General features: G+C 33.3%; 27 protein-coding genes across 31 annotated transcripts; 14 read left to right on the plus strand and 13 right to left on the minus strand.

The window, feature by feature from the left end:
* Positions 1-2391: 2391 nt before the first annotated feature.
* Positions 2392-26161, plus strand: LOC125812870 (nitrogen regulatory protein P-II homolog). 2 transcript variants are annotated; one of them, XM_049492327.1, is made up of 8 exons: positions 2392-2694; positions 2806-2851; positions 2955-2982; positions 3849-3936; positions 4043-4110; positions 4360-4429; positions 5719-5754; positions 5900-6265. In XM_049492327.1, the coding sequence occupies exons 1-8, from the start codon at positions 2505-2507 to the stop codon at positions 5971-5973; spliced, it is 600 nt and encodes a 199-aa protein (XP_049348284.1). In that variant the 5' UTR covers positions 2392-2504; the 3' UTR covers positions 5974-6265. The 2 variants fall into 2 exon arrangements, with proteins under 2 accessions (XP_049348284.1, XP_049348283.1); XM_049492326.1 differs by lacking the exons at positions 5719-5754; positions 5900-6265 and adding exons at positions 25855-25890; positions 26036-26161 and having other exon boundaries at positions 2438-2694.
* LOC125812869 (transcription factor MYB108-like) lies at positions 8984-10272 on the plus strand. The gene is made up of 3 exons (XM_049492325.1): positions 8984-9104; positions 9393-9522; positions 9798-10272. Exons 1-3 carry the CDS (start codon positions 8984-8986, stop codon positions 10270-10272), a joined length of 726 nt encoding a protein of 241 aa, XP_049348282.1.
* Positions 12300-41024, plus strand: LOC125812868 (pentatricopeptide repeat-containing protein At4g02750-like). Its single transcript, XM_049492324.1, has 2 exons — positions 12300-12368; positions 39482-41024. Exon 2 carries the CDS (start codon positions 39608-39610, stop codon positions 40970-40972), a length of 1365 nt encoding a protein of 454 aa, XP_049348281.1. The 5' UTR covers positions 12300-12368; positions 39482-39607; the 3' UTR covers positions 40973-41024.
* Positions 28976-30288, plus strand: LOC125812871 (transcription factor MYB108-like). Its single transcript, XM_049492328.1, has 3 exons — positions 28976-29126; positions 29402-29531; positions 29808-30288. The coding sequence occupies exons 1-3, from the start codon at positions 29006-29008 to the stop codon at positions 30286-30288; spliced, it is 732 nt and encodes a 243-aa protein (XP_049348285.1). The 5' UTR covers positions 28976-29005.
* Positions 41025-44703: 3679 nt separating the features above from the next.
* On the plus strand, positions 44704-46576 carry LOC125812862 (EIN3-binding F-box protein 2-like). Its single transcript, XM_049492318.1, has 4 exons — positions 44704-44734; positions 45377-45750; positions 45792-46184; positions 46514-46576. The coding sequence occupies exons 1-4, from the start codon at positions 44704-44706 to the stop codon at positions 46574-46576; spliced, it is 861 nt and encodes a 286-aa protein (XP_049348275.1).
* Positions 46577-46897: 321 nt separating this feature from the next.
* LOC125812915 (transcription factor UPBEAT1) lies at positions 46898-47283 on the minus strand. Its single transcript, XM_049492386.1, has one exon. It carries the CDS (start codon positions 47270-47272, stop codon positions 46919-46921), a length of 354 nt encoding a protein of 117 aa, XP_049348343.1. The 5' UTR covers positions 47273-47283; the 3' UTR covers positions 46898-46918.
* A 3067-nt stretch (positions 47284-50350) lies between these two features.
* Positions 50351-54585, minus strand: LOC125812842 (pentatricopeptide repeat-containing protein GUN1, chloroplastic). The gene is made up of 4 exons (XM_049492297.1): positions 52700-54585; positions 51112-51328; positions 50768-50952; positions 50351-50676 (listed from the first exon to the last, which is right to left on the minus strand). Exons 1-4 carry the CDS (start codon positions 54583-54585, stop codon positions 50412-50414), a joined length of 2553 nt encoding a protein of 850 aa, XP_049348254.1. The 3' UTR covers positions 50351-50411.
* A 1741-nt stretch (positions 54586-56326) lies between these two features.
* Positions 56327-93180, minus strand: LOC125812834 (uncharacterized). Its single transcript, XM_049492291.1, has 27 exons — positions 92927-93180; positions 92279-92344; positions 91093-91179; positions 81747-81803; positions 81558-81622; positions 81187-81356; positions 80900-80961; positions 80649-80732; positions 79087-79255; positions 74362-74477; positions 73330-73458; positions 71862-71933; positions 71604-71699; positions 71141-71218; positions 69371-69499; positions 69026-69202; positions 64392-64595; positions 64191-64304; positions 63853-64103; positions 62429-62474; positions 62099-62347; positions 61508-61738; positions 60202-60293; positions 58372-58600; positions 56951-57307; positions 56780-56853; positions 56327-56685 (listed from the first exon to the last, which is right to left on the minus strand). Exons 1-27 carry the CDS (start codon positions 93029-93031, stop codon positions 56595-56597), a joined length of 3600 nt encoding a protein of 1199 aa, XP_049348248.1. The 5' UTR covers positions 93032-93180; the 3' UTR covers positions 56327-56594.
* A 4539-nt stretch (positions 93181-97719) lies between these two features.
* Positions 97720-110003, minus strand: LOC125812846 (receptor-like protein kinase ANXUR1). 2 transcript variants are annotated; one of them, XM_049492304.1, is made up of 2 exons: positions 109813-110003; positions 97720-100201 (listed from the first exon to the last, which is right to left on the minus strand). In XM_049492304.1, exons 1-2 carry the CDS (start codon positions 109874-109876, stop codon positions 97737-97739), a joined length of 2529 nt encoding a protein of 842 aa, XP_049348261.1. In that variant the 5' UTR covers positions 109877-110003; the 3' UTR covers positions 97720-97736. The 2 variants fall into 2 exon arrangements, with proteins under 2 accessions (XP_049348261.1, XP_049348260.1); XM_049492303.1 differs by lacking the exon at positions 109813-110003 and having other exon boundaries at positions 97720-100701.
* Positions 110004-114077: 4074 nt separating this feature from the next.
* Positions 114078-118161, plus strand: LOC125812905 (uncharacterized). 3 transcript variants are annotated; one of them, XM_049492373.1, is made up of 8 exons: positions 114078-114148; positions 115301-115858; positions 116567-116930; positions 117123-117353; positions 117459-117559; positions 117651-117737; positions 117806-117927; positions 118019-118161. In XM_049492373.1, the coding sequence occupies exons 2-8, from the start codon at positions 115316-115318 to the stop codon at positions 118149-118151; spliced, it is 1581 nt and encodes a 526-aa protein (XP_049348330.1). In that variant the 5' UTR covers positions 114078-114148; positions 115301-115315; the 3' UTR covers positions 118152-118161. The 3 variants fall into 3 exon arrangements, with proteins under 3 accessions (XP_049348330.1, XP_049348328.1, XP_049348329.1); XM_049492371.1 differs by having other exon boundaries at positions 116567-117353; XM_049492372.1 differs by having other exon boundaries at positions 116567-117329.
* Positions 118162-120452: 2291 nt separating this feature from the next.
* Positions 120453-121310, plus strand: LOC125812863 (uncharacterized). The gene has a single exon (XM_049492319.1). It carries the CDS (start codon positions 120453-120455, stop codon positions 121308-121310), a length of 858 nt encoding a protein of 285 aa, XP_049348276.1.
* Positions 121311-122181: 871 nt separating this feature from the next.
* On the plus strand, positions 122182-124031 carry LOC125813017 (DELLA protein RGL1-like). The gene is made up of 2 exons (XM_049492505.1): positions 122182-122931; positions 123019-124031. The coding sequence occupies exons 1-2, from the start codon at positions 122190-122192 to the stop codon at positions 124029-124031; spliced, it is 1755 nt and encodes a 584-aa protein (XP_049348462.1). The 5' UTR covers positions 122182-122189.
* A 1076-nt stretch (positions 124032-125107) lies between these two features.
* Positions 125108-126586, minus strand: LOC125812889 (pentatricopeptide repeat-containing protein At1g09220, mitochondrial). Its single transcript, XM_049492353.1, has one exon. The coding sequence runs from the start codon at positions 126537-126539 to the stop codon at positions 125139-125141; it is 1401 nt and encodes a 466-aa protein (XP_049348310.1). The 5' UTR covers positions 126540-126586; the 3' UTR covers positions 125108-125138.
* Positions 126587-127526: 940 nt separating this feature from the next.
* Positions 127527-128201, plus strand: LOC125812875 (calvin cycle protein CP12-1, chloroplastic-like). The gene has a single exon (XM_049492333.1). It carries the CDS (start codon positions 127578-127580, stop codon positions 127965-127967), a length of 390 nt encoding a protein of 129 aa, XP_049348290.1. The 5' UTR covers positions 127527-127577; the 3' UTR covers positions 127968-128201.
* A 7181-nt stretch (positions 128202-135382) lies between these two features.
* Positions 135383-136285, minus strand: LOC125813018 (bZIP transcription factor 53-like). The gene has a single exon (XM_049492507.1). The coding sequence runs from the start codon at positions 135925-135927 to the stop codon at positions 135493-135495; it is 435 nt and encodes a 144-aa protein (XP_049348464.1). The 5' UTR covers positions 135928-136285; the 3' UTR covers positions 135383-135492.
* Positions 136286-138237: 1952 nt separating this feature from the next.
* LOC125812867 (vacuolar protein sorting-associated protein 51 homolog) lies at positions 138238-150899 on the plus strand. Its single transcript, XM_049492322.1, has 20 exons — positions 138238-138612; positions 141084-141223; positions 141520-141574; positions 141747-141854; positions 142625-142723; positions 142824-142901; positions 143510-143587; positions 144859-144996; positions 145869-145969; positions 146077-146144; positions 146490-146563; positions 146642-146708; positions 147323-147438; positions 148151-148417; positions 148505-148621; positions 149393-149464; positions 149559-149609; positions 149786-150016; positions 150097-150273; positions 150484-150899. Exons 1-20 carry the CDS (start codon positions 138430-138432, stop codon positions 150598-150600), a joined length of 2337 nt encoding a protein of 778 aa, XP_049348279.1. The 5' UTR covers positions 138238-138429; the 3' UTR covers positions 150601-150899.
* A 1952-nt stretch (positions 150900-152851) lies between these two features.
* On the plus strand, positions 152852-157224 carry LOC125812944 (GTP-binding protein SAR1A-like). Its single transcript, XM_049492421.1, has 3 exons — positions 152852-153156; positions 154031-154162; positions 156675-157224. The coding sequence occupies exons 1-3, from the start codon at positions 153028-153030 to the stop codon at positions 156993-156995; spliced, it is 582 nt and encodes a 193-aa protein (XP_049348378.1). The 5' UTR covers positions 152852-153027; the 3' UTR covers positions 156996-157224.
* Positions 157225-157626: 402 nt separating this feature from the next.
* Positions 157627-160678, minus strand: LOC125812973 (uncharacterized). Its single transcript, XM_049492452.1, has 3 exons — positions 160433-160678; positions 159468-159856; positions 157627-159262 (listed from the first exon to the last, which is right to left on the minus strand). Exons 1-3 carry the CDS (start codon positions 160496-160498, stop codon positions 157999-158001), a joined length of 1719 nt encoding a protein of 572 aa, XP_049348409.1. The 5' UTR covers positions 160499-160678; the 3' UTR covers positions 157627-157998.
* Positions 160679-170860: 10182 nt separating this feature from the next.
* On the minus strand, positions 170861-178969 carry LOC125812928 (BRCT domain-containing protein At4g02110-like). The gene is made up of 10 exons (XM_049492401.1): positions 178882-178969; positions 178286-178375; positions 178024-178128; positions 177369-177470; positions 177168-177252; positions 175282-175351; positions 175148-175192; positions 172383-174542; positions 172054-172270; positions 170861-171441 (listed from the first exon to the last, which is right to left on the minus strand). The coding sequence occupies exons 1-10, from the start codon at positions 178960-178962 to the stop codon at positions 170872-170874; spliced, it is 3525 nt and encodes a 1174-aa protein (XP_049348358.1). The 5' UTR covers positions 178963-178969; the 3' UTR covers positions 170861-170871.
* A 2095-nt stretch (positions 178970-181064) lies between these two features.
* LOC125813021 (uncharacterized protein At2g39910) lies at positions 181065-184665 on the minus strand. Its single transcript, XM_049492510.1, has 8 exons — positions 184558-184665; positions 183976-184474; positions 183771-183857; positions 182864-183054; positions 182023-182218; positions 181690-181754; positions 181321-181422; positions 181065-181193 (listed from the first exon to the last, which is right to left on the minus strand). Exons 1-8 carry the CDS (start codon positions 184641-184643, stop codon positions 181109-181111), a joined length of 1311 nt encoding a protein of 436 aa, XP_049348467.1. The 5' UTR covers positions 184644-184665; the 3' UTR covers positions 181065-181108.
* Positions 184666-200096: 15431 nt separating this feature from the next.
* LOC125812918 (transcription repressor MYB6-like) lies at positions 200097-202139 on the minus strand. Its single transcript, XM_049492389.1, has 3 exons — positions 202007-202139; positions 201291-201420; positions 200097-200761 (listed from the first exon to the last, which is right to left on the minus strand). Exons 1-3 carry the CDS (start codon positions 202137-202139, stop codon positions 200113-200115), a joined length of 912 nt encoding a protein of 303 aa, XP_049348346.1. The 3' UTR covers positions 200097-200112.
* A 24466-nt stretch (positions 202140-226605) lies between these two features.
* LOC125812926 (replication protein A 70 kDa DNA-binding subunit B-like) lies at positions 226606-228837 on the plus strand. Its single transcript, XM_049492397.1, has 9 exons — positions 226606-226749; positions 226839-227124; positions 227218-227309; positions 227461-227593; positions 227670-227748; positions 227829-227964; positions 228055-228212; positions 228300-228423; positions 228550-228837. Exons 1-9 carry the CDS (start codon positions 226606-226608, stop codon positions 228835-228837), a joined length of 1440 nt encoding a protein of 479 aa, XP_049348354.1.
* A 2297-nt stretch (positions 228838-231134) lies between these two features.
* Positions 231135-237507, plus strand: LOC125812878 (importin subunit alpha). The gene is made up of 11 exons (XM_049492336.1): positions 231135-231486; positions 233701-233797; positions 233922-234013; positions 234105-234236; positions 234530-234715; positions 234803-234966; positions 235063-235141; positions 236077-236205; positions 236341-236468; positions 236549-236916; positions 237137-237507. Exons 1-10 carry the CDS (start codon positions 231274-231276, stop codon positions 236910-236912), a joined length of 1584 nt encoding a protein of 527 aa, XP_049348293.1. The 5' UTR covers positions 231135-231273; the 3' UTR covers positions 236913-236916; positions 237137-237507.
* A 637-nt stretch (positions 237508-238144) lies between these two features.
* LOC125812865 (leucine-rich repeat extensin-like protein 6) lies at positions 238145-238618 on the minus strand. Its single transcript, XM_049492320.1, has 2 exons — positions 238394-238618; positions 238145-238219 (listed from the first exon to the last, which is right to left on the minus strand). Exons 1-2 carry the CDS (start codon positions 238616-238618, stop codon positions 238145-238147), a joined length of 300 nt encoding a protein of 99 aa, XP_049348277.1.
* A 16009-nt stretch (positions 238619-254627) lies between these two features.
* Positions 254628-255845, minus strand: LOC125812866 (uncharacterized). Its single transcript, XM_049492321.1, has 4 exons — positions 255474-255845; positions 255322-255374; positions 254951-255118; positions 254628-254856 (listed from the first exon to the last, which is right to left on the minus strand). Exons 1-4 carry the CDS (start codon positions 255843-255845, stop codon positions 254628-254630), a joined length of 822 nt encoding a protein of 273 aa, XP_049348278.1.
* Positions 255846-270701: 14856 nt separating this feature from the next.
* LOC125812844 (kinesin-like protein KIN-14I) lies at positions 270702-277194 on the plus strand. Its single transcript, XM_049492301.1, has 19 exons — positions 270702-270921; positions 271350-271516; positions 271725-271868; positions 272104-272340; positions 272428-272496; positions 272767-272835; positions 273085-273165; positions 273282-273398; positions 273490-273571; positions 273678-273773; positions 273893-274066; positions 274197-274303; positions 274388-274566; positions 274770-274928; positions 275023-275276; positions 275373-275536; positions 275639-275821; positions 276138-276631; positions 276753-277194. Exons 1-19 carry the CDS (start codon positions 270804-270806, stop codon positions 276874-276876), a joined length of 3018 nt encoding a protein of 1005 aa, XP_049348258.1. The 5' UTR covers positions 270702-270803; the 3' UTR covers positions 276877-277194.
* A 2078-nt stretch (positions 277195-279272) lies between these two features.
* On the minus strand, positions 279273-283847 carry LOC125812845 (probable polygalacturonase). The gene is made up of 6 exons (XM_049492302.1): positions 283702-283847; positions 282013-282330; positions 281274-281394; positions 281009-281183; positions 280860-280930; positions 279273-280393 (listed from the first exon to the last, which is right to left on the minus strand). Exons 1-6 carry the CDS (start codon positions 283711-283713, stop codon positions 279717-279719), a joined length of 1374 nt encoding a protein of 457 aa, XP_049348259.1. The 5' UTR covers positions 283714-283847; the 3' UTR covers positions 279273-279716.
* Between the last annotated feature and the right edge of the window lie 4511 nt (positions 283848-288358).

Here is a 288358-nt window from a genome sequence, read left to right on the forward strand (position 1 = left end):
TATTATTTATATTTAATTTATTATTACGCTTTTAAAGATTTAAATTTGACTATTAATATTTTAATAAACTAAAATAATAATAACAACTTTCGTTTTAAAGATCATGTCCCGAGTCTATATCATGGGTGTGGCTAGCTTTATATTGAGACTATAAACACTATACATAAAACACAACTCAAATAGTTTTATAAATAATAAGTCTGAAAATAGAGATGTTTGAGAAGCAATTGAAATATAATCTAATCTGATTTACCTAACTTGTCTATGAAGTCTCTACTAAACTGAGGCTAGGTCTCACCAAAAGGTGATGGAAAGAAATTCTACTAGAGTGCTTGTTGATGGTCACAAACACCTGAACCTGCATCATTTAAAGATGCAACATCAAATGACGTCTTTATATGAAATATACGGTATGCAGAATAGTTGAATGAAACAACAGGCTAAACTGAATATACTGAACTGAAAAAGTAAATATATAAGTAGACGGTAAGATAACCAACTGAAAAGTAAAGCATGCACATGTACTTTAACAATCAAGCTTAACAACTGAAAATGCATGCAATAGTAGCAAATGTTGAAATTAATGTATTTTACTTTTGTTGGGGAGTTTCTCTAACCGACAACCATCACATGAGCCTCGTGATGATACAATGTCTTACCCATGTTTCCAGTATCATCCTGTACTACAAACTGAACTATAGATCCAATATCTTAGCCCTTATCAAGGATTTTTTGAGGAGTCGTCCGAACCAACGACACGGTCCTATCATGCACTAGCGGCATAGTTATAGAATTCTAAATTCTTACCCAACTCGATGCTCAATAGTATTTTCAAAATACTGCAATAATGCTCAATAATTGTATGATGTCTCATTTAAGGAAAAGGTCCCACTTTACTAAAACTCTCTATGTTGAGTTAGTACTCAAAAATGTTTCTTTGTATTTGCTTTTAAAGACTATGCTTTATGTGAACTCACTTCACCTTCTCGAAATTAAGATATGCTCTCTTTAAAGCTAACTATGCTTTTCTTTTCGAAAATAATGCAGTTGAAACAAATTCATCTCTTGAAGCTTTTTCAGAAATACTATTTTAAGAATTGAAATTTAATTTACTCCTAAAAACAATGCATAAGAAATCAATATGATAAGGTCTTCAATAACTCTTAACAACTAAAGGGTTCCTGTGGCATTAAGCATGAATCAATAGTCAAAGATCATTAATAAAGTGAAGTAATGAAATCTCTATAACAAAATCAAGAATTCAACAATACGAATATAAACTAAATTCGAAGATTATGGATCATAGGGTAAAAACTTTAGCTTTGATCTTACGATTTGAAACAGTAGATGTAGGGCACAAGGAATAATGTAACTCCTCATTATGATGGTCTTACATATCTTAAACGTTCAACAAATCTTGGCGAAGAACCCTAACTTGAAGAATAATAATCAAGTAACCTTTTCTTGAGATTCTTGAGCTCTCTTCTTGAAAATCCTATTACCAAAGATTGAAATTTTTATCAATGATTCATGAATAGACGAAGGAATTTGTGTTGGAAAGCTTGAATTCCATGAAAAAAGATTTACATCAAGATGAGGATGAGAGGAGGAGAGAAAACCACTTTTAAGACTTGAAAGAATGGTCAAAAATGAGAAAAATCGGGCCCAAGTCGACTTAAATGATTTTTCGTCGTCCAATCAGCGTTTCAACCGGTGAAACGCCTACCCAACATTGTTTAACGCCAAAGAAACATATGTTCAAAAATAGAAAATCTCTTAAATTTTACTCAACTAGCGCTAGATCGGCGTTTCGTTGGTTCAGAATTGTTCATGATCTCCAAAATAAAATGATCATAACTTTTGACTTGGACCTCGATTTGACGCAATCGTGGTGGCGTTGGAAAGAAGACTGATAGACAATTAATTTGATAGGTAATAGGACATCTAACTCTTCATATGTAGAAAGAATAGTCATTTGAAATTGACTCTTGCATGAACTAATGCGCAAACTTAGTCCGTAGAAAAGCTATTAAAACTTAGTCTAAACCACTGCCGATTCACTTCTCACACTTAGGAATGGACTTTAAAACGCATGTACTTGTTGGATGTCACTCGATCCAAGCTTACATACTTATGACAAATGATTCAGATCCTTAAAATAGAATTTGCGAGGTGTTACAACCTCAAACCGTTAAGAATCCATAATATATTTTAATAAATTAAAATTATTATCAAAATCGCTAAATCAATAACCCATTATTGATAAATTTCTCAATTTGAATTATTGATTTTGATTCAATTTTAAACCGCCTTACTTATTTTTCTTTTTTCGAGCTATTACTTTAATCATTTTCTTTTTGTACTTGAATATTTTTTCCATCGATAATAACGAAGAGAAAAGGTAAAGAATCCAAATTATTCAGTAATGGCGTCACTTCACTTCACTATTTTTAAGGGCATAGAATTCATCGATTGCCAGCTTTCTCTTCTGCAACTCAACGCCAATGGCTTCTCCCTCGCTTTCAAAATCCAATTTCTCCCTTCACTCCTTTTCTTCTTCTCCACCCTTGTCACAATTCCCTCATTTCACTTCCATCACCGTTGTTCAACCCAAGTTCTTCCCTTCGCAGCTCACCGTCAAACGCTGTCAAAATGCTCCTTCTTTCCCGATTATCAGAGCTCAAACCTCTCCAGGTTTCAATTTTGCTTAAACCCCACTTCATAATTTCATTTATTTAGTAATGGGTCAGTGTTTTTCCTTCTTTTGTTGCTTATGGTAGTAATGGGTCGGTTTTGATTTTTCAGATTTCGTCCCCGATGCGAAATTTTACAAAGTCGAAGCAATTCTTAGGTGATAGCATCAATTTTATTTACTATGTATTCTAATCTGCTTTCTTTACTCTGTTTACTGATTCAATTTTGCGTTTCTTCTGCAAATTTTGGAATGGACTTAGACCTTGGAGAATTCAACAGGTTTCTTCGGTAAGAACTCGAATTTTTTCTTTCAATTTTCATATGCATGCGCCACTTTTTAGAAAGAAAAAAAAATCTTTTCCCTTTGTGATTCTTAAGGTTGCATGCCTACATGAATGCTTAAATTGAGGCTCTTTATTGGACTTTTTTTTGGGTTTTTTTACTCAACCACAATTTTGCATTCTATGACATCATAGAAAAGCCTATATATTGTGGAAAATACTTTTACAGCACAGCTTCAATCTCAGTTGTGATAAAGTTACAAAGAGCCAAAGGGTTAATCGAAATGCTGCTAGCTTGCTCTACTAATATCAGTACTGTTAAGTTTGAATTTCATCCTGGTTCTTTCTTGTTATACAGTCTTATTTCTTCATAGAGCTTATTATGTATATACCTTTTTCTTTGCTATATTGTCATATAATGATCCTATGGATAATCCTTTTGATAGAACAGTATTGAGTAGCTTTTAAGCTGTCAGAGACAAATTCTTTGTTTTTTGATACTAAGAAGTCTTGTTATGGATAAGTTGAAAAAATTTCAAGGGGACACGGGCTTTAGATCAGGATGTCCTAATATTATCTAGCACCGAAGGAACAATAAGGGGTTCGACGTATTAAATTTAGAGGTTGGAGTGAAATGAGGTAAAACTCCCCAGCCCCCATCCACACACACACATACAAAAGGAAAAAAAAGTTCCTCCTGAAACGCTAGAATATTTAACAATATGGTGAAGTGAAGCGCAGATTCTGTGATGACTATTGAACTCCATTTCACAACTAGATTGAAGGCAGCCATTTTCCTGTAGATATTTCAAAACATCTAATCCCCGAAGCTAAAAGCCTCCATTATTTACTCATGTTTTCTGAATTATGAAGGCACTACTGAAAATGGGCATTCGTGGTGTCACTGTTTCGGATGTTCGTGGTTTTGGCGCCCAAGGGGGCTTGACTGAGAGGCAAGCTGGTATGGAAACATTCATCAATTTTAAGTGTTAATTAAGGTTGTCTTGAATATTTCTCTAATAAAAAGAGACTCTTCCTTGGGTTTTGAAGTTATCTGCTGTTTGCAGGCTCTGAATTCTCTGAAGACACGTTTGTTGCAAAAGTAAAAATGGAGATTGTTGTCAGCAAAGACCAGGTTTTGAATTTAAAAGGCCTTGATCAAGCTTTCCGCGCAATAATTTAAAATCATATGTGTAGAAGTATATGGTTGAAGTATATGATTATAGAATTATATGGTTAAAGTATATGATTATAGAAGTATATGGTTAAAGTGCCATTTATCTATCCTATGTATATAGAAGTTTTATCTAAGTGGTGCTCCTTGCGATATAATTGTGATTTTTAGATGTCAGTTCTAATCTAACCTGTAATGCTGTCTTATTAGGTTGAGGGAGTCATTGCCAAGATAATTGAAGAGGCAAGAACTGGTGAAATAGGTGATGGAAAGATATTCTGTAAGTTTTTCTCTTCATGATCTTGAAGTTTTTGATGTAAATTCTCTAACCAAAGCTTGAAACCATTTAGTTAATGTTTCCTCAATGAGTATGCTGTATATTTTCATATCATAATTCATGACATATCTTCTGTACAGGGTAAGGTGTAACACATAAATCATAATCTTTAATTTGCTGTTTTGTTTCCAAGCAAATGTTTGCCTCAGTAATCTAAGTGTGTTGCACATGAAGTGGGAAAACCAATGCCAGCAAGCCTTTTAATACATGCTTGCAATGACGATCCATATATTTGTATAAACAAAGTCTTTTGGTTCCACTGAGACGGTGTACTGTAAGATGATGTAGGTCTTAGTCTACCAGATGAAACAAATAGAGATACTATCCCAAAACTTGAAATAAGATAAAAAGCTGGAGGAATCTCAAAGTTTTTGATCTTTACCTTCTATTTTATCAGACAAGGAAATCCATCAGTGACATTGTTCACAATAGTTTAATTGGAGCCTAAATTTGTTGAGCTCTCCTTTGTTTGATGCTTATTTTCTTAAATATTTAAACGTCTTGTGAGAAAACATGATTTCAGTTTCTAGCTTATAAAGATACATACATTTATGATTTATCGATACACACACACACACTCTTCTATGTTTTCCTCTCAAGGCTTTTTATTTGGTGAGTATGTTTCTCATGTTAGAAGCCTATCTTTGATCTTAATTTCATTTTTATCTGCCAAAATGTCAAGCCAAGCCTGGAGTGGATCATCACACAGGTTGTCTGACTCTGATGCTAGAAGAGCTTATTGTGTGCTCAAGTTAATGGCCATATTGTATTAGCAAGTGGTCAGTTAATGGGCGGATTTTTTTTCTTTAGTATAAAAACTAAAAAAGATACAGGTATCTATTTAGAAGAAATTTATTGAAGAGCATAAAACACAGTTTCCAGTGGTAACTAGTTCACATGTATGTGTTTGGGAGGGATCCTTTGCTTTTGGCCAAGTCTCTATTAGCAAGGAATCTCTTGGGTAACATATGTGCAATCATATTACATAATTTTGATCTTGCTAACGTTTAAACATGACATGTTTTTCCTTGCAAAGAAAATCTTAAATGAGTGAAAGAGACCCTTAAGTTCAAAGTGGCTGTTAAAGTTGGGCCATCTATTGGGATATCATTACTTTTTCATATTCCAATTGAATATTCTTGGAACCTTGGTGTGCTAGACATTATTGCCTTGCGGGAAATATTACAAAATGCTGAATTATTAATGCTGTTTTTTTTTTTTTACTTTGGCAGTGACTCCCATCTCTGATGTAATAAGAGTTCGCACTGGTAAGTAGAATGTTTTGCTTAATGATAGTCCTTTTGGAATTTTAAATAAGATCGTCTTTGTAGGTTGATTTATCATCTGAATTTCATATCCTTTATAGAGATTAAAACTTGTCCCTTGTAATGATTCTATGGTACACTGTAACAGGAGAACGGGGAGAAAAGGCAGAGAGGATGATGGGAGGGCATGCTGATATGTCCTCTGCATTATCAACTTCTTGAGCGGCAATGCCTCTATCTTGAAGTTGAAAGGTTTAATCATCTTTAGTTGTGTGCAGTCAAGTAGGGAATAAAATAAACAAGTTGTAGACTTACCCTGTACCTGTGGTTTCAGTAGCCAATTTCCAGAAAAGTCGTAGCTTAGCAGCCATTTCGTATTTGAACTCTTCAGCACAATTGCGGTAACTTTGCTTCCCCTGTTTTGGCTGAAGTTGTGCTGTAATATGTTGGTTGATCACTGTGGATATTGAATGATAAGCTATTCAAGCAATTTCCTAAACGAGCCGTTAATATATATAGTGATACATATATCAAATCCGAAACTTTAGCCTTGTTAGATCCCCATGTGTATGTACTCTTCTGTGCAGTATACATTGAACCATTAATTCAGGCTAATGCAAACTTAAGCAGCATAGGTTTCTGGTAGTCCAAGGACTCATCCTCATGAATCTCATCTCCCACCATTATTTCCCCTATTACCAAAAAATAGTCTCATTATTGGAAACAATATAAGGTTAACGTACACTTCACGTCCTCATGTTCACTTGTGGAATCACACCGAGTATATGTTCGTGTTGTTGTTACTTGATTCCTTTATTATTATGCCAAGCTTGTGCAAATCCACGTATCAATAGTGAAAAAATGAACACTTCTAGTGCTGCAAAAGAATCATATACAGGAGAATGAATGTGGCTGAACTTGTAAGTACTAAGCTTATATGACACTATTAAAAGAATATCTTTTTTGTATTTTCGAAAACAATTTTAGTTTAAATTTTCTATTTTATCCTAAACAAAATACTTTATATAAGCACAAATCTTTCATGATATATTTTGAGATCACAAATTTTAAAATCCAAATAAATAGTGACAAATAGAAATGGTAGAAAATAGTTGTATTTGTTTCATCTCTGGCCATTTGATTCTCCGCCAAACCCACCATTTATTGGAATTTTGAAAGTTTAATTTTTTGATTTATCAATAATAGGTTATTGATTTAGTGATTTTACTAATATTTTTATATTTATAACACGATAGTATATTTATATCACTTGGTATATAAAGTACTTGACTTAGAGCTTAGTTTCATATACTTATATTTCTAGTTGTTTCAAACTATCGATTATTCTACATTGTATCAGTGTTTGCTTTTGTTGTTTTGCACAAGACGCAATCTATCAACTCATGTGCATGGTTCATTTGGCTTATCACCCTGTTTCTAAGTAATTTCTAATGATATTTTTTTTGTGTCAAATCTTAACGGTTAAATCAATAACCGAACCAATAAAATTTAATAAATCTGACGATAAGTCAATCTCTTAATGATTCTGTAACGATTTAGCGTATTACAAACTGATAATCAATAAGTTAAACCGATAAACTTCAAAATCGAACTGTACGCAATCCTAATTATAATGGTGACAAATAGAAATGGTAGAAAATAGTTGTAATTGTTTCACCTCTGGTCATTTGATTCTCCCCCAAACCCACCATTTGTTGGAATTTTGTAAGCATGGTGTTACGTCAATAATCCTGCTGGCCTTCTCAGCAGCAAGTGATCTTGTCAATGAAGGAACCTCTTTTTTTTTGGTGGGTTAAGAATATTTGAATTCAAACATATACACCATAGATTTGCTAGTCGGATTTTGAATTTTATGATTTATCGATAATGAATTATTGATTTCGTGGTTTTAGTAATAGTTCTAATTTTTTTAATTATCGAGTTATAGGTTTTTAGTGGTTTGAAGTTTTTTTTTAATAGATTAATCGATACATATTTATATTATTCAGTATATAAAGTACTTGACATCCTTTAATTTCTAGTTGTCTCAAACTCTCAGTTATTCTAGAATGTGTTAGTGTTTGCTTTTGTAGTTTTGCTCAAGATGCAATCTATCAACTCATGTGCATGGTTTATTTGGCTTGTCATCTTGTTTCTAAGTGACTTTTAATGCTAATTTTTCAAATATTAACGGTTGAACCAATAATCGAACTGATAGTGATCGAAATCAATATTTTAATGGTTCTATAACGGTTTTAACATGTTTACAAATCAATAACTCATAAGTTAAATTGATAAACTTCAAAATCAAACCGAACTGATTGATATACAATTCTATTTGTAATGGTTAAAACGTTGTTTAGATTCAGAATTTAAAGTTAATAGTTTAAAAAGTGTGGGATTAGATTTAAACCTTCCTTGCTTAGGGTGATTTTGGAGTGGTAAGGGAATAAAGGCATTAATTGGCATCCTTCTAGTGGTAAATGCGGTTTGACTTTAGCTTAGCACTACCAAATTAAACAAATTCCCAATTCCTTTAACATAAGACTACAAAATATCGAATAAAATACTGACGGTCTTTTTCTATTATTTCTTTGTCAGGATACCTACAAACTTTAAACATGAAGTCAAATATATATATATACTCTTTCTCACAATTAGTCGTGTAATTCTCATAATAATAAAATAAATAAATATATTTGTTGAAATATTTTTGCAAAAATGAAATTTGGATTCAAATTAATTAGGGATAATTTCACACTTGAATTCAAATTAGAGCATACTTACTATTTTAATATTATGAGTCTTATTTATTGCCCTAAGACCTAAACAAAAGTCCTCTATCAATATACACATTGGTCATGCATATGTTTTCTCAAGTTACAAGTTCCATAATATGTAGAAAACTTGTATGACATGCATACAATCACAAAATATACAAATAAGTTAAAAGAGAGACGGTTTGAAAACATTCTTGAACTTGACAAAGATTATTCGTTTTTTATTCTTCCAAAACATTTCGTTATATTCACGTCCACTAGCAAGTACGTAGTAGTACTAACGAACGTACACAATCCTCTCTTTTTATGCAACCTTATCTCAAACTTTTAAAATCACTACCTCTCAAACCAATTAAAAAGGACTTTCATGGCCAAGGACACTTTCTATGTACTTATATATAGTCCCTTAGCTAATTGAAACAACGATCCATAACAATATTCGAGTCTTGAGAATGGAACAAGTATCAATGGAGATGAAGAAAGGACCTTGGAGTCCTGATGAAGACTCTAAACTCATCCATTCCATCTCCCTATTTGGACAAGGACGCTGGAATTCACTCGCTCACGTTGCTGGTATTATGTCATGCTGAGAGATCACACATTTATTTACTTAATCATATTATATATTTCATCAATACGTCTTTCATGTGTTGATATGCCTCTTCATTTTCTTTTTAATTTGATCATCATGTGCCTGCTGATGCCATATCATAGTGTAGGTGATTGATCATCTCATCTAATTTAATTTAAACATATATTATCATTTCCTACATATTACATGCAAATGAAGTATGTATACAAAATATATGTATCATTTTGTTTCTTTCATCAAAAAATAATTACGTATATATATCAATATAGGGTTGAAGCGTAGCGGTAAGAGTTGTAGACTAAGATGGCTGAATTATTTGCAGCCAAATTTACGACGAGGAAAAATAACTCCTCAAGAGCAGTTCCTTATTCTACTCCTTCATTTTCGCTTTGGAAATAGGTAAGTAAACTATATATATAATATGTCATATAAACTGAGACAAATGAAATAATTATATTTTATAAAAGTTTGAACTCATATATAAATAACAATTATTTTGTTTTTATTTTTAACAAAAAAAAGAAAGAAATAAATAGTCAAAGATATGGTCAATGGTTTTTCAACCATGGTAGGTATATGATGAGCATCACAATTATGCGTATGGTTACATATATTTTTGTAAAAGTTGAACTCATAAAATAATAATTATTTTGTTTTTTTAACAAAATAAACAGATGGTCAAAGATAGCAGAAAATTTGCCTGGGAGAAGCGATAATGATGTTAAGAATTACTGGAGAACTAAAGTGCAAAAGCATGCAAAAGAGCTTCATTGCGAAATCAATAGCCAACAATTTCGACACTTCCTTCTCTATCAATGGATGCCTTCTCTGCTGGCTCAACAAATACCGACTTCTTCTTCTGAATTAATCGTGACGGAGAATTATTCTCCTAACAATATCAATACTTGTCCAAACGTTAATGTCATCTCATCATCAACGGATTCATTCGTGACAGAAGATGATAGTAATATTTGGAACAACTTATCTAGTTTTGAAGATGGAATTAATATTTCACATGATTTTTCAACCCCTTCAGATATGACACTTTATAATTATTCATCTCATGATGAGGATGATCAGTACTACTGTCACAATTATTGGGCAAGTGCAGAAATGCTAAGTTTGGATGAAATGGACCTTTGGCTCTAATTACGAGTACATGTAAACTCAATAATCCTATATATATATAAGAACTTACAAAAAAAAAAAAAATTATTCAATTGGTGAACCCAATTAGATAATTATTATTATAATATTTACTTGAAATTATTATAAAAACTCATCGTGTAAACTTTAACTATGAATTCTCTTTCACCTTTATTATAGCGTATATACATATGCATGCGCACCCATCGCGTCAATTTTTTTCCATGCATGTACGTAGTATATAATTAACAAACGTTGTATAACTTTTTTCGTATGATCATAAAACTTTCTATTTCAAGACTAACAAAAAAAAAGGAATCTTCTATAAAAGAAGGAGTTTGTTTATGGAAATGTGGTAAAAGAATAAATGAGGCACAATTTAGGGTAAATTTAGGGGGGGAAATTAAAGAGTTAAATGTTTGATTTACTATCCTTGAAAGTCATGATGCAAGATGTATTTTAGATTGTGAATTCAAGAACGAATTAACTTATTTTTTAATCAGGTAATTAGTGAGTGGGTAATAATGGTAAATAATACTCCCTCTGTCCCTAATTACTTGTCCACTTTTTTTTTATAGTTGTCCCTAATTACTTGTCCATTTTAATAAATCAAGAAATGACAAATTTTTTTACCTATTATATTCTCAATTAAACGATTAATTACTTTGAAAAATGTAGAACTTTTCATCCACTTCATAATTAATAAGGATAAAACGGTAAACTCACCATGTCATTAATTGATTTCTTAATAGGTGTGTCAATTAAAAAATGGACAACTAATTAGGGACCGAGGGAGTACCAAAAGAGTGAGTTAATTAGAAGGTCATAAAAACTTCTGCATACTTTAAATGTGTGATTGACATGTTTATCGTAATTTAATTATACTACTCCTTCTATTCTAAAATATCTATCTCACTTTAGCTGTAATTTAACTTTTTTAATCAGGTAGTTAGTAAGGAAGGTAAACTTCTGTCGTTCCTTTTTAATTGTTATCATAAGGTTTGAGACAATCCTTGAGAAAAAATTAGTAGAGTGTTGTTTGACGAATATATTCCTTATTAGTTCTTTAATCTTTATCTATATATGTTCCTCTCGATTCTAAAATAATTAACGTTAAAGGTAAAGTTGGAAAAAAAATAATTAATTCCCTTTTGATTATTTAAATGACAACTATTTTTAGTATATATGACAATTAAAAAGGAATAGATGGAGTATAAAATAGAATAGTTACCTATAAGATAAATTGTATTTTTTCCGTTTCTATTTATATGTCGTTCCGTACTAAAAATATTTTACTTTAATACTTGTCATTTCACAAAATCAATAATGATATTATTTTTCTTATTTTACCCTTGAGAATTATTAATTTAAAAATATGAATTTGACTAAACATAGAAAACTAAACAATTAATTCATGTTCATGTCAATTTAATTAATCAAAATAAATTAATTCATATTTATTTATTGAAAACTTGACTTCATGATAATTAGAACCGTCAAAATGGGCTTAGCCCATGGGGCCGCCCCAGCCCAACCCGTTATCGGGGTAGGGTTGAGATAGGTTTTTCAAGTCCATTTTAAACTAAGACTTATAATCCCTTGACCCTTAAGGCTTCATCGGGATCGGGTTGGGGTCAGCCCATGGATCAAAACTATTTATTTAAGGATAACTTACATAAATCTTTCTAGTGTATGAGTTAATTACTTAAAGGCACGTTATGTTGTAATATTACAAATCTTATCAAATTTTGGTACGTCCAGATACATGTAAATCGAGATATATGGACTCAAAATTAGGTTAATTTGTTTTAGATACACTATATCTCTATGAATCATATGTATCTAAGATACATAGATAAATCTCGTAGCCCTATTAGGGTTGGATTGAGTTAGACATTTTTAGGCCCTTCCAAAATGAAGGATCGACCCGTCCTAGCCCATCAAATTCCCTGACCTGTGATGCTTGGGCCGAGTGGGCTAGGCTGACAATTTTTGACAACTCTAAAGATCGCGGCTACAAGAGTCAAATGACGGCGCTGCTCACCTTTGCTCTTCGCCGCCAAATTTCTACCCTCAACAGCTTCATCGGAAACGAAAACCTCCAAGAACCTCGGAAGCTCTTCGATCAAAGCCCTCACTTGACAAACGTCGTATCATGGAATACCCTTATTGCTTGTTGCTTCAAACACAGCCACATCCAACAAGCAGAGTACCTGTTCGACCAAATGCCTCACAGAGATGTCATTTGTTGGAACACCAATGCTCTCCGGGTAGCACAATTCCAACAACCCGGAGAAAGTATATAGATGTGGAGAAATGTGACCAATGAGCTCACTTTCAGGGTATGTGTTAGCTCCTTCTTGCATTTTTTATTTCAAGCATTTGATCCCTCAGTTTCATGATCTCGTGCTCTGTTTGGGGATAAGTCTTAATTTATTTGATGAGGGGTTATGTTGATTTGGATGATTACAGAGGTTTAGGTCGAGTTTTTGATGAAATTTTGGACAAAGATGTTATGCTGTGGAATGTGTTAATTTTGGGTTATATGAAGTTTGGGTGCACAAGTGCGGCACAGACGGCTTTTGATCAGACCCAGTTGCTTTTCGGTAGACCGTGTATTTTTATTAGATAATATATATGTATATTAACTTGTGAACATGGTTCAATGGTAAAGAAGTGACTGTGAAACGCTAGAGTAGTGGGTTCGAACCTCCTTTAATCCAAACCACCCTCCTTCTCTTTTAGCACTCCAAACTCTTAATCCTGGCTTCGCCTATGAGATTTTTTTTTTACTTGGAGTACTTTGATCAATGGGTATATTGAGAACAAGAAGCTTAATGAAGGTCAATTCATTTTTTGATGAGATGAGTGAGAAAGATGTGGTTTCTTGGATAGCAATGATAAGAGGGTATGTGTACTATGGAGAGTTATGAAGGCTTTGAAATTGTTTAAGTTGATATTGAACTCGAGTTCTCATCCTAATCATTTTACGTTTTCAACTGTTTTAGATGCCTGTGCAGGCTACTCTGCTATTTTGGTAGGCAATCAAGTTTTTGCGTGCATCTTGAAGTCTGGTTTCCCTCTTGATGTCGTCTTGTTGACCTCCCTTGTTGGTATGCACGCTAAATGTGGAGACACTGAAGTTGCTTTCTGCAATTTTTGAGTCAATCCCTGCAAGGAATTCGATCATTGGAGGTTATGCAAGACATGGGCTTGCAGAGAGGGCAATGCAGGAGTTCGAGAGGATGCTGAAGAGTGATATCAGGTCTGGGGGCATTGCTAGGAGCATGTGGCTTGCACTCATGTCTAGAGCTCGGAGAGATTGTAGCAAATGGAATCTACACATTGGAGCACGACCATCCTGCATTATACTCGATGCTTTCCAAAATCTATGGATACAAAGGAGTGTGCAGTGACATAACTTGTTTGGATAAGTTGATGAAGAAATGGCGTGCTACAAAGCAGAAGGCTAGTAGAATGTCTGTCTACTATGAGGCAAGTGGTTTTCTACATAACACTTTCATTAAGAAACTATTAAAAATATATAGATCTTCTAAGTTTTTTCCTTTTTAGCAACTAAATTTTTATGCCCAATAGAACATAAATTTTTAGAAACCAAATCATATGGGGTATAACACGTGAGTACTTATGCCAAAAATATTTTCATTCACAATTTTTTATTAAATAGACTACAATAGCAAAAATTAAATACTTGAAATAAATAAGAACAAAAATTAAATACAAATATGTTGAAGAGACAATTGGTGTAGAAACTTATTAGCAGACAACCATTGAATGAGGAAGTTCAAACACCCCAATATATATGAAGGTTAATGCAATTGGTGCTTAATATTATATATGTAAATGTTGAAGTACCAGTTAGGAATATATAAATTTTATTTTCAATTCTAAAAAATAATGTACTAGTGAAACTTTTATCAAATTTGACTATTTTTCTCTTATAAAAATATAACTTTAACTGTCAAGGTTTTTAAGTAAATTTAAAAGATTAGATATTCTATTTATATCTTTGTTTGAATTTGAATCATGATAGTGCATAGATACACTCACTTCATTAGTTGTTAATTTACATTATTTGATACTCATTAAAAAATTATTACTATATTTATATGTAATCAAGAGTGATTTATTATCAGTCATGAGGTGGATCAGAATTGCAACTTTTGGAAATATTTCTTCTTTTATTACTACTATATATAAGGAAGAATATCTAGTTTTGTAGTTTGCACTAGATTTTTCTTGTCCTTTTTATTCAAATTGAAATTTGTAAGACCATGCATATTTGATAAATTTTAAGAACTTTAAGGACTTTTTATATGCTACTAAAAATGATGCTGTCATGAAAAAGGTAATATTGATCCTACAAAGTATATTTGTATATTGAGATTACTTAACTTGTTACAAATAATATTTTATCTCAAGACATTATTGTAAGCATAAACTTAATGCACATTAGGATCTTATACAATATAATTACTAAGAGGAATTATAGAAACATACCTGAATACATTATCGTGGAAAGTGATTTCTACGATAATGTCTTTAGGTATGTTTCTATAACGCCTCTCAGTAAATTATTTTGTCTAAGATCCTGACATGCATTAGGTTTTTGCTTACAATAATGTTTTAAGGTAAAATATTATTTGTAACAAGTTTAGTAATATTTTCATATAAAATAAAGACTTAATATACGAATGTACTTTGTAGGATCATTATTTCCTTTTTCATGACAGCGTAATTTCTAGTAGCATACAATTTCTTTTAAAGTTCTTAAAATTTATCAAATATTCAAGGTCTTACGAATTTCTTTTTGAATAAAAAGGACAAGAAAATTAATGTGTAGACTACAAAAGTGGATATTCTTCCTTGTAATAATAGTAATAAGAGAAATTATTTCCAAAAGTAGCAATCCTGATTCACCTCATGCCTGATAATAAATCACTTGTGATTGTATAATTTTTTTTTTATTGAGTATCAAACAATGTAACTTAGCAACTAATGAATTGAGTGTATCTAAATAGGATATCTAACCTTTTAAATTTACTTAAAAGCTTTGACCGTTAAAGTTATATTTAAAAAAGCAAAAATGGTCAAATTTTATTTTTTTACAATGGTAAAAAGATCAATTTTATCCTTCGTTATACTATTACTCTATCATTATCTAAATAATTCAAATATATTTCACCTCTGTTAAGTTTTTTTTTTTTCTTTTTTGGTTAAAATGACAGAAATATTTGTGGAAAGAGGCCATGCTTTGTATAGCAGGATAAGTTGAAGTCTCAACCATTGAATGACTTAATAAGTAGCTATCACAAATAGGTAGTTTCCTATTGTACATAATTCCACACATATTGCTTTGGCTGCATATATTGGTGGAACTATCAAAATAGTAGGGGTTACAAAAGATTGGTAATTCACTCCTTTTGCTCAATAGATCAGTCACTCAATTCTGTTCTCTAATGACGTGGGTTGGTGCCGATGCTCTTAATTGAATTTGAGATCTGCACTCCACAAGAATGTTAGAAGAATGCATATTATCATGATTTTGCATATTTATGACTTCTAGAGAGTCGAGATTTGTTTCAGGGGGGGGGAGGGGGGGATTGTACTTAATAGCTAGCATGAGCCTTGTAGGGCTTTCATCTCTTCCATTATGGAATTCATGTGAGGGGCCTTGACATTGAATCTAGGGTCCAATCCCCTCTATGGTTTCTAATAATACCTCCGATTACGCCAATACCAAGGCTGAACATGACAGAACCATCAGTGTTAAGCATGTAAGTCTCAAGAGGAGCGGAGTTCCATTTGACAAGGATTGTATATGGTTGTCCTTTAGGGATGGGAGTTTGGTCGATGAGAAGGTGGTACTCAGTAACTTGGAAGAGTGCTAGGTTGAATGACCTTTTCCTTTCGTTTAAAAAGTTGTTATTCCTTTAAAACCAAATGTTCCAAAATAAAACAAAAGAGAAGCATGAAGTTCCAAGAGAGCATAACATTATAGGGTTTCCCTCTAAGAGGATTTCAAAGATTCTTCCAAATTTCAATGGAAAGGTTGAACGTATGAAAAATGCAGGCATGAGTGTTGTTGCAGGTAACCTTAGCTCAGAAGTCAGAGGGATTAGCACACTTAAAGAAGATATGATCAGTAATGCCTAAGTGACAATCTTGGTTAACATTAATGCCTAGTCCATGGAGGTATTTAGTTGTAGGATGTCTGGTATGGTTCATGAGCCAGAGGAAGTTCTTGATCTTGTTAGGGCGTTAGATTCTCTAGATCCATTTAAAGTTCTGTGTGTTGCTGACTTGATGTCCTTCGACAATATTGACGTGGATAAAGATATATGCACTGTTAGTAGAGAACCTTCCATTAGTTGTGAGACCCCAAACTAGCCGGTTTTCTTTAGTTTTATTGGGGTGGAGGTGGTGAATGTTAACAATCCAAGCTATAAGGTGGTCAGGAAGGGATATGGATAACCCAGAGAGGTTCCAGAGTCCATTTCTATTAAAGTCACTTATCTTAAGGTTATCTTCCTCCCTTAGTAGGGGACCCGAATCATACTTCTAATAGTGCTCTAATGGGGGAGTTTGGATGTCATTAAAGAAGTTGACTCTAATTCTCTTATGGCCCACCCATCTGTGACCATCTTTCCTATCCCTCCATCCATCCAAGAGAGACCCCCCATGTTTTGGAGACATGCTTAACTCTCCAATTGGGTTTAGGCTTAGAGTATTTATTGATAAGAATAGTACTCCACATGCTTTCATGATTGTGGTAGATTCTCTAGTAGAGGTTGATATGAAGGATCTCTATTCTTGATATCTCTTTTTTGGATACCTTCTTTTTCTTTAGAGCTTGTAAGCATGTTTAGTTTACTATGTAAAGCTTTTTTTTCTTCTTTTAAGCAGTAGTACCTCAAATAAAGTTCCTTTGGTTTCTATTTATAGAGTTGTGGACTTTTGCAGGGATTTTGATGTACTACATAATGTGAAAGGGGATGCTTTCTAGAGAAGCTCTAGCTAGCATAGTTCTGCCAGCCATGTTGAAGAACTTCATCTTCTAACCGGAAAGCTTGTTGTTCATGCTGTCAATAATTGGTTGGAAGTCACTGTTGTCAAGCTTCTTTTGGAAATGTTTTTTCTTTTATTACTACGATATACAAGGAAGGATATTCAATTTTGTAGTCCGCACATGAATTTTCTTGTAAAACCTCGCATATTTGATATATTTTAAGAACTTTAAAAACTTTTTATATGCTACTAAAAATGATGTTGTCATGAAAAATATATTAATGATCCTACAAAGTACATTCATGTATTGAGTTTTATATTATATGAAAATATTACTAAACTTGTTTCAAATAATATTTTACCTTGAGACTTTATTGTAAGTATAAATTTAATGTACATCACAATCAAGATAATTTACTGAGAGGCGTTATAGAAATATACATGAAGACATTATCGTGAAGAGTGACTTCTATGCCTCCTTATCCTAGTTGTAATCATAATTGTTAGCGGCAAAAAAGTGTAGAGAATTATACAATAACCCTAGTGAGTGGAAGAAAGACCAATTTATAAAGGTATAATTAATACATTAATATGCCTTTTAACTTGACCTCAATTCATATTTATGCCCTCTAACTTTGGATGTGCACAAGTAGACATTTAAACTTGTATAAAATTGAACAAGTAAACACATGAGTCCAACATGACATAATACATGTAGGAAAAGTATGTCTATTTATTCAACTTTATAGAAGTTTAAGTATTTACTTGTACATAACCAAAGTTTGAGGGCATAAATTTGAGTTGAGGCTAAGTTAAAAGGCATATTTATGTATCAATTATGCCTTTATACATTGGTCCTCCTTCAACTCACTAGGGTTATCATATAATTCTCTACATTTTTTTGCCACCGACAATTGTGATAACGTAAGATTAGGACAAGGAGGCGTAAAAATCACTCTCCACGATAATATCTTCAGGTAATCTATAACGCCTCTCGGTAAATTATCTTGTCTAAGATCCTGACGTGCATTTTAAGTTTATGCTTACAATAAAGTCTTAAGGTAACATTAAATTAGCTTGTCTAAGATCGTGACATTTATCAAGTTTATGCTTACAATAAAGTCTTAATGTAACATTAAATTATCTTGTCTAAGATCGTGACATTTATCAAGTTTATGCTTACAATAAAGTCTTAAGGTAAAATATTATTTGAAACAAGCTTAGTAATATTTTCATATAAAATAAAAACTCGATGTGTGAATGTACTTTGTAGGATCATTAACCCATCGGTGACTCCCTAAAGTTTGCAAGAATTTTCAGTTAGACACCTTAACTTGACTTTTTTCATTTAGACACTTAATGTCATGCCCCGCTGAGTCATGTTGACACTTTTTTCACAATTTTCTGCTGACCCTACGCGTGTGTTGACCAAACATATCCACATGGGTTAAATGACCAATTATGTCATGCTAGCTCATTTTAAAGCCATGTCATTATACACACAAAAATAAATTAAAGAAAAAAACAATAAACGGTCAAATAAAAAGGGTTTTGATCAATTAAAAATAAATTATTTAGATGATTTCCCTTCTCACCCCGATCATCTTCTCCATCAAGTAACACATGTTCGTCCTCACTGTTTAAGTGTCTTTATTTTTCATTTTTGGCTTGTCACAAGTGGCTCTTTCTATATTTAATAAGTCGTCAATTCAAATATCTTATATAACAAGTTTAAAATCACAAGATCAAAATTAAAAGACATACTCATTTTGTAACTTCTTTAATAAAAACTACCATACAATTCAAATATCTATTTTATTCCTTAAATTTTATATCCAATCAAAATGAAAAAACATTTGATTAGAACGGATGAAAATATAAAAGGGAAAAGGGTCAAAAATACCCCCCAACTTTTGTTTATTGTTTGACTTTACCCTCGCCGTTAAAATGAAGTTAATTGTACCCCTCCCGTTACTAATTTCACCAAAATTACCCCTCATTTAGACGGAATCCCCAAAATTGATCCAAATTGACCCAATTACCCGGATTTAAAAAAAAAAACCCTATTCCCTATTTTTAACCCAATGACCCGACCCCCTCTAGGATAACCCGGTACCAATTAGATAATCTCACCCATTTCCATTTACCCATGCTCTCTCTTTAGAGATTCTCATTTTCTCCAAAATTTACCCATTAACTTCTCCTTTGATTTTCTACAATGATCTTGCTCAACAAATCGATTTTTCGCCAACGAAAGGTAAGATTTTTGGATTTTAAGTTGTTTTGCCTACAACATCTCTCTTTCGTTCTTCCTGCATCTCTCTTTCGTTCTACCCATTGTTCTTCCAGCATCTCTTTTTCGTTCACCTCTGATTTTCTTCTCAGAAAATGTCACAAAATAGTTATTCGTCTCAAAGAAAATGTTCTTGTGGTTTGGTGGTCAAAACACTGATTTCGAGTACTACATCTAATCCGGGAAGAAGGTTTTTCCGATGTCCTCGTCCGGATGTAAGTATATGAACTTATTTATTCCTATTATTTATCTGATTTGGTATTTCTTCGTATGATCTTATTTCGTATTTATTCGTATGAACTGATTTCGAGTATTCTTATGGCAGTTTTCTTCATGTGGAAATTGGGAATGGGAAGACCAAGCTTTTCCTGAAGTAGCTTACCTACGTAATTTAGAGTCGTCGTTGAAAGATATCAAGATGGAAATGGATAATTCGAAGATTGAAGTGGAGAATTCGAAGATTGAAATGGAGAACTTGAAGATTGTTGTGGAAAATTTGAAGATAAAAGTAGGTCATTTGTCGAAAACAATTGCTACATTGGAGGCATCGAATGATTTGGTAGTGGAAAAAGTTAGGATATTTCAAGACAATTATCACAAGATAAAGTACAAAGTTATGATTTCATGTTTTCTTTTTGTTGGATTTCTAGTTGCATTAACGACTAAGTGACTTCCTTTGTTAGTGTTTACTTTCAGCATTAGTTGTTAGTGTTTAGTGAATTCAGTTGTTAGTGTCTTTTGTGATGTTGGTTCCCTTTTTGTTCTTCATTTTGGTGTTGTAATGGAAGGACCTTTTTATTCTTCATTTTGGTGTTGTAATGGAAGGACATATGCACTGATATAATATGAAGTAATGTTTAGTAGTTGAAGTAATACACACTAAAAAGTAATGTTCAAACTTGGCACCATTCTGGGAATGTATTTGCTTAATATAACAAATGTTTTTGCTTCCTACTTAAACTGCACACATACCAAATTACATGCAATGTATCTATAGCAACAAAGACTACTGGTCTCGTCATTATTGTCATACAACAACACAACTGAACAAAATTGCACATTTACAGAAATGACCATTTATGATCTCTCCCTTACACATTTACAGAACACGATGAACACTTCATATATAATGACAAAAAACTGATTTGAACATAGAGAAGTTAGTTCAGTACATACCCCAAAAGAAGTTAGTGCAAATACAAAAAGCTTTTAAACACATAAACATGTTTTTGTATGCCATTAGTATCTCAAAAACATGCAACAAAATAACAAAATATTGTCTTCATTACTGAACTTGTCATTGTTGTGCCTTGCCATTACCCTTTTTTGTCTTAAGTTTTTCCACTTTTGATTGCTCCAACATTCTTCCAGTAATAGATGCATTGCCCTTTCACGTAAGTCCCTTTGGTGCATACAAATCACTTGGTACACTCGGACCATCTCCAAGGAAGTTGATTCTTCTTGATCCTGTAGGTCGTGCCTGATTCTGTCTTTGTTGGGTTCTAGAATTCAACTCTGAAAAATCTCTTGGCTTCCATGGCATGTCATCCTCAACATCAATATCAAAATCTTCATTTTCATCTTGAGTAGGTTGTGGAGCTGTTAAGGGAAAGTCCTCAACATCTTCTTCATCAATTAGTGTTTTATGCCTCTCCTTTACTTGTTTCTTTTCCTTGTTGGATCGCATATCCATCTGATTAAAAGACCACAATGATATACTAAGCATCACTCTTATAAAATAGGTTATTAAATTGTCCAACTTTCATACCTTTTCTTTTCTTAATTGCTCCAACATATTTTCAGTTTCATCTTCATCTTTATCTTCATCTTCATCTTCATCTGATGCGCAATCTTGAGTAGGTTGTGTTTTATGCCTCTCATTTGTTTGCTTTTTTCCCTTGTCACATTGTTTATCCATCTAATATAAGAAAAAAATGTGGATTTTGCCTTTTAAAAGTGAGACAATTACAGTATTAATAAGTGAGACAATTACAGTATGAAAAGATGGATTACATAGCAATAAGTGAGACAGTTACAGTATTAGAAGTGAGATAATTACACAAAACTGAAGCATGACATTGTAAAGTAAGTGAACTAAAAAAGACGGATTTTACCTTTTTCTTCTTACTCTTAACTTGTCCAGTATTAGAAGTGCCTTCTTCACTATTCTGATTAAACTGATAAAAAACAAAAAAATCACAATTACAAGATAAACTGATAAAATAACAGAAAAATCAAAATTACAATAACAATAACTAATAACTAATTACATAGCAAATGAAATGATTACCTTATGACAATCTCTTGCATTGTGTCCAAGAATCCCACAGTTTGAACATGTTATTTTTCTCCCTCTTCTTGGTGCAACCCACTCAGTTTGTCTCTTAAGTGCTTCATCTTTATCTCTTTTCCTATTCACTCTAGGTCTGCCAACTAAGTTTACCAATTCTGGTGGTTCCATTGCCTGTTCAGCTTCAATTTTCCAAAACTTTTGACCAGGCACTGGTTGTAGCTTACAATGGTAAGTCAAAAGATATGCCTCCTTAGAGTACCACCAGTGAATCTCTTCCAATGGATCAAGATTCTTGTAAAGAAGAGCCTTGATTGAATGGGGACATGGTATTCCAGTAAGATCCCATACCCTACATGTGCATTTCTTAGCTGCCAAATTGACAATGTGTCTGTCATTTCCTTCACTTACCTCAAATCCATCATCTCCATTGAAATTTAATTCACACACATTAGCAATCTTCAAGAATTCATTGTACATTTCAATAGCTATAGGACTCCAATCACAGTTCCAAGTCATCAGTTCATCTTCATTTTTGACAAACTTGGTCATAACATTTATTCTTATATCCTCAAGCATACCAATTATTGGCTTGTGTCTTGCTTCCAATATCCAAGAGTTAAATGACTCAACCAAATTGTTTTCCACCTTACTGTTCTTGCAAACAGTGTCAAAAAAAAAAACTCTACACCAAGTTTGTATTGGAAAATGCAACAGATGGTCTTTTGCTTCTTCAGACAGTTGACCTAAGGTCTTCAAATAATCATCCAACTCCTCTTTGTAGGTGCTCCATGCACATCACCACAATACCTTAGTCATCATTTTAGATCTCTTACCTTTTTTTCTCCAGTTGGCCTCTATGTGCCTCACACAAAATCTATGCATAGCATTAGGTAAAATATTTTTAACAACTTCAATTAATCCCTGTTGATAAATGAAAATACACAAGACAACAGATAAAGATTTATAAGATACAGTAAGTAAGAATGAATAAAGAAGTGACAAATATGAGAATTTACCTTTTGCATATCAGACATGAATGTGATTCCTTCTCCATTGTTGATGTTTAGAGACTTCTGAAGTAATTCCAAGAACCACACCCAAGATGCCTTGCACTCTCTGTCCACAATAGCCCAAGCAATAGGATAAAAATGGTTCATTGAGTCTTGACCAATAGCAGATAACAATTGACCTTTAGCTTTACCCTTAAAAAATGTACCATCTAGGCCAATGAAATGTCTCAACCCATTCTTAAATCCACTCTTCAATGCATCAAAACAAATGTACATCCTCAAAAATTTTCTTTTTCCATCTTCTAATGCATTTCTTGAAACCTTAAGGACAACATCAGTTCCTGGATTACTCTTTTTTAAAGCATTTGCATACCCAACAATTTTCTTATAATCATCACAAAAACTGCCTTCCATGTCCTCCAAAATCATTCTTTTAGCTCTCTTACACTTTTCAAAATGATCATTAATGTTGAAAGCAGTTTTCATATCAACTCTCATTTTCTTTATCTTGTATTTGGGATTAGCTTGCAACTTCTTCTTAAAGTAAAAGGCCATTGTAGTTGCACTGACCTTATAGTTACCACATGGATCCTTGCATGCTTTATTATGATCTCCTTTCAATGTTTTCACTCTAACACCGGCAACATGCTTTTCACCAGAAATTAGACATACAAAGTTGCATTTATCTCTGCAAACAACCCTAAGTCTTTTTCTGTCACTTTTTTTAGTAGTTAAGTTATAGCCATTTGCCAATGAATGCAAACTAATGTATCTTCTAGCTTCAGCTATATCCTTAAATGTCATTGACTTGTGTAAATCCTTGTAATCACACAAGCTACCATCAATTACCCTCCTCCTTTCTAGTGCAAGAACCTCTAATTCTTCAGAATTATAATCAGAGTTATCATTGGAAGTATCACTATCATTTTCAGTACCATTAGAAGTACAATCAGTAGATACATCATCAATAACTACCCCAGTCTCTAACATTTTGATTATATTCTCAACATCAACATCAACATCTAACTCACAATCATCAACAGCAAATAAATTAATTACATCAAATTTATCATTAACAAAGGACAATAATGTCATAATCCCCTCATCACCTTCTATTTCATAGTACTTTCCAGAAGGGACAGATACTAGTAACTGCTGCACACCCACATAGCCTAATATATTAATGTACTCATTAGTAATATCTATATAAGATAAGAGATCAGAATCATAACCTTCCCATTTGTGAACAAGCTTCCTCTCATAGAGCAATTTAGGCTCTTTTATCCATTTCCCACCATAGTGAAATACTAGATCAACCAAAACCATTTTAGGCAACCTAAGACACACAAGAAACAACATTAACAACTTCCAAAATCATGAATGAGACAAAATAACTAAGAAAGGAAAAACAGAACACGTAAAAATGCACACAATCAAGGGATACAAAGACAACATTAATAACTTCCAAAAATAGTAATAACATTAACAAAACTCCTAAAAAGGCACACAAAGACAACAAGGGACCACATTCAATAAGAATAAACATTAACAAAACTCCTAAAAAGGCACACAAAGACAACAAGGGACCACATTCAATAAGAATAAACATTAACAAACTGTAAAAAAAAAAAAAACAAATAACTAAGAAATTTGGAGAAAAAGGGGACCATATTCAATAAGAATGAATAAAATATTGGCCCCACATAAAAAAGGGACCATATTCAATCAAGAATTTCCCAATTAAATATTGGGACCAGAAATCAGCCCATACTCAATAACATCTCCAAAACCTAAACCATCTCCTCCAAATTCATCAATACTCTAAAACCTACCCACAAACCCTAAATCGTAAAAAAGCAAACAAATAACTAACAATCGTGAAATTTTAGATGTAAAAAGGTAAATCCATAACTCAAAAACCTTAACCCACAACATCAACACTCGTAAATCAACAACTAAAGTAACAAATTGTTAATTTTTAGATGTAAAAAGTCAAACAAATAACCCAAAAACAGATACTCACAAACCCTAACTAACAGATCGTAATAAATATCGGTAAAAAGGCAAACAAATGAGTCAGAAAGACAGATACCCACAAACCCTAACTAACATATCGTAATACATATCAGTAAAGAGGCAAACAAATGAGCCAAAAATTTGGAGACAAACCCTAACTCGTAATCAACAACGAAAGAGAGATACCGTAGACAAAACAACTTAGAATCCAAAATCTTACCTTTCGTTGGCGAAGAATCGATTTGTTGAGCAAGATCGCTGTAGAAAGCAGAGGACAAGTTAATGGGTAAATTTTGGAGAAAATGAGAATCTCTAAAGAGAGAGCATGGGTAAATGGAAATGGGTGAGATTATCTAATTGGTACTGGGTTATCCTAGAGGGGGTCGGGTCATTGGGTTAAAAATAGGGAATAGGGTTTTTTTTTTTTTAAATCCGGGTAATTGGGTCAATTTGGATCAATTTTGGGGATTCCGTCTAAATGAGGGGTAATTTTGGTGAAATTAGTAACGGGAGGGGTACAATTAACTTCATTTTAACGGCGAGGGTAAAGTCAAACAATAAACAAAAGTTGGGGGTATTTTTGACCCTTTTCCCTTTTATATTTTCATCCGTTCTAATCAAATGTCGAGCCAAGCCTGGAGTGGATCATCACACAGGTCGTCTGATGCTAGAAGAGCTTATTGTGTGCTCAAGTTAATGGCCAAGTGGTCAGTTAATGGGCGGATTTTTCTCTTTAGTATTAAACTAAAAAAGAAAATCTTAAACAAGTGGAAGAGACCCTGAAGTTCAAAGTGGCTGTTAAAGTTGGGCCATCTATTGGGATATCATTAGTTTTTCATAATCCAATTGAATATTCTCTGAACCTTGATGTGCTAGACATTATTGCCGTAAGGGAAATATTACAAAATGTACTGAATATGCTTCTTTTTTTTCCACTTTGGCAGTGACTCCCATCTCCGATGTTATAAGAGTTCGCACTGGTAAGTAGAATGTTTTGCTTAATGATAGTCCTTTTGTATTTATAAATTAGATAGCCTTCGTAGGTTGATTTATCATCTGAATTTCATATCCTCTATAAAGGTTAAAACTTGTCCCTTGTATTGATTGTATGGTACACTGTAACAGGAGAACGGGGAGAAAAGGCAGAGAGGATGATGGGAGGGCATGCTGATATGTCCTCTGCATTATCAACTTCTTGAGTGGCAATGCCTCTATCTTGAAGTTGAAAGGTTTGATCATCTTTAGTTGTGTATCATGGCCATATTATGTGTTGAGTTATGGAACAAGGTCCATGCTATCAAGTAGGGAATAATAAAATAAAGTTGGAGACTTGCTGTGTACCTGTAGTTTCAGTAGCCATTTCCAGAAAAGTCGTAGCTTAGCAGCCATTTCGTATTTGAACTCTTCAGCACAATCGCGGTAACTTTGCTTCCCCTGTTTTGGCTGAAGTTGTGCTGTAATATGTTGGTTGATCAATGTGGATATTGAATGATAAGCTATTCAAGCAATTTCCTAAACGAGCCGTTAATATATATAGTGATACATATATCAAATCTGAAACTTTAGCCTTGTTAGATCCTCATGTGTATGTACTCTCCTGTGCAATATACATCGAACCATTAATCTAATGCAAACTTAAAGTCTACGTTCACTTCACTTCCTCAGGACATAGCTACTGCAATAACCGCTCTGCGGTCACAGGCTTCTGGTAGTCCAAGGACTCATCCTCATGAATCTCATCTCCCACCATTATTTCCCCTATTACCAAAAAGTATAGTCTCATTATTGGAAACATTATAAAGTCTACGTTCACTTCACTTCCTCAGGTTCACTTCGTGTTGTTACTTGATTCCTTTATTATTATACCAAGCTTGTGCAAATCCACGTATCAATAGTGAAAAAATGACCACTTCTAGTGCTGCAAAAGAATCATATACAGGAGAATGAATGTGGCTGAACTTGTAAGTACTAAGCTTATATGGCACTATTAAAAGAATATCTTTTTTGTATTTTCGAAAACAATTTTAGTTTAAATTTTCTATTTTATCCTAAACAAAATACTTTATATAATCACAAATCTTTCATGATATATTTTGAGATCACAAATTTTAAATCCAAATAAATAGTGACAAATAGAAATGGTAGAAAATAGTTGTATTTGTTTCATCTCTGGTCATTTGATTCTCCGCCAAACCCACCATTTGTTGGAATTTTTGAAAGCATTGTGTGGATTAAGAATCTTTGAATTCAAACATATAGTACACCACAGATTTTTTAGTACGGATAAACAGACGTCGGATTTAGAATTTAGAATTTTATGATTTATCAATAATAGGTTATTGATTTAGTGATTTTAGTAATAATTTTATTATTATTATTATCGGGTTATTGGTTCTTAATGGTTTGAAGTTTTTTTTAACGGATTGATAAAATCGATAACACGATAGTATATTTATATCATTTGGTATATAAAGTACTTGACTTAGAACTTAGTTTCATATACTTATATTTCTGGTTGTTTCAAACTCTCGATTATTCTACATTGTATCAGTGTTTGCTTTTGCAGTTTTGCACAAGATGCAATTTATCAACTCATGTGCATGGTTCATTTGGCTTATCACCTTGTTTCTAAGTGATTTCTAATGATATTTTTTTTGGTGTCAAATCTTAATGATTAAATCAATAATCGAACTGATAAAGTTTAATAAATCTGACGATAAGTCAATATCTTAATGGTTCTGTAACGATTTAGCATATTACAAACCGATAATCGATAAGTTAAACCGATAAACTTCAAAATCGTACTGTACACAATCCTAATTATAATAGTGACAAATAGAAATGGTAGAAAATAGTTGTAATTGTTTCACCTCTGGTCATTTGATTCTCCCCCAAACCCACCATTTGTTGGAATTTTGTAAGCATTGTGTTACGTCAATAATCCTGTCAATGAAGGAACCTCATTTTTTTTTTTTGGTGGGTTAAGAATCTTTGAATTCAAACATATACATTATACACCATAGATTTGCTAGTCGGATTTTGAATTTTATGATTTATCGATAATGGATTATTGATTTAGTGGTTTTAGTAATAGTTTTAATTTTTTTTATTATCGAGTTATTGGTTTTTTAGTGGTTTGAAGTTTTTTCTTAACAGATTAATCGATACATATTTATATCATTCTGTATATAAAGTACTTGACTTAGAGCTTAGTTTCATCCTTTAATTTCTAGTTGTCTCAAACTCTCAGTTATTCTAGAATGTGTCAGTGTTTGCTTTTGCAGTTTTGCTCAAGATGCAATCTATCAACTTATGTGCATGGTTCATTTGGCCTGTCATCTTGTTTCTAAGTGACTTTTAATGCTAATTTTTCAAATATTAACGGTTGAACCAATAACCGGACTGATAGTGATCGAAATCAATATTTTAATGGTTCTATAACGGTTTTAACATGTTTACAAATCAATAACTCATAAGTTAAACTGATAAACTTCAAAATCGAACCGAACTGATTGATATGCAATTCTATTTATAATGGTTAAAACGTTTTCTAGATTCAGAATTTAAAATTAATAGGTTAAAAAAGTGTGGGATTAGATTTAAACCTTCCTTGCTTAGGGTGATTTTGGAGTGGTAAGGGAATAAAGGCATTGATTGGCATCCTTCTAGATTGAGCTTAGCGCGGTAAATGCGGTTTGACTTTAGCACTACCAAATTAAACAAATTCCTAATTCCTTTAACATAATACTACAAAATATCGAATCAAATACCTACAAACTTTAAACAGGAAGTCAATATATACAAAATAAGTTAAAAGAAAGACGGTTTGAAAATATTCTTGAATTTGACAGAGATTATTCGTTTTTTACTCTTCCAAAACATTTCGCTATATTCACTTCTACTAGCTAGTACGTAGTAATACTGACGAACGTACACAATCCTCTCTTTTTATGCAACCTTATCTCAAACTTTTAAAATCACTACCTCTCAAACCAATTAAAAAGGACTTTCATGGCCAGGACACTTTCTATGTACTTATATATAGTCCCTTAGCTAATTAAAACATCGATCCATAACAATATTCAAGTCTTGAGAATGGAACAAGTATCAATGGAGATGAAGAAAGGACCTTGGAGTCCCGATGAAGACTCTAAACTCATCCATTCCATCTCCCTATTTGGACAAGGACGCTGGAATTCACTCGCTCACGTTGTTGGTATTATGTCGTGCTAAGAGATCACACATTTATTTACTCAATCATATTATATATTTCATCAATACGTCTTTCATGTGTTGATATGCCTCTTCATTTTCTTTTTAATTTGATCATCATGAGCCTGCTGATGCAATATCATAGTGTAGGTGATTGATCATCTCATCTAATTTAATTTAAACATATATTATCATTTCCTACATATTGCATGCAAATGAAGTATGTATATCATTTTGTTTCTTTCATCAAAAAATAATTACGTATATATATCAATATAGGGTTGAAGCGTAGCGGTAAGAGTTGTAGACTAAGATGGCTGAATTATTTGCAGCCAAATTTACGACGAGGAAAAATAACTCCTCAAGAGCAGCTCCTTATTCTACTCCTTCATTTTCGCTTCGGAAATAGGTAAGTAAACTATATATATAATATGTCATATAAATCGAGACAAATGAAATAATTATATTTTATAAAAGTTTGAACTCATATATAAATAACAATTATTTTGTTTTTTTTTTTTAACAAAAAAAGAAAGAAATAAATAGTCAAAGATATGGTCAATGGTTTTTCAACCATGATAGGTATATGATGAGCATCACAATTATACGTATGGTTTCATATATTTTTGTAAAAGTTGAACTCATAAAATAATTAATATTTTGTTTTTTTTAACAAAATAAATAGATGGTCAAAGATAGCAGAGAATTTGCCTGGGAGAAGCGATAACGATGTTAAGAATTACTGGAGAACCAAAGTGCAAAAGCATGCGAAAGAGCTTCATTGCGAAATCAATAGCCAACAATTTCGACACTTCCTTCTCTATCAATGGATGCCTTCTCTGCTGGCTCAACAAATACCGACTTCTTCTTCTTCTGAATTAATCGTGACGGAGAATAATTATTCTCCTAACAATATCAATACTTGTCCAAACGTTAATGTCATCTCATCATCAATGGATTCATTCGTAACAGAAGATGATAGTAATATTTGGAACAACTTGTCTAGTTTTGAAGATGGAATTAATATTTCTCATGATTTTTCAACTCCTTCAGATATGACACTTTATAATTATTCATCTCATGATGAGGATGATCAGTACTACTGTCACAATTATTGGGCAAGTGCAGAAATGCTAAGTTTGGATGAAATGGACCTTTGGCTCTAATTACGAGTACATGTGAACTCAATAGTCCTGTATATATATAAGAACTTATAAAAAAAATTATAATTATTCAATTGGTGAATCCAATTAGATAATTATTATTGTAATATTTACTTGAAATTATTATAAAAACTCATCGTGTAAACTTTAACTATGAATTCTCTTTCACCTTTATTATAGTGTATATATATATGCATGCGCACCCATCGCGTCAATTTTTTTCCATGCATGTACGTAGTATATAATTAACAAACGTTGTATAACTTTTTTCGTATGATCATAAAACTTTCTATTTCAAGACTAACAAAAAAAAAGGAATCTTCTATAAAAGAAGGAGTTTGTTTATGGAAATGTGGAAAAAGAATAAATGAGGCACAATTTAGGGTAAATTTAGGGGGGGGGGGGGGGGAATTAAAGAGTTAAGTGTTTGATTTACTATCCTTGAAAGTCATGATGCAAGATGTATTTTAGATTGTGAATTCAAGAACGAATTAACTTATTTTTTAATCAGGTAAATAGTGAGTGGGTAATAATGGTAAATAATACTCCATCTGTCCCTAATTACTTGTCCACTTTTCTTTTTATAGTTGTCCTTAATTACTTGTCCATTTTGATAAATCAAGAAATGACAATTTTTTTTACCTATTATATCCTCAATTAAATGATTAATTACTTTGAAAAATGTAGAACTTTTCATCCACTTCATAATTAATAAGGATAAAATGGTAAACTCACCATGTCATTAATTGATTTCTTAATAGGTGTGTCAATTCAAAAGTGGACAAGTAATTAGGAACAGAGGGAGTACCAAAAGAGTGAGTTAATTAGAAGGTCATAAAAACTTCTGCATACTTTAAATGTGTGATTGACACATTTATCGTAATTTAATTATACTACTCCTTCTGTTCTAAAATATCTATCTCACTTTAGCTGTAATTTAACTTTTTTAATCAGGTAGTTAGTAAGGAAGGTAAACTTCTGCCGTTCCTTTTTAATTGTTATCATAAGGTTTGACACAATCCTTGAGAAAAAATTAGTAGAGTGTTGTTTGACGAATATATTCCTTATTAGTTCTTTCATATTTATCTATATATGTGCCTCTCGATTCTAAAATAATTAACGTTAAAGGTAAAGTTGGAAAAAAATAATTAATTCCCTTTTGATTATTTAAATGACAACTATTTTTAGTATATATGACAATTAAAAAGGAATAGATGGAGTATAAAATAGAATAGTAACCTATAAGATAAATTGTATTTTTTCCGTTTCTATTTATATGTCGTTCCGTACTAAAAATATTTTTCTTTAATACTTATCATTTCACAAAATCAATAATGATATTATTTTTCTTATTTTACCCTTGAGAATTATTAATTTAAAAATATGAATTTGACTAAACATAGAAAACTAAACAATTAATTCATGTTCATGTCAATTTAATTAATCAAAATAAATTAATTCATATTTATTTATTGGAAACTTGACTTCATGATAATTAGAACCGTCAAAATGGGCTTAGCCCATGGGGCCGCCCCAACCCAACCCGTTATCAGGGTAGGGTTGAGATAGGTTTTTCAAGTCCATTTTAAACTAAGACTTATAATCCCTTGACCCTTAAGGCTTCATCGGGATCGGGTTGGGGTCAGCCCATGGATAAAAACTATTTATTTAAGGATAACTTACATAAATCTTTCTAGTGTATGAGTTAATTACTTAAAGGCACGTTATGTTGTAATATTACAAATCTTATCAAATTTTGGTACGTCCAGATATATCGAAATATATGGACTCAAAATTAGGTTAATTTGTTCTAAATACATTATATCTCTATGAATCATATGTATCTAAGATACATAGATAAATCTCGTAGCCCTTTTATGGTTGGATTGAGTTAGACATTTTCAGGCCCTTCTAAAATGAAGGATCGACCCGTCCTAGCCCATCAAATTCCCTGACCTGTGATGCTTGGGCCGAGTGGGCTAGGCTGACAATTTTTGACAACTCTAAAGATAACACTAAATAAGAGCAAGTAAACTTACCTAGTTTCTAAGAATGTGAAACCTAAAACAGTTACATATAAATAGAAACGGAGGGAGTATAAGATCGCGGCTACAAGAGTCAAATGACGGCGCTGCTCACCTTTGCTCTTCACCGCCAAATTTCTACCCTCAACAGCTTCATCGGAAACGAAAACCTCCAAGAAGCTCGGAAGCTCTTCGATCAAAGCCCTAACTTGACAAACGTCGTATCATGGAATACCCTTATTGCTTGTTGCTTCAAACACAGCCACATCCAACAAGCAGAGTACCTGTTCGACCAAATGCCTCACAGAGATGTCATTTGTTGGAACACCAATGCTCTCCGGGTAGCACAATTCCAACAACCCGGAGAAAGTATATAGATGTGGAGAAATGTGACCAATGAGCTCACTTTCAGGGTATGTGTTAGCTCGTTCTTGCATTTTTTATTTCAAGCATTTGATCCCTCAGTTTCATGATCTCGTGCTCTGTTTGGGGATAAGTCTTAATTTATTTGATGAGGGGTTATGTTGATTTGGATGATTACAGAGGTTTAGGTCGAGTTTTTGATGAAATTTTGGACAAAGATGTTATGCTGTGGAATGTGTTAATTTTGGGTTATATGAAGTTTGGGTGCACAAGTGCGGCACAGACGGCTTTTGATCAGACCCAGTTGCTTTTCGGTAGACCGTGTATTTTTATTAGATAATATATATGTATATTAACTTGTGAACATGGTTCAATGGTAAAGAAGTGACTGTGAAACGCTAGAGTAGTGGGTTCGAACCTCCTTTAATCCAAACCACCCTCCTTCTCTTTTAGCACTCCAAACTCTTAATCCTGGCTTCGCCTATGAGATTGTTTTTTTACTTGGAGTACTTTGATCAATGGGTATATTGAGAACAAGAAGCTTAATGAAGGTCAATTCATTTTTTGATGAGATGAGTGAGAAAGATGTGGTTTCTTGGATAGCAATGATAAGAGGGTATGTGTACTATGGAGAGTTATGAAGGCTTTGAAATTGTTTAAGTTGATATTGAACTCGAGTTCTCATCCTAATCATTTTACGTTTTCAACTGTTTTAGATGCCTGTGCAGGCTACTCTGCTATTTTGGTAGGCAATCAAGTTTTTGCGTGCATCTTGAAGTCTGGTTTCCCTCTTGATGTCGTCTTGTTGACCTCCCTTGTTGGTATGCACGCTAAATGTGGAGACACTGAAGTTGCTTTCTGCAATTTTTGAGTCAATCCCTGCAAGGAATTCGATCATTGGAGGTTATGCAAGACATGGGCTTGCAGAGAGGGCAATGCAGGAGTTCGAGAGGATGCTGAAGAGTGATATCAGGTCTGGGGGCATTGCTAGGAGCATGTGGCTTGCACTCATGTCTAGAGCTCGGAGAGATTGTAGCAAATGGAATCTACACATTGGAGCACGACCATCCTGCATTATACTCGATGCTTTCCAAAATCTATGGATACAAAGGAGTGTGCAGTGACATAACTTGTTTGGATAAGTTGATGAAGAAATGGCGTGCTACAAAGCAGAAGGCTAGTAGAATGTCTGTCTACTATGAGGCAAGTGGTTTTCTACATAACACTTTCATTAAGAAACTATTAAAAATATATAGATCTTCTAAGTTTTTTCCTTTTTAGCAACTAAATTTTTATGCCCAATAGAACATAAATTTTTAGAAACCAAATCATATGGGGTATAACACGTGAGTACTTATGCCAAAAATATTTTCATTCACAATTTTTTATTAAATAGACTACAATAGCAAAAATTAAATACTTGAAATAAATAAGAACAAAAATTAAATACAAATATGTTGAAGAGACAATTGGTGTAGAAACTTATTAGCAGACAACCATTGAATGAGGAAGTTCAAACACCCCAATATATATGAAGGTTAATGCAATTGGTGCTTAATATTATATATGTAAATGTTGAAGTACCAGTTAGGAATATATAAATTTTATTTTCAATTCTAAAAAATAATGTACTAGTGAAACTTTTATCAAATTTGACTATTTTTCTCTTATAAAAATATAACTTTAACTGTCAAGGTTTTTAAGTAAATTTAAAAGATTAGATATTCTATTTATATCTTTGTTTGAATTTGAATCATGATAGTGCATAGATACACTCACTTCATTAGTTGTTAATTTACATTATTTGATACTCATTAAAAAATTATTACTATATTTATATGTAATCAAGAGTGATTTATTATCAGTCATGAGGTGGATCAGAATTGCAACTTTTGGAAATATTTCTTCTTTTATTACTACTATAAATAAGGAAGAATATCTAGTTTTGTAGTTTGCACTAGATTTTTCTTGTCCTTTTTATTCAAATTGAAATTTGTAAGACCATGCATATTTGATAAATTTTAAGAACTTTAAGGACTTTTTATATGCTACTAAAAATGATGCTGTCATGAAAAAGGTAATATTGATCCTACAAAGTATATTTGTATATTGAGATTACTTAACTTGTTACAAATAATATTTTATCTCAAGACATTATTGTAAGCATAAACTTAATGCACATTAGGATCTTATACAATATAATTACTAAGAGGAATTATAGAAACATACCTGAATACATTATCGTGGAAAGTGATTTCTACGATAATGTCTTTAGGTATGTTTCTATAACGCCTCTCAGTAAATTATTTTGTCTAAGATCCTGACATGCATTAGGTTTTTGCTTACAATAATGTCTTAAGGTAAAATATTATTTGTAACAAGTTTAGTAATATTTTCATATAAAATAAAGACTTAATATACGAATGTACTTTGTAGGATCATTATTTCCTTTTTCATGACAGCGTAATTTCTAGTAGCATACAATTTCTTTTAAAGTTCTTAAAATTTATCAAATATTCAAGGTCTTACGAATTTCTTTTTGAATAAAAAGGACAAGAAAATTAATGTGTAGACTACAAAAGTGGATATTCTTCCTTGTAATAATAGTAATAAGAGAAATTATTTCCAAAAGTAGCAATCCTGATTCACCTCATGCCTGATAATAAATCACTTGTGATTGTATAATTTTTTTTTTATTGAGTATCAAACAATGTAACTTAGCAACTAATGAATTGAGTGTATCTAAATAGGATATCTAACCTTTTAAATTTACTTAAAAGCTTTGACCGTTAAAGTTATATTTAAAAAAGCAAAAATGGTCAAATTTTATTTTTTTACAATGGTAAAAAGATCAATGTTATCCTTCGTTATACTATTACTCTATCATTATCTAAATAATTCAAATATATTTCACCTCTGTTAAGTTTTTTTTTTTTCTTTTTTGGTTAAAATGACAGAAATATTTGTGGAAAGAGGCCATGCTTTGTATAGCAGGATAAGTTGAAGTCTCAACCATTGAATGACTTAATAAGTAGCTATCACAAATAGGTAGTTTCCTATTGTACATAATTCCACACATATTGCTTTGGCTGCATATATTGGTGGAACTATCAAAATAGTAGGGGTTACAAAAGATTGGTAATTCACTCCTTTTGCTCAATAGATCAGTCACTCAATTCTGTTCTCTAATGACGTGGGTTGGTGCCGATGCTCTTAATTGAATTTGAGATCTGCACTCCACAAGAATGTTAGAAGAATGCATATTATCATGATTTTGCATATTTATGACTTCTAGAGAGTCGAGATTTGTTTCAAGGGGGGGGAGGGGGGGGATTGTACTTAATAGCTAGCATGAGCCTTGTAGGGCTTTGAGCTCTTCCATTATGGAATTCATGTGAGGGGCCTTGACATTGAATCCAGGGTCCAATCCCCTCTATGGTTTCTAATAATACCTCCGATTACGCCAATACCAAGGCTGAACATGACAGAACCATCAGTGTTAAGCATGTAAGTCTCAAGAGGAGCGGAGTTCCATTTGACAAGGATTGTATATGGTTGTCCTTTAGGGATGGGAGTTTGGTCGATGAGAAGGTGGTACTCAGTAACTTGGAAGAGTGCTAGGTTGAATGACCTTTTCCTTTCGTTTAAAAAGTTGTTATTCCTTTAAAACCAAATGTTCCAAAATAAAACAAAAGAGAAGCATGAAGTTCCAAGAGAGCATAACATTATAGGGTTTCCCTCTAAGAGGATTTCAAAGATTCTTCCAAATTTCAATGGAAAGGTTGAACGTATGAAAAATGCAGGCATGAGTGTTGTTGCAGGTAACCTTAGCTCAGAAGTCAGAGGGATTAGCACACTTAAAGAAGATATGATCAGTAATGTCTAAGTGACAATCTTGGTTAACATTAATGCCTAGTCCATGGAGGTATTTAGTTGTAGGATGTCTGGTATGGTTCATGAGCCAGAGGATGTTCTTGATCTTGTTAGGGCGTTAGATTCTCTAGATCCATTTAAAGTTCTGTGTGTTGCTGACTTGATGTCCTTCGACAATATTGACGTGGATAAAGATATATGCACTGTTAGTAGAGAACCTTCCATTAGTTGTGAGACCCCAAACTAGCCGGTTTTCTTTAGTTTTATTGGGGTGGAGGTGGTGAATGTTAACAATCCAAGCTATAAGGTGGTCAGGAAGGGATATGGATAACCCAGAGAGGTTCCTGAGTCCATTTCTATTAAAGTCACTTATCTTAAGGTTATCTTCCTCCCTTAGTAGGGGACGCCGAATCATACTTCTAATAGTGCTCTAATGGTGGAGTTTGGATGTCATTAAAGAAGTTGACTCTAATTCTCTTATGGTCCCACCCATCTGTGACCATCTTTCCTATCCCTCCATCCATCCAAGAGAGACCCCCCATGTTTTGGAGACATGCTTAACTCTCCAATTGGGTTTAGGGTTAGAGTATTTATTGATAAGAATAGTACTCCACATGCTTTCATGATTGTGGTAGATTCTCTAGTAGAGGTTGATATGAAGGATCTCTATTCTTGATATCTCTTTTTTGGATACCTTCTTTTTCTTTAGAGCTTGTAAGCATGTTTAGTTTACTATGTAAAGCTTTTTTTTCTTCTTTTAAGCAGTAGTACCTCAAATAAAGTTCCTTTGGTTTCTATTTATAGAGTTGTGGACTTTTGCAGGGATTTTGATGTACTACATAATGTGAAAGGGGATGCTTCCTAGAGAAGCCCTAGCTAGCATAGTTCTGCCAGCCATGTTGAAGAACTTCATCTTCTAACCAGAAAGCTTGTTGTTCATGCTGTCAATAATTGGTTGGAAGTCACTGTTGTCAAGCTTCTTTTGGAAATGTTTTTTCTTTTATTACTACGATATACAAGGAAGGATATTCAATTTTGTAGTCCGCACATGAATTTTCTTGTAAAACCTCGCATATTTGATATATTTTAAGAACTTTAAAAACTTTTTATATGCTACTAAAAATGATGTTGTCATGAAAAATATATTAATGATCCTACAAAGTACATTCATGTATTGAGTTTTATTTTATATGAAAATATTACTAAACTTGTTTCAAATAATATTTTACCTTGAGACTTTATTGTAAGTATAAACTTAATGTACGTCACAATCTAGGCAAGATAATTTACTGAGAGGCGTTATAGAAATATACATGAAGACATTATCGTGAAGAGTGACTTCTATGCCTCCTTATCCTAGTCGTAATCATAATTGTCAGCATCGAAAAAGTGTAGAGAATTATACAATAACCCTAGTGAGTGGAAGAAAGACCAATTTATAAAGGCATAATTAATAGATTAATATGCCTTTTAACTTGATCTCAACTCATATTTATGTTTTCTAACTTTGGATGTGCACAAGTAGACATTTAAACTTGTATAAAGTTGAACAAGTAAACAAATGAGTCCAACATGACATAATACATTGGTCCTCCTTTAACTTTAAGTATTTACTTGTACATAACCAAAGTTTGAGGGCATAAATTTGAGTTGAAGCTAAGTTAAAAGGCATATATATGTATTGATTATGCCTTTATACATTGGTCCTCCTTCAACTCACTAGGGTTATCATATAATTCTCTACATTTTTTTGCCACCGACAATTGTGATAACGTAAGATTAGGACAAGGAGGCGTAAAAATCACTCTCCACGATAATATCTTCAGGTAATCTATAACGCCTCTCGGTAAATTATCTTGTCTAAGATCGTGACATTTATCAAGTTTATGCTTACAATAAAGTCTTAATGTAACATTAAATTATCTTGTCTAAGATCGTGACATTTATCAAGTTTATGCTTACAATAAAGTCTTAAGGTAAAATATTATTTGAAACAAGCTTAGTAATATTTTCATATAAAATAAAAACTCGATGTGTGAATGTACTTTGTAGGATCATTAACCCATCGGTGACTCCCTAAAGTTTGCAAGAATTTTCAGTTAGACACCTTAACTTGACTTTTTTCATTTAGACACTTAATGTCATGCCCCGCTGAGTCATGTTGACACTTTTTTCACAATTTTCTGCTGACCCTACGCGTGTGTTGACCAAACATATCCACATGGGTTAAATGACCAATTATGTCATGCTAGCTCATTTTAAAGCCATGTCATTATACACACAAAAATAAATTAAAGAAAAAAACAATAAACGGTCAAATAAAAAGGGTTTTGATCAATTAAAAATAAATTATTTAGATGATTTCCCTTCTCACCCCGATCATCTTCTCCATCAAGTAACACATGTTCGTCCTCACTGTTTAAGTGTCTTTATTTTTCATTTTTGGCTTGTCACAAGTGGCTCTTTCTATATTTAATAAGTCGTCAATTCAAATATCTTATATAACAAGTTTAAAATCACAAGATCAAAATTAAAAGACATACTCATTTTGTAACTTCTTTAATAAAAACTACCATACAATTCAAATATCTATTTTATTCCTTAAATTTTGTATCCAATCAAAATGAAAAAACATTTGATTAGAACGGATGAAAATATAAAATAACAATTTCCCTTGCTACAAGCTCCATACAAGAAACTAAAAAATGGAATAATAAGATAAATTAATTTATCTAAGTTCTAATTTAGAATGCTCAAATTCTTAATCGTAGCTGTCGCGAGTTATTTCTATTTTATAGTAGAGTGTGTAAGCGACAAATAGCGGCTGCAAGAGTCAAATGCCGGCGCTGTGCACCTTTGCTCTACGCCGCCAAATCTCTACCCTCTCAACGGTTAATTTGAACAAAACGATCAACAGCTTCATTGGAAACGGAAACCTCCAAGAAGCTCGGAAGCTCTTCGATCAAAGCCCCCACTTGACAAATGTCGTATCATGGAATTCCCTTATCGCTGGTTACTTCAAACACAACCTCATCCAACAAGCAGAGTACCTGTTTGACAAAATGCCTCACAGAGATGTTGTTTCTTGGAACACCATGCTCTCCGGATATCGCAACGCCAACAACCCAGAGAAAGTATATAGATGTTTTCTAGATATGAACAGATGTGGAGACATGAGACCCAATGAGCTCACTTTCGCAGTGTCAATTAGCTCCTTCTTGCATTTGGATTACAAGCATTTGATCCCTCAGCTTCACGGTCTCGTGCTCTGTTTGGGGATAAGTCTCAATGTCTTTGTAGGGTCAGCATTGATGAGGGGTTATGTTGATTTGGATGATTACAGAGGTTTAGCTCGAGTTTTTTATGAGATTTTGGATAAAGATGTTACGCCGTGGAATGTGTTGATTTTGGGTTATATGAAATTTGGGTGCACAAGTGAGGCGCAGAGGGCTTTTGATATGATGCCTATGAGAAATTCTTTTACTTGGAGTACTTTGATCAATGGGTATATTGAGAACAAGAAGCTTAATGAAGCTCGATTCGTTTTTGATAAGATGAGTGAGAAAGATGTGGTTTCTTGGACAGCAATGATAAGAGGGTATGTGCAATATGGAGAGTTTATGAAGGCTTTGAAATTATTTAAGTTGATGTTGAACTCGGGTTCTCGTCCTAATCATTTTACGTTTTCAACTGTTTTAGATGCCTGTGCAGGCTACTCTGCTGTTCTGGTAGGCTATCAAGTTCATGCGTGCATCTTGAAGTCCGGTTTCCCTCTTGATGTCGTCTTGTTGACCTCCCTTCTTGACATGTACGCTAAATGTGGAGACATTGAAGTTGCTTTCTGCATTTTTGAGTCTATCCCGGCAAGGAATTTGGTAGCTTGGAATTCGATCATTGGAGGTTATGCAAGACATGGGCTTGCAGAGAGGGCAATGCAGGAGTTTGATAGGATGCTAAAGAGTGGTATCAGGCCTGATGAAATTACTTTTATTAATTTGGTATATGCATGTGGCCATGGTGGGCTAGTCGAGGAAGGTGAGAGAATTTTCAATTCTATGGTAACAGAGTACGGATTGAAAGCAGAGATGGAACACTATGCATGTATGGTGGACTTGTATGGAAGGGCAGGTCAGCTTGAGAAAGCAGAAAAACTAATCGATGGGATGCCTTTTAAGCCTGATGTGGTCGTCTGGGGGGCATTGCTAGGAGCATGTGGCTTGCACTCATGTCTAGAGCTCGGAGAGATTGCAGCAAATGGAATCTACAAATTGGAACACGACCATCCTGCAGTATACTCGGTGCTTTCCAAAATCTATGGAGACAAAGGAGTCTGCAGTGACATAACTGGCTTGGATAAGTTGATGAAGAAATGGCGTGCTACAAAGCAGAAGGCTGGTAGTTGGATTGAATCTCCTTCCATAAACTGAAATGTTTGTCTACTATGAGGCAAGTGGCTTTCTATACAATGCTTCCATTAAGAAACTAACGTCCAATGCTGGCAAACCGACGCAAATGATCAGTAAGTATTAAGTGGTAGCGTATGTTCAGTGTCTCAATATTCCTCTGTACTCAAGAGTTACGTTTAAGACATAATGTTCTCAAATTCCAGTTCTCCAAAACTCAAAAATGCAATGAGCCTTGTCGTCGTCTTCTTCTTCTTTTATCATAATATTTCGCAAGTTATTCTGTAAGTCGTAACTATGCTATACTTAGCAACATAGATTTGTACGAAAGAAGAAGAAGACATAAATTGTGTAGCATTTCAAAATTTATTATAATGTTCATAAACTGAAGTTATGTTTTTTAGGACATGTATATTTTTAGAAAAAAAGTTACATGAATAAACATGGAATTGCACAAATTTCCTTAAAAATGTATCGATCTTTAAGTTTTTGCTTTTTAGCAACTAAATTTTTATGCCCAACAACAACAACAACAACATGCCCAGTGAAATCCCACTAGGTGGGGTCTGGGGAGGGTAAAGTGTACGCAGACCTTGCCACTACCTCGTGGAGGTAGAGAGGCTATTTCCGGGAGACCCTCAACTCAAGAACAACAAATCTAAGTGACAGGAGAGATATATATAAAACATAACAGCCAATACAAAAGATAGCGTATACTCAACAAATGAGACAGTAACAACAAGAAAATAATGCGATGCGTGAAACGCAGTAAACAACATAAGGCTAGGTCTACCCCAAACGCTAACAACCCATACCCTTGCAAGGGAAGACAACACGCTAACCCTACTAACCTTCAACCTTAATACGTGACCTCCACTCCTTTCTATCTAGAGTCATGTCCTCGGTAATGTGAAGCATAGCCAATTCTTGTCTAATCACCTCCTCCCAATACTTCTTGGGCCTACCTCTACCCCTCCGCGTACCCTCTACCACCATTACCTCGCACCTCCTCACTGGGGCGTCTGCTCTCCGTCTCTTCACATGCCCAAACCATCTCAGTCTCGCTTCCCTCAACTTGTCCACCACAGAGGCCACTCCCACCTTCTCCCGGATAACCTCATTCCTAATCCTGTCGCTCCTAGTGTGCCCACACATCCATCTCAACATCCTCATCTCCGCAACATGCATTTTATGAACGTGTGCGTTCTTGACCGGCCAACACTCCGCTCCATACAACAAGGCCGGTCTAACTACCACTCTGTAAAACTTACCTTTAAGTTTCGGTGGAATTTTCTTACACACAATACTTTAGAGGCAAGCCTCCATTTCATCCAAGCAGCCCCAATGTGATGTGTGACATCATCATCGATGTCACCACTCCCTTGGATTACAGCCCCAAGATACTTAAAACTTTCCTTCTTAGGAATGATTTGTGCGGCAAGTCTCACTTCCACATCTGTCTCATCCACCACATCACTGAATTTGCACCCCAAATATTCTGTTTTGGTCCTACTCAACCTAAACCCTTTGGACTCCAGCGTTTGTCTCCATACCTCCAACCGCGCATTAACTCTGTCCCGCGTCTCATCAATCAGTACTATGTCATCCGCAAATAACATACACCATGGGACCTTCTCCTGAATAGACCGCGTCAACTCGTCCATCACCAAAGCAAATAGGAAAGGGCTTAGGACTGATCCCTGATGCAGCCCCATCTCAACTGGGAAATGTTCTGAGTCTCCTCCAACTGTTCTAACCCGAGTCTTGGCTCCACCGTACATGTCCTTTATCGCCCTAATATAAATCATCGGGACTCCTTTAGACTCCAAGCACCTCCAGAGGACATTCCTCGGTACTTTGTCATAGGCCTTTTCAAGGTCAATGAACACCATATGTAGGTCTCTCTTCCTTTCTCTATATTTTTCTACCAGTCTACGCATAAGATGAATGGCTTCGGTAGTCGAACGTCCCGGCATGAATCCAAACTGATTCTCAGAGATGGACACCCTTTTTCTCACCCTCATCTCCACCACTCTCTCCCAAATCTTCATAGTATGGCTCAACAATTTGATACCCCTGTAGTTGTTACAGTTTTGGATATCACCCTTGTTTTTATACAACGGAACCATTGTACTCCACCTCCATTCTTCAGGCATTTTTGCTATCTTAAAGATAACATTAAACAACCCAGTTAACCACTCTATGCCTGCCTTGTCCATGCTCTTCCAAAATTCTACCGGAATCTCATCGGGTCCGGTCGCTCTTCCCCTACTCATCCTACTAATAGCCCGTATAACCTCCTCGGACCTAACGCACCTATAGTATCCAAAATCCCGAAGTCTTTCAGAGTGTGCCAAATCACCCAACACAATGTCTGCTTCCCCTTTTTCATTTAAAAGTTTGTGAAAGTAGCTTCGCCATCTTTGCTTGATGGCGGTCTCTTCCACCAGTATTTTGCCTTCCTCATCTTTGATACACTTCACTTGGTCCAAGTCGCGCGCCTTCCTCTCTCTTGCTTTTGCGAGCCTATACAACTTCTTATCCCCACCTTTGTCCCCCAGCTCGACATACAAGCGTTCGAAAGCTGCCGTCTTCGCCTTCGTAACAGCTAACTTAGCTTCTGTCTTTGTCGTCTTATAGACTTTCTTAAGCGTCCGCTTCTCTTCCTCGTCTACGCACTCCGCCAATTTTATGTATGCAGCCTTCTTCGCTTCCACTTTACCTTGGACTTCCCCATTCCACCACCAATCTCCTTTATGGCCTCCAAATTTACCCCTTGACACCCCTAACACCTTAGAAGCAACTTCCCTAATGCAACTAGCTGCTTTATTCCACATGCTGTCCGCATCCCCGCTACCACTCCAAGCCCCCATCCCCATCAGCTCCTCACCCATCTCCCGAGAAAGGGCAGGGGTCAACCCACCCCATTTAATCCTCGGTCGATTAGGTATCATCTTCCACCTATCCCTCTTAATCTTCAGGTCCATCACCAAAAGCTTGTGTTGGGTAGTGAGGTTTTCACTTGGGATGACCTTGCAGTCCTTAAAGAGACCTCTATCACCCTTCCTGAGGAGTAAGTAATCTATCTGGGTCTTAGCTACCGGGCTACGAAAGGTAACCAAGTGGTTCTCCTTCTTCGGAAAGCATGAGTTCGCAATCACCAACTCAAAAGCCTTAGCAAAGTCTAGAAGCGAAGTTCCACCTCCATTTCTCTCCCCAAAACCAAAGCCTCCATGAACATCATCAAATCCACTAGAAGTTGCCCCGATGTGGCCATTAAAATCTCCACCAATGACAATCTTCTCGGTATTCGGTATACCTCTAACTACCTCATCCAAATCCTCATAAAAGCACTTTTTGGCCTCCTCGTCCAAGCCCACTTGAGGGGCATAAGCACTAATAACACTCAAAGTGCATCCTCCAATGACTAGCTTAATCGTCATCAGCCTATCATTGATCCTCCTAACCTCCATCACTTGCTCTCTCAAATCCCCATCTACTAAAATACCCACTCCATTTCTATCCCTTGACCCTCCTGAGTACCACAACTTAAACCCATCAACATCCCGAGCCTTGGCGCCTACCCATCTAGTCTCTTGGACACAAGCTATATTTATCTTTCTCCTCTTGAGAATTTTCACTAGCTCTATGGACTTCCCCGTCAACGAACCTATGTTCCAAGATCCTACCCTCACGTTATATGCCAAAAATATTTTCATTCACAATTTTTTATTAAATAGACTACAAAAACAAAAATGAAATACAAATCTGTTGAAGAGACAATTGGTGCAGAAACCTATTTAGGAGAATGCACAACCATTGATTGAGATAAATATTGCCATCTCAATGTCCCAATCCATTTTAGCCTCCTCTCCACTTGTTCTGCCGCCATTAGTATTTCTTTTCTTTTCATCCTTGCTACTATTATTAATATTGTGTAATTAAAAAGGGAAGTGTTGCGCTGAAATGAGATAAATATTATTTAACTAGATGAAAAACTAACTAGTGGTGGAGCAACAAGTAAAAGGAAGAGGTAAAGTGTGTTAGGATACTGAGGTGGGATGTCATGTGGTGTTCATCTCATCAAAATTTAGTGTTAGATAAAATTATGCATTCACTTTGGACAACCCTAGTAAACAAGAGGTATATATAAATTATTTAAATAACAATTGTTATGATTTCAATGAGATCCAGAAATTCAATTGCAGAAAAGATTTTTTTTCCTTCATAATTAGGGATTATTTTCTGATTTATAAATACTAAAATGAGTATCGATTACAAGAAAAAAAAAATTACAATGAACTAAGCTAATTAAACTAAGCAATATTCCATAACCAACAAATCTATAGAGGAGATGAGATGAGTCAAAATTTAGGAAGTTGTTGTATTCTGCTCTTTGTCTGATGTTTTAAATCTTTTGATTTTCAGGAAATGGTGCTTTCTTCCAAGGTTCATATCCAAGTCCAAAACAATCCGCTCTGTTTTTATCACATCGGCAAAATGGGAATGTATATGTTCCTTCTTGGAAGAGGATTTGTGTCAGTACCACTGTTGAAAATTTCGAGCAGGAGAAGCAGTCTTCCAATGAATTCCTTCTTGATGAATGCCTCGTTGAGGTATTCAAACATCTTTCCAGTGGCCAAGAGAGAAGTGCTTGTGCTTGTATTTCCAAGCGCTGGCTTATGCTTTTAAGCAGCATCCGCAGGGATGAAGCATTTGCCTTCAAGCCCAATCTGAATGCTGAAGAGGAATCTACTCAGCGTACCCAAGTTAAAATTGGTGAGATTGCAGAATCTGCTGGTGTAGAAGGTGAGGGATATCTTGCCAGGTCCCTTGCTGGCAGGAAGCCACAGATGTCAGACTTGCTGCTATTGTGATTGGAACTGCAAACCTTGGAGGCTTAGTAAAGCTATCTATATGGGGAGACAACCTTTGTCGTGGTGTGACTGATACTGGTCTCAAGGCTATCGCTCGAGGTTGCCCTACTCTCAAACATCTTTTCCTATGGGATTTGTCTTCTGTTGGTGATGAAGGCTTATCTGAGATTGCTCATGAGTGTCATCTGTTAGAGAAGCTTGATCTTTTCCAATGCCCAACAATTACTGACAAGTCTTTACTCGAAATATTTGCGGTGAACTGCCCCAATATGACCTCTATAACAATGGATTCTTGTTCAAACATTGGGAATGAGTCTCTCAAAGCTGTCGGTCAATATTGCCTGAACCTGAAGCTTGTTGTATTTAGAAATTGTCCACTCTAGAATGAAGCTGTTATCAAGATGTTTGCCATAATTCTCTGAGAATGCACATCCTGGATTTTTTTGGTCCTGGCTCCTTTGCCAGTAGTTTTTAGCTTCTAGCACTGCATTGCTGAGAAAATTGTGCTACAATAAAAACTTTTTTCACCATATCTCTTATGTTCCTGTTTAGTTTGGAGTGAATTTATTTGAAAGTTTTTTTTTGGGTTGGCCCTTCTCCTGTATCTGCAATATGGAGACACTTTATGAAGGCTTTGAAATTGCTTAAGTTGATGTTCATTTTACGTTTTCAACTGTTTGTCTTTTAGATGCCTGTGCAGGCTACTCTATTGTTGCATATGGAGAATGTGCTAAGTGAATTGAGATTGTGAATTGTGATGATCCATATCTTCAGAGATACGTTATGGTGCTATCTTCTGTTGTGTTTAAGTTATATACATCGTCAGTGATCTCACTTTGTTACCAAAACAAGCTTGCAACTTTACATAACTTTATAGTTTTGCAACTTCACTTTGATTTCACAATAGTAAACATTCACATTCTCATTTTGTTATCTTTAGGTTTTGCATTGTACTAAGATAAGTTATTAGATGTATATACTTATATTGAGAAAAAGAGAAAACATTGATGAATGAACAAAGAAAACAACATCAGTTAATTAATCTGTATATAATTCATTTTTGACACAATATAATACATGATTTATTGATCTTCTAGTCACTATTAGAAGGTGACAATACATTTACCATATCTTGCATAACCTTAACTCTCATTTCTAAAGCCAAAATGTAATCAGCTGTCTCTCTGAAAATCCCTTCCAACCCCAAATCCTCACAGTTAATTGGAATCAACTTCTTAAGTACCCTGACTTTCCTTCCAATCTCATCCTCGAGCCTTCTAGAACGTTCTACGCGTACCCTTCTCTTCATCACAACACTTTTACACCTTTTGACATGCCTTACGTTATAAGTCGTGACTATTTGTCTCCTTATATGGCGTTGGCCTCTTAAAAAAGAATCGCTTAAATCACACTTTCCCTTGTTAGGAGTACGAGAAAAAATACCCATAAGAAATTATGTATATATGTTGAATCTTTTAAGATAGCTCTTTGACAATTTTTTTTGACAAAGGGAATGAGTGTTTTTAGAAGCAAAATGTATGGCTATATATATAAGTTATAATATATGATGATTCATTAGGCCAATTATAGGATAATACATTAATGTATTCCAAAAGAATGGGATTAAATAAATCAATGAATGCAAAGAAGCCAAGTGTACATTATATTAATTTGTGGTTAGTAAGTTATAGGAATGCATGTTATCCAGCTAAGTAGTGCACATGAATCCACATGATGATTTTCTTCACCGCCCCAACTATATTATATATATATATATATATATATATATATATATATATATATATATATATATATATGGCTTAAATTAAAGAGCACCACATTTTATTTTCATTCATATAGGCCCATATTACAACACACACGCATGCATGATTTTAATGAAAAACACCCTGGATTATTCCTTTACCCCCTTTTTCCAAATTCAATGCATGCCTAATGTGAATATGAGTCGCGGGAGATGGATTCGAGATTTAAATTCTAGGCATTTGGTAATTTTGAGAGATATTTTGAATGTGGTGAATAGACTTAATCTGTGATTGCTAGAGTGACATGAGTTTAATGATGGTGTAATAATGATATTTTATAAGAGAGGACAAAGATCGATTCCCTCTACCAAACACCTTCTCAGTCCAGCTTGTTATATCGAACTTGCCTAATGCAATTTACATCTCTAGTATAATTTATAAGCTATTGCACAAGAGCGAATTTATACTATGCGCACACCTAAAAAATAGCACTTGAGAGCTTACAGAGGAAAGTCTAAAAAGAAAAAGTTAAGATATATTACGAATACAAATTTAGAATTCGTAAACTTCAAATTCTAAATCGGATGAAAATATGAATGTGACTCTATTACAGCTCGATAGACCTTTTTTAGGCTGCTAATTGCTAATTACTTCATGTTCCCCAACAGGAGGCTCCTTAATTTAAGCAATCTTCTAATCATATTTTCTCATGCTTTTGTCTATACAAAGTGAGACCTCATTATCTTCCATGTTGGAAATTGGGATAAGATCGCATTCTCTAATTACATCCCTTTAATTTTTCTAATCATATAATTAGAAAAAAAATCAACAAAATTAATGATTCTTTGAAAATCTGGTTCAACGAATGCCACGGATGCATATAATAAAATTTCTTTTGTGTATTAATTAAAATCGAAATGGTGGTATGTATAATATATTACTTGGTTGTAAATTATCACCTCTTATCAAGAACATGGATGCACATGAAACTCGTTAAGAAGTAATGGTGGGTACAAGGAAGTAGGGACGAAGCTACAATATATATTCCGTATTAGATATGAGTTTAGGTGAACTCAATAACTTTAGCTTAAAAGTTAATTATTTTGATTTGTTACTTATACTAGAATAACAAACTTAATCATTAAAATAAGTTATAAATTTGACGGTGAATTCAGACTTCATAAACTTTAGATTTTAGCTTCGCTACAAAGAAATAAATAGAGTGGGAGGGGAATGGTGTGGTGTGGGAGGGGGTTATCGTGGAACAATATAGACTCATAGAATTAGTAAGGTATTGTCTTTGATTTGGGACCCAAAATAACAGCTCTTTTTTGCTTTATATTAATTTGTATAGGGCAGCAACATATACATATTGATTAATTGGAACCATGAATTTTGAAAAAAAAGTGTTATTAATTTATTACTATTGGGTTGTTGGATTAACGATTTTTTAATAGTTTTATAAAAAGTGATTATTGAATTATTGGATCAGTATTGATTTTTTATATTGGGTTATTGGGTAAACCAATAACCCATTCAGACTATAATGATTTACTACTTTTACTTGTACATAAATATTAAATATTAATCACAGTACCTTACTAGTTACTGTCTTTGTCCTTTAGGGGTCGTTTGGTAGAAAAATAAATAATGCATGGATTAGTAACGCATGAATTAGTAGTGCAGGGATTAGTAGTGCAGGGTGTATTTTTTATCAAGTGTTTGATTCATTGCTTCTAACCTCATCTTGTGTTTGAATTAAAATTCTACAAAAAGCTTCTTTCCAATTATACCCTTGCATTATTATGAGATTTTTTATTTTATGTAATCGGTCAAGGTAGATAATTGCCAAATAATATTATATTATTATGGCCTTCTAACTAGCTAGGAGAAGAATAATTTTGTTGTCATGTTTGCTATTTTCTCACTTGAATTATTTGAGGGTAAACAATTGTTATCTTAATAAATTAATCACTTAAAAACGTTAATTTTCAATTTAAAATAGATAGACCATCTACTTTAAAATCGAAAAGACGATAAAAATAGTAAAATCGAATATATCATCTATATTTACATATAAAAATTGCAAGGTGTAGCTTTAATACGTATGCAATTTATAAATTGTTCAAAATACAAACAAATAGAAACCACATATAAACCAACAAATAAAATATTCAATTAAGATAACAAACGTCATGTGGTAATATATTTGCCTTTTCAATTAGTAAATATTAAACAACTCACATTTTAAATATTGTATTGATATGTATTGTATTTATTTATTAACAAACAACTCTCTCTAAATAATAAAATTTGTAAGCTAGTTTATTTAAATGAATTTACTAGTACAAATATAAAACATAAAATCAAGAAAATAAATAAAATGATTTGAGGGATATTTTTGTCTTTACATAGATAATTCCATGGTATTAAATCCAATGTATCACTAATACCATCACATGGAAGGTATTAGTAATACCTCCTATAATACCATGCAGGGTGTGAATTAGTTATACTTAGGCCCAAAAATTCTACCAAACATAGTACTAAGTAATATCATACATAATACATAAATTATTTCTCCTAATACCTCCCACCAAACGATCCCTTAGTGTTCAATTCACACTTTACTGTGACTTTGAGTTCACAACTTCACATTATACAATACGTCAAAACTTAAAGTAAGAACCTTATTCCTGGTTACTGGTTCAGTTTAAAGTGAAAGTAGAAAGGACATTCACACCCAACAAAGGAATATATATTTTATATACTAATTTACAATGGAAAAATGTTATATTCCCCTGTCAAATTATACATAAACGACTACAATGTTAGTTGCTGTAAATTAGAAATTTGTCCAAACCTTGTGGCACGCAAGTGACTTGTATCATCTTGAAGAACAAGCACTTCAAGTGTACCTGATTCTCTCAACCAAGCAGTTACCACAGCTCCTGTGGATATGAACCTCCCAATGTTGCACTTTGCTACCTGGAATGGTGCACCTATGCTGGTGAGCAAGCCTTCAATGGCTCGTTTCAAGGCGCCATCACCTGTTATCTTGCTGTGCTTGCCCCAGCCAGTCAAAATGCTGCAGAGGACAGTCGAGCATTTCATTCGTATATATCACTCTTGTAGTTTGTCTGACTTTGAAAAAAATATAAGAGCATTAGAGGAAATACCTCAACATCTTTGGTAGCTCATGGCCTCCAAACACTATAGACCGTATACTAAGCAACCATGCGTGGACCATTGCACAAGCAGCCCCTGAAGACATCAAATGCAGATCCAAGCAAGAAGTGGACCATGTATTTTCCCACACTTCCGAACGTTTTCCTTCAAGTACAACCAATTGAGCACCTTGTTTCTGGAAAAAAGTTAGATAAGACACCAAATATGAGTTGGTGGTATTTATGGCAATGCAAAGGCGATATTAGTTTTCTTCCCTACGTTTTCTTCTCTTTGATAAAGAGATTTACTCTACGTTTTCTTCTCTTTGATAGTTGTTATGTAACTGCAGTTTTACCTGGTCAAAATGCCACAGCATGTCAGTCAAAGCATTGTAAAAGGCAGATGCAGTTGAAGAGTCCATCTGCTTCACTTCATCGAAAAGAGATAGAGCTTGTGCCCATACACCTTCCCTCTGACCCATGAGAAGTCCATGTGCCACCCCATAAACTTGATTATCAAATAGACGAAGTTCTTCGAGTAAGAGTGAAGCTTCATCAAATGAACTGCATCGGCTGCAATTATATTTGAATCACACATCATATCTACTCAAATATTCAAATCCATTCAGTTTTATCATACATTTGAATCAATCAAGTGCATTGGGATTCCACAAAGATGTTAAATGTCTTAAGTAGCAATTCTTCCGAGCACTCGTTCAAAAGGTTCATCAAGACAAAGTGAAATGCTACTCACCAAAAAATCATATCTTTTTGTCCTCTTTCGCACTCTCACCCACTTCTAATTCTACTAAGGAAATTTGCGCCGAATTGACAATATATTTCTTTTGATACAACACAATTCTTTGTTCATTCTCCAGATTCATTCCAAAGGTATTACCCACTTTGAAGAAAATATTTGGGGTGTGTTTGGTAGGGAAGAAAATTATTTCCCAGTAAATATTTTCTGGAAAATGTAAGAAACTGTCTCACTATCCAACAATCTCTAAGATTCAAAAACTATTTCAAACAGTCTATCGAGAAAACCATAAGCAAAGAAAGTCATTTTCCCCTTGTAATGGAAATAATGTCCTGGTGTTTGGTGACAAAAAAAATGACTTATTTTCTAGAAAAATATTTTCTTTCTTATCAAACACCCTTGATCCAAAGTAATTTAGAAGTGGAAAAAAAAACTCCTTAGATTGGGTGTTCTTAATGTGGCAGTGGGTCCACTTTAATGACAACTTAAACTACTCACTTCAGATAATAAAAGAAACTATAGTAAGTAGTCTCCAAGGCCAAAACTCTCTCTCTCTCTCTCTCACCTCTATCTCTCCCCGCCTCTCTTGTGAACTTCTAAGCAAGGTCATATGAGCTATTGTCTATGGAGCTCTACACATGTTTGAATAATCCAGCTTAAAATAAAGTTTCATTCATTAGAGTGAGAAGAGTATTTCTGTCTCAGTGGAAAACTCAGAAGGAGGTTCGACTATTCCACAGGGAACCTATTACTTTCCACTAGCACAAGTACCAGGTAACTCTGCCCACCAAGGCTTACAAAAAGTTAATTCTGCTTTATTGTTTTCATATAAACAACAATCTTAAAAGTCTGTAGCTGCATTTCACCAGAAAACAAGAAGCATATTGAATATTGATAGCACACACGTATTAGCCAATCAGCATTCAAGACAGAGACAGAAAGTCAGACTGGTGCATGTGCATTTCCTACCCTCAAACGATTCCAGTAGCACTAATTTCATGTCCATGATCAAATGCGTCATCAAATTCCTTAAAAAGAAAATGAACATAACTACCACCCAAAAAAAGCCAAACTGCCTTCTAAAAGTTGAAATAGATCATACTAAACCTCACATAATGAAAAGACGACACATTAAAGAAAGCACAACTCAATGTAAAGCATGGAACTAGTAGGAAAGAAAATTATACCTGCAAGCATTCAAGATTGCTGAAAATGTGACTACATTAGGCTTTATTTGTAATTCATGCATCTTATGGAAAACACCTAGAATGCAGAGTATGTCCTGTCTTTCAGCATTAGTTTTCTTCCCACTAGCTGACTTTTGAGCAGCTAATTGCTCGAAAATCTTAACGATATTATCCACTTCAGTGTTTTCCCACTTACTCTGAGAAATAGTGGATACAATCTGTGTGACATTGTCTGATCCACATTCATTGCTTGCTGATTCACCAAAAGCATTGATTATAGAGTTATATGTAACAACATTTGGTTGTATCCCTTCCTTCGTCATCTCATTAAGCAACAACGACGAATACTCCACAAGGCCTTTTTTACACAAGGCATCAATAAGTTTGCTATAAAAAACAACATCTGCCTTCAGACCTTGCTTCTTGAACTCCTTATAGACCTCTACCGCATCATGATACAAGGTTCCTTTCAAGTACACACTAATCAATGTGGAGTACGTCAATAAGTTAGGTGAAAGCTTTTCAGCTTTCATCTCTGCAAACAACTGCTTAACCTTGGTATACATTCCCTGTTTGCCAAACCCATCCAGAAGAGCATTGTAAGTGACAACATCTTTCTTAATTCCCATACTCTCCATCTCCTTGCTAACATTAAGAGCCTCCTCAAATTTTCCCAGGCTTGCATATATAGCAAGTAAAGTATTGTATGAAACCCTGTCTAATGTTATGCCAGCACACTTCATCTCATTAAATAAACTCAACGCTCTGTCTAATCTCCCTGCTTTTGCACACCCACGAATCACAGTACTGTAGGTGACTTGGTTGGGCAAAATATTCTTTGCATGCATCTCAGACATAATATCAAAAGCAACATCTATCTGCCCCCCATTACATGCTGCATCCAAAAATGTATTATACGTGTATATATCCTGATCAATTCCTCTATAAATCATCTCGTTAAACAAACCCCTCGCAGTCTCCCACAATCCTGCACCACTACAAACAGCAAGCAACGAATTAAAGGTAATCCTATCCGGTTGAACCCCATTTCTCAGCATTTCATCAAAAATCTCTGACGCCCTCTTAAAATCAGCACCCCCTTTCCCACAAGCATCAATCAACGCATTATAAGTCACTAAATTAGGCTTCAAGCCGGAATCTTTCATGGTCTCAAAGACTCTAATAGCTTCATTACAATACCCACTCTTCGCATAAGCACTAATCAAGGCAGAATAAGCATAAACAGTATTACCATACCCGTCACTCACAGCATTCTCAAACACTTTCTCAGCTAAATCAACCTTCCCTGATCTTCCAAGTATACTAATCATTGAACTAGCTAATTTACCTTGCTCATTACGCTTCCTTTCACGTCCAACAGCGAATTCAAAGCAACGCATAGCAGCTAACCATTCCCCTCTATTCCCAAGTTCACGGAACAAAAAAGTATAATCATCAGACCCTAAAAGCTTAGACCCAAAAGTCAACAACACTTGGTCTAAACCAGCTTCATTCTTACAACAACGAATAGCTTCTTCAAGAGCCTCCTCAGCAAATGAAGAATGCCTTCCGTTACCCGATATCTTTGCCCGGCCGAAATGCATCTTGGAAACGAATCGGGTCGAACGTCGACCCGAAAAATCAGCTGAAAAATCCGATTTTGATGAAGATAGAGAGAGAAAATTAGGGGTTTGGGAAGGTGGGGGGTGGGTAGCATTGCGAGGTGGTGCAGGTCGATTCAAGGAGACTTTTTGAGAGGACCAATGGCGTTGATGATTGTTCCGGTGGTTGGGGTGGGGGTGGGAGTGAGTTTGGGGTAAGGGGTGAGGTTGATAAGGTTTAGAGGTAGTGAGTGCACAGTGAGGTGGGGGAGTGGAAGAAGCCATTGTTGATTGGAAAAAAAAAAGAGAGCTTTTTAGGAAAGAGAAAGGATAGGGTTTTAGGAGAGAAGATTGAATTCTAGAGAGAGAAAGTGCTGAGCTGAGGTATCGACTGTTGCCACATTTTCAGACACTGTAATCTTTTACTCTGTTTTGACCGCCGGCGGCTGTAGGGTTTCTTTATAGTTGTCAACCTACGTGGCATTAGGTATACCAAATGCAGCAAATCTCGATATAAAAAAAAAAAAGATTATTACGTTCAGCTCAAGTGTAACAAATCTCGAGATAATGAAGGAGAATATAGTAAATAACCAGAAAATCGTGCAAAAGTGATACCATAATAAACGAATACTTATGAATTCAATCTTTTATAATTAAAATTATTTTAGAAAATTTTAGTCGACTCTCTAAAATATAATTGATTAAAAAATTAAATATTAATAAGTTCACGAATAATTATACTTAACCATGAAATTTTGTTAAATAGTTTTCAATACTATGGTTAAAATTTTTTAGGAGAGTTTGTATTGTTGGGATTTAGTTATAAAGAAAAGGGAAAACACATAAAATTCCTCTCAAACTTATCTTTAGTACTATAACTTTACGTGCATTTAAATATCCCCTTAAACTACTTGTAAGTGAATTTAATATCACCTTAGTGACTGATGTGGCAAATTACAAAGTTTTAGGCGCGTATAAAGAAAAAATTAAAAAGAAAAATAAGTGGGTCCCACTTTGTTGTTGTTCAACTACCCGTTTTCCATATCCTCTTTCTCTCAAATTGTTTCAACTCTCTCTAAAATTCTTGATGGCAATTATGGGCCAACAAATTCAATGTTGCTCAATCATGAAGGACATCACCGCCACCCCCTTTTTTCCTCGTTCATCACCGCTCCATAAGAGACTAGGTGCCGTGAAATCACCCGATCTCGTCAAAAAAATTCACCACGCCAGCGACCTGAACAAAACGCCGGCCATACTCGTTTCCTAGGCTTTTTTTCATTTTATGTGTTCTCGTTTTTCCGGCAACCAAGGTAAACGGTCTGAAAACCTTCAGATTTGTCTATTTTGAGCCTAATATAACAAAAATGACTCTGACAATTACCGTTGAAGCAGTCGCCGACAGTTGCCGTTGAAGCTCTAGCAACTCCAGCTTCAATGATGATAATATATTATATATGTATCGCTCTGTTTGACACATAATATTCGTCAAATTATTAGAAATATTATGTGTTAGTTTTCTATCATAGGCTTGTAATGGAGAAGATGGAGCGAAGAAGAAGATGAGTACACAGTGAAAATGAGAACAAAAATATATGAAGAACAAAAAAAAAAATGAAAACTAAAAACAAAAAATGACATGGAAAAAGAAAAAAGAAATGAAAACTAATTTTTTTCACCCTATGACGTGTTGTCAACGTGTCACTGAGGTGGTGCGCATGTATATCACCTTCCAACCATGAAATTGGTATTGTATATATAAGGTGTTGTTTAATTTACCTGAAAGTTCTTTAAGGGGGTGTTTAAACACCCATAAAGTTACAATGCTAAAGTGAGTTTTGTGGACAAGTTTGAGGGGGATTTGATGTATTTTCCCAAAAGAAAATGTAACATAACTTTTACGTCAGAAAAAAAAAACGAAATAAACTTTAGCCATTTTTATTTTTGTAGTATCATTTTTCCTCTCCTTCAACACTCTTTACAAGTTGCAAAACAAAATACTAAAAGAGAGGGTACAAAAGCTAAATATAGATGGAATCACAAAAATATAATTACTGAAACCATCCCAAAAATTGGCACAGGTATGAATATATTGAGGTTAAAATTGTCAAAATTTGAAGAGCTAACAACTAACAAATGAAAATTCAGTATCAGTGTCTATCGTAGACGACGAGTGAAGATTTGCTTGAATCGATGGACGAATAAAAACTACATCTGCTCTTATAGATCATTCATTCATGTCACCTACCTAAACATCACTACTTCAAAGCTCCTCTAAAAAGTAGATCCATTCCTCAGTATGTTTTCTTTCTCACTATAGGTCTTTTCACTTCTTTCTTTGATGATGAAGACATTCCCATCATGACTTGGTATAAATCCTTCAATCTGCAAGAAAGAAATCGAAACAGACGTTTTTCTAATTTCATGGAAATGAAAATAGAAAGATAAAGAATTAGATCAAAGAAAGTTTCCCAGATACCTTGGCATCCCAATGAAAAGCGCAATCACAGAAACTCCAACAAACAGAGGGTACACAGGAGCTGGAGTTAAATCCTGGAATCATGGAGGAGACAGAAAGGGCAAACCAACATCATTATCATCACAGAAACAATAAAAAGAATATTAGCATCCAATAGTTGATACACATTACCTGTTTTTGGTGATTGAAATCGATCTTGTACTTGAGTGGACCCACATGAATTTGAGAATTTTTCTCTAAATCAACCTCAATAACATCTGATTCAAATTTGTGAGTGCTTGAAGGCAGAGATGATCTGAGCTGTACAAGGGATTTACCCTTAGGTAAGTCCTTCACCTGGAAAAAGTTTGAGAGGGGAAGTGGGAAGTTGTACTCAATCTTCGATGGATCAGCAGCAGACTTGATCTCCACATGGAGATGTGAGTTGAACTCTTTGATTTTATGTCCTTCAACATGACCACTTAAAATTGTCCTCTCTGGTTGTTCAAATACTACAAAATCTAATCCCCTAGAGTCCTCAGCTTTGACCTGCAAATTATATGAAGTTAGCACAAGCAAAAAATATGTCAAACAACTGTGCCTTCAAAGGGACAGATTAGATAAAATTTACAGACCATGTCTCGTATTTTTAACCATAACTTAACAAAATAAGAACTTTGTTGTCTCACACAGAACATCTAGACATACATAGACATTATGCAGAAGCCACAAAACGAATCTTGGCAAGAGCATGTAATAAAAGTTGCAATGTATATATTCTTACTTCTACTTATCCTAAAACCCTTTCGGTGGAGTGCTTCCCCACAGTTCAAATTTTTGGACTCTATCACAAATTTCATCAATTGATTCAATATCTCTGACAAGTAGCAAATATCATAGGACCTCGTATTGGTTAGTTCATCTATAAGTAGACTAAAGAAGTACGAGCAATTCTGGGTGGATTAAAAAAAAGAAGCTAATCCTGGTGCAAACCAACAATAATAAGATACTCCATATTTTATTTTATTTTATTTTGATAAAGGTAAAGTTGTATTCCTCAGCAATAGGGTATGCTGGCAACCACCAAAAAGATTTACATCAGTGACCCAAAAAAAAACAAATCAAGAAAGCTGAGACTAAACTTATAAAGAAGAAAAAAAAGTTTAAAATCTGTCCCGCATCCTCTATATCCTCTCCTCTTTACACACAGAAAAAAAAAGTCTTCATACAATGCCATTTAATCTTTTGCATTGATTTTCTTTCTCTCCAAAATAGTCCACCATATACAAGAGGGTATCATGTTCCACAATTTTTTCTGGTTCTTACTACCCCCTCTCCTCACCCAGCAACTAAGAAGGTCTGCTGTGTGTTCTGGCATTGTCCAGTTTGTGATTAAAGAAGCAAGGAAAGTTGCTACTCCATATTTACCCCACTATTCTTACAGCTCTAACTGATTCCTCTTGCATATCCTTTACGGAATGATATATATAATTTAAATTCCTTTCAGTTCAATGATCAACATATAAGAACAATTTCAAAAGGATAACCAAGTTTATGATTTCCTATTCACTCATGAACATTAAAGGAAAAATGGCAATATGAAGTGTACCAACCTGAACGGTCAGAAACTCAGGAGATGCACGCTCAATCATAGCTCCACCAGATGCAACTTTCCTTGCTACTTTAATTACATAAGTAGTATCGGGTAGGAGTCCTCTCAAACGGTAAAATCCTGTTGAATCTGTTACTGTCTCCTCATACAAGCCTTTTGACTCAGATCGAGCTTCTACTGAAACACCTTCTTTTGGTTGACCAGACAAGAGTTTAACTACTCCCATGGCACTGTAAAGAAGTTAAACCATCTGAGTCCAACAAAAAATGGTAAAGATACTGCAAATGGCATGTCATAATGGACAAATCCTAGCCGATCCACCTAAGTGAAAATTGTTATTAAATGTGAACTGATATCAGCAAGAACTCAAATTTCTCTTCTTGCTGTAGAGACTCCAGAAGAGTTCTCACAGGTCTTGAGCTCTCCAGATGTGTACTAAAATCTTACATTCTATGTCTTATATTTTAATTTAATGGGAAACGGGATATTAAGGCAATAGTCAAAAATTTATTGAACCTAGTAACACCTAACTTATTTTGTCATATGATAATTAGAAAAGTAGCAAAGAGTACCTAAAACAAATTCCCTTCATCAAAGAACTAACAACAAAGGCAGAATACATCGATATTCCCTTAAGCTTATCAGTAAATTTTATTTAGACATTTGAACTACAACATGTTTCAGTTGAGCACCAGAACACGTGACAAAGTATTTCTATTGGACACTTTTGACTCAAATTTGTAGAAAAGCTTTTGTGCATATTCTCAAGCCTCTATTACGCCAAGTTAATCACTTAAAATATATCACCTCCTTTAATTATGCATTAGGGTCAATAAGCCATAAAAGTTCAGGCCAGTTCCAATTGATGTTGATGTGTATAACTAAAGTAGGCATATTTTACGTGATTAACTTATCCACGTAATGGGCGCTTAAAAACATGCATAAAGAAATCAAAATGTGAACCGAAAGTGTCTAATAGGAACAATTTATCATGTGTTTAAGTGCTCAATTGAAATACGCCATAATTTAAAGTGTCCAAATAAATTTCGAGGCAAGTTTAAGGGGTTATCAATATTTTCAACCAACAGTTAAGGTTCAACTTAAGAGGATAACCAGACAATCAATTCTCAACTGACAAGTTAGGGCACCATATCCAATATGATACCTGCCAAACCTTTCACCATTTCTATTTTTGTTGTTTTTTTCTTGTTAGTTCTTCATATGTCCTCGGTGGGTCGCCAGCATGTCCACTCCATCGATGGACATTTTAAGACATTTTAAAGGACAGACAAATTGAGAAAAGAGACAGAGAGGATATGAAGGACTTAATATATATTACTGTATTATAATGTCAACAAAACATTTATTAGCGTTAACGTATAATGCAAATATTTCCTAGAATTTATTAGGTAAATTGGATGAGTTCAAAATACACTAGACCATCAAATGAAAAAACAGTACATATTCTCATGTCATTGCATTATTTGCATGCCCTGTCATTTATTCTTTAACAAATGCTATGAACTTTTTTTTTACAACTGGTTTAAAACTCGATGGACAATGGGTTTGCTTCTCTACCCTTCTCCACTTAAATACCAACTTAAATACCAGCCTGTGAAAAAATTAAAATCCATAACATGCACCTAACCCACACGCACTGAGCTCTAACCCTTAGACCAAAGCACTGGGGGTAAAATGCTTTCATGTTTAAAGGTAATTGATTGGATAAAAGCACCCAAGTGGAGTGCTCATGTTTCGGAATAATCAAAGACCTCACACAACTCACTGGCATCAGCACATTCCACTAATATATATTTATGTGTATACATACCTGTATGCAACACGCGTTGCATGAAAAACGACTTCCTTTGACTCTCCAGAACCAAGCTCGATTGCCTCTGCTGGAGGGGAGAAAGCATATTCCTACGCAACCATTAGCAAACATTCCCTCTTTAGAGAAACTATTATAATTGTAATATGTATGTTGTAAAATATTGTAAGCATCCACAAACAAATCCCACGTCACTTGCTCTGGTTCATGGGAAGGGAATGAGAAGACTCGTCTATCTAACCTAGCTTGCATTTTACTAGGGTTACATCTGTACACATGAAAAGAATAACAAAAATTTAACTTTAAATTGATTATTTTTACCTAAGAGATACATAACAGCTTAACTATTGTTCTCTGAGTTAACAGATCATTTAACATATATATTTAGTACAGATCACTTAAATTTATCTGTTCTCTAGCACTTAGCAAGAACTATTGTTAATGAACTAGAACAAATGGTGGAGACTGATTCCTTCATATATATGGTGGGCAGTATGGAGGGAGAGAAATGCCAGATGTTTTAAAGATAGGCCCAATTCCATTCACACAGTCAAATGGAATTGTATTGTATCTCTACTTTTTTGGTATAAACAACTACGTATAGAGGATACTGAACAGATTATAGATCTGATAGGGAATCTGTAATTCTTTTGATGATGACCAGCACATCCTCAATGCTGAAGAATATTACCAGTTTCAAAAAAAAAAAAAACACAAAGGACAGCGAAATTTGGATTCTAAATTTGAAAACAATCAAACATATCATGTTTCCTGATAGTTACTGAAAAATAATCATGTTCAAGATTACAATACAAATTCACAGTTTGCTACAGGATACTGTTCCATAATGACAATAATATGTTCATGGTAAAAAGGGGTAGCCCGATACACTAAGCTCCCGCTATGCGAGAGGTCCAGGGAAGGGCTGGAGCACAAGGGTACATTGTACACAGCCTCCCTGCATTTCTGTAAGAGGCTGTTTTCACAGCTCGAACCTGTGACCTCCTGGTCACATAGCAGCAACTTTATCAGTTACGCCAAGGCTCCCCTTCGACAATAATATGTCCACGGTATCATACAATTAAATTAAATAAATGAAGGCAAATTGGTTTGTAATAGAAAGAACTACATATACGCTGTAAAGCAACAGCTGCTGCTCAATGGTCTAGCAAGTTTCGTAATGTACAGATCTCTTATCTTGATATCATTGTCTAGGTCACCAAGAAATTATCAAGATAAGAGAGAAACCAACATTTATATCCCAAGATGGTCAGAAAAGCCTTAGATTAGAAGGAACAATAAATACCTTAAGCAAGGGTCGGAGATAGAAACTCCCTGGAAATAAGTCCCCAAATACAAAAATCCCACCAACACCTGATACTGTATTGTTCCTGTAACCATCTTCTCCACTTAATGATAAGAGAACTGATGGAAAAGGCTCGTTGGCGTCTTCTCTAGAATATATACGCACTGAAATTTGGCCCAGCTTCTGACAAGAAAAGGAATAAGGTCCAGCTTGCTTTACATGGTATCCCGGCTGTGAATAAAGAAAGAAATATTAGGTAGCTCCACTAGAAAGAGAAAAGAAAGCTGACAACATACGATTGAATGCAATCAAGGACAACTATAGCAACAAGAAAGAACAAATTTGCTAGCAGTCTCATGATAATCCACCGGATTCACACTTCTAGTCTTATTTAGCCAGCAATGCATATATATCAAAGACATCCATACCATTAGTACAAATGCATCATATATCATTGAAAAATAATAACATAACTCAAAAGGGATGAAAAGACTGTTAATAATCTGGAGATGCTATTGATCTGCTCAACAAAGCATTATGGAGAAACAAGAAATGCTCAGGCAGTTATTATAATGTTAAGAGCGTTCAAACCTTTGAAGCTTCAACAGTATAACTTATATCATCGTATAGAGGCCCTGCGACATATAAGCCATCTGTCCCTGTGGTAGTTTCAAGTGCTAAATCGCCTTGCTTAAGTGGAGCACTTTGGCTGTCTCCTGCAGCAATTATTTTGACAACAACATCATTGAGAGGGGGAGAAACTGATCCTTCTATATACATCCCAAGTCGACCAGCAAAAGGAGGAATTGAAGATTGGCAGCCATCTTCCATCACGGCAACCTAGACAAAGCAAAGAAAGACTTCAAAACTAAGAGTAGATACACAAAAACTACTTTGATTTAAACTTGCAATTCCACATACATGCTGCTGTGTGGGATAAAATAATATTTTTTTCCCGCCATCGTCCCTGAAACATGAAACAACAGTTAGAAATGCATGAAAAGCTGAAGAATTATTACAAAGTGGCATTTAAAAATACATTTATTCTTGATTGTGTGCAAGGCAATGTCTCAAAGCATTTGAGCATGTCAGGAAACACATTTACTTTGATCTTCGAATTTTAAACATTCTGCCATCTAATACCATATGCATCACACTGCAAAGTGCATGAAACAAGCTTGAAAAATACAGCTAAAAAAGTGAGCATATATTTTGGAAAGTCAGAATCAGGCAGATGAAGGTGCAAAGGAGGATGTTGAGAAGATGCATGTTGCGGAGATGAGGATGTTGAGATGGATGTGTGGGCACACTAGGAGTCACGAGATCAGGAATGAGGTTATCCGGGAGAAGGTGAGATGGCCCTTGTGGTGGACAAGATGAGGGAAGCGAGACAGATGGTTTGGGCATGTGCAGAGGAGGTGCGCCAGCGCTCTACTGAGGAGGTGCGAGAGGATGGTTGTAGGGGGTACGCAGAGGGGTAGGAGTAGGCTGAAAATGTATTGGGGAGAGTTGATTAGACAAGACATGGTGCAACTTCATATTACCGAGGACATGACTATAGATAGGAAGGAGTGGAGGTCACGTATTAGGGTAGAAGGTTAGTAGGGGTAGAGTGTTATCTTGCCTTACATAGCCCTAGTGCCTGTTGTAGCCTTGTAGGACTAGTTGATCCCTGTGTTCTTGACATATGTTGTTTAGTGTATTTTGATTATCACACTATTTTGATGTTGTTTTTCTCTTGTAGACTTTACACTGCTTTTCTTATTAACCGCTATGTTTTCTTCCATTGTTTTCTTCTTTTTTTTACTTGGAGTTGATGCACTTGAGTCGAAGGTCTTTCGGAAACAGCCTCTTTACCTCCATGAGGTAATGGTAAGGTCTGCATACACTACCCTCCTCAGACACCACTTTGTGAGATTTCACTGGGTATGTTGTTGTAGAATCAGGCAAATTAAGGTTCTTTATCATGTCAAGTCTGTCTGAAGGCTTTATTGTCTATACAACTCATTCAAACTAAGCAGCTTACTTGATTCGGATACAAGGAATCCATAAAATAGATACATAGCTAAACAAAAGCAGATTGTATTACAACAAAAGGTTACTTTCTCTCTTAAGGAATAAAAACAATCACACTAGAACAATCAATACATGAACCTCTATCATAGGCAAAAGATCATATTCCTTAAAGTTCCTTATCAATCTATGTATTTTTGTTTTGAACAAAAGACCAAAATGAGAGACAGAGAGAGAACGAGTGGCAGAGAGCATAAAAAGAATAATGAGACAGAGAGAGAACGAGTGGCAAAAAACATAAAAAGAATAAAATCAAAATATAATTCACACACCGTGCATCTCGAGGAACAAAAGTAAATTTTCCTCCAGGACTAGCCCACATGGAAAATTCGTAGATGGCTGCACTCGATTGATCAACTCCGTAAGGCACACGTCTTGCCAATAGACCATCAACAACAGAACCATCACTGTCCAAAACGTCCAACGGTATATTCTCAGGCAATCCCTCAACGCTACTAAATGAGCTTGATTCAACATGGACATGACCCTTCAAAAGATAGCTCTCGCCTTTCAAATAGATAGGCTACAAACAGAAGAAAGTAAATGAGAAGACATGCATGATAAATGAACTAGTAGAATAGAAAAAATTCTAACTCCAAAAGGATCATACAGAAAGGTTAGATGTGTCAATGATCACAGATGAACTCCCAAAAGAAATACATGAATTTGGAAAGCTCAGCTCATGCACTCCCGGAGATTCTACGCACACGTGTTGAGAACCCTTCTGCAATTCAAGAGTCAGAAAAAGAAAATGAGCTTCTCGTGTTAGTTAGAAGATTTAAGAGAACTTTTTGAGGTGGACTACACCAACCTTGATGTTCAAGTTCATTCTAGAACCATCTGATTGAGTCAGTAAACCATCCACATCATGGCTTGAGATTATGTTGACCCAGAAACCTTTTTGAACAAAATCTACCCCTTTAACATCCTCAGCGCCAACTTCTAAATTGATAAAACTCTGCTCCCAGCACCATTTATCTTGTCCTGATGATGCTATTGGATAATTGTTTTTTACCTGAAAATAAGAACATCAATGAAACATCATAATGCATTGCCAACTAATTGAAGGAATAGATACTGTAATTTTAGCTTTAGACTACTTCTGGATACAAATATTTCTTTAGAAAACTAAACATGAATAGAGTACATGCACTCCTTAATGCAGAAATGGGCAAGAATGTAAGGCTTGCAATGGTCAAATGGGATATTGTTACTTCAAAGCAGGAAAACGGAGGTTTGGGCATTAAGAGCTTAAAATTACAAATGGGATATTAGTTTTCCACATGGTTTGGGTTGGATTCCTAAGGTTCCGAGGAAGGTGTGCTTCTTCATGTGATAAGCTACTAAAGGGGTAATTTTGACGGCAGAGATTCTTAGGAGACAAAAGGTTATTTGCATAAAATTGGTGTTTCCTTTGTAAGGAGGCAGCAGCGGACGTGAACCATAGATTCTTGAGTTTATGGGAAGATTATCTTTAGATAGATTGGTGTTTCTTGGGTAATGCCAGGATCTGTGAAAAAGTTGGTGTTCAGCTGGAAGAGCGGAGCTAGGAGAAGAAGGCACAAGGCTTGGAATATTACTCCTCTTGCTTTAATGATGGGTATTTAGAAAGAGAGAAATGCATGCCTAGGCAATGGAAAGGACCCACTTGAACACCTTTGTCTATTGAATTAGATAGAAACCAGTTTTCTTGGATAAAGGGAAAGCACAAAAAAAAACTATAGGAAAACACAAAGTGTGAAGAAAAATTCATTCCATATACATCATCGACAAACAAATTAATAAAATGTATAGGTAAAACTTCTACTAGCTGTGTGTATGATGCTAACACAGTAATGAGAAGCAAACTCTAGTGAGCGCCTATGTTGGTCAGCATACTTCTTCATGAGCCGCTGAGCAGGCTGTCCTGTGCCATTGAAATCATTTCAAGTCTGTCCCTTGTATGCTGCTGGACATTTCCCTTGGTTCTTTGAAACATCTAATGGAGTCATGGGCTGCCGGCCCAAAACAATCTCATTTCTGCTGCTGATGACTTGTGCAGATTGTAACGAAACTGTGCAGTGTCAAGCAACTCCACCCAATTCCTCAGGCTCGCCGTCACATAATGCCTCAAATAAGTGATTAATCCTTTTCATCTATTTGTGGGTGATTCGCAGTAGAGAACTTTAAGTCTGTCCCCATCATATTGATAAAGTTATCCAAAACCTGCCTGTGAACCGAGTATCTCTGTCACTTACAATATCAGCCGGAACACCAAAGTAATTAACCACATTTTATAGAACAATTCAGCAGTAACTTCCGACGAACACAAATTAGGTGCATCAATAAAAACTGAGTACTTCGAAAACCTGTCTACTACTACCATAATTGATGTCTTACCCTCAACCTTAGGAAACCCTGAAATAAAATCCATGATTACCGACAACCATGGCCGTTCTGGAATAGGCAAAGGCTGCAACAAACCTGCCTCCTTCTTACGTTCAATCTTGTCCACTTGAAAAACATGGCATGTCTTCACGTATACCTCTATATCGTTTTCCATTTTAGGCCAAAAATAAATCCGGGACAGTAGGGCCAACATACTCTCAACTCCTGTATGGCCAGCCCAAGTAGTGTCATGCACCTCTTTCATCAAGTCTCTACGCAGTCCACCACCATTCGGTACCACAATCCTCCCCCGGTACCAAATGGTGGTGGACTGTGTAAAGACTTGATGAAAGAGGTGCATGACACTACTTAGGCTGGTCATACAGGAGTTGAGAGGATGTTGGCACTACTGTCCCGAGTTTATTTCTGGCCTAAAATGGAAGACAATATAGAGGCATACGTAAAGACTTGTCATGTGTGTCAAGTGGACAAGATTGAACATAAGAAGGAGGCAGGATTGTTGCAGCCTTTGTGTATTCCAGAACGGTCATGGATGTCGGTAAGCATGGATTTAATTTTAGGGGTTCCTAAGGTTGAGGGTAAGGCATCAATTATGGTGGTACTTGGTAGTAGACAAGTTCTCGAAGTACTCAGTTTTTATTGTTGCACCTAATTGGTGTTCGTCGGAAGTTGCTGCTGAATTGTTCTATAAAAATGTGGTGAAGTACTTTGGGTTCCAGCTGATATTGTGAGTGACAGAGATACTCGGTTCACAGGCAGTTTTGGACAGCCTTGTTCATTATGATGGGGACCGACTTGAAGTTCTCTACTGTGAATCACCCACAAACAGATGGAAAGGATTTATCAATTATTGGAGAAATATTTGAGGCATTATGTGATGGCGAACCAGAGGAATTGGGTGGAGTTGCTTGACACTGTGCAGTTCTTTTACAATTTGCACAAGTCATTAGCAACAGAAACGAGTTCGCAAACCCTGAGGGGTAGCTCAGCTGGTAAAGGCCTGGGACAAAGTCCTTCAGGTCGCCGGTTCGAGCCCCAGCAGGGCCACTGGAGGCATTACAAACCGGCCGCGTCTCCAGGGCCCCGTGGAACTAACCGTGGTGGACCCGCCTTGAAACAGCGGGACCCGGTGGGTACAGCTAGTCGGGTTCGCAAAGCGACGCCCGGAAACCACGGTAAAAAAAAAAAAAAAAAAAAAAAAACAGAAACGAGTTCGTTTGAGATTGTTTTAGGTAGACAGCCCATGACTGCATTAGATGTTGCCAAAATGAAGAACCAAGGGAAATGTCCAGCAGCTACGGGGCTGCAAGGGACAGACCTAAAATGATTTCAGAGGCACAAAACAGCCCGCGCATGAAGTATGTTGACCAACATAGGTGCTCTCTAGAGGTTAATGTGGGTGACTAGGTATTGCTGAAACTCACGCCCCATATCGGGAAGCAAATTGTGAGTAAGATTCGGCATAGGGGATTGATCCTAAGTACGACGGCGTATTTGAAGTGGTACAACAAGTGGGTGAGGTTGCTTACAAATTGAAGCTGAAAGGTTAAAGATTCATCCCACTTCCATGTGAGTTTCTTGAAACCTTACTTTGCAGATGATGGTGATCCGAATAGAAATGGATCGAAGAGGGCTCCTCCTTCTATTCCGACATAGTTTGATGCTGAGATAGAAGAGATCCTTGATCACCAGGTTGTTGGCCCAAGTAAGAAGAATACCAAGACTGAATTTTTGGTACAATGGAAAGGCAAGAGTGAGGCAGATGTTGTTTGGGAGAAGGCGAAGGACTTATGGCAATTTGATGACCGAATCAATGACTCTCAAAACAGTCTCAATGAGGGCATCGAGTTCAAGGGGTGGAGGTGGTTTTTTAGACCCTCAGTCTAGCTAAGCAACACCGGTAGAGGCATGGGCACATGGCAAGGACTTGTGCATTGGACTTGGCATGGGCATGGGGAAACAATGCAGTTGTGCGGCTAAGTGTTAAAGTGCAGCATTGTGTTCAAGATGCTTGAGTATTGGCAAGGCAGCTTGGATGTGCAAAGGCAAAGACAGACGTATGGCACCTTTGGGGGCATACGTGCAAACATTGGCATCGACAAGGCAAGGCAGTTTGTTGGCTTGACAAGGCAATGCTGTGGGGACTTGATGATGGCAAGACAAAGCTGGACAAGTGTTGGCACGAGTTGGCAAAAATGAAGAAATAAAACTAAGGCAGGCAGCAGGCAGAATTATTCCAAGTGTGGGTAGATGCAATTTCAGCTAAGGCAAATGATTGGCATGAGTGAGGCACATGGGCATAGGCATGTGAATTCGAAATGTATTATGCCTATTAGAATATGACTGTTGTAAATTAGTCGAGTTCAGATAAGATTTTTGTTAAGGCATATGCCAAGCACATGGGCAGTTGTAACTGTTTGTAACTGCCTTGGCTAGAGATTTTAAATGGGAGCAGAAATTCGACTAAGGATTCAGAGAGTGTTCTGTGCCTTAGTGAATTAGTGAAGCTTCTTCCTTTGTTGAATATTGAAATTAATTAAGGTTGGGATTCGTTCCTGTACGTTTTGTGTGTGTGTCAAATCACTACGCTGCCTAAAAGAAAGAAACAGTCTATACTTAGACAGATTCGTGTTGTATTGTGAGGCTGAAGTTTGTGAGTGTTGCAGACTGCCTAGCAGTGGTGTTGAGAAAGAAAATCACCCCTCTATATAATCGCAAAACACTAACTTATTTTTAACAAGAAAATAAAAACACAAACCTTCTGTTACCAGATATAGTTAGCAAATAACAAGGGGGGATAAGGGTAGAGGGGGGGGCCCATTATCCACCGAGTTTAGAAGGCTGTGATTGGTCCAAAGGGCGGGTCACAGACGGATTTCTCGGTTATCAAAAAAAAATAACAAGGGGGGATAAAAGCAAAGGAAAGACATTGGGATGTAAATACAGAAATGCAAAGGGTGATAAAAGGCAAAGGAAAAGACATTGGGATGTAAATACACAGACAGAAATGCAAAGGGTCCAAAACAGGAAGAACAAGGACATAGGTGGGGGTATTACCTCAACCCTGTATTTACCAGGGAGAACATTTGAGAAGAAAAATTCATTACTCTCATTTGCCAAACCAATTGTCTTCTTATCGTCTTTATTTCTCCCATCCAGGCGCAGAAGAGTCAAAGAAAGTGAAGAACCACATTTCTCCTTACAAACAACAGAGCCATGTATACTTACTTGTGCCTTCAAAAAAAAGAAAAGGAGTGATTAACGAACATTTCATCTGAATTCAGATGGACTGACTTTACTACCATATCCACAACTTAGTTAATTACTTTGACACGACATGAAAAAAATGGCATATCTTCAAAGCAGTCCTTAGTTTGAATTCTAATAACATAACTCAAATACCTGATAGAATTTGACATCCAATATCGGACTCCTGACTGAAACATCAATATGAGAAGGAGAAAATAGAAGCTCTTTAGCGTTCTCAAGATTTGCTGGGATTGCAGATAAGCGATAATCACCAGGAGGAACCTGTAGCAAGTTGAGATAAAACATTAAAGTGTTTCAAACAGAAAATATTGACAAAGTTTTTAAGTTCCATTACATCTGAGGATGATGATAGAAAAATTCACTCTACACAAAGCTACAAGTTCCTCCTTTGTTCTTCATTTTACCAGCTAGACCCATCACATCTTCCCCATTTTAAACATCAGTTTTTACAGCTGGTGAACAAAAACCCACTAACAGAACTTCAAAAAAAATTGAATATCTGCTGGCCCCAACACATCTCGTTCCCTATCTCTTTTTTTTAGATGACAAGGGAAACCCGCAGCCGCTACCATTTGGGTGCGCACAGGATAAAAACCCCGCTCCTATGCAATAGCTCGCAAACCACATAGGAGAGGTAACCCGCACCAGGCAAGCCTGGTGCGACGAGCTCGACCCAGAAGGCAAACCCCTTGCTTTCGCTGGCAAGGGGTTTCGAACTTGAGACCTCCAACATGGAAGTCCCAAGATCAAACCACTGGGAAGTAACAGTATAAACAACAAAACCTACAATAATCAATCATCAAATTTTCTCATCACTTCTGCCGCCAAAGACGTAAGGGGTCCTGCTTGTTGACAATCTGGTCATTCTAAGGAACTTTTGAAAAATTTATCAACATTCCTCTTGAAAAAAAAAGTTTCTCTGACCACGATCTTTTTGTTATCTTTTAACTATCTTCTAATAAGAAATTGGTGGTTGGCAGGCAAACTAAAGCAAGCTAAGTCCATTATTTAAGAGGAGAAGGGTAGAGGAGCGGATCTCACTCCCGAATTTGGAGGGTTGCGGTTGGCCAAAAGGGCTGGCTCCTTAAGATTTCTCGGTCACCAAACATAATATAGAATTGGTGATTGGCAGTACTTTCATGTAATTAGTAAGAATAAAAAAAAAAATGATGTTAGATGATAGACCATAATTGGAAAAACAATGCCTTCTATACAAAAATACAAAGTTAAGCAATGAAGTTGAAAAGTGTCCTCTTTCACCTAAAAGCTTAAGCCCAAGATACTAGATATGGAGAACCTAAAGTCTCATCCTTCCCATAAAAAAATTAGCAATGGTGAATGCAAAAATCTTGTCTCAACCTTCTCTAACACAAAAATTGTTCCCCACGTGCCAAAAGATACTTTTCACACACACAGACAAACAGAGACATGGTTAAGCAACTCTCTTATATAAAAAACAATAAAGCAGAATATAGACTAGATTTGAGGCAAAATTAGAAGATTCGGCTATTTCCTTCAAGTTAATTATCCTATTACTCATCGGTTACTGACCAGTGGGTTCGTCTAGATCACTACTGATCAAATTAACTTCTGAAGACAGCATGCTGAGCTCCCTCCAACAACACCCCACCCCCCCAAATAAAGAAATGTTGTGTCTTAATAAATAAGCACCAATAAATTATGGATTTCTTGTTGTGCATCCTCCCATCCCCTCCTGGGAGTCTGGAAAAGTATGTTATTGATGCACCCTACAGATCATGCTTTCCCGTAACGGGGCTACTGTGTTAGATACATGCCATTATACTTTTGATTATCCAATTTCACCTATGTAGCACCCTATAACAGTGATGGAAAGTATTCAAGAAGCAGAAAAAAGTAAAAATAATATTCACTCTGCCATACCTCAAAGCAAAAATGGCCACTCTCATCAGTAAGTTTCACTTGAGGTTTGACGTTTTGCGGGCCATGAGTCAGAGCTACCTGCGTGCACATAACCATTTGCAAGAGGATAATGGAAATATCAAAAGAAACTGCAAATATTATTTAAGTTCTGACCATTAAACTAGACAATTAACAACTTGGGGTAGGTGTATGATACTGACTTGTAAGGAAGTAAAAAACTAGTATCAAGCCATTAAAACATACCAACCAAACTCATTTGACATAAAAATTATCAGTGCATAATTGCTAACAGTAACTTCCACAAAGTGAACTAACCACTCGTAAAGCAAAAGGTTATATTACACAGAAATGTCCAACCAGCATAACAAACTAATTTCAGATTTGAACTATGTCTCATGTGCAAAACACCAACAGCCTAAGAAAGTTGCAAATTTGATAGAAAAACAGAAGAGGAACATGATACCTTGGCTTTGAATTCGGAATTAACTGTTTGTGCAACACCACATACATCATATGATGCAGCTTTGATGTCAGAGATAGAAGCCATATTAGGCAATACCTATACAATCATTAGTATGGTGGAGGTGGAACCACCAAAAAAAGGGGGCAGTTAGTAACAATTTGGAATAAATGACTATATAACAAACTATCTGCACTAAAAGGAGATAGATCTTGCAAATCATCATTATAAATTTCTTAAACGATGCAGTTATAAGCTTACCAAAAAGTCAATGAGCCTGTCAAATCTGTAGTGCACTTTCTTTGCTTCTATTGTGTATCGTTTAGACGTTACCTGGAGATGCTTTGCGAGTCAATCAAATGCAAAAAATAAAAATAAAAATAAAAATGGGCTATGAAGCATGCACATTAGAGAAGAACAAACGTGAGATTTCTATTGAGGGTGAAGCAACTATCCTTACAATGAAATCAAGGCCCCTGAGCTGATCAATAACTATTGCTTCTCCCTTTTTCTTTGTTATTGAACCAACATTTCTCTACTTAGTCCTTTTGGACTTTCAGGCTTAAACTTGCCTTGACTTCTACTGTTAATTTTTTTGTGACAGCTACATGTGGCTGTGGGGGTTCTTTATTTCGTATTGGGGCATCACCTGAGTCAGCAAGTCATCTATATAGAGTGGCGTCCATAACTTTCAGCAACTTGATATTTTTTATCAGCATTTCAGCAACCTAAGTTTTCTGAGTGTAAAATCAGATACTTCCCGTTGTAACCCCTTAATCAATCCTATTTGGCCTTAATTACTAGTAATGTCATCATTTCTGTTACTTTGAGGTGGAACTTTTTACAGGAGCCAATTAGCACCTTCAGGCAAAATTACTGCAACCTATGTCATCTATGAAATCCGAACAGATGATTGTACCATCTTTACAGTGAATCATGGCAAACGATGTGATAATAGAGGCAAGTCAATGTCAGAGAGCTGAAAGAGAAAATGGCTCACATATATTCCATGAGGCATCTGCTATACTTTTCATATACAGGGAGTGAACTTAATATGGCCATTATGGAGTAGGTTGCAAGAACACATCATTGAATGTTTAACTTTTTAAAAATATAAATTATCACTTAACAGTAAAGTTAATTAGTTTAATTGCAATAAAATATTTTTCAAATAAATCGAATGAAAATAAAAAGATTACTTCAAAAGCAAGAAAACATATTAAAAGTTTGCAAGAAGTGAAAATTGCAGACAGAAATATACACGAGGAAAATATTTGAACATCCCCAAGGTTTTAGAATATTGTGCCCCCTACTCTAACCCAGAAAAATCATTCTTTTCATATATTCTAGCAAAATCCACTATTTGGAAAACCCTGCATCTTACACCATTTCAGTCAACTCAATCAAGCATTTGAGGTCCTTAAAAAAAAAATCCAAGCATTTGAGGAAGTGAAAGGCAACAACAACATCATAACCAACGTAATCCCAAAGTGGGTCAATGAGGAAGTGAAAGGCAAGGTATTGAACACAAAGAAATGATGATACTAATTCCTAACCACACCGGGTAGCAGACAGAGCTTAAAGGCACAATCAGATATTCTTACTTTTAGCAAATAGACAACCACAGAAAAGACTGATGCTAAAGACACTCTGGTAGTATTTAAAACAAATTGTCAATTCTTCAATGTACAAAACTTTGAAGCTATAACGAGGCTGCAAATAGAATTACCTGGTCAAGCTTGTAATATCCTTCTTTATCAGTGATAGATTTTTTTTGTCCATCAACTAAAATTTCAACACCCTCAATTCCGTTACCATCTCCATCAACCACACGACCCCCAACAGAAAATCCAGTGACCTATGAAAAAATAAAATGCAACAGCTTTTTGACACATTCTTTTACTTAAGGAATTACAGGGAGAACCTGATGTATCAATGATTCTAAAGGACAAATACTCGGAACATGTGATAATGCATAGAACTTGATACAACCTATTTGTCAAGCAGAAAGAGTACAGTTACTGAATAAAGCATCCATCCTCAACAGAAAAAACAATCAAGGAGAAGATTAGAGAAGCGTACATTATGGCACTAGAAGAAGAAAATATGCACCATCCGGGTATAATAAACTAGCTTGGAGTGTAAAGAACACATAAATATAGCTTGGTCCATTAACACTGGGTGTCAAAAATGGAGGTGAAAAGCGCTCTGCGTGCTCTTTTGTGCAGTAACCAACAATTTACTAAAGTAATTTCATTTTTCATTGGCTGATCATACTTTCTATAGAAAATGGCTGATTAACAACTCAAATAATATTTCTTACATAAACATGTAGCTTTTTGATGAAGAAATACGTAGCTTTCTTGAAATGAAAGAGAAATGAAAAGATTGATGTTCAAAGCAAACAACTGCTCACCACAAAAATACTTTTCATTGTCATAGAATCTTTCTAACTTTCAAAAAAAATCCTCTACCTAAATGGATGTGTGAGATTATATAGTGCACAATGAATAATTTATCCAAGTGATTAAGAGAATTTGAGTTTTTGAAATGGCAGTTGCAATTGAAAGATTTAAACATAAGCAGTCAAATAGGTTCTAATACCTTGTTATTAAGACATCCAACAAAAATAGCAGCAAACTGAAGTTTTTACATACTTCTCAGCAGATACTTAGCCAAAAGGACAATTTTTAATTCCCACAAAATACAATAGAGGCCCATTTAAACCTTGGTAAGAAGGAAACAACATGCAATACCATACCTGAAACTTTTCCGGCACTATTACATGGTCATGCTGAACCGATATCGACATTGAAGAAGGTGAAACATCAAAAATTGTGTTTTCACCCTTGTAGAAGGGTATAAGCTTGTAAGCCCCTGCAGTTAGTTCAACAGATCAATCCTTATAACCGAGAAGAGGGGGTAAAGGTTATGATAAATGGTATCTCTCCCAATTAGAAAAGGTAGATACTCATACCAAAACACACTTAAAATGTTGAACAAACCATCTAGTACTCAAACAGCAATAAATATTTTTGATTTTTTAGTTTTTCTTTATCAGTTTCTTCTTTTAGTTGACCAATCGGCATGAAAAAATAATAGTGACGGAGCATTCTGAACTTTGTTTTCCGGCAGCAATCATTGTTAATATCCTACTGAAAGAAATGCAGTGTTAACTGGCTGCGCAACACTCTTGAATGACCTCGCCAAACCCACAGCAGGCGTCCACTCCACCAAAAGTCTTTTTGCGAACTGTGTGAAGGAATATGAAAAACCAGAAAAGGAGGACAACCAATCATCTCTTGCATGAACAGAATGAGTGAAGATCTTAAGGGGAAAGGGCGACAGCTCAAAATGTCAAATAAAATGGAGAAACTAGTGACAAAGTAGAACCTATAAACAACCCAGCTTTACCTAAATCCTTGACATTTTAATTCTTGTGAATCAAAGGGGATATGATCGAAGGTACCGGAAGTGTGAGTATAGAGAGCCCTCTTTGGAAAACTTTTAGAAAGGAGATCATATGCATCCAACCAAGGGAAGTCCTTCAACCTGGTTGCTTGAATCTTTTACCTCAACACTGCTTCAGAATTAGCAACATCTTTTACAGCAACTTGTAGCATTCCCAGACCCCAGTCACTTACCTCTAGGATAGATTCATCTATAGCCAGATGTAGATAGAAGAAAGGTGAAATTGACAGGCTATACTTGAGGGAAATTGGGCTGAGAAAGGTATCTCAATAGCGAGTATTAATTGGAAAGCCTAGTACAGACGGTCTTTAATTAAACTTATTTCTGTGGATGAAAATGGCCACTCTTTTTCAGGTTATGCATGGTTCAAGAGAGATCTCAATGATATGGTGAGAGAGAAAATTAGTAAAGTTGACCACAGAAACATTGTGCATGTTGTTATTAATAATACTCTCTTCTTTTTTTTTTGAGAAGGTAACAACTTGTATTCTATTTCCACAAAAACAGAAACCTGCCACAACAAGTTACAGGTTTCCTAATTACAATTGAGGAGGAGTATCTAGAAGATCTTCAACCCTTTTAACAAAAATTTACAATGATCCTAAGACATCCATACTTGATTCTAGATCTTCCCTATACTCCTGTTTACACCAAAAACGAAACAAAACTAAGCACTTCATTTTCATCTTCTGGATATTGTTGCTCTTGTTTTGATGGCACCTGAGGTTTCTTTCTGTCCAAGCAGCCCACCAGATGCAAGCTGGTATAATTTTCCACCTATCCTTATGGTCTGACAGGTGAAAAATTCTTCAGCATTAAGGGTATGCTGGCTACCTCCAAAAAGGGATAATTACAGATTTCCTATCAAATCTATAATCTGGTCTATATCATCTATACAAAGCTGTTTACACCAAAAAAGTAGAGATACTATACAATTCCATTTAACTTTGTGGATGGAATTGGATCTATCTTCAAAACATCTTCCATTTCTTTCTTTCCAGACTGATCACCATACACATTATGGTATTAGCTTCCACCATCTCTTTTGACTCTTACTGCCTCCCCTCCTAATCCAGCAGCTCAACAAATCTGATGTATGTTCTGGCATTGTCCAGTTCATGCTTGTGATGTTGAGAAACAAGTTCCAAATTTGAGCAGTAAACTTAGTAAACTTACAATGCAGGAAGAGATGGTTATTTGTTTCCCCTGTCAAGTTGCACAAAAAACACCTAGGAACCAGTTGTCTGCCTTTCTTTTGTAGAACTTCTTCTGTTAAACATGCTCTCTTTATCACTAACCAGGTGAAACACTTTACTTTTGTAGGAATGTCACTCTTCCAAAAGTAGTTCCAATTATATTTTGGGGCCCCTGTCATCCCCATTAGTCCTCTTTTGTAGGCATTGTTGACTGAGAAGACTCCATCCTTGCTATGTTTCCACAGGATCTTGTATGTTGCTGTTATAGTTATAATCATTCCAGCTAGTTTTTCCAGTAGCACTGCCACCTCTCCATCTCCCAGTCATTAAGTAGTCTTCTTAAAGATATGTCCCATCCCTGTTCTGTCCAACAATCACTCACTCTAGCATCAGGGTTCTCACAGATTAGAAACAAATCTGGAAAAAGTTCTCTAAGAGAGGTTTGGTCTATCCAACCATCTTTCCAAAATTTAGTTTTGTTTCCATTACCCACCTTAATATACACATTTCCTTCCATTTGTGGCCATAGGTTCCTGATTGTCCTCCATACCCCCACCCCATATGGTTCAGAGGTGATTTTTGTACACCAGGAATTTAGTTCTCCATATTTTGCTACTATAACCTCCTTCCAGAGAGCTGCATCTTCCTCAGTGTATCTCCATAGCCATTTCATCAAAAGGCTTTCATTTTGTAGCCTCAAATTTCTGATCCCTAAACCCCCTCTTTCTTTGCTAAGAAGAACATTCTTCCAGTTGACGAAGTTATAACCCTTTCCCTCCTTATTGCTTTTCCATAGGAAGTTCCTTCTAAGCTTGTCTAGTTTTTTCACCACCTTTGCTGGGATTGGAAACAAGGACATCACCTAGGTTGGTAAAGAGTCCAGAACAGAGTTTATGAGGATCAATCTACCCCCTAGGCATAGGTATTGCGCCTTCCATCTAGCAAGTTTCTTCTCCGTTTTCACCAGAATACCATTCCATATCTCCATTGTTTTGTGTTTGCTACCCAGGGGCATGCCCAGGTATATGGTAGGCAAATGCTCCACTTTGCATCCCAATATATTTGCTAGTTGCTGGATCTGAGGGACCTCATTTACCGGAAAGAGACTACTTTTTCCCCAGTTTACTTTCAACCCTGAAACTGCTTCAAACAAAACCAAAATCACTCTGATGTAGCTAAGCTAATCTGTTCTGCTGTAGGTTCACAAAAGATGATAGTGTCATCCGCATAGAGCAGATGACACACTTCTTTTTCTTCCCCCACTCTATCTCCAACCTGAAAGCCTTTAATCCATCTGTTTTGTGTTGCAATCCTCATCATACTATCAAAGCCTTCCATTGCCAAAATGAATAAGAAAGGGGAACGAGGATCACCCTGTCTCAGCCCTCTTTCTGATTCGAAAAAGCCCACGGGTTCCCCATTCACAAGGACAGAAAACTTGACTGTTTTTATACACACCTCAATCCACTTTATCCATTTACTGCCAAATCCCATTTGTCTAAGAGTATTCAGAAGGAAAGACCAATTCACGTGGTCATAGGCTTTCTGAATATCCAATTTGCACATTAGACCAGGGGCTCCTCCTTTCATTCTTGAGTCGATGCATGCACTAGCAATGAGTGTTGCATCCATGATTTGCCTCCCCTTTACAAAAGCCATTTGATGTTTGTTGATCAATTTCGACACCACCTTTTTTAGCCTTTCAACCAACAATGATCTTGTAGACTCCCCCCATGTTATTAATAATACTCTAATTCTTTAAATCTAGTCATATCCTAGAGGCCGGGAAAAAAGGTCCTAGAGGCACTATGCCCCAAGCCTTTTGTGGACTCCAGCATGGTTCACATTGAACTTTGCTCAGGAACATTTGCTCGACTAGTAATCTAGAGGAGAATGAAATATTCTATAACTGCAATAGTGAGGGTGTGGGGAATGCCTTAATGATAAAGATACATCATGAATCACTCTATAAGAAGGCAAATGCAATGATGAACTTGTTCCTTTGAAATTGCTCCACTTCTTCCATTGTCATAGCTGAAATTCAACAAAAATTTCTTTTTTGGGGAATAATACAAATTCTTCGAATTTCAAACTTGGTGACATTGTCTCCTATTATATTGAAAAACCTCCCTATTTCTACTCTCTCTTGTCAAAATGGTAGTAGTGGGATGCATTAGCTGCTCTCAGATCGAGTGTCAGGAACAACTGTTACAACAGATTTATTAGCAAATCATTGCACTTATGGCTCAAGCCACATCCTCATAGTAAAATTCCCAAATAGCCATAGCTACAATTCAAGAATCTCCTCTCTCAATAAAAATTTAGGCATACTCACTTCAATCTGTAAAAGAGTTGCCTTATAAGAGACTTAACCAAACAGGTAATTAAGTGCAACTTTCTTACTCTCTCATTTGAAATTTAAATTGGGTGAACTGTGACATAGCTTAGAGGTCTGAGTCCTGCGCCATGTGAACTAAGTCTAATATTTAAGTGGAGATGGGTAGAGGGGTGGGTCCATAGTCCCCCGAGATTCAAAGTTTGTGGTTAGATAATCCAAAATGTGCTTAAAACCCAGTTTGACCGGCTTACAAGCTTTACCCAATCACCCTCTAAAATATCTGACAAAGTTAAATGATATGTTTTAACTTATTGATGCAATAACAAGAAATACTTTTAATCTCTTATTTGATCTTCACATGTCTTATTTTTATATGATTTTCAAGAATACAAACCTATGCACTAAAAACTTGCAAATATTTATATAACGCTTACATATAGCCAAATCAGAAGAATTACACCAGCAAAAATAAAAGTTTTACCACAAGGAATGGATTTCAACGAGAAGATTCCATTAGCATCTGTCACATTGTGGCAAAGTGCTTCTCCCAATCGTAGATCACCAGGTGAATTTTTGGAGCCCTTAGGGCAATCAACCTTTGTGACATCATCTGAGTATAAATAGATATGAACTCCCAATATGGGATTTCCCTGCAATACAGCTTATTAGAAAACATCAAAAGAATCTCAACATACTATTATTTGGAACAAGAGAAGCCATGTCGGAGAGTCACCTAATCATATTCTAATCCTTCTCATGGAAATGAGGTGTTGATTTCATAATTGCTTGGTATCACAAAAAGGGAATAGGGAAACAAATAAGTCAATTGTTCGCTAATTCATGTCAATAACAGATATATGTTTGTTGTCTTTGCTTCATAGTTTGTGCACTTTCATTTGAATAAGAATGAATAGGAAAACAGTCACCATAGTAAAACGATTAGATAACAGAAGGCAACATCAAAAGAATAAAACTAACATCCAAAAGAAAAGAAAATCCTATATCTATTTGCCCTTACATGTATAGGTATATCACATTGATGCAGCACCAGAAAGGGAAACCAGCATATCAAGAACGCTGTAATCATCATTTCTTCCCTTTACATGTAAGAACCTTCTATCCATCTTAATCAATTGTCTGAATAGTCGTCTTAAGAAAACGAAGTTTATCTTAGATTAACAGAACTTATTCCGCAAGATTACTAGGTTTTCAGGTTCTTGGTCTCCATAAGATAGGTTAGCTACTAGGAAATTAGGGCTACTTCAACTATCTAGAATTATTTTTGCATTGTTTAACAAGAAGGTAATGAGAGGTATAATTCCAAGCAAGCTTAAAAGTTTATTTTAAATCCTAAGTTGCATGTATTAAAGAACAGGCTGGAGATATCTATCTCAGGCAAAATTAACTATCTTTTAATATATTTCTCCACTGCACTAGTATGTGCAAGTAAACATTTCCTTCTGCTAAAATGAAACCGGTGCAAGGAAGTAACTTTTCATTTCCTTTACTTCTCTTTACAACATCACTCATTTTTTCTTTGAAATGGTAAGTATTTCTCTTTACCACATTACTTAGGAACCACTATCCACATAACTTGCTTGAAAAGAATAGGACTATTTTATATTAATTTTGCATTATGATACCAAGGTAGCCATACAACATTGTCTCATAAAGAAGTTGAGATTTCACCTCTCATAACTCACTAGAGGAAGAAACAACCTTGGCTATTAAGATCTCCACCTCCTTCCCGCATTTTCATCACTTTCAACTATGTGAGAGAACACATAAGTAGGTACAAATTTTTTCGATCATAATATTCGAAATACCTCTAGTCAGGTTTAGCAATGATCATGTCTTGAATTGTGTGTAAATATACTCCAAAGTGAAATGACTATGAAATACAGAATATGCATAATTAAAAGGTCTCCTTGAACTATCAATTTCTTAGAAGAAATACATGCAAATTGTAACAAGTCACAGCAGCAACTGTAATATAAAACTTAAAACAGAAACACATATAAAGTCATTACTAGAGAAACTCACCTGAGCAACCACAGATCCACGAATATCATAACCAGGTACAAAGAAGAAGTCCTCCAATATTCTATTTTCGAAACCCAAATCAATCTGAAATGAGAACCAACATGGTAGATTCAAGTAATTATTCAATCAGTGGTACTTATTCCAAATGGATGTACAGTAATTTAGGAAGTAGACATGGTAAACAAAGTCGATGAGATTACACGGAAAGAAAAAATGGTAATCAAAAAGAGCATGAGGGACTCAAAACGCACCTCGGCCGATCCTCTAACTTGAACATTCAAGTCATGACGTGATGCACGTAATTTGTACTTCCCTGATGAAGTTCAATTGGTACATTCAGATTTGTAACAGAATAATTGCATGTTAAGCACACACAGAAACAATCTATTCATAAACTAAATGTCATAATCATACCTATCCAAAAAGTAGCATCAGAATCATGCAGTTGTTCAATCTAAATATATAGATTATTTGTATTTTCTCATCTAAGTATATGCACACTAAAAAAACAACCAAACAACTTTTAGGTTAACCATACCGGGTATAGTGTTTGTGAAGGAGTATGTTCCTCTGGGTGTTGACAATGCAGAGGACACAACATCACCTGTGGGAGACAATAGCTCAACGTTCACATTTGATGGACCTCCATCTTTCAGAGCGCAGCTCTCCCCACCAACATTTCCCACAATTCGTCCAGATACAGTGAACCTGCAGAAACAGTGACTCAAGAAAATTAGCATGTAGAGAAGTGGGTAGTCCATAGTGCACATTATATGGAATGTATTGATAAATAGCTGTGTGGGAAACAAAATAAACACTGTAAAAGATTAAAGTTCCCCCTCTTTTGTTTTCTATTATGGAACAAAGAATCCAAAGACTAATTTCAATGTTTTAAGAATAAGAACAAACCCGGTGAAGCGAAAATTTATATCTTCATTGCCATTGCAGCCAGTATGATCAATTGAAACAGGTACCTACAGAAAGATCCTCCTTTGGTCAGATACACCAGCCAGAAATAAGGGGGGGACATTGAGCTGCATCAATGAAAAGTGCAAATGCTAACAAAATTGTCATCATATAAGATTGAAGACACTCAACTTGTTCAGGATCCCATGACCATCCCTCTGGTCCATTGACTTTGATCAAGAAAGAACCCTGCAAAATGATTTCAATACGATGTGAGAAATTCTTTCTTTTCTCAGAAAACAAGAGAAGTGAGAACACCGATGGCAAAGAAAGGAAGCAAATATAAACCAAGAAGACAGGCTGTGAATGGACTAATAAAATAGTTGTATCTAGGATATTCTAGGATCTTTTTTTTGAAATTAGTAATGTTGTATTCCTCAGCATTAAGGCTATGCTGGTGACCTCCAAAAATTCGTACATAGAGGGGCTAGGAAGGCTAATTACAAAGATCCTAACATATCTACTAGTTGCTCTACCTCCTCTATACATTATTCTAGGATCTTATAAATATAGTATAGCTTGTAATTATGTTTGTGATTCTCTTTCTTTCTTAAGAATATGTACATCTAGTTATTTAAACCCAATGACTTGAGGGAATAATCAAGTTGAGTTTCTCTCACTTCTCTTTTCCTTTGTCTTTTTTTGACAAAGTAAAAGTTCCATTGTTGGCATCAAGTGGATGCATAATAGTTACAAAAGTAGAGTAGCAAAAACAACCTATCAGCTCCAGTACATATCTAGTTAAGAGCAAAGGAGCTGACAAAATTCAAGAAGGTATAAATTTATTGGGGACAAATAAACCCAACTATACAAAAAAAAAAAAAGACATCTAGCTTTAGTTGATACTCCATCAAAGCATCTCATATTCCTTGCATTCCAGATATTCCGAAAAATGGTAGCAAGTGTCATCTTCCAGATTCTCTTGATGGTGCTATACACTTTCCAGCAACTCCAACTCTCAAAAACATCCCTGATATTTTGGGGCATGACCCAACTTAGTTCAAGTAGTGTTTATAAACATACTCCATAAATCTGTTGTCACTAATCTGTTGTCACATGCCCAATTTTGGCTAGGTTATCTTGAGTCGGACAACATTTGCATTAATGTGGGTAGTTTGGAGAGAGGGAAATAGTAGAGTTTCTATCCATTGAGGAGTAGTCTATGCTCCCTTATTTTCTTTTGGTGTAAAACGAAAGTTCCTTGTTGTATAGATGATTGGGCAGAGTTTGTAGAGAATCATATCTTGTAGATTTTTTAACTGTTGATATACCCCTTGTATATACGATCAATTTGGAGTAGAAATAAGTGGTTCTCTATCTTAGCTTCATTCCCACGTAGATAGCATCTTGAAAAAAGAGTGATTCCTCTTTTCATCAAGTTTTCATGTGTCAAAACAGCCTCTTGTGCTAACAGTCATGTGAAGCAGGCAACTTTGTAAGGTATCTTGACCTTCCAAATGTGTTTCCATGGTCAGTTAGTAATTTGTGGTTGTCTAATTCAGCATTTTGTATTCTATACTCACCTTGTATATAGCCCTCCACAATGTAATTCTCAGTAAAAAGGAAGGAGATTTGGGGATTAGGAATCTGAAAATCCCGAATCAAAGCTTAGTTATGAAGTGGATATCAGAAAAATGAGAGATAATCAGGGGTGGGATCTCAGGTTTTTTGAGATTGTTCTAAAAAAAAAAAACTGAGGTTGAGGGTGGGATCTTAGGTTTAGAAGACATATAAATGATTGGGAAGTCAATAGAATCCAAGTTGCCCAGACTCTTCACTTTTAGTGACGCACCCGTGTCGACACGACATGGGTGTGGATGTGGGATCCGTGTCCAATCTGGTCAACCAATTTTGGGTACTTTGACCAAAATCGATGGGGAAAGTTCAGACAGTTTTAATGATTTCTGTAATACATACAAATGCTAAGGTGAAATTAAAGAAAATGGAATACCTTTTATATAGAAATTTTTATGTCACTCATTTTCCTTTAATCTCATTCCAAGATTCTCCTCGAGTTCTCCTCATAATATCTCATAATTTAGGTTTTAGAACTCTATTTTTACATATTGTAATTATTTTTATGCGAATCCCCGCACCCGTATCCATACATGGATCCATATCCCCGAAACTTAAAAACTAGATCATGAAGGATCCTCCGGATCCGCACGAGTATTGGACACCCACACCTAAGTCCGAGCAACTTAGAATAGAATAGTTGAGTTGTTGCAGTGCAAAGATCTAAGCATAAATAAGGATAATCTATTTTGGTATTCAGATAAGCAATGCAGGTTTTCAGTTGGCTCAGCTTATAGAAGCTCACAAAGACCTGGTACTCATATAGGTGGATGGCCTTGGAAGATGATTTGGAAAGTCAAAGATACCATTCAAGGTTAGCATGTTTCACTTGGTTGTTAACCAATCAGGCTGCACTCACTCAACACAACCTCGTGAAAAGAGGTTTGCAAATCTGTTCCAGGTGGTGGTTTTGTGCAGTGTTATAAAAAGCGAGGAAAAGCGTGCTTAAAGCGCGAGGCGAGGCGAAGCGCATCCCCTGCGCTTTTATTTCCTGAAGTGAGGCGACATTGAAAAATCACTCGCTTCTACTGTAGAAGCGAGAAGCGCAAGAAAAGCGAAAGCGTGAAAAAGCGCGCTTAATTTGAAAAGGCGCTAATTAGGGTTTTTTTTAATCTCTGAAATCCTTACGCGACTTCACATACCTCTTTCGCGACTTTAACTTTATTTTTTGGACTGCTGCTGTAAGTTCTCTTCTTCTTTGCTTCTTCTCTTCTTCTTTGCGACTGCTCTGCGACGTTTTTTTCTATTTTTGGTTGCTGCCAGGCCACTGCTGTAAGTTCTCTTCTTCTTCTCTGCGAGGCTGCTGAGGCTGATCTGCTACTGTTTTTTTTTTTGGGTGCTGCTGTGTGTTTTTCTATATTTTTATTGCTGCATTTTTTGTGATTTAATTATGTTTTTGCTTTATATGTTATGACTTATGAGGATTATTGACTATCTATTTACTATTAATCTAAGAATATATTACCTCTATTCAGTTATTTAATATTTTTTTTATTTTTATACTAAATATCGCTTTACTTAAAAAAAGCGCGCACTTAGCTTCTCGCTTCTGTGAAGCGAGCCCTCGTCGCTTTTTTCCGCTTCTCACTTCCCAAAACACTGGTTTTGTGAATGTGAGGTCGAGACAATATACCATCTCTTTCTACATTGTAGAGAGACTCTGAAGCTGTGGCAGATTTTCATCAACTTAAGGCATCAGTTGGACTATGCCAAAGAACATCAAAGAAGCTCTAGCTTGCTGGAACAGAGATGGGAATCAGTCAGGACACATGAAGTGATGGAAGATTGTCCCTACCTGCATTTGGTGGTCTATATGGATGGAGAGGAACCCGAGATGTTTTAAAAACAAGAGTTGCTCTATGCAGAATTTGAAGCTGAATTGTCGGGTTCTTTCCTTTTTTTGGTGTAAACATGAATATCCTCTCCTCCTAATCCAGCAGCTCAACAGATCTGATGTATGTTCTGGCATTGTCCAGTTCATGCTTGTGATGTTGAGAAACAGTGTTGGCTGATGGAGGAATTCCAAGAAGATATTCTTGTCATCAAAGATGTGATCCTCTAAGATGAGAAGATATTCTTCATATCAAGATATGATCCTCTAAGATCTTAGTATAATTGTGGTAATCTAGAATATCATATCTCTGATTCTTTCTCTTAATGTAAAGATTTAGGTGATTCTATTCCACAATCTTTTATGTATATATAAAGCCATGTACATGACATAGAAAGATATGAATGAAATTATTCAATAATCTTATTCCACATGGTATCAGAGCTTTAGGCTTATTCCTGGCCAATTTTATTCATCCTATCTTGAAAAATCCCATTTTGCTATCTTTATCTGCCCAAACCATGTCTGAAAATGGTAGTGCCGCAAATATTCCAGTCTCTGAAAATGTTTCTGCAACCGTAGAGAATAACTCTACAGTTTCAATTGGAGATTTGCAACATTCAGCTTCAACAGGTAGTTGTTCATTGGCCTTCACAGGTATTTCTTACTCTTTTATTACTAATGTCTCATACAAACTTTCTCCAATGTGGGTGGTTGATTCCGGGGCAACTGATCACATGACCAGTCTCTCTCATCTCTTCATATCATATTCCCCTTGTCCTAGCTATAAAAAAATAACTATAGCTGATGGTTCAGTTATTACTGTAGCTGGGCAAGAAAACATACCACTTGGAAAATCCTTGATACTTAAAGATGTCCTTCATATCCCAAAGTTATCTGCAAATCTCATTTCTATCCAGAAACTCACCAAAGATTCCAAATGCCAAGTAACTTTCTTCCCTTCATATTGCTTATTTCGGGAACAGAACACGAAGGAGATGATTGGGCGTGCTAGTGAGAAAGGTGGTCTTTATTGTTTGGATTTCCACAATGGTGAATATATATCTAAGAATTCCTTGTCTAGTTCATTCTTGTCTGAATCTATCATGTCCAATAAAGAGAAAGTATGGCTTTATCATCGTCGGTTAGGTCACCCTTCCTTTTATGTAATCAAAAGGATGTTCCCATCTTTGTTCAAAGATTTGATTGTTGAGTCTTTTCATTGTGATGATTGTGAAATTGCAAAACACAAACGTACTTCCTTTCCAATTAGTCACAAAAGATGTCAAACTCCATTCTCTCTTATTCATAGTGATATTTGGGGACCCTCTCCCATTCCTAATATTTCTGGTGCTAGATGGTTTGTGTCATTCATTGATGATTGTACAAGAGTTACGTGGATCTATTTGCTAAAGCAAAAATCAGATGTCAGTCAAATTCTTCCTACCTTTTTTAATATGATCAAAACCCAATATGATGTGCCAATTAAAAGATTTCGATCCGATAATGCCAAGGACTACTTCAATCAAAACCTCTCTGTTTTCTTCCAAAAAGAGGGAATTATTCATGAATCTTCATGTGTCAATACTCCTCAACAAAATGGGATAGCAGAGAGAAGAAATGGTCTGTTACTTGACATTACTAGATCATTATTGTTTCACAAAAAGGTGCCAAAACAGTATTGGGGGGAAGCTGTCCTAACTGCTGCATATCTTAGTAACAGAATGCCATCAAGAATTCTGAACTTTCAAAGTCCGCTTGATACTCTTAGGAATTTCTTTCCAAATTTTGAAATTTCCAATAAATTGGTTCCTAGAATCTTCGGAAGTGTTGCCTATGTTCATATTCATTCTCAAAATAGAGGCAAATTAGACCCACGTGCTCTTAAGTGTGTTTTCATAGGATATTCTCCTACTAAAAAAGGTTACAAGTGTTATCAACCATCATCAAAGAAATTCTTTGTTTCCGCAGATGTCACATTAGATGAGAGTGAATCCTTTTTTAATCATTCTTACAATCAGGGGGAGTCACTGAAGGGAAAGGAACCTCTAGACTTGTCACTATTTGATTTGTCCATTTCTAGTCGTGCCAAATCCTTGCCTGAGTCACCATTTCTACAGTCACCTGAGTCTCTAAATCCAAATGAACCCATTGAGTCTCCTAATCCAAATATAGATAATGGAATTCTAGAAAATAATCTACCATTGCAGGTATATTCCAGAAGAAAGAGACTAACTGATCAAACTACTCGGTTGCAATCATCTCCTCAGGTTACTGCTCCTGATACCCATCCTGAACTTGTTGAACCGTCAGAAACACCAAACCAAACTGATCATGAAGAAGAATTTAACCAACCTAATGTCCTTGACCTTCCCATTGCAATCAGAAAAGGAACCAGAACTTGCACACAACACCCTTTGAACCTCTCCATGACATATCAAAATCTATCCCCAAGTCATAAAGCATTTCTCAGTAACCTCCACACAATTCCTATCCCCAGAAATTTGTCTGAAGCATTAGGAAATAAAGAATGGGAGAAAGCTATGAAGGTAGAAATGGAAGCATTGGAGAAAAACAAAACTTGGGATATTGTGGAATTACCAAAAGGAAAAAGGTTGGTCGGGTGCAGATGGGTGTTTACTGTGAAATATAAGTCAGATGGGTCCATAGAAAGATATAAAGCACGTTTGGTAGCAAAGGGTTATACACAAACCTATGGAATTGATTATTTGGAGACTTTTTCCCCAGTGGCAAAAATGAATACAGTGAGAATTTTATTATCATTGGCTGCAGTTTTTAATTGGAACCTACAACAATTTGATGTAAAAAATGCCTTTTTACATGGAGACTTAGATGAGGAGATCTATATGGAGGTGCCACCTGCTTTTGAAAGCAAGAAGGGAATGGTGTGTAGACTGAAGAAGGCACTCTATGGATTAAAGCAATCACCTCGTGCATGGTTTGGAAGATTTACAAAGGTTATGATCAAGCTAGGGTATCGACAAAGTCAAGGAGACCACACCTTGTTCATACGACACTCAAAAACAGGAAAAGTGACAGCATTGTTGGTTTATGTGGATGACATCATAGTAACAGGTGATGATTCAGAGGAGATACAAAATTTGAAGAAGTGTTTACTCAAGGAATTTGACATCAAAGAGCTTGGGAAATTAAAGTATTTTTTGGGAATCGAAGTGGCACACTCAAAACAAGGAATCTTTATTTCCCAACAAAAATATGTGCTTGATTTGTTGAAAGAAACAGGAAAATTAGGGTGTAAACCAGTGGCTACACCAATTGAATACAATCATAGATTGTGCAATGCTCCAGAAGATTCAGTGGTAGATAAAGGCTTGTAGGGAAATTGATTTACTTGTCCCATACAAGGCCGGACATTGCATTTGCTGTAAGTGTTGTTAGCCAATTTATGCATGATCCTAGAGAAATGCATCTTCAAGCTGTCAACCGGATTCTACAATATCTTAAAGGAAGTCCAGGAAAAGGAATATTATTCAAAAGAGGAGGAAACATGGTTTTAGAGGCTTATACAGATGCGGACTATGCTGGTTCATTAGTGGATCGAAGGTCAAGTTCTGGATATTGCACCTTCTTAGGAGGAAATCTGGTGACTTGGAGGAGTAAAAAACAAAATGTAGTAGCTAGATCAAGTGCAGAATCTGAGTTTAGATCCATGGCGATGGGAGTTTGTGAGTTGTTATGGCTAAAGATAATCCTTGATGATTTGAAGATAAAATGGGAAGGACCTATGAGGCTATATTGTGACAATAAATCAGCAATAAGTATAGCTCATAATCCTGTACAACATGATCGCACTAAGCATATTGAGGTAGACAGACATTTCATTAAGGAGAAATTAGATAACGGACTCATTTGTACGCCATTTGTATCTACAAAAGATCAGGTTGCTGATGTTTTAACAAAAGGATTGCCAAACAATATGTTTCAAGATCTAATAAGCAAGCTAGGAATGGAAGATATCCATTCACCCGCTTGAGGGGGAGTGTTGGCTGATGGAGGAATTCCAAGAAGATATTCTTGTCATCAAAGATGTGATCCTCTAAGATGAGAAGATATTCTTCATATCAAGATATGATCCTCTAAGATCTTAGTATAATTGTGGTAATCTAGAATATCATATCTCTGATTCTTTCTCTTAATGTAAAGATTTAGGTGATTCTATTCCACAATCTTTTATGTATATATAAAGCCATGTACATGACATAGAAAGATATGAATGAAATTATTCAATAATCTTATTCCACAGGTTCCAACAAAAAACACCTAGGGACCAGCTACCTGCCTTTCTGCTGTAGAACTTCTTGTGTTAAACATGCTCTCTTTATCACTAACCAGGTGAAACACTTTACTTTTGTAGGAATGTCACTCTTCCAAAAGTAATTCCAATTATATTTTGGGCCCCCTGTCATCCCATGTAGTCCTCTTTTGTAGGCATTGTTGACGGAAAAGAGTTCATCCTTACTATGTTTCCACAGGATCTTGTTGGTTGTTGTTATGGTTATAATCATTCCACCTAGTTTTCCCCGTAGCGCTGCCACCCTCTCCACCTCCCTGTCATTGAGTAGTCTTCTTAAAGATATGTCCCATCCCTGTTTTGTCCAACAGCCACTCACTTTAGCATCAAGGTTTTCCCAGATTAGAAACAAATCTGGAAAAAGTTCCCTGAGAGACGTTTGGTCTATCCAGCCATCTTTCCAAAATTTAGTTTTGTTTCCATTACCCACCTTGATATACATATTTCCTTCCATTTGTGACCATAGGTTCCTGATTGTCCTCCATAACCCCACCACCCCATATGGTTCAGAGGTGATTTCTGTACACCAGGGGTTTAGTTCTCCATATTTTGCTACTGTAAATTGACGAAGTTACTAAGTTAAATGGAATGGTATCCTCTCTAACAACTGAAGTTCTTAGATGAGGCAGTCACAAAATTTGGCATGGTATCAGAGCAACCAGAAATTCTGGTTCAAATCACACTGCCACCCATTTATCAAAAAAATTTATACATGTTAGCCTATGAAAAAAAAAGTCCGCAAGTGAGTGGCATATTGAAGACAAAGTTAAATAAAAGCATAACCTCTCTAGCAACTTAAAATTTTAGATGAGACAGTCACACAATTCAACATCTATTAAAAGATCTTAGACCAAACCATGTAAAAATACTCTATATTTGCATGCAAGGCACACCTGTCTATCTCCCCCTTTTAAAGTCAGGTCTACTACATCTTTAAATTAGATAAGATTCTATACAATACTTGTGTTGTCAATCGTGTAAAAATAATAATTTAAGGGGGGGTTGTTTGGTTTGAGGGATAAGGAATAACTATCTCAGGATAAAATATAGAATTATTTTATCCCGCTTTGGTTGTACTTTTGATTCCAGAAATAGCAAATCTCCACTTAATTATTGTGGTATTACTTTTATATCACACTTTTTTTATCAAGGTTGGTTTTCATTGATACTTTTACATCACACTTAACATAGGATAAACACCAAAATGACAAATATGCCCTTCTTCAAAGCTCTTCTGCCAAAGTCCTTTCAAGATTAAAATTGAAAATTAAAGATCATCTTCATCTCAATTATCCTGTAACACCAAACACGTGTTATGTTACAGTTATACCCATACAAATATGTGTTACATTTCACCAAAAACATGTGTTTTGTTATACCCCATACATCCGACTTTTAGTTCAGTGAACCAAACATCTACCAATAAAAGTATATCCACCAAATAATTTGTCATTATTTGACCCTCTTATTATAATCCCGACATAAGAATCTTCATACAACTTGTTCACCAACTGAACTACCTCTAAATATCTTGGGCTAAATAACTTATTCCTCAAGAGATTTCAGTTGCCTTAGGTGGTACATAGGCCCTTGGAAATCTGGTTGAGGCATAAACCAATCTTCTAACCAACCTCAAAACACTACTGACAACATAAGTTCGTTGGCTTACCAAGAAAGAAGGAAAAAAACATAAGCCAGTCCAATAAAATGTGTAACTCAGTACCATCGGGAAGAAGTACCTTATCATACACTGGAATGAAGTAATAACCATTAGGGGCACAATGTGTTCTTTCCTTCACCAAGCCATCCAATGTGCGAAGCTCAACCTGCATTACAAAAAACATATGATTGGAAGATCTAGTGTGCTATCCTTACGGATTTAATTACACTGTAATGTGTAAATTGGTAAAGGCAGACTGACAATATAAGATATAGTGGCATACTACAGCAACCATCAACACGGTGTATAAATAACTGTTAAACACCATAAACTTGAGAAGATGAATTGGAAAACCCCAACGCTTTTTAACCTAGGGCTGCAATGCATAGGACCTGGTGCACGGTGCTAATATCCCATGGAAAAAAAATTTCACACATAAGCAAAATGTAGCATATAATAGAACCAAACAATGGTAAAGATAAAAACAACACTTAATCATCAAAGGAAAGGAATGTGAGAACTGTCAAGAATTTATGGTTTATGCTTATCAAAAAGAGGAATAAACTTATGTTTAGGACGATAAAAATTGACCTCCTTTTCCCTCAGCACTAATTTTTCAATATATGAATAATAGTATGATCATACCCTCTATGAATTATGAATTTGTAGCACTGATGAACTTCTTGGAATGTAGTCTCTGACTTTAATTTCTTAACTGTCATCATCCAATGTAAGATGAATCATGTATACATAATAAATAATTCATCATTATGAGATATTATACAAAATTTGCCTTTTTTGATTTATATATTTTCTGATGTTAAATTGAAAATACATGATAAATGCTCAAGCTCCTAGGCTTAGTTTCAGTGATAGCATAACAGGATTTGCTTTCCCTAAAAGAACCTCACCTTAAGGAGGAACATAAGTATAAGCAGACTTGAATAGTTCTTTGAATGATCTATAATGAAATTCAATCAGAATAGCAACTTGAAAAAGGAGAAATCACTCCTTCTCAGATAGAGAAAATGAAAAGCACAACCGAGCTTTAGAGGCTATTCATCCAACAAGGAGGATAAAGTTCCCTTTTTTTTTATGTCAGTACCAAGTACCAACAAAGTGAATATACATGATTCATCTAGCAGACCTCATCTAGTCCAGGATTGATGTTTAGTTGACTGATACTACCAGGTACCCATAAGGTGAAAGAGTAAAATAAAGGAGAACAATAAATGCTTATCAATTAATCAGTAGTTGCCACATACAATGATATTTGAATAGTCCAATTTCGGATCACTTGACTTCCTTGACTTGATCAGTTCCGAACTCGCCTACGGCAAAAAAAACACGAAAAATAGAAATAACCCAGATCAGTGTCAAACTCTTCAGCTACTAAAATCAATGGACATTAACGAAATACCAGAAAACAGCTCAGAATCTTTAAAACCTAAAAACGATTTTGCATTCTCTGATTTGAAATCAACTAATATCCGATACCCAGTATACAGTGTAAGTATCAAACTCTTCATCCACTAAAATCAATGGACATTAACAAAATACTAGAAAACCACTCAGAATCTTTTAAACCTAAAAACGATTTTGAATTTTCTGATTCAAAATCAACTAATATCCATACCCAGTACACAATGTAAGTGTCAATCTCTTCATCTGCTAAAATCAATCGACATTAAGGAAATACATGAAAAGCACTCAGAATCTTTAAAACTAAAAACGATTTTGCATTCTCTGATTCGAAATCAACTAATTTCCGATACCCAATATGGGAAATAATCAACACAATAACCCCTTTACAAAAACTAGCTCAACAGGCTTCAAAGACTGAATTTTTTCATTCCAAAATCAAAAGTCAAGCAAGAATCAAGCAAAAAAGAAGGGAAATTAGTTGAAATCACCTCGACAAATCCCCCACATCCTTGAATTGAATCAGCAGCGGCAGTGGCGGAAACATAGAGAATAATCGATATGATTGTGCATACATAGAAGTAGCTGGATGCCATTGCCGGCAAGAGAGAGTATAGAAGTCCCTTAGTGATTAGCACAAACAGATCTTGCGCTGCTCAGTTGAGCTTCAGGGGTTGGTTCTCTCTGCTGTGATGCGCAAGGGTTTTGGCTATTGTACATAAGACCTTACAGGTAGGGACAGAAAGGACCAATATTTTATACTACAAGTATTTGTTATAGAGAGAGTTTGATCTAAGCCTAAATTTGAGTGTCAAATAAAGGTGTCCATCTAAAATTTTAGATTATTAGATGGTATACACAAAGATAAAGGTGTCCATCTAAAATTTTAGATTATTAGATGGTATACACAAAGATAATTTTGGGATTAAATAAGTAGTACTTATTTATTAGGCTTAAGTCATTTGTTGTTTTAAGGTTGTTCGCATATATCGTTTATATATATTTTAACTAGGATTTGTATCTATGGAACACTTCTAACACGTTGAATTTGAACTACTTGAATATTGTTTTCCCACATGGCACTTCATCGATGATACACGTAAGGATAGGCGCATGAAAAGCATTTAATTAGCCTTAAAAAATATCTTTCTTCTTTCATTGCTTTGTTTCTATAACTTCATTCACCTCATCGTCAAGTCACCGTTGTCGCCATACACCCTTCTTCTGTTGTTTTTTTTTCTCCAGCCACTTCACCTTCTTTACTATTACAATCGTTTTATTTTTCAAAATTGACATTATCGTTGTCATCACATACATTTCTTCCTCCTCTTTAGAGTGACCACCACCATCTTTGTCATTAACGTCGTCATTTGATCATTATTATTTCTTCAGATCTAAGACCAACTAAAATTTTCTTTCTTTTCTTTTTTTTAATCAAATTTGCCATTTTGTTGATTTATGGAACAAAAAGATGAGAAGAGGGTGGTTGGTTGTGCTCCGATAGGATAGAAGGAGAAGGGTTTGGACGGTGGGTTGGTGCGTGGATGGGTGAGGGTTACATATTTTATTTCTATTCTTTTATTTAAAATAATTTTCTTCTTTTATTTTATAATATATTTTAAAATAATTTTGTGGACTCAAGTGACACATGTCATCATTCAATTTATCATTTGTTATATTTGGTAAGAACTGTAAATTATCATTAACCAACAAAAAGCATTACACCATATCATCTATCATCTCCACCATCTTTTAGGAAGAGTACTAAGAAGCACAGGTTTCCAACTAAAACAAGAAAAAGCAATTACGCACTAAGTAACTTGGTAATCAACCTATGATTGTTACTAGCTTTCCTAGAACCTTTAAGTAAATTTTATCTTTCTATAATTTCTTTCTTTATCCTCTAAAGATCTTCCAGTTCCTTGTTTTTATCCTCTAAAGATCTTCCAGTTCCTTGCTTTTCACGTATGATAGATTATTGTTCCCCAAATAGTTGCGATCACTTCCTTCTGAAACTATTTCTAAAGTTTTGTCTTTATGCCTTCCAACACTTTCTGAACCCCATCCTTAGGTATGGTTTGTCTTACTCACAACTGAATGTCATCTTTCATTTTCTTTAGCAAGTGCATTTGCGAAGATGTGTAGCTGAGTCTCCAAAGATCGACCTACAGAAAGACAACATGTAACATCTTTCACTGGAATAGTTAGATGTCTTAATCTTTCTTTTATAAGTAGTCTCCCTTGTACAACCATCCACACAATAAAATGATGCTTTAGCTATGAAAGTGCAGTCCAAAATGAGTTTTGCTATATTTAGTTTGCTCTGCTACCCCCAACATAGCATTATAGCTCCCTCTAATATAATATTGACCATTATGAGTTAATGGGTATCTCCCTTGTGTGTACCATCCCTTCATCAACTCCTTTAAAGAGTTAATCTTCTTCCAATACCAACTGTAGTCTTTCAAGGTTTGGTGAAGTGTCTAAGTGAAATATTCGGACAACTTAAAGAGGTTGTTAATGACTTAAGCCTATTTATAATCAAACTAATGAAAAAATAGTCTCTTAGAATATCCTGAGATTACTATTTTTATCCCACCAACCAAACAATCCTTATGATTCAAAAGTCATCTAGTTGAGAACTTCTATTTGTTATTGAAATTATTCGTTTTTCACAAAAGACTCAAAACATATAAGAAATAAAATAATAAACAAAATAATACATCAATGCAATTTTATAAGTGAAGTCTAAGGAGATTAGAGTACAAACAAATCTTATTTCTACCTTATGTGAGGCAAAAAGATTATTTCCATAACCCTTGATTCAAAAATATATCCAAAATAAAGATTTATTTTTTAAAATTAAGATGAAATATAATGGTTCAAAGGAGTAATAAGTTTGTCTATGAATGACAGACTTGCTGGACAAAATATGCCACAAGGGATGATTTTATTTTTTTGTCGAATAAGCAATTCAACTTTGTTTGTTTTGAGTACCTTCAAAGTAGACAAGAAAGAAAAAAAAAATTACAAATGGGAAGGGTGCTAAGTGTGATGCCAATAGCATAAATGGTAATTAGGGCCAAATTCATCGGTGGCTCTCTAAAATTGAGATCAAGTTTCACTTAGACACCTCAATTGAGCGATGCTCATTTTAGACACTTCGTGTAGGGTCTTGCTATATTATTTTGATACTTTTTTTACATTAAACAAAAAACTAAAGATGAGTGTAATATACTCGTTGATGACGTGACAAACAACCAATTAAATGATTACATGTGTTATTTTAAGTTAAAAATCATTTTAAAATCTATTTAGTAAATAAAATAAAAAATATTATTAAAAAAAATCAATTTAACCACCCCTCACCCGATGATAGGTGTCTTCTCCACTACACCCAATAATTTTCTTTATTTTTTTCTTAATCTGCTTTTTAAAGTTGTTTCAGATTTTTATTTTTTTTCTATTTGGTATTGTTTTGAGAGAAAAAAGAGAGGAGGAGGAGGGAGGGAAAGAAAGAAAAAATATAAAATATAAGTGTTGGTATCCATTTTTTTCGGAGAAAAAAGTTGAGAGCAGTGATGGTACGTTACCCTCCTTTTCATCAAAAATCGTCTTTTTTCATTATACTCAAAATCTCTTTTGTGCTTTTTTTTTATAAAAAAAATCTTTTCTTTTACTGTTTTTCATTTTTTTTTCTTTCTTTTTAGTGTTGTTTTGTGGGAAGAAAACAGGGAGAGGAAGAAATAAATATGAAATATGGGTGTTGGTATCCATTTTTTCGGCAAAAAAAATGGAGGGAGGTGATGGTAGATTTAGAAAACTAATATAATGAAGAAGAAAAAAATGACTTGAAAAGAGATTTGAATAAAAAATTCGACCTCCATTGAAGGAGTATAAGCTTGAAAAAATGGTGGGAGGTGGTGACTTGAAAAATGGAGAAGAAGAAGAAGAAAAAATAAAATAAAAAACCGCTAACTTAAGTGTTTCATGCGCTATTGTTGAGTCTATCACACTCGTTTTGACATGTCAGCAAAAAATGTCAAAACGACACAATGCAACCCTACATGAGGTGTCTAAAATGAATATCACTCAGTTGAGGTGCCTAAGTGAGACTTGGTGCCAACTTTAGGGGGCCATCTATGGGTTTCACCGGTAATTAAACTCTAGTCCATATTAAGTGATACATAAGTGTGATACAAACAACTGGATTTCGGGTAGAATTTAACGGTTACTCTAATACTTCCTCTAAGTAAATTGGTCAGATTTGACACACCCTTTAAGAAAAATATTTAAGTACACAAATTAAAGATTACTTTTTTATTGTTATCCTATTTATTATTTTCAAACTATTCACTTAAAAAATATAAATAAGTTAAAAATCTCATTAAATAAAGGGTAAATATGAAGGGGGGAAAAAGTCCTAACATTTCTCTTTTGAATTTCGAATAATTCACTTATTTTAAATTGTGAAGTATTTTTAATAATTCACCTAATATGGACTAGATGGAAAAATAACGATGAATGAAGACTCACTAGTCACTATCATCAAAGATTGTAGTGAAATTGTAAGTACTCTTTCAACCTTGACCACATATCTCAAATTTGAGCTCTTCGTATGGAGTTACATTATAATAGACAACACTTTACTTCACTAGAGCACATTATACAATTATTTTATCCAAATCCTCCTTGTTCATATTTTGTTTGCAAGTGGTATATTGAGAAGAGAAAAAAAAGTGACTAACTTAAGTAATTTTTGTTATTGTTATTCTTTCTTAATTATGCATAGTTGAGTTATGAAAATACACAAGACGGGACTAGACGTATTGTATGTGTCAATTGTAATTTAGCTAATAAGCCCGTGAAGATCGAGGTTCCACAACCAGTACTTTCAGATACCGTATATATATAAGCTAATTGTTTCAAACCTCTTATTAGCACTATGCTTGATGAAATTTTTCCCTCGTTCATATTAAGCAATTAGTTCAATTAGAAATAGAAAATAGCATACAAACTGTATCTAAAGACCACATAGTTTGTCCAAAGTCCAAACACACTACCAAATGTACAATATATTTTTGTTCTTTTTTGTTATATTATATGCTTAAATATACAAATTTACAAATACATAAATGTGACACAAAGGAATCAACCGCGCGCTAGCTATACTCCTTATAAATATATATATATATATATAGTTGATACATAATATATATAGTGAAATGTACAGTTTTGTATACTTATCATAACCATTCATAAGAAACAACTACTTATATATATGTGTGTGTGTATTTTCTATTACCTTCCTGTTGGATTCACAATTTGTGAAAAGACATCATCTGTATTACCATCAGCATTTTCATTTTCATTTTCACTTTCAAGGCTTAAAGTGCTTCTATGCATAGCTATCAAACTGTGTTGATCAGCATTGTCATGATCAACCTGTTTCGTTGCCTCGGAAGTTGATAAAACTCCATCTGGATTTTCTTGTAGCTGAAGGGCATATTCAAGATTCCATAGCACATCACCCATGGACGGACGATTTATACCATTGTCAGCTAAGCATTTCTCAGCTGTTTCTGCAAAAATTTTCAAGCATTCAGGATTGATCTTGCCTTTCAAATGTGGATCAATAATATCTTCTAAATTCCCTTTCCTTTGACAAGCTAATGCCCAATCTGCAAGACTAACTTGTTCTTTCGGAAGATTTGAGTTAAGTGCTGGCCTTGCACACAGTACTTCAAACAGGACAACACCATATGAGTAAACATCTGATTTTTCAGTCAATTGTTGTCTTCTGAAGTATTCAGGATCTAAGTACCCGAAGCTACCCTTTACGACTGTTGAAACATGTCCTTGGTTCATGTTTGGACCTGTTTTTGAAAGTCCAAAATCTGAAACCTTAGCAACCCATTTGTCATTTAACAAAATGTTTGTACTTTTCACATCTCTATGTATAATAGTGTATTTAGCTCCTGTGTGAAGGTAATGAAGTCCTCTGGCTGATCCAATACAAATCTCCAACCTTTGCTTCCAAGATAGTATAGTTTTGTTACCTTTATAAAGATGCTCCCTTAATGTTCCATGTGACATGTGGTCATAAACAAGGACCATTTCATTATTCTCTTCACAAAATCCGATCAAGGACACTAAATGTCGATGCCTTAGCTTTGAGAGCATCTCGATTTCAGTCTGGAATTCATTGACTCCTTGTTCTGAAGATGGATTTGATCTTTTGATTGCAACTTTCGTGTCACCATCGATAACTCCTTTGTATACCTTTCCAAATCCACCAACTCCAATGACATATGATTCGTCAAAATTTTTAGTAGCTTGTTTGATCTCAGCAAGTGAAAAGTATCGACAGTTACTAGCAGCATCTGATGAAATGGTTGTGCTACCACTACCACTTCTTCCGGAAGCTGATTTGCTAGAGGAAGAATGAGAGTTGCCATAAATCGGTAGCCAACTAGTCGTGCCTGATTCACCTCCTAGGGATCTTCTTTTCCTCTTCAAAGCAACAAAGACTAAAACAGCAGCTAGACCAAATGCAGCAGCAACTCCACCAGCAGCACCACTGATTATAACAGTATGACTATGTGATTTGTCCTGATCAGTGAATCCCCGCGGAGCTTCTTCTTTACTATGTTCTTCCTGATACTTCATCATTAAATCTGACATTGCAGGATTCTGACCTGCCAAGCTCGTGTGTCCACCGTTGATCTTAAATATCTCTAGTCCATTTACAATAGCATTAGCTAAATCAGCATTATCTCCTGATGGATGTACTGCTATCCAAAGCAGATCATCTCCTTCTTTATCTTCAATATGAGTCACATAGTCTTTCACTAAAGGAATTGCCTTTTCCCCATGTTGCATTGCAACTAAATCGACTCCACTTTCTGCGATTTGTCCGTTTATATATACATTAAAGACTAACGAATTGACCTTAGTGGAATCGACAATGAAATCACACCAGTGAAACCTCACAAGGTAGGAAAAGTTTGCATCAACACTGAAAACCCAAGTAAGGTTATAATTCATGTTGATATTCGACTCAAAACCCATCGATCTACAACTATCATACACAGCAAGGGGTGCAACATATGATGGTAAGTCAGCATAACGAATTGTCACATTGGTGCTCATAGCAATACCAACACCTGAACCGCCATATACGTAGGGAGTATCTTCATACCAACTCCTCATTAACCCGCCTGAATCATTTTTCGGAGGAATAAATTGTCCACCTACATTGACCCTAAACATCAGCTCCATATTATTTTCCCTTACAGATATAGTTTGCTGAGAAACAACATCTCCGTCACCAGAAGAATTTGGTTCTTCATCACTACTAAACCCAGCCATCACAGGATCAGGGCCGTAAAACAAATCAGGTGAGGTGATCATTTCAATTCCATTGATGAATGCAAGTGATGAGTTACCAACAGGACTAATTTTGATCTCCAAAGTTGGAGAATCCATAGGATACAAAATGTATTCTTTAATAATGTAATTTTGTGACCATGCTTGTGCAGTTATATACGCACTGAAATTATTCAACAACGTAACTTTACCAGCAGAAAGAGAGATGTATGAATTGGAAACGTTGAAATTAGGATAAGAAGTCGGGTAGAAATGAAGCCTAAGCAAAATATGAGCTGATCTATTTGTAACAGGAAGGTTATATGAAGATTCTGATTGAAAAAATCTTGCATTTACATATGGTACAACAGATGGAACAGAGGGGTCAGGGGATTGAGGTTGTGTCATGACTGATTTATCACCTGATATGAGATACTTCGCGTCCGATTCCCATTTTCTAGCATCTTCATCTGTTCCACCATTTTCAGAACCACATGCTATGAAAAATGAGGTATGATCACCTACTGCAGCATGTAATGATCGCGAAAATAAAGAAAGGCATATGAATAGTAGCAAAATACGATTTTTTGTTAACATGGTGTTAACAAAAAAGAAAAAAAAGGCGTACAGGAAAGCAATGTTTTCTGTACGCCTATGAAACAATAAAAATGAGAGATTGATCTTTTGTGTTTGATTTATGGCGAAGACGAGATCATTTCTTGCCTTCTAGGCATCCATTGTTGAAAGGGTTTTAGCTTAATCAATTAGGATGCATGGGAATAAACCAACAAAATTGAAAAACTGTTGAAATGTTTTTACATTCTTAATTTTCTTCTTTTGTTTAACTTTTTTTGCTTTTATTGAACAAACACCAATCATTCTGATAATTGGAAGTTATGAATGAATGGTTAGGAGTGAAAATTGTAAATGTTATTCATTTTGTCCTAAGTTAATGAGATCTTTTTTTCTTTTGAGAAATGTTTCTTTGAAAATCCATGGAAGTGAATTTACCGAACTCATCATTAGTGTTTTTTTTTTTTTTTGCTAAAATAAAACTATAGGTTTTTTATAAGTTTATCACCATACCAAATAGTTAGGATAGTTAATCTATTTTATAAAAATAAGTTGAAAAAATAACTAACATGAAACAACTATAATTAACACCTATCCCTACTCTATTACCTTTGAACTAAATTGGTCCTATAGTTTCAGTACCAAACAACCAAAGCATGTTTTCTTCCTCTTCATTTTTAGCCTTCCCACTTTACATTTTTGTGATATTTGAATCAAATATTATGTAACGACCCTTTCGAAAGGATACTACCACCTAAGCAACAAAACTACTTAAATACTTGTGACATTTAAAAGAGATTTACTATGGCCATATTGATTGTAGTTTAATAGAGGGATTAGGTTCATAAAGGAAAAAAAATAGATAAGGATGTGCATCTTGTCCATTTAAACATTTATGTGATGTCAAAATTGATACGGCACGGAGTTTCAACTTATGACGGAAAAACCCTCCCAAAAATAATTTAAGCAAATAACCGATGAGCTTTTCATGCATATATTATCTTCACACTTAAGGATGAAATAACACGAATATTACCCATTTCAGAGTACCGAAGTCAACACGTTCATGCTTCACACAAATATTCAAAACAAATAGTAAATTTAGTATATTGCAATACTTGGGCTTACACACCCCAAAAGAACAAAACATATAGCCATACTTAATTTACAACCCATGGTGACATGATCACATTAGTCATCGAAATTTCATGTGAATATACAACACAAAGATCATGTACAAGTCCCAAGGTTTATACAAAATATAGGTGCCTAAATGCAAATGTGATCTTCCTTAAGGCTCTCAAAAATTCCATCTCCAATGGCCCGCTTCATGCATCCACTCGATCATTCCCCTACGATAGAAACAACTATCGCTAAGCATATAGCTTAGTGGTGCAAAACTATAGTTTCGGAGCCATCCGATTCACAAAACAAACTTTCTCAAGTCATGGGCAACATAATTGAACATAATTAATAAATCAAGTAAACAATATATAAAGAGTATCAAGTTCGATATTTAAAGACCCAAATGTCAAGAACGTTCATAGCATCATTTTCCAAGAGATTCAACAACAAGGCTCGCCCAATATGTACATCATGTCTTCACACCAAGCACAAACAAGTATCAAGAAGGGTCGATGCCCTATATCAAGAAGGGTCAAAGCCCAATAATCAAGAGAACCAAGAACCATATTAAAAATGGCTTTCTAATTCGTACTTAAAATGGATAACATTCATACTTAAGACGAACTAAAAATCCAGAGTCAAGATGGCAAATGATTCGAATCAAGAGGCATGCCAAGAGTGACAAAGTCACTGCCACAAGAAGGACAAGGTCCCAACAAGAGTGTCAAGTGATCAAACAATCCGTACAAGTGGGCGAGTTACCCAAGCATCTTTAACGTCTCAAAGGATACCAACACAACAATGCAAAGTGACAAGAGATAACCAAGGTACCAAGATCCAATTTCAAATATATTAGAGGTTAAAAGAGTGCAAGTACAAGTTTATACACAAACCTCAGTGCCTTAGCAAAGAAACAGTCCAACCAATGTATCAAGGTCCTCAACTTGTTCATGAGTATATACAACCTTTAAAATACAATTAAATAACTTCTTTAATCCCTAGCAGCTCAATAATATTGATGTAAAACGGGATTATCATCACAAGTAAAATTAGCCTGCACAAACACAACAATGCTCCAAAACAGTGATTCTGGCCAGCCTAGTACCTCATGTCGCAACTTAGATTTGAAACGGAAAACAGCAAAACTAGGCTTTATAACCTTCATGAAATATGTAGATACATCTCTTAGCATTGCAAACAAACAAGAATCACCGCAAAATGTATTTTGTACAACAAGATATAGTCAAAACACTAACAGCTGTTCATACAGAATTTGAAATTCCAAAATCTGGACAGAACTTGTCCTATGTTGCGTCCCATATTTAGCATCTATAACAGCTGAATCAGAGTTTGACGTAAACATAAAAGTTGTAGGTATATGAATTAGCTTTCCAAATCATATTTACTCACTGTAAACTAAGTTCTAGAGCAAGAGATATGCATAAATTACCAAACACTACCCAGCTCAGAAACAGATTTTGTCACTTACCAACAAGAAGTGTGTGTTCTTGAATTCCAGCCAAAAAGGCACACGTTTTCTCTTGTGATTTTGAAGAACAATATGTTAAGCTAAGGTTCTAATGTTCTTAGACTTGAGGAAAACGAAATTAATTATAGGAGGTGTGCAAATATATAGTTACAAAGGTGATACTTATCACCTGTACAGATGTCATCAAAAGGGGCTGCCCAAACAAAAAGCTGGCTGCCCAAAAAGCATACATATATATCTATATGTATATCCCTTACCTTCCTTTTAAAGTAATACATAATTCTAATTAGGATATTACCTAAACACCCCATCACAAATCCTTAAATTACGATAAGAATTTATGCTAAGCAAGTTGGCAATTATCTGTCACGCCCCGAGCCTACACCCTGGGCGGAACCGGCACCCGGAGACCATTTCTGGCCCCAAGCGAACCCTTGGCCTGGCTTTCTTAACTCAGCGGAAACCTCAACAGAATAACTCAATGCAATGCAATATTACAAAACAACTTAACTTATAAAATATGGCCATAAAGGCAACTCGAATCTCAAAATAGAATATTTACATATATATATAGATGAGAGACTCAAAACTAACTGACTGACTGTCTGTCTATGAAGCCTCTAAAATACTGAGATGGATGTTGGGACAGACCCCGCAACATCCTAATAAAACAAAAACTAAGAACACAAAATAATTGAGTCCTCCGGAATGCAAGGAGGCTCACCACTGACTCTGGAGTGCTCAGCTGGATCAACGACGTGCAGGATGCTGATCCGGGGTACCTGAATCTGCATCATCAAACGATGCAGGTCAACTGGCATCAGTACATGGAATGTACGAGTATGCAAGCTGGAAAACTAAGCAACAAAGGCTAGAAGGAAAACTGGAAGAAACTGAATAGCTTACCTGGCTCAACTTAACTCAACCTGACTGACTTCTTTCAATATAAGGCAATTTAAAACAAGTGCGATATAAAGAAAGATTGCTTAAAACATGCTATGAACTCTGTGTGTATACAAGGATACAATAAGCCTGAAATGTGTATAAAAATACAATGAACTGATGTATATAAAAAATACAATAATCTCTGTGTATGAAAAATACAATAACTGCTGTGGGAGCTTCTCTAACCGACAACCATCACATAAGAGCTATAGTGATGATACAGCGATCGACCTCACGCTGCCAGAGCATCTTATACCCGGCCAAAGGTATAAGACCTGAACTGCCTAATGGATCCACTAGTCTAATCTGAAAAGGATTCATCTAAAAAGTATGATCCTTTTCTACCCATGGTGGCTAACATGGTTCTATGGGGGCTGTGGGTTCTTTGAACGCTCCCCCAATTCGGTGCTCGATACTACTCCCAAAAATGTACTGGCTCTTATGTTTTTAAAACATATTTCTTCCTGCTGATATGAGATAATTACTCAAAAACTAGCCCGAAGGCTTTTTGGAAATCTCAGTTTCCAACCTTGTTTAAATGTAAAAACATTTCTTTAAAACTTCTTTGGGAATACATAGTTCCCTAATAACTTTGAGAAAAGAACTCAACTTTAAACTCTTTACTTTACTTGAACTCTTGGCTTGATGTGAAACTCTTAACTTAACATGAAACTCTTAACTTTTGACTTGACTTGAAACTCAATACTTAACTTGGAACTTGAGCCTTAGAATGAAGTTAAAACGCTCAATGAAGACTCTTGGAAAACCTTAAAGACTTGCTTTGACTTACTTACTTCTAAGCTTGACTTCACTTGACTTGGAAACTAACTTCACTTGAATTGGAAACTAACTTCACTTGACTTGGAAACTAACTTCACTTGACTTGTAGTTTTACTTGACTTTTGGAAGTACCTTGGAGTGTTGGAAACAACTAGAAAACATAGGTATAATACCTAGGAACATGTATAAAAAAAGAAATGGTGAATGAAAGGGAAGGATTGGTGTCCTTGGCACTAGGAGAGGTGCAACAGCCCAGCCCCTTTTTCCCCAAAAATTCGACTTTTTCCCCTTGTTTCTTTCCAATTCTAAACCCTCTCAACCTCAAGGTTTCAGCAGCAACACTTAGAATCATAAAGACCCTTATTATACAATAGATTCAACTCAAAAATCACAGCCAGAAATCTGTACTAAATCAGCAAGAACTTCAACACAACACCACTACAACTTCAACAACCAATAAATCTTCTCTTGGAATTAAAAACGAGTTGGTGTGTGGGGGTATGAACCAACCAACACTAAGGATCATAAAATCCCTCAATATACAATAGGTCACAACTCAAATACACAGCCCAATCCTGTCCCACAACCAACAATAACTTCAACAACACAACTAACAACATCAACAACAACTAACAACTTCAACAACTTCAACAACAAATCCAATCTCTTCTCAAATCATAAAAACGAGCTTGGTATGTGGGGGGAAAGGATAAACCCACACTAAAGACTCACATACCTTGATAGGGATCACCCCCGACGAAAATCCACAATGATCTTGACAAATCTTGTTGATCTCCTCTTTCTTCTCTTCTTCTTCTCCTTCTTCTCTTCTTCTTCTCTTGAACCCTAACTCTTTCTCTTTCAAAATGGGACAAAATGATCCAAATATCAGCCTAATACAACAATATAAGCTCAAAAGAAATTATTTGTGAAAAGACCAAAATGCCCTTAAATTTCCGGAACGGAATCCCTGCCAACTGCCCAACTTTCAACGATCATAACTCGCTCATACGAACTCGGAATCGAGCAAACTCAGTGGCGTTGGAAAGATCGTTCCACAAGCTTCGAAACCATAACTGGAACTACTCCTAAATCATCCTGATCTAGGAGTTATGACTGCTCAAAGTTGGCCAAAAACTCACTGATTTCCACACTTAGCCAAATTTTCCAGATTTTAAATTTTTCCAAAAATGACTATTTCCAAATTTCAAGCTTCTTCATATTCATTTTTAAATTGTCGGATGTTACATTATCACAACACTTCAAGTTCCCAAAATGAGACTAAAACATATTCTAGTAATTAAGCAACGGTAAATCGACATGCGACTCTTGGTTAGTATTTAGGGGTGTTACATATTATGTCTCTGACAAAAAATCTAGTATTGCTACATGTTGTATTTATAAAGATTTTATGTCTTTTGCAATGCAAATTTTTTATTAGCAATTCAGTAATCATTCTAAAACAGACAGTATTTGTTCTTGGTGAAGAATGAATGGAGAGATTCAGGAAAATACTCTTTGAAGTCTGGTGCCTCCAAATGTTGTGGAGTTGAATGGGGGTAATTTTTGTTTTATGACTCCCCTTGTCACCTCCGACCAATAATAGGTATCATGTAACTCTGTCCACCAAGGCTAAAACAAATGAGAAGAAATCACCTAGTGTTTGTCTAGGTTGGAAATTGAACTTGAGACCTTGTGGTGCTCAACTCACTTCATTGACGACTAGCTAGGCCACACCCTTGGGTACCGTTGAATGGGAGTAATTTCCAAGTAACTATTTATGAAACTAGAGTGAAGAGCTTACTGGGAAGATGAGAATGTGTAAATTGTATGTAGTTATTCTTATCCAACTTTTGAATGCCATTTTAATCTAAATCTAACATCCATCATTTTAATCTTTTCCTATTTTAAATAATACATCATGGAGAAAAAGTTGCAAAGAACAATTTTTTTTAACTTTTTTCCTTTCACATGCTAAGGAGGATATCATGTATTCTTGATGCCAATTGTAAACCTGTTTTTAGAGCTAGTATTTCAGCATGGATGTTAGTTCTATATTGTATTCCTTTAGTAAATCCTTTTCGCCACCAACAAGCGTTATGGTGGTATGAATTTTGAGATCTGAGTGGAAAAAGAATCATGTTAGTTAGTGTTTCCCTCTTAAATGGCCTTATGCAACGTGAATTTGGATTAGTCAGGAAGGAGGTGTCGATCTATCGAGGAAAGATGCTTCCTGCTGCAATTCCAGAAACACATTTCAGGAAGATATACTCATTGTCTTCTGGTTCAACACCACATAGTGTAGGCATTCTTTATAGAGAAAAAACATTAAAATAAAATAGGGGAAATTAATGACAATGAAATAAATACAATCCATTAATTGTTATATATACACATGGGGATTCAATCCCAATAAGAAAATAGTGTCACATAAATTGGAATGAAGAGAGTTACAAAAATGGCTTTGTCTAAAATACATCAAATAATACAAAATTTGTTGTGATATCTCGAAAGATACACTATGGCAGCATTATTCAATAACCTGCTATAATATTCCTTATATAGTCGATAAGGAGTATGTATAATATTTGTACAAATTCTTACTCTCATCATAACAAAATGATAAGAAAGAACAACCTATGTTAAGCTATTACCTTCCTGTTGGACTCACAATCTGTGAAAAGACATCATTTTTGTTGTTATTATTATTATCAGTACCATTATCACTTTCAAGGCTCAAAGTGCTTCTATGCATTGCTATCAAACTGTGTTGATCAACATTGTCATGATCCACATCTTCCGTTGCCTTGGAAGTTGATAAAACCTCATCTGGATTATCTTCTAATTGCAAGGCATGTTCAAGATTCCATAATACATCGCCCATGAATGGACGATCTACACCGTTATCAGCTAAGCATTTCTCTGCTGTTTCAGCAAATATTTTCAAGCATGCAGGATTGATTTTTCCTTTCAAATGTGGATCAATTATATCTTCTAAATTCCCTTTCCTTTGACAAGCTAATGCCCAATCTGCAAGACTAACTTGTTCTTTTGAACGGGTTGGATTAAGCGCTGGCCTTGCACACAATACTTCAAACAGGACAACCCCAAATGAGTACACATCTGATTTTTCAGTCAGTTGTTGTCTTCTGAAGTATTCGGGATCCAAATAACCAAAGCTACCCTTTACGACTGTTGAAACATGTCCTTGGTTCATGTTTGGACCTGTTTTCGAAAGTCCAAAATCTGAAACCTTAGCAACCCACTTGTCATTTAACAAAATATTTGTACTTTTCACATCCCTATGAATAATGGTGTATTTAGATCCTGTATGAAGGTAATGAAGTCCTCTGGCTGCTCCAATACAAATGTCCAACCTTTGCTTCCAAGATAGTATAGTTTTGTTACCTTTATAAAGATGTTCCCTTAATGTTCCATATGCCATGTGGTCATAGACAAGGACCATTTCATTATTCTCTTCACAAAATCCGATTAGGGACACTAAATGTCGATGCCTTAGCATTGAAAGCAACTCGATTTCAGTTTGAAATTCGTTAACCCCTTGTTGTGAAGATGGGTTTGATCTTTTGATTGCAACTTTCGTGTCACCATCGATAACTCCTTTGTACACTTTTCCAAATCCACCAACTCCAATGACATATGATTCGTCGAAGTTTTTAGTGGCCTGTTTGATCTCAGCTAGTGAAAAATATCGGCAGTTAGAAGCAGCATCTGATGAAATGGCTGTGCTACCAGCACTTCTTCGAGAAGCTGACTTGCTGCTACCAGAAGAATGAGAGTTCCCATAAATCGGCAGCCAACTAGTTATGCCTGGCTCAGCTCCCGGGGATCTTTTTTTCCTCTTCAAAGCAACAAAGACCAAAACAGCAGCTAGACCAAATGCAGCAGCAACTCCACCAGCAGCACCACTAATTATAACAGTTTTCCTATGTGATTTGTCCTGATTAGAGAATGCCCCCGGAGCTTCTTTACTATGTTCTTCCTGATATTTTTGCATTAAATCTGACATTGTAGGATTCCTTCCAGCCAAGCTCGTATCTCCACCGCCAATCTTAAATATCTCTATTCCATTTGCAATAGCATTAGCTATCTCACTTCCAACTCCTAATGCATGCACTAATGGATGCACTGCTACCCAAAGCTGACCTCCTTCTTTATCATCAACACGAGTCACATAATCTTTTACGATTGCAACTTCCTTTTTTCCACTTTTCATTGCAACTAAATCGACTTCTGTTTCTGCAATTTGTCCATTAATATATACATTAAAGACCATGGAGTTGTATTTCGTGGCATCGATGCTGAAATCACACCAGTGAAGCCTCACAAGATATATAAAATTGGGATCAACATTGAAAACCCAAGTGAGGTTATAGTTCTTGTTGAGGTTTGAATCATAACCCATCGATCTACAGCTCTCGTAGACAGCAAGTGGTGCAACGTATGGTGGCATGTTATCGTATTGAATTGTCCTGTTACTCTTCATAGTAATGCCTATTGAAGCACCATATAAGTAGGGAGTATCTTCATACCAACTTCTCATTAACCCACCTGAATCGTTTTTCGGAGAAATGTATCGTCCACCAACATTGAGCCTATATGCTAACTCCATATTGTTTTCCTTTACAGAAATACTTTGCTGAGTAATAGAATTTTGAATACTTGTACTGAATCCAACCATCAAAGGATCCGGACCATAAAATATATCTGGCGCGGTGATCATTTCAATTCCATTGATGAATGCAAATGATGAATCACCAAAAGGCTTAATCTTGATCTCCAAAGTTGGAGAACCCACAGGAGACAATAAGTACTCTTTGGTAATGCAACTTTGTGACAAGGCTTCTGCAGTTATAAACGCGCTGAAATTATTTAACAATGTTACTTTACCAGCAGAAACAGTCATAAATGATTTAGAAATATTGAAATTAGGATAAGGTGTTGGGTTGAAACGAAGCCTAAGCATAACATGTGATGTTTGGTTTGTAACAGGAAGATTATATGAAGATTCTGATTGAAAAACTCTTGCATTTGTATATGGTACAACAGATGGAGCCAAAGGGTCAGGGGATTCAGGTTGTGTCATGACTGATTTATCACCAGACATGAGATACTTCATGTCTGATTCCCATTTTATCATATCTTCATCAACTCCACCATTTTGAGAACCACATGCTAAGAACAATGAGTTTTGATCATTGTTTAATGCAGCATGAAGCGAGCGAGGAATAGAAGAGATGTAACATAAGATCACTAGTAACAAAATGTGGGATAATTTTGTTAACATGGTTAACAAACGAAAGAAAAAAAGGCGTACAGGACAATAAACAATCCTGTACGCCTATGCAATACAAAGAGAAACTTGGAGGTTTCTTTGCTTTTGGTACAAAGACCAGGATCATTTCTTGGCATCCATGAAACAAGTGTTAAGCTAATCAACTATAGGATGCTGGGAAACAACCTACAATGAAGAAAAGTTGAAAATTGTCAACATTTTCTTTTTGTTTATCTTAGTTTGGCCATTATTAAAGAAGTTATGAATTAATGGATAGGAGTGAATATTGTGACCCCAAAGCCTAGTGAACTCATTTGCTTCCTAAGCTAATGAGAACCTCAAGAGAAAATATTGGCCTTGAGTACTATTCGCAATATCCTCTATAATCAATAAATTTATTCACATTAACTTTTTTAGAGGGAAAAGGCTCAAATATGCCATCGAATTTTGGAAAAAGGCTCATCTATGTCATATGTTAAAAGTTTGGCTCGTTTATGCCATTTACGGTTGAGAAAAGGCTCATCCATGTCATTATTTATTAACCAAAAAAAAGTTTCGATTTTGCAAAACCATTTTCTTCACAAGGTATGAATAAAATTGTGTACACATCACTTTCTTCAAATTCCATTTGTACAATTACAATAAATGTGTTGTTGTAATGCAAATATTAGAAGTATATAAATATTGCATTCATCATTTAACTATGAGATTTGTAGGATTTGTCGAAAACAATCTCTTTCCTTTCGGCATATGTTGTTATAATGAAAATATTATTAGAAACAGATGGGAGACAACAAATTGTACTATAGTAAATAGCAACAATTAAATATGCCGCAATGAGGTTAAATCAACCTGAAATATATATTGGGTATGAGGTATCTCTAAATATTATGTTAGAGTCTCATTTAATAAGTCACTTATTTTTCAAGACATTACCATTTTTAAGTACATTTATCCATTTCATGTCAAATGATCAAGATATGTGGTACATAAATTTTGTAGACAATGAAAGATTATTATTAATTTTTAAATCATCAATATTATAAATGTGTAAATTAAAATAACATAAATATTACTACAATATAAATCTTTAACTATATTCTATTACCATCTCACTTAATAAATCACCTGAATCACTCGTTTTCCAAACGTCATCATTTCTAAGTGCAATTATTAATTTCATGTAAGATGATCAAGACATGTGATACATAGATTCTATAAACTATAAAAGGTTGTTATTGACTTATAAAACATCAGCGTTTTAGATGTGCAACATGAAATAACATAAATATTACAATATGTCTAACTATTTTCTATTAGAGCTTCACTTAATGAATCACCTGAATCACCCGTTTTCTAAAACATTACTATTTAAATGTAGTTGTTCATTCGATGATTAAAACACGTGATACATGTATTCTATAAATTATGAAAGATTATTATTGACTTACCTATCATCAACATTATAGACGTGTCTTGTAGTATATCTAATTATTTTTTGAGCGTCTTACTTAATAAATTACTTGAATCACCTATTTTTCGAGGCATTATCATTTCTAAGTACAGGTATATAATTTAATTTGTGTCATATAATTAAGATACATGAATACATAAATTTTATATATCATTTTGAAATATCATAAGATATTGTGGCATCTATAATTATTCTATTAGTAATTCAGTAACTAAAACAAACGCAATCTATATATGCATCAATCTCTGATTATTATTTTTTCAAACAAATTAAATTAATTTAAAATACCATAAATATTGCGGCATTTGTAATTATTCTATTAATCGCAAGCAATAACTAAAATATATCAGACAAGCTATATATATGTGCCAACTCCTGATTTCATTCCTTTTAAAATAGTTCATATCAATTTTAAAAATATCATAAATATTAGGGCATTTCTAACTATTTTATTAATGCCTCCCACTTAATAAATTACCTATTTCTCAAAACATTATCATTTTCGAGTCCAAATATTCATTTCACATAAGATCATGGTCAAGACATGTTATACATAAATTCAATACACTACGAACTATTGCCTTATAAATCATCAACATTATAGATGTACAACTCATATTATAATATTTTTAATTATATTTTATTAGCATCTCACTTAAAAACTCATGTTTCTTAAAATATTACTATTTGTGAGTACAATTACTTATTCATGTCGGATTTTGATGATCGAAACACATGAAATATAAATTATGTATACTATGAATGATTGTTTTTATTAACTTATAAATCATCAATATTATAGATATATAGCTGTAAATAACACAAATATTGCAGCTAAAACATACAATATAAGCAATATTTGTTTTAACTCTTGATTTTATTTTTTATGGAACATATTAAATCAACTTAAATATTATAACTATTACGCTATGTGTAACTATCCTATTGGTCCCCAGTAATAACCAAAACATATTGTGCAATTAATATATACGTCAACTTATGATTTAATTTCTTTTGAAACAGATCAAATTAGCTTGAAATATCATAATGTTGCGGTATCATGTAATTATTCTATTAGTCGTGAGCAATAACTTAAATGTACCATGCAATTAATATATGTGTCTAACCCCAAGTTTTATTTCTTCTGAAACATGTCAAACCAATTTTGCAATATCATATCTGAAACTATTTTATTTGCATGAGCAACAACTTAAATACACCATGCAAGCAATATATGTGTCAAATCCTGATTTTATTTCTTATGAAACCAATTAAATCAACTTGAAATATAGTAAGTATTGCGTATATATAGTTATTCTATTGATCGCGAACAACACTAAATAATAACATGCAAACAATATATACGTCAACTCTTAATTTTATTTCTTTTGAAATAGAGCAAATCAACTTGACATTTCATAAATATTGTGACATTTGTAACTATTTTATTAATCGTGAGCAATTAATAAAATGTAATATGCAAACAATATATGCGTCAATTCTTGATTTTATTCTTTATAAAACAAATCAAATCAAATCAACTTGAAATATTATAAATATTGCCGCATCTGTAACTATTTTATTGATCGCGAGCAACATTAAAACATATCATGCAGTCAATTCTTAATTTCATTTTTTTTTAAAATAGATCCAATCAACTTGAAATGCCATAAATACAACGACATCAATAACTATTCTATTAATTACGAAAAATAACTAAAACATATAATGCAATTAATATATGTGTCAACTCCTAAATTTATTCCTTTTGAAACAAAACAAATTATCAACTTAAAAATTTCATAAATATTTTGACTATGAGCAACAACTAAAATGTACCATGCAAGTAATATATTCATCAACTCCTAATTTCATTCCTGATAAGATATCATTAAATATCAAAAAATATTTTTAATACAATTATTCATTCTACGTCATAATCATCATTCTATAAATTATAAAAGATTATTTTTGATTTATAAATCATAAATATTTGTAGATGCATAAATATGAAAAATAACGTAATATTATAACATCTTTAACCATGTCTTACTTAATAAATCATCCATTTTAATAGCATTATCGTTTTTCAGCATCGATTCGTAATTCATCTCATGCATATCACATTATCAAAACACATGATATATTATTAATTTTAATTTATAAACTATGTTTTATTAACATATAGATCAATAACAATAACATTTTGAACGAAATTTTATAATTTAACAAAAATATAATACAAACCTTATACTTGAGAATAGAAAAAATATTTTTCGAAAAATCTATACACATATGGCTTTGCATTAAAACACAACTCCAAAAGTTGGCTTCATTCCAAAACCCAGCGATGAAGAAGATGAAGGAGTGAAACGGTAGAGATGAAGATGATGAGGAGATTAAGCAATCGGCGAGTCCAGCCAATTTCAGTTTGGCTAAAAGCCAATTTCAAGAAGAAAAAACTGATCACATTGAGAAAAAACAAAAAAAATTAAAAATGGTAGAGATTACGAGCATCTTCATTGTCTTTACTACAACTATTTCATCAAATTCAGCAACACCCATTTGTTCTATTCACTACCCTAACCTACCCCATTCAGAAAAAAACCCATCTTTTTTTCCGCCGACTTATACAATCCTTCAATTTTTTGATCTCTTTGGAGGTACTTTTTTTTTTTTTGTTGCTTAATACAACTAATGTGGTTGCTTGTTGTAACAAGCTGTTGATTGATTGTGCTTACTGTTGTAACAAGGTGCAATTTTTTTTTTGTTTTTGGTTGTTTATCAGGTGTCTGAATGTTTATTCATTTGTTTCTGTTGAATTGAAGTTTCTTGGGATGTGGGTGTGTGTTGATTAATGTGTTTGTGTTCTGGTATGTGAGAATTATTTTGTTGTTGTTGTTGTGGTGGTGGTGGTTTTGCCTTTGATGGTTTGTTGTGTTTTGAGTGTTCTGTGCTTAGTCATTTGTTTCTGTTAAAATGAATTTTCTTGGCATGTGGGTGTGTGTTGATTAATGTGCTTGTGTTCTGGCATGGGAGAATTCTTTTTTGTTTTGTGGGTTTTCCTTGTGTTTGAGTATTCTGTTGGTAGAATTTTGTGTAGTTTATATGTTTAGATTCGATTGTTGAGCTTGATTTTAGTTCATTGGCTCATATATGTAAAATCGTGTTCTTTGATTAGTGTTTTATGTGGCATGCTAATGCCTTGTTAATCCAGTTACTTTGGTTTTTTGAGTAAAGGGTTTTGTGATCTAGTAGTTTTGTCTAAAATTTCAATGTCATTCAGGTGATCTTTCGATTTCTGTTACTATATGATGTTTCTTGTACTTCGATTATGGTATTATTTTGTTGTAGTTACTGTTCGGTATGCTTTGTGATGTTTTCACTTCGGTTTACGCTTTCTAGATTGCTTTGAACTGTTTATCTTGGGTCTATCAAAAACAATCTGTCTACTTCTGAGGTAGGGTTAAGGTCTCTTTTGTGGGGACTATACTAGGTATGTTGTTGTTTGGGTGATCATTTCAATTTATTGATGATATATTTACATCTTGGCCTTCCATATGAGGTGCAGAGATGTTTCCCAGTGCTAAATCCTGGATTTTCAATATTTTTTTGGTAGCTTTTCCTTCATTTTTCTTGCTGAACATCTGTTTTCTCTTCATGTTTTTTCTGTTAGAAATGGTTTTCCGCAATTGTCTAATAAAAGTTGTCTTTGCATGCTTGTAGTTTAAAGTTGGTGCAGCAATTTCCAAGTTTATCTTGTATTGTGTACTTTTAACAATCTAATTGGTACACATTTGCTTGTGGTAGCACAGATCTTCTCATACTTCATGGATGACAGTGATGGTAGTCGATGCAAAGGGCTCATTTCTACTGTTAGAAAGAAAAGAAGCCAGACGCTGCGGCGACCTAGGACAGAGAATCTGACAGTTCCTGCATGCCATGTTCACTCACCCCAGACATCACTTTCAGATAGTGCCTCTAGCGATGAGTATAGTGATGATGCTAATGCAGGAGGGAGAATCGACAACCTCAATTACTCTATATCTAGAGATTCTTCTGCTAACAGGTTCAAAGGTGATTATTCTTCTAAAAAGAACAAGGAGGATGGGGGATCTAGCGCGACATATGATAATGCATGTGCAGGAGATGATACGAATCCCAGGCATGGTGCGTCTGTTAGGCAGTTAGGGAATGCTAGGGACGGTGTAGCTAATAATAGCAAGCTGGAAAAGTTGAAGCTGAAAATTGGTGGAGCGACTGGCATTATTCAAACCAAAAACAGTTCTTATGAATCATCTGGCAGTTTGTTGTCTTCTAAAAGTGCACAACCCTCTGATGCCTCTCAGCCTCGGCAGAATCTCACTCCTCAGGTTTATAGCACACTCGACTTAATCTTTTGAATTCTCTAAATCCACCAAATCTTAATTATATTTTGTCAGATATTGTCTAGTAGAAATTATGGTTGGTTTCGAGGAGAGGCCACATAAGAATTTTCCACCTGCTCCCTCCGTCCACTTTTACTTGTCCATTGTACTAATAATATATGTTCACCTTCACTTGTCCAATTTAGAAAATCAAGAGATAATTTATCAATTTATACCTTTTTTACCTTTATTATTTAGTACTAATTATTTCCTATTCATTTCTCAATGAGTGAGATACTTGTAAGAAGTAGGGTTGATATTGTAAAACTATTTTTTTATTTATTGCTTTTTAAGGGGTGTGCCAAGTCAAACATGAACAAGTAAACATGGAGGGAGGGAATACTAGTTTCCATCTAGTATCCGAAATATGGAAAAGAGAACACATAAAGCAACATCTAAATTTGGTTATTCTCAGGGGATGAATAATGAATGTGTCCGAGAAACATTCTTTTTGGTAGCTAATTTGGAGATTCACTACTTCCTTTCCAAATTAGTGAGCAAGAAAGTTAGTCATTGCAATTTCTTTAAAAATGCGACTTGTGATTATTCCATTGTTCATTTACCTATGTGTATGGCTATTATGTGACAATAGATTATCTTTTAATAATCCTGGTAATACTGATCTTTCATTTGAATCGTCTCTCTGGGTTTCAGGACAATTCAAGTGAAGACGGTCCTCTTGCAGATAAGAAAAGTAGGTCGAAAGGAATTTCGTGCAAGGGTTTCCCAGGAGGCACTTTTGATGCTAGCAAAAGCAATATGAAGAAGATGCCGATGAAGAATGTGTTTAAAAAACAAGGAGACAAGCCACATCAAAATCGTAAGGTCCACAGGCGAAGGAGGCTTATTTTGGATGAGCTTGATGAGGAGGATGAGATTCCCTACTTGGAGAAGCGTAATGTGGGGGAAGAACTAACTAAGACAAGAAGTCTTTCCGGGGGTTTGAAGGTCAATAAGTATGAAATGTTGGAAGATGTTGGAAGGTCAGGCAAAGAAGTTAAAAGAATATCAAATCAAGGTTCTGAGTATACTGATTATGAGGAGGAAGAACTATTGTCTGATGGAGAGGCCAAGCGGACAAAGAAGAAGGATAAACAAATGGAGTCCTATGAGACACCGGCTGAAACAAAGAGTGAAATAAGTCTTACAACACGTCCACGACAACGGGCTCTTCTGTCTGGCAAAGAAGCTAACAGAAAATCAAATCGAGGTTCTGAGGATCTTGATTATGAGGAGGAAGAACTATTGTCTGATGGAGAGGCCAAGCGGACAAAGAAGAAGGAGAAGCAAATGAAGGAGTCCTATGAGACATCGGTTGAAACAAAGAGTGAAATAAGTCTTACAACACGACAACGGGCTCTTCTATCAAGAAGGGATTCATCTGCTACTTCTGTGAATCAGATTGGGTATCCCTACGGTTGTCCTCCATCACCACCTCAAAGTGAGAAAATTTTGTGTTTACTCATGTCTTGCAGTGTTGTCCCATTCCTCAAGTACCTTTTCTGACAGTACAAAATTTGTCTTGTCATCCCTGCTATTTTTGCAGAACAAAAGGAGAAGCTCTCAGATGTTGAGCAGCAACTGAAAAGAGCAAAGGCTGCTCAGAAACGTAGAATACGATATGAGGAGGCAGCTCGGGAATCAGAGGTTTGCCCTTGTTTTTTTTCTTGCTTTTGATGTATCACGTTTTTTTAGATTTTATGATGCTGAAATGAGCATAACTTGTTGAATCTTGCAGGCTGAGGCAATTAGAAAAATACTAGGTCAAGATTCCAACAAGAAGAAGCAAGAGAAAATAAAGAAGCAGCAGGAAGAGTTGGCACAGGTATCATCCCATGTGTTTGCTAGGCTGCAACTTCGTTAATGTTATCAATTAATTGTTGTATCCTGCAGGAGAAGGCTGCCAAAGAGCTTGTTCCAAACACTATCAGAACAGTTATGGGCCCAACTGGAACTGTTGTTACATTCCCTCACGATATGGGTTTGCCAAGTATTTTTGACTCTAAGCCTTGCAGGTAAGGATATCGTTGAGCCTTACTTTTTATGATTAATATTCATTTAAGGTTCTTACTGTTTGTGCTTTGTGGTTTTGTTGCTATATTCCAGTTATCCTCCCCCTCGTGAAAAATGTGCTGGTCCTTCCTGTGTGAACCCATCCAATTACCGGGATCCGAAGTCAAACCTTCGTCTTTGCAGTCTTAAGTGCTACAAGGCAATTCATGAAAAGATGAAGGATTAAAAGGCCTGCTAACATAGTTTAGTTGTGACATATGCAGGTTTTATTGAGGAGAGTGCTATTATTTCTTGTTGGTTACTGTTTTCTTTTGTATTTGTGAATTACTCCATGGATCATCTTCCAAAACTATTGGTCTGTGTTATGGTTGATCAAACATTTCTTGAACACTTTATATTCTTGCTGCTATGGGAAGTTGTATTCACTTTATATCGGTTTGTTGACTCCGTCTATTTCTTTTGGGTACGCATTTCATAAAATGCTGCTCCATTTAATTGATGAGCTCATAGCTATGGTTTGAGCTCTGGTAGTGCCATTCTTGTGACAAGTAAGCTGAGATCAAATTTTGAATAGAGTGGTAACAGTCAAGGTACTTTTTTTACACCAAAAATACTAAAGCATTAAACAGTTCATCTTTAACTGTTGTATAGAACTACTTATCTTCAAAACATCTCTGAGTTCTTTCCTTCCTTGACGGGTGATGGATGGCGTAGGTAGTTGATTTTGAACTTTTGAGCTCGCTTGCTTTTCAAAGTCATTGAGTGTAATTTCATGTGACTTGCAGCTTTGTTAATAGATTAGAAGAGTAGTAGGTACTGGGGAATCAGTTGGGGTGCACACCATATTTGTGAGGCCTGTTTTTGGATGCAAATGCCAAATATTGTCTAAGTCCTTTGTGGCTGTTTAATTAATTAATTAATTAGATTATAACTATATTCTATTTTAAGGGCCAAATCCAAATCTTAATAGGTGAAGAAGTAAAAGGCCACATGTATAATGCCATCACGTTGCATTTGGTGGCATTTATCGTTGTCACGATCAAACACTTATAATTTAAGATTTTTCTCTCTAAAATGGAGCAATATAAGTCTAACTAATAGTAATTAGTATCTAACAACAATGGTTAAGTTGCAAATATTAAAACAATGCATAATGTCTAATTTTGATTGGTCAAACGCATAAATATTTGCCACTTGTTGTCTGGAATATGTGTTTGAAGTGTATATTACATATATTTTATAAGAGTGACAAAAATCGACTTGATTAGTTTGATTTAACCCTAATATTTAGAAATCGACTTAATTAATTGGAATTCCTTTATAGATGTTAATTGATTATTATCGAGCCGTGAAATTCATGAAAATAGGAAAAAAATTCCTTCCTCTTTGGTGCAAAAAATCTACGAATGTGCATAAATGACGAATAGACTAGTATGATTGGATATGAGTAGGTTAAATAAAAATAGTAAAGTGAACACAAGGTAAATATCTAAATAAGCTTAGACTCTCATATAGTAAAAACTCATAAAAAATTTAAATAACAAGCAAACAAATGAGTATTGATAATATTGGCTTATGAATATACATTGTTAGTGAACAATATGGATAATATTCATACTTGATCCATGTTTAAATGGTCAGTTATCCAACACATATTTAATGGATCGGAAGGGTTACTTATTTTGTACAAAATTTCGCCAAATATTTAGGTTAGTGCATGCATTTCTAAATAAATTTAAGCAACTTATCACCCATGCCTAAAGATAAGAAAAAGTACAGTAATTTTTTTAGGGAAAAGGGTCTGAAAAATATCCAACTTTAGCTGAAATTGTTGTTACGATACCAAACTTTGGAAATGACCTTTTACCCCAATACTATTTGATAATGTATTTTAAAGGTATATATGTGTCTATATGGACATCATAAATATTGTATCATTTTAAATAGTAATGTGTCCGCGTGGGCACATATAAACCTTTAAAATACACTATCAAATAGTGCAGGGGATAAAAGATCCTCCATAAAGTTTGATATCGTAACAATAATTTCGGCCAAAGTTGAAATACTTTTCAGACCCTTTTCTCATTTTTTTACGTACAAACATAATATAATTTTCTACATATATTATATAATTTCTCAATGAAAAATGTTCGATTAATTATTCATCATTGTATATGGCTACGTCGCTGCTTTATCACTATGTTGAGTGTTAAATCAAATTAGGAAATAGAATAAAGGAAACACTTAATCATGAATATATCTTACGTGCTATATGACCACCAAATTTGTTGGAAAAAAAAAAAACTAAAGTACCGTACATAATTGGAATAAAAATTATACACACCAAATTCTTTAAATATCATATGTCAACCTTATGCAAAGAATATCATCGTGACAACCACTTTATAATTTTTTGATCAAATTATATATACTCCTCATCCCTTTATGTACTTCTCAAATCCTGTTGCTAACCAAAAAAAAAAATAATCTTTTTTTCTTCTTGTTAACTAAGTATAAGTTACATTAAATGGGTTCGAGTTCAGAATTCTATCAACAACCAGAGAAGAAAGTCGTTTCAATCTCAAACTATGTTGTCAATATGTTAAGAGAGTCATTTCAATGCCTTACCATTATCCTCCTCAGCCTTCTCCTTCCTCTCTCCTTTATCGTCCTCGCTAGGTTGTCAGTCACTCGCTATCTCATTGCCACATCAGATTACACGGAGCCCGATACACTACTTGTCAAGCTCTTTCTCTATGCAAATCCTACTTTTCTTCGACTACTAACTCCACTTGTCAGTATTTCTGCTTTGACTCAATGCTTGACAGGACGAACTCTGTCTGATCACATGATTTCAAAATCTTGTCTTTATATGTCGTGGTTTTTACTTTTCACATTTCAAATTTGTGTGTGCATAGGCATAGAAGGAAGTATAGCTGTTGGAATAGATGGTACTAATTTTAGTCACGAAAGATTATATTTATTAACGAGAAGTTTGTTTTTCATGGGATTGCATGAGACAACGTTGTTTTGGTCTAAGAAAGTAGTGAAACCGGTGGTGGATGACACAATTTTTGGCGTTGAGACGGAGGATAGGTATGTTGAGAAGGTGGCTATGGCAATGAGTTTTGGTATTTTGTGGTGGTGTAAGTTAGGGGATGAAGTTGAGTCTTTAGTGGTTGTGGCTGAGGTGAGAAGAGACATATTTGGTAGTGTTGGTTTGGTTGATTTTGTTGGTTGGTGGTTGTACTATGTGACTGTGGCAATTGGTATGGTTAAGGTTGTGAAGGGACTAATTTGGCTAAATTTTGTGTTGTTTTGTGGGAATATTGTGGTTGATTCAGACAATGCAGGCTGTTGTACAAGAAATGATGAAAAGGTCTAATTAAGAGAGTAGTTTTGACATTTTCTGTTCCTGTCTCTGTTAAGACAGTTGTAATGTTGATTGTTAAACAGAATTTGCTTTGTCAAAGAAGGGGACATTTATGTATTTTTTCTATTTTTGAGTTAAACAAATGCAAATACAAATATTCATTTCTTTTATTACCGACAAAGCCAAGGGTCTTCATATACTCTACCTCCAGACCCCACTTGTGGGATTTCATTGAGATTGAGTTTGTTGTTGTTGTTATCGAGGAATCTGTTGGGTGTAGATCCTTTGGGCCAGCCACAGCTTTCAAAACTTGAAGACATGGGTCCGTTCCTCTATCCCTCTCCACTTAAATACCAGAGTTAGTTCGCTTGATGTAGGGCTTGAACTTGTATTCACAAACACAAGTCACTCAACATTTGCATGTCATTGTTCTCAGACAAACATTTGGCCTGCAAACTTTCTTTTTTTTGTGATTAACTTATCTCTTTTGTCATTTCTTTCTAACCATGACATTATGCCTTTTAAAAGTTTCTCATTGTCTCAAGCATAGAGTCCAAATGCATAAATCCTTAATATGATCTTTGCTATCTCAGTAAAAGTTGCTCTAAGAGATACAAACAATACAATTCTGTTAAGAGGACTATCTTTCATCTGGACTTTCTGCTTGTCTCAGCAATGGAAACAAAATCACCACGGTTTCAATCTTTTAAACTTTCACCATGACCAGGTTATTTTGTTACGCGAGGACAAGAACTTCACTTTCATCCTTGTTGAGGTCATACTGAGTGTATTCCCTTGATATAAGTAAAACACAGGTTATTGAAAGCCAAACATCACCAAGACTAAAAATTTGATCAAGTCTCCACTTTAACTGGTCCTGGAATTGGGATCATGGATCAAATCCCAATCCCCACCATTGATTTCAGTGTTTTCCAGGGTGGTCACAATCATGTTCAAGAGTGTGGGAGAAATGAATTGATCAACAATGGCGCCGTAGATCCTTGGTTTGAATTGGACAGTGAGGATCTTGATTCTCTTTACACTGTATTTGACCTTAAATATCAAGATAATACATCAGACAAACAAGTTCAGTCATTGGAAGATCAGCAACAAAGCATTTCAGATCACTGGACACAAAGTGATGATTCTTCCAACATGGACTTGCCCCTGCAGCCTATCCAAATTCAAATGACCCCCGAAGCATCTAATGGGATTCAGCCTCAGGAGCCAAGGCTTGACAATTTCCATGGAGAGAAAACAAATTCCATTTCTTTAGCATCTTTGGAGCTCTTGAACAATTGTGGGAGATTGTTCAAGAAACCAAGTGAGGAAAACTTGAGCAATGTATTACTCAGCAACGAGGCTCGTGTAAGTAACATCTCTAAGTTGTCAACAGAAGAAATCTTACGAGTTGCTGGAGAAAGATATATCCAGTACTCCACCCAAAGGGTAGATGGTCTTTCTATGTTTATACATCCGTATGCTTCATCACTTTCGGGCCTTTCCATAGAGCAAACAAAGGACATGGAACTTGTTCACCTCCTTCTAGCTGCTGCAGAAGAAGTGGATCAGCAGCAATTTCATTTGGCTAGCCAATCTATTGCACACTGCCTGTGGAAGGCATCTGCTACAGGTAACATTGAATTGTGTTTCATGTCGTCTAAAAGCTTAAGCTATTAGAGAGAGTACACATTTACTAACTTGTTTATATCTTGAATAGGTAATCCAATCCAGAGACTTTGTTTCTATTTCGGTGAAGCTTTACAAGAAAGGATTGATCGAGAATTAGGAAGGTCCCCATGTTTTGAAAGAAAGTTAGGGTTTTTAAGCACTCTGGCATTAGGTAATACACCTGAATCCTTAAAATGCCATACAGAAATTCCCTTCAGTCAAGTAATGCAATTCGCGGGAAATCAGGCAATAGTTGAATATGTTAAAGGTGCAACCAAGATCCATTTGGTTGACTTTAATATCAGAAGTGGAATTCAGTGGACAGGATTGATGCAAGCTCTTTCAGAACGACGTGACTGCCCAATTGAGCTTCTGAAAGTAACAGCCATTGGACACCAAGAAAAAGAGAAAATCGAAGAAACAGGCAAGAGATTACAAAGTTTTGCCAATTCCTTGAATCTTCCCTTTTCATTTGATATGGTCTTTATGTCTGACATGAAAGATCTCAAGGCAGAATCAGTCAATGTTAAAGCAGATGAAACTGTAGCTGTCTATTGTTACACTGTACTAAGAACAATGATCTGCAGGCAAGATTATCTGGACAACACGATGCGAGTAATCAGAGGATTAAGACCATCTGTGGTTGTTGTCTGTGAAGTTGAAGCAAACCATAATTCACCTTCATTTTTGAACCGTTTCGTGGAGGCACTTTTCTTTTATAGTGTGCTTTTTGATTGCTTTGAAGACTGCATGGATAGAGACAATTTCGTCAGAAAGAGGATTGAAGTATTTCACATTGGTGAAGGAATCCGGAATATGGTTGCAGCTGAGGGTGCAGAAAGGTTCACTCGGAATGTTAAGCTTGATGTATGGAGAGCATACTTTGCAAGGTTTGGAATGGTGGAAATGGAGCTCAGCGAGTCATCTCGATATCAAGCAAATCTGATTCTCAAGCAATTTTCCCATGGCAGTTCCTGCATTGTTCAAAATGATGGGAAGGCCCTCCTAGTTGGATGGAAGGGAACATCCATTGAATCTGTTTCTATTTGGAAGTTCTTGTAAAGACACTGAAAAGGGGAGCTTTAAGGACAGGAAATTAGTAGGATACTTAACTTTCTCTATTCTTTTATATACCCTTAGAGTTGTTGTAGCTAGGGAATAGGTGCAAGCAAACACACATTGAGGATAAAAGAAGAGAACCTGCTTGAGATGGTTGGGTTATGTCTAGCGTTGGCCTCCATGTCAATTATGGCGAGTAAATGTGTTAAAAATGGGACAAGATAGACCTAAAATCGCATGGAAGGAAGTTGCCTCGAAAGACCTACAATCTCTTGGAATTCATGTAGGCCTACCGAGAAATAGGGCACAATGGAAGAAAAAGATAAATATAAGTGATACCAACTAGTTGGCAATATGTTTTAGCCATATTAGTACATTTACTAAAGGTCCTATGTATTCAAAGAAATATTTTATATCTGCTGAAGATTTATATGCCAGAAACATTGCAGAGAACTTTTTTTTTTTTTCATTTTATTGCATACAATATTGCTCTGCGATGAGATTAAATGGAGCAACATAGTAAGTGAGGATTTATATAACCGATCCCAAACAATCCCAACTTGCTTGCGATTGGGACGTTGTTGTTGTGGTGTTACCATATCTGGCATCATCTTGGGTATCTACATGATTTTTCAAAAAACTATGCTTTTACGATGTAACCTAAATCTATCATGGATAGTAAGTGAGGATTTAAATAACCGATCCCAAACAATCCCAGCTTGCTTGCGATTGGGACGTTGTTGTTGTGATGTTACTATATCTGGCATCATCTTGGGTATCTACATGATTTTTCAAAAAACTATGCTTTTACGATGTAACCTAAATCTATCATGGATAGAAGGCTATATCTCTAGGATGCTTTGTGCACCAGGCTGCCTTTTTTATCCCTTGTCCTTCCGCATCAGGCTGCCTCTTTTAGGAGGCAACTTTCTCTTAACAAAAGCTCTTAGATTAGTTCAACCAACGGACTAAATGAGGCACGAATTAAATGAGAATAAACTAAGAAATGCAGAAAACACCAATTTGGTGCTGGTCCTGTTTCCAGTACAAGAACCACGTCAAGGAAAATGTGATTTATGATTAATGAATCAGTCAGTTTACAATCTTAGATTAAGCAAAGCTAACACCGGGAGCTTTAAATGCATTTTGTTCATCCATCACTCTCCTCACACCCTCAGAATCCACATACCTGCCCATACCTGCAAGGATATTAGAAAGAAGCACATAATCGCCACCATATTTTTTTTCCATCTCCATGATCTTCTGCATAACTCTTTCTCCTATATCTGCATTATCATGAAAACTACACGCACCTAATAGTGTTCTCCAAATCACAACATTTGACATTGTATTAGGTATCTCCAATGCTATCTTTTCTGCTTCTTCTAACCTACCTTCCCTCCCTAACATGTCAATCAAGCATCCATAATGCTTAATGTCTGGTTGAATCCCAAACTCATCAACCATCTTTCTGAGAAACTCGAGCCCCTCATCCACCAAACCTCCATGACTGCAAGCATTGAGCATACTCAAAAACGTTATGTGATTTGGTTCAATACCTGCATCCACCATCATCTTATAACTATCAGAAGCTTCTTTTGCCATCCCATGCATTGCATATCCTGATATTATTGACGTCCATGAGACCAAATTCCTTCTTTCATCCGATATATCCTCGAAAACTTTCACAGCATCGTCTATACTTCCACACTTAGCATAAGCATCCACAAGCGAATTCATAACACGAATATCAAACACATCAATACCACTTTTCTCCCCATAAGCATGAATCATTCCGCAACACTCTAGACACCGAACATTCCAAATAGCAGGGAAAATCGCCAAAAGAGTCACTTCAGTCGGTTTAATCCCCTCAACCACAACCATTTCCCGGAACAATGACAAAGCCTCATTAAACCGACCCATCCTCGTATACCCATCGATAAGACCCGTCCATGAAATAACATTCTTCTCCGGCATTACATCAAACACCGCCCGAGCAACCTTAACATCACCCCCTTTAATACAACCACTGATCAAAGCATTCCAAGTCACAGAATTTCTCACAGGCATTTCATCAAACACCTTCTTGGCTTCACCAGCCAACCCACATTCCCCATACATATTAACCAATGCAGTTTGCACATAAACATGGGATTCAAACCCATCCTTCAAACTCAAACAATGAATCTGCTTCCCAATACAAAACTTTCCTAAATTAGCTGACCCTTTAATCAAGAATGAATATGTAAAACTATCAAAAAAGATAATGGGGTGATACTGTAACCGCAATTGTTTGAACAGAAAAAAAGATTCTTGTGGGAAAATACCAAGAGAGTAATGTCGAATTAAAGAGTTCCAGAGAGTTAATAAAATGGGTATTGAAGAAGTTGAGTTGAAGGTGTTTTCTGCAGTGGTGAATATTAACTGAGTATGAATTTGCTGAATTGCTTTGCGATAGTTTTGGTGCTTTTTAACAAGACTAAGAAGATGATGAACATCTCTGCCCATTAAAAGCAGCAAAGTTTCATTCTTTGAAACATTAATGGACTCAATTTGAGAGCGGAGAAAAGCTCTCAACTTTGTTGGAAAATACCCATTTCAGAATTCGAGCTTCACTGTCTATGGCGAAACGCAATTCAAGAAAATACTAGCAAGCAAATGGCAGTGCAAGCTTGTAAATGGAATAATAAACTTCATCTTAATACTATATTTAAATAGTTGTATTTTTTTTCCCCATTTACTTCGGATCAGTTTTTTTGCACTCGATTCATTTCACAAATATCTATCACCTCTCATCATCAATAACAACACGTATTACATAATCTTGTTTATCAAGGGTGAGACCTTTGTTGGAACTTCAACCTGATAGCTCATGACTCAGAAGCACAAAGTGTATTATATGTAATTTTATTAATTAATATAATATTTGAATATTATATGTTTTTTTAAAAAATGTAAAATTGATATAAAAAAAATATGAATTTACTATAAAAAGAGAATAAACGAAAATATACTATTATTAGATATAATAGTCAAAGATAAAATAATTAAAAGATAACATGGCTTACACCAAAGCAATCCTAAACGAGACTTTTTTTGTATCGATAGAAATATAAGGCGATACAATTCCCAATTAAGGGAGTAGTTAAGTTTAGTATATCCCTCGATATTTTTAACATATGACGGTAGCTTAAAGTGGATAGGAATGGGTCGAATCCGTATTGTCACAACTAACAATCGTGTCTAAATCTAATTTATTTACTTGACAATTCATTTGGTGACTTCACGGGGATCTAATGTAAAGATACTTTTTAATAAAATTTAAATATAACAATAAATATATTTTTAACAACAAAATATCTTTGGATGTCATCTTCATGACGTGGATGTTAACCATTGGCCAACAAAATGATAAGAAATGTGTGTTCATTACTCATTTCATCGTTGATAATATATACCAATCTGCTATCCTAAAAAGATAATTTCATTCCCAACACAATAAGAAAAAACATCTTCTTCTTCTTCACCTTAACACAGCAAAAAAAAATGGCGTCCATAGCTGGTGTTAGTATCACAACGCCAAGAATTTCAGCCAAATCATCCGATTCCCCCAAAATTCAACCGTTGAAATTCCAAACCCTAAACAGTCCATGGAAGAAATCAGGTCAATTCGGTTACGGGAGGATGTATGTAGTAGTACCCAGAGTAGTTCCGGATAAGAAGCTATCTGATTTAGTTGCGGAAAGTGTAAAAGAAGCTGAAGAAGCTTGTGCGGAGGATCCGGTGAGCGGTGAGTGTAAGGCGGCGTGGGATGTGGTGGAAGAGACGAGTGCGGCGGCGAGCCATGCGAGGGATAGGAAGAAGGAATCAGATGTGCTGGAGAATTATTGTAAGGATAATCCAGAAACGGATGAATGCCGCACTTATGATAATTGATTATGATTATGATGATAGTTGCTACTCATGTGTTGTGTTTTTTTTTTTTTTTTTTTTTCTGTTTTCAAATGGTAATTTGATACTCACTCCTCTGTTTTATCTCCATGATGAATATTGCAAAAGGTAATCTTATCTTATGTATGGTGTTTAATTATACCTACTCGAACGAATTTTAATTTATGTGATATAGTTTGAATGAACATGAAATTGAAAATAGTTTTTCCACCTTTAAAAGTTAAGGATGAAGTTGTGTATGCACAGCACTACTCTAGCATATTGGATTACTAGATGGCGGAGGCCCGTGGCAAGCACGGGCCCAATAGTTAAAATATTATGCTTGTAAAAATATTAATACTAATGAATCAAGGGTGATATCTTTTGCAGAAGATGGATAATATCATATATTATATACTATTACAAATATTTAGAATATGTACAACAGACATCAGTATAATGCCAACTTGAACGATCTGCAAATACTAACTAATGTAATACAACCAAAATAATGACCCTTACTTAGAAGAGTGATATAGCAGATGTTTCAGTTTTGATATATAAGATTAGCATGTCATTGTTTATCATATGTAGAGGATACAAATTGTGCAACAAACTAAGAAATGTCTACTTTATAGTTTATACTTGGATCCATATGTGACTATTTAACACGTGTTTGCTCTTTAGTTCCTTATTTCTCTTCATCTTCTTTTGGGTAGCCCCATTTTGTATTCACAAATTTTTCTGGTGCTTCTCTCTCTTCTTCACTCTTTGCATGCATCATCTCTCTTCTTGTGTGCTTGAAGATTTTGGGGCGTGACACTTTCAAATGAAGTTGAGACGGTCCGCAACCCTATTGTCATTTCCTCTTAAACTATATATCTTGAATTTCACTTATTTAAAGGAAAAGTTGAACAAGAAATTTTTAAAGCAAAAGCTATCCTACATGCATAATGACATAAAATGTGAAAACTTCTTCATAAAATATTATGTTGTCAAAAATACAGATAATAACTCATTAAGGAAATCAATATTACCTAAATCATTTCCAAACATCATTAGTCTCCTATTGTATGATCATCCTCTCAATTCCACAATTGTAAGTATGAATATGATAAAGTATGGTGTTTTGGTATCATTTGCCAGTCTGCTAATAAATCAGAAGTTGCAATTCAAACAATACAAAAATAACGGAAGAAATTTAGATGATACTAAAAGCATAACTTCTATCTAAGAATAACTACTAAATACTAATACAACATCATCCAAAATAGAACACTATGGTTCCCTACAAATCTTAAAAGCTTGAAAAGGGTGTGAAATTGTACTTGAAGGCTTGAAAATTAGAGAATCTGAAATCAATCATTTTTCAAAGCAGGTCTGTTTCTAGAAGTTGACTGTTTTTCTCGGTCACTTGCCTCACTCAGCAACACAATTGTTTAAGCGAGTGAGGATCCAAAAGTTCTAATTGGCAAGTGTATGAAACGTTTTTGAATTAGAGAGGAGTCAAATAGTACTTCCAGGAGGACGAACAACTCATTCACATTTCAAAATTCCTATTGACATTGATGCGAATTTCACTTGCAATATTAGTAAACAGAGTTCATTAGCGACTCTAATTCAAGATTCAAAGTTAATTGTTTGGGATGAGCCTTCATCTTTTCCCTGTTGACATATGTATTGTTATTTAGTTTGTAAGCAAACCACGTGCACTCCTGAACACGGCCACAAAAATTGTACAATGTGCTGGGATATTTTAGTCATTGAATAAAAGTTTTAATATTCCAGCCAAGTAGTATGTATGTAAAATTTCCTACCATTTATAAAAATTACAAAAATCTCCTCTTGGATACATCCCTCCCATTATGAACCATGTTCATATATAGTTATGTATCCCACAATACAGAAATGGATCCAACACAACAACATAGTAGAAACAAATGTATCCAACAATAGAGGAATGTATCTCACACAACAGAATCAGTAGAGATCAATGTATCCGACAATAGAGGAATGTATGACACAATAACGGAGTAGAGACCAATGTATACGACAGTAGAGGAATATATCCGACGCAACTGAATCTTAAGTAATGTATCATTTACAATGTATCGAACAATTGAGTAATGTATCTGAGAGCAATGAAAATTTCAAAATTATTGTAATTAAGAAGACTTTCGGAATAGGATGTAATTAGCACGTTATGAGATTTCTCTATTTTATACAAATTTTAAAGAACATTTTACCCATTAATTTTCTTTTCTCTTATTATTTTACTCCTATATTATATATTTATTACCCTTATTTAGAAGTGGCACTTCTAAAGGACTAACACAGCTTAAAATAATTGTACCTTGTGCTGAAAATGTAATGAGACAAATAAGGGCAGTTTTGGTATTGTGAGATAATTTCATAATTCATAATTCTATATCCTCATGTTCATTTTCTTAGTTTAATATTTCAGATGAGTTGAATTTTTCAGTTCAAATTTCAAGAAATTGTATCCCTAAATTATGTATTTTCACTTCAAAACTTGTAAATGCAACTTATAAGTATAAAGTATTAAATATTAATCAAAACTTAACATTGTCAATTTTGCTATTGTAAGTTTGGATTTTTCAGTTCAAAATTTAGAACATTATTATCCTAAATTTCAGTTTCCAATTCAAAACATCATGGCATTGTCATAAATATTAGTTTTCCAATTTAAAATGAGTATATTATATCCTTATGTTTGGTCTTGAAATGTTCATCATGTAGCTCAAACTTGATGATTTTAATACCAATCTTTCAACTTGTATATCTATGTTCAACAATAATTATATATGTACAAAATAAGGCTACAGAATAAGGCTTAAAAGGAGGAAATGATTCAGACAATGATTGGTTTGCATATAAGGTGAAAGGACGGCCACACTGGTTCAAGTGTAGAGGAGGTGAGAGTGAATAGATTATAATTGAGAAGCCAATAGAGAAGGTGATGTGGCACCTCTCTATTTCTTGACCTTTTTTTTTTCTTTCAATTATTTTTTTTCTTGCAAAATCATCTTCTTAACTTATACCTCTTCAATTATATAAATTCTATTCTTAAATTAGAATTAATAATATTCATAACTCCCAAACCTTTCATATTCATAACCTCTCAAGCCTTTCATATTTGTAACCTCTAATTATTTAATGTAGAAGGTTATATTAACACTATAAAATCACCCAAAAATTATGTGTTATATTGTAGTGATCTTCAATTAGAGAATTAGTGGTAGACATGTTACAATATTTTTAAGCTTTAAGGTGCATTATCTTTTGGAAATATGATTTCATATATTACTTTTAATTAGCAAGTAAGGCTAATATGTCAAAGCATATTTTTGTTTCTTTTGGATAAATTATTTTGATTTGTTATTTTTATGATTCTCTTTATAACCATAAAAATGGAGATTCATTTTAGGAGTAATAATTTGTTATTATTTTTCTTGACTCTTGTATATAGGATGAAATGAAATCATCCAAAGATGGAGATTAATGGATTTTTAGCTATATAGATTTGATTATTCTTTATTTTTTTAGGTGCTTAAGAAGTAATGTTTCTATTATATTATTTCCTTTTGGATTATTTATGTTTTGTCAAAAATGATTATATGTGTAGGAGAACTTACGATTAAATGTAATTTTCTCCTTATTCTTTATCTTTTTCTTCTTTTGCTAGATAATTTTTTTACTTATTTGATTATATTTTGCAAATTATAGGAGATATATCTATAATGAAAATGGTTAGACATTCTTACATAATTTGATTTTACAAGGTAAAATAATTTGATATGTCTAATATAATTACAACTCTTTCTTTGTTGAAATCATACATTTAATATTATTTGTTTGTGTTCGTGAAGATATAAATCTTGAGTTTTTAAATTTTTTTTATTTAATTTAGGGAAAAGAGTCTGATATAACCCTTAACTTTGTCATTTGGAGCTGATATGCCCTTCGTTATGATAGTGGCTCATATATACCCTTACCGTTATACAAACGGCTCACATATACCCCTACCGTTACAAAATAAGCTCACATATACCCTTAATTTAACGGAAGTGAAAAAAATAGTTTTAAATTTATATTTTTGACTTTTAAATTTTAAAAAATTCATGTAGGGGTATATATGATCCTTCTAGCGAATTTCAAGGTATATTTTAATCTTTTTTATACATAAATTATTTTTTGAAGTCTTTGATTATCATTTTTTGAGTTTCTTATTCTTATTTTAATTTTTTCTTTCGTTCGTTAGTGTAAAGAGAAAATTTTAAAACCAATTTTTTTGTGGCTATAATATAATTTAACACAATTTTTTTCCACTATATTGTTATTTAGTTTTTGTATTGAAAAAAAATTGGGACATCTATAATAAAGTTTACCATAATGAGGGGTATATCAGCTCTAATTGATAAAGTTGAGGGGTATATCAGGCCCTTTTCCCTTTAAATTATTCTTTTTAGACCCCTATGTAATTCTTAGATAATTTGATTATATTATATTGATAACACTCTTCAAAAAAATTATTTCTTAATGTAAATTCATATCTCACTTTTTTGTTGATAATAGTAGTTTATTGTGTTTGTGGGCTATAATATTTCAAAACATAAAAGCATGAAATGAGTCGATGGATATTGATATGCTACTTAAAGAAATACGTACATATACTTTCATAGTTTGGTGGAGCAATTTTTACTAACAAAAATGATAGAACATGAAAATTAAAAGTTAATTTATAATTTTGAAAATACAATTGGTTTTATTAAAAATAAATTATTTATTAATGTGTAAAATTCCAGTCTTTAAAATTTTCATTTTTGTTGTTTTTGAGGAGATTTCAAGTTGTTTATTAATAAGTGAAGTTGCAGTCTTTATATTTTTCATTTTTGTTGTTTTCCAGGAGTTTTCAAGTTATTTCAAAACTGCGTTAATTTATAATTTTGAAAATACAGTTAGTTTCTTTGCTTTCTATTTACTTATAATAGAATATTTGTCTGAATAACTCTATTTTTATTGTCTTCATTTTCTATAATTAATTTCTTTATTAGTGTAAGAATGTACAAATATAATTCCTATTATGTTACAGAATTTATTATATTGAATGTAATATTTATTTAAAACGTGAAATATACTTTTTAATATTTTTGTGTTTAAGCCAAGCAAAATTAAAAGAAATAGGAATTTGTATGTGTAATTTTTTTGAATTTTTTTTGCGTAGTTAATTATCTTTTTTGTTCTGTTTTATGTTTATTTTTGAATTCATTTTCTTATATTCTTTTGTTTTCCCAATATAAGTTGTCCCAAAAAGTAACTGGATATCTGAACTTAAATATAATAATATATTAAGATATGGAAACTAACTAATTAAGATTATTATTTTTCATCATTTAAATATGTAAACTTATTTTTATTTAAAATGCTTTGTGTACAACTTGGTAGTGTCGTGTTCGTCCTCTAAAGTGTCACTTCTAATAAGGAGTAATATAGTAGTATTTTTTAATGTTTTATCGTAACGATAAATAGGGTTAATGAGAAATAGTTTTTTTATCTCTAAAGTAGAAGAGATGAGATCTCTTTGCACTTTACCATCTTCAGATTCTACTTTATAAGACTGCAGTAAATATATTTATTATTGTTGTTGTTCACTATCACAAACAGAGATCTTCGGTACCGTGAACCAATTAAAAAATTGTGTTAAGTCCCCACGCGTCTATAAACTTGGTCCAATTTGATTGGCTATTCAATATCTTTCACTTTTGTATAAATACTTATACTATAGTTCTTTCTCATCAAACCACGTCTACTATTTAGGCAAATTTCATTTTCTTGATTTGCCTACCACTGATTTCTTCCATTGCTTTCTAAATTTTTATTTAAATCTCTGTATGGTTATACATTTTTTCTTTTTAATGGTTTTCAAATTTTGTCATCTGATAGTGAAGAATTTATCGTTCCAATTTCTTTATTATTGAAATTTTGTTGTCTGTAATCACCATTTGTTTTTTAGGGTTGTTTTGAATTTAAAACAAAATTGGTAAAATCTAAATGGGTCTACAATACAATTCCTAGAAATTCAACTTGAAAAATTATGTTAAAAATGGAAAATAAAAACTGAAATAAATTTAATTGAGAGTTATCCTCCGTTTGTTCCATTTTATGTGACACTTTTTATTTTTCGAGAATCAAATAGTTTAAGTTTGACCGAAAATTTGCGCATGGTATCTTCAATTTTTTAAAAATGAAATTTATATATTTGTGAACTACGTAAATATCAAAGTATTATAAGTCACAATAATTAATAATTCAAAATATTTTAAAGATCTATAAAAAATGTAATATCAAAGATTAACTAAAGAGAGAGTAAAAGGGGAGAATGGAAAGTAGAAAAAAAGGAAAAAAAGCGAATATATAGAGAGAAACTGAGGAAAAAACTCAGAAAAGTAATTCTTCATGTGAGTTGTTGTATATGTAAGAAAGACACGTGTACAATTAATGAGGCACAATTAATTTTATAGTACAATTTGAAATGCTTTGTGTACAATTTGGTAGTGCCGTGTTCGTCCTTTAAAGTGTCAACTCTAATAAGGAGTAAAATGAGTAATAATAATAATTCTAATAAGGAGTAATGAGTAATAATAATAATTGCAATGTTAGTCCTTGTAAGTAATGAGTAATAATAATAATTGCAATGTTAGTCCTTGTAAGTAATGAGTAATAATAATAATTGCAATGTTAGTCCTTGTAATTGTCATTTATAAAAGTTAATGTACAATTCTTTTTGCACGTTGTACAACTAATTTAATGCAGTCAAAAGTTAATGTACAAAATTCTATGCATGTTGTACAAGAGTAATAATGCAGTGTTAGTCCTTCTAAAGTCTCACTTCTAAATAAGAGTAATATATTTATAAAAATTCATTCATAATTATATCAATTTGATACAAGTACTATAACTCCAATATGAATTACTCAAGAACCTGCAGATGAGGATGAAAACCCAGTGATGAATAATCGTGTTATCTGAATCAGCTTATACCATACAACCACCGATCTAATTTTACGGAGTACCTGCTATCTCCCACCAACACAGATGCCAAATACCTGTCCACGAAGTCGATAGATGGGAAGACATATCACTAGTTCGACTCTTACAAATTCCTTGTGGAAACTCTTTGCCCTATAAGAGCATTGACATACAATGATCAAAATTGTGAACACATGAAGCATGGAAAAAATAGGATAAGCAGATCCACAATAACACAGAATACACACAGCAATTTCATAGATATAAGAATGGCCATCTCATTCATAGTACTCCATATAACATCCAACAGACTAAATAAAGTCGACAAAATACTAAAAACAACAAACTAGATATTCAGATACCGATTAATAGCCAAAACCAACCATGACTAGTCAGAAACAAAAGCTACAATGCTAATATCAAACTAGATATTTAATACGCTTTTCTCTATTCCATTCTCGTAAATCATCAGACCAGCAGCTCAAAACTGGAACATATCAGAAGCAGTGATAGGTTGAATTGGGCAAGGCAGTTGCCATGGCTCCAGCAAAGTGTCCGGAATTTCAGGAATGTCCACAGGAAATCCAGTAGTATCAGCCCAAAATTGGGTGAGTGAGTTCAGTGAATTCAACCGTTCAGTCAATTCTGCCAGCTGAGCCCTCAGCACATTGTTCTCTGCATCAATGGCACGATAGTTCCTTTCAACAGAATCAATCTTATTGTGGCAGATACTGTTCTGGTTCTGCAGCTGTGTTGTTTCGCTACTTAACTCCTCCAAACGCTGCTGCTTCTTCATCCGGGACCTCTTGGCAGACTCACGGTTGGATTCCATTCTCTTCCTTTTTCTTTCGTCAAACTTTGCATACCTCTGGTCTGCATCTGAACCAGAACTCACCAATTGCGGAGTCGAAGCCATGTCTCTCAGGCAGATTGGATGAATGATAAAAAATGGAATAATAGGTAACTATGTATAATTTGTTCAAGCACCAAACTTTTGATAGTGTGGCTATGGAATTTCTAAATCAAATTGGAAAAAGACAATGATGAGGGCTAGTTCATGAAAACACGTAGAACCAGTAAAGAAAAACTACTGAGAAAGAATGCAGAATCCGAACTCGACGCACGCGAGTAGAGAATGACATGAAGAAATTTTGAAACTAAGAATCAAACATTGGAACTTTGTAAGAAACCCCAATCAATCTTCCAGAAACCAAAAAATTCTTTTGTAGAATATCCAAATCCAGACAGCAAGTGAAAGTATTCACAAAAAAGATCTGCAATCAAACACAACAGACTATATTAGAAAACTTTTCAGAAACACAATCAAAAGGCAAAAACAAAATTCAACCACAAAAAGAACAAAAGAACAAAACAACAACAACATATGTTCTGCTACCTCAACAAAATTCTAACCTTTTAAAGATTTCTCAACTTAATTCTTCAAATACAACAAATATAACAACAACATCAACAACATACAAATGGGATCTAGGGAGGGTAGTGTGTACTGTGTACACAAACCATACACAAAATCCTTCAAATCTTTCAACAAAATTAAAAACTAGTCTTCAAATCCTTTTGGATTTTTGAAAGATTTGGAAATGTGAGTTTGAAGATATTCGATAAAGAGTTCTTTTTTTTTTGCTGAAAGAACTAAACCAAATTACTGTTTTTGCAAATCCTAAAACAAATGCCACTAAATTAAGGGTCACCAAATCAATTGATATCAGATGATTAACCTGCACAATAAAGTTGGTTGTTTTGATTCTAATCTCATAAAAAGGGGTAAAATTACTAAAGTTCAGATCTTTTTTCTTTACTCAATTAAAAAAGTTCAAATATTTTTAGGCATGAGATCCATCTACTCTTTACCATCAACACAAATTGGAAAATCATCAAACAAAACAAACAGAAGAACTTTCTAATCCCTATATAAAGGGGTAAAAGTACTAAAGTTCAAATCTTTTTTCTCTTTCTCAGATAAAAAAGTTCAAAACTTTATAGGCATAAGATCCATCTACTCTTTACCATCAACACAAATTGGAAAATCATCAAACAAACCAAACAGAAGAACTTTCTAATACCTATATAAAGGGGTAAACGTACTTAACTTCAAATCTTTTTTCTTTTCTCAGTTTAAAAAAGTTCAAATCTTTATAGGCATAAGATCCAATTTCTCTTTACCATCAACACAAATTGAACAATCATCAAACAAAACAAACAAAAGAACTAAAAAAACGCATAAAGAACAAACAAAAAAGCTAAATCAAAACACACAAAATAAAGAAAGCAAAAAAGGAAAAAAGGGTAAAGGAGAATGAAAGCTTACCTTTGCAAAGAGGGAAGTTGTAGAACCAAAAGGTTGAAAGAATGTTACAAAGGAGGAGAGAATGGGGTGTATATAGGGGAGGAGAAGAAGCTTTTTGAGATTTTTTTATTATTATTTTAAGGAAAGTTGTGTCATAAGTGTAATATGGTTGGCTGTAGGATGACAGCTAATAAACCTACTAATATTAGGTAGGTTTCTTCTATCTTTCCTTTATATATTTTCTCTTAATTTCAAAATATTTTTTTATTTAATAGTACATGATCCCATGTTTTTATTATGCCTTCAAAAATATTGTTATTATTCAAGTCTCCAATATCTTAACAGAAAATAATCTATTTAAATTTATGTGTCTTAATTTGATCTTGTAAAAAACAAAAAACAAAATTAATTTTTTAAAATTTTATGATTTTAAATATGCTACATAATGTTATTACAAATAAAAGCTACTATATTAATTGAAAAAAAAGATTAAGGTGATGCATATCCATTATCCTTTAAAATTGAATTATGCATTATATGCTTTTCATCACAACATGTAACATAAATTTCATCTGTGTAACATTTTTAGTCCATCTCAAAGTTTTTTTAAAAATATCCCCTTGTTTAATATCCTTTTCATAGATTATCTTATATTTATTTAACTATCATTTAAAAAATATTGCACGTCTTTAAAAAGATTTCACGACTAAATAATTGATGAAGTAATTTTTTATCGTTGTGTCACATTTTATAAATTTTAAAAAATAATTTTAATTTTTTTTTAAAAAAAAATCAAAATAAATATTCTTAATTTGCTAGACAGTAAAGGTAAACTGTCTTTTTTTAAAAAAAAATCGTAAAGTTAAGAAGTATATTTGATCGTGAGATAATAAAAAAATACGAAAAAAAATTGAGGAGTAATTGAATAGAACTTCAAACTTAAGGGACTATTATGAAGTTTCAACAAATTATGTGGAGTCATCTTCTCCAAGTCAATTTTTTTTCACTGCCATAGCTAAACGACCGATAGATCTCAAATTCTTCAGTTCTGCCATTGAAGTATTTGTGGAGCTTAAGTAACTGATACTGAATTCGTGAAAACCAAAAAAAATGGGTGTAGATGATGAAGTACCAATTGACGATAAAGCGAAGAGAATGAGAGATCTATTATCGAGCTTTTACTGTCCAGATCCTAATTCTACTTCAGTTCCGCCTAATACTTCTTCCAGATTCGCAACTTTGGATACCATTAATACTACTGCCTTCGATGCCGATCAGTACATGAATTTGCTTGTATGTCCTCTCATTTACTTGAATTAGTTTTAGTTTGATTTATAACTTCATTTTAGCAATTTAAGCTCTTATTTGGCCGATTTTGAAGTTGAAACTTTAAAAGTTGAGTTTTTGAAGTTACATCCATTTTACTTGGAAAGAACTTGCTGAAATTTTTTTGAAGACAGATATTTAGGATTTTATCCAAAATCTAAATATTCAAAATATGATCCAAAATCTATGGCTAAATGATAGCTTAGAATATGGCTATCCTGGAAAAAGATCAAGTTTTTATTTTAATTAATAAAGCAATAATTTATTGAATTCTGTAGTTCCAAGAAAGTATGTCTGTGTACACTACAAAATTAAAAGATTTTAGGACTTGTTTAGAGGAAAATGTCCTAGAAAGATGTTGTTTCGATTTGATGGGGTTCGTACTTAAATAATGGTAGAAGGAGGACTAAGAAAATGGTATTAAGAGGATGTGTGAGTTTAGAAAGGTTCAGGTGTTTGATCATCTATCTTACTCTGTGAAGTAATGCTTTTGTAAGGATGGAGGAGTTAGTAGATGATAATGTGGTTTTGGACATGGAACTTAACTCTTTAATTGTTTGATGAACAATGGAGTAACATAATGAACCATATTTATCTTTTCCGTCCAAGTTTTACCTGTTGGTCTTCAGGAAATTCCATGTTCAACTAAGCAAGTTACATAACGGGATTATTGCTTACGCAAATTTCTGTTGCATCAAAGTCTCAAAGATATCAGCTTTTTCTTTGTTCTTCTTCAAAAACCAGAAATTGCATCCCCCATCTACAAGCTTGCAATAATGGCTTAATTTCTTAGCTTCCCAACTTATGGAGGTGAAGAAAAGATTCTTCTTTGGTAATACACCTGTTAGAGTTATTAGCTTCAAGGCCTGGAAGGTTCTTGCAGCTTCTTCATCTATGTGCACATCTAATATCATTCTCCACTAAAGTAACTGGAGCCTATCCTTACCCCTTAACTGCAGTGGATGACGGAATGTATAGTACTGTGAGTACGAGACTGATCCACTAGCAGGAAATGAGAGAAGTCATAGTACTTAACTACGCCAAATTCAGCCAAGCTCATTTATGCGAGCTAAACAAAGAAAGGCTTCAGTAGTTACTCTTAGGTCTTACCCCAACCTAACACAGGCAAATCCTTGTACCATTTACATGTTTTAGGTACCATTGAAAAAGAAAGAATGCTAAAAATGTGAATGTGGTTGCTCCTTCAGTTTAATTTACAAATTCCTACCAAGTTAATCTTGACTTCCCTGTTTTCCTTTTTCCCAATCTATTTAAATTGACGCTTATAGCATCATCAATAAACATGGCAAGGCAATACGTAAAAACTAGGATAAATCTGGATTGCTCACTCTTCTTTGTTTGGATCGACGTCTTTGGAAAGAGAAAATAAACTGTTTTGAACATATACAGACAAAGCTCTATAACATATTTTTTGGCTGATACAGTGAAATGTTGTTATTGAGAACATATAATATAACATAAGATTAAAAATCGGTTCCAAAAACTAACTTGGCTGCTATAGTGAAATGTTGTTGTGGAGGATGACCAGTATATAGAGAGGCCTGACTGTAGTAATTAATTCTTACAGCCTTACGAGAAAATGTTTGGATATTCTTTTTTTTCCTTTTCTTCAGAGCAGGCAGCACTATGTTTCTAGTTTTTAAGATCTACTTAACTTTTTGAGCTATTTGGAGCTGAAACTGTAATTTATTTTCTTGGTAAATAGAAACTGTAACGCTTTTGATTAGAACAGTCACCTATTATGCATTTGTATGAATAAAATTATTACCTTTTAAAAGAAAGAGAAATTGTCAACAATCATGAAGATATACTACAACTTAGGGTTCTTTTACCACTAAATAGCAATACCTGAGATACTACATTGGTAGTTGGGATTTTGGATGTAAATACATAGTAACTACTGTATAAATAGTGAACTCCACCCTGTTTAATGGGGTAATGGCTCCTATTGATATGCGGCACACAATTTCCGATGACATGTCTAATTTGTAACTTCACCAGAAGACTAAAAAAATTCAAGAAGAGGCATGAAATTCCCATAGCAGTTTAATCCTTGCAACTGGAAGAAACGAAAAGGAAAATGAATTGTCATACTTTCAGTCAGCAGTCTATTGCAATAGAATCAATCAGTATTCCTAGTAGAATATGCTTCCCCATTTACCCCAGCCTACCCAAGTCAGAGGAGCAAACTTTGACACAGTGGCCGTGTTGGTTTGGCTTTGACTAAGGCGTCTTCCGTAAAACTTTTGTATTGCGAACTTTTGTACTTATCAGAGAGGTCTTTACTTAATCTGTTGCTTGCAAAAGGAGTAAGCTGATCTTTAATCATGCCATCTTTTCTAGTCGTGGAAAAAATAAATATGACTTTTGATTTCATTTGTCTGGGACGAATGTCATATATTTCATCAAACATACAGGTGCAGAAGTCCAATTTGGAAGGTATGCTTCAGAGGCATGTTGAAATGGCTGCTGAAATAAAGAATCTTGATACTGACCTGCAAATGCTGGTATATGAAAATTACAACAAGTTCGTAAGTGCCACAGACACAATTAAAAGGTAAACCATGTTCTAGAAAGTTGTTCCGAACCCATTCCATCCCTTGAGAGACAAACATTAGGGGGTATAGTTGCAACTTAACTCTACGTAGGTTGAGTTTGTTAGTACTTATAGCATGTTTCATGGGTCCTCAATTTCTGCTGTTCAATTAGGGGTATCAGGCAACTGTTAGAGCTTTCTTAAACTTATTATGCTAGGCTTCAGCTTATATGTTGAATCAGGACTAACTGGGTTTTATCTTGTCATGTTCTCATTTGGCATTAATAAAGAACTCACCTATATGATTACCTTTCCAGGATGAAAAACAATATTGTTGGCATGGAGACAAATATGGAGCAGCTTCTTGAAAAGGTTTTTGTTTATTTCTTTTTTCCCTTTTTACTTGTTTAAGGAATTTTTGAACTTTTTTTGGGTTATAATCATGACCTAAGCAGCAAAACACTGAAAGATTTGTATCAAGAATTAGATTTTCTTCAATTATTTGCAGATAATCTGTTACCATTCTCAAAATAATTATTTGCAGATAATGTCCGTGCAATCTAAAAGTGATGGGGTCAATACTTCTCTTTTTGAGAAGAGGGAACACATAGAGAAATTGCATCGGACCCGTAATCTTCTACGCAAAGTTCAGGTACTAAAGTCAGGTGTTAAGCTCTTGCAATGTTTTACGCAATTGTGAAATGTGTCTTTTCTTATTGAGTATTGAAGTTACCAACTGTGGGTTCTTATAACAACTTTTACAACTAAGTTGATGTTTGCTGTTAGTGATGAGGATAGAGGAATAAGCATTTCCTTTATACGCCCGATATTTTGAGCTGTTGACTTTTGACTGTTTATGATTTAACCCAGGGAAATACTTGTAAAAAAAATAATTAAGCAAGGGAAATTAAGATGCTCATTCGGCAATGAAATAGATTGATCCAGATGTTAATTGAAGAAGGGCATCATCTGTTACTTCCAGTACAAGCTACCTGAACTCATTATTCATGGGGTATATGTAGAGCAATTTACTTACCAAGTGAAAATTGTTTTTAGGAAGAAGAAGGAATTATACAACAACAACATATCCAGTGAAATCCCACAAGTGGGGTCTGGGGAGGAAGGAATTATCCATTCCATAGTTTAGCCACTGGATCTTTGGAGCTCTTAATAGTTCACATGATTAAATGGTCAAAAAAGGATTGGTGAAGTTGTAAATAAATGCTAATGTCAATTGAAAAAAATAAAATGTATTTTTACCTTCGCAGTCCTATAGACTTGCTGTTCAGGTTCATCATGTAACTTTATTTTCCGAAATAGATAAAATGCAACTTTATGTTGTATGTTGCTATCAATTGTATAAGAGTTGGTTTCTGGTTATGTGTGAGTTACATGGATTTCATTTTCTGTGGAAAAGAGCAGTTCATATATGATCTACCCGCTAGGTTAGCAAAGTGTATCAAATCAGAAGCCTATGCTGATGCTGTGAAATACTACACTGGAGCCATGCCCATTTTCAAGGTTTGTGCATAGTGATCTTTGTTCCACTGTTTTTCCTGTTTGTATGATGTAAATGCACATCAAAGTCTCATCTTTAATGTCAGCACTTTTTCATCACCAGGCATATGGGGACTCTTCGTTCCAGGATTGCAAAAGAGCCTCAGAGGAAGCGATTGCTGTTATTACAACACACTTGCAGGTTTCTCCTTTTTTCTAGTTAGCAATTACTTTGTCAAGAGAGGCCATAGTTGGTTGGGTACTTAAACTGAATTAGATATTTTGTTAAGATGGAGGGAAAGGGAGGAGAGAAAACGAAGAATAAAGAAAGACTTTTGAAACTTGTGGTCTTCAACAAGCCATAGATAGACATTTGTGCAACTATAAATCATCTAATTAAGGGTAAATGAGAGGTTTAAAGTTAAATTGTTTTTTTAAATAAAAAGGTGCCATTCTTTTTGCGACAAACTAAAAAAGGAAAGTGTGTCACATAAAAATGGGATAGACGGGGGCGGGGGTTGTTGATTTTGTGTTTGAGTTGTCCAGCGCTACTTCTCCTTTCCTTTCATCTCCATTCTAAACAAACAGAGCAAAGTTTCATTATCCCTATGAACCATTTAGATCTCTGCCATGCTGGGGAGTGTTTTGATCTGCCCTCTCTCTAAGGGCTAATTTTGAAGGAGTAGGGAAAAAGATGAATCTGAATACAAATTTTGCAGAGCACTGGTTCAAGCCATTTTGGGTTTCTATCAAGAACTTGGCAAAAATGATCAGAGTTGAGCTTTCATATTACTTTTTCTTTGGTTACAGGGAAAGGTATTTTCAGATTCTGAATCAATACAAGCCAGGGCTGAAGCTGTTATGCTCCTTAAGCAGTTAAATTTTCCGGTTTGTATCACACCTTTTTTTCTGCTTCTATATATGAGCATTTCTATCACTTGTTTTGCATGGTTCAATTTATCCTTGAATGTTAGAACGGAGTTTTAATTTCATAAGAATTTTAGTCTGCTTTAGTTCAAATAAAATGTGTTGTAAAGAAATGCACTCTGCACTCCCATCTGACATATCACTGTCCCTCTCTCAGCAAGAAGCTTAGCTTCTAGTTGTTTTCTCAGCTCTCCATTCTGTGAAGAGTGAAGATGAGTATGTCGATGGTCTCAATTTTATCCATGCCTTGCTCGGCAGTAGCTAGTGAATTAATTGCACAATGGGTTAACTTGATGAATTACATCATTGATGCAAGCATGGCTGGGAAGGGATGTGGGTAAGCAACGCGTGAAATACATATTAAGATGACTTTCGGATAGCCATATACTAAGATTCTTTTACTGTTTGTCTTAAAAATATATGCCTTTAATAACTTAAAATATTTTTGGTCTTTTAAAAGGATTATGATAAATTTCCTATTAAAATAGGAACATAGACATAAGCTATGTTACTAGGACTCTTCAAAAATGTCGCTGCACCTATGTCAGATCCTCCAAAATAAACTACTTTTGGAGGATCCGACATGCACCTGACGACAATTTTGAAGAGTCTAAGGAACATAAGACATAGGTACCTATGTCCCCTGAATTATCATCAAAACCCTACGGTTACCAGTACCTCTGAATTAGAATCAGCTTCTTCTGTCTAATATGCCTCTTCAATTTTATCCTTTTCTTTTCTCAAGTAGAGAATTGAAAATGTTAAGGATGTGTTTTTACGTAGCGCAATGGTAAATGTGGTCATTTTTGTATGTTTATAGAGCCAAAAGGATATGGTAGTTTGTTGGTAACTAAAATTATTTGTATGCTAGTCTCATGGTATGGATTATACATTGCATGCTTGTTAAAATAATTTCCCTCAAGATGAAAAGAAAAATATATGATGTAAAGAGGAAACCCGTGACCTCATAGTCTTTGGATATCAATGTGGGAATAACTGTCTATGTTCGAGTTTAGTTTGTAAATACTAAAAATGACTGAAACAAAAATTCATGTGTTTATTGGTGCATTGAAGATTACTGAAACTTCTATTGTCTTCTTCTTGTATGCTGATCTCTTTTTTTTTAAATGGTAGCATCTTGTATTAAAATAAAAAAGGCTGTGAAGCCATAATTATAAAGAGTGTGAGCAAACACTAACATGTTGATCTTTGAATGTATATGTTTTATGCAGGTTGATAATTTGAAGGTGCAACTATTTGAAAAGTTAGAACAGTTCCTTGTGGATCTCCATCTAGAATCTAAGGAACTACCCCCTGCTTCAGCAGATCAAGGAAACCTTCCTGAATCAGCTACTTCTGCTGCTCATGAGGTGCGTTAAAGCAAGGTCATTACTCATGCTTTGAAGTTGGAGTCTTAGGCTACAATGTAAATACCAAAGATAGACGAGAAAGAAGCAAGGGGAAGAAACAAGAAGGAGAAAGAGAGAAAAATGTGAGGGAGAGATTGAAGACAGGGAGAGGAGAAAGGGGGAGACGATTGCGAATAGATAGAATGACTAAGACAGAAGAAGAGGGAGAAAGAAGGGAGAATGGACGGAGTCAGGAGTGAAAGAAGTTTTAATATACAATTTGATTTGTCAAATGTTTTTCAAAATACAGTATGTGAAGATCCTAGTGTAGCATGGGGCTTTTAATTATAATTAAGGGAGACTTTTACAACAACAACATACCCTGTGTCATCCCACATGTGGGGTAAGCGAGGCTTTTGGTTATAAAAAATGGGATAAGGATAACTAAAATTAAGGATAGGGATATGAATAATGACAATGATGTTTTTGGTTAGTTACATTACTAACACTATTTCCTTTACTTCTTTTTAAGATGAGTACCCCTCCTAACCTTGCAAAGAGGTGGAAATTATCACTACAAAAAGGGTGTGAATGATACTTGAGAAAAGAAACTAACCATAATTAAACTTCAATTGAATTGCATTATGACATGACCTGCCCATTTATGTGAAAGATAATACCACTTTGCTGAGATATTTGTTATGCAACATTCTAGTTCCCCGCACTTAGCTTAATACAAGATGGTGAAACCAAAAGGACACATATTTGGGATCTTAAGTATGCTTCTGGAGTTCCTTTCTTCTGGATTTGAATTGTATGGTTGTATTATTCATTTTTTCTCCTTCTGAGAACTAATTGTATTTACACTAATGCATTTCCTATTCATGACTTAGGCTTCTATTCGTGAATTTTCCGAGGCTGTCCGTGCTTATCGAGTTATTTTCCATGATTCAGAACAGCAACTTTCCAGACTTGCACAAAACATACCTAAAATGTACGCACTTCTTATTCACCACATCCCTTTCTTGGTGAAGCTGATTTTGTTCTCTCATTATCATTTGTGCTTAATATTTTTGCATCTGTGATTACTATCAAATTTAGGCACTTTGAAGCCACCCAGCAGCACATCAAGAAACAACTTGCTTCTTCTGATCTTGTTGCCATGTTAAGTAAGTTTAACTAGCATTCACCTCATGGACATTGTAAAATGGGCTTCTATTTTATTTTTGCTTATTCAATTTTAATTTTGCTTATTCAATTTTAATTTTGCATTTTCAATTGCTTCTCTTCAACTCCTTTATTTGGACTTTGTTTTCTTATTTACCTTACAGCGTTGCTCCCTGCTATAGATGTTTGTTATGTTTAGTTTCAGTCTTGCTTGTTCATTAAGCTTTCTTCTGCTTTCCAAAATCTCAAGTCCACTGTTTCTATAACAAAGCTTTTCATGGACAACACTTGTGTTGGGACACTGTAATGATGACTGATTGTATCTTATGGCACTCATATTTCATCAGGGATTATTTGGACCGATGTGCTTCTCATGGATGGAGTGTTGCCTGAGGCTGGTCTGCGTGATATTACTATGGAGGTTGCATATAAAAGACAACTACCTCTTATTAGTCTGTAATGCTCGATTGTCATTGATGTACTGACTCTGTCGTTACAGGCTGCTCATGTGGCCGTTAAACAATACGTTGCTAGCAGATTTAGCCATCTTCTACTTGATATTTCAGGTTTGTACTGTTAAATCGAATAATAGATAACATGTAAATTAAAAATGAAAAAAAGAAGAAGATACAGTAACAATACAAATAGATATGTAACAGATTAGTTAAGAGATATAAAGATATCTCTAAGAAGGATGTGCAAACCAACGAACCTGTGATTTTCATTAACTCAAAAATAAAACAAAAACCTATTCTTTCTCAAAAATAAAATAAAAATAAGAATTTACTGATTTCCCGAAATTGAAATGCAGAACCAGCTTTCTGTCCCTTCTTCACAAAGAACCTACTCTACCTGCCTAAAGTTGAATATTTTGTATCATGAGTTGATTGGGTAAGATTCTTCAAAGAACAGCTCAAAATGGATTCAACTTATCTTTTGTCTTTTAAAAGGATATAAAACTGAAAAATGTGTACATTTTGCTCTATGTAAGATCGAAATCTCAATGTATAGTCCATAGTAGACTTTCTTAACCAGAGAATTTTGCTTATTACAAATGAGTAACCTTGAGAAAAATAAACTCTTTATATCAATACAATGACCTTAATATTGAAACCACATATGTTGCATGAGTTCTAATGCATCTTGATTTTGGCTATTCTTTGTTCTTTTGAATTGTCAGGTGCTGTCATCAAAGTAGGTAATCAAATGGAGGGTATTGAAGAAGAAAATTCTTTGCAGGCCACCCTTGAGGCCAGTAAGAAGGCAGTACTGCAAGGCAGTATGGATGTCTTACAGGTAAAATAAGCTGTGGCAGAATTATTCGAAGTTCTTATTTATCCTTATGTCAAATAATTCTTATATTTGTTCAACACTATTAAAGTTATTACTTCACTAGTTATGTATTGTCCCCCTCAAGATTTCGACTTCATCGGAGGGTGGGACGGGAGTGATTTTTAAAGTTGATGGTATATGTTGATCAATTCTACTTCTGCCCTTACGGTGTTTAGCTTCAATGTTAGAGCCTACTTGGACATCAATTACGAAATCTACATGATATAGAAGTAAAAGATTGAAGAGTTTTTATGAGTATAGGTGGAGAACTTCCAGCAAGTAAAATCCATTTCCATGTGAGATAATTTTCTTGTGAATAGTTCTCTGGAATGCATTAACAATATGAGGGTGCTTTTTACAAATTTGCACTGCTATTAAATTATTGAAATGCTTCTATACTCTCTGTGGTCTTTGCTCGAGACGTCAATAAAATTGATCTCAAGTAATTGACAGATAGTTTTAACTATTAATTAGGCCAAAACAACTGCCTGAATTATAACTCAACTAGACAAAAACTAGCTCCCTGTATCAAAGATAAATAAACTTGCTTCCTGTATCACAAGGAACCCTACCTTCTAAAATAAAAGATAAAGCTATAAAATCACGATTACAGGCACTTAATTCCTAGTGAATTCTGTTCTGAGTTGCACCTTTGCTTTGATTTCTTGTATGACAGGATTTCCGTCAACTTCTTGATGAAAACTTGGAACTGCTTTCTAAGTTGAGAGACTTGGTCATTGACTGGGTACAAGAAGGATTTCAGAACTTCTTCAGGAAACTTAATGATCATTTTCTCTTACTTTCTGGAAAGAAATATCCAGCCGGTCAAGATCTAAGCTTTCATGAGGGAATACAGAGAGACAAAATACTTCCTGGGCTTGTTCTTGTGCTGGCTCAACTCTCTGTTTTTGTTGAGCAAAATGCCGTTCCCAGAATTACCGAGGTTAGGGGTGGTCTAATAGTTATAGCCAGTATAATTATATGTTCCGCCCCATTTAATTGACACTTCTTAACTTTTCAAATATTTCAGGAAATTGCCTCGTCTTTCTCTGGTGGTGGGTCTCGGGGCTATGAAAATGGTCCAGCTTTTGTTCCTGCAGAAATTTGTCGCACCTTCAGAGCAGCTGGTGAAAACTTCTTGCAGCATGTATGTTGTTAATATTCTGAGCATCTTCTTTCTCTTACAGATGCCCAACACCATTATTCTGTTTCAGTGACTGGCTTAACTACAGAATCTGAATTATTTTGCTTAACTACTGAGAGTCTAATGTCTCCGCCATGGTTAGTCTTCTATTGCTAACAAGTTTGTATGTAGTTTCTTTAAGAAACATACAGAAATTTAATGGTAGACTTCTAGAACTACAGAAGTTTACTGTGTAAAATCTTCTATTGGGAGAAAAGTGGTTATGCAGTATGCAAAAGGTATAGGTAACACTTGTATAAGGGGATCCCAGATCATGTAAGCACACGCACTGTCTTAGTGCTTGGTTGTTGTTATTTATTAAATCCTTACGTGTCTAAAAAATAAGCTATATGTTTTTTTTTTTTGTGAATTACTTTTTCATCTGGTGAATGAATTATAGCACATTTTGGAAGAAGTAACATCGTTCTACAATTCTATCTAGTAGAACTGCTGAATGTAATTTTTGTTAGTGGGTAGGCCATAAAGATGTTTTTCTTGTATCTAAATGATTTCATATGTTTTCCCAATGCTTGCTTTTGAAGGTTCTTGATGATGTCCTATATGGATTGCTCACTTATCTATGTAGCATCTTTCACTGTTTCAATTTTCAAATTATCTTCTTAGCTTGATTATAGTTTTATAAATGAAACATGAAGTTTGTTGATTCTTTTTTTACCTTCATTAGTAGAGTATGAAATCAAAATTCTGATTCTCTTCATCTCCATTTATTCTCAGTATATTAACATGAGAACTCAGAAGATATCAGTTGTCTTGAATAAAAGGTTTACAACGCCAAATTGGGTCAAGGTAAGCTGAGCATATGGTGAGGTAGGAGTATTTACCCAAGAGGAGCAATGTGATGGTTTGTGCTAACTTGCCTTACCTTTTCCTGTTTGTACAGCATAAAGAGCCCAGAGAAGTTCATATGTTTGTTGATCTGCTTCTTCAAGAGGTAATTTTTGGCTTTATCTTCTTTTCCTGTTATAAGAACGGGAAGTTAACGTGCGGCGTGGGCGAAAACTGTCCCCTCATTGTAATTATGTAATTGGTTTTACATGACAACCAAATTGTTGTTGTTGTTGTTATACATGACAAGAATTAACATTTTCTTTTTGATCTTATTGCCAGCTAGGTAGTATCATTAAAGAATTAAAGAGTATATTGCCTGAAGGGATCCAGCGTAAGCATCGCCGTTCTGACAGCAGTGGGAGCACCATTTCCTCCCGTAGTAATCCATTAAGAGATGACAGAATGGTAGGGTCAAATACCCAGCAGGCCAGAAGTCAACTTCTTGAGTCCCATTTGGCGAAATTGTTTAAGCAGAAGATGGAAATTTTTACAAAAGTTGAACATACACAGGTTGGGTGCTAGTGTTTGTCACTTGGTAAACCTCATTTGTCTTGAAGAACAATGGATAAGAATGCCCCTTGATTTTGCAGGAATCAGTAATAACTACTATCGTGAAACTTTGCTTGAAGAGTTTACAAGAATTTGTCCGACTTCAAACTTTTAACCGTAGTGGATTTCAACAAATTCAGCTGGACATCCATTTTCTTAAAACTACTCTGAAGGACACTGCCGATGATGAAGCTGCTGTTGATTTTTTGCTTGATGAGGTAAAGAGATAATGCCTACACATCATCTTTACAGCTACTATGTCGAAGGAACCTTTGGCTAGTGTCTCCTCTTCAATGACTTCCTTTTGTGCAGTATGAAAGTTCTCTCTCGAAGGCTGCTGTTTATTTGGTTGCAACTGTACATGTCGATAGAGTTGTTGCTTCAACTGTTCTTTTGTCTGACAAGAACTTATCTTCCTGAACGAACAGGTAATTGTTGCTGCTGCTGAGCGATGTCTTGATCCAATCCCTCTGGAACCTTCTATCCTGGACAGGCTTACCCAAGCAAAGCTGGCAAAGGCTCGGGAGCAGAGTCCTACCTCATAATAATTATGGAGGCATGTGACCATCGAGCTTGCCATGATCTGAAAACGTTCACGAGATGCTGGCTATCCATGAAAACCTTTTGTAAGGTGTGCATTATCTGTCTCCGGCTACCGTTTCCTAAACGACATTCAGTTTTCCCAACTCCTGAAGGTATTGTTTTTGCTGGAAACTAAAGGGGAATTGAAAAACTCTTGTATTGAAACTAAACATTTGAGTGTAATTTCCTGTACTATAATGCCCACAAAGGGCTTAACATCCTTCTTCCCCTTTTGTGTTAATAGATGATGACATTTTCTTATACTTGCTACTCTTGACATCACACGAAGTTTGAGAAAGTAAAGAAGACTTGTGATTTTAAACATGTCACGTGAAAAATTGAAGTTAAAAAAGGAAAGTAACATAAATAAATTGAAATGGGGGAGTACCATGAAAGATCCAGACAAACGACGATGGCATAGAGAAACATAATTATAGATGGAATTATTCTATAAATTTACTTTACCCATAAAATATCAATCAATGTAAAAGAAAAACGTGAATAATTGAGCCAACAATGATCAAAGTGTTTTATTCATCAATTAATGCTTCTTTCTTCCTTTCACTACAAAAATTATAATAAATGGAATTAACTACAAAATAAATGGATAATCGATACTAAAGGAGATCATGACGGCAAACAGGGCAAGAATGATCGTGTTCTCTAACCATAATGCAATCTCCATGGAACATATACGAGCAAGGTGTTTACAACAACTCTCTTTCCATTCCGAGCTCTTCTAAACAAATCACACAATCATTCTTCACAATATCTTCATCAACTTCCATTTTATTTATCAGTAGCAATATACGATTCATCCTTTATCATCCGGTCAACGACTATAGTCACACCAACATAAACCTTCAAATTTATACTATCAACATCGATCATAATTTCACGCATCTTACCTAGCATATCACGGATGACAACGTGACGATAATTCTGATTGAATTCTTCACCCAAATCTACAAGCTTTTCACGCATAAAAAGGGTGAAAGTTGAAACAAAGGAATTTAATATGAGTTTCCTCATGATGTGGTTTAGAATCTTTAGATCATGAGTGACGTCGATAATTTCACGTATCCTATTTATCATATCACGAATAATAACGTGACGATTATTCTGATCAAATTCTTTATCAAAATTCACAAGACGTTTTCGCACGACTTCATAAAAGGTGTCGTCATAGGATGACAGGTAAATAGAATGCATAGCAATTTAGTATGAATTTGTTCATGGTGTGGACTAGAGTCTGTAGACCGATATTGCTCAATAGTTTGAACACGAAATTGAATGACTAAAGGAAAAGCAATATAATTAGTATTAGTGTTATTATTATTATTGATATCACGTGGTAATATTATGTGTATAATTAATTGTGAGGGATGCATCTAATGAAGAATGGTGGTATTCGAAATTAACAGCCATAATATGTCAATATTAAAAGATTCAAATATTTATATTTTTATATATATACTAGTTGAGAAGCAAATTAATCCTAAGCCAACTCAAATTAGGACAATAAAAAGTAATCATAGACCAACTCAAATTAGGACACTAAAAATTAGTCTTTGACGACCAACTCAGATTAGGAAACTAAATTAAACTAATTTTAACAATAAATTATTGTTGTACGGAATATATTTTGTTGCTAAATTATTTTGTGACTTAATATAAATAAATATGTTATATTATTATGTACTACATTTATTTAGGAAAAATTAGATCTTCTTAATAGTTTAAGGATATATTTGAGCTTTTTCAATTGTTTAAGTTTAAGAAAGAAAATAATATTAGATGATTCTATAATGGATACATTAACAAAAAACAAATTTATAAAATAAATAAATAAATCACAAACGTTAAAACATTTCGCACTTTCTCAAAATTATTATAAGAAATTTTTTAAAAATTGTTGAATATGGTTTTATTTTATTATATATATAAAATTAACGTGTAAATAACTAAATATATGATCCTTAAATTTGTTTTATACTCTCTCTTTTTTTTTCTTAATTCTTGTTATAATTGGAAAATCAAAAAGAAAATTGATTATATTTGAAGATTTAATATATTAAAATAAATATTTTATTTTCAATTACCTGTCGAGTTTTTACCACCATTAATAAAAAGGAAGAAAATAAAAAGACAGCAATTAATGCCAGTTCAGATCCATCCATATATATTTGTTTTTTTTCCATAAAAAAAATTAGTTTCAATTTCATTTTCCCATTTTGCTTCACCTAAACCCTAATCAATTCTTTAATCATCTTTGATTTCTAAGTTTAACAATTAATTACCCCTATAAACAACCCCCAAGATCTGATTTTATTTTATTTTTGAAAAAGAGTACATTAAATTCCAGATCTTTCTTGAATTTGAAAAAAAAAATGTTTTTGTGGGATTGGTTTTATGGAGTTTTGTCATCTCTGGGTTTGTGGCAAAAGGAAGCTAAGATCTTATTCTTAGGTCTTGACAATGCTGGCAAAACCACTCTTCTTCATATGCTCAAAGATGAGGTACTATTAATCCCCTTTTATTCTATTTGACACGGAGTTTAAGAAAGAAAAATATGTAATTTTGAAATATGTAGGTTAAATTGTTTGGGATTATATTGGGTATGTTGTTGTTGTTATATGGTTTAAATTGTTTCTAAATGTAGAAAGGTACCAATTTGTTTTAGGGACAGACTAAAATAGGAAGTGCATCACATCAATTTAAGAGGGATGTAAGAATTATGTTATGTATTTTGATCGGGCACGAAGTTTAAGAAAAAGGGTAAATCATGGGTTAAATTGTTTCTAAATATAGAAAGTTAGCAATTTATTTTGACAGACTAAAAGAGAAAGTAGTGCATCACATCAATTTGAGAGGGACGGAGGAATTATGTTATGTTGTTTGACTGGACACAAAGTTTAACAAAGAAAAAATGTACTTTTGAAATATGTAAAGCATGGTGGGTTGAATTATTTCTAAATGTAGAAAGTTAGCAATTTATTTTCGCCCGATTAACTTGAAAAGAAAGTGCATCACATCAATTTGAGAGAGACGGAGGAATTATGTTATGTTGCTTGATGCGCATGGAGTTTAAGAAAAAACTTTTGAAACATGTGAATCATCTTATTAATGCCTAAGTTGTCTTTAAATGTAGAAAGGTGGCATTTTTTTGGGGACAGACTGAAAAAGAAATTTGAGATGGATTGAGTAACTGTAATGAATCGTTGAGAAAACATGAATCGAGTGGAAATGGGCAAATGGGTGATTAGGATTCATATTGTGTGTAGTTGTTTGCTTGCTTGATTGGTTGGTTGGTTGGTGTCTAACTGAATTGATTTATAATAAAAGCATTGTCTTTGATTTGATTTTTCTTTGATTGCTTTTCGTTATTTACAGAGGCTAGTTCAGCATCAGCCAACACAGTATCCTACATCTGAAGAGTTGAGTATTGGGAAGATAAAGTTCAAAGCTTTTGACTTGGGAGGTCATCAGATTGCTCGTCGGGTCTGGAAAGACTACTATGCCAAGGTATGCTTTGTGTATTAAATGTTGATAACCATTTGTTCTGTAATTTTAATTCTGCACACAGGTAGAACTTGTCTTGCTCATTTTGTTGCATCACTGTATCCTCCGCATTGTCTTGTCTTGGTCACTGAAAAGTTTCGGGGATTGTGTTGAATCCTTCTGTCAGATTAGATATATATCAATACCTCAATTTCGTAACTTGATCATCTTTTATGCTTTAATCAAAAGAAATAATCATTTTCTTTTCTAATTCAAAAGTAAAGAAAACTCAAAATTGCCTTTTATATCAACTGTACTGGATGTTTAAGTCAGTTGCCATGTAGTTGCATCAGATCCATGTGTTCTATAATTGAATAGTATAACGAAGGGTATATATGAACAATATTTTGAAAGTAGAGGGGTAAATGTGACCCTTTTCCGTAATACTTTTGCTATTGCTCTTCCCTACTGGGCTAGATTCCAAGACACTTCCTTATCTTTTTCCTTCATTTATATGACTTGTCTTTCTCTTCGATGACCATAATGGCTTAGTACAGCCTCTAGATTGGCTGTCCCTTGCAGCAACATGAAAACATTAATGTGCTTCATTGGTGGCACTTATCTATGTGAGATATGTGCTTAGAAAGTATTTGTATGGAGAATTAAATTTACTGAAGGTGTAGTGGGCTATTCCTTCGTCAAATTTGTTGAAGTCGTATGTTTGAATGCAACATTTTTTTAAGGAAAAGGATTCAGATTTTTTTTGTAATGGTAAGTATTGTTGATTTCACATTCAAATTTATACTCAAATTGACTTTTTAAAAGTCAATGCAAGTTAGAGATCCTTGAAATAGTTATACACTTCTGTTTTTGGTATAATGGTGGTGCACCTTAATTATTTCAACGAGTACCTTGTTACCTATCACCTACACGGGTACCGGGTAACTCTACCCACCAAGAGTTAGGCAGATGGGAAGAATCACTTAGCGGTTTTCTGTCTGTATGGAGATTTGAACCCTGGTCTCCAAGGTTTTCACCCTCTTCATTGAGTCATTGATCACTAGGCCACACATGTGGGTGCATGTTTTTATACCTATTACTTCTTTTTTCTTTTTTTTGAAAAGGTAACTTGTATTATAAACACAGGAATACTCAGGACGTATTCCAGTAATACTTACAATCAGAAATACAAAAGTGTTGCTGTTTTCCTATGAACTCATTAAGGACTCTAACATACTAGAGATATCCTCACCTATTACTTCATTTGTCCCATCTTTTGTGACTCTTCCTTTTTAGTTTGTCGTGCAAAGCATGACACCTTTCTCTTTTTGGAAACTATTTAATTTTAGTATCCTCATTTTAGTCTCCAAGGATTTGTTGGGACACTACCACCACTCATGTAAACAAAATACATATGGAACCCTCACCACCGCTCAATTAAAAGGAAAAATTCGGTACTTTGCATATATTTGACTTACATGTTAAAAGTCATCTTTAATTTTAAAATTTCGTATCCAGTTAAACTCCATCACATAAAGTGATATGGAGGGAGTAGATGATATGGGAAGGAAATGATAAGTTAAAAAGTAATTCATTTTAGTTTGACCTAAATTTATTTTCACCATAAAAGACTCCAGTTTTTCTTCATAAATTGCTTTGTACACTTGCCAATTTTTAAAAGGAAAATCATAGCATAAGAGCAATGATTAGTTGGTTTCCCCAAGGTTGAAATTGTTATTCCCTGATTTAAGGTCTTTGTTGTCCCTTTTCCCTCAAGGTTACAAGTTTGGCTTCACGATATTCTTCCATCTTTGATTTTGGTCTTGATTGCTTTATATTCTACTGTCCGCCTAACTGCGCTAACACTTTTTTCGTCCTTTTTCTCTTGGGACTTGGGTGATTAGATAGCACAGCAGATCGTGAATATTCTTAGACAAGTTGTCCTTAATCTCACGAAACACCAAATTTACTCATTACTCTATTTCAAAAAATCTGCCTTAATAAACAAAGAAAGGACAAAGTTCCTCATGCATAATGTTTTTTCCCCTCTTTTGATAAATTATAATGTTTTAGTGCCTTCACAGTTAGAAAATTACCTTTTTCTATATTCACTTATTTTATGGTAGTGGATAAAAGTGCCCCTAAACTGTCAGGAGGACATAGGTTGTTCTGATGGTTAGAATTTTTATTCCGGGGAAGTCAGGAGCATATGCTGAAGACCAGATGGAAGCTTAGGACTAAAAGAGTCGCAAATTACTGTACAGGGACTAAATTGCTAGTCTTATGGAAACATTACCTACTCCAACAAAGTTTCTTTTTCCACCCCTTCCCTAGAGTTCCTCCCACTAATTTGTTACAACATTGCAATCTTTTCTTTTCTTTTTTAAGCTGTGCAGTGTAAGGTACTAAATAATTTCTTATTAGTGCAAACTTTGTGCCTTCTGTTTTCCTTATTTCCTTCTTTTCCGTTGACTATTGATCTGGCCAATGAGTTTCCGTAGTTTTGTGTCAAGTAGCTTGAATTGCTGTGCCACAGGTTGATGCCGTTGTGTACCTGGTTGATGCATATGACAAAGAGCGCTTTGCAGAGTCAAAAAAGGAACTTGACGCGCTTCTTTCTGATGAAGCCCTTGCTACTGTCCCCTTCCTCATTTTGGGAAACAAGATAGACATACCATATGCAGCCTCAGAAGATGAACTGCGTTATCACCTTGGCTTGACCGGTGTCACAACTGGCAAAGGTAAGGTGAATCTTGCTGATTCTACTGTTCGTCCTTTGGAGGTATTTATGTGCAGTATTGTACGGAAAATGGGGTATGGCGATGGATTTAAGTGGGTATCTCAATATATAAAGTAGGTTATGCCATAGAAGTTGAAAGAGGTGGCATCCTGATTATGCTGTAGATCAGCATTTTTGGAAAAAGATTGGTTTCACCAGATATTTATTCATTTGTTTTCGAATTGATCAGTCTTCTATAACTATTTTGTATCCTTTGGTATCTTTGTAGTTTGATGAGAAGATACTTTTGTTTCTGTAACATTTACATGTAGCTGGAAATTTCTATCTACATATTCATGATTTAAAATCGTACCTATTTTTCTTTTTTCCATATATTGTTCAAGTGTGTCCTATTTTTTTTCCTATGAATATATGACTAAAACGAAACAATCATACAATACTTTGTTATTTTGAAAACAATGCTGAGAAGAGGGACACAATTTTTCTTTTTTCTGGCAATCAAAACACTTGATTAATTACCAAGTGAGAAAGACTGAAGTTTGATACTTTCAAAGGTTTAAAAAAGTCTTTACATTAAATTAAACCCAAATAATAATAATAAAAAAGGTGCTAGACTTAGTGTAATTCAACAACTAGGGTCCGGGGAGGGGTGGATGTGAAGGTAGAGGTTATTTTCGATAGACCCTCGGCTCAAAAGGTGCTAGACTTCTAGTAGATAAACTAAATACTGAATTTAATACTGTGCATGTAGTGCAAGGAGAGAATAAAATGACAAATGGATAAAACTACAAAATTTTCCCTGCTATCAGAGGTAAATACTTTTCTTCCTCATGTGTACAATCATATTGGAGCAAGTTCTTTTCTTTTTTTGGTATCCGACCCAGTGTCCAGTACCTGCATTGGGGCTAATCTGAATTCGCGCTGCGTAAGGCCCATTTAAGGAGGCAGTGCTCCCAATAGGATTTTTTTTTCCATACCAAGGATTGAACCCGAGACTCTAGTTATCCCACCACAATCTTTGTCGGTATAGGGGGAGATTCAGATTCTGCTGAGCCAGTGGAATAACATTTTAAACTATTCTCTTTTCTTTATAGAACTCTTACTACAAATCCCCTAAAATTCAACAACTCAATGCTTCATATTTCACTGGAATTGGTTGATTAAATCCAGCTTGAGACAACATATTCCCAACTATCGCAAGCTCTCTGCAGAACGCCCCGTTGAACACTGTCGCGTTTGTGTTACTACATAATGCAGTATTGCACACATCTGAATCAAGAGTTTCAGGTACAGATCGTTGAAGTTCTTGAATTTTCTGAACTTGTTGCTGCATTACAACTGTGCCAAAAGTTTCAGTCCTTGATTGTTGTTGTTCTTGATTTAGCTGAACTTGTTGCTGCATCAGTTGCAATGCAGCAGCAGCTTTCTTTCTCTGCTTCTCAGCTGCTTCTTCGTCCTTGATTGTCGCCATCAAACTAGCGTAACCCCTCTGTATCAGTCTATAGAGCAGTAAAGCTGACATCTTTGCTCTATCCCTTACAGAATCTACATCTTGTTCATCTGCAAACTCACACCTTTCTATGAAACTCGTCGATTTGTCAGGCTTGTGTCTTAAAGTTAGCAACAAATGAGCTCTTTCCAGTTCTGATCTTGAACAACCCCAGTTTAAACCAATCAATGCATAGTAATCCACATTCCCTGTTTCGCCATTTGCAACCCTCTTCTTCAATTCTTGAATTTTTGTAGCCAAGGAACAAAGTCTCCCTGGAATCTCCCTGTATTCCACATTTTGACGCTTCCATATTGGTCCTGGTAGTTTCCTATCCCGTAGCATTGAATTGTACAAGAGTTTTAAGTGCTCCAAATCATGAAGACTATCAGGCAAGCATCTTATGGTTTCAAATAGTGCAGCTCTAGTTCTAAGAGCATCAATACAAGACGGGTCCAATGCTAGCGTTCGATTGCAATCAGCTATTGCCTCTGCAATTCGACCAGAAGAATGATACGCTGATGCGCGATGCATATAGCATTCAGCCATAAACCCCTGAGGGGCACCACGACGACCATCCACAATTTTTGAAAAATGCCTAATAGCTTCTGAGTAAAGACCAGCATCAAGAGCTGCAATTGCAGCAGTTTTTCGTCGTAGTAGCAGCTTGATATGACTGAGAAGTTGAGATATTGTTTCTGACTCGGTTATTGGCAAAGCTGTGCAACGATTTTTGCTTGAGATTGGAAATTTGGCAAACGAGAAGCTATCCTCAGACCAACAAATGCTCTCACGTCGAAATGCATCCGTAGCAAGGCGTTTGCCAGTTTGTAACAGAACCATTGCATCTTCCATTAGGCCCAAATGGCAACAAGCTTGTCCTAAGACCAAGTACCTGTTAAGACATGATGTAATTAAGAAATGTTCCCTCCAAAAGCTTCAACTTTCAAATCACACAACAAGAATTCATGGGTATAAAACTCATCACCATCCAAAAAAAAGCAATAAATATGTTCAAGTGTTCGACCCATGAAAAAGAATCAAACTCACGGGCGTGTTAAAACATAATATAATCAAGTACACTTTCTCTAACAGCTTACCTCCATTGACCTTCTTTATTGCAATTCTTGTAAAGACTAGCCATAACCTTCTTCTTCAAATAAGATATAGAGAAGCACTTGAAGTTAGGTTCATCACCATAAGAAATAAGCCTGATTTGCTCCTTTGAGCTATCAAATGAACCAGAAGAAGAGGTAGATGATGTGTCATCACTAGGCATTTTCAGACTAGGAATGTAATCTTTTAGCATATAAGCTACATCCTTAAAACACCTTAAATAAAGCAAAGATCGAGCCTTTAACTCTAGGGCTAATTCAAAACGCGGAGAAATTGCAAGCGCAGCTTCAACAAGGGCAAGAGCTGAAGAAATCTCATTTGGTTCTTGAGTGGCAATGAGAATTTTGGCATCTCTGATATATCTTTCCACAATCTGACAAAAACAAATACAGAGCATAAGTACGAGTTTAGGATTTTGAGTTTATGAGTTCCGAATTGTAGAAGATACATCTTAAAAAATACTCTACACAGTAAGCTACTGGATTCTGCTGAATCCATTGATAAAGCTCTAGCTCCCCCCCCCCCCCCCCTTGCATTACTATGTATGCAATTATCCATGAAAATGGATAAAATCAAGATTGTGTTTTTCAAACACAAAATATGAGCTAAAGTTACTGAATTCAACCGAACCCAAGGGCACAGCTCTAGCTCTAGCTCAAGAATGTATATTTCAAACACAAAATACAAAGGTTTGAGTACTGAATTCTGCCGAATCCATAAGCAAAGCTCTAGCTACCCTTTGCATAACTAACTATGTATCCATCAAAATGGATAAAATCAAAAATGTGTTTTTCAAGCACAAAATACAAAAGGTTTGAACTAAAGTTACTGAATTCTATCGAACTCGCAGATAAAGCAGTAGCTCCTCCCTACATAACTAACTATGTATGCAAATGCAATCATCAAAGAAAGTGAAAAGGGTCAAATCAAGATTGTATTTTTATCATACCTTTTTGTTGCTAACCCACCAGGGCTTTTTTTCTCCACAGGCAAGAAATGGAGGAGATGCAGCCATTGATAGATCAAGAATCAAAATTTCTTGATTTTTTTTGGGTATCTCTGTTTACATTAATATTGAGGAAATGCATGAATATACAGTGCCAGCTTTAGAAAGAGAGAGAGACAGAGAGTTTTTGATCCTTCTGTTTCATTGCTGGCAAACCACGCCAGAATCTCTCTCTCTCTCTGTAAAGACTTATCTCCCTCTCTACACTCTACAATTATAGACTCATCTACGTACATCTAATTAATTAGTTTTATCCGAGTTTGACTTGATACAAAATTTAAGTAATTTTCTAGTGTTAAATCAATTAATTGTCATTAGATTCGATGATGCTATAGACTTTAAAGCATTTACAGATAGTGTTCATTGTTGCTAAAACTATATATATTTAGTGGTAATTAAGTTTATTTAATTGTAGCTAAGATCACTTTTGATGCCATGTATAACGAAATGTGTTTCAATCTTGTAGTATTAAACATGTCACGTGAAAAGTTATAAGAGTAGACAAACAAATTTGAAACTGAAAGAGTAACACAATTTTAAAAGAATGTAGCGTATACGTATATACTCTCTCCATCCAATAATAGTTGTTTATTATACTATTTTGGGATATTCAACAATACTTGTCCATTTTATGAAATCAATGAATAATTTACACTAATAATTTATGCTTATCATCAATTATAGTGATTTTTCTATTATATTTTTTTTAAGACATTTGTATTTATTACTCCATTCAAAGGGTAAAATAATAAAATTACTCTTCTATTTATAGTTTCTTAAAAATTGTGCAAAGTTTAGATTGAGGAAATATACATTAGTTTAAGCTCTTTTTTTAATCTAATATTAAGTTGAGAAAGTATAACTTGTTTTTAATTATATAAATTATTTCTATATTAAATTTTACATTTATTAGCACAATTTCAACTACAAGATCCAAAGCAATATCCCTTATCTAAATCACGAGTCCTTTAAAAAAACATATATATATGAGACTCCAACAAGTTGCCTCCAAACAAAATTAATATTGTGCGTGAATTTATTTATTTCTGCTGCAACATAATTAATTTACTTATCTATCCTGTCTTTTGTTTGTTTAATTTCCACCTCCACCCCCACCCACCTTAGATCTCAATGGATAATAATTTTTGACTTCTCGTCACGTGATTAAAAGGTCATGGATTGAAGTCGTAAATATTATTTCTTACTATAATGAAAGATAATATTATACGTATATTGAATTCTATGGCAGTGTAATTTATTTATGAATTGCTCATATAATTCAGCTATGAATTTCGTTGCTAGTTTGACGTAACTTACAATTTATTTTGATAATATGTCATTAATATTTAATGTAGATAGATTATATTTCAAGACATAAATTTGAGTAAAATAGTCAAAATTTGCTTGAAGTAATACTTTTAATAAACGTATAAAAGGAAATACGACAAATTATTTGAAACGAGAAAAATATCAAAATAACTACTATAGTGCTAGCCTACTTAATTACTACTCCATCCTCTTTGCTACCAAACAATGAAGAAAAGTAGGAAAAAACAGAAACTAGGTAGGCTAGATCTAAAAAAAAATACATTTAAGAATATTGTAAGGAAGATGATGGTGGTCACCATTAATAAATGTAAAAAAAACAAAAAAGATAACTTGTAGTAAAATATATAATCAAAAATTAGTGTTGAGAAAGTGACAAGTGCAATGGCGTAAGGCAATAGAATCATGCTTTTTTCCACTTTTGCTTTTGAAATAATTTAATGAATGCACATGATATATTGAGTCCACAACCATATTGGTTTGTCTTAAAGTTTCTCCAAAATAATATTTATCACTCTACTTTTTATATAAAAGTAATCTGATTATGTAAATAATTTTTATATTATTGATGTAGAGAATTTAAACTTTAAACTTTATAAGGATTGTGATGGAGTGATACTGAGTACTTACTCACTCCTAATTAGAGATTTTAAATTAGAATTCTTAGGTATGGATTTGAGTCACCTTTGTTAGAGAGCGTTTTACTTTCAATATAAGACTTTTCCGTGTTAATTCAAATTTAGTCGAATTGATTTAAAACACAGAATTATAGTGGTCAAATAATGTATTCTTGATGTTAAATTGCTCCATAAATCTTATCGGAAATATTTAATGCCTCAATTACCACATCATCATACCTAAATAATTGTGACCTTGCATCCATGTGTCTAACTTTAAGGTGCTGGACCTCCAGCTCAGCCTAACAGTTAGGATATAGGATCATAAATAGAATTGTTAGGGTAATTTGGACCTACCCTATATGATTAGTTCCATTATTAATTAATTAATTATTAGTAATACATATGCTCATCAACATCACCATTAATGGATTTTTCCAAAATCATGTGTATGTTTTTTCACCCAATGTTTGTATTCGCATAAAAATCTCTATTAATTCTAATTTATGTTGCGTAAAATTTATTAAAGAAATAAATATTTTCTATTTTTGTCGTATTTAGTTTGAACTAGAAGTTTTTGGTGAAAAGAGAAGGGGGTCATTGCAAATTTATGATTTGATATTTATGGTTTCTGAATTGTAGAATTGTAGCTTCAAATGTTTGTATTCTAAAATTAGTGTTTTTATTTATTTAGTAAATTTTTAATGCACGATTTGAGATATTTCATATTCATCTCATATAATATTACGATGTTCAACGATATCCAAAGTAATGTCAATTCAAACATAAATTAGGAAGAATTTGGAGTAAGCTAATAATGTGTTTTAAACCTAACCCTATCGGATCCGTACAAAATCATGTGTTTTCATCCAATATATATCCTTATACGTATTGATATTCCGATTAATAATAGTTTATATTGTGTAGGGGTGTACAAAATCGAACCGAAAACCGAACCAATCCGCAAATCGAGTCAAACCGGAAAAAAAACCCGACTAGTAGTGGTTTGGTTTGACTTGGTTTGGTATTGGAAAAAAAAACCCGACTATATTTGGGTTGGTTTGGTTTTAACTAAAAAAAACCAACCCGAGACCAAACCAACCCGACATTATATATGTAATTTTAAAATTTTATTTTATAAAAAATATTTATTTTGATATAATTTTAAAATATTTCTTATACTATTTCATAGTTTTTATCTTTTAATATATTATTTCAAGTTTAAAACTTAGAATTCGGAATGGTCCAATAAAGATTATAGTTCATAAATGTTGATAATTATAATAAAACTTAAATCAAAATCAAATTAATACTAATGCAAAAAGAAAATCAATGCAACATTGGTTTAGACAATTAAAATACATTGGCTTAGACAATTAAATACATAATCTAATTTTAATTTTCCTTAAATATTTAGTAATGTAAGTAATACTTATTAAACTTATTTTAGCATGATTTAGTACTTTTAAATTATGATCATTTTCATTATGACTTTGCAATATTTATTTTATATGATGATTTCATTATTATTTTTTATTGAATATTTTAGTGTCATCAGTACTCATCTCATATTTTGTGTTATTTTCTTAAGAAACACCTTAGATAGTTGTATTTTGGTTAGAGTAAAGAAATATTTGGAGCACAAGTTAATTATATGTTTGTATGCAAACTTTACCGAAAAATCCAAAAAATTGAAAAAAAAATCCAAGGTTTATTAGTTTGGTTTCATTTATAAATTTAAAAATTCGACACAATGGTTTGGTTTGGTATTTGAAAAATTCGAACCAACCCGAGGTTGAAAAACCCGAAAAATCCAAATTTTATTAGTTTGGTTTGGTTTATAAATTAAATTTTTTTACACAAATGGTTTGGTTTGATATTTGAAAAATCCGAACCAATCCGATCATGTACACCCCTAATGTTGTGTATGAGAAATACTTCTTATTTTTTGATACAAAGCTCGAACTTGAAGTTTCTAGTATAGGTGTTGGAGGAGGATAAAAGCGGATTCAGAATAGAACTTTGTAATTTTTTAGTTATTTTGAAATTTATCGTACGATTTGAGCAAAAGTGATAATATTCCATCAAATTCATTACTAATTAAAATATTTGTACCGCTGACTTAAATCAATATATCTTATTTATCTCAATGCAATTCTCAATAACGTACGTACCTCTAAAGTCATTTCAATTCAAACAGAAATTAGGAAGATGAGTATTGCTAATAAATGATTGATGACACCAATTGTGAAATTAGGTATATATATTGAACTAAATGTTAAAAAGGATATTAAACATCCCATGTTAATTGGTGTTGTTTACCTCTTTTATTAATAATAGTTTCTTTATTTCCCTTTTAATTTAATGACTCTCTTTTGGGTAAATAAAGATGCATTATAATTTATACATATCAAAATAGACCTATCAAACATGAAAAGTATATCAACCTCAATATTCGATTATTACACTTATAATTGAGCTCAAATTTTTGAATTATCATAAAAGTCAAAATAACTAAAATACAAATAAAACATTTTAAATAATTCATTTATATATATAAGCTATAATTATTGTATATGCACTCATCCAGACAGCTGTAACAATTATATATCCTTGTATTAAATTCTTAATCAGTATCATTGCTAAAGAGAGAGAAAATAATAATAAGCCAAGGGAATCCAAGACTTGCATTGAATTATATAGAATTAAAATGACACATGATGTTGTTTGGTTTAATGAGGCAAGTCTATTATTATCTATTATTATATCTGACTTTTTAATTTATGTAACATTATTTTCTTAGCTTATAAATTCGCTTTTTAAAAAAAATAATGAATTTCTATTATTTAAATACACCTAATTGATCATTTTCCTTTTTTTCTTGATTAAATTTTTTTTATAACAATGCAAATTTTAGTATAAATATATGTAATTAGATTATAAGTTTTAAATATCTTATCGTCATATGAATGTATGATATATTTAAAAAGGTATTGACGTTTTTGGTTTGAAATCACAGATTTTCTTGTTTATTTGTTTATTCAATTTGGTCATCATGAATTTGAATTAATTGAAATAGTTAAGTTCGAATAGTAAATACCTAAAAGAAAATAAATTTATATTTTATTGATCGTGATCCAATGGACCATTCATTAAGAATTTTTTTTTTTAAAAAAATGGTCAATGTTTTTTCACATGCAAGCCGTAATTAGGTAAACAGGATCCAATAACTTTGACCACAAGAAAGAGTCAATTCCCTAAATGGTCACCCAAGTTGAGATAATTGCCTTGAAATATCATTTATGTTTCATTTAGGACCAAAATATCACTCAACTATCACTATTTTCCTCCAAATATACTAGACACTTCAAAAGCCTCACTCTCTCCTAATTGGCATGACATGTCATTAAGATTTTTTTTTAAATAATAGACTAATTTAATTCATCAAACTCATTTAACTAAAATAATGATCGTATTATTTTTTTTAAAAGAATATTAGTTTATTAAGAATAAATTTTCATACTTAAGAATCTTTTATCATAATTAAACTTTTTTATTTTTTTATGTTATGAAGAATAGGTTTTTACAACGTACTATAATGTCATCAATTTTGAATATTTATAAACACGTACATTAAAAAAAAATATTGATATACAAATCACTCATGAATGCTAACTTACATCAATTAATCATAAATTGTATAATGAATCAATAATATTAAAGGTCAATTAACGGTTACAATAATATTAATCGAGTACTTTGAAATTCATGTGTACCATTTATAATATTTTTTGAAAAAATAGAAAGTGAATAATATCATATTTTTTATCCAAAAACAAATACTAAATGCCTCAAAAGTCTTCTTCTATTCTAGTTGATATTTCATGTCATTAAATCATCATTTTTTTTAAAAATAATAGACCTATTTAATTCATCAAACTTATGTCTCTACAAAACAAATATATAAATTACATGAGAATTTATGAAGATTATTTTTTAAAAAAAAATCTAATTCCTTTATATATTTTTACCAAACAAAATTCAATGAAAAAACTTCTTTGTGCAATTATTACCTGGTAATTTTTAAAATTCCTAAGTAAATTATTCAAAAAATTTAAGCAATTTTTTTCATAAAAATATTCAAATAAATTTGTAAGGTTGACAAAAAAGTTGGCAAGAAAGAGAAAATTATTATTTAACTTTTTTTAATTTAAATTTTTATTCTTTTATTCTATATTATATTATATTATATTTTAACTTCTCATACAATTAAACACTAATATATATTCTTATATCATCCCAAATTCATGAAATACAAGTAATAATTAATTGAATTGCCTATTTTAATTCAATAATATACATATTATATGAGATTAATATATTGATAAATAAAGATCAAAATTTTATTTTCTAATATAAATATTATTCACTTTCTATTTTCTTTTCAAAGAAAGATATTGTAAGTATATATGGATTTCATATTATTGATCCATTATATAATATATGATTCATTGATGTAAGTTGACATTTATAAGTGATTTATATATCAATATTTTTTGAATATATTTTCTCATAATTATTCAAAATTGATGACATTATGGTAAGTTTTAAAAAACTATTCTTCACAGCATAAAAAAATAAAAAATTTAATTATGATAAAAGATTATTAAGTATGAAAATTTCTTCTTAATAAACTAATATATATATATATATATATATATATATATATATATATATATATATATATATATATATTAGAAAATAATAAGATCATTATTTTAGTTAAATGAGTTTGATAAATTATTAAGCCTATTATTAAAAAAATGACTTTAATGACATGTCATGCCAATAGGAGAGAGAAAGGCTTTTGAAGTGTCAAGTATATTTGGAGGAAAATAGTGATAGTTGAGTGATATTTTGGTCCTAAATGAAACATAAATGATATTTCAAGGCAATTTCCTAAACTTGGGTGACCATTTAGGGAATTGACTCCCACAAGAAACGGTAGCACTAGTCAAATATCTTCATGCATGTGACAATACATTCCATCAATAGGAAACAATTAAGGGCATATTCATATCGAAAATATTTTTGATGAAAAATATTTTTGAAAAAAAATTAAAAAAGAATAAGTGAGTATATTATGTAAACAAAAAAAATAGAGAAAAGGACCAAAATTGTCCCTTATCTTTTCTTTAAGACTCAAAATGATCCTCATCCTTTTGTAGGAAGTACTAATAGTCCTCCTCCTTATTAAAATGGTGCAGTTTTAATCTCCCAAAACATTTTCCGTCAAGTTACACGTTTAGCTCCATTTGTCCATTCATTAAGATGGTAAATATTAATCATTGAGGTCACCAAATGAATAAATTTTAAGTAGTAGGAATCCTACCGTAGGATTCATGGTATTCACAACTAATATTCATCTCATATATTAGTTCGATTTATTAATTAATAAAAATACTAAATCATTATAGAAAAAAATAAGATATGGGTTATTCATGTATTAATTGTTAATTAACTGTTATTTTTTTATTATTATTAAAATAAACATCGAAACATAATCAAGTTAAGTGACAATTCAACAGTATGCAACATCCAAAATATTATATATTATAAAGTTAAATATATCATCAATATCCAAATTAAATATGCATATCGAGAAGTACAAATGAAAAGATTACAAAAGACCTAATAATATATAATATATATATTATTAATATGTAACTATTGATCTAATCAAGCAAAACATGTACTAAGTTATTCAGAATTTCAGAAAAAATACGTCTAAAATAAAAGCTTTTTATTACCGATTAGGCATAAAATTGTAATTTAATAATTATTATCAAATTATCCGTTACTCGTCAAGAAAAATCATAAATCATTATAAAATTAACAATTCACAAAAATAATTATAATCTAAACCATTATCGAATTGTAAATTCTTTTGAGCAGTGGATCTTTCGAAAAAATATTTTTATCTGAAAAGATAGAGGTACGATAAGAAAATGATCTTTCGAAAATAATATTTTTATGTGAGAAGGTAGAGGTAAGATGTGTGCACACTCTACCCTTTCATTATTCATTTTGAAAGCTATTATTTTTACAGAATCATAAATTTAATAAACTATTATCAATAAGTCAATAAGATTTGTCAATTTGAGTTATTACTTTTGATTGAGCTTAATTTTAAATAACACTACCAAAAGATTGGAGACAACACCAATATAATTACTATATAAATAAATCTGCTCACCATAATAATATAGAGATTATGAATAATGAATAAATCTGCTCACAATCTAATCACTTCTTCCTCTAGAAATGAGAAATTTGGTCATATCAATTTAATGCAGTCACGCATATGAGCGACTTCCGTTAGTGATAGACGGAAAATATTTGACATATTAAAACTGCACCATTTTTACAAAGAAGAAGGATCATTAGTGCTCCATATGAAAAGATAAGGATCATTTTAAGTCTTAAGACAAAGATAAGGGATAATTTTGATCCTTTTCTCAAAAAAATATATTTATGTTTAATCAATATTCCAAACTTTTGTTGATACTAACATTTTATTGAATGAGATAGTAGAGAGAGAAACGGAAAAGAAAAAGAAATAGTTTCCAAAGGAAATTTTATTCCTCACCTCGATGCGATACTTCGATAGTTATGAATTATATTATCTTAAGGAGTCGATTAATAAGGTGTATATAAGAATATCATTTATCATAGGGTGTATTAGTAATATATATTGTGATTAGTAATATTAAATTATTTCTTATCGACTATTTAGTTTATTATATTAAATGAATAGGAAATACCCGAATAGGAATAATACCCTATATTGCTAATATTATGATTCAAATATATATATAAAAGTAGTATATATATATATATATATATATATATATATATATTATTTTCTCATGAGTTGTCAAAATTTCATAATTCTATGGTACATCAAGAAAAAAAGGTCACGTGAAACCAATAAAAGAATAGTGATTATATGGTATCTATCTATCTGGAATATTAGTGAATGACCACTAAGGAAAGGATTAACGAATCTTTATGATGGCCAAAATATTAAAGAGGAAAAATAAAAGTAGTGCACATTGAGTGAGATGGATTCATAATTTAATTATATTATTAGATTATTATTGAAAATGCTGATTTTCAATAGTCTAATTCGTCGATAAATGGCATAAAGGAAAATTTTCATATTTATAATGGCGCATCAAAAATTTGCATTTTTTGAGATGTTCATCCATGAATTTTCATGTATTAATAACTTTTGTATTGCTAATACTATGAGTTGGTATTATTAGTTATACACAAAATTGTCTTTAAATACATCGAAACATTAAATTAAATGGTGAATAAATAACAATCTGAGCATTATAAGTATTATATTTTATTCAATACTATTCTTATGCACCTTATTCAACTATCCCTAAAAATATAGTAAATTAACTCAGCAATCTCTAGGCATTTTTTAATGCAACTCTTAATACTTATTCTGTCAAGAAGATAACATAATACAACTATCTATAACGGGTTAATTTAAAGTATGATAATATTGATTAATAGATCATTAAATGGGGGAGGGGGGGGGGGGGGGTCATATGGGATCACATTTAATGTAAGTAATATCATACTCTTGAGGATATATTTATTTATTTTAGAAAGCAAAACTAGTAAGTAAAAGTATTAATATTATCCTTTTCGATCCCAATAAGAAAAAGGTACATAGTAGTAATAATGATTTTGGAACTCACAAGTTGATGTGTTAAAAGAGTAAATGAATCCTTATTGGTTGACTTATATTCCTTCCGATTTCAAATCGTTTCAAGAATTTAAGAAACATTTGGTACCTCTTTTTTCCTTGAATTCACATTTATTGCTTCAATTAGTAGCTAGATAGGAATAGGGGTTCAATTGTTTGAATGTAGTCCCATAATATAAGAAATATTGTAGTGTGTAGAGGCAAAGGGGATTCAAAAATCACACATTCAAAGTCTTAGTATTAATTTAGTGAGACGTTTAGAAGAAAGATAAGGGTCCATGAATATTTTTTACATTTTTCTAGAGTTAGAATTCAAGAAATCATGTTTGGGGTGCATACTATTCAAAGTAATGTAAGTTTTCACAATGTGAAAAATCACAGGTGTCATATAGTGTTTGCTCAAATACAACAGTTACAGACAAAAGGCATGAAGGGGTGAAATAAAAGTTTCATCTACACTAGGCAAATGTGATCCAGGGCTCAGCCTGAATTGGATGTTGGGGAAGAGATGATTTTACACAACATTGAAAATCAACTTCTTCAAGAAAAGCAGCAAGATGCTGCAATGTGAATAATTATTTTTGTACATTTTACTAATCTAAATATACTTAACTTGAGTTAAGCCATTATACAGACCTTAGCCAACAGACAGATTAGCGCTTCTTCTTCTTTGAAGTAGAGGTCCCTTTTTTGGACTTCCTTTTGGTACTTGTATTACTTATGTTCTTGCTACACTCTGGGCAAAACCAGTCTTCCTCGGGTACACATTCAAGGGGAGGATCACAGCAATCTACATGCATGCCAATGCCACATCCAAGAGAGCCACTTTCGTCACCACAGATCAGCATTACTTCCCCCCTGTCAGGCGACCCACACACCTGGCATGCTATATCATTACTACTGTCATCTGATGGCTCCATCTCTTCAACAATCTCTTCCAAACGATTGACATGTTTTTTCAGTGATCTTTCTGCCCAGGAATGAGTGTTGTATTGCACATAATTGTTGAGGGTATAACCAGGTTTGCACACATAAGTCACCAAGTAATCAGGCAACACACAAGGTATCTCATACCTTAAGAATTCTTGAACCCACTTGTCACAGCGTGGCATGACCTCACTAGCAATGGCAAAGTCAACACCTGACTCAAGGAATCGACTATAAGGAGGAGAAGTTGCTAATATAATGCCATCCCCTGCCTTGACTGCACGCTTCAATGTATCCTGATTCAACAAAAGAGAGCATATTAAAACCTGTTAGAGATACGGACAAAAAGCAATCTGGATAAATTTATCAGTCTACAAATTGCTTGCATGTGGTGTGGAAAATATAACTTCCCACAGAAAATATTTCCACCGGAAATGTTTCATCTTAGGAAATCACTTTCTAGATCATTTTCCAATGGTGGTTGGGAATAAAAGTACATGACATATGATGATCACACAAGATGTTGGATTTAATATTAAAATAGTGTTCTAGTGATAATTTTTCAGTACTAAAGAAAGACAATCTACATGCTAAGTAATAAAGAGTAAGAGTTATGCTTTGTAAGAATAATGAAGAAACTACGTTTTGTAAAGAAAATTTACTTGCATCCAAAAGTAAGTCATTTTCCCCTTTGGTGGAATATGCTATGTTAGGAGAAATTATTTTTCCATAATACAAGGAAACCAACAACTAGAAAATGATTTCATCGAAGAAGTTCCAGAAAATAATTCTTCGTCATACAAAACACACCATAAAAAGAGTTAATGGAAGAGAGAAATTCTTGCAAATAAGCAGCATAGGAACTCAATCTTCAAGAAACATATACAGCAAACAACAAATTACCATACCAATGGTGGTACAATGCAGTCTCCATAAATGATTATCCTCATTCCATATAATGCGCCATGTCCTGTCCTCTCCCTCAGAAGTCGCCACTTTCTTGGGGCCTCTAAGTTGATTGCTAAGTCTTCAGTCAATCCCTTTTTGTGCCATTCATACGGCTCCTCATCCAACAATTTTCCAGCCTCAACACAAGCAGTTAAATAATCTGTCTTCAAGATCCACCTGTAAAAATCAATAGACGATATGTTTACTTGTGAGAATGAACATAACTTTAGGACTGTAATTTTTTTTTAAAAAAATGATAACTTCTTTAGGGATGTGTAATTAGCCAAACCTTCCAGAGGATGCAGCAGCAAAAAACTTCTCTGTTCGTCGTACTGGAGCAGGAACAATGAAATGGGTTGCCTGATATGACCACTGGTGAGAATCTCGGCACACTTTTCCTTTCAATCGCTTGATAACCTGCTGAAACTCCTTCCTTTGTAGCCGATGTCCACTAACTATAAACCACCTAGGCTCACTTTGTACTTTTGTAACCTGCAACGAGCGAGACTTTTTATCATAAGGAGAACTTCTGTCAGCTTCACGTTCATTATGACTTGCATTCTGGAGTCCAATAACAGGCACATTTTCCTTCTCCACATCCATGGAGTTCTTCAATTGATTCTCAGTCGAAATTACTGTGGCTTTTCCAGTTTCAGATGGAGACCCTTTTCCTTTCTTTGCTTCTACCTTGTTTCTATCAGTTCTGCACTTCTTCCTTTCTGCGCCTTCTACAGAAGCAGCAGCTCTTTTAGTAGCTAGATTAGTTTTCTTGCTGTTCTTCTTCAGACATTTTGGACCTTCAGGTACTTTCTCCTCTGAAGCTTTCCCCACAGAAGTTGACTTACTTAACTTGGTCTCCTTGCCAGAAGAAGTCCTTTGAGTTTCAAATTCATTGCTTTCAGTACTAAGACTCTTTGCAATATCCTTCCTGTCATTCTTATTTACCACCTTGTTTGCATTAATTTTCTTCTCCGCTGATTGAAGCCCTGAATGTTGTGCTTCAGTATCAGTAGACTTCTCTCTTAGAACATTTAATTCTTCATCTTCTTGGTCCTCTGGAGCCTCAGTATCATCATTTAGGGATTCATTTGTTTTGGCTGATTCTTTTTCAGAATTCAAAAAATTATTTCTCTCGATCTCCTTGCTCAAGTCAGCATTATCTGCAGGCAGAACCTCACCCTTTGTAGAGCTTACGATATTTTGGTGCTCTGTCTCCTCTCTCCCTCCGCTACTGGAAGCAGCTGAATCATTCGTCAGAACAGTCTTGTTAATGAGTAAAGAACCTTTCTGATTTCTGCCATCCCCTTTACCGAGACTTTGTCTAGATCCGAGTGTCTTCTTGGAAAGTGATCTTTTCTTCAATGTCTTAGACTCTAACATGGAATCATCTCCAGCTTTATTGAACTCAGCCAGCACATTAGACTTCAGGGTATCTCTTCTTTCATTAACTGGAGATGGGACATCATGCCGTTCATCCAGTGGCCCACTAACATCAACAGTAGCATGACTAGTCCCTTTCGACCCCATGATCATACAAGTGCTGCTTTGAGGTGCATCCTCATCATGCCCTTGCCCAGTGCTTAGTGTCGCAGGATTGGAAATGGTTGAATCATGATGCTGCATGGTTTCCAAAGTTACACCCTTGTCCAAGTGAGGGGCAGGGTTCCCAGACAATAGATGACTGCCTCCATGGCTTAGACTATTTAACTTTGACGAGTTTATTAACTCTTCAGAACGATTTGCCGTCAAATAACCATCCGGTATGCTTTCTGGATTATTACCAGTCCTTGGTGACTTGAAACTACTGTCTGAAATGCCCATATTCCTTTTCTCAGGCAGTCTACTGCTTTGACCCTTCCCAGAAAATGACAAATTCTTTGGAGTTTTTACACCTAACTCACTTTTTTCTAGTCCTCTCTGAGAGGACAGGTTAAAGCAATCATACCCTATACCTGCTTCAGTAGCAGCAGGACTTCCTGAGTAACTCTTCATATGTTCAGAGGTCATTGGAGAACTGAATTTCCTTGGGAATTCTCTGGACGAACAAGAATGAGGAGACTTCCTGGCACTATTCGAAACAGAAACCAAATCACTTCCATTTTGTCGCATGCTAGATGGTGGCTCTTCTTTTGTTCGACAGAAGTTGGAATTAAGCATTTCATCATGCCTATTGGGAGATTCTTCAAAGGCTGGAACCTGGTCAGATTTTGACTGCTTTGAAGCAGATAATGACAGCTCTTTTGTGTTCCCAAGACCTGACAAGCCTCTAAATATGTTTAAGTCTGAAATGTTTGTAGAGGCTTCCTGCTTCACAAGGAATTGATTAGGACTTTTTGGATTTTCAGGACCCATGATAGCTATTGTTTCTGCAGACCTGTTTGCAGCAATGCCCTCATTTTCATCTTCAGAATCTTTGGCTTCAGCTTCCATCATCTCCAACTCATACCCACTAAGGCCAGAAAAAGAATACATGAGCACACTATTATTTGCTCTTAATTTATTTGACAAGAAAGCCCCATTGAGGGGTAAAGTATAAACATATTATGCCTGAGCTAAACGAAATTAGCTCTTACTTAATAGCAAGCGAGTAAAATCACTTTATTGCTTTTTGAAGTCAGAAGCTACCACAACTCTAAATAAAATAAAATGAGTGAATTAGGCATTAAATTGACAGATCCAAAAAGGGCTGAGCAGGTGCTTAGAAACCTCTAGCGAGGTCTAATTTCATATAACTTAAGCACAAAGAAGTATGCATTTGCGAAATTCACAGATAAGACAACATGAAGTATAAAGTTCTGCACATCTTTTGTTTCTCAACTGGATCACTTGAAAATGTTTCTCATTTGACAATTTCACTACACCCTTTAACACTTTCAGCTTCTAATTAAACAGGCCTCCATAATATCTCAATGTTCAACTTCATATGTTTCAGATTCTGCAATATAAAGGCAACCTAGTAGGGGTATTATAACTATTCAGTACCAAGCAAAACAAAATACAGCAGAAACAATGAAGCTACTTCACATTAAAAGGCAGGAAATGGCAATGACGCACCTCTTATCATACTCTGCTTCTGAAAGGATTTCCCAAGACTTCAAACTGCATAAGAAATCATGAAATGAAACTTTGCATTTTAGCAGGTTAAGAATAGAAATATCTGAAACTGAGAAAATAAAGCTCGGGCATACCAATCCTCCAACCACTGGTGATTAACAAGCTTAATCGTCTTCATTTTCTTGGCAAGTTCATATTTCTCCCCTATCAAGTGTAATGACCTCAGTTAGCATTGATACACAGTTGTAAATACATACCACAACAGACATGGTAAAGAGTGAAAATCAAATGGAAATTGGGGTAGCTTTCTTCCTTATCTTTGTTCGATGAGAAAAGAGAATTTAAGACATAAGTAGTATGACAGACTGATTTATCAAAGCTCATGGAAATTGACAGGCTGCTTAACAAAAAAATATGTGAGTGAGGCTCAGTCATTAAGCCTCAATGCCCTGAGCATATGACACATCACATAGTAAATCATCAAAGAAAAGAAAGAGAATCTAATGAAAAATTAGCTCACACTACTGTAGCACAGTCCTCTTTTTCATAATACTCGCTTCATCCTATATCATGAGATGGTGTTTAACTTGATAGGAAATCTAATGTGTAATTTAACTTATTTATTATATTAACAAAGGAGGAAAACAAAAGTAGTGGTAGAAAAGTTATATGATAGAGAAATATCAATGAATTTAAATTTTGAAAGTTGTAGAAAAATGGATAGGTATCAATGATTTTGGGAGGTCCCGAAAAGGGAAAGTGTCACATAAATTGACACAGACAGAATATTTTAATTTCCTTGTCATTATTCTCTCAAATTGTTGAATAGGTAGTAGTTTACGAATGTAGTTCAGATGAGGATGCTCACATGGACGTGTGGGCATACTAGGACAGATATGATTAGGAATGAAGTAATACCTGATAAGATGGGAATGACTTATGTGGCAGACAAGATGAAGGAAGGAGGCAGGGAAGGTTCGGGCATGTGAAGAGGTGTGTGGATGCGCTAGCAAGGAACTGTGAGGGGCTGGCTATAGAAGGAGTTAGGAGAGGTAAAGGTGGGCCGGAGAAGAAATGAAGGGAGGTGATTAGACAAGACATGAAACAATTTCAGTTTACCAAGGACATGACCATAGGAGGTATGCAGGTCGAGGAATAGAGTAGAAGATTAGTAAGTAGTTGAGTAGTGTTGCACTTTCGGTGGGATAGGAAAGGGGCTAGCTGACTCTAAACTTGTCCATATTAGTAGTATTATATAGTATTCACATAACTTATTATTCTTGATGTGTTTTACTATGTTGTTAATTTGCAAAGTATAGTGCTATTTTGTTGTCATATTATTTTCTCCTTACATCCATGCTTCAAAAAAAAAGTTCTCTTCCTTTATTTTCTCATTTTTCCTTTTCTTCTTCTCTTTTGAGTTGAGGCCTAACGGTCTCTCTGCCCCACAAAGGCAGGGGTATGATCTGCGTACATCCAACTCAGACCCCACTTGTGGTATTACATTGGTGTGTTATTGTTGAAGTAATAGTTTCACGTTTATAATGAATCACTATTGTTCTAAAATCACAGCATATTGTTTCAAAGTTGTATATTAGTACTACTTTAATGACTTCCTTTTTTTCTTCTTTAAATGCTTATAAGGTAACAGCAATACTCATTTTCGCAACTGCAGACAATATTCCTAGATTACATGCTATGGTACCCTGACCTTCAGTTTGCTTTGAACTACCCATGTCAGATACACATATTCGACATTTCTCCCCAGGTCAAACCTTCTACGTAATATAATTTAAAGGTATATTCAATTATAAATTAAGGCAGGAAAGACTATGGGAGGGAAAAAATTAGCCAGCAGCAACACATCATAACGAATCATCAACATAAAGGACATTTGTGCAAAAACACCTGAAACTCCCATTCACCCCCTCTAGGATTAAGCATTTAATAAGGCAAAACAAGAAATAAGGAGAGATGTAGTACAACCAGCAATAGCAACTGGTGGAAAGGGGATAGTTACCCTCAAATTTGTAGCATATGAGATGAGTGACTTTGTTTGCCACCAACGGCTTTGAAAAGTTTGCACCCATCAGTCCCACCATTGTCTAGAAAGAAAAAACCAAACATGTGACAAGCAACTGTTAGATTCTCCTCATCAGAAAATATTTAACTTCTTTTAAAAGTAAAAGAATTGATGAACGACAAACTGCATTTTACAAACCATAATATCATCTCGATCTTGCCGTTGATACCCAGTTAAGCAGACTATCAGTGATTTAGCACCTGGAATTCCATTCAAATTTCTTGGAGGTCTGTACATGACCTGTAAGAGAAGTGGTGAATCTATTGAGTTTTGATTAAAGGGAAAAATCAGTTATGCTTACAGGCCTATGACAAGTTGACATAGAATTCTTAAGGGAGCAAGGGAACAGATAGAAAACAACAGATAGATTCACATGACCACCAAAAACCCAAAATCATGGCCCTTCAAAATTTCTATAGAATTCCCTAAGCTCAATATGAGATATAAAAGAAATACTGGCTCCTCAACTTACTGCATTATTGACTGTCTAATAGCAATATTAGAGAAAAAGCCTTTAAAACTGAATAGCCACTGATAAAATGGACTCATAAACACATAATATTAAAGATCCTTTCATGCACCAAAGTGGTATTATAAATTAATGCAAATACTTCCGAAGAGATATGTTCTATCCACTATATCATAAAATTACATGTCAATAAAGACATTCTTTGTAGACATTACTGTTTAAGCAACCACAGCAGGAAGAAGGACCAATCAACTAAGCATAATTGTGAGCCAGTAGACTGTATTTTCCAACAGATAAAAGACAGAATTTTTCAGAGGAACTCACAGAATGGTGATCAACAGGCATTCCCAAATCAAAACTGTGTGCAACCCACAAGCTGGTAACAACTATTTTTCCAACTCGTCGAGCAGAAACACATATGGGGTCATCCTGTTTCCAGAAAAGACTATGTTACATCCTAGTCATAATAGTGAGGAATGACGTTTGAGTTGCGTACAAAAAATGGGATAAGAAATCAAGCAGCAAGAAATGCAAAAGAAAATCGCCCTGAAAACCAAATACGGACAATTATGTTCACCACACTCACGTAGATAATACTATCAACAATAAGATGGGTGCAATCTGGTCCATATTTGCCTGCATCAACTCCACCACCCTCCACGAGCTTGGACCGAATCTAGAAAAGGAAAAAAGGACAAAATTTTAAAGTAGAACAATGACAACAACCATCAAAAGGAGAAAAATTCCCACACACATTAAACAATTACAACTACTCCATAACAATTGAACATGGAAATGAAAAAAAAAAATCATAACTACTCCATTTAAAGAACATAACACTTGAACTTGAAACAAATAAATCAATCAGCAGCCTTTGCATCAACAACATGAAATCTAAATATCCATTTCACAATTCAAAACATTGCATCTTCATCTTTTATCTCGGCTTGAGACCAACTCTACTTTCCTCAGCTCACATGAACATAATTAACTTGAAAAAAATACAATTGAATCAATCAACTCTGCCTCAAACTCAATATAGTTAGAGTTTGACAGTACAAATACTTTGTATCCATTTTGCTATTGATCATTTCTACCGACAATGCTTAGCAAAACTCGCATATGACAAAATTCTGACTTGAAAAAATGCAATTTTTTTGAGGAAAATAAAACATGGATTACCTGTTCCTTCCTAAGGGAGTCGAATCCAATTAGAACAAAACGAACACCAACGAAAATCTTGGAGCTGTCTTCGTATAACATATCTTGAGTCATTTCTTGTACAATTTTTTCATGGAAGAAGCAAGCAAATTAACACGAAATTTTTTTATAAGAACCCTAGAAATTTGTTGAATTTTACAAAGCTTCTCGAGCAAGGAGTAGACAAATTATTGGAGGGATTTTGTGTTTTTTAATTTTTTATTTTGGCGCACTTATTGCTGGGCCTCAAATGAAACTACAGTTGAGCTTTGGCCCATGTCCATTTTTTTTAGACAGTAAAATGGCACGTTTATCATTCGCACAAATGCCCTTATTTTTAGGTGATTTTAATTTTTGCCCTCAAGTTATGCTTTGAAAGGCATAAAAAGTTATGTCGCTCAATTCCTATAGAACTTATACGATAATGGCATAAGTTCAAATTGGAAATTTCACAAGTTATGTAAGAGGCATAATGTAAAAGATATAATTTAATTCCCATAGAATATATGCCAAGCGAGACAAAAGTTTTGGTTTAAAAACTCACAAGTTATATTGTAAGAGGCATAACTTATATCAAGCAAGGATAAAAATTAGGTTAAACTTATGTCTAACAAATCTAGTCATAAATAATGGTGCTTTGGTCCACAATATATTTATTCAATGAGCAACAAGGACCAAATTAAAGATCATCAGATTTGAGGACAAAAATTAAAGCATCCCGAAATGGAGGGAATCATACGATGAGCTTAAGTATTATATGAAAAATCATACTAAAATAAATACATCTCCATACGAAATACTGAATTGTAACAGTATTATATCTTAAACTTGAAAGTATTCCTATGGGCGACTAACTATTTACATTGATGCTGAGCCCAATCACTCTCAATCCCTTCGTTTGATGAATTGTTGAGAAGCATAACAAGTCCCAGCAATTGAAAAGAATGGCAACCCGGTGCACTGAGCTCTCACTATGCGAGGAGTCCGGAAAAGGGCCAGACTACAAGGATTTATTTGTACGCAGTCTTACCCTGCATTTTCACCAAGAGGCTGTTTCCCACGGCTCGAACCTATAAACTCCTTATCACATGGCGACAACTTTATCAATTACACCAAGGTCGCCCAATTGAACAACCTGTAAATGCATAGACTGGCAATTAGTACCCCAAAGAGACAAATGTTTCTGCCCATTTGTGCAAGTGAAAAATAGATCTCCCATTTCTCTCCACTTTGTACGAATGCAGTGCTAAAACAGGGAGTAGTGACAAGTTATTTAGAGTATCAAACTGATGCAAGACCTACCTGTATACTTTTCCAAAGGGCATAATACATAAACATACACTCAAATTTAGTCACAGCTGTCAAGTAAACACTCCAGCTTACAAAATGATCATCTAGACACCTCCAAAATTTATGTGTCACATCAGCCTTGGGTCTCCACAAGACACAGTGGGAACAAGTTGGAGTGTTTAGTTGCTAGCTCAAACCAAGTTGAAGTATCTAGATGTGCACTCTCAAAGTTGGAGTGTTTATTTGCCAGCTAACGCCAAACTTGAGTCTCCTCGGCAACTCAAAAGGCAAAAGCAAGTATTCAAATCCAGTAAACCACTAACCATTAACAGCTCCCAGCAAACAACACTAACAAACAGAATATACAAAGTCCCGTTTTTTATATCAACTCCAGGAACTTTTAGCACACGATTGCATCAAGAAGCCACAAATATTACACACTTTCCCCAATTAATATGACGGTTTACTTTTTATTTTGAATGTTCCAAAATATTTGGCGCTATCTCACTAATAACATCATTTTAAAACATCTTTCATAGGTTTCAAAATTCAAATTATTTAAGTTTCACCTGTTCTCCGTCGAACTAACCTTTTTAATTATCAATACTAATTAATATGTGATCAAGACAACATTTTAAACTCTATGCTATCCTAATGAGTTTTCATAAATTGGGATTGAGGGAGCAGCTAAAAAACCATCCATCAGATAGAACCTGAATTTTGATTTAACAGATCAGGGCATCATTGGCAAATTATTATAAAGCACGGGATCATTTTGCAGCAAAAAATTGGCTAAGACAGCTGATGCTACCACCTAGCGTAAGTGCAACAAATATCATCTTGAATGTTTGAGCAACATTTTGCTCGTTTTTCTCATGATAGTTCAGAGGGATATAGCTTTACCATTGCAGGCTGTTGTTCAATAAGGGAATGATGAAAAAATTGTCAAGTCAGGATCATCCTTGTGCTTGTCCCAAGCGGCTTTGAACTGCGAGCCCTTGGATCTTGACAATGAGGGGAAAATATTAAGAAATTGAAGAACTCAATAATTAGAGAGAAACTACAACAGAACGAAAAAAAACCTATCACATGAAGGAAGAGAAAACAGAGGTAACAGAGCATGATATTTACTGTTGGATCAAAATTATAGTCTGAAGAACAAGTTTTCTGATTTCTTCACGTGCAATTTTCAGCGCTGCTTCCTTGAATAGACTAACAAGTTCATCCACCAACCTGCATCACATCGACAGATACAATTTAAAGAAGCGAGACGAGCATGTAGGAAGGTTCTAGTTTAACGCTAGGGATGTTAATCCATCATCAGTTAAGATGGTTTAACTGTTGAAAAAAGGGGTCCTCAGTTAGATGCAAAACTGGAATTCGGGAACGAAAAAATACACTATTGGATTTATTTATAACTTTTAGCGTACTCCATTCTTCATATTATCTGCAGATATAAGTAAAATTCAGGGTGACTCCTAATATTCCTTCGTAAATTACCTTTCAATGTATGGAGAATTCCTTATCCATGTCAACTTTACAATTGTCTTGATCCGTTCAAGAACCTGAAATAAAAATGAAGTATCAAATGTGCTGCTAGCGGTGATCTTCAAGCACAACATCTTGTATAAGAAAATTTTTAAATGCAAAAGAAACTCAACTCTTATATATTTTAACAAAAAGTCTGTTGATGCAACTAAATTATAGTACTTAATCAGTCAGCAGAAACTGAAACTAGAGGAGAAAGGAATTCAGCAAAACTGTGGTTTACTGTAATAGTTCATAAAAAGGTAGCAAGGCTGACCAGCTCAAAAGATTTCCATCACCTCTTACCAGTAGAACAGTTCTGTCATCATCTGCATGCATCCACCGGAAGAAGAGAGGGAAAAGTCGCCTGAAATGAGATAGCAGTATAAGACCAAGACCATTGAACAGTGGCTCAATATGCTGTAGCCATGCAACACGTCGCTCCTTATTTCTTGGTTGCCTTTCCAGGTGACTCAACATCTCATTCAACAATTTTTCATACCTGTGTCACAATAGTTTTGATAGGTAAATACATACATGAAGCATAACATATTGGAAATGCTAATGTTGGAGGACATGTGGCATGTTAGTACACTAAGGTACAGATACCTATTGTAATGTATATGACATCGCCATAAACTTCAAAAGACAACTAAATAGGGATTTGCTGCATCACAAGCCTCTAAAAAAAGAAGAAATTTTATTCAGATATCAGTTGTCTAAAAAGAACAGCAATTATGATGCCAAAACAACAACTTGAAAATCTGGCTTCCAAAATATTTATTAAAAAAAAAGTTGTAAATTTGACAATGATAGACTGTTCCCTAGAGTTAACTTCAATGAGTAACACAGAGGTAACCCTATCCCTCCCCCACCCACCCCAAAAAACAAAAAAGTCGAACTTTCACTTAATGCAAGCCAAAACATTGAGAGTATCCAACTGTTTATTTGGTGCACAAAAATTTTATAGGACAGTTCTTTCTGCATTACCATCCAGACATCATTCTTTTGAAGGATTACTGTTAAGAATTATGCCATTTCCCCAGTAAATTTATGAGTTGAATACCATTTTAAATCATGCGTACATGTTGGGAAAATTTATCCAAGATTCAATATACAACATATAGTGATATAGAAGACACTCTACCATATGCTTCGAGGATTACTTTTCTGGGTGAAGGTCACCATAAGTACAGACATTTGAACCACACGCTCCCATATCTCATCATCGGAAGCAATATTTTGGCAGCAAGCATCAAGGATTACATCTTCATACCAACCAATCTCAGCCGCATTGACATTTTTCGCCAGATATATTAAGCTAATCATGCCCTGTCCCTGAAGTAAGAGACAACATTTAGTCAACAACCTAATGAAAGCAAAAATATTAATCTTAATTATGAGATGCAAATGTATAGCAGACGAGCACCACTTGCTTGTAACAATTTGAAATACCATTTTAAGCTTGAAGATGGATTACATCATGCTCCAAATGACTAAGTCACAAAGGTACTTACCAAAAAATAGAAGAAGAAGAAAAATGACTAAAAAGGAAAGACAAACTGAGAGAGGTGCTATCAACATTATTGCAATCAGAAGTCTCTAACAGAGTATCCACGGACAAGCTTTAGAAAAGAACTGAAACGTGATCTTTGATGTTCTTTTTGTTGTCAGCAGTTGCTAAGAGCTCAGAAATGAGCCAAATAGTAGAAGCACATACAAGTTTAAGCACTAGCTAGCTAATACTTGATTTAAAGAGTCTGTCCCTTCTAACAATTTACAATGTATTTTGACCACAATATATCTCAAGGGAAACACAGTGATTTAGGAAAAGAGAAATCTCCAATTAGAATATCTAATCATCTAACTCTTTCACAGTATTAACGGATCACTGCAAGAATCAACAGTTTTACACTATTTAGAGAGTTTTAACTATTTTGAAGTTATATAGGGCTATCAACACAGTTTGAAGCACCGATCAACAAGTACGTGAAATATCTGATTGAAACAGCAACAAATTTCTAAGACCAGCAATCATACAAAGACAAATGCACCTTTACTTCAGATGACCAGTGATCAAGAGCTGTTAGGGCACATGGAATCACCAAAGAGCACACTTTTCCAAGGTGAGGATAATCCACCTACAAATGATAAATATTGAAGGTTATGCTTCATTTCATCACAATAGAATTAAAACCACCAACTGAAGAAAATAATCATACAAATAAATCATCAAGTACCAATTAAGGATATACATACCTGAGAAATGAACCATCTAAACTGATAAGCAGCAATAATGGCGTATGCTACAGGAACACTAGCGCTTGCAGCTGATATCTCATGACCATCAATTGATTTATCAATGGCACTCTCTTTTATCGTGTCTTTTAGCAAAGGCAAGAGTTGAGGGATTAAGTGTATGGCCAAGATTTTATCATTTGGGAGAGACTTAAAATCAAGATCCAGCTCACCAAATTTGATCAAGTCATGATTCCCAGAAGCCATGGTAGCATAAGCTTTAGATAGGTCTTTGAAGGCAGAGGCAGCAGCAAGAGATAGCGAATTGGGAACCCAAAAGAGTTGATTGTAGGTGGATTCAGAGGCAGACGCCAATGCAGCACAGCATATGCTAAAATCCCTTATTTCGAGTTGGGAGTCGGAAAGAAGAGACAGTAGCATGGATTTGATAGAGACACTGGAACCCTCTGGAGGAGTATAAGGTGCCTTGGAGAGTGATTTCCTTATTGGCCTTGATAATCTATTAAATACAGTTTTTATACAAATTATTACTCACACCCAGTATGTAGTACGTATTAAAACAAGCAGAAAGAAGGGTCTTACAGAAGCAGCTCTTCATTGAGAGACTTCAACATTCTTCCCTTCTCTCTGCTAATTGCTACGGTTTCCAAACCAGACAACCTGTCCATTTTGTACTTACATAAATTTACGAGCTGTTTGTCCAACCAACTTTCTTACTACCTTGAATCAAGATCTTAAGACAAAGAACAAGAGACAAGGGATTGAAACATCATTGATGTTCAATCCTTCGTCAAACTTAAATATGAGTTGTCGCTTCTTTACATGACTCATCTTAAAAGCCAATTAACATTAAGCAAATCATAAATCATCCTGACACGCAGAAAGGATCACATGAAGGGGACGAAAAGCTAAAAATCATATAACTCAGTGAAGAACTCAAATCATTTGGATTCAAACGAAGCAAACACGCTAATATATATCTAAATTAAAATGGAGAAATGCAGTAAAGGAAAGGGGACATGAGTAATTGAATGTAAATAGAATTATACAGTGTTATCAAAACCAGAAAAGCTCTAAGCTTCTTTGAGGCTTTAAGCGCAAATAAACCGTGGGATTTAATGAAAAAGGCACAAAGGGAGAAAAAAATACAAATATATATATGTTTAGTCCAAGATTAACAATAATTATAAGCATGAATATAATATATATGAACAAAGAAATTGAAAAAATATTCCTATAAAGGGAAATATCAATTGTACAGTGTCCTCATTGGCAAGGAAAACTACGTCTTACAATCTTGATGACAACACAGAAGTGCACATTAAGCAACTCGAAGTGCCCAACACGTTCTGAACCCACTCCAGGGTTTAAGTGTGCCTTTGACAACACTGATTATAAACACTCTCATTTTCCGGAAAAAACTCTCAGGCCCAAATGACTAATTTAGCTTTCCATTAAGTAACTGAATTTTTTTATGGCAAAGTTCTGCATTCAACTCATGTTTCCTCAAGATTAAATTCAACCAATTCACTGATTTAGCCTATATCAAAATTCATCCACAGTAGCATAAGAATGAATCACCAACTTAAATTAAGCAAATGATGAAGAATAAATCAATAAATTAGAACAAAACAAAGTTTAGAAAGAAAGACTTACAGTGCTAGAAGGGATCACCGTCACTCGAAGTTCGCAAAATGCAAGAGAAAAGGGTAGGGGATTGTGTTTGGGTTTTGATACATCTTACACGTGAATAAAAATTTAATTATTATAACTTTAATTAATTTCAAAGTCCTAAATATTAAGTAGGGTAATAACTAAATGACAATTATTTGAGGAAAATAGTAAATGACAATTTTATTTTTTGTAAAGCTTTTTAATGAAGAGTCAAAAGTTCAATCAACATTGTGCAGGTCAGCTTACGGGAATGAAGGACTATCGTCAATGTGGCTGGAGCCGCTAGATCCCACAACAGCAATCTTCAAACTGATAAACCAACCTTTCACTTCTCATATGGGCAATCACCCACATGAGGACCAGAAGACGGCATTTGAAGGCTATATAAAGTCCTTATCCAAGAAATGAACTATCTTGCTTAACATAGCTATTTGAAGGCAGTGGCGGAGCCAGGAATTTCACGAAGAGGGTCCAACAATTAAACAACAAAAGCTCTTTTTAAAAAGGGAAAAAAATTGTTTCAAGTGAGATTTAAACACGCGAGCACTGACTCATTAAAGATGTCTAAACACACATTCAAGACATCTTAAACCACTAGGCTATAACAACCTATTATATCAAGGATGTCCAAAATATGTTATTTTATCACTTCATGTGCCATTTTACTTGTATATGCGGTATTTTTTTTCCGACGAAGGGTGTCCAATTGGACACCCTGGCATACATGTGCCTACGCCACTGTTTGAAGGAAACTCATTTTTAAGCTCAGACTATTTCCATAGAATAGCTACCACCCCTAAACAGAACAGGTACCTGATAACTCTATCCACCAAGGCTAGTACATTACTACATATGGGGAAAAAAACCAAGTGTTTCTATTACAACTGAAATTTGATCCTGAGACCTCATGGTTCTCACCGACCTCATCGACCACTGGGCCACCACTAGGTGTTTTTCTCATGCCTCAAATTCTTGCACACACAGTCACATAAAAGGATTACAGAATGTAAAACACCCAATTTAGTACTCATCATCATCATGTAATTCATAAGAAAGTATTGAAAGAAACAGATTTCCTAGCTTATTGAATTTAACAACAGAGCAAAAAATATTGGAAATAATGAGGAATTTTACCTCTTGTTGAGCAGCGTTGACTGGCGCCGGACCGAATTGAGTTGACAATCTACTAGAGCTTCACCGATGAATGGAATATTCCGTTTTGGCCGCCGGAGAACTCCGACGAGAAAAAAGTAAAGAAATAAAATTAGATTCCAGAGAGAAATTGTTGGGCCTCAAAATGAAACATACTGTTGGGCCTTGATGATACAGTTCTCATATGGGCCAAAGCCCAAGTCCATTCTTTACCACAGTTGGACTCGAGCAGTGTATTAACATTTAATTACACGCACCGTCTTTCAAATGAGTTGGTCTTTAATTTTTGTCCTTAGCAATTGAATTTATACCAAGCGAGTCATAAGTTCTTTAAGGGCGCAAGGTATAACATGTGATTTATTACGATGTGAAGATATAAATTTATGTCCCACGAAAAAAGTTGTTTATCTCAAGGGATAAAAATTAAAGACCAACAAAGTGCACAAATACTCGTTTTCAGGGGCCGCCATTTAACTAATACTCACTGTATTAATTTCTTAATGAATTTATTCGCTTCTGAAAATAATTCAGGTATACACGACTGAGATTGAAATTTTGCGTCGGAGGAGCATGTAAAATTGTCTTAAATCTCTCATGCAATGTTTGAATTTCTTTTGTCAAAAAAGAATTTTATTTTTCGAATTTCAATAATTTAACACCCAAATCTATTTCAAATAAGCTCAAATTTAATTCATAAAATTCATATCACAGATGAACAAACTTCAACCATCAATCTATCAAAACAATAACAAATCTACCAAAATTATTCAGCACCCTTTTATATTTTGAAAATGTCTTTTCTAGGAAACTGTTTTTTTTATGAAAGTAGGAAAGACAAGCTTTATAAGTGATATTTCATTTCTGTTTGTTCTCGCGTACACCCCATGTCACCCTGCCGACTCCACCACCCTCACACTCTCCCAATACCGTCACACATTCCTATAATATTAATTATCTAGAATATATGTTTTTTTACAATAACAAAATTTATTTGCTTGCTTGCAACACACCAAAAAAATAAGAAGTGAACCATTTATTTTTTGGAAAAGATATTTTTTTCACAAAATATATTTTCCTTAATAACTAACACAACGTCGTTGTATAGGTTGTAATATGCAAAAAGGTATAGACATTGATCGGTTCAAATGAAGGTATTAAATTGGAAAATGACTTTATTGATGATGAATTAATAATGAAAAAGATGTACTTAGTGTGTTTGGTATGAATCTATATATATATATATATATATAAAGCTGGATATAAAAAATCTGATATGGCACTTCTCTATGATCAGCATTTTTATTTGTCTTTTATCTTTTTTTTTGGATTTGTTTTCTATTTTTAAATTGATATTTTTTAAAAATTAAAAGTATTTAAGAATCTTACCCAATTAATCACCTCTACTTAAAAACATCCCTTAAATTATTATACATTTAAGTAAATGGAAGATGAAAAAACAAAAAAAAATCATTTCTTACAACTGTTTATACAGTTTGCCTATAAATTAAAAAAATATTGAGCATCCATAGCCAACAATGAACTCCATGATTTCACTTCTTCTTCTTCCGTTTCTTTACATTTATCAATTCATACAAAAACAAAAAATTTAAGAAAAAAATTGATGTGTACACTTTTGTTAGAAGTGAATGTCAACATTTGATTTACATATCTGTTGGCATACATAATTCTATTTCATCCAAAAAGAAAGAGGAAGAGGAATAGGAAGAGAAAGAGAGAATATATTGGTGTAGGAAGAAAGACTACACAACAAATGATTCTTCTCAAAATAAAAGACTTTTTCAAAGAATGTTACACTATAATTCCTCCTACATGCTGAGAAAATTTTTACTTGATTGAGAAATTTATAGGAAGGGTGATTGGTGTTCAAATGCCAAGAAGAATTATTTAGAAGAATTATCTATTTATGGAATTCAAATTAAATTAGGAGAAGAATAAGATAGAATTATTTAAAGAAAAATCAATCTATTTATGGAATTCATATCAAATTAGAAGGAGAATAAAAAAAAATTATAATTTGAAAAGGAGCCAAAATTAGTGCTTACATTATTTATTTTAATTTATTTATTCTACTAATTTCGTTTTTTTTATCACAAATACTTTTCTCATTTATTTTTTATTTATGTGTCTTTAATTAAAGTTTATGTCTTTATCATTAAATCTCTTTATATTTATATTTAGAAGAATTATCTATTTATGAAATTCAAATTAAATTAGGAGAAGAATAAGATAGAATTATTTAAAGAAAAATCAATTTATTTATGGAATTCATATCAAATTAGAAGGAGAATAAAAATAAATATTTTATAATTTGAAAAGGAGCCAAAATTAGTGCTTACATTATTTATTTTAACTTATTTATTCTACTAATTTCATTTTTTTATCACAAATACTTTCCTTATTTATTTTTTATTTATGTGTCTTTAATTAAAATTCTTTAACATTAAATCTCTTTATATTTATGTTTTAATATATAGATGAATCTATATTAAAATACTAGGTGCTAGTGGGACATCTCCTGCCACTTTGTTGGATTAATATTTTTTATTTTTTATTTTGTATTTAAAAATTGCGTAAAAATACTATAAATCATGATAATTGACAATATAAAATATGTTTTGAAAAAAATACAAAAAATTTCACTGATTCTTGAAGTGAATCTATCGTAAAAATACTATAAATCATGATAATTGACAACATAAAATATTTCAAAAATGTTGTATGTGAGTAGTCTTATTATGCCTTAAATAGAGTCAAAGAAGGTACAAGTTTGTGATAAAAAAAACTTATTCCTTTATCCACGCAAACAATCGCTTCAAAAACTCGGTTATTAGCCCCAAAACATACCATTTATATTATAGCACGGGCCACATTATCTAGTATCTATATAAAGGAGAATGTTAGACATGTTGATGTAGCTATTTATCTTCTTTTTTTGTGGTTTTTTCTACCATTAAATGCTATTATTTATTCCTCAGTATTTCTCATCTTCTTCTTTTTAGTATTTTAATTTCTTCCCTAATGATATTTGTATCATTTCTTTAAATCACATTTTCCCCCTTTTTAGTTCCGTTTTACTTTTTAAATTTTTTTTTTTTATCCAATTCAAGAAACTTATATTTTTATATAATATAAAGTTTCTTTTATTAAAAAAATTATGATTTTGTTCCCTAAATCTCACCATTTATGACATTTTCTTTAGTCACTTCTCTTCCTTTCCTTATTCTTTTTTCACTTTTTTTATTTATTCAATTCAAAAAAAGTATATCTTTATTTAGTATAAAGGTATTTCTTTTATTTTTTTTATTTTTTTATTTTCCTTCTTTATTTACTTTTAAAGGTTTACCTCCATAACTTATATCTATTAAACTTCTATTCTTAATAATATAATTAATTTCATGACTTTTAAGTTTTCATATTCAAAATCCCCAACTATTAAATTATAAAATTTAAGATACTTAATGATATTTCTCCATTTTTGTCATTATAAATTCACAAGTTTTTTGTTTCATGAAATTTCTACTCAAGATTATTTTTTATATTTCATGCATTGTTCTTTGTAGTACATGATGAAGAGGACTCTGAATGTTGATTAATTTGACAAAAGAGGTGTCGGCCAAAAGCTCAAAGAAGTTACTGAAAAAAAGAGCTAAAAAAAGTGGGCACTTATTTTGTATTCTTATTTTTATCTATTTTCTTTTGATATGATTCTAAGGAAGATGTGTGTGTGTGTTTGTGTTTTCTCCATGTAACTTCTTTAATTTGAATTTGTATAATTTTTCATTATTGCAAGTCTGTATTTTTGTTTAGATGCAAATTAGATATTGTAACTTTGTGTGTAATAATATTAACTTCTAACCAATGTTCAACAATATTATTGTACAAAAAACTATTTATGTTTTTTTTAAATATTCCTCTATTGTGTCCGTATCAAATCATAATTTCTTATTTCATGAAACTCCTACTCACGATTATCCTTTTTATTTCATATTGGAAGTCGTGTTTTCCATGTTTTGTTATTGTAGTATAGGTAGACTCAATAAAGAGGACTCTTAGATGTTGTGCATTAATTCATCAATATTATTTATTTTCTTATGATTAAGAACCTGATGAAGGTATGTGCATTGTGTTCTTTCTATGTAATTTCTTAAGCTTGGAATGTAAAAGCATTTTGTTTGTACGTTGTTAGACGAAAATTTATTACTATAACTTTATCTTATGCTAATTATTATCAAGGTTCAAACACTATTATTGATAGATTAGAAAATTTGAATATATATCAAATATTGAAATAAAAAAAAATTATGATATTTTTTACAATAAAAGGAACCATTTATATTTCTTATGATTAAGATTCTAAGAAAGATGTGTTTTTGTTACTATAAAAAGTTACTATTAAGTAGGATAGAAGAAGGAAAAGAGAAAAGGAAGAAAAAATTAATAAAATATAAAACAAATACTACAATAAAGGATAAGAGGCAAAATTAAAAATATGAATATTATTTAGATAATGATGAAAAATAAGACGAAAGACAACAATAATGAATGAATAAAATCGACACCTCTCTTCGACCAAAAATATTGTTATTATTATTATAATAATAAAAAGTTAATTACAATTTTTGCATTCATTTTTATTCTAAATGTCTATAAATAAAGACATTGTAAGACTTTTAGAAATGATCACATTAGAGTTCAAAAAATTGTGCATTAATTTCACTTTTTTTTCTTCTTTTTCTTAATAATTAAGATCATAAGAATGATGTTGCATTATTTATTTATTTACATTCTCTTCATAATTTTTTTGTTTTATATTTTCTACGATTTTTTTATTATCCTAAAGTTTATAATTTTTCTTTGTCCAAAGTAACAACTTATAACTTTGTTGGAAGTCATATAATTACTGACCAAACATTTCTCTTTATGAACTCACTTATACGTCTAGATATATGTATATGCACATAATATAAATATTTCTTCTATCTATACTATATTTTCATAAAATTATTGACATCTTCACCTTTTTAACCGCGCGAAGAGCGGATAAATTCCCTAGTTAAAAAATAAATAGTTTTGTATTAATTAGGAAGTATCGAAGATGTACTTAGTGTGTTTGATATGTTATTTTAGGAAGGGTATTTATTTTGGAGATTACTAAAAATACTAAGAATAAATAGAGTAGTATATATTTAGTCAAATCAAATGTGATTATAAGGTGTAAAATCTTAGTAGTTAGTTAGTGATATCAACTTATGTTTTCTGTTGACTTTAGATTATATACAAGTATTTGAGCGTTTACCTAACGATTAACACTAGCTAGCGACCACATAATTACACTTGTTCTTAATATAATTAAGATGTGATTAATCTCACCAAAAATATTAGTGAAAATAATTAATAAGGAACAAAAAGGTCCGCTGGCATGTACAAATAATTCACGTGCGAATGGCTGGTTCCAATTTGACATATGATAATATAAATAAAAGACAAAATATTTCAACTACTGCACCATAATTCATATTGATATATATTTTTTACTAACTTCAATATGTATCAATATTAGGGGTGTGCAAAAATCAACCGATCAATAAATCAGATCGAAAAAAATGTTATTTGGTTATCATTATTGGGTTAACGGATTAACGGGTTTTTAATGATTTTACAAACAATTTTTATTGGGTTATTGGTTCGGTATCGATTTTTAGTATTGGGTTATTGGATAAATCAATAACTAGCCTCCATAAATATTAAAGTAATAATTTGGCATAACTAGACACTATATCAATACTCTACACTTGACACTTCATAGTACTTCTATTTCGCATAAAAAATTCCATATTATGCTTTGGTTGTAACATGTAATTGTAGCCTTCGTACTACATCTACTGATTTTATTGATGAAATTTCTCATTAGATTTCTTGTTTCACTATATCAAAACATTTACAGTTGATTTGCTTGTTTCACTGTTTCGCGCTAAATTGTTAAAGAAGCAAAAAGTCATATATTTATTTTATAAGCATTTTCTTATTGGGTAAATCAAAAGTTGAACCGTCAATAACCAAAAATCGATAAATCGAATATCTTATATCTTATTGGTTTATTATTGGTTTAGCATATCTAAAAATCAAAAACCGATAAACTAAAACGATAATACATAAAACTGAATCGAACTGATCGATACACACCCCTACTAAATATCATGGGACCAAATTATAATTGTACTACAACTAGACTCTGGGTGTTTGCTACCTCCCCTACACCACACCCCACCTATGGGCAGATCTACATCAAGTATTAGTGATGGAGTTATGGAAATTTAATAACTTAAGCAGGTCATTTGCCCAAGATATTTTACAAAGAGGCATTTAAATCCAATGGAAGATAATAAAGTGTGTTCTTTTTACATATATAATATGTTAGAACACATTAGGAGGGTACATATTTCGAAGATTACAAAAAATATTAAGGACAAAATAGTAAAGGTCTAGTCAAATAAAAAATGCTTATGATGAGGCGTAAAATCATAAGATAATGATGATTATAATTTATTTATTTTTGTCGATTTTGACTATAAATACTTTTAAAGTTTACCAAATGCATAGATAGACACCAAAATATCTTATAAGCTTGTTAAAACAAGGTTATAACCCTAGCCAAACATATTCTTTGACTATCCTAATAATCATAGGATTTTGCTTATGAATGTATGTTGATTATAATTCTTTTAGTATCTATATATGAAGTTCTTTGTAAAAAGAATATATAAGTAACATTCCAAGCTAAATAAAGAACCATCAATTTTACATTAATAGCGTAAATTCTTCCTAAGTTAAATAAGATTTTCAGAACAATGAAAAGTCTTAAAAAAATAAAGTCGCTTCATCTTTTATTTTCTTAAATATCTCAAGTTTAACCTTTAATTGAGTAATTTATTTAGACATTTATTGACATCTTAAAATCACATATAGTAAATTTCACTAAATTAATAATCTCTGTAAGATAATATTTTTCATACAGTTCTAACTTGGGACAATGGAAAAAATCACTCATTTCAATAAGATAATATATTTTCATATGATTCTGTTATTTTAAATTAATATAAGCCTAAATTATTAATAAGTTCGACTTCAATTCAGAAATAAATACTATTTCAAAAAAAGAAAGGGGGTGCGGGTCAAATCCGCATCTTTGCGCCCTTTACTTAATTACTTCAAGGGATGATGCGTCCGATACATGATTGATTAATAACGATTTTCAACAACATATAAGATCTCGAGGCTTACTAGACGGAATTTTGTTTGTTAATTCATCACGCTATTTCTTCCTGAAATTTACTGCTAGCAGAAAAGTTAAAACAAAAGGGAATCAATTTAATATTCATTCTATAGAAAAGGTTGTATATACATGAGAAATAATCTTACCTTAAACAAAATATATTCACTCCTATAATAATAATAATAATAATAATAGCTCATCAAACCAACATGGATTGTTATAAAGTGGTGACTGGTGAGACTGTTTCACCCTTAATTAACCAGAGGTCTCGGGTTCGAGCCCTGAGTATGGAGAAAATTCTATTGGGAGCGCCACCCTCGAATGGGCCCTGCAGAGTGCGATCTGAATTTAATCGAAGCTCCAATGTGGACTCCGAACACCGGATGGGAAACCAAAAAAAATAGCTTATCAACATGTACATTACATATATTTTATATGTTAAAAAGATGAAAAGTGCAATTACACAAGTGAATAAATATATTTAGTCATCAAATTATTAAGTTAATAATATGAAAATTATATAACCTCATAAATTCCTTTATAAAATCTCCCTTTATATCATCACAAACAGCCTGCCCTTATCATCTGCAAAAATAATACATAATAATATATTTTTAGTTCTTTTCTTGGTTTTTCTTTCTTTTAACTAAAAATATATATAAATATCTAACTTAAATATATATATAAAGTTGAATATAGATAAAATGATATTGATCTCCACTTCTATCAATGTAAGAAATAAAATTCTATAATAACGATGTTTAGTGCTCTCGGGCTGACGAGAGGGAGTTGCTCGGATGATAAGCACCCCTCACTTCCAACCCGAAGATTGCGAGTTTGAGTCATCAAGGGAGTAAAAGGGAGAGGAAAAAAAAAAGTCCTCTCGGGCTACACTATTCATAAAGCTATCAACATGTGATGATTTAATGCTACAAGAGAATTTAATTTGAACAGTTTCAAAATTATAAACTCACTAAGGTATCAAATGACCCATAATTGCTCATTCATAATTGATGATTGTAGGGTACATACTCCCACTACTAAGTTGCCCCTTCCTAGGAGGCTAGGACAAGTCTACAAAGAGCCAAACAAATTACTCCGGCTATCCATCTTTTCTTGTTTACTGTACTATTTTGAAATGTTTAATAAGACTTGTTCAGTTTATAGATTTAATAAATAATTTATCATGTTGTGTTTGTTTTACTTTTAATATTAAATATTATTCATATTTCAATGTTTAGATGTCTTACATTTAATAAGAGTGATTTGGTAAAATGATTGCCCCTATCATTTACTATTTTTTAATTTATGTATCAAGTTAATAGCGGACAATTATTATTGAATAGAGAGAGTATTAATAAATTTCAAGATATAACCTCCAACCATTGAAAGTTGATATTGATATTCAAGAAGTTGTCCAGCTAGTAATATGAGAAAAAGACTTATCAATATTAGGTGCATATACGTTCGTTAAAAATATGAAAAAAGACTGATCAATATTGGGTACATATACCCTTCGTTAAAAATATGAGAAAAGACTGATCAATATTACGTACATATACCCCTCGTTAAAAATATGAGAAAAGACTGTCAATAGTACGTACATATACGCATCATAAAAATATGAGAAAAGACTGATCAATATTAGATACAAATACCTCTCGTTAAAAATATAAGAAAAGACTGATCAATATTATTTTGGGACACACCACATGCTTTTGCATATATTTTGTTGGGCAAATGGAAAAATATATCTCTTAATTTTGCTATTTAGAGCACATATACCCCTTGTTAAAAAAAATGGTGCATATATATCCTTATCGTTTAACAAATAGTGCATATATATCCTCGTCATTTAACTAATGGTGTAGATTTATCTTTTTCGACTTTTCGTTAACAGACTAATAACTTGAAATTGGTTTTTAAATTTCAAGAATGTCACGTGGCTTAATAAAATTACCTCTTCCATATTTTTACTCACTCAGACCCAACCAATTGAGAAAAAAATATTCTTCATCTATTAGACTCAATCCAAACCAAAATTTATGATTGAGTAAAAAAGAAAATGATTTTTTCATTTTGATCGAGTCTAGAGGTGTAAAAAAGTGGTGAGATAATTGTTGAACCAATGTAATATTTTTGAAATTAAAAACCAGTAATATTATTTTGGTCAATTAAGTAAAATATAAATTTATTAATAAAAAAGATAAATATACACATTTATTAGACGATATAATGTATATTTACTACTATTTTTTTTACCAAACAATATAGCTATTTTAAATCGCAAAATGGAGGGATATATTTACCCTTTTTCCCCTACAAATGGTCTCACTTGTTTCAAGAATAGGGTGAAATTCTTTTTCAGCGAAAAAAAAGAAGGTAAAACTTTTTAAGTTTTTTTTTAAATGCAAGAACTAAGAAGGTTAAAAATGCACTTAGCTAATTATGTGAAATAGATAATTTTATATTCCATTTAAAAGATGTATCTTTTCTAACTATTTATCCTTTATGGGCTAATTATAACAACTTCTAAAGGGCAAATTTAGGTAGCTGGCTTGGAAATGAGGTATGCAAAAATATTGAATACTTTATAAATAATATTATGTATTATACTTAGTTAAAAAGTATTTCGTTACTTCTATATAAAACTAATATGATGTTTTGTAATACAGAAATTTGCATAACTAATATATGTATTATTTTAAATAAGCTACAAGATGAAATAAGTATTAATACATATATAATTAATATGTACATTACTAATACTTATATAACTCTAACTAAATATCAAGTCTACAAATTAAGAGCAAAACAAATTATTAAATGAACTTTAAATATAACCTCCCAACTACTGAAAGTTGATGCTGATGTTCAAGAAGTTGCCTAGCTGGTAATAAATACATTCTTTGGTATTAAGGTTTAACAAAGAATATGCTCACTCTCTTAAAAGCGAGTTAAAGATAAAAAAAAAAGTCTAATCCATCGATAGCCACCTAAAGTTGGCATCAATTTTCACTTAGACACCTTAATTAGGTCTTGTTCATTTTTTAGACAACTCATGTCATTCCCTCGCTGCATCTATTTGACACTTTTTGTTGATGTGTCATAGTGAGTGTATCACACTCGTTTCTGACGCATGAAAAACTTGTTCAATTAAATTTTATTTTATTTTTTTCTTCTTCTTCCCCAATTTTTAACTACCATCTCCCAAAACTTCAACTCCTTATGTGGAGAAGTATATTCGATAGTGCTAATTAGTTAAAACAAAAATAACTAAAATTATAATAGATCAAACTTTAATTAATTTGATTATGAAAAAACATAGAACCGACAGAGAAAACAAAGAAGGGAGATTGAAGAAAATGATCCTACGTGAGTCAAGAACTGATCATAAACTTGAAAAGAAGAATTTAAGTGAGAAGACGATTTGGATGGGGGAGGGTGGGGGTTCGGGTGGTGGGGCTAGTGGGGAGAATGATTTGGGTGGAGGAGGGGTTGGAGATCGGGTGGTTGGGGTGGTTGGGAAGATGATTCGGGTGGGGGGAGGGATTGGGAATCTGGGGTGGGGTACTAGAGAAGAAAATCTCTAAAATGAATGCCACATGTCTTCATTTAATTTGCCACTTTGGCATGTCATCAACGAGTTTGTTACACACACCTTACATATTTGGTTGATTGTCAAGAAAATGTCAAAACGACATAGTGGGCATGACATGAGGTGTTTAAAATGAATAAAATCTATTTTAGGTGTCTAAATCAAAATTAGTGTCAACTTAAAGTGGTCACTCATGGGTTAAGCCAAAAAAAATAAATATGAAAAATAACTGATTAATATTAGGTACATGTCATTTGTTATATATTTTGGGACACACCACATGCTTTTGCATATATTTTGTAGGGCAAATGGGTAACTATACCTTTTAATTTTGTTTATGTAGAGCATATATATATCATCGTTAAAAAATTATGCATATATATTTGGGAAAAGGGTCAAAATTACCCCTCAACTTTGTTTTTTTGGTTGATTTTATCCTTACCGTTAAAAGCAAGTTATTTTTACCCTTGCCGTCAATAAACTTAACAAATATACCCCTCCTTGGACGAAAACCCCCAAATCAATTGAAATTATTCAATTTCTTTTTTAACCCGAACCAGAACCCAACCCACTAAACTAAACAAAACCCATAACAAATAAATAAATTATAAGCAAATACAATTGTGGTCTCAAATTGCAAGAAAGCTTTTAGTTAGAATAATGAAGAATTATTTTCTTTCAGGTAGAGAGAGATATAAAATAGTTTGGTGAAAATTTTTAGACCTTGATCTAAATGTTAGGGTCATGAATATTTATTGTTTTTAATGAATGTTCCTTTTTTTCTCTTTTAAGCATTAAATTGTTTTTAATGAATGTTCATTTTTTTCTCTTTTAAGCATTAAATTGTTTTTAATGAATGCTCCTTTTTTTTTCTTCTCTTTTAAGCATTTAGAAGGGGAAAAAACTAAGTAAAATTTAGGGCAGAGGACTTTCTGTAAAAAACTTGATAATAATATTAACTTTTAAAGTTATACATAATATAAGGTAGGATAAAATAATTTGGGATGGTTTGGTATGGATAAAAACAAGTTATTCGTATATTAATTTTCGTATAACTTTTAAGATAGTTGGTAGGTAGATACGCATAATAATTATGCTTAAAAGGTTTTTATTTTGTGCATTTTTAAATATATATTTATTATTATAGTGCATTTTCTCTAATTTTAGAAAGAAAAGACATAAGAAAAAGGTGATACATGATTGAAAGCTAATCAATTACAAATAAAGTAATAATAAAAAGCACATGTTCATCTGATTCATGCAAAAAGATGAGGGGCTTATAAAAGTATAAAAACAATTACATAATTATTATTTATTAGTTTTGTATTTGTTCTTTTCCCTTCTAATATATTTATATAAAGAAGAGACTCATATTTCGGAAAAGACACTAATTAATTCAATACAAAAAAGCTAAAGACAGTTAGTTAATGGATCAAACACTAGTTACATATATTTCTCTATAAATGGCAAGTATTCAAACATTCTAAATGTCATTTGAAGATCAAAACTTAATCAAGCTTAAAATCCTTTTATGTTTATATTTGAAGAAGAATCAAAAGAAATTATAGATATTTATTTTAACATTTATTGTATAAGTTAGAAATCATAGCCGAAATCAAAGATTCAACCACTCAATATTCAAATTGTTCAACAAATAAGTCTACCTATAGATATTGATAAATCATTCTAACTTTTAATTTATTATCAAATTTGTTGCAAATTGATTTGAAACCATTTGAACTTATCTTCAATCTCGTTCAATCATTGAATTGATGGACCATTAAATCATAAGCTCTGATACCACTTGTTGGGTTCGAAAGAATTAGGGCATCATGCGGAAACTTATTATGAGACTAAGTCAGATGACAAAAACTATACTAAAACATAATATAATTATATGATTTGGCCAATTGGCCTACAACTAATATATATTTTTTTATTAAAACTGTTGAGAGAAAAATCTCTCCATAAACAAAATTCTTAAACGTCTACATTGTGGATGCTATTGTGTTCTTGGTATGAGAAAATGTTCTTCAATTTATAGGGTTCCATACATTTTCTCGAAGAAAAGATAACCAAATATGGAAGAAAATTATATTTTTTCTTTAAAGCATTTATGGTAATACTTTAACTTTCCTTTAAAAAAAAAGTAAAACTCAAATATAATAAGAAATCAGGACAAAACCGTAACGAAAAGAATATGTACACAACTTTTTTTATTTTTTCATTTATAAATAAAATTTATATACATCATACATGTTTCAAGTAAAACAAAAAAAACCCCAAAATGCACTTAAACCCACTCTACATGCCTAGTCTATTTCTACCACAACAATAATATACATAATTTAATCTTTATTTTTGTGGAATAAAAAATTAATTTCGATAAACTATTTCCTTAATTGTAATATTTCCAAAACTACGACAAAAGCCAAGCTACCAAATCACTCTGCATGGGATCAATATTTTCTGGTGTTGCTTCTTTGTTCATACAGTTCTGCATATTGTCATTAATGTCACATAGTGACATATTATTATTATTATTCCCTAGCTCAGCTTCTTTAGTACTATTTGTCCATATTTCATTATTCAATACTTCACCTAAATATTCCCAATCCCAACAATCAAGTTTACCATAATTATCCTCACTTAAGATTTCATTATTATTGTTATTATTATTATCATCATTAGCTATTTCAAGATTTTCTCCTTCTCCGTCCCATAAACAATTTGTAATAAAATCTTGATCTAGCTCTCCATATTTATCGTCCATTAACATAATATCGTCATCCCATAACATCTTGTCATCAGTACGATCAAACTCGATGTCATTATTAACTGTAATTTCATTTGTAGAATTTGAAACGCTAGTATTTATTTTTCTTCTGCGTCCTCGTTTGCTAATACGTTGTTGTGTTCCTTTTTTAGCTAATTCAACAACTGCTTGTGGTAGCTTTTCATCACTTGGAATTCTTAAGCTATCTACTTTTCTGCTCAAATGAGAATTCCAATAGTTTTTTATTTCATTGTCTGTTCTACCTGGTAAATGTTCAACTATTAAAGACCACCTGCAAAGCAAATTAAACATTCATATTTAAAAGATATTTACACAATTATATAATTTATAAAACATTATAGTTAATTTCTAAGAATAAATACTAAATGTTATTTGATAAAACTAATAACTAGTTAATTTATCATCACACTGTAAAAAAATATTTTCACTATCATAAATATGACTTAAATTTGATGAGAAAAGAAATGTATTTAACAATTCTACATACTCGTATTTAAAAAGGACTTCTATTTAATTATTTAAGAGATAATTACCATCATATCAAGTGGAATTATTTATTCTAAAAATTATACAGATAAAATAAAAATTAATATATATAGAGAGTTAAATTATACCATATTTCCTTTTTTTTTTCTTTAAATAGTGTAATAAATCAAGGGACTAAAAAAATATTCATCAATACCAAAAAAATTAGCTAATATATTTTAATAGCATAATATTTTAAGGATATATCAATGGTCTATCAAATATAACGTCTTTATTATATAAAAAAATCTAAAGTCTATTGAAAACGAACAAACCTGTTACCCAAAGTTGCACGCAACTTGATGATTATAGCTTCTTCGTCAGAGGTTATGTTACCCCTCTTCAAATCAGTCTTCAAATAATTAATCCATCTTAATCTGCAACTCTTTCCACATCTTAGTAACCCTATTAAAGAGCCACAAAAATAAAATTAAAAAGTAATTATTTATTATTCACTTTGCAACGAAACGATGAACACATAACTCAGTAAATATTTCTAACTCAATCACTAATTGGCTCGTAACAAATGATGGAGTAAAAAATTTAACTCAAAGTGTTAAACTACAATATACAAAACACATGGCAAACAATGTCCACCTTACTAATTTTTAGTCTATATAGCACCACCACTGCTTCTGACAAAGATGTTGGTCTAAATAACTCAAAAGTACTCTTAAAATAGTGTGATATTAATTAGCCGACTTAATCCAAAGTCATACAGTTTTCCCAAAAAGTCTCACACCATATATATTAAGAGTTTTCCTATACATTATACATTAGTTTATATTTCTATTTATGATGTTAATATATAAAATTTTGTTTGCATACTCAATTAAAGAATCTAGTATAAAAGGAACGTATTGAAAGTAAACAAAAATGGAATCTCTCACTCGATCGCCAACCGATTTTTCTATAAATAAAAAAGAAAGAAGTTAACTTTTAGATGAGATAATTACACACTAACGGTATGTATTAAAAAAATGTTAATTACCAGCATTTTTGGGTAATGACCTCCAAGAACCTTCACCATTAGCTTGAATATAGTTGGTGAGGATTTCATCTTCTTCTGAAGTCCATCTCCCTCTCTTAAGACCTACTTTCTCACAACAAGGTGTTCTTCCCATTCTAAGATATTTGATAAGTGAAGAAACTGCAAACTAATGAACCCCCCAAACATAATGTCAATAAATAGATAGAAGAAACAAGTAGTTTACTAATTAACCCCACCTCACCTACTCACCTCTTCCTATTTTTATGGTGGTGCTAATTTGGACGTATGTAACAATGCAACCTTTCATTTATCTTGATGTATGTACGTACTTATGTGATTTTCTTAACTATTCGAAATGGTCTTTTATTTTACAAAAATAGGAATAAAATTAGTATAAAAACCTAAATTCAAGACACCTTGTTGTGAAGAAGTTGCATCACTTAGTTTTTTTTCTTTTTTGTGGCTTAACACTGAATATCCAAGTGTCAAATACAACTTTAACGATTATAAAAGCGGCTTCCTAATGACACATATATAAGTTAAAATCTACCGTCTGATACAGATTTGACAGAATCCAGTATCTTTAACGTCTCAAATTTATTATTTTTCTTTTAATATAATAAAAGGTTGAGCCAAAATTTGGAACCTATGACATAATTGTTGACAACTTTAAGGATAGGACACATCTTTAAAGGTAACAAAACATTATTATAGACGTGTGGACCAAATTAAAAAATGGAAGATTTTGCATTATGTGTCACTCGTAGAGTTAATTGTTTGGAGATGGAAGCTAAGAGACCACACAATATAGAAAGCCGTGGCGTGTGCACCGTCAAGTGCTCTGTCTACCACGTTGTTTCTTCATTCATTGCTATTACTGAAAATTATACTCTATATTATATACACGAGAAATTTTAATAACTCAATTAATTGGTTATTTAAATTTTCATTTTTGTTAATTTTTATTTATTAATAAACGATTCAATTTCCTACCTTGTAATCTCTGTCTCCAATTTCTCTTTCATCTATCACTAATTTAGAAAAAAGAAAAAAAAAAGTAGATGTTGATTTTTTTTTTACTTTTTCTATATTTTACCTTGTTATAATTTGAATCTCTTCCATGAAAAATTAGGATTGTATTTAATTAAAGTGAATGAATTTTCATTTATCGCATAGTTAGTGCGGAGTAAAGAAAGCCAAAAAAGGGTTTTATATAAATTATTATTGAATCCCCATCATTGAATAATTATATTATGAAAATAGTTATATATAAACTATTGAATTGTCTTGAAATAAGTGAATATTTTGGTGTAGTTACTAGTGACAACGAGGAATAAAAAAAATATTTAGATAAATAAGTTAAATTGTTGAATTGTCTCGAAATAAGTGAATATTTTTGTGTAGTGACTAGCGACATAGAAGAATCAAACATATTGACATGAAATATACAAATATGTCTCAATTTTGGATGTATACAAGTAGACATTTAATTTTTTTTAAAATTGAATAAATAGATGTATTTGTTCTACGTGACAATCTTATGTCATGTTGTGTGGTGTTCTATGTGTATTATGTCACGTAAGATGTGTGTCTACTTATTTAATTTTATATAAGTTTAAGTGTCTACCCGTGCATATCTAAAGTTGGAAGGCGTAACTATCAGCTAAAAGCCTAAAACCAAATTAAAAGACATATTTATGTATTATGACAAAAATATATAGATAAATAAGTTAATTTGCACCACATCCCCCTTCTTCTTTTTAATCATGGTTTATCTGGAATTTATTAATTCAACTAATTTAGATTTATAATATGTCGTACTACTCTTAAGGAAAAGGTCTTCTTATATCAAAAAAATCTTATTTATCCCATGATTAATAATAAAACAAACTAGTGGAGTATTTCAATAAAATCTCCTCCATAAAAAAATCATAATATATAAATAAAATAAAAATTACTATTATGTTTTTATGCGTACACGAACGATTGAATCTCTCTGATATTAGAAAATACTCTTAGTATATAGACTATAGTGATGAAGTGGGTGTAATTTTTTTTCCTAAATTACAAATTCAATCATATATTTAATACCTTAGTAATTTTTTTGAATCTTTATACGAATAATATGAATATTCCATAACTCAAGAAGTGACCACAAATTGATGGCCTTTCTTTTTCCTATCACATATCTTATTAATGTTTCCATTTACTAATGGGTACATCTTGAACTTTATTGAATTTATTTTTCTTGGTTGTTCTTGTAATTGTGGTCCTATATATTTATACGAACTAGATATTATTTCAAGTTTGTCAAAGGATAATATTATTAGTCTTAGTCTTTTATTAATAAAATTTTATTTATAAAAAATCACATTTTGAGGTAATTTTTTTTTAATATATTACCCTTATGTAGAAATGAGACTTCAAAAGGACCAACACTGCATTATTTGATTGTACTAAACGCAGTACTAATTGTACATTTTAGAAAGGACCAACACTGCATCTTTGTATTGTACTAATGGTAGTACTAATTGTACATCAATATAATAAATAAAGCCACTTTCTCTAGAACTTTCTTGCTATATCTGACCAATTTCTAACCCTAATTTGTCGCCTCCTTCGTAAAGTCCGACTATTCTCTCAACTCTTCCTTCTACTTCTCATCTCTTCAATGGCGAATCCGTCTGCTCCTTACTTTTTCCTGTTTGTCTACACACTTTAAATCTGTCTCTCAAGCTTTCCTGAAGATCTCTGTTTGTTTCGAACGAGCTCCGCAGCTGCTTCTTCATGCTTTAAGTTTCTGACCTCCTTGGTAAAGTTGTTGTATTCTGTCAACTCTTCCTTCTACTTCTGACCTCTTCAATGGCGAATCCATCTGCTGCTTACTGTTTTCTGTTTGTCTACAGAGTTAAAATCTGTCTGTGAAGCTGTCGTCAACATTTCTCTTTGTTTCGGAAGACCTGCGCAGGTATTTCTTCGTCGTTTAAGTGAAATTTACAGGTTTGCTCCATCATTTGCTCTTTCTCTTATTCGTAATTTGTCTTCTGTTTTCCTCTTTCTCCGATTCCTAATTTGTCTTTTGTGGAGCATATTAAGCCATATTATACTCTATCTATGTATGTGCTGCAAACTTCTGATCAATAATTGCATGCATTTGTCTGTTGCACTGTCGTCACCATCGAACCACCATAGTCACTACTTGGTCATAACAATTTTACATTAAATTTGTCAATATGTAGTTAACACTGCTGATAATTGTTAAAGTATCTGTTAATTAAGGTACATTTGTCTTGATAAATTCGACCTGCATATTTACAGATAAAGTCGACAGAGAGACGCATGTCAAAATAAAATGTTTGACAAATATTTGGGACAAGTAGATACATTGTTTGTTGCAAAAATGTATTATAGAAGATGAAATTGTTACATCTTTTGTACTTACTGTGTGTCAATATTCGTTGTGCTTAACAGGATGGGAATGTATTACCTGCTCTACATTGTTCTTCTGTTGTTACCCGCTTCAATTGATTTCATCAATAGGTTAGACTATTTGGATGGAATATTTCTGCTGGTTCAATCACATTATACCAAGAATACCACCTCAATTTCCCTGGTTAAACATACTGTCATTTGTCACATATGTTGTATCCCCGCATGTTTGGTATTCAGAGCTTCTATATGTCTTTGCTTTCTTTTGCCTAAATACTTGTCCAAACAAATTCCTTAGCAAAACCAAACAAAATATTTCATGTAATATAATTAATGATTCTTTCCATTTGTCCCATATGTATTTGTAACTTATTTCATATTGAATTTCCTGCAATTAAATATTCGTAAATACTCACTTTATTTCACAGGTAATTGGCTGCAACTCAACGATAGAAATATCAGTGATACAGAACAGCCTGCTGGCTTCGCAGCAGCCTCTTCATTATCACCACCTTAGAAGGATTGGTTCAAATGCTGACCCAAGCTGTATATACATGCTAGCCACTCCACCAGATTCAGAATCATCGCAGACGTGATCGTAGGTACCTTATATGTTTTCTCCCATCATCTATACGCTTTTATACACCCAGGAGATATTCACTCATATTGTACTTCACCTGTAACAAAAACTTCTGGAATAGACTCAGAATTCTTATCTTCCCCATCTATACTATTGAGTGCAGTAGGAAACTCTCTCATAATGGTACTAGGATGAATTTTTCGTACTTCATTTCTACTCCTAATTTAGTACTTCTCTTATTAATTTACTTACCGGTGTTTCCACATGACTTTTACTTCAACTCTTTTAATTATCGTTTTGCCTTTCTTCAATTTTCCGGTTTTCAGGATACTCCAAATTGTCAGTGGGTATTAAAAATCATTACCTGCTCAAAATATTTCATGTAATATATTTAATACTTCGTTTCAGTTGTTCCATGTGTAGTTGTAACTTCATTCATGCTCAATTCCCTTAAATTGAATGCTCCTAAATACTAAATCCCTTTTGTAGGAGATTCCCTGCAACTGCAAAATAAAAATACCACTCATACACAACAGCCTGCAGGGTCTGCAGGAGCCTCTTCATTATCACCACCTTACAGGGATTGCTTCAACTTCCCGTGCAAACTCTATATACACGCTAGCCACTCCACAACATTCACATACATCCCACACGTGATCGCAAGTATCTTATATGTCTTCTCCCATGATCTATACAATTTGATACAACCACCAGCTATTCTCTCATATTTTACTTTGCCCGTAACAAAAAAATTCCAAATACAGTCAGAATTGTTATCTCGCCCATTCGTAGTATTCACTCCAGTAGGAAAGTCTCTCATAATGCTACTAGCACCAATTTATAGTACTTCCTTTCTTCTGCTAATTTACTACTTCTCATACTGATTTAGTTTCCATTCTTTGTGCATCACTTTTCATTCAACTGTTTTAATTATCGTTTAAAGTTTGTCTGACTTTCTCTTTTCCTGGATAGTCCAAATTGTTAATGACTATTCAAACTCATTAACTGCTAGGCCTAGCATTGTAGGGAAATACTTGCTTCTAAGCTTATCGTTACTTTGTTTCATTCGCTTATCATTTCTTCTTTCACAATTAAATATCTTCACAATATAAAATCCAAATACATATTATACTTACATAACAGCGAGAAAAGTAAATAACAAAAAGAACCAGTGCAGCTAGGGAGATTTCTTTGGTAATAGTTTCGCTTACTTTCATTTTCGCAGTAGCTTTACTTCCGCTGCTTTGACCTATTTCGAGGTTAACAATGAGGTAGAGCACTGAATTGAACATGCAAATAAAGTGTTTGCTGAAACTCTTCATCCTCGGTATCACTTCTATATAGGTTGTCGATAGAAGAGCAGCTTACAGCCAAACATTTGCCACAATCTCTTCAATTTTAGGCTTTATGGATTTTGCTTACTCTTGCATGTATAACCAAAAATATAATGCCTTTTATTCATGCCTCTTTGTTCGGTTCCATTTGGGAATGGAATCATTTTACCGCAGGCCCCACAAATCTGGATGTTGCCCGCATTTTCAGATGTACGCTTAAACAAGCTACGATAATTTGGCTCTAACATTAGCCGCTAATAGAAGATAGTTAAAAACAAAAAAAAAAGAATGTAACATCAAAAGCAAATGGAGCCTTCAAATGATAAATTTGCTATACAACAGACTTGCACATTTAGTAGTATGACACCAAATGTTTCTACTCAAACCTCAATCACTTCGACTCTGCTGATGTAGCTTCTTCTTCATAGCTTTGATAAACAATTTTTTGCATTAAACACTTATAGTAGTCAAATAGTCATGTGTATATACGACCATCTGCAAATGAAAACACACACTTAAAAGGAACACACAGTTTAATTTGATAATTGGTTGTAACTTCCCTGTCCACTTTTTCTGCCTTCCTCTGCAAATGAATACACCAGCTTTACGACCTCTGTTTCTCCCAACTGTACGTAATGTCAGCTTTCTTCTGAATATTTAGCTCATTCCTCCCTTCTCCGTTTCATTCCACGCAATTCTTTATGGTCTTATCTAATAAACCTCTTCAAATTGTACACAAACTACTATGAAACTTCTTAATTTATTGGTTGCTTTGTTTATTTACAGGAAATTACTAAATCTGTTGTTTCTGATTGTTCCAAGCTCTCCCAAAAACACAGAAAACAGAAATGCAGTTCAGGTAATAATGTTTTTGAACTTACATTTGAACAGCTAATTTTATCAATCATTGTAGAAATTCTTTATAGCTATTAGTATAACATCTCTCATGATTTACACCTACCATAAAAGTCACATTTGCCTATGCTGCCACAATCTTTATCTTTATGTTTACCTTAGTCTCAATATCAGTCTGTTGCATTAATGAGTTGGGTGAATTGGCTTACCAAAACATTTCCACTATTATATGCCTTAAATCCATTGGTCTCGCTACACAATTCTTATAAATAGTTCAACGTAGAGGTTACTTATTGTGAATAGGGAAACTACAAAGTTCATTATACACTTTCTTGCAATATTATTTCCCTTTAACTGTAGCTGCATTACATTAACTGCATTACAACATTATGAGTGCATACACACTAAATAACATTAGCTGCGTTACATTAACTGCATTACAACATTATGAGTGCATACACACTACATAGCATACTGCCAATATTGTCTACAACTACATTCATTTGTCATCCAGGGTGTAAGTGTGTTATACAGTTTTTCACAATATTATTTCCACTCTCAATCATGCATTTCCCTCCAAGTAAAACACATTTGAACCAGCCAGACCAACCACAACAGTATACGTTTTTCTAGCCCTAAACTTTCTATTCTTTTTACTTGTATCAATAGTCTAATATCAAATCAACGTGCCTCACAACAAGTTACCAGTCAAAATTCTGTTGTTGCTGTAGACATCCAATAGTTCTGTATTTTACTTCGAATAATATGGAATAATAAATTCTGCATTAAGTCATTTTGGAGTTTCGTTATTCCCATATATCTAATTCTGTTCGCTATGGATAGAACGTTGCAGTAGCTAAACTCAGTAGCTTTCTTCTTCTGCTCTCTTCTGATTTCTCTTTCAAAATTAGTTAAAATAAACCCACAACCATTACTGCCAACACAGATAATATTACTGCAGTGTCTACACTTATCAGCACAGGCTCACCTAAAACACAGTTGAATACAGATGTCGGCTTCATTTTATAACATGAGTAATTCAAACCTAAACTTCAGCTCTACGTTACGTGTAAAATGATTATGGCATGAATGCTTAAAAAAGACATATGCTCATTTGAAAATTAAGAATAATATGATACGTTGAACTTGTGATATCACATTAGTATCGAAGACAATAACATGTCAAAGAAATGACAGAAATTTGCACATTTGCTTAAATTTTTTTGTTGTTTGTCCTACATTTCATGCAAAACTTACACATTGATTCTGTATGTTACCCAAAGCGTTTTGCTCACTTTAATCATACTTGTTACATAATTTCTCTGTCTCATATGTAACACGTTCATATGTGAAAACGATCATAAGTTATTTCATTAGTTTCAAAATAATATTTACACTCCAAATATTCTCTATGCTACACAATCATTGCAAAGACAGAAAACTCATTTAATTAGGCTTATATAGGATGAATGTGATAGAAGCTTCATCTGATACACATGTTTTATTCCTAATCTTTCCACCTGACAAAGAGCCTATGATGCTGCCTACTCTCATTGTTCTTTCCATATATATTTATGTTCGTATGTCCTTCAATTTAAAAATAATTACATTGTTCTGTTGAAGTGCTTTGGTTTTTTCCTTCCACTTGCTTCTTCCAAAGCTCCTCACACTATTCTGTTTGAATTCTTTTCATTATAATTCTTATTTTCCCAAATGCTACATTTGTATATCTCAAATGTATGGTATTTACATTATATGCGTTCAACATGTTTGATCATATACGTGAAAACTGTTAACACAATTTTTCTGGCTTTTTTTAGACTGTAAATATTCTGTCCTATATCGCTCAGCAACTGAAAAGGTATGTCATTACACCGCAACCTCACTCTCTTCTCTATTGCTTATTTTTCTTGAGAAAATATCTTCCAAATGTATGTCATTTGATCCCACTTGTGTGTCTATTTAAATCATTTACTCTTGTGTTCGTATGTCTGTTGCACTAGATGTCACACAGAAACATCCACAATTCAAATACACAAGGGTTCCATGAACAACATCTGTTTAGTCACTAATGTGTCAAAATTTTAGCAGTCAATCTTAGTGACAATACATCAAAGAGAATAGGTGTAGGCTCTACAAACCCAATTGTCAACCGTTTAGTAATAACATTTTCCTTAGGTGCCTATAATTTTTGTTAGCTTTTTCGCATTTTTATGCCCTACATTTAACTTCGCCAAAAATGATTTCATTACGCTTCTCTTTCAAACCCTGCATGAAAGTACTTTGTTCTAAATTTATATAGTTCAGTGCACATGAAAAAGTTTTTTCCTTGCTTGCAACAGGCCTCATGAAAATGAAGGTGACAAAAATTAAGAGCACATCATTAGACAACATTCCTTAAATTCTATCTAATAGGAGCTATAACATGTAAAAATCTTCCACTTAAAACGGCAACCTTTACAGTAATATGTGTATTTCTGTGACAACTACTCCATATTGGTTGTGCTGGATAGTATGAGTTTTAATCATATACTGTCAACTGATCATCATATACTGCTGCGTTTATCAGTTGTACATATCACTTTTTTCCCCTTACCTACATCAGTTTTCCACTTTCCTCTGTTCAGATTTTATTGGACCATTTTCTCTTCAAAATATCATATTCTTTTTCTTATTACAATTACTATAGGTTTGGTTAAAATTTTGCATCTTCAGAATAGAAAGGAAATGCCTTTGCCAGTACTATCACCTGTACTTTATTTCCCCTCTCATATTTTTAGTTAGTTTTATGTAGCTATGACAAATAATGATTTACACTTTTAACTTTATAAATTGCTCTAGCAATGGATTTGATTTACAACCACATGTTCTCTGTACATTTACTGGAATTGTTGGTAAAAAATATTGCCCCAAACTTATAATCTTAATACTTACTTCTACTCCCTCATGAAACCATCACTCATGAAACCTCTTCATATTGTTGTACCTCAAAGTCATATTATAACAATCTTTCACCGTACGAAGTGCGTCCAATCTTTTAGCAACTCCTCTTAATTAGATTTTATTTCCTGAAAATGGAGATAAGATGGAACTTTCACAGTTCGAAGACCTAAACTTATCCCAATTTTTCCCCCCACAATCACTTTACACATATGAATAAAAGTTTGGGTGCTTTCAAATGGTCACCAGTTATTTGCAAATGCATACAATATGTTTGACTTCTTTGCCATATCGTCTCTTCAGTCTATTTCCGTGGAAATAATAACCCATCGTCAGAATATTATTTATTTTACGCTGAATTTTCCAGTACATGCTGTTTTTACTTCAGGAAACATGTCCTTTAGCTTATATTTTTTATTCACATCATGGTGCTATGTAGGTATAGTTACATAGCAAATATGCTTTCTGCAATTTCCTTAGGTATACAATATTACTTTTTGTTTAATTTAACTCATGTGATCAACTAATTACTTCAATTTTCCCAAATATAAACATGATTAAATATTTGCAATAATTATCTTGCTTTAATGATGGTGCAAGACAAGCTAGCGAAGTTATGTTTTCCATTCCCATTCTTCCATTGATCAAAACTGTCCACCATAATAATACAAATAGATTCATCCTTCGCAGCAACATAAAGTTCTTCATATGCCTTTTCAACTACCAAACACAATTCAAACTGTGAAAACATCTTCTGTTAAATAACTTATCTTACATTTATTCTAAAATACAATGTTATGTCTTCCATCAAAATATTGTAATGCTTATATGATGTTTGTCATTAGTCCATATTACGCTCATGCTGGCACATGGGGTTTTTTTTATCACTTCTATGTATATTTGCTACATTACATTACATTCTAAATTTTTTTAACAAATCATGAGTTACTTCAAATAGGAATGGAAGAAAATCGAAATAAACTGCCTACCCAACAAACAATTTCAGACAAAAATTTGCGTCGACGTACTAGATATGCGCAAATGTCACCGGACAAAAAACAATTATTTTTATCCCAGCTAAGAGCAAAAAGGGCCGAATCAAAAAGACAAAAAACCCTTCACCAATCAAATAGTACTGTTGCTCTTACAATTACCACTTCTTCATTATCTCCTCAACAAGGTTAGCTATGCATATTCTTATGTTCCTTCTACCAAAACTATCTTTTAAATATCTATAGCTATAGTTACACGCTTCAACTGACCTACTCTTAATAGATTTACTTTCCTCATTTTGTTGTTGCAGCTTCCAAACCTACAAATGTACCATCCACTTCAACTACAACAGAACATATAGTTACTTGCTTATCTACCTTCAAACAAGGTCAGTTCACAGATATTGCTTCAACTATTTTGCCTATATTCATTTCTAATAATTACCTAGCTATCTGTAAATATTTTCATTCGGTCAAATAGAAATGATCAATTACTTCAAACAGGAATAGAAGAAAATAGAGATAATGTGCCTACCCAGGAACAAACTTCTGATAGAAATTTGTGTCGACGTACTAGATATGCACAAATGTCACCGGAGAGAAAAAAATCATTTATATCCCAGCTAATAGAAAAATGGGCTGAATCAAAAAGACAAAAACACCTTCATCAATCAAATAGTATTACTGCTCTTACAATTACGGCTTCTTCATTATCTCCTCAGCAATGTTAGCTAAGCATGTTCTTTTCTTCCTTCTGTTAAATCTTTGTTGTAAATATCTAGAGCTATAGTTACACACTTCAACTAACTACAAACATACTAGGTACTTCAACTAGAGGAGAACATATGGTCGGTTGCTTATCTAGCTTTGAACTAGGTCAGTTCCAAAATATTACTTCAACTATTTTGAGTATGTTCATTTTTCATAATTACCTAGCTATCTGTAAATATTTCTATTCCTCATACTAGGATCAACATCAGCTGCATGTCATGTTGCAAGCAAATTACCTTCAACACATTCTGCAAATAAAGGTATGCTTTTTTTCACCAAAATCATTAAAAACAATGTCTTCTTTTCACTTTATATGTAACAAATAATTGCTTTTTACCTTGCACAGGTAGAAATAAGTTAGAAATCAATCTACAAAATGATAATTTAGTGCCAAAAGATTACTTGCTTTTAAAGAAAGTTCCAAATTGCAAATTTTGTGTAGCAAAAAGGTTTCAATATGAATCACCAGGTTTTTGTTGTGATAATGGATCAATTAGACTAACTTCTCATAGGATGCCTACTGAGTTGCGAAATTTGTTCTTGGGTGACTCCAAAGAATGTCAACATTTTCGCACTTATAGTAGAGCCTACAATAATATGTTTGTCTTCACTTCACTTGGAGTACGTTATGATAGACAATTAACAAAGAGAAATCGTGGCATCTATACATTTAAAGTTCAAGGACAAATGTATCACTTCATTGATGATTTGATACCCTCAACAGGAAAAGCAAAAAATTTACAATTATATTTCTATGATAATGAAAATGAGCTAACAAATCGAATGACATTATCAGATAATCTTAACGAGCTAGTTGTTACAAAACTCATGGATATGCTCAAACTTAATCCTTATTCTACTTTTCTTAGATCGTTAACAGTTGTTCCAAATTTATCTGAATTTTACATTGCTCTAAACTCAAGTTCCAATTTAGACCAAAGAACATATAACTTACCAACTGCATCTGAAGTTGGTGCAATTTGGATTGAAGATCAATTAAATGATAAAATCCCCACACCACATATTCGAATTTACACTCATAGTAACAAAACCCAATTAGTCAATTACTATTATGGATGTTATGACCTATTACAATATCCACTTTTGTTTCCTTATGGTCAAAATGGCTGACATTGTGGTATTAAAAAAATCAACAAGACATATAATTATTCGAAAAACCAAATTTCTTGTGAATCTGAGCAACTACCAAGTATAAAAAACATTGCTTCTATTGATACACTCCTTCACATTGAATCTACAGTTTTATCAAAAGGATTAAGAAAAAGAGAAACTCTTTCTTGTCGTGAATATTATTGTTATAAAATTCAAATAAGAGATGAAGAACCAAATAAAACTTTACATTCTGGAAGGGTATTTCAACAATACATAGTTGACCAATATATCAAACTTGAGACACAAAGATTAGATTTTGTTTCATTTAATCAGGATCTATTTAGAGTTGAAGCCTTTCAAGGAATTATTGATTTATTGAGGCAAGGAGAAAGAGATGCTTCCAATATTGGTAGACAAAAATTCCTTCCTGGTAGTTTCATAGGAGGCCCAAGAGATATGCGTCGCAGATATATGGATGTCATTGCTTTGGTACAACATTTTGGAAAATCAGACATATTTTTGACAATGACTTGTAATCCTTGTTGGCCTGAAATACAAGAACATTTACAGCCAATGGAAGATGTTCAAATTAGACCTGATTTAGTTAGTAGAGTATTCAGAGCAAAAGTAGAAGAACTTAAAATAGATATTCAAAAGACCAACATATTTGGAAAGTTGCAGCTTTTATGTATACAATTGAGTTTCAAAAATGAGGTCTTCCACATGCCCATTTTCTCATTATACTTATGGATGGATATAAATTGCTAACACCACAATCATATGATAAAATTATATGCGCTGAATTACCTGATCCTCATATTGATCATCAGCTACACAAACTTGTGACCAAGCACATGATCCATGGTCCTTGTGGCTATTTAAATCCTTCAAATTCTTGCATGCAAAAAGAAGAAAAATGTAAGTTTAAATATCCAAAACAACTTACTGAACAAACAACCAAAGGAAAGAATTCGTATCCTCTTTACAAAAGACCAAAAATGATCACACCAATCAAAGTTAGAGGACACAACATTGATAATTCTTGGATTGTCCCGTACAATCCATTTTTACTCAAGAAATTCGGTTGTCATATTAATGTCGAAATATGTTCTGACATTAAGGTTATCAAATACATTTACAAATATATTTGTAAAGGACATGACAAAATTGCATTCTTTGTACATAATAATGATACTAATGTAGAAATAGATGAAATCAAAGAATACCAATCTGCTAGATGGGTTTCTCCTCCAGAAGCTGCGTGACGTCTGTTTGCTTTTTCAATAAGTGAAATGACTCCAAGTGTTTGCCAATTACAGTTGCATCTTGATGGACAACAATTTGTTTCTTTCAAAAATAACCAAACTATCGATCAAATAATAAACAATCCAATGATAAAGAAAATGATGTTAACAGAATTTTTTCGTATGAACAAAATGAATAACGATGCTATGAATCTTAATTTACTATATAAAGAGTTTCCCCAACACTGTGTATGGTCATCATCATACAAAATGTGGTCACGTCGAAAACAACGTTTTACTATTGGACGTATTGTCACATGTCACCAACCGAAGGAGAAAAATATTATCTTAGGTTGCTTCTAATGAACATAAGAAGACCAAAATCCTACGAAGATCTACGTACAATCGATGGAAAATGCTACGCTACATTTAGAGAAGCTGCAGAAAAAAAAGGCTTATTATATTCTGATAACAACTTAATTGAGTGTATGTCTGAAGCTGTAAGCTATCAAATGCATTATAGTTTAAGAAGATTATTTGCAACATTATTAGTTTATTGTAATCCTGGTAACCCAAAAGATCTTTGGAACAAATATGAAGACTCTATGTCAGAAGATTTTAAAATTATTTCAACTATTACAAAAAAAGATATCCACCAATTAGTTTTAAATCATATCAATGAAGTTCTACTTTCAATGGGACATAACATAAATGAATTTAAAGATATATTTGGAAATGTTAGATTTTCTAAAACAACTAATGAGGCAAAAGAAATATATTTCAGAAGAAATATAATAGTCTCTGAAAAAGATATACATCTTCAAAGCAAATTAAATGTTGAACAAAAAAGGGAATATGACATAATTCTTGAAAGAGTATATTCCCGACGATCAAGACAATTCCCGTGAAACTCTTTCATTTCATAGAAGTTCATTCTTATTCTTACGAAGCAAATAACATTTCCTATTGATTTGTCCCCTGGACTGGACCTATTCTGATTCTGAATTATCCGTCGCTACGCTGTTCCCAAGGACTAGCAAAATCGAAATAGCGAAATTCTTGGGTCATCTCAATGGGTTCAGAAACCACACGTTTCTCTGGATCATCATAGCGTACTTCCACATATCCACTCAAAGAAAGGTCTTTTCGTAATGGATGACCCTCGAAACCATAATCTGTTGATATACGGCGTAGATCCGGATGATTGATGGAAGAAACACCAAACATGTCCCAAACTTCTCGCTCCCACCGGCCGGCTGATGGAAATAGACTGACTACCGGAGATATTCGTGTTACTTCGTCTGCACTGGTTTGTACACGAATGCGTGAGTTATACCGAATACTCAGTAAATTATAGACCACTTCAAATCTTTATAAATCAGGAGTTTTTTTCGTTGATGGTCCTGGTGGAACAGGAAAAACTTTCCTTTATCGAGCTTTGTTGGCTGCTATAAGAACAAAAGGATGCATAGCTTTAGCGACTGCAAGTTCTGGTGTCGCAGCTTCAATACTTCCAGGAGGATGAACAGCTCATTCACGTTTCAAAATTCCTATTGACATCGATGAAAATTTCACTTGCAATATTAGTAAACAAAGTTCATTAGCAACTCTAATTCAAGATTCAAAGTTAATTGTTTGGGATGAAGTCTCAATGGCAAAAAAAAACACCATTGAAGCTCTTGATACACTTTTAAAAGATCTTATGAATACAAAAACACTTTTTGGTGGAAAAGTTGTAGTTTTTGGAGGAGATTTTAGACAAACACTTCCTGTTGTTCGTAATGGGAAAAAAGAAGACTTTATTGGTCAAAGTTTATTATACTCCCATATTTGGAATCATCTCGAAAAATTGTGCTTATCTGAAAACATGCATGCAAAAAAAGATCCAGCATTTTGTGCATATTTAATGAGAATTGGAAATAGACAAGAAAAAACTAACAACTGCAACAAAATTGAAATTCCAATAATTTTGTCATTCCCTTTACACATGAAATAGAATCTTTGAATCTTTTGTTTAATGTAACTTATCCTGATTTCTGTACATTCTATTCTAATCCATCTTTTATAACTTTCCGTATTATTTTGACAACAAAAAATGATTTTGTTCATGAAATAAATGACATGCTTATACATAGATTTCCCGATGATGCTACAGTCTATATAGCTATTGATGAAACAATAGAACCAAATGATCAGTGCCAATTTGAAGATTTCTTGCACACCTTACATCCTGCTAATTTACCACCTTATAGATTAACTTTGAAAAAAAATTGTCCAGTTATATTATTAAGAAACTTAAATCCTACTGAAGGTTTATGCAATGGTACACGATTGATATGTCATGATTTTAAGTCACATGTTATCAGTACTACTATTTCCAGTGGTGATTTTAAAAATAAACATGTTTTTATTCCAAAGATACCATTACTGGCATCACAAGATGAAAAGCTACCAGTTCCCTTCAAAAGAACACAATTTCCAATAAGGTTATGTTTTGCTATGACTATAAACAAAGCTCAAGGTCAAACATTAGATTTTGTTGGAATATATTTGCGCGAACCAGTTTTTTCGCATGGACAACTTTATGTTGCTTTATCTCGAGCAAAATGTTCAGACAACGTCAAAATATTAATACGCCCGCCTACAACAGAGAATACAAATGATCATTCTACATATAATGTAGTTTATGACGAAATTATTCGAAAAGCATTCTCATGATACTTTTAAAAACAACAAATGTAACAACTAACCACCCTTATGCTACACATTCTTAAATTTCAGATCATTTTACTTTAGCTGGTTTTTTTAAAGATAAGTAACAATTAATACTTGATATTACTTTGTTGTCAATTTCACACTTATTTTATCTATGTTCTAACTTCGTTTTGCCCTTGGTCCATTGTGTTTTCCTGTAGGCTTTTTTCCATACTTCCAACGATCTGCTCACCATAGAAGTAACCGTGCAATTGAAGAACGATTTTGCTATTGGAGGAACACTACATTCCGTTCATCTATATGAACATTAAGCTTTAAAACACAACAATTGTTGATGAGGACAGGTACCCCCACATCGTCATTTCTTTTTATTCTTTCTCTTTTGTCTTTGTTCTTCTTCATTGCATCTACGAAAAACACCTGTGGACAAAAAATCAAAATCTTAAGACAGATTTTGAATCTGTAAAAACTGAGTCACATTTAGCAAAAATCCTTTTAATAAAAATCTCCATCGGCACCACAAGCTTTACTATTCACTTCTATAAGATGATCATCCTTCGCTTCCAAATCTTCTACCATTTTTTGGATCACTCAAACATCCACAGCACGATTTTTAGCAGCTTCTTCCTCCTGAAGTGATACTTTACTTTCCAACTCTTTTAACTTTTCCAAGCATAACTTCAGTTTTGCCTCAACTTTAGCTTTTCCATTTTTTTGCTCCTCATTTTTCCTCTACATATCCTTCAATCGATTCTCCATCGATTAAAGGATATGCAAAGGAAAAATCAGCAGCTAAAAAATGAAGAAGTTGAAGTTGAGGCAAAACTAAACATGTATTTGGAAAAGTTCAAACAGTTTGAAAGTACAGTATCACTTTAGGAGAAAGAAGCTACTAAAAATCGTGTTGTGCATGTCTCACTGATCCAAAAAATGCTACAACATTTGGAAGCCAACGATGATGATGTTGTAGAAGTGAATACTAAAGGTTTTGCTGCCAATGCACATCTTCAACAAAAGCAATTGTCACCACCTGCGCCTCCATCAGTTCATTCAACTGCAAATGCAAATGGAAATGCCAGTGGTAAATGAAGAGATCAAGGTATTATTATGCTTATATCTGTCTTGTTCACCTTTTTTTTACAGTTATGTACTCAATTTCTGTATGATTTTCAATTAAAGAGTTACAATTATTAACTCATGGTTTTTTTTCTATGCTTAAGCTTTACTTATCTATACATGCATCTTGTAAGTTTGGCTTGGCTTTGGACCTAAACCTAAACCTTTAGCCAAACAATTCCTGCATTACATTTTACAACAAAATGCTAATCCTATACTATTTTTCCTACCATACTAACCAGATGACACACCATTTCATATGTGTGTTTGTGTGTGTGTGTGTATAAATATATATATATATATATATATATATATATATATATATATATATACATACATAGATAGATAGATAGATATTTTTTCCCTTATTTAGAAAGAACAATTAAACTAGAACTGTCTTATTCAAAATTCATGTTGTTTTAGTTGCCAATCAATTAATGCCAAAAAACAGGCAAAATCACGCTTCGCTGTAGACCTAAAGCTAACTTTTAAGTATATCTGTCGAACTGGGAATGTGGTAGACACTGATATGGTAATTGCATGCAGTCGATGTGGTTTGTATTCCTTTGTTTTTCATTTCAAAGTCTACGATTAACATGGTGACATGACTGTAGCTGCAGACAGTAGTAACACAGACTTCATTTCTACAAAATTGAATCTGCTTAATTCTCCTGATGTCCGGACATTGCATCCTATGCCTTTTGCTGGTGGTTTTGCTCAACTGAATACCAATGTTGAATTCCCTTAAATTGAATATTCCTAATTACTAAATCCCTTTCATAGGAGATTCCCTGCAACTGGAAGATAAAAATACCACTCATACACAACAGCCTGCAGGGTCTGCAGGAGCCTCTTCATTATCACCAGCTTACAAGGATTGCTTCAACTGCCGACGCAAACTCTATATACAGGCTAGCCAGTCCACAACATTCATAGACATCCCACACGTGATCACATGTATCTTATATGTCTTCTCCCATGATCTATACAATTTGATACAACCATGAGCTATTCTCTCATAGTTTACTTTGCCTGTAACAAAAAAATTTCAAATACAGTCAAAATTGTTATCTCACCCATTGGTAGTATTCACTCCAGTAGGAAAGTCTCTCATAATGCTACTAGCACCAATTTATAGTACTTTCTTTCTTCTGCTAATTTACTACTTCTCTTACTGATTTAGTTTCCACTCTTTGCACATCACTTTTCATTCAAGTGTTTTAATTATCGTTTAAAGTTTGTCTGACTTTCTGTTTTCCAACATAGTCCAAATTGTTAATGACTATTGAAACTCATTAACTGCTAGGCCTAGCATTCTAGGGAATACTTGCTTACAAGCTTATCCTTACTTTGTTTCATTCGCTTATCATTTCTTCTTTCACAATTAAATATCTTTAAAATATAAAATCCAATTACATATTATACTTACATAATAGTGAAAAAAGTAAATAACAAAAAGAAGCAGTGCAGCTAGGGAGATTTCTTTGCTAATAGTTTCGCTTACTTTCATTTTTGCAGTAGTTTTACTTCCACTGCTTTGACCTGTTTCCAGGTTAACAATGAGGTACAACAAAGAATTGAACATGCAAATAAAGTGTTTGGTCAAAGTCTTCATCCTCGGTATCACTTCTATTTTGCCTTTTCGGTTTCCACGTCATTTAAACATTGCAACAACTCAAGGCTCTCTTCTATTCAGACCTATTTGTTACCTCCATTGCAGCTGCCACCTGTTATTTGTTTCTTCCTTTGCATCTCTGAATATGCAAAGCTTCTTTGGAGTTCATCGATCTTTCGAGCTAACAAAGGTATGCTACCTACCTTTGCTCTGCTCATTTTCCTCACTTTCCTAGACAATTAGTTGGATCTCTGTTTCCTCTCTTGTAGTTCTTATGAAATTAAATGACTTCTGAATTGTACAGACTGCAATCAATGACATAGACATATTATAAATTCATCAACTCAAAGCAATTGTTGTGATGAGAAAAATTTGTAGCTTATTAGGAGTAAATTGCCTACTAATTCATTTCAATGGGAACAAAACGGCTCTTATCAAATGTAATTATACCTAAATGGGTTATATGATATAACGGTAATGCCCTCTAAACAAATCAATGTAATATACTGTAGGAGTTCCATGTACTAATGCGCAAATGTCAGTCAATTTTTTCGTTAGTTGCCTTAGTTAGTATTGATTTGCAGTATATATGTCGTGTCAAACTAGAGGAAAACTCCACTCTATGTCTTACTGCTTCTGGAATTTCTACATTGCTCATGTGCATAACAAATATGTACTGAATAGGTCAATGAAAGATAATTCAACACGAAAGAACAACTTCTTCATTTGCAGAATAAAGTGCAGTAGTTTAGCTGAAAGAACGAGATGATCTTCTTTCTCCAGGTCCTCTACACTAAAGAGACAGTTAACTTTGGAAATTATCCAAAGATCCAACAACTTTACCCAATGTATTAACCACATGTATGCTTCACCCTCACACACGGCTGCTATTTGCGCTTTTACGACATATGTGGCTTTTAATATATGCTCTACTCTTGGTAGGCTGTCATTTGACCTTGTAGTTAATTACAGTGGTCTCAAGAATGCAATCTTCATTTCAATCTTCGCTTTTCCATACTTTTAACTAATACACTGCATACTTGCTACAACTTATGTAGGATTTTCAAACTCACACTTCTTCAGCTGCTGAAATAGAGAACAAACTTCTCACTGACAAACGTAAGTTTCTGCATTTTCCTGCTCTATACTTTTTTAAGCTCTGTTACTGTTCTGCTGTATTCTTCAGTCTACATTGTACTATGTTATTCTGTGTTGACTGACCCTAATTGAACACCAAGATATTACCTTCAATAAAAGAACTTCGCTAAATACTTGCCCTCAGCTGTCTAACACTAAACGGAAAATGAATGCAATCTTGCCTGAATAAACAACTACTACCAAAAACAATGCCAAAAATCCTAAAAACCCTATTTCTTACCATAAAATACCAACTGAAAAAAGGATAGCTCTTCTGGCACTATGCCAGCTAGAATACTCTGCTCAAACACATGGTCTATTTCATCAATTAAAAGAGAGAGTTCATATATATATTTAAAGAACACAGTCAATTAGACCATACATTCTCCTATTTTCATTGCAGCTTTTAACTTCTTCTTCTTCCTAATTTTGACAAAATAAACATATATATATCCTAAAGCACATACTTTGTCTTCCATTGTACTTCAGCCGTTTTCAATTTGGAGCAAAGATGAATGTGCTTACTGAACTTCTTACCATGAAGATAATAACAAGCTATAGCAGCATCAGCAAACTACTGCAACAATGACATTGTACGCACTGTTTCAATCAACTGCCACTTCATCGCTAATGTAAATCTTCAAGTACCAATACTACAACAGGTACCACAATTTTCTATTTTTTTTCAAATTCCCTTTCACGTTTTATTTCTTGTAAACATTTGTCAACTAATATTACAAACTTTCTTCCAACTAAATGAGCACTGCATAAGACATATACATATTTAATAAAGCGAATTCACTAATGTAAATACTCAGTCAACTTATACTTTCAGCAATTTGTAAATGTTTTTAGATCCATTGCTGAACATATATTGCAAATGAAGAATCTAAATTACATTATTATTTTTTTACCAATACAACAACATTGACCTCTGTGTTTTGCTCAACTTATTAGGCATTCAAATGTATTTGACTTTTAGCAAAATGCATTATCTACCTTTAGCCTAACAGTTCCTACATTACATTTTACAGTCAAAAGAAAATGCTAATCCTATACTATTTTTCCTACCATACTAACCAGATGACACACCATTTCATATGTGTGTGTGTGTGTGTTTGTGTGTGTGTATATATATATATATATATATATATATATACATAGATAGATAGATAGATAGATAGATAAATATTTTTCCCCTTATTTAGAAACAACAATTAAACTACAACTGTCTTCTTCAAAATTCATGTTGTTTTAGTTGCTAATCAAATAATGCCAAAAAACACGCAAAATCATGCTTCGCTTTAGACCTAAAGCTAACTCTTAGGTATTTCTATTGAACTAGGAATGTGGTAGACACTGATATGGTAATTGCACGCAGTGGATGTGGTTTGTATTCCTTTGTTTTTCATTTCAAACTCTACGATTAACATGGTCACATCACTGTAGCTGCAGGCAGTAGTAACACACACTTCATTCCTACAAAAATGAATCTGCTTAATTCTCCTGATGTCCGGACATTGCATCTCACGCCTTTTGCTGGTGGTTCTGCTAAAATGAATACCAATGTTTCCAACATAGAAAATAAAAGACACCATTCAGACCAAGCAGGTACAAATGATTTCTGACACTTATTCTTAGATTTCTGTTCTTATTTATGGCATTCAACCCATAGCTCAACTTGTTTCTCTTTGACAACTGAAAAAATTGGCTACTAAGTTCATGTCGTTTTACATAAGCAAATCTTACTGTATATTTAGTCATTCTCTTCTACTCTCTATATTCATTTCAGTGGGAACAAAAGGGCTCTTATCAAATGTAATTATACCTAAATGGCTTATATGATATAAAGGTAATGCCCTCTAAACAAATCAATGTAATATACTGTAGGAGTTCCCTGTACTAATGTGCAAATGTCAGTCAATTTTTTCGTTAGTTGCCTTGGTTAGTATTGATTTGCAGTATATATGTCGTGTCAAACTAGACGAAAACTCCACTCTATGTCTTACTCCTTCTGGGATTTGTACATTGCTGATGTCCACAACAAATATGTACTAAATAGGTCAATGAAAGATAATTCAACAACAAATATGTACTAAATAGGTCAATGAAAGATAATTCAACAGGAAACAACAACTTCTTCATTTGCAGAATAAACTACAGTAGTTTAGCTGAAAGAACAAGATGCTCTTCTTTCTCCAAGTCCTCTACACTAAAGAGACAGTTAACTTTGACAATTATCCGAAGATCCAACAACTTTACCCAATGTATTAACCACATATATGCTTCACCCTCACACACGGCTGCTATTTGCGCCTTTACCACATATCTGCCTTTTGATATATGCTCTACTGTTGCTAGGCTGTCATTTGACCTTGTAGTTAATTACAGTGGTCTGAAGAATACAATCTTCATTTGAATCTTCGCTTTTGCATAGTTTAAACTAATACACTGCATACTTGCTACACCTTATGTAGGATTTTCTAACTCACACTTCTTCAGCTGGTGAAATAAAGAACAAACTTCTGACTGACAAACGTAAGTTTCTGCATTTTCCTGCTCTATATTTTTTTTTCCTCTGTTACTGTTCTGCTGTATTCTTCAGTCTACATTGTACTATGTTATTCTGTCTTCACTGACCCTAATTGAACACCAAGATATTACCTTCAATAAAAGAACTTCGCTAAATACTTGCCCTCGGCTGTCTACCACTAAAGTCCCTCTAATCATATAGGCTCAAATCATTCACATTTAAAGTCCCTAATAATGTGAAATACACATTAATGAATTTCCCTTACTTTAGGAGAAAGCTACAAGGAGTACCATTCAACTTTCGCATGTAGTCAAAGAAAAAGCAAAGGCAGTAGTAATGTCTGTGTGCTTGTCAACTTATTAGGCATTCAAATGTATTTTACTTTTACGAAAATGCATTATCTACCTTTAGCCTAACAGTTCCTACATTCAATTTTACAGTAGAAACAAAACGCTAATCCTATACTATTTTTGCTACGATACTAACCAGATGACACATCGTTTGATGTGTGTGTGACAGTGTCTATATATATATATATATATATATATATATATATATATATATAGAGAGAGAGAGAGAGAGAGAGAGATACATATATATAGATAGATAGATAGATAATTTTTTTCGTTATTTAGAAAGAACCATTAAACTACAACTGTCTTCTTCAAAATTCATGCAACTTTGGTTGCCATTGAAATAATGCCCAAAAACAAACAAAATCATTACATTAGGTAGTCAAAGGTAATGATTTTGTCTCTTTTTGGACTACCAAATGTACTGATTTACTGTCTTTTTTGGCACCATTTCATTGGCAACTAAAACCCCATGAATTTCTAACAAGACACATGTAATTTTTTTGTCCTTTATAATTTCTATTTCTATATTTCTAAAATAAATAAAAATAACAAATTGGATAAGGATAAGGTAATACATATTTATATATATATATATATATATATATATATATATATATATATATATACAATAATATATAATATTACCCTTATATATATATTACTCATACAACATAAATTTACTAGCCTTTCACTCAAGATAAATTTTTGCTCCCTTTCTCAGGTATTATTTCTTCCCTTTTCATCTTTTCCCTCTTCCCATTTTCATTTTTTCTTGCAGATTCTGCTTCTCACCAAAACAGAAAATAAAAATTGATACAAATTACAGTTATTAGCTACATTCAATCTTCCATAGATATACCATAGGTCCAGCAGTTTGCTTTTAGCTTCATGTCCAACATGATCAAAATATCTGCAGCATAGCTGTTTTGTTTTGTCTTTTTTTTTGGTTTCTTTTTATTGAAATTTTAAATTGTCACATGAAAATTGAGTTTCTATGAAAAATAGGAAACATTTTGCGTAAGACTAAATGCTGCCTTTGGATATAAATGTGACAAATTAGGTCTCTTCTACAAACTATATCTTTGATGATACTAAGTCATACATAAGCCATCACATACTCGCTTCAGTAAAGTTTTTCATATTGTGCAACATTTTCTGTCGCTGTAACAGATCTTCTGTGAAAAAAGATTTGTCCAATTGTACTTTGCACATTAATAATGCCGGCCAAATGATTTTATGTCTTCATTGAGCTCCACTAAAGGGCCCTAACAGATTTACACATCACTCTACTTCTACTATGACAACATTGTTGTTTTCCTTTTCATTTGTTCTTCACTTTGTTTTTTTTTGGGAACATACAAAGTTTATTAGGTTTCCACAGTTTAGATCTCATACGACCCAATAGTAAGAGGTACAACTCTTAAGTAGTATACTTTGTTTCGTCATTTTGGCTGTAGGTGCTTTCTTTGTATCTAATTATCAATGTCCTACTTTTGCATTCTACAATTGTACAGTTGTACCTCATCATTGACAAAAAACTAATAACACATAAATGCTTACCAGATCAACATAGCAACAAAAGTAAATAGTATGATACATCCTATGTCATCCTTTATGAGTTTGTACTTTAGCTTCAGTGTTTGTCCTAACTTGCTGTTACAAGAGTTTGTTAGTGCTTTGTTACTACATCAAAAGCTCATTTATGCAGCTACAAGGTCCATTTTACTCCACACTGCTGCTTTCATTCAACTCATTTTTCCGTAATTTAATCAGCCCTCTTCATAAAAACACAACAACACAACTACTTTGACTTAATATTCATGTTATCCTGCAGATACTACTATTTGGTTACCTATATTTCCTACAACCATGGTACTAAGACTGAACATCGACCAAATAGAACCAGCAACACGAGATTGGATTTGCAAAGTTCAAATTGTCGAAATAGGACGCCCCCGAGAAAGCCTTGACAAGAAATGTACATTCCAAAATTTAATTTTGGAAGATGAACAGGTCACCTCATTAGTATATTTTATGTTATAGCTATTGCTCTTTTCCTCTCAACTTAGTTAATGTCAACTTTCTATAACTCTTACTTTCAGGAATGCCAAATTAGGGCCGTTATGTACACTGATGAAATCGAGCAGTATGCAGCTACACTTAAACTCTTCAATACGTACCTCATCTCTACTGCAAGAGTAAAAGTCTCACCAACCTCATACGGCAAGCCAATACATCAATTTTACTGGATTCTTGACAAAGAAACAGTAATTGAACAAATCAAACCATCTAATGAAGTTGAAAAGCCGCTTCCACCGCCAACCAACCTGAATATCACCAGCTTTGACCGCATTCCTCATCTGATGGTTGATTCTCCTGCTGAAATAGGTACATCGATCGTCCTAGCTGTTATCAGACTGAAATACACATCTTTACTGCTGCACAACACTTGCAACATTTCATTATGTGTTATATACGCAGATGTACTGGCAGTCGTTCTTCGTTGTGGTCCTCAAAAAAACGCCGGTCGCAGTCATCATAGGTGTCGAGAAATTACCCTTTGTGACAATCATTAAGTATAACATTTGACATTCTGCTTTCCCATTTTCTGCAAATATTTTGAATAAGTAACCACTTTTTGCATTTCTCTACTCACATCATCAATTATTATCTAGGCATTATCATACTCCTTACTCTTTTGTCCTTATGTTCTGCACTCTCAGGCAAAATCAGTTCCTCTTCACTCTATGGGAGGATTTCGGAGAAATAGAAGGACACGAAATTTCCTCAAAAATGGCAACAGAGACAGATCTCCTTGTAATCTTTGGAAGAAGTATAGGAATCTCTACTTATCAAGGTACGTATGCACTCAACTTCTTACCAACATAATTTTATATTATAACAAAACAATATACAACTTATGTGTTGTACAGGGCTGTCACTGCAGACTAGGTACAATTCCACAGTACGGGTGAATCCAAATTACCCCCAGGCAGTTGCACTCCTCAACTGGTACTCACATTTCATATTATTCTATACCTTTACTTCGCATGTAAAGAACCTACTAAACATATTATTTGTTCTAACAATAGGGCAAAAGAAAACAAAACAATGTTGTTAAGTTCTCCATCAGATACAACCTCAACAAGCTCATCTATCGCTCCCATGATAGTCACCCCTTCTGGCCAACAACTTATCTCTATTGCAGAAATCTCATCAGCACCTTCCGTAAGTCATACTTGAACCTGCTCATTTGACAGTATCCTTATTCATTTTCTCATTCTATAGCTTTGCCTAAATACTCAAAACTTCCCACAGATGGGAGTGTTCTATGTTCAAGCAGAGATGGCCATATTAGATGAGTTCCAAGACTTTTGTGTGCTTGAATGCTCAGGATGCAAACAGAAGAAGCGAACAAAGGATAGAAAGGATTTTGACTGTCCAAAATGCAATCGGAAAACATCCTTAGTGCCTCGGTACTATACTTTTTTGACTTCTAACTTACACTTTCTACAAAATATAGCGTATATTATACACATATTTCAAACTTCCCCTCATTTCAGCTGTAGCTTCCAAATTGATCTTATTGACGATACTGCTACAACCACATCATCTATCTCTGCTGAATTAGGAGAAAAATTACTGTCCATGACAGCAGAAGACATATTTGACATAACTTGCACTAAGGTTATCTCTTATTTCGACTAGCTACTTGTACACACTTATTGTCATAATACCATATATCTTCAGCATAAACACTTGACCACATATGCTTTGTTCTAAACTGTTTGTTCTAACTTGTTACATTTACAGCGACAATCATTGTCTCTTAATCATGTCCATGAGATGTTGTCAAGCAAAGTATTTGAAATTCAGCTACGGAAGTCATCTTGGAGCAGCTCAAATACCACGACTACAACTTTGTCCATTCTTTCCTACATGGAAAAACAACATATTCCACAGAGCGCTACTGATAGGACTTCTAAAAAGATAAAGCATTTGGAAATAAGTGAGGTAGAAGTGATGGCAACAACTGCTGCAGCTGCTCCTTCAAATGCACTGGGAAAATTTGAACCACCCACACCAACCAAAAAGGTGTAACAGGTCAGTCTACATCTCACTTTCACACCAAACTATGGCTCAAAATGATTATGACTTCCACATATTTACATTTACTCCAAAAATTGCTGCTAAAAATCTGTACTTTTAGCTGTAGTTTACTTTCTTTCATACACGTATCCACATAGGTCCTGTAAAACATTGTAAGTGTCATACTTATGTTATACTACTGCTTTTGCACTTGCTCTTATCTGCTTTCAAATCTCACAATTTGGTTTTGTTTATGTCTGACATAACATTGCACACTCTCACATTAATTCCGGGCTAAAAACACTTTATCCATGTTCATATCCATGCTCAAATCAATTGGTTGACAATTTATTTTTACTTCGTCCTCTCATGTTGACTGTTCAATTAGCTTATTTTAGTTACAAGAATTCACCAAATTCATTGCTTCACAGTTAGCACCAGCTCTTTTGCACACTGACACCAATTTTTTACTCCTTCCTATTTGTACTACTTGCAGCAGCTCAACTCACATCCAATGAAACTAGCTTTCAACTATAAAAAACAGAATTAGACTTTTGACATTTTATTATGAATAATGTTGCTGCCATTCAAATAAATGACGGTCAAACAAATCCTTTTGTCTGCTGTGTCTTTCTGATAGCATAAAATTGTACCCTCCCTTTGCTCTTGCGTTAATGCTTGTCATTTCACACTGCAATATAAGCCTATTTACATGTTTCTCTGCATACCTTGCACTGCATACATTCTTGTACATTTTCCTTATTCTGCTTTCTTATAATGTCATACACTATAATACACCGTTATCAATAGGAATAATAGAAACAAGGTTTCTGTCTACTAGCTAACCTCATTCACCGTAGACTATTAGGCCAATCACACACAGATTCAACAGCAAATCTATGCGTTGTATACTGACTCCATGCTTTCCTTTCTAATTGCTCCCTTTATTAAAATTTCTTTGCTATCTGTTGCCATATTTGCACTTTCTAACATACTTTAAACTGCCTAATTACAGGAACTCCCACACACCATTTTGTCACTTCTCCTTATGCTAGGGACAATATAATGAATGACTCTCCCTATGCTCTGGTTTTTTGCATCAGGAAGATTAGCTATGGACAAGCAAACTGCAGTGTCCTCTAAATATGATAGACAATGACATGCTAATCTTATATACCAAAACTGCAACATGTACTATATTATTTTGGTTATATTACATTAGTTAGTATGTCTATTGTACATATTCTGAATATTTCTAATAGTACGTAATATAATAGATCGTATTATCTATCTTTTACAAACACCCTAACCCTTGATTCATTAATATTACAATATTTTTACAACCATAATATTTTTACTGAAGCACGGGCCTCTCCACCCTAGTATATATATATATAACACTGTCTAGAGTAATATTTTATGTCACATATTTTTTCTTTCTTCATTCCACATCTTAATTTATTGATCTTTGACTCCATCTAAAGAAAAAAAATAGATGTCATGTGGGGGTGTAATTTAGGCTCAAACTGTTCACCATAATGGGCTTGAGTTTCATGAATTGCAACTCTGGAATACCCAATACAGAATTTGCACAAAGCATTGTGGAATGGCCCAATAACAATCCGTCAACCGATACATCGCGTAAAGTAATGTATCCGATCGATACAGTGATGTATATGGATATATTTGGTGGCATATTATCAGCTGCATTATAGGCTGCTATAGTGAAGCAAATTAAATCTTTACTTTTAATTAACTAGTTTATCTTCACACACCTTTATCAGATAGAGCAATTAAGATTTGATATTTTTTTGTTATCTCCCTTATTATTATTATATGATAAATAGTTAGTACATTAATTTGCATGTCATGATCATTATGCATTAATTGTTATCTTTGTTATTTTCGATTTGATGTATTTTTTTACATAGTAATTTTGATATGTTTTACTATTTGAATCAAGGGTTTATCAGAAACAATCACTCATAGTACTATTTTTTTTTGTACAATTATGATATACTTGTGTCGTTATTGTTGTTGATCATTACACATTAAAGTAGGTTTTATTACCATCCTAATGCATTTATCACATTTCCAGACATCATACTAAAACTAGTATTAACGTCTAATATGGCTATGTTAGGTCTAATTAATTAAGAAATAAAATATGACAGCTCACTAATTAGAAAAACGAAGCAGTGGCAATATAGTAGATAACGGCATAATAAAGGCTACTTTCCAAAAGCACAGTGGTGGTTGAAACAAAACCTTTTTTTGGTAGAAACACAACAATTTTTTTCCAAACCCTGATTCCTCTCTCTATTGTCTTCTTCCTCATTTTCCTATTTAACAAAACTCTAATTCTCATTTTGAATTCCTCAAACTGAATTTTGTTCGTAGAGATTATCGATAATTGATTTGAGTTCAGAATTTTGATTCACCGGAGCTATGTCACTGAGGCCGAACTCGAGAACGGAGGCTCGCCGGAGCAGGTACAAAGTTGCCGTCGATGCGGAGGAAGGACGGAGAAGAAGGGAAGATAACATGGTGGAGATCCGGAAGAGTAAAAGAGAAGAGAGTTTGCTTAAGAAGCGTCGTGAAGGTTTACTACAAGCTCAGCAGTTTCCTAGCACTGCTGCTGTTTCTCACCTCGATAAGAAGGTATAGATTTTTCCCGTTGATTAACTTTTAGTTGCTTAGCTACATATATTTTGATCGAATTTGGTTGTTTGATTTGAATTTGCAAGTGCGATCAATGTTTACTCGGTGTGTGTCCTTATGAGCTTAATTCGGTACTTTGAATTTTTCGTTTAATTACTTGCTTCATTCAGTTCTAAACCTCAATTATGCTTAATTGATTCAATTATTTATTTGAAGTTTAACCGTGATCAGTGTTTACTCGGTGTTCTTTCTTACGAGCTTAGTTCGGTACTTTGTATTTTTCGTTATTTAAATGCTTTATTTAGTTCTTAGATTCAGTTATGCTTATTGAATTCAATTATTTGCTTGAATTGCAAGTGCATCAATGTTTACTCTCGGTGTTCATCCTATCTAGCATAATCGGCTACTTGTATTTTTCGTTATTTAAATGCTTCATTCAGTTCTTAACTTCACTTATCCTTATTGGATTCAATTGTTTAATTGAATTTCAAGTGCAATCAAGACTAATTCATCTTTAATCTCTTTGAGCTTACTCAGCAACATGCATTTTTTGTTAACTACTCTCTGCCCAGTGTTTTGGACTGCAAAAGACAGGCAACAAGGGTCTGCCTCACCAAAGTGCAGCGCCAATTAATACCAAAAAATTAAAATATTTAGTTGCATATATAAATAATCAAAATCTCAATAGAAGTAACTTTGAAGTCTGAAGAAGAAGAAGAAGGGAAACGAAACAGAGGAAGAAGAAAAGAAGAAATACATAGTGGTTGAACTTTGGAGTCGCCGGAAAAGTCTGACCGGTCACTGCCTCACTGGAGAAGTCTAGTCGAGTTGATGGGTTGGAGTCACAGTTGCAGTTTAAGAGTGCAACTGTGCAAATTTGGAAAGAAAACCCTAAAATTACCTTAACTTTTAAAACCCTATGTATATATTTTTTGAAATAGGTAACTTTCATTCAAAACCCTAAATTGGTTGCCTTTTTTTTTTTTTACGAAAATACAAAAAGTGACACCTTTGTCGCCATGGCGTTGCCTTTTGTAGATCGCCTCGCCACAAAGATAATAGGCGCTGAAGGGTCGCCTTGCCTCACCTCTTGCCATTGATGATGAGGCGATCACCTTTCACAACATGTCTCAGCTGTATGATGATACAGATAGTGTCATAGGAATCAGTTGTTTTATTTGAATGGCAAGTGCTATCAATTTTTACAGTGTTCATCATTTCCAGCTTAATTTGCTACTTGTATTAATTACTTGCTCTATTCAGTTCTTAGCCTTACTTGTCCTTGTTGAATTCAATTGTTTATTTGAATTGCAAGTGCGATCAAGACTAATTCATCTTTCGTCTCTTTGAGCTTACTCAGCAGCGTGCATTTTTTGTTAACTACTCTCAGTCGTATGATGCAGATATTGTGATTGGTTTCAGTTGCTTTATTTGAATTGCAAGTGCTATCAATTTTTACTTAGTGTTCACCATTTCCAGCTTAATTTGCTACTTGTATTAACTACTTGCTCCATTCAGTTCTTAGCCTCAGCCTCACTAATCCTTATTGGATTCAATTGTTTATTTGAATTGCAACTGCGATCAAAACTAGTTGGTATTTATCCTTTCTAGCATATAATTTCGTTAATTACTTGCTTCATTCAGTTCTTAGGCTCACTTATCCAATCCTTATTGCATTCAGTTTCTATTTGAATGGCTAGCACGATCAATGTTTACTCAGTGTTCATTCTTTCTTCATTCAGTTCTTAGCCTCATTTTTCCTTGATGGATACAATCTTTTATTTGAATTGCTAGTGCAATCAATGTTTACTCGGTGTTCATCCTTTCGAGCATAATTGGGTACTGTTATTTTTCGTTAATTACTTGCTTCACTCAGTTCTTAAGGATAACTTTTTTACTTGTTAGAGAAGCATAATATTTTCGATAGTTAGGTATGAAAGCTGAGGAGTTTAAATATACAGTCTGCTTTGTTTCTCCCTTGTCCGCAAAACAAAAATGACACAACCACTATTTGAAGAGTCAAACAAGTACTTGAAAAATTCTATTTAAGAAAAAGGAAGAAATCTATACACTGAAAAATTAGATTAGTTGACGTCTACTTCAAATACAATCATCCTTATAGCGATGGAGGAGTAGCATTGCGCCAAAAATAATATCATGTTGCTCTAGCAACAGACTTATCTGATTTGATTTTATTGGTTTATAACCTTTCAGCTGGAGACTCTTCCTGAATTGATTGCTGGGGTTTGGTCTGATGACAGCAGTTTGCAACTTGAATGCACAACACAGTTCCGGAAACTGCTTTCAATTGGTCAGTGTTGCTTTGCTTTTTCCTAAATGTATTTCTGTTTGATCACCTTGACAATGAATGTTTTTCCTCTCTGTATATTTGTGTCTTAATTAGTATGCGTTTTCACTTCTGGTTGTTTTGGTAGAACGCAATCCTCCTATAGAGGAAGTGATACAGTCTGGGGTAGTTCCTCGCTTTGTTGAATTTCTTGCTCGAGATGACTATCCTCAACTGCAGGTTTTTTTACAAAATCTATTGCTTTTTTGTTTTTTGTTTTGTAGTTCATCTTTATTTCTAATGTTTACATCTTTGGCATCCTATAATCTAGTTTGAGGCAGCGTGGGCTCTTACAAATATTGCATCTGGTACATCAGAAAACACTAAAGTTGTGATTGATTATGGTGCTGTTCCAATTTTCATCAGACTTCTAAGTTCACCAAGCGATGATGTCCGTGAACAGGTAAAACTTTAAATATAAGAGTGCTAGGCTTTCATGTTTCTTCTTATAATTGTCATAATATTATGTCTATTTTTTCTAAAAAAAAATTGGGGGTATGGGAAGGAGAAATGGGGGAGGGGATTACAAAGTGGAAATCAAACCCTCACCGACAAGATGGAAGTTCAAGTATTCAACCAACTTAGCTACTAAGATTCCCCTGATATTATGTCTATGAGGCACCAAATATGCCAATTTATTTCTGAAAAGTTAAAAGTTCTTTTATTTTGATGTTCTTAATTTTTTTACTTTTATAGGCAGTTTGGGCTTTGGGAAATATTGCTGGTGACTCACCCAAGTATCGTGACCTTGTGCTTGTCCATGGAGCTTTAGTGGCATTGCTGGCACAATTTAATGAGCAGGCAAAGCTATCTATGTTGAGAAATGCTACCTGGACATTGTCAAACTTTTGTAGGGGAAAACCTCAGCCGCAGTTTGAGCAGGTTTGACTTTAAAGATAAAGTTTGTTTAATCTTTTCAGATATTTATATTACTTTTGAAGATTATGCCTTTTAAAATTCATCGCGCAGACAAAAGTGGCACTCCCCACTCTTGGTCGCCTTATCCACTCAAATGATGAAGAAGTCTTGACAGATGCATGCTGGGCTCTTTCATATCTTTCTGATGGAACTAATGACAAAATCCAGGCTGTTATTGAAGCTGGAGTGTGTTCCCGCCTTGTTGAGCTGCTACTGTGAGTCATAGATCTTACTTTGGGGGATTTGTCTTAGGCTTTCGATATGTTAAAATCATATGTTTCTTACTGCCTTCATCTTCTTTTTGTGAGTAGTCATTCTTCACCATCTGTTCTCATTCCTGCCTTGCGCACTGTTGGTAACATTGTAACAGGAGACGATATCCAAACTCAGGTATTTATCATCCTCCCATGTACAATATATATATATATATATATATATAAGATTCTCTGCTTTAGCCAATTCTTCATGTTTGATTTTTTTTTCGTTTTTCCTTCTTCTCGTTCTTAAATGAGTCGCTGTGTAAACATGAATTCTCAATATCTAATCCATCAGTACGTCAGATGTATCTTCTTCTTCTTTTCGTTAGGTAAATTATTGTAGATCAGATAAAAAATATACTTGAATCTAGCTTTAGTCAATGATAATTCAATTTTTGTAATAATTCTGATAGTCAACTATATCATAATCATAATATGAAAGAAAAGACGAAGTAAAGGTTGGGCTAGTCAATTAGTTCTCATCAATTTTCTACCATGTTTAAGAGAGGTTGCTAACTAAAGTCTTCGCTAATTGTCATAAAAAAAAAAGTCTTCACTAATTCATCCGTGCACTTCAGTTTTCACATTTGCCTACCTGAGTAGGGGGTTAGTGGTGTTTGACTGTTATGATTATTTTTAGAATAAACTTTCCATTGCTCAACTGCCCACTGGGATAGTGTTGCACCACATAATTCTGTTGCAACATATTTACGGGAACAAATGGTGTTCCATCTCTATTTGTTCTGTAGGGGAAAAAATAGGGTAGAGGTTTTAAATTTTTGGTCCCTGAAATGTAAGATGAGTGAAATTGAGTTAACTTCTTTGCTATCCTGTTATTCTCCTACCAAGGTGGGGAAGCTCTAATAGGGCATATTGTACTATCGCAGAGGTATGCTCTCTGTCAGTGAGGAGTTATTTGCAACCTTCCATTTTTGCTACCTCTCAGATGTAGTGGAAACACAATGGACTCAAAAACTACATCTTTTGGTTGTTGAAGAAAATTATGTCCTACCTAATTTATCAGCTGGATTCTTTTTTGGTGGACATTGATGAATCCATATTGTTTAGGTTATGATTGACCATCATGCTCTTCCCTGCCTTGTTAACCTGTTGACGCAAAATTACAAAAAAAGCATTAAAAAGGAAGCTTGCTGGACAATCTCGAACATTACAGCTGGTAATCGAAATCAAATTCAGGTACGTTGTATGGTAATTGACATTTTGTGCTTCTTTTGTCAATTGACAGACAACTGAAAATAAGTGAAGAAAGAGAACCTTTTCAATGAGATTCAGTTATGTATAATGATACTGAAAGGGGTTTAATTGAAATAGATCGTGATCGAGGCTGGCATTATTGCCCCTCTTGTATATCTGCTACAAAATGCTGAATTTGAAATAAAGAAAGAGGCTGCTTGGGGAATTTCAAATGCTACGTCCGGTGGAAATCATGATCAAATCAAGTATGGTTCCTTTAGCAAATTCAGTTTCATCTGGTTAACCTTACATCTAGTTTGAAGCTCACATGTAAATTGATTTCTAGGTTCTTGGTGAGCCAAGGTTGTATAAAACCATTGTGTGATCTTCTGGTATGTCCTGACCCAAGAATTGTCACAGTCTGCTTGGAAGGGCTTGAGAATATTCTGAAGATTGGGGAAGCTGATAAGGATCTAGGTAACACAGAAGGTGTGAATGTTTATGCCCAGTTAATTGACGAGGCTGAAGGTCTAGAAAAGATTGAAAACCTCCAAAGCCATGACAACACTGAAATCTATGAGAAAGCAGTGAAGATCCTCGAAACTTATTGGTTGGAGGAGGAAGATGTGCAGGTTTCATTAATTGAAGATCAATTCGAATTTGGAGGGGCCGATATATCTCTTCCATCGGGAGGATTCAACTTCAGTTGATGGGGTATGTTATTGTTCCCTTTTTTTATGATTATTTCCTCTCTGATGACAACGGTTTCCTTTGAAGACTTTTGTTCTTTTGAGCACCTGTTTTATGGTGTAAATTATTTAGCATTAGGATGTGTTAAATGATGTAAAACTAGTCAACCTTGCCTTTGATTTAGCAAAAATGGTTTATTGCAGTTAAAACTTGTGGTAGTTTCTGAATGTTTGATTCTTTCCAGGTTTGGCTAGCAGGTCAGTGAGTGGTTTTAAATTGGAGAAACATCCTCTTTAAACAATGTGTAGAGAGAGTTGTCATCTATTTGGGGGAGGTTCGGATTTTACATATATTTTCTTCTATTTCTTGATAGAGTTGGTGTTGTATAAGTTACTATTTCCCCCTAGATATATTGGTGGTGGTGGATATATATATATCATATATGTATACATGTTAATGTACAAGTCATACCTGGGCTCTCCATGACATTACTTGGTGTAAACATACACTTGTTCCCATCTTTCTGTCCCCTCATTTGGCATTATCATAGTAGTTGCTTTCTGGCTTAAGAAGAGGTACTTCATTTACAAGAATGAGGTGGTGAAATTTCTACCATTATGGAATGTGTTTACTTCTTTTGATCATTTGCTAAATTAAGCTGCTATATTTATATGTTCATTTTAGGGTTTTGAGGAGATAGGTACAAAAACGATGGCTTTAGAGTTTCTTGGTCTTCTTACCCCTTAGGTTGATTTATACATTTCCAGCTGAGTGCCCAAGTGGTCCTCAAGCCAACCAAACTCCACATTATAAAAAAGAAGTAACAATATGCTAAGTGTACATTAATATTAATGAAATGAGTTTTAAGTTTTACGTACTAATATGGTAAAAATCTACTTACAAAGAAATTAAATGGCATTCTTAACATGTTATAAGCCGTTAAATTAATGTAGTGGAAAATTTTAAAAAATATTTACACAAAAACTTGAATTCTAGAGAAGTTAGTATCTCAAAGAAATAACAGTGCACAAATACAATATTTTTGAAATTAATCGAAGTTATGACTCCATCCTTAATTCATTGTAGAAGTACATGTGTACAACAATGAGAATGTGCTAATTCTCACAGCCACTTTATTTTTACAGCACCAAAAGTTGAAAACAAAGTAGTAGTAATAATAACAGCTAGCTTTTTCATCAATCAAGATCCATTCTTTTTTTATGGAAATAATTGGGACCCCCCAAAATTATTACTACTCCACTACTTGTTGTTCATCTGCTCTATCTCTTATGCCTTTCTTTCTTGATATCTGCACATTGTACAAAACCTGAAAAATATAAACTTCAATTTCATATAAAGAAACTAGTCTTGTTTAGAGGGTTCAAAATTAAAGCAAGAAGAAAATTGCAACACCAAAAATGAGACAAGGGTGTTTTTTTAGCTGAATGGATTTGGAGGTAGGTGGTGGTGGGCTGTGAAAATAGAAAGGAAAATATGGTACAATTGGATTTGGGGGTGGTGGAGTTGGGTACCCATAAGGGTTATTATTCGGTGGCGGATAGTTTCCGCCACCATATCCACCACCATTGTTCGGGGGTGACACATAAACTGGTGGCGGGGGTGGGCAAATATAGCCAGATGAAGAGGGTGGGGGTGGGGGTGAAATTGGCTGACAAGGGTTGTCACAAGAAGAGCACATTGTGCAAGAAAGTTGGTCTTTGGCCATAGCTTGAGAATAATAGTGGTCGAGTGAAATCAAGAAAAGGAGAGTAAAAATATGGAAAATGAATTGAGAATGTGGGGGTGAGGGAGTCCCCATTTTATTTTTTTTCAAGAAAGTTATCAACTTTGTTGATTTTTTTTTGCTCAAAGATGGGCAAAAAAGTTTGGGGATATGTTATGAAAAGAAAGTAGAAGGAGAAGAGTAGCTTATATTATGTCACTATACAATATGCAAGAGTTTGGTGAATGAGTGAGTAGAAACAAATTTATGATTTAAAATGTAGCAAGTGTGTACACACAAATTAGAAGAGAATTCTAACTTGAATAGTCATGTATATAACTTTTTTTTTGTTTTTTTAGTAGTTGATATATTCTCATTGACGTCTTACTATTTGACGTAAGGCTGAAGAAAACTTTCCATTCAAAACTAAAATTCGATTTTTTTTTTGAGAAATTATGTTGGAAGATATAATTAAGGAAATATAAGTATATTTGTTAAATCGTTTAAGTGGAAATAAATTTGTTTCAAGGTCGGATAGTAAATGATACAATATCAATATACTCTCATGTGAGAAAGTGTGCAGAAAAAAACATAAATATATATGTTGGGAAGTGTTTTTACTAATAAAAAAGACTGATCTGAGAAGCGGAGCTAGTAATCTGTATGTTAATTTGATCAAATTCAATAAATTTTGCTTAAAGAGTATATTCATGCTAATAAATTCATTGATTTTATTGAGCGTTTAATACTTCATATTTTAAATTTCGTTAGTAAAAATTCAACTGAGCGATACCATGGAAGATTGCATGTGTATTGATGACCGCACCTTTATTCAATTGTTTATTATAATGACCAAAAATAACAACACGCACATTACTGTACAATTTTTAATACAGTGCAAGGTTGGCACTTTGTCTGGGCTGCTACCACTGAAATTTATATTTCATATATCTTTTTGTCACTATCTAAATATTTTTTTGATTGCTATAATGAAATTCCATGGAAATTTAGTTAGCGGTAGATTGAGCTTCTATTTGATTATAATTTATTTTTTTTTATGACAAGGAAAATCCACAGTCGCTATTTTTTTGGTGCGTACAGGGTAAAATCCCCGCTCCTATGCAATAGCTCGCAAACCACATAGGAGAGGTAACCCGCACTAGGCAGGCCTGGTGTGACGAGCTCGACCCAGAAGGCAAACCCCTTGCTTTCGCTGGCAAGGGGTTTCGAACTTGAGACCTCCAACAGTAAAGTCCCAAGCCCAAACCACTGGGCCACCCCGAAGGGTATTATAAATTTAAAAAGTAAACTTTTTCCTAAAAAATAAATGAAAACATTATCATTTGTTCGTAAAAATAATAAATGTATTTTCTAAATTTTTTTAATAACTTACTGATAACTATGCAAATTTTCACCTTATTGATAAGGTTCGATCCGTTAAACCCTTCCTCCCACCTAGTTCGGTCTGAGCTTCATTATTATACATCACATCATTTCTCTTTGTATTGCACTTGTATAGTTCATTTCATATTAATTAGTTATTATTGTTTCTATTTTTTGTCATTCTGTAAAGTTACATTATTGTTTTGTCGCGTCAAATTATTGGAGAAGTTATATATTTATTTTATAAACATTTTCTTATTAGGTAAACCGAAAACCGAATCATGAAAGATCATAACCAATAAAAAATGTCTCAGCATATTTAAAAACTAAATATCAATTAATCTAATCGATAATACATAAATCAAAGTGATTGCACCCTAATTTAAGGCATCTATTTAATCTTGTCTTTAGATCACTAATACATTTGAACTATACTTACCTTTCACCTTCAATTCTGAGATTATAAATTTAAGTAATCGAGAAAATAAAAAAGTAGTTGGGGAGGTAAAAATAAAAAGATTAGAAAGAATAGGTAGTTGGATGGTAGCTAGTGAGAATTGGAAAGATGTAAAAATAATGCACCAATGACGTGGTCTGTGTCTAGACAACCTCACCGACAATGACAATACTTCCTTTTAACACTTATCACTTATATTCAGTGGCGGAATCAGATTTTTTAATAAGATGGTAGAACTAAACATACGAACTAATCAAAGGGGGTTCGACATCTATTATATATATATATAAAATAATTTTAACTATATATAAATAGTAAAAATTTCCGTTGAAGGGGCTTCGAATGAACCCCCTAACAGAAGGTTGGCTCCGCCCCTGCTTACATTAATACGGCCTTCGTCCTAAAATACTTATCACATTTCGTTTTTCAAAATTTAATTAACTATTTTTTTAAGTTAAATTAATTTAATATTTAAAAATTATACATAAAACTGTTAAATCTTAATATGTTGGTTATGATACATATAATTTAACTTACTAAAAATAAAATATGATAAATATTTTGAGACAGGTGAAATAATATTATATACTCCTAATATGATAGATAATATAATATAGGACTAATTACTTGAGTGGATCCCTTTTAAAAAATAATTATTTATTTTAAATATATTATTTAATTATTACCATTTATAGCAATATATAACAATACTATATATTTTATTAGATTTGTCTCTCTCTTGCATCTTTCTCCCTTTTCTCTCTCGCTCTTTCTCCCTTTTTTTTCTTTATGTTGTTCTTTCTCTTTTGTTTTTCTTTTTGCTGCTTTTTTTTTTGTTGCTCTTTCTCTTACTTTTTTTCCCTTTCTCTCTCTATTTTCTTTTGTAGAGTAGTTAATGATTCGTAGACTAAATAAAATTTGTATCAATAATTAATTAATTAGGCAAGTAATCTAATCGTAACAAATGAAGAGACATAATAAATTGCAAAATGAATTAAATTTACATTAAAAATGTATTCCACAAATATTAAAGTTGAATTAGTAGAGAATTAAATATGAATGCAAAATATAGCAAACCAAATAACATTCTATGTAAACTGAATGAATTTGTATCAACAATGAATTTCACAAGTAATTCAATCGTAACAAATCAATAAATTACAAAATGAATTAAAATTGTATTTAAAAGTGTATTACACAAATATTAAACAAGTAAATAAATTAAATTTGTTTTAAAATTGTATTACACGATATTAAAGTTGAATTAGAAGAGAAAATTAAGAATGAATGAAAAACATAACTAACGAAAGACAAGACACCGATCTATAAACTGAATTAAATTTGTAATATTCATGAATAAAACAGGTATTATATGTGTCTTATAAGTTATTTTGGATTTGTATCACTAAGAACGTAAGTGATGTTTGCAATATGTATTAAAGATGTATTGTGCATATATTATAAGTGTGTTACCTAAATTGTTTTAGTTGATATAATTAAAAAGGGAGTGAAATTTGCAATATGTATTATAAATGTAGGATGTATTGTTCATGAATTTTATACAATTTTAATACAATTATGAAACATATCTAACACAACTTTAATACAAACCCGATATAGTTCCATAAACTTCATCCTTTTCGTGCTTCAATCTAGTATTTCTCCTAAAATCAATTCTAAACTTAATCAAACCCTCTTAAAATTGAGATATAAACTCCAAAAGATATTTTCAATTATTTGTAGGAACAGCCTATCCAAACTAATTGCAACGAAAGAGCAGACAAGTAATCTAATCATAACAAATGAAGAAACATAAGAAACATAATGAATTAAAGTTGAATTAAAAATGTATTACACACATATTAAAGTTGAATTAGAAGCTAATTAAACATGAATGCAAAATGTAGCAAACTAAAGAGCATTATGTGATTTGTAAACTAAATAAAACGTGTATCAATAATGAAATAATCAAGTAATTCAATTGTAATAATCTAATCATAATAAACATAATGAATTAAAAATGTATTACACACATATTAAAGTTGAATTAGAAGCGAATTAAACATGAATGCAAAATGTAGCAAACTAAAGAGCATTATGTGATTTGTAAACTAAATAAAACTTGTATCAATAATGAAATAATCAAGTAATTCAATTGTAACAAATCAACCAATAAACTGCAAAATGAATTAACTTGTATTAAAAGTGTATTACACAAATATTAAAATTGAATTAGAAGAGAGAATTAAGCACGAATAAAAAATGTAACTAATGAAAGAGCAGCCAATGATCTACAAAGTGAATTAAACTTATATAAAAAATGAATTAAACAAGTAATCTAATAGTAACAAATAATAAACTACAAAATTAATTAAATTTGCATTAAAAGTGTATACACAATATTAAAGTTGAATTAGAAGAGAAAATTAAGAATAAATGAAAAATATAACTAACGAAAGACAAGACAATAATCTATAGACTGAATTAAACTTGTATTATTCATGAATAAAACATGTATTATATGTGTTATAAATTATTTTGGTTTGTATCACTAAGAGCATGAGTGATGTTTGCAATATATATTAAAAATGTAGTGTGCATGTATTATAAATGTATTATTAAGTGTGTTACCTAAATCATTTGGTTGGTATCACTAAGAAGAGAGTAAAGTTTGCAATATGTATTATAAATATATTGTTCATGATTTTAATACAATTATAAAACATATCTAATTCAACTTTAATACAATTGCGATATAGTTCCATAAACTTTACCTTTTTTGAGTTTCAATCTTATATTTCTCCTAAAATCAATTATAAACTTAACTGAACCCTCTTAAAATTGAGATATAAACTTTAAACTGCATTTTCAATCATTTGGAGGATCAACCTATCCAAACTAATCACGAGTTCGTAAGATTCATAAAATGAATTCAAAATTTGAAGCTTTATAGTGACCATCAATGGTGAATTCTTGTTGTTGTAATTTTAGAGATTTGAATTTTTTGTTTGAGAATATGATATTGTAAAAAAAATTTATTTTTTTATTTCTCTTCTCGTCGTGTTTTTGGATAAAAATAGTGAAATATGGATAAAAATTGATTTGAGAATAATTATTTAAATGAAAATTTTAAAAGAAGAAGAAGAAGAATAATAAAAGAAGAGGAGGAAGAGAGAGAATAATACAGAAAGAGACGAAAAGAAGAAAAACAAAAAAAGAAGATGACAAAGAGAAAAAGGATAGAGAAAGAGGCGAAGCGATACAATTTTTTAATCCAAAAAATTGTTATATTAAGTTAGAAAAATTATATTGCCATAGATGGTAAATATTTTCTTAATATATCATATTTATGTGATTTGCCATATAATATATTGAACTCTTCGCAAAATGTGGTTAAGGTATTACCTTGGAAACATAAGAGAGATACTCCTCAGTTTCGAGAATCTTGTGAAAAAAAATAAAATTTCAACGCCATTCACCTAAATCAAGGGACTATAGTTCTTTAATCATATGATATTCGTAATATACTGATCAGTGATCAGATTAATCAGAATTTAACTACGCAAGGGGAAAAAGTTTTGCTATAAAAAAATTATAATATTTAAAATCCGAATTTGAAATATTTGATTAGAGTTCTCATTTGTCCCACAAAATCACCACATCCATAAATGGTATTTGAAGCAAATTTTCCGAATAATACTTTGTCAAATTAAGTGTTCTCGCTAAATACTTCCTCTGATTTGATTTGTTTGTTGTACTTTCTTTTTTATTCTGTATAAAAATGTATCTATCCTTTTTTTTTTTTTTTAAAGCAATTTTTTAATTCCAAATTTCCACATTGCATATGCAAGACCACAAGAATAAAGAACACGTATATTTGACATATCTTTAATTTGATGTATTTTCTTAAACTCCATGTCAAGTGAAGATCAAGCAAATTGAAACATAGGGAGTACAAGTTAATGGGCCTTCAAATGAACATAGAGCCCAATTGAGTTGGAAGACAATCTTCAGCCCATGATAAGATGAATAGAGTCCAAGCCCATACCCAATTCCCTCCACTTTCAATCCGCCAAAATGAAATTTGAATTTAAATTCAAAATTTCATCCCAAAGAATGAAACACAATGAAGGCTTCAAATTTCATCTCAGAGAAAATAGAGAACAAAATCCATGGCAACCGCAATGAAGGCTTCAAATTCATCTCCAAATGTTCATCCACCTTATTTTCAGGTACATTCTTAATTTATAGAGCTTCACACTTTCATTTTTGTTAGATAGATTCGATAGTAAATGCTTGTATACACCGTCAGTGATGTGGACTATGATAGCTGGGTTTAATTGATCCAAATTTTGCGTTAGACAATTCATAATAGATTATGAACCTATAATTAAATTCACAAGTGTAATCGGTTTGGTGTTTATGACATGGAATTTGGATGAATCATATTCGAATTTCGGATCCGCCTTTGTATGATGTATTCATCATGCCTTAGAAATTCGAGTTTCGAATTCATATCTAAACGACCATCCACCATATTTACAGGTACAGTTTAAAATTTTTAGAGCTTCATACTTCCTTTTTTGTTTGATAGATTCGATATATAACCGGTAAATGCACATATACCAGGTGGGCGATGTAGACTATAATAACTGTGAATTTAATTGATCCAGATATTGCGGTAGATAATATATTATGAAACCGTAATTCCAAAATTGTAATCGGTTCGGTGGTAAGAACATAGAGATTGGATCAATCAAATTTAAATTCCGGGCATTCATTGTGCTATAGAAATTCGAGCTTCGAATTCATTTATGGATTTCAATCCACCTTATTTTCAGGTACTTTAATTTGTTCTTTCCCTTCTCCCCCAAATCTGAAATTTGTAGAGCTTCAAAATCCATTTTTGTTAGACTGATCATAAATTCAATATATTAACAGTAAACTATAACTACTGGGTTCAATTGAACCAGCATTTTCGATAGATATTAGATTATGAACTCATAATTTCAAATGTAATTGGTTCAGTGGTAAGAACATGAAGACAAAATCGATCAAATTTAAATTCTGAATCACCTTTGCATGCACCTAACAAGCTCCCATTTGATCATAAACTTTGAAGTTGAAACTTGAAAATTTGAGTTTTGAAGTTGTGTTTACTTGGAAAAAACATGAAGTTTTTTGAGGGGAACTTCGAAATATTTAAAGATCATATTGTCATTTCAGGGTCAAACGTTAGCTTAAAATTATGAACTTTCATTTAGTTTCTGCTAATGTTTTGTGTTTCTGTAGATGATCACAGAGGCAATAACATCACTGAAGGATCGAAATGGTACGAGCCAACCAGCAATAGCAAAGTTCATCGAAGCTTAGTACAAGGAATTTCAAGAAACTCCTCTCTGTTCAGTTAAAGAAATTCGTAGAGTCGGAGAAGCTATTCAAAATCAACAATTTCTATAAGATTTCAGCTAATCCCCACAAGGATAGGCTTAGCCAAGTAAAAACCCCAGAAGCATTGAAGAAGAATGTATCAACTACTCCAGGTAAAATGTAACAAATGTAAGAGTTGGATCAAATTTGAGCTGGTAAAAACAAGTAACACTAATAAACATGTCATAATTCAGCCGTCCTGATAATGTTTGAGTCAAAATTGGTCGAGATGGGTCAAATAACAGATCTGTCCAACTTGTTATGTTATCTTATATGTTCGCTATGACAATATTCCGTTATAGCAGCCAAAAAGTATATGAACAAACGATGCTATTATAGAGAGATTTGATAGTATTAACTTAAGTCTATCAATGCAAGTAATTTTCAATCTCTAAATTTGATTTTTCGTATTTGGGTCTTTTGTTACATGTTAACTCACCAAGTTACAGTATTTGACTCAATAGTTTGATAAGTCATTTCGCGTTCAATCTATTGGGTCAATCAAGCCAACAAATGAGACATAACTCAACTCGTCTATATTTGGACGGACTACTGAATAAATAGGTTGATTTTTCTACTTTAGCTGCAGGTAAATCTGATGGCAAGATGAAGAGATTGAGCCAAGTAAAACACCAGAGAGGCTGAAGAAAACAAAGGCTGTGACACCCAAGAAACTGAAGGCTCTGAGGTCAGCAACTTCTGCTCCTAAAAAAGGAAAAAAATGATGTCTGGTGTTATATCTGTGTTCTCTTGTCTCAAGTATTGGGAGCTTATTTTAGGTTGTTTTATTTTCAAAAATTTCCTTAAGAGCTTTATAGTATTTTGCTATAGTTTCTTTACGTCCGTTATTTCTTTTATCGACCTATTTTGAATGTTTTCCCTTGAGCCAAAGGTCTATCGGATACAGCATCTCTACCTCTCAAGGTAGGGATAAGGTATGTGTAGACTTTACTCTCTTCCGATCTCACTTGTAGGACTACACTGGGTATGTTGTTGTTGAACCTTATACCTATTAGAGTGATACTTATGGTTACCGCCACTAAGGGCTATAGTGGGATGAATATGGTTAAACGAGATTCTAGGTTCGAACTTTGCGAATACATAAATTTCTTATAAGGGAGCACTTTCTCTTTCCAAGGTTCTACGTGATGTGACCGCGAATCTAGATTAACTTGAGTCAATGGATCCAAACAATGAATGGCTATAATGTTATATAGACTTTTGACTTGGTCTCTGACTCTCTGTATATGTTGTTTGACAATCTCGATTCTCGCCTCATCAACTAATTTTGAGGTTGTGAAACTATTTTAAGATCACTATCTTATGCGATGGTAAAAAGAAAAAAAGAGTATTAACTTGTATACTGCTTAATTTCTGAATTAAATAAATGTCATCAAGTGAACCTTAAGGTCAAACTTTGTGATATAGAACTCAACCAATATTTTTATCTTGCTTCCAAATATCACAATAAAAGCTTGTAAATGTCCAACAAAACAGCTAAGTGGAAGGAGATCTTATAATTGTTCATTATTTTTTGGAAAGAAGGAAGAAAGCTTAATAAAATGGTTCTAATTATTTGGAAGAACATTGAAATCTCAATAAATACACCCTACTAATTTAAGGTTACTCTTTCTATGAAATAACAACTACTTTGCTTTAGTCTCAAATAAATTGGGATTGATTATGTGAGTTTTCATTGATCCTATTTCTCTAGTGGAAATATGGGTGGCTTTAGAGGATAGTGAGGGGTTCACTCGAATTCCTCAAGCAAAACTTACACAACATATATAAGATATTATTTAAAGTTTTGTGTGTATATATATATATATAGATTTTGAGTTCCCTAAACATAAGATTTTAGCTATTGCTTAGTGGTTGAGGGGATTCAAAATTTATGTTGAGGTTTCATCTAATAAACACTATTCCTTTCGTTTTATATTACTTGATCATTTTCCTTTTTTACATGCATATTAAGAAATCATAAATAAGAAGATGATTTTACTAATTCACCTCTTAAAAAGTTTCTTAAGAATTTTACTAACACATGTGAACACTTTAAAAAGGAGTTAATTGCAAGGGTAGTATAGGAAAAATTTAATTAATGCTTTCTTGATTTAGTAAGTTCAACAAATAATAAGAGATAACTATTTTTTAATAAGATGATCAAATAATATGAGACGGAAGAAATATATTTCTATTTTAAAACCCTTTTAGTGAAAATTCTAAATTCACCACTTAGTAGTGCCATGCTTGAATAATGGAACTAATTAAATACAAATGCATGGGGTAGTGGCCAAATTCATGCGCTTCCTGAAAACAATTTAGTTTTTAATGATTGAAGCTAGTGTATTAATTATTTCAAACTTTGACATCATTGATTACAGGTGATGATTGTATTAATTATTTCTTAAACATCCCTTTTTATTTATTAAATTTTGATTTGAAACATCTATTAAAAGAGAGTATAATAGGATGAAAAACATTTGTTCTCCCTTGATTTGTCAAAAAGTGACAAGTAAACAGAAAAATCAAATTAGGAAAATATTTGACCAGTAAATAGGAATGGAAGGAGTACTTATCTTCAATCAAATATTCATTCCTTTTTGTTTGTTTAAGCTATAGAAGTCGGTTTAGTAATTATTCCATATTAAGTGAATTTGTGAGGTAGTGTATACCTATTACGAAAAACATTTCAGGACATAATTTAAATTTATTTTTCGCTATTATCTTTTATAAAACCATAAATATAACTTTGTAAATTATGTAATTTATTTCCTAGAAAATATAAAACTTCACTAAAGAAAAAGGCAAATATGAAAAAAGTTTCAAACATCCATTTTAAACTTTGAACAAATCAATTATTTTGAACAATGAAAAAAATCCTTGAAAATTTGAAATGGAGTATTGAATATACATTGAGAAACAAACTTAGTAGGAAATATATATGGGTTAGAGGCACAACCTAAATAAATTAATCTTAAAAGGAAAAAATTAAAGAAAAAATATGAAAGTGCATTTACTAATGGGAAATGATTAAATTTATTTGTGAAATTGAATTATTTCTCATATGATCTAATATTATTTATGCGGTGCGCAAATGTGTGGACGTACGTAGGGATAAGACAAAAGAAGAATCATAAAAGAGGAAGCGGATTTTGTGCTTATGATATAGTTTTATAATACGACGATGATGACAAACTTGAGGAATATTAAATGCTCTATTAGTTGGTGGTTGCATAAAATAGGGAGATATATCAGGAAATTATACCTATGTCCTTCCAAGTGTTTGATTTTAAAATTTAAAATTTTTGTTATTAAAATATTTAAAAAATGACTTTAACTTGAAATAATTTATGTTGTCCATTATGGGGTTGTTTGGTGTGAAGGATAACTTAAAATAGTCCTGGAATTAAATTATAGTGTAACTTAATTTGTTGTTTGGTTGGTAAGTCCGGGATAACTTATCTCGAAATTAATAATTAGTACTGGGATAAGTTATCCCTTCCTATGGGTGGTATAGTAATCTTAGGATAACTTATCCCGGGATAAAATGACTAAATGACAAAAATGTCCCTTTAAACACTTTTTATATATTACTTTTCACATCCATGAAGGGTATTTTTATAAACTTATATGGTGTTTTTAAGAATTATTATTTTGAATATAATAAATCAAACACTCAATAAAAAATAATCTTAGCATAACTTATCCTATCATAACTAATCCCATCATAACTTGAATTCAAATCAAACGACTCCATAGAGGTAGAATTTATGATTAATTGAATATGCTCATTATTTTGAAATATCTGACTTTAACTTAGTATATTTTTACTTTTCGAGAGTGAAGTTACTTTGAATTTTGACTTATATTTTAATATTTCCTCGATTCAATAATAATTGTTTACGATTGACTTGACATATGAATTAAAAATTAGTAAATGATATGAGTACTTTTATCAATTCATCTCTATTAAATATAAGTTATCTAAACATTAAAAAATGAATAGTATTTAATTGCAAGGGTAAAATAGATATAAAATAATAAATGAATTATTTTTTTGGTCAGAATGATATTTTATCTATGTTATTTTACCTTTTAAAACATTTTTACCCTTTTAATTTTAATACCTTTTAACTAAAAAATGGAAAAAAGATCGATTTGTTTTAAAATAAAAAAAATATTATAGTTTTTTTAATTTTCTGGCCAAATTTTCTAGCCATTTAGCACTTCCCATAATAAATTATTCATCAATTTTATAAACTAAACAAATATTGTTAAATATTCCAAAATAGTATAGTGGACAAGTACGAAATGAATAATTGATACTCTTTTCGTCCAACAATAGTTGTCTACTATATTTTTTTAGGATATCTAACAATAATGGTCCACTTTATACAATAGGGGCGTGGGAGATATTAATTTAATTTAGCTTCAAATCGGGAGAAATAAAATTAGGATCACCGTCTTTTTATACAGTACTTACACAATCCATTAATGTCCCGTGAAAAATACAGGTAGCGAATTAACCATAAACCTGCGCCACCATTAAATATTCTTCTCATTATCTTCCAACTCCCTCTCCTATTTTTTTTATAAAAACCAAATTTCATTGCCTTTTTTTTCTGCTCAATTCCATATTATCTTTTTTATTTTTCAAAACTAAAAAAAATGGAAGGAGGACTATCAGTATCAACACCAAGCTTGTCCAGTGGATTAAAATGTTACTGGAAGAGGAGGAGAAGAGGAGGGTATGAGAGGCTAAACGGGTCGGGTTGTAGGAGGAAGAATCGGGTCGGGTTGGGGAGAGGAAGGTTCTGGAAGATAAATCTAAAGCCGAGGCTGAATCTGAAGCTCCGGCGATTTTCGCCGAAGAAATTGTTATTGAATATGCGGGATGCGTATGTGAATATGATGATGAAGATTGCTAATTCGAGATGTATGAGTAGTGGGATTGGTGGTGGATTCGGAACGAGGCAATTGAAAGAGTATGATGAGAAGATGCTCGTCGAGATTTACAAGTCCATGATTATTGCGCAGGGACAGTTAGTTGCTCGCGATGGTGTTGGTGTTAGTGCTGGTGCTGTAAAATTTGGCACTCCAATTCTGTGCCAACGGTAATTGACAAACAATGGAGTTTGAGCAACAATAGTGGAGTGGGGTATACACTAAAAAGATTACCCAAGGTCCTAACAAGAAAAGACAAGAATGGGGTAAAAACTATCCACAAATCAATAAATATATTTTTCATATGGTGTCTTATTTTGTAAAATTCAAATAAGTTTGGTACGGATTATGTATTTATATTTAAAAAACTTCCTTAATTGAAAGTGTATGATGAGAAGGTGCTTGTGGAAAATTACAAGTCCATGATTCCTCGAGATGGTGTTACGTTGGTGCTGGTCTACAAAATTTGGCACTCAAATTATGTGTCAACGATAAGTCCAAAATTTACAAACAACAATAATAACATTTGTATAGTTCTACACATGAAAATATAAAGGAAGGGTAGGGTATGTCAAGTCTTATCCCCGACTTTATGTGAGGAAGGGGCTATTTTTCTTTGCTTCTTGGCTCAACAAAATCAACCAATGATAATTAACCTCATAACATAAAAATCAATAAATGCTTTTCTTTTTGGTTTCAACTTTATATTGTAATTAAAAGTTTGCTTAATATATATAAATAGTTTATGATAAACTTTGTGTTTTAAATCAAATTATGTCGAAAAGTCTATTTTGGAGATAAATATTTCTCACAAAAGGTGTTTTTAATTGTTAGGACTCAAAATTCAAGACCATTGATTAAGGGCTTGTTTAGTCATGCGATATGGAATCATGATATGATATCTTGAGATGAAATTGAAGTTTTGTTTGAACATGCATATGAAATTTTTGTGTTGTATATTTTCTCATAAACATAAAAATCTCATAAGTTGTAAAATTATTAAAATAGCCTCAATTGTTTATTCAGTCTTATCAAATAAACAAAAATTTATAAAATTGCATAATAAATTATTACAAAGCTATTTGTTCTCTACTTAAGTAATTGTTTCATCTAACTTTAATTTAATAAAAAAAATTGAACATAAATTGTAGTGTACTAGTCTTTAATATAATCCTCCCACATAGTATATACAATTTCCTCACGTTGAACTTGTATTTTTCGATCATGTGATCGAGAAGACGAACCAACATTGTTACTTTGAGCCATTTGTTGGTCAATATCATCCACAACTATATTTTCATGCTCATAGACCATAAATATTTCATCAATACTTTGGTATTCTCGCAAATAATTATGTAACACTACACAAGCTATGACAATTTTCACTTGTGTATCAATATAATAATGGTTCATGCCTTGTTTCAGTATTCTAAATCTATTTTTTCAAGCTCCAACAGTTCGTTCAATAACATTGCGCAGAGATGAATGCCTTTAATTAAATAGTTCTTTGGCATTTTGAGGCTCTCTTTCACTTTCTCAGTAATCTTGCAAATGATAGCGTAGTCTTTTGTATGGAGCTAAAAATCATTTTGTGTTTCAGAAACCAATATCAACAACATAATATTGATCTACCAACAAACATTTTATAAAGAATTACTAAAAGCATATGTGATGTAAATGAGACAGTTTTGTGTAAATAAATAATATTTATTCTAAGGATGTAATTTAAAGTTACCATGTGGCGAAAATGGAAAATGTAACATTGGTTCAACTAGTGCATTCTCAAGTACTTTACTATCATGTGTAGTACCTTCCCAACCAGCACCAACAAAGGTAAATCTATATCAAAATCACAAGCACATAAGACATTTTGTGATGTTCTTCTTTTGCGATTACGATATGCTTGTTGCACCGCTTTAGGAACCTCTTTTCTATATATGTTCCATCAATCGCACCAACACAATCCTACCAAATAAAAATACATCAATATTAGTTTAGTGAATATAAAATAAATTAGAAGCATTATAGAATGCACTTCATAAAAATAATGTTTGTAAGAGTAATAAAAATAGTGCTTCCAAGACAATGTAAAGTCATAAAATAAATATTATCTCTTTAAACAATGTTGATAGGTATAACTATAGTTGTAATAAATACAAAACGGTAGAAGTAATAAATTAAGTGTTGGAGTAAATGAATAGAACAAATTTATTACTCAACAATCAGTTGATGTGAGTTAAAGTAATTATATGTTGGTGAGAATAATAAATTTTAAAAAGTATTGATGTGATTATAAATTTTATTTACATATGAAATAAATGGTTAGTAGATATAAATGTGGGGTTGTTTTAACAAAATATGAACTAATGGATTAATTTTTGTATTAAAATATCTCAAATCATGAAATGGAATTCCCATATAATTCCATATCATGGTTTTTGGAGAATATGGAATCACATCTCATGATATGGAATCAGCGTAAAATCGCATATCCAAACGTTGATTCCATCTCACGATACCATATCGACGCCTACTAAGAATAGACGTAAGTAAACCTACAAGTGTAACCAAATAAGTTTTGTAAGACTTTCTATGTAGTCGAACAAATTCTATGGAGTTATTATTGTATTTTAATTTAAAAATATTGTAAATACTCGTAAATTTTAAATGTTGATTTCAACAAAAAAGACGAAAGAATATTTATCCATAATAGAATCCATAAATATTGACCTCACAAAGTCCACTATAATTCCCAAGGCGACTGTTAACTATCAGCCTAAGTATTCGATTTTGTGAAAGGGAAATTGCTTTCACAAGTGTTATAGACGTATCCGGAATATAATAGACTTGTCATTTTGAATGAGAGTTATTTAACACAAATTCTCAACTAGCCATACAAGGAACACCACAAAATACTTAACACAGGGAGTATTTTCTTTTGTCCTTATCAAAATCTAATCTTGGCTCAAAAAAGTTGTTTCTTTGTCTCTATCTCTGTCTGTTTGGTAAATCTTGTATCTTGTTGTTATGTATTTGGAAGGACTGGTAGATGGTCCTGTTTAGGGAGTTGTCAGACAATGGCTGTGTGGAGAAATACTTGGGAAACTAGAAATATAGCATTGGAAGGAAGTCAAACAGGTGAGGCTAGTGTTACTGCACAGGAGAGGGTGATAGTGAGCCTGGACTTGGTTTGTTTGCCCTGCCTTTGTCCATCATTAGGCCTATTCAATATTTACACTTCAATCCAAACTTGTTAGTCCATACTATGAATTTTCAATCTCCTTTTTGTTTGATTTGGACCTATTTGCATTCCTTACTCAAAACTATACACTTCTGCCTAATGTTTAGTGTACCATTAAGACTAAGTTTAATCTCAACATGTAACAAGCACCATCTAGCAGAAACGGGGCCAAAAGCCACTCGAAAAGGAGAAAAGAAAGGAGTGGAAATGTCACAACAACAGGTGGATCGAATTCGTGAAGAGCTTTCTTGTGCTGTAATAGTCTCAGTTCATTCTTCACCATTTTCATCTATCAGTTAGGAGGTACCAAAATGTCCTAATCTTGTTGTTTTAAACAAGTCATTTGGAAAGTCAACCCTCAGAGTCGTATGGCCAGTCCACGAGAATTTGGAAAACTTTTTTTTCAACTACTTTTCACTTTTGAAGTTATATGTAAAGTACATTCAAACATGAACAACATTATTCTCTTCTAGATGAAATCTATCGCCAAACGCCTTCTATAAAAGACAACTCTTCCTGAAGATCAAACACTGATTTGAATTGGAATTTTTGTTTCAGGCTGATCCATGTGAGACCTGTTTAATCATAAGTACTCTTCTTCTTCGACCAATCCACTTTGTCTTGCATGTAGCATCACCTGAAACTACTTTATAACCCGCATTTGTATACAAACGTTGAGCACCAAAATCATCCTCGTTAACCCTTAGGACTAGATATTCAAACCCCCAAAATCTTGCAAGAACATCACAGGCCTTGAGCAACGCTGTTGCAACTTTCTGCCTCCTGCAATTTTAGGTCTGTGTTAGCATAAAAGGCACACATAACTCATCTCTACATTCATTTAACATAGGAATTAATATCCGATTGAATCGTGAACCTGAATTTGTTCAATACAGCAATCCCAGAAATATAGATATACTCTGTTCCTCCCGGAAGGTACTGAAGAACATCATCATCGCTATTTACTGTAGCATCAACCACTCCTACAACTTGTTGTTTTACCTCAGGGGTGTCAGTTGAGGCCTCCGCAACTAAACATGCATACCTGTTTAGTCAATTATTTCAGAAACTGATAATAATGATATGAGCTTGATTAGAAATGATGGAGACCATCATATCTAAATTCCTTTCTGGATAAAATATTGTTCATAATGCAGTTAGATTTTCTTGTTTGTGACTGAAGCATAGTTTAGATTTTTTCAACAAGGAGAGAACTGTATAACAGAAGAGAAAATAAATGATTTTTACCTGTCTGGTTTATAATTCTTCAGTTTGTATACAAGTCTTGAAAGTTGTTCATCCTACATAACAGAGAACAATATATGATCATCATTCTAAAATGATGCTAGAAACAGAGAGAAAAAGAAAATCAAGAATGGGGAAGATGAAAAATCAAGAACCTGAAAGAGCAAGTACTTGGAGAAGGGAATAGGTTGAGAGAAGGCTTTAGCTCGAACGACAGCAACTTCCCTCATCATCTCTTGTTCAGTGGTCTCATTCATTCTTGTGACTTTCCATCCATTCTCATTCACTAATTCATATTGATGATCTCCTCTTTGTGACTTGATCTTCCTCGCAGACGCTGATGAAACTGGAAAAGAAGTAGTTGTGCTGGTGCAACATTGTTCATTCATTGGAGAAGGGAACAGGTACTTTGATCTCCAATTACAAAAAGTTATTCTGCCTCTGTTAATTGAAAGTTGTTTGCATGTAGCATCTTTCTTCAATGTTGTTGAAATACTAGTGGGTTGCCATTGACATTGCGCAGCCATTTCTTTTCTCAAAACTCATCCTTGTGGGGTTCCGTTATTTCAGTTAGTGATGCTTTTATACTCTTCTCATTCCAATTCCTTCTGTTTTCTCTTTTTCTTTTTGGGTCGAGGCTTCCATGAAATATTACACAAAGGTTGAATTCTCTTAGTTTTTTTTTGCGTGTGTTTAAAATTATTGTGAAAATTCTTGTTCCGTCAATGGAAACAGACTATCAACCTTGCAAGGTAGGGGTAATGTGTAAGGATACACAACCCAGCTCCTCCCAGACCTCACTTATGGAATTAAACTGGATATGTTGTTGTTGTTATGTATATTTAGGAAATGGGTGTATTTTTATATAGTTATTTGATTAATTGGACTAAAAGTGAGATGAATAGATTATAATATTAAGGGTGTGTGAGGTATGTTGAAAAATATTTTTTGACTAAAATAGGTTATGTTTGTTTGGTCCACAGAACGAGATTCAACTTCTAACATTAAGTTGCTTGTCCTCAGTAGCTTAGAGTGGTTGGTAGTTAGCTGATTAGTCGTAGGTTTAATTTCTATTTGGGAGTATTTTTTTAGTTATGGTTTTTTTTTGTCGTTTCATCTTTGTGCATTGTTAAATAGATTTTGACCTAATTCTCATATCAAAAACTAGCTCATAATGAATCGAGTTGTGCTCAAATTAATAAAAGGAAACCAATTAACCTCATCTTATCTTATGTGGGACTCAACACCCTCCCGTACGCCCAAGATTGGATATCTTGGACTGTGGATAATATATGATAGGGCCCAACATTGGACTTTGATATCATGTTAAATAAATCTTAAACAAAACTCACACTTCAAAAATTAACTCAAATTCATATCAGAAAATCAATACAATTTATCAAGTATAATGATTGTATTTTGAATTCAATATTAGTTATCCTTGCAAGTTGCAATCTTTCTACGTACCAATTGTACATCATCCATAAAATACCTTATACTAATAATGGAAAAGACGCATAAACAAAAGGGACAATTATATATCAATAGTAGATGGTAAAACAGTACCATATTAATATATTGTGTTTTTTCAAGTATATTTTTCTTTATTGTGTATTTATCGTTGTCATAATTTACAATTATTAACTTTTACATGACGTTGTAATTATTTTAATCCCTACTATATGCATGTATTTGAATATGTTGTTGAGAAAGATCATTTGTGGTACAAACTGACACCTGTTTACAAATCAACAATAGAACAAATACATTCAATACGAAACCTCAAAGAATCAAATTAAAGGAATAGTCAATTACTCCATATTAATTGAGTTATTTAAGCATCGTGCATTGATTTGACATAAATTAATTATGAACTACTTTTAAAAAAAAAATATGTGGTCTAAAATAAACATGGAATATTTGTGTGATTATAAATTATTTTATCAAGAATAAAAATTAAACATTGTTTTTTGAACAAGTAATAAAAGATAGTCTGTCATAAATTAAAAGAGAAAGAGTAATAAACAGAGAGTATATATTTTGAGTGTGAATAGTGATGTTCTTCTAATGATATATTGTGTATTGACCCAAGTATCTTGTCAACTGAGATCATCCTTCAAATAGATATTGCACTATAACTTTTAGTGGATTTTTTTTCTAGTAAAATAGACAAAAATACTTCCTTCATTGTTAGGATGATCTGGTAAAAATTACAACTTTCCTTCAAGGTCTCCTTAGAACTCTCCATAATAAACTTTCCAGAGATGATAATGTGAAAAAGCTTAAAGTGATCCATTTGTTCTTGTTGTAGACTTGTAGTAATCATAGTCAGGAGAGACTAACTATAAACCATTTATTTTGTGCAAGTGTATATGTTCTGTCAGATATGACAACATCAAGATGACTAACATGATGTATATTATATTATTCACCAAACTTGTAAATATATATGTGTATAATATTTTCCCTTCCCTACTTTTTGGAATGGAATCTGACAGTATATTGGCATACTAGCCAAGTTATTTATTGGAATAAGCTTTTAAATAGTTTCTTAAAACTCAATGTTATAGATATTTGGGAAGCTCAGGTATCTTGAGGACTTGTACAGATTTTTATGGTCATTTCAGCTACAACCTAGAGCCATCTTTCTAGGCTTGAAACTTAATTTGCTTTTATAAACAATTTTTGTGGAAACTGACTCTCAAATTAAAAGCATCCTCAAATTATGAAAAGAAAATTAAAATATATTAGTTAGCGTATTTCATGTTTCTCAAATTAAAATACTTCCCTTGAAATCCAGCAAGAATATGATGTCTCTGTATATCTAAAATAACGACTTTCGATATTTATTGTCAATCAGTTAATACAAATTTTCTAAGATTTATATAAGATTAAACCTATATTTATTTGTGGTATTGTTTTACAACAAACAAATATTTGAAACTTACCTTCATCACCAAGACTAAAATTTAGTTCAAATAATCTGTTTTCGAATTAACGAGATATATACATATTTTGAATATGTGAAATATACAATAAAAATTAGTATATGTAATTAAGTGAATTTAATAGGAAATAATATTATCGATCGATATTCTATATGTTCAGTCGAAACGTGCAAGGAAAAAGAGGATTTTCGAACCTAAACCTTCAAGTGTATATTGATTATTTATGTACATAATAAAATAAAGTGCTAAAATTAAGTTATATAGTACCCAAATTGACCCTTGTAATTTGGTTGGATTCCTTCTACTATACTCAAGTTCTATGGCCCCTTTATTCATTAGAAAATGAAAAGAAATTAGAATAATTATTAATTAAAGAAAAGTATATATGGAGTGCCATGGTTTTCATGATCATGTTATAAGGAATAAAATGAGGACCACCTATTTTTATTTTTATTTTTAGATAATAAAAAGTGAAAGACAACCCATGCTGCCATTCTCTCCACTTCCAATAATATTATACCGATAACGATTAAAATCTCTTCACTCTTAATAAAAAATTTCAACCTTTCATATTAATTTTCTCCTTATACGTACATCTAAGTTTCACATGATCAATCATTTTCCCGGCTTATGTGGAAATTAACAATGTGTCATGCACCCACATCGTCCTAATATTTATGACTACTAAAATTGACATGCTATTTTTTTCCGCATATTTACGCCTTTAAGGTTTGATACTATTATTTCACCGTTTATTTCAAAAATACTCTTTAACATACCGTCATATTGTCCACCTCAGTCTACACGATATTTCCAAAAGGCTTTACCTTTTGTCTTTAGACAATAAACTTAGTTGTGACACACTATTATTTCGTTGTCTTTCATTTTTCCAGCTACTAATATTAAATTTTTTTTGTATACTCAACAATTTGATATGAATCTAAATTTGTTATATTCTGTGAATTTCCAATATTGAATTGTTAAATCATTTGGAACAAAAAAAAAAAGATTGCATACTGTTTAGCTGTGAATAAATCACAGTTCACTTTTCTCTCTGATTTTGCCTTGGGATTACTCAAAACTTTATCTTATGTATGGCCAACTCAAAAGTCAAAAACAAGGCAATGTTATGATGAGATGAATATATATAAAACGATAATTTTTATATTTAAAGATTTATCAAATTATAAATTCACTTTTGGAACTCAGTAATTTTAATTTGAACTCTATATATTTAATTTATTGCGAAATTCACTAACGATATATATATTTAAAGCAATATATTGCAAATGAATTCTTTGGTGGACAAGGAAATATAAAAGAAAATAAAGAAGTTATAAGAACTATTGCTAAAGAGCAATTGGAAAAATTACAAATTTGTAAAATGAGTTATATTCAAGAATACACCTGTGAATTCGAAGAATATTACTACAAGATATTTGATAGTGGTAAGGAAATGATGCCTTATCTAGAAAAATACTATAAAAAATTACCAGGCTTCTGGGCAAAATACTTACCATTAATTTTGTGCTGTTTATTTTAAACAGGGTTGCGGAATAAATATGTAAATACTGTTTTTTAAGCAGTGAATACTTTATAATTTTTTAAGATTGATAGAGCATTTTTGTATTCAAAATACAACAAAAATGAAATAGAATTCTTAGGAATGATTATTTCAAAAAATGGAATTGAACTCCAATTTCATATATCTAGAAACTCGAAAGGTACCTAACATTTTTCTAAGATGGGTTTCTCTAGGAAAATGTAGTCTGCCTTTTCCGAAAACACTATCTTCTTTTGATTTAACATCTTTTTCTTGGAGTTTTCTTGATGATGAAGTGTAAGATTTATGGATTTTTTTTCTTTAGATTCGTTCCACTATTCTTGTCCTTTTGTCTAATGGATCTACACCAATAGTACTATTTCAAACTGATTTTATACTAATTCTTTTTGGGTGAAGTAAAACTTCTTCCAAGTTTCATTTTTCATCAAGATTTTTTTTCCGGAAAAGGGTCAAAATTGCCTCTGAACTATATGAAATAGATCATTTATACCCTTCGTTATATTTTGGGATCAAAAATGCCCCTGCTGAGGTACCTAACATTATCTTCAAGTCCTTCGCTTTACTTGTTTGCTGGGGCCGAAGATTCCTTGAGATAAGATAATAGACGCTTCATTGTCTTCTTTTGAATAATTAGCCGACATGATGTGACCCTTCTTTTTGTCTTTGAGAAAAAGAAAAGGATTCCTTTTCTTTATTGCTTCATGACGTAAGTGGTTACGTTATTTTTGGTATGAAACAAGTTTCACCTTTATATAACATTTCTATTCCATTTTTTCCAATGCTGTAATCTTCTAATTTATTTAGGAATAGATTTCCTAAAATTAATTCTTGATCAGATGAAAGATTTATAAATGCAAGAGAAGGAAATCTTGGTATAGTAGAGGGAAACCTAGCCTATACAAAACTCCTATTTACATACTATCCAAAATATTGTATATCACTCAAAGATGCTGATTTTAAAACAACCTAGAAATTTTTGAATTTCTTGTTTTGTTGTTAATTTGTCAGGAAACTCTATAATCTTTCTAGATATATGAGATTGGAGTTCAATTCCATAACTTCTCAAAACAGAAGTATATACCTAGGAAAAAAATACTATAAAAAGAAAAGAGAATTTTCAAAAAAACCTATGGATAAATGTAAATGCTACAATTGTGGAGAAGAAGGCCACAAAAGCTATGAATGTAATAAAAAGAGAGTTAAAATCTCGAAGATAGATAGAATAGAAATTGATTCAGATCTCGAATCTATAAAATCTATAGAAAGTGAAGATTTCTTTGATGAAATCTATGAAGAATATTCATCTAGTTCAGAAGAGTCTGACTAAAAATGAATAGAGAAATACAAGAAAGAGATGATTCTGTTCATATTCTAGAAACAGAAGAAGATCATCGAGGATATGCTTTAAAAGCAACCTTTGATGGAGAAACATTCAGAAAAATCCAAGGATGTCTGAACACAAAAACTAAAGGAAAAAGATTTATATGATCTAGAAACAAATCTAGAATGTAATTCTGAATCGAAAGAAAAAGAAGAACAAAGAGATGAATGAACTAGATGAATTGGTTTATTCAATGGAAGATCTTAATCTTTCAGAAGAATTAATTCATGAATAAATGGGAAATAGGAGGACCTCAAGGAAAATTTGAAGCATCAACTTCAATGAAACAAGAATGGCAAGAGCCAGAAAAAGATAATAGAAATTTCGCTAATAAAGCAAAAAAGGAAAATGATTTTACAAAACATTATCATAATAATGATAAATCAAAATTCATGCCGAATAGGCTCCCAACAGGAGACATCGGAGCTCAATTCTTAGATCTCGAATGCAAAAGAGATCCAGAAGATAGCTTAGACCTATGGTTTCAAAATATGCTCCTATACTTCCTATTAGGAAAAGGAAATTATACAGATGAAGAAAAATACATCATCATGATAAATACTTCTGAACTGGATGAATATTCTTCATAGATTTCATCAAAGAAATCTTCACTTTCTATAGATTTTATTGATTCGAGATCTGAATCAATTTCTATTCTATCTATCTTCGAGATTTTAACTCTCTTTTTATTACATTCATAGCTTTTGTGGCCTTCTTCTCCACAATTGTAGCATTTACATTTATCCATAGGTTTTTTTGAAAATTCTCTTTTCTTTTTATAGTATGTTTTCCTAGGTATATACTTCTGTTTTGAGAAGTTTTTCCTTTTTTTCAATCATTTCCTTACCACTATCAAATACCTTGTAGTAATATTCTTCGAATTCACAGGTGTATTCTTGAATATAACTCATTTTACAAATTTGTAATTTTTCCAATTGCTCTTTAGCAATAGTTCTTATAACTTTTTTATTTTCTTTTATATTTTCTTGTCCACCAAAGAATTCATTTGCAATATATTGCTTTAAATTTGTTATACCTTCTTGTACAGAATTCTTTAATCCTTCTAAGGTATCATTTTTGATTATTTTTTCTGCATCTTCTGTTAATCCAGAAAACCAATCATTTACTTTTCCTATAAAAGTATTTATCATGATGATGTATTTTTCTTCATCTGTATAATTTCCTTTTCCTAATAGGAAGTTATTTTTACTATTTTTCTTTTTAGATTTTCATCTAAGTTTTTTAATACTTGTAAAATTGTTACAAGTGTATCTATTTCTATAAACCATATAGGTTTTACAGATGTAAAATCTATCAGATGAAAGATTTATAAATGCAAGAGAAGGAAATCTTGGTATAGTAGAGGGAAACCTAGCCTATACAAAACTCCTATTTACATACTATCCAAAATATTGTATATCACTCAAAGATGCTGATTTTAATGACGCATTGAGTTTACATTTTCAGATCAAAAGAAATGATCTATTTAAACCAAGTAATCATATAATGAAGAGGAAAAACTTCTCAAAACAGAAGTATATACCTAGGAAAAAATACTATAAAAAGAAAAGAGAATTTTCAAAAAAACCTATGGATAAATGTAAATGCTACAATTGTGGAGAAGAAGGCCACAAAAGCTATGAATGTAATAAAAAGAGAGTTAAAATCTCGAAGATAGATATAATAGAAATTGATTCAGATCTCAAATCAATAAAATCTATAGAAAGTGAAGATTTCTTTGATGAAATCTAATAAGACAATCAAAGAAATGGAGTTAGTATATGATAATGCTAGTCATCCATATGAAACTTTAATTTGAAGCAGAAATTCAACAAGCCCAAATTCCAGATGAATATGAAATTCGATTTGGAAAAACACAAGAAATAGGAAGTACTAGTAATCCTAGACTTTCAATAGAATATGGAAGAAATTCAATTAGAAAAAGTATATTCTGAACAATCACGGATATTACAATCCGAAATAAATCAGCTTAGTACTGCTCAAGCTGAAAACATGAGAGAATTTTTACTCTTGTGTGAGCATCTGGACACACGTCCTTCCCAAATTCAAATCTGAAAGGGAATATTAATCCCAACAAAGTGGCAGGAGATGTACGCTATTCTTACAAGATTTTACAAGGAAGATTGTAGAGCCATCGATCAAGATAGTGATTGGGTCCCGAAAGGCATAACTAACCACTCATAATGTCCATTAGGAGTACTAAAAGCAGTTAACTGTACTGAGTTTTCTGCTAATTTTATTTGCCAAAATCCACTCTTACAGTCAAATTTTGAGAAATATGTTTTTCCTTTTGCAAGGTTAATTGGCTACTTCTTACTGTTCCTCCCTTAGGTTGAAGATCGCAACCTTCACTTAAGACTACTAATGGATTTTTGAGAAAGAGGGTATAAAAACTAACTTTTATTTCATAATATGATTTTTACAATACACACATATACTATATACTTAATCAAAACATAAAAATATACTTTTCCCTAGCGGGAGAAGCTAACTACTCACTCACACTCTTCATACTCTCGAAAGGTACCTAACATTTTTTTAAGATGGGTTTCTCTAGGAAAATGTAGTCTGCCTTTTCCGTATGAAGTTCCTCACTAACTCCATTTCTTTGATTGCCTTATTCATATGTAATAAAGCCTTTTTATGCTTCCATGCTCTTTTTCTTATGCTATGCAAAGATCTTTGTAAAAAATTCATTTTTATGCTAACATGAGCAAGAAAATATGCAAACAGCATGATATGCAACTAGCATGATTGATTTTGTCATAAAATATCTTCATTATTTTTTAATTCCCTGTAGGTACTAAGTATATTTTTTTATGTTTAATTTAGCACAGCTCATTATTCTGAAAAATATTAATCAGATGTGTCAAAGAAATTATAATGTCATCTATATAGACAATTAAAAAATTCTTTTCTGAGAATATTTTATCCATTTTTTTTTGGAATATTTGTGGTGCATTTTTTAGCCCGAAAGGCATAACTAACCACTCATAATGTCCATTAGGAGTACTAAAAGCAGTTAACTGTACTGAGTTTTCTGCTAATTTTATTTGCCAATTTCTGAATCGAAAGATAAGGAAAAAAGCCTAGCAAATGAAGCAACAAGCTCATCATCAGCAAAAGCTGAAAGAATTATATCTGGGAAACCAGAAAGTAAAACTAACCAAGTTCCATCAGGAACAAATAATGCTAGTCATCCATATGAAACTTTAATATTTTCTATAAAAGAAATGAAAACATATAGAAATCAAGAGTATTTTGAATACAAAAATGCTCTATCAATCTTAAAAAATTATAGAGTATTCACTGCTTAAAAAACAGTATTTACATATTTATTCCGCGAGGAATCCAAATATTAGTCAAATCGACTTTTAAAGAAGGAATCAATTGTCCGATAGTAATAAATCTATCAGATGAAAGATTTATAAATGCAAGAGAAGAAAATCTTGGTATAGTAGAGGGAAACCTAGCCTATACAAAACTCCTATTTACATACTATTCAAAATATTGTATATCACTCAAAGATGTTGATTTTAATGACGCATTGAGTTTACATTTTCAGATCAAAAGAAATGATCTATTTAAACCAGGTAATCATATATAAGAACTATTGCTAAAGAGCAATTGGAAAAATTACAAATTTGTAAAATGAGTTATATTCAAGAATACACCTGTGCAAGAGAAGGAAATCTGATATGTTTTTTTCAACAAATATATATTTCAGAGTTATATTTATCCCTCACTTGTTAAAATACATATATTTATCCTTCATCCATTAAAATTTTATTTTTAACTTTAAAAAATCTCATGTTATATATATACTCAAGGCCGGCTGTATGTATACAAAAATAAGGCATTGGCCTTAGGCCCCCAATTTTAGGGGCCTCAATTTTTTATCAAGAATAAATTATGTGTTAACTTTTTAAAGAAAACATTAATTATTTATGATAAAAAGTGCATATTTAAAATTATTATTTTATTCTCTTCAACCCAATTCAAATAGAAAAAATCAAGAAAATATTGTTTTATTTTCTTACACTCTCTCTACTAATACTCACATTATTTTCTTTTTAACTCCTTTTACACTCTCTTCTTTAAATTGTTGATAAGTTAGAGTAATATTTTGTCAAAAATATCAATTAATAGTCAAAATGTATTGAACAAATTGAATTGTAAATTCTTTTTCCATTTCTTCTTAGATTTTCAAGCATTACAACAACCATAGTAAAATGTGGGGTAACCAAATTATCAACTTCATCAAAGCTATGGTTCTAACTCTTATATTTATTTGAAATTTGTCAACTTATTACTTGTAGAACCATGTTAACAATTCATATAATGATTGCCCAAGTAAAATAATATTTTTTCAACGTTGAATTAATAAAATCTTATTTAAAACTAATAATTGAAAAAGAAATTGAATAAATCATTTATATATATAAAAAAATATTAGGTAATACTTTGCATTTAAAAATGTAAGAAAAATAAATTTTAAATAAATGCATGTGAAATTTATTTAGATTTTAGGTCTCTAATTAAGATTTCGCTTTAGGCCTCCGATTACGTTAAGCCGCCCCTGTAATAATATACTTTTATCATTGAACAGAAAAACCAGACTAATTTTTAATATAATCATTTATGAGGTGAAATGATATATATGCAAGAGATCAATGATGTTTTAAATTCAGCTAACAAGAATTGACAGAACCATATATTTTGTCATTTTACCAATAAACTTCAAAAGTCAAAAGTGGTGAATGAATTTTTTTACTTTTTTAATATATGATTTTATTCATGTCATAGAACATGGTTTTGTCTGCAATGTGCTTTGCTCTCATTATGATTTGTAATGATTTTACCTTTTTCATTTTCAGTGCACCAATACATTTTCAATTTTTTTTTTTTTTTTTTTTTCCTGTGTGTAATGGGGTTGTATGATTCTTAAATAAACATTAATTATTTTGATTAATTTTGTAATGATATGAACAACAAGAAAGAAGTACCATGATTGGGCTAACTCAGCAAGCATTGATCTCCCATGTGAAATTCATAATGACTTGCACAAAAAATATAAACTCATCTTCTTTACTATACATAAACCAATTAAGCTAAAAAGGAAAAACAATTAAATAACTAAAATATGGATAATTCTAAAAATTTAACATGATTCTTTTATATTTGCCCAATTAAGAAATGATTGCTTGAAAGCGAAATAGTATTGTAAATATGAATTGTGATAGGATAGTACCCTTCATCCTTAATCGAAGGTTTTCAATTCAAGTCTTAGGAAATGAAACAACTCATGATGTTGGGAGCACCGCTCAGAAATGGGCCCTACAACACACGAATCAGAATTTGATCGAATCCTACTAAATACTCTTTCATCTTTGATAAGAAAATTTGAATTTGAACCCTACTAAATGCAAGATCACCTTTGTTAAAGAGATTGAACCTTATTAAATGCAGGATCACTTTATCAAAAAATATTTTATTCATTACAGAAATCAAACATAGTGGTATCAACAAATTAAATGATTTAACTATTGAAGAATACAATAAAATAGATGAGATTTCTAAAATAAAGGGATTCGTGATGTCGAATGCTTTCCTCTTTTAATAGATCTTTAACAACACAAATACAAATTAGTTAGATCAATATGTATCGATATGATAGGGGAAAAAACAAATGAGCTGAGGTCAATTTTGCCTTTTGTAGAATTTAAGGAGGTGAAATGTTAATACTTTTTCCCAAGGGGCATTTTATACACCTTTACAAACATGTGGGTTCCACAAGGTATTATTTTAACATTTTTCAAAAAGCCGGCTGAAAAAAAACCGGCCAAATGGGACCCGTTATACGCTCCTTGTAGGACCGGTGTTCAGACCTGTTTGCTTCGGTTCCGAACCGCTTATTTGAATTTGTCGAACGTTAATTTGTATCAATACTTTTTCTTTTTTGGTTTTTATCATTAAAGTATTTAAATTAATATAAAATGATATTTTATTCATCTTATTTTAGCAGTTTTCAAAATGTGTTAACTTGAAGAAAAAAATGTTTGTACACAAATGGGATATAAGAAGGATAAGATGTACATAAATCATATAGATTTCTATTTTTATGGAGTAGAAAAATTGTTTATGAGAAAACTGAATTGTCAAATCGAGATTGCAAGAAAATATAATTAAAAATCACAAGAAGCAAGTGCACCAACATTTGGCTACTTACTAGCCTTCTATTATAAACCTCGACTTCCAAATTTTTCGATTGATAATCATGTCCTCGATAAGCTAAAATTGAGGAGAACATTAAGTTTTTGCTTATCTTTGAAAAATGCTACTATCGTAATATTAAAATAATAATTTATGTTTGACCAAGATTCAATGAGGAATACTCTTTCAATTGGTTAAAAAAATAGCTTATATTGCTACTACTAAAAATACTTATTTTTTTCGTAAAAGCTTGACCAAAAAACCTCTATTCACGCTAAACTAGATATTTTTACTTTTAACTATTCATATTATTAATTTGTTTGATAATATTTAACGATAAGCAAAAATAAATAAATTTTGACTCACAGGGAGAAAAAGTCTTTAATGTCTTTTCCTCTCTCTCTCTTTGATGCCATTTTCAAAGAAGAAAAACTTTGGCATATCCAAGATTTTTTTTCTTTTCATAATATAATTCTAACTTAACTATCTTCTTGGTGCCATTTTCAAAGAAATTGAATTTGGCCCAACTTTGATTTGTTTTTTCTTTTGTAATAATTCTAACTTATTACTTTTCATTATTTAATCCAATCTTAACTTCCAACATGAACTACTTACTCATAATCCAATGTTTGCTTCAAATAAAATAACTTAACCATAAAAAAAATACAAACCAAAGATTAACTTTCAGCGGAATATAAAAATATAGGTGATTTTTTTCTATTTGTTTAAAATCTTGGTAGGAAAAATTATTTGTTATTTGTATTAGTGGGAATTAATAGATATGTCATGAAATTAAAGGAGAAACGATAAAAAAATATATAGCATGCATATCTTTGATTCAATGTTTTAAAAACCTTGGGATATACATTGATATATACCAATTCTTTGATTCAAAGTCTGAAAAAGGCTATAGTAAGTAGTAAAGCACACTAAACCAAAGTTAGTTGTGTTAGTTTTTTGGATAATTTTTAATAACTAGAAATCTAGATTTCTAGGTAACCGTCTTCAACTGACTTATTGATTGTTACATTTTGTCCACCAGGAATATGATCCACTAGTGAGTTTAAAAGATTTTGAGTCAAGAGTTTATTGGAAATAATTTCTATTTTTGACTTTTGAGATTGAGATAAAATATGCATACATTCTACTTTTTCAAAACTCTATTTTATGGAGTATGGACCTATAGTCGTGAGTTTAACGGAATTTGAAATCACGTGTCACTAAAAAAAATGAAGTAGCAATGAAACAAATATTTTTGTCACTAAACAAGGGGTAATATCTAAATATAGTCTACCCTTTTCAAATTCTACTTGTGAAATTATACTGAATATGTTATATGCATTGTAAACAATAAAAATAAATTCGCCGTTCACTTTATTTAACGACGAAATAACAAAAAATATATTATTAGTTGTGAGCTAGTAATTAGCAATATTAGCTCAATGAAGAATTCTATAGCTAATTTATGTTTTTTTTTTAATCTCCACAAGATAGTGAACTAACATGAATAGAAGACATGACCAAAAAAGAAATGAAAGAGACACAAGTCAAGAGAAAATTAAGAATTAAAGAAGAAGAAGAAGAAGTACCTTAAAAGAAAAGGGCAAATTCCAAAGATGATATATATAAAATAAAGCTAGCATTTCTTCTTTAGCCAACAAATCATCAACTTGAAATAGAAATTGCCTCACTTGTTTTGCATGCAGAGTGATATAAATATATATAGTCAATAAAGTATCAAACTTTGATATCCTTTTATTTGAAAAATCAGTGGAGGGAAAAGGTTTGTCTATATAGTGTTATTTCCATGTTTTCTTTTTCCAATAAAATAAAAAATAAAAAATGATAGAGTACTAATTGTAAAAAAAGTTTAATTCCTATACACCGATAATAAATATTGTTTACACTATTAGGTTAATTTAATTACTGCATTAGGTAATTAACTTGTCATGTTTTCAGGAATGAATTTCCCCTCTCTCTTAAAGAAATAATAGATCTTTTAAACAAATAGAATTAAAATGTACAAAATGAAAATGAATTGATTGAATACAACTGTAACAACACACAATTACAAGTCCATCTCATTTTAAGCAATCTAAGTGGGTGGGTGACAAATAGAAAAAATAGTATTGCTATATACTGTTCCTTTCGGCTATAATATATCTTTAAGCTAAACAGTCGATGTATTTTTTCATCCTAGTATTGCTAAATAATTTTAACTAACATTTTTCATCATATTGATATGCAAAAATAAAATGGAGTTTATAGTACTATAGTTTTTAAATATCTAAATTTTTTTTGTTTAAAATATCAAATTAATGTAATCTAATTTAATTTAAAAATTAATTAAATTGACTTCTAAACATGTAACATGAAAATTAAAAATGGATAGATGAGGTATAAAGTTATTAATTTAGAAAGAGGCATAGAGAGAGGTTAGGAACTAGGGTCGGAAATTTGTGCACAAAAATGATAGTATTCCTTTGTATAAAAAAGCAAAGCAAAGAAAAAGCTTATTTGCTTTTAATTTTAATTTGAGAGAGAAGGGAAAGAGGGGAGGTGGGGAAAAAGAAGGGAATTTTGGCCAGCACCAAAGTTTATACTACCAGCTTGTAGTGTACAACTCTATAGGAACCTAAAAAAGTTTAAGAAAATTTTATAAAGCCTATTTTACAACTAGTGTATACCCAACAATTTGGAGAACAAGTGTACTTTCAAATTTGTTGCTTTGTTGTAGAAAGCAGAGTTTGAATCATCACATTTTGGGTGTTTTTTTTTATTCTCAAAAGAATTGTGTGGGGTTTGTTTTGTTTCTTTGGAGAGTTGAGATTTTTGATGTTAGAGGGCTTGGTTTCAAGTTTGTTTCCATAAAAATCCAATCTTGAGAATTTTGATGTTAAAGGGTGTAGTTTCAAATTTATTCCAATAAAAAGCTCTGCCTTGAGACATTTTTTTTTTCTTTCAAAATAATTATCTGGGGTTTGTTTTGTTTCCTTGGAGAATTGGAATTATGATGTTGGAAGCTTGCTTTCAAGTTTTTTTTGCCATAAAAATCCAATCTTGATGTTAGAGGGTGCAGTTTCAAATTTTGTTCCAATAAAAAGCTCTGTCTGAATCATCACATTTGAGGTTTTTTCTCAAAAGATATATGTTGGAGGCTTGAGAATTTAGATGTCAAGTTTATTGCCATAAAAAGCTGAGTTTGAATCATCACATTTGGGTTTTTTCTGAAAAGGATTATCTGGGGTTTGTCTTGTTTTACTGGAGAATTGAGAATTTTGATGTTACAGGGCTTGGTTTCAAAGTAGTTGACACAAAAATCCCTTCTTTAACGGTTTTGATACATATTTAAACAAGAATGGCAGCTGATGGTGCATTGTCTTTCTCTGTGGCATCTGTGGTGGAAGATGTTCTTCAGCAGCATGGAAGTAGATCAAGAAATCTTGATTTGGATGCCCGACGAGCAGAGGAAGCAGGTAACTTTCTAATGCTCCTTCTTGCTAATTACCAGTTTGCAATTTCTTCATTTGTGGCTAATTCAAGTATTGAGTCCATTTGGGCCAATAAATATTCATTAGAATTTTTTTTACCTATATGCACAGTGTAATTGGGATCCAATTGTGTTTTGGTTGGAGATTCATTGTTACTGACCTGTTTATGTACTCAGTCAGCTCATTCTTTAATAGATTAAGAGGAGCATGGATTTGAAACTGATTTAATGTTGTTACTATTGCGGGTCAAAAATAAGTAAATAGAAGTGTTGAATATGTAACAGCTTAAGCTTTTAAATTGAGATGGTTCACACAATGACACAATTCAGCATCTTATTGTTGAGAAGACATTATTTTGACTGCTTATTTTCTACTTTATAAGGAATGATATCGAAATAAATATTTATTTGTAGCAACAAGGAGGTATGAAGCAGCAGCGTGGCTGAGAAAGGTGGTGGGATTTGTGGGAGCAAAAGATTTACCAGCTGAGCCTTCTGAGGAAGACTTCAGGCTTGGCTTAAGGAGTGGAATAATTCTTTGCAATGTACTTAATAAAATGCAGCCTGGAGCTGTCTCCAAGGTAAAATACAATCCAAAACATTTCCATCCCCTCACACCAGTGCAACCAATTAATCAAATGTCTAAGCCCCAAAATAGTTGCGGTCGTCTATATGAATCCTTTGTATCATTGAGCTCGATTGATTTACAACCAAGAAAATCTTCATAGTTTGTTGGACTTGAATTGTTATCTTTCTACCTTCAAAACTGATCTTGATCAACAACTGCAGGTTGTTGAAAGTCCGGTTGACTCTGCACTTATTCCTGATGGAGCAGCCTTGTCTGCATACCAATACTTTGAGAATGTCCGTAATTTTTTGGTTGCTGCACAAGAGTTGGGGATTCCTTCTTTTGAGGCATCTGATTTGGAACAGGTTAGTATGGTGCCTTAATGTTAGCCAAATTGCCAAATAACCTAGTACTAATAGTAGTGCAAGGTTTGTTACCTGTTTACTGAAATTTTGGTACGTCTTATAGAAATTTAAATACAAAGTTTTTGAGTCTTAGTGGTGATGTATTGTCATTCTCACGACTGTGAATTGGATTTGCTGCTTAATATGGAGTCACCTTCATTGATAAAGCTGCATTTTAAAAAAATATAATTATCAGGGTGGAAAATCGTCAAGGGTTGTCAGCTGTGTTTTGGGACTTAAAGCCTACAGCGAGTGGAAACAGACAGGTGGGACTGGAGTCTGGAAATTTGGTGGAAATGTAAAATCCACAACATCAGCAAAACAATTTGTACGCAAAAATTCTGAGCCATTCTCAAGTTCTCTCTCAAGGAGTATGTCAATGAATGAAAAATCCACGAATGGTGTATGCACTGAGGCTGAAAGTAACAAAATGGTAGGTAGAATCTACTAGACGAACATTACATGCTTTAGCAATAACGGATCAATGACATGATTCATCAATTAAATCTTCTCTTTACAGTCCAGCTCTTCCTTAAGCAACCTTGTTCGTGCAATTCTGATTGATAAGAAGCCTGAAGAAGTTCCTAATGTAAGTTGGAATGCAGTAAATTTCTTACTGTATTCAGATACATTTTCCTTCTAGATTCTTGTAGTTGCGAAAGAAACTCTTGTCCAAGCCTCAATTTTCTTGTTCCTGCACATTTTCAAGAGAGTTACTGACCAAATTACAAGGTGAACTAAGAAAAAGAGTAATGTTAATCAGGGTAGACATTTATCAAGTAATTTGCCACTATATTGCATTGGATGTTGGTATCTAGTGTCGTTGTTCTAAGATACAGCAATGGTGTACTTGCTGCAGCTTGTGGAGTCAGTGCTGAATAAGGTTGTTGAGGAGTTTGAGCAGCGGATTACAAGCCAAATTCAATTGGTAAGTTTACTTCTATTAAGATACAGCAATGCTATATTTGGTAGTCACAACTGATTGGTTCTTCTAGTCTCTCTCTTTGGGCGCCACACTTGTCTAAACGTGTTTTTGTTGGATTATGTCATTTAATGCCTTTTGAGTATATCTCATGTTCTACCAAAACAGAACATATAATGGCTTCTCCACCTTTTTGAATTTGTTATCACCCTTTGTCTTCTTCTCTGACACTGTATTTGGATAACCTTCCATCAGAACAAAGCAATAACTCCAAAGGACTCGGCAGTTTCCTGTGGTAACAAGTTCCTTCAGAAACATTCTTCGGCCAGCACAAAGGTAATGCCTCTCATTTTTGCAAATCACTAGGTAATCAATCATAAAGGTTTTTTTTTTAATGTAGAATAGAGGATCACTCATACTTGTGCATTACTTTTTTTCTCTTTCTCAATTAGACTGACCAAAGAACCGTAACACTGATGAAAGAAGAGAATCACATCGTCAATGAGGAACTTCAAAGAAGGCACATGATGCAGAACACATTTGTTGACCAACAGCAACGAGACATCAAGGTAAAAATCAAAACCAGGCATGATCGGACTCCCAAACATGGAAGTTTTGGATTTTCCACCTATATTTACGAACAATGATGTTCCACTGCAGGACCTGAAGCAAACTCTTTTGACTACGAAAGCGGGTATGCAGTTCATGCAAATGAAGTTTCATGAGGAAATGCAAAATATTGGTAGAGTCAATGCACTTGACAAATGTTCCCCTTTTTTTCCTTTCTTTTCTATTGTTGATTCCTTCAGCTGAGTTTGCTTCCATCTTGTAATATCCCTGCATTATAGGCATGCACGTACATGGCCTAGCACACACAGCTTCTGGTTATCATAGAGTTCTTGAAGAAAATCGCAGGCTTTACAATCAAGTGCAAGACCTTAAAGGTATCTTTATTGTAACATCCCACTTTGTGTATCTTTATTGTAACATCCCACTTTGTTCATCTTCATTCTCTCATACATGTTTTGAAATGAAAAGGTTGTTTGTTTGTGCTCCAATTCAGGAAGCATAAGGGTTTATTGTCGAGTAAGACCCTTTTTGCCTGGGCAATCAAGTTATATCAGTAATGTGGATCATATAGACGATGGTAGCATTACAATAGGTGTTCCGTCAAAGAATGGGAAAGGACGCAAGTCTTTCAATTTCAATAAAGTATTTGGACCCTCCGTAACTCAAGGTTGGTTAGACCAATCTTAAAATGTCATGTATACTTTAATTTTAGCATCAAGTAGCTCTCTTCATGGCATATTTTCTTCTCTATTTTGGTTGTTCACCTTTTACATTTCTCTACTTATTTTGTGTGGCAGGAGAGGTGTTTTCAGACACACAGCAACTGATTAGATCAGTTCTGGATGGGTACAATGTGTGCATTTTTGCTTATGGTCAAACTGGATCAGGAAAAACCTACACAATGGTTAGATGAAAAAAAATTCATATGTACAACTATTGTCATATTTTCCCTCTTTTACGTGCTAAGAAGTTGTAAATTTCTATTCAGACGGGGCCTAAGGATCTTACAGAACAAAGCCAAGGGGTGAACTACAGGGCATTAGGCGATTTGTTCCTTCTTGCAGAGCAAAGAAAGGACACCTTCCTCTATGATGTGTCTGTGCAAATGATTGAGATATATAACGAGCAAGTCAGGGATCTCCTTGTTTCTGATGGTGTACACAAAAGATATCCTTTTCAGTTCTTTTCAATTACATTTTTATGATCTTTGAAGCTTTTCTCAACTTGACTATCTAATATATACATGCAAGGACATTCTTATATTGAGTCCCAATTATATTAACTTCTCAATGTCTTTATGGTAAACAATAGAATTATTATTAGTCCACTGTTCAGTCTTTTACTTCCCGTCTTCCTTAACCTATCGTTACATTAGAAATTCGTAGTGCTTCTCAAGGACTAACAGTACCAGATGCAAGTCTGGTTCGTGTGGCTTCAACTTCGGACATCATTGATTTGATGAATCTTGGACAAAGGAATCGTGCAGTGAGTGCAACAGCACTCAATGACCGCAGTAGCCGCTCTCACAGGTGTGATGGATATTCCGTCTTTCTTTGATTACTTTCTAGTACTTTGCAAGAACTTCAAATGAAAATGAGAACTGTGTTGTTTTTTGGCCTGCAGTTGCCTAACTGTTCATGTCCAAGGAAGAGACTTGACTTCTGGAGCCATTCTTCGAGGCTGTATGCATTTGGTTGATCTTGCTGGAAGTGAGAGAGTAGATAAATCTGAAGTAACAGGAGATAGACTTAAAGAGGCACAGCACATTAACAAGTCTCTCTCAGCATTAGGTGATGTAATCTCTGCCCTGGCGCAAAAGAACGCACACGTTCCATATCGTAACAGCAAACTTACACAACTACTTCAAGACTCACTAGGTAAGGGCATATATTAACTGATCAAAGCTTGTATCTTAATGAGGTTCTCTTCTTTCTCTTAAGTAAAAATATGATTTGGGATGTCATTCGTTTTAGGTGGGCAAGCCAAAACATTGATGTTTGTTCACATAAGTCCTGAACCTGATGCCATAGGAGAAACAATTAGCACACTTAAATTTGCAGAACGTGTTTCTACTGTTGAACTTGGTGCTGCCCGAGTACATAAAGACACTACAGATGTCAAAGAGCTCAAAGAACAGGTACACCATATCTCTTCCCCCACTATCAATCATTCCTTCTTTCTATTATAGCACGAGTTTGTAGTCCATGTATACATGCTCACGTATGATTATTTTCATCAGATTGCTAGTCTGAAAGCTGCCTTGGCAAGAAAAGAGACGGAACCGGTCTCCATGAGTTATAAGGTTACTAGCAGTCCATGTGGCTTGCAGTCATCACCTTTTCAATCTAATCTACAAGGGAGAGAGATGTTGGGGAATTCAAACATCCAGAGGAGACCAGTGGAGGATGTAGGCAACAGAGAGGTAAAATCTCTACGACTGAATTGAGTTCAATCGCTTAAGGATAAATTGCAGACCCCTTCCTGTTTAGCAGAAAAATATTTTACTGAGGTCTAGTACACTAATGGTATTTCCCTCGTGCTCTTCATATTAATTAGAATCTGAATTACTTCGTGAAAAGTATCTGAATCTATAAATGTTTTGTGGAGTTATTGCTATATAGTTAAATAATAAATATGGAAATACAACAAAATAGCTCCTAATGATTCTTATAAGCTTCCATCTTGATACATGCAGTTATCATCGTGTTTGACATATTATAATTTGCTTTAATTTGCAGGTCTCTAGTAATTCTGCATCCAGACAAAGGAGGCAAAGCTTTGATCTTGATGAGTTATTAGGAAATTCCTCTCCCTGGCCATCTGTTAGCAGCCCTTCCGAAAACTATGTAGAAGATGATAATAACATGAGCTCAGGTGAGTGGGTAGACAAGGTCATGGTGAACAAACAGGAAGCTGCCCGTGGAGTTGGAAACCTGTTTGGATGTTGGGAATCCGAAAAAGGCAATGGCTCGGATGTACTTTATGAGAAATATCTTTCAGATTCATCTAAAGTTTACCAAGAAAAAACAAGTAATATTTTCCAAATGAGCAATCACTTTGACATCACTGCTACTGAAGATTTAGATGAGTTTGATGCCACTACCAGTGATTCGTCGGAGCCAGATTTGCTTTGGCAATTCAATAATTCAAAAGTTAACACTTTCCCTAGTAGTGGGAATGGCTCAAAGATACAAAAACCAAATACAAAACCGGGAAAGATCCCAGAATCAAGGTTAGTCTTAAGCCCATTCACTTTGTAGTTTGTTTGTATCTCAAAAGTAGCATGCTTCTTGTAACAGAACAGTAGTCAAATAGCAATCTTTTAATAATAATTTGTTCACTGCCTATTTTAGGAATGTGGTTCATAAAGTAGGGCCTCCATTATCACGACAGACAAGTGGAATTAGCCACAATCAGCGGAATGGCAGACAGGCAATGACTGCTGAAATGAAGCGAAAAGCTGGAAGCAGGAAGTAGGAAAAGAGTTTACAATTCTTCTTATTATTTTTTGGTTATTATTGTGGCGAGTGAATGAGAGTGGTTTTGCATTTTTTATTTTTTTTACACAGTTTCTCTCTTTGATTTTTCCCATCAAATTACTTGTGCAAATGAGGCAATAATTCCAGTTGCTTGTAATTTTTGTATCATTCGAGTTGTAAGAGTTCAAGTTCGTGTTGGATAGCGTTGTAGTAGGTAGCAGAGTGTGACGATCCTCAAACGTTATTGTTTGATTTGATAGTCTGTGGGATTCGACTTTGTAAATTTTGCACATATATATACAATTTAAAGGGTGAGAACTGAAAATATGTTTCTTCAGTCTACATCTATTTGTTTTACTTGTCCCCTTCCCTGGATTTAATTGCTGTCATCTTTTTCTCCTTTTAGTTCCTATGTTGACTTTCCAAAAATGCAGGCGCACCCGTTTGGATCCGACATTTTTGAAGAATCCGATCAACAAAGTGACTTTTCCTGCCTTCATACAACATACTATAGCAAGGGATAATGGAACTGAGTGGAATATAGGCAGGGACCATGAAAATGTTTCTCCAGTCTACATCTAGTTGTTTTACTTGTCCCCTTCCCTGGATCCAAATGCTGTCATCTTTGTTTCTTTTAGCTCCTCTGTTGTCCGGACTCTCCAAAAATGTAGGTGTAACCATGTCACATCCTCCAAAAATAAACTATTTTGGAGGATTCTACATGCAGAGCGTAGTCCTCCCTGCAGCCTTGAAGTAGACTATTTCTCGAGTCTGATCTTATCCCCAAAGCCTTTTTGCAAAAGGAGTAGGTAGCGAGATAGATGACTAAAGGCTGATGTCGATATTTTTGAAGAATTCGAGCAACAAAGTGACTTTTACTGCCATCATACAACATACTATTATAGCAAGGATAATGGAACTCAGTGGAATACAGGCAGGGACCAGGACAACTTTCATCAGTTGATGTCCTTCCTCATAATTCATCCACAAAATGAGATCTCTTCCAATTTGAATATTATATAACGGTCATTTCGTATTTTTAAGAAGACCATAAAACTAAAAATAATAATTGTAAAGGGCTAGAAAACTATTTCTACGTAATTCATCTTAGTATTGTTTACAAGATTGTGCTCCTTATGGCATATTTCATATTTTATACCATAGTGTCTGCCTGAACACCTTTTACTTAACAAATCGATAGCAATTGCTTATTGTTAACTGGGCCAAAAGAAAAATGAAATGACAAAACAAACTAAGGTACTGTCAGTTAAAGACCTGTCTCCATTACAAATCTTGCCATAATGTTTTCTAATGTTGACATGACAACATGAAGTTTGGAAGTTCGGTAGAGTGTATAAAAATAATACTAATTAGAGTGTAGTTGTAATGTTTGCATTAACAATGCATGTATTAGTTATGCTTACATTAATTATACATAGATTTTTTTTATGCATTGTTTAGTTTGATGTATTAAAAATAGCATGCATTGCATAAAAAAATTATTTACAAAGATACCTCCACTATTATGATTTATGGTGGAAAAAATGTAAAAAAGGTTTTGAGGGGCAAATGGGTCTTTAATCGTGTTAATGCGTGCATTAAAACCATTACATTGCTAATACCTAGAAATCCATGATATTAGTAAATAGTGATACACATCTTAATACTCAATATAGTGTATAACTAATACACAATATTGTCAAAGGCGCGCTTAAGCCCTAAAACAAGGCTCAAAACATGTAGAACATTTCACCTTGCTTAATGAGCACTTCAATCTCATCATTAAGGTTCTATGCCATACTTTTTCTTGCCAATAATGAGCCTCTTTAGAAGAGACACTAAACAATTGATATATCACTTTATTTTAACTTTTGTCAATTTCTTTGTTCATTTATTTTTTATTCATGCTTATAATTATTATTCCTGGACTATATATATATATATGTTTGTGCCTTTTTTCATTAAATACCAACGGACCTTTGAGCGTTCGGAAACAACCTCTACCTCCACGAGATAGTGGTAAGGTCTGCATACATTCTACCCTCCCTAGACCCCACTTGTAGGATTCCATTGGATATGTTGTTGCTGCTGCTTTTAATAATGTTGCCTACGGAAAATTGCATACCTTGAACACAAGACTTTGTGGGCTATGATTTCTTTTCAATTCAATCAAATGGAAAAATAACTTATCTCCATAATAATTCTTGATCTACATATGAATACCTAGTAATGTTGATATGACAACATTAAAGTCACCTCAAAACGCAGGGTGTGCAAGTAGAGGTAACCTTAAAAGAAAATTTGCAATTTGATGCCTTCAACTCAAGACAATACCTAGTAATGTTGATATGACAACATTAAAGTCACCTCAAAAGGCAGGTGTGCAAGTAGAGGTAACCTTAAAAGAAAATTTGCAATTTGATGCCTTCAACTCAAGACTCTGTACTAACAACTCTTTTCAATTCAATCAAATGACAAAAAAAGATTATTTCAACAATGACAATCAACTATAACACCCCTTCTTTGCGGCCTAATTTACAAATGTAAGACAAATGACAAAAAAACTCAAATGAACAAAGGGACAAGAAAGGAACAATTCATCTGAATTTGCTGCACTACCAAAATTTTTCCTATATGTGAATGAAGAAACTGATGCTGTACACAGGCGACAATCAGCGATCTCAGGCCACTTTGAAAATGTTTGTATCATTGGATTCTTGATACTTGCATAAGCACGACACCATAGATTCTGCATTGCATCTTATTGGAGAATATACACCAGCATTGGAAGTTGAAATGTGTCTCATTGTATAGTTTCAATGAAATGAATTGTTTCACTTACAAAACTGCAACTTGACTGTAAGGGTGGTGTAAGAGGGCAAAGCAAGTTGAAGTAGTACTAGAAAATGAGCTCTCGAGCTCAGGACATGGTTCAGGAGACACATTTTGAGAAGAACCGGATATATCAGAGCATAGCCATGGTGTAAAAGGGTTGGAAGAAATGGAAAAGGTGATGTTTGATAGACATATTGAAGTAAAGGGAGATTCAGATAATCCAGTGAAATTGCCTGCTATAGAAACATTTGTGCCAACAATGTCCTCAAAGGTGATACCACTAACAACTGGAAGTGCAGACGGATCAAATTTCTCGTCCGGATGAGAATCACAATGACCGGTGGCCTCAATTCCCACTTGCACATTTGCCATAACCACATCTGTAACTAGAATATCTTTGATATAACCACCTCTTCCTCTTGCTGTCTTCAGCTCAATCCCCAAAAGGGAGTCATGCAAGTAAACATGCTCTACTAGCACATTGGAGATACCACCAGACATCTCACTGCCAAAAGCCATTCCAGCACCTGCAAAAGACTGCAGCCTAACCCCTCGAACATGGACATTCAAAGTAGGTTTGCCATAGGAAATCCCGTACTTGTCCCAACCGCTTTTGAGAACAACAGCATCATGGCCCATGCTAATGTTGCTGTTCTCAATGCACACATGCTCGGAAGAATCTGAAGTTGCATATAAGGTCTCACATTACTTGGAAAGTACCTCTAAATTTCTAAAACAGAACAAACAACTACATATTGTTTCAGTAAAATCTGGAGTACTTAGTCTCATCAAAGTAAAAACCAGAGTGAAGGCTATGTGTACCTTCAAATTTATACTAATGGTGTTGTTGTTGGTGTGTGTGTGTGTATATACATTTAATTTATTATAAACTTGTTTCTGTTTTACTGCGCAAAACTGGCATTGTTTGATGAACTAAGCAGTAACAGGAAACTATCCGGTTCTTCCCCTTGAGTGTAAAGAAAATTATCCAATTTTTGGCTGAAAATTGTCTTAGAAAATCAATCTGAGGTTCTTGGACAAACAAAAGTGTTGGCTACTTTATGTACCACTTAAAACAGGTTTCAGATGCACAAATGTTGTATACAAAGTAAAAAAGGTAAGAGAAATAATTATATTTAAATCAACCTGGTACTACGCCATAGGTATATGGGGAGTTAGCTGGAGAATGAACCGATATGTTCTGAACCACAACATTACTGCAAAATATGAAAATTTCAGATCTTACTGCCGAACCTTATATTGAAAAGCTTTTCTCACAGAGATAATGAACTTACCTGCAATACACCAGGTGAATATTCCAGGCCGGAGCATTCAGGAAGGTCAAGTTTGAGACGACAACATCTTTGGAGCTAACAAATTCTACTAGGTGTGGTCGAGTATAATTTAAAGAATGGGCAGTGAACTGCTCCCACCATATAGAACCCTGACCATCAACAGTTCCATTATTACCTGCACAAGCAATAGGCATGAGGTGGCTGCATGCAGGGATAACAACAGAAATATTAAATTAGTAGATCAATGCAATGAAGGAATTCCTGCCTGTTATCACAACATCAGTTAAATTATCTCCAAAAATCAAGCTGCGATATCTTCCACCTTGTGCCTCAATACCTCCACCATAAGAGGGTAAGGCTTCAACTATATCCCAATGAGCATAATCCTACATTGCAAAAACGTATACTTATAAATAACAAATGTATATATCCAATGCATATGTAAATACATTGAGACCTAAAGTTACTCCCCACCATCATAATGCATATACAAACAGTAAAATTTGATTATTAGGAGGTTATGACAAATTGTGATCTACCCTTCCGCGGCAGAACATCTATCATCTTCTCTGTTGGAGTTGCCTGAATGTAGATTTCAGTATAATTTACAGCAACTAAACCATAACACCTCATCATTAAGTTCTACAAGTTCTCATGTTAATCATTTCTTCCTTCTTCTTATTTTGATGATTGTGGTGTCCGGGCCACCTAGCACGCGCCTCAACTATTCCACGGGGTACTTGCTACCTCCAACCAACACATGCACCAAGGCTTGGAAAGAAATCACTTAATATTTTTGCCTCCGCTAGGATTTGAACTTGAGACCTCATGGTTTTCGACTCACCTCATTAACCACTAGGCCACACCCTTGAGTGCCTCAAGCTAATCATTTCTTTTCCAAGAATTAATTCGGCTATTGTTAATACAGCAACAGCCTTTATATTTCCATGAGCACAAAAAATATCTAAACAAGCTGGAACTTCAGAACCAGTCCAGGGGCTAACCTTTGATCCCAGAATAATGGCTTCTTTTTCAAGGAAGAGTGTGAGGTGACTGGTAAGCTTTATGCTTCCGGTCAGCCACCTTCCAGCTGGAACATAGAGCTGTGCTCCACCTTTGTCAGCAAAGGACTTGAGATAGAAAATGGCATTCTGGAAGGCCAGAGTATTTAGAGTCTCCCCATCACCCACAGCCCCAAAGTCCAACACTGATGCACTGTGAGGTCTGGGTTCCAGAGGCTTGTGGAATTTGCATTCTCCGTCAAATTGAGCTTCAGTATGTTCAATACTACGACTTAACGCCAACAACAAAATTAGCACTGCCTGGAAAAGATAAATGCAAAAAAGGAAATGGTAAGTCTTTCAGTACCATGCACTTACTACTGCTTAACCATTCATATCTTGTAATATCAATCCCATCAATTATCAATAATCACATGCAAGCAAGAGACTCACATGAAGAGAAATGCATAGCGTGGTCAGTTAAAAAGCTACCAATACAATATCAGTGGTCCCATGTCCTCCAACATTATATAAAAGTTCTTCAAATCTAGCATTTCTCCACTATTAAAGAATAAGAAAAAAGAGACTCCGGGTCTTTTTGGCTTTTTTACCTATGACATTGTTTTGGTTGGATGCAGATGCTCAAGGAAGACAAAAATCTAAAAAAGTTAAACCACGGCATTGCATACTTAGGCCAAAGTTATAGTTGAAACAGTACTTTGTCGACATTCTATAACGAGTAGATTCGAAAAAAAACCAAGTGAGATACAAAAGAGCTCCAATAATTGAAAATTTCAGAAAAGGATTTAGACAAAACCAGTAGAAAGAGCTCAACTAGATAACTTTTTTTTTTCATTTTCAGAAAAAAGAAACCTTGTAGCAATAAGTAACTGAGCTTTTAACTGAAGCAAAAACACAAAACTATGGCAAATCCTCATGAATGTAAGTTAAAAAAAGGGAGTACAAATGATAAAGATAATAATGAGAACAGAAAAAGGAAAAAAAAAGAAGAAGAGCACAAATCAGGTGTATGTACATAACTTCACAAGCTTTTAGTAATTCAAAGCACTGAGATTAACCAATTGTATACCAGCTGCAGCTTCATATCAGATCCCTCTTCTTTTTTTCTTTTTTATATAACCAGTTGACTTGCCGCACACCTCAACTAATTTACGGGATACCTGTTACCTTCAACTGGTGTTTTTGTCTCAATATTTATGAGCAAAAAAGACACAAACATATAAGCATCCCCACTTACAAAACAAGTTCATTCTAGGAAACAAAAAAAAAATCAAAATCTTGGAATTGCAAAAAAAAATCCTAAAATCTAGAAACCTGTCCTACTTATTCTCCTGAAAAAAGACAATGTAGATCAAATCATAAGATCCCAGTTTCCAGATCGAGAAAATTTCTAAAGAAGTAGTCATAACAATCAATTTAAGCAAATTCCACAAAGATGAAGAGAAGTCCATTGAAAGTACATACAGTACAAAAAGTAGCTCCAAGACTCAATTTTTAGCACAAATTTTGCAATAAAATTGAATACCCATTACTAAAAGCACACCAAAAACTCGATTAGCAACAACAAATAAAGATTAATACTCTGTTTCTTGGAAATAGCAGATGCTGCTCACGTAATTAAAATTGAAAAAATTAAACTTGTAAAAATCCTTAAAAAAAAAACGTACTTACTAGACCCTTCATGAATCTGTTCTCTTTTATTCAGAAATGTAGACAATCAATCCTCTTCTTCTTATGAGATTTTACACTGTAGAGTGAAGAGAGAAAGAAGAGAGAGAGAGAGAGAGAGAGGAGGTGTAATGTAATTGAATAATGCTAATGATTAGTGAAAAAACATGCATTTTATGTACTTATATTTTATTTACTCTTTAATGGCCACTAATCATTTTTAATTTTTTTTGGTGATAAAAATAAAAATTTAAGAGTAAATAAATAAAACTAGGGAAAAGGGTCTGATATACCCCTCAACTTTGTCATTTAGAGCTGATATACCCCTCGTTATGAAAGTGGCTCATATATACCCCTACTTATATACAAATGGCTCACATATACCCTTTTCCTCTAATGGAAATGAAAAAAATTAATTTTAGGTTAATTTTTTATTATTTTTTTAAAAAAATATAATCCCATATGAGTATATTTAATCCTCCTCAAACATATATATTTTTTTAACTTTTTTTTTTGTTTCAATGACTAATTTAGATTTATTATTTTGATGGTCAAATTTATTTATGTTTCACTAATATTCTTATAAAACTTATTATAGATGACCAAATTGTTTTCTTCAAATACAAAAATTAAATTACAATATAGACCAAAAAAATAAAATTTTAAATTATAATATAGCCACAAAAAAATAGTTTTAAATTTTTTTCTTTACACTAAGGAATGAAAGAAAAAAATAAAATAAGAATAAGAAACTCAAATAATTATAACAAAAGAAGTCACAAAATAATTTATGTATAAAAAAGATTAAAATATACCTTGAACTTTGCTAGAAGAATCATATATACCCCTAAATAATTTTTAAGAAAATTAAAAGTCAAAAATATAAATTTAAAACTAACTTTTTCACTTCCGTTAAATAAAGGGTATATGTGAGCTCATTTTGTAACTGTAGGGGTATATGTGAGCCGTTTGTATAACGGTAAGGGTATATATGAGTCACTTTCATAACGAGGGGCATATCAGCTCCAAATGACAAAGTTGAGGGTATATCAGGCCCTTTTCCCATAAAACTATATGAAGGGCAGAATTTTAGGAAATATTCTTGGGACTCCATTATTTAGTGGATATGGTTCAATATATGAACCAAAGTACCAAACCTATTATGGTGCAATAACAGTAGGTGTAATTTCATAAATAAAATCTAAAAATTAAATTAAAATCTTACTTTTATTTTTTATTTTGTGGATTAGAAAATTTGTTTTTTTATTGCTCATATGAATTAAAAATGTAGTATCATTAAGTGAATATGTATTTTACTTCTAAGTTATCATCTCATAATAGTAAATTACCATAATTTGATCGTGAATTTGTTTCAAGTAAAGTAAATTGAATTTGTATTATCATTGTGAAAATACAGAGTATATATATTATTATTATACTAGATGTATTGATATGTTATTGGACAGAAAAACACTCTAAAAATCTTATATACCAAATACTTTTAAAATACTTTAGCTACTAAATTTAATATTTAAAATTAGCTTACTATATAAAAGTACAAACATTTATTTTATAATTAAGATGTTTAAAAAATGTGTAGACAATTTTACATAAAATAATTGTTAGAATTTTTCAAATATAAAAATTTCGAAAAGTGAAATTATAAAAAGGAAAAAAGAGAGGAAAAAACTGTTTTTTGAACTCTTAGCTATTAGAGAAATTTTAATTTTGACTTTGTGAAGTATGACTCAACAATTTAATCTTTAAATTTGTGAAAATATTTGTTTTTTGCTTTTTTATATAGGAAGAACTATATATATGACATAGACCATCTTTAAAATTGTATAGTCTTCATATATGGAATAATAATAGTAATTTAACATCATCAAATAATGAAATGATATATAACATGTTTAATTTTATGATGATTTATAAGTAGAATAACGTAAATTTACATTATAATTAATCAAACATAAATTAATTTTATGATAGTCAAATAATGAGACGATAAATAACATGTTTAATTTTACGGCATAATACATAAATATGTCCTTTAATTTGGCTTCAAATCACATTTATATCCTCCAACTTTGGATATGCACAAATAGACACTTAAACTTGTATAAAGTTGGACATATAGACACAGATGTCCTACATGACATCCTACATGTCATTTTTTGTCCTACGTGTATTGTGCCATGTAGAACTCGTGTGCTTACTTGTTCTACTTTATACAAGTTTAAGTGTCTATTTGTGCATATCCAAAGTTGGAGGATATAAACGTAAAATGAGACCAAGTTAAATGGCACATTTATGTATTATGCCTTAATTTTATGAAGATCCATAAATAGAATAACATAAATTGATATTTTAATTAATTAAATATAAATTTATTTAATTACATATACTAAAAACAATAAAATTGCTAGAATTGGTTAATATATATCAGAGGACTGAGATTAAAATTTACTTTATTTAAAAGGTAATTACAAATATTACTTGTAAAAACATATTTTTTCACAACATGAAAAATAAAGCAATTGTAACTTTTCTTTAACAAGTTCAATTGTTATGATAGTATAAAATTGTCATTAAGCTAACAGTAAATTTAAGTTAAAATCACAATAAGGAACTAATAAGCATGTCTTAAAGTCATAATAGTCACTAATTAATCGTGATTATCATTCAGCCTTTCCTTGCTAGTTGCTGCACACCAATAGCGTGGTTTTTTATTCGCGTCCGATATTTATATAAAGTTTGATAAAGTTAATTTCATGATTAGTGATAATTGTATTGAGGTTTGATTAATTAGAGATTATTCAGAGTCCAATAATCATATTAAAGCTCGACTAAATTTGAATTTGCATATAGTAAGGCTTAAGAGACCGCATCCAATAGATTTTTTTTTCCATTAAATTCGATATCTCTTATTAAGTATGAAAAAATTTCAATCATTTATCACAATTCATATGAATCTATTTTGTCTTTATACTATAAGATTATTTGCCTATTTGAAATTATTCGATTTCTATGCTAATTCCACAATTTTCCCAAATGCATACAGACACATTAAACTATTTAATGAGTGAATTTTTCTTACAAAAATAGTTAACATTTTTATGGTAAGTACATGATTTAAGTCCCCTACCAATCAGAGTTTTTATGTGATCCTTTTTTTTTTTGGTTAATTAAACTTTTCAAAAATATATTTAAACATGTATCAGTTTTATTAAAAATAATACATTTTTTAAGAATTCAATTATGATGCAAGCATCAAGCATAAAAACTTCTACTTGTGCCTATCGTTATAATTGGGGTGGATAAAAACTTTATCCATAATTAAACATATTGACTTTGTGTTGTAAAAATATAGAAAAATAATTTGATAGAAAACTTATTTAAATTAGTTAGATTAGTAAATTTTGTAAACACATAGTTAAAAAGAAAGTAAAAAGATAAGTAACTTTGTGATTATTCTTTTGCTTGCATATCCTCATATGATTTCTAACTCCATAGTATTTTATTATTTATGTTCACCACTAGTCTTCAAAGTCAATGACTAGACAATTGCTTACTTTTTTATTTTATAATTATATGGTATTCAATATATTTATTAATCTATTAATTTATATTTATGATGTATAAAATAATGATTTATTTATTCACATAAAATGAATTAAATAAATTTGATCAAGTATAAAATAAAAAAAATTCATCCATCTCATCATATTCCTTATTACCACTATGCCTTCTCTTTTTTACCCCTTATTTAGATTCATATAGCCAGAAAATGTACCCTTTCAACTTGTTCTCTGTCTCTCTCTCTCTCTTTTTTTTTTTAAGAAAGAGAAGAAAAAAGAAAAAAGAAAAAAAAAGTCAAAATGGTTGATAAACTACAAGAAGTGTTTGTTTAATATAATTTTGTATCTATCAATTTTTATTTTTTTTAAGAAAACAAGTCTCTGACACGTTAGTATTTGAAATGTGTGCCTTGATTAATATATAATGGATATTTAGATTAAATTTACTAAATTTCTTTTCATAATTTATTCGAGCGAAAATAAATACCTCTTCAAAATCTTAATTTTTTTTTAAAAATCAAGTAAGTTTTTGTATTTTCTGTAGCTTTTTAAAAAACATATTTCAGGATATTATTTTGACTTGAATAAATTATGAAGAAAATAAAAAATTAAAAGAAAAATTCTAAAAAAGCTTTTATGGGTCATGAGGCTACATTTTAAAAAAATAAATTAAAAGAACTCCCAAATTTTAAAAAAAAATTTGTATTCAATTCCGCACATAAATCAAATTGCACTTAAATATTTGTAATGGAAAGATATTAAGATAATGGGAGGTTTTATTTAATTTAATACTTAAGAAAATGATATACAATAAATCTGGAAATAAAGAGAGAGTCAATAATTATTAGTTTCAAGTGGAGTTAAATAGGAGTAATAAAACTAGGTATTTGTGCTTAAAAGCTGAAAAACTAATTCTTTGCATCTCCATTCATCTAATCAGTTTACTTCAAAATCTCCATTGATCTAATCGCGTAAAGAGCTATGGCGATGCTCGTAGCATCCCGTCGATTATCAACGATTACCGTACTATCAGATTCGTTACGTTATTCGTCTTCTTGGAGGTTTTTCTCAACGTCTTT

Source organism: Solanum verrucosum, unplaced genomic scaffold (genome assembly GCF_900185275.1).
Source record: "Solanum verrucosum unplaced genomic scaffold, falcon-dt-bn FXZP01000144.1, whole genome shotgun sequence".
Lineage (NCBI taxonomy): Eukaryota > Viridiplantae > Streptophyta > Magnoliopsida > Solanales > Solanaceae > Solanum > Solanum verrucosum.

Excerpts from the sequence above, each read along its gene's own strand:
- LOC125812870 (XM_049492327.1), top strand. The coding sequence starts at position 2,505 with ATGGCTTCTCCCTCGCTTTCAAAATCCAATTTCTCCCTTCACTCCTTT. Across the intron at positions 2,983-3,848 it reads GAATTCAACAGGTTTCTTCG|GCACTACTGAAAATGGGCAT; the intron begins GTAAGAACTCGA and ends TGAATTATGAAG. Across the intron at positions 5,755-5,899 it reads TGTAATAAGAGTTCGCACTG|GAGAACGGGGAGAAAAGGCA; the intron begins GTAAGTAGAATG and ends ACACTGTAACAG.
- LOC125812869 (XM_049492325.1), top strand. The coding sequence starts at position 8,984 with ATGGAACAAGTATCAATGGAGATGAAGAAAGGACCTTGGAGTCCTGAT. Across the intron at positions 9,105-9,392 it reads TTCACTCGCTCACGTTGCTG|GGTTGAAGCGTAGCGGTAAG; the intron begins GTATTATGTCAT and ends ATATCAATATAG. Across the intron at positions 9,523-9,797 it reads CATTTTCGCTTTGGAAATAG|ATGGTCAAAGATAGCAGAAA; the intron begins GTAAGTAAACTA and ends CAAAATAAACAG.
- LOC125812871 (XM_049492328.1), top strand. The coding sequence starts at position 29,006 with ATGGAACAAGTATCAATGGAGATGAAGAAAGGACCTTGGAGTCCCGAT. Across the intron at positions 29,127-29,401 it reads TTCACTCGCTCACGTTGTTG|GGTTGAAGCGTAGCGGTAAG; the intron begins GTATTATGTCGT and ends ATATCAATATAG. Across the intron at positions 29,532-29,807 it reads CATTTTCGCTTCGGAAATAG|ATGGTCAAAGATAGCAGAGA; the intron begins GTAAGTAAACTA and ends CAAAATAAATAG.
- LOC125812868 (XM_049492324.1), top strand. The coding sequence starts at position 39,608 with ATGCCTCACAGAGATGTTGTTTCTTGGAACACCATGCTCTCCGGATAT.
- LOC125812862 (XM_049492318.1), top strand. The coding sequence starts at position 44,704 with ATGAAATACAAATCTGTTGAAGAGACAATTG. Across the intron at positions 45,751-45,791 it reads AGATTGCAGAATCTGCTGGT|GAAGCCACAGATGTCAGACT; the intron begins GTAGAAGGTGAG and ends CCTTGCTGGCAG. Across the intron at positions 46,185-46,513 it reads GCCTGAACCTGAAGCTTGTT|ATGCCTGTGCAGGCTACTCT; the intron begins GTATTTAGAAAT and ends TTTGTCTTTTAG.
- LOC125812915 (XM_049492386.1), bottom strand. The coding sequence starts at position 47,272 with ATGGGTATTTTTTCTCGTACTCCTAACAAGGGAAAGTGTGATTTAAGC.
- LOC125812842 (XM_049492297.1), bottom strand. The coding sequence starts at position 54,585 with ATGGCTTCTTCCACTCCCCCACCTCACTGTGCACTCACTACCTCTAAA. Across the intron at positions 51,329-52,699 it reads GCAATCTTGAATGCTTGCAG|CCGATGCAGTTCATTTGATG; the intron begins GTATAATTTTCT and ends ATATAATTGCAG. Across the intron at positions 50,677-50,767 it reads GAGCTACCAAAGATGTTGAG|CATTTTGACTGGCTGGGGCA; the intron begins GTATTTCCTCTA and ends TGTCCTCTGCAG.
- LOC125812834 (XM_049492291.1), bottom strand. The coding sequence starts at position 93,031 with ATGGCATCCAGCTACTTCTATGTATGCACAATCATATCGATTATTCTC. Across the intron at positions 80,962-81,186 it reads CTTCACAAACACTATACCCG|GGAAGTACAAATTACGTGCA; the intron begins GTATGGTTAACC and ends GAACTTCATCAG. Across the intron at positions 64,305-64,391 it reads GAATGAACTTGAACATCAAG|AAGGGTTCTCAACACGTGTG; the intron begins GTTGGTGTAGTC and ends CTTGAATTGCAG.
- LOC125812846 (XM_049492303.1), bottom strand. The coding sequence starts at position 100,400 with ATGTTAACAAAAAATCGTATTTTGCTACTATTCATATGCCTTTCTTTA.
- LOC125812905 (XM_049492371.1), top strand. The coding sequence starts at position 115,316 with ATGGATGACAGTGATGGTAGTCGATGCAAAGGGCTCATTTCTACTGTT. Across the intron at positions 117,560-117,650 it reads AGGCAGCTCGGGAATCAGAG|GCTGAGGCAATTAGAAAAAT; the intron begins GTTTGCCCTTGT and ends TGAATCTTGCAG. Across the intron at positions 117,738-117,805 it reads AGCAGGAAGAGTTGGCACAG|GAGAAGGCTGCCAAAGAGCT; the intron begins GTATCATCCCAT and ends TGTATCCTGCAG.
- LOC125812863 (XM_049492319.1), top strand. The coding sequence starts at position 120,453 with ATGGGTTCGAGTTCAGAATTCTATCAACAACCAGAGAAGAAAGTCGTT.
- LOC125813017 (XM_049492505.1), top strand. The coding sequence starts at position 122,190 with ATGGATCAAATCCCAATCCCCACCATTGATTTCAGTGTTTTCCAGGGT. Across the intron at positions 122,932-123,018 it reads GTGGAAGGCATCTGCTACAG|GTAATCCAATCCAGAGACTT; the intron begins GTAACATTGAAT and ends TATCTTGAATAG.
- LOC125812889 (XM_049492353.1), bottom strand. The coding sequence starts at position 126,539 with ATGGGCAGAGATGTTCATCATCTTCTTAGTCTTGTTAAAAAGCACCAA.
- LOC125812875 (XM_049492333.1), top strand. The coding sequence starts at position 127,578 with ATGGCGTCCATAGCTGGTGTTAGTATCACAACGCCAAGAATTTCAGCC.
- LOC125813018 (XM_049492507.1), bottom strand. The coding sequence starts at position 135,927 with ATGGCTTCGACTCCGCAATTGGTGAGTTCTGGTTCAGATGCAGACCAG.
- LOC125812867 (XM_049492322.1), top strand. The coding sequence starts at position 138,430 with ATGGGTGTAGATGATGAAGTACCAATTGACGATAAAGCGAAGAGAATG. Across the intron at positions 145,970-146,076 it reads GCACAAAACATACCTAAAAT|GCACTTTGAAGCCACCCAGC; the intron begins GTACGCACTTCT and ends TATCAAATTTAG. Across the intron at positions 146,564-146,641 it reads TGCGTGATATTACTATGGAG|GCTGCTCATGTGGCCGTTAA; the intron begins GTTGCATATAAA and ends CTGTCGTTACAG.
- LOC125812944 (XM_049492421.1), top strand. The coding sequence starts at position 153,028 with ATGTTTTTGTGGGATTGGTTTTATGGAGTTTTGTCATCTCTGGGTTTG. Across the intron at positions 153,157-154,030 it reads TTCATATGCTCAAAGATGAG|AGGCTAGTTCAGCATCAGCC; the intron begins GTACTATTAATC and ends CGTTATTTACAG. Across the intron at positions 154,163-156,674 it reads GGAAAGACTACTATGCCAAG|GTTGATGCCGTTGTGTACCT; the intron begins GTATGCTTTGTG and ends GCTGTGCCACAG.
- LOC125812973 (XM_049492452.1), bottom strand. The coding sequence starts at position 160,498 with ATGGCTGCATCTCCTCCATTTCTTGCCTGTGGAGAAAAAAAGCCCTGG. Across the intron at positions 159,857-160,432 it reads GGTGGGTTAGCAACAAAAAG|ATTGTGGAAAGATATATCAG; the intron begins GTATGATAAAAA and ends TGTTTTTGTCAG. Across the intron at positions 159,263-159,467 it reads AATAAAGAAGGTCAATGGAG|GTACTTGGTCTTAGGACAAG; the intron begins GTAAGCTGTTAG and ends ATGTCTTAACAG.
- LOC125812928 (XM_049492401.1), bottom strand. The coding sequence starts at position 178,962 with ATGTTATACGAAGACAGCTCCAAGATTTTCGTTGGTGTTCGTTTTGTT. Across the intron at positions 177,471-178,023 it reads TGCCTGTTGATCACCATTCT|GTCATGTACAGACCTCCAAG; the intron begins GTGAGTTCCTCT and ends CTTCTCTTACAG. Across the intron at positions 175,352-177,167 it reads CATATGCTACAAATTTGAGG|GGGAGAAATATGAACTTGCC; the intron begins GTAACTATCCCC and ends TACACTTGATAG.
- LOC125813021 (XM_049492510.1), bottom strand. The coding sequence starts at position 184,643 with ATGGACAGGTTGTCTGGTTTGGAAACCGTAGCAATTAGCAGAGAGAAG. Across the intron at positions 183,858-183,975 it reads TTAGATGGTTCATTTCTCAG|GTGGATTATCCTCACCTTGG; the intron begins GTATGTATATCC and ends TATCATTTGTAG. Across the intron at positions 181,194-181,320 it reads ACTATAATTTTGATCCAACA|ATCCAAGGGCTCGCAGTTCA; the intron begins GTAAATATCATG and ends CTCATTGTCAAG.
- LOC125812918 (XM_049492389.1), bottom strand. The coding sequence starts at position 202,139 with ATGGGAAGAACACCTTGTTGTGAGAAAGTAGGTCTTAAGAGAGGGAGA. Across the intron at positions 201,421-202,006 it reads GTCATTACCCAAAAATGCTG|GGTTACTAAGATGTGGAAAG; the intron begins GTAATTAACATT and ends GCTCTTTAATAG. Across the intron at positions 200,762-201,290 it reads CGTGCAACTTTGGGTAACAG|GTGGTCTTTAATAGTTGAAC; the intron begins GTTTGTTCGTTT and ends TTTGCTTTGCAG.
- LOC125812926 (XM_049492397.1), top strand. The coding sequence starts at position 226,606 with ATGGTACTAAGACTGAACATCGACCAAATAGAACCAGCAACACGAGAT. Across the intron at positions 227,125-227,217 it reads TGATTCTCCTGCTGAAATAG|ATGTACTGGCAGTCGTTCTT; the intron begins GTACATCGATCG and ends TTATATACGCAG. Across the intron at positions 227,594-227,669 it reads AGGAATCTCTACTTATCAAG|GGCTGTCACTGCAGACTAGG; the intron begins GTACGTATGCAC and ends TGTGTTGTACAG.
- LOC125812878 (XM_049492336.1), top strand. The coding sequence starts at position 231,274 with ATGTCACTGAGGCCGAACTCGAGAACGGAGGCTCGCCGGAGCAGGTAC. Across the intron at positions 235,142-236,076 it reads GAGACGATATCCAAACTCAG|GTTATGATTGACCATCATGC; the intron begins GTATTTATCATC and ends CATATTGTTTAG. Across the intron at positions 236,206-236,340 it reads GTAATCGAAATCAAATTCAG|ATCGTGATCGAGGCTGGCAT; the intron begins GTACGTTGTATG and ends TAATTGAAATAG.
- LOC125812865 (XM_049492320.1), bottom strand. The coding sequence starts at position 238,618 with ATGGCCAAAGACCAACTTTCTTGCACAATGTGCTCTTCTTGTGACAAC. Across the intron at positions 238,220-238,393 it reads CACCACCCCCAAATCCAATT|GTTTTGTACAATGTGCAGAT; the intron begins GTACCATATTTT and ends TATATTTTTCAG.
- LOC125812866 (XM_049492321.1), bottom strand. The coding sequence starts at position 255,845 with ATGGCTGCGCAATGTCAATGGCAACCCACTAGTATTTCAACAACATTG. Across the intron at positions 255,119-255,321 it reads AAGAATTATAAACCAGACAG|GTATGCATGTTTAGTTGCGG; the intron begins GTAAAAATCATT and ends TTGACTAAACAG. Across the intron at positions 254,857-254,950 it reads GCTGTATTGAACAAATTCAG|GAGGCAGAAAGTTGCAACAG; the intron begins GTTCACGATTCA and ends CTAAAATTGCAG.
- LOC125812844 (XM_049492301.1), top strand. The coding sequence starts at position 270,804 with ATGGCAGCTGATGGTGCATTGTCTTTCTCTGTGGCATCTGTGGTGGAA. Across the intron at positions 275,277-275,372 it reads ACTACTTCAAGACTCACTAG|GTGGGCAAGCCAAAACATTG; the intron begins GTAAGGGCATAT and ends CATTCGTTTTAG. Across the intron at positions 275,822-276,137 it reads AGGATGTAGGCAACAGAGAG|GTCTCTAGTAATTCTGCATC; the intron begins GTAAAATCTCTA and ends TTTAATTTGCAG.
- LOC125812845 (XM_049492302.1), bottom strand. Across the intron at positions 281,184-281,273 it reads AACTGATGTTGTGATAACAG|GTAATAATGGAACTGTTGAT; the intron begins GCAGGAATTCCT and ends TTGCTTGTGCAG. Across the intron at positions 280,394-280,859 it reads TACCTATGGCGTAGTACCAG|ATTCTTCCGAGCATGTGTGC; the intron begins GTTGATTTAAAT and ends ATGCAACTTCAG.